Consider the following 224,555-nt stretch of genomic DNA (forward strand, 5'->3'; position numbering starts at 1 on the left):
TAATTACTGTGATCAGACAGGCTCATCAGTACATCTGTATATTAATGTTTAAAACTATATCTTAGGACAAGCTTCCTGATGCAATTTGTTTAATAATGGAAACGCACATTATTTCTTTAGAGCGGTTTCTAAGTATATTTGAAGTCCAGATTTAATCTGATTTAATACAGTTAAAAACAACAGCCACACAATACGTGTGGTACTCTTTTATTTCTCTGAACTTTCATTCACTTAGTGAAATCTGAAAATGCAGCTACCCTGCGATGAAAGTGTGCTTGCCTAGTCCCAGTATAGCTGCAGCCCTCTCCAAAGGAAATAGTTTGCCGAAGAGTGAGAGATACTCTCAGAAGTGGACATCCGTTTCAGCGGATTATTGAAAGAGCCGTGCTGGGTCGCAGCGGAAGACAAGGGGCCCTGCGAGATCGCTGTCAGACTGTCCGAGGGCTGGCAGAGTTTGTCAGTTTATGTGCTTTGCGTGAGAAGACAACATGAGCTGTATGGGAATGTTTGCGAAGCAGGCGCTGGGCCTGGCACACAGAGCTGCTGATGATTGCGAGTGGGACTGAGGTGGGATCGGACTTTTCAGGGCTGTTGACAGGGATTTTTTTGAGGGCTCTGTGATGCCGGCTTCATCCTGCTGGAGCCTCTTTTATTTCCCGTGCTCCAGCCTCAATTCCGAATCTCACCAATTCTTCTTCTAATTGGCCAACCACCATAATGTAATGTCCACCAGGGCTTCAACCCGTGTTACCATACCTGGAGAAATCCAAACCAGGTATTAATAGGAATCCAGTAAAGTTACCATTTATATTTCAATGGGATCTCTGGACTGTGACTTCCAGCCTGCACTCTGAACATTGGCTATAACCAGTTCTGTCACTAGGCTTAATTAGCCATACACTAGATAGCGTCATTTCAGTGCAGTCTGTGGAGGATTATGGATGTTAAGATCTACAGTTTAAATCCTGCTGGATACCTGTAATTTATCATAACACACTGTGGTTTTGCACCATGCTTGAATGAGCTCAGGGCTTTTTTTTCAGCAGACTGAAAAGCGAGTGATAGTTACACATTCATTTCCCTTCAGTTGATTTTTCTGAACATTAATGTCTGCAGTTCTTGAAGGGAAAATGAATTATTGTGGCTATTCTTCTGGCTTCGGGGGGGCGCCTCCTAACCCCAACTTTTGGGAGATCTTGCTCCGCGCTTGGTGAATATCCAAGTTTGCATTCTTTGTCCGTGATGTTGTTTCCGAAGAGAGGTCTCGCAACTCCCACTGCCAGGCCCCGCGATTCCTAAAAGAAAAGTCTTCAAGATGATCTTTGGGAAGAGTTGGAAGGAAGATGCTACGAAGCCGTGAAGCATGCAGATAAAGTGATATACATCCTAATGTGATTTCCAGACATTCAAATCTTGAATTATTTTTCAATTCAAATTGCTCCCCTTTATCCCCAATCAATACTTACAAGCAACAAAAAACAATAAATGTGCAAGCGTGGCAGGTTGAGGTAAAGAATCTATTAATTTATATAAATCGCATGTTGCATGCCACTCCACCCTGTTTGACCTTAATCACATGAATGTTTTTACTGTCACTTGAAAGGCTTTTGAAAACCAGCCCACAGGCTTTAAAGCCAATTGTATTCTCAGAGCAGGAAACCAGTTTATAAACTCCAGAGCCCTTCTAGGTCTGCCCAGTCATATCTCTTAAGTGGTAAATCATGAGGGCTGCCACAGAAGGGGAGACCAAGCCTGTTTATAACCCACCTTCCTCCAATTTGTCATGCGAATATTTCTTTAACTACTGAAAGAATAACACCTATGAAACCTTATGGACTTGTGCAGTTAACTTGTTTCTAAAACTAAACTTTCTAGCTGCGGGTATTTACACTGCCTGAGGTGGGCATGCCACAGGCGAAAATGAATCCAACCTAAAACCAGGTACGTATACAGTACAATGCCGAACACTGTGCCATTTGATTACATCACACTTCAGGCATGATATCAAAGGACGGTTTAATTTTTGAATCAAGAGAAATCTTTGGTGCTTTAAAAAATGTTAATTACATAATTCTCCATAAATCATTAGTGTCTATTATTTTTTAAAGGTTTTACCATTTAACTGCATCTAGGTTCCAGGTAATGAACACAATAATCTGATTGAGAATTAGTATTAGGTGAAGAACAACATATCGGCTCTTAGGCAATATAAAATATCCTTTGCCCCATTAATGTGTGCTGTTGAGCTCAACAGACAGAACCTGAACAATAATGTTTCACCTGAAGGGAAACATTTCACTGTGAAAACCCAAGGAGCGTCTCCGTTACTTGGCTAGGATATGGAAAGAGCTCTTTTTGGACACATTTTTCCAATGTAATAACTGAAAACACAGTTTTCAGTTATTACTTTATCGCTCTTTCAATAGCTGCAATAAAAAAGCCTTTATCTTTAAGATGTCTTGTGGAAGTAGGGGTCTTTATCAGGCATCTTGCCTTTTCATTAAGGTTTTTACTATCTTTTCCTCCCCCCTTCCTTTGCCCTGAGGCTGTGTTAGTGGAATTTGCTTGGCCTGCAGCATATTTTGAAAAAAAGCTGACAGATGAGAGACTCTTTTTTTGAAAACGTAAGATGGTAGAAAATCATTATTGTGCTCATCTCTCTAAACACAGGACAACAAATCCCAGCAAAGTAAGCCCTTTTTTCCCCCAAAGCTTGTGATGTAGATTAATATGTGGAGTCTCACTGCTTACAGCACATCAGTTGGATAGAGAACAGTGTTAGGGATCTGTTCATTAAACTCCAAACGCAAATTCCAGCATTAACCCTACATGGTCTTTAATCTGCTTGCTTTTAAAATTCGGGGACTCCAGTGAATATAATCTGTTCATCTGTTCATCTGAGCCTACCTGGGGTTTCTGTACATTCTGTACAGTGTCTGGTGGTGATTGCGATAGGTCAGTGTTCACTACAATACTGTATTGTACTGTACTGTATTGTATACATACTGTATACTGTAACTTAGCCAGCATAAAATCCCATTGTAATGGCTCAGCAAGGGATACAGCAGGTTTGCTTGTAGATGATTTTACAAATTCCTTTCATAATTCGCTTGTGCAAATTAGATGCGTTTCTTGGTGAAACAGGGCCAAGGGGAAAGGGTGTCGACAGGGTTTTAAAACTCAGAAAAAGCAGCTGGATACACCAGAAACCACAATCATTATCTTCACTTCTTTTTCTAAAGGTTTGGGCAGCAGACAGAATATGCAGAAAGGAGTCCGAACCCCCGCGCCCAGCTCGTGTAGTCGGGATGCATTTCAGAGTGACTCTTACAGCTTGTCGTGACTTTGCAGCTTATCTCCACAGAGAGGTTGATTAAGTTTGTTTAAAATATTTTTATTTTGCTTCTTTTTTTTACACAGGAAGTTCTACATTAGCTGGAAGGACTAATTGAGAGAACAGGGGGGTGGGAGGAAGAAGAGGAAACTAGCAAGTGCAAAACACTCACATTCCCACCCCACTTCACTTAAGACTTTTAAGCTCCTCCAAGCACAGGCTTACTACAGTATATTACTGCATTACCTCCATTATATACAATACATGCAACAGCTCTTTAGCCCGTTCACCTACTGTATAGCAGATCTTCCCAAGCTTTTCGAGTGTGCAGACCGCTTTTCAATTCCAGATCTTGCTGCGCACACTTTAAACTGCGTGACATTCCTATTCACCACCTCGACAGTTGGATCTGCAAAACACAGCCGTGCCTGTGCATGAACAGTTGTGTGCTGAGTAAATTGCTTCCATGAGACAGTCAGTGCCTCGTCGCTGACTTCAAAGACGGGATGTCGTGATAATTTTAGCCTTAAACCTGATTGCTCATCACTTTCTTCTTTTCCATGGAGCCCCTGTAGTAGCTTCGTGAGCCACCATGGGTCCCCAGACCACAGATTGGAAATCACTGTCCTTTCCAAAGGAGACGTCGCTGCAACTTCACTGAGGTGAAGTTCTTGGTCTTGCCAGTCCATGCTACATTCTTCAGTCTTCAAAGAGACCCAGAGGAGAGGGCATAGCTGTCCTTCAGCTTCTTGCATTGGTCGAATGACCTAGCCAGAAGCTTAACCTTTAGCCCTAAAAATGTCACGGTTTTTACCACGCAGACAGAATGCCTCACAAATAAGCAGGTATTAATTTGAAAGCCATGGTCATTATCAAAACAGGACGAAAGGCAACAGCAGGGCTGCAGGAAAATGCACTGTAGATGTGCATTGTTCTTTATCTTGTCTTCCTTATCTTTATTAATGTGTTCCAAACATGAACATTTCCCCCACACCACAAGACCCCTTCACTCATCCCTCCATTGTCCTCAGCGTCGCACCAGTTTCTATCTAAGGACCCCTAAAAGATGGCCAAATAGCTACAGTGGAACCCCCACTGTAGGGCAGAGCAAGGGTTTGGCTACATCAGCAGTGGCACTACACACCTAACCCCATCTCTCCACACGCGCCACATATCCCAGCAGTCAAAGCTCCATATGAACCATATCAAGATGGGGAGGGTTCCAGTGGTGCCCCATATAATGCCAACACCCTTTACATGCAAGCAGACCATCCAGCAAGAGTCTCATGTGAGAACAGGACATGTCCCTATTAAGAATAATGGACCAACAAGAAGAGACCTGTTTGGCATACTTCTGTTGTAAAGTTTTCAGTATTATTTTCTGGAGATTTTTAACCCAATTGTGAAACCCAGCTTGCCTTTGCTTCCACTTTCAGAGGTGTACCTTTCAAAGGTGTACCTTTTTCGCAGTGAGAAGTGAAACTTTATTGCTTTAATAAATCCGTGAGATGCCTGATATGAGGCCCTCTGTTATTCACTGCAGTTCCTGAATCATGTGCTGTGGGCAGGGGAAAGATGATAATGGAGAATGAAACAGACTCTTTGTCTTTCCTCTCAGCTCTTTAGCCTGATTTTGACATCCAGCTTTAGGAGAAGAATATGTGCTGGATTATCGACACCTTCCTTTTCAGCATGTTGTCAATCATGTTTTCCTCTTTTTTTATCTTGGGATTAGCTTGACCTGACGTCATTGTTTTTCTGGAGTAGCAAGCTCACGTCTGTCAGAGACCCAGCATCATCTGGTTTGCATTCCATTTTCTTCACTGGTGACTGGCCGAACTTATAGCATGTTTTCATTGATGATTTAAAGCAATTTAGAAGTCTCCCAGCACTGCACAGTACTTACCACCACTTGCAGAAATACAACACTTCAATTTTAAAATGATCAGAATTTTTGCATTATGGTGATTTTGTAAAAAAATGGATTTTGTCAGCTTCCATGGTCTTTGTTGAGCATGCTGTGATACTCATGTTCTTTTCTGCAGAGATGTGAGTTTACACTGTATTTCTTAGAAAGGCAGCTCTGAGTTCTAGATTAATAAAAAAAAAACTTTAAATTGCAATTCACTTCTCACTTAGTGAAATACTTTAGCATAGTATGGCTGACATTAAGAGTATGAATTCTTTCTGATGCTGATAAACTATGTACAAAATAAGACTGTCTTCTAACCTCACATTCAAATTCACCTTGTAACATGTGTAACCATTTATGTTGCCTTGTAGGGTAGTAAAACAATCAGAAATTAACAGCAGGAGACTTCAATTGAACTGGATGAAATTACCCCTCTGGAAAAGCCCCCTCATACCCTACTACCCTCCACAGCTATGGAACTGAGGCTCTAGAGAAGTAGTGAAGCCTGTTGCTCACACTGTAGTAATCACACAGGACATGTTCCAGGGAAATAACCTTTATTACACTGTAATTGTAAGCAGATGCTGACTTCTTTCATGAGCCATAATGGGGTAATAGGATTACAGAGTGTTGCCCTCAGACGAATAACCATATGCAATTCACTACTGGGCCTTTATTTTACGATCCATCCTTAACCTGGGCTCAGGCTGCCACTTGCCTTAATAACCACAACTTTGACTTGCTAAAACAGTCTTTGACTTTGACTTTGACTTGCTAAATCAGCACCTGGGAAGTTCATTGTTTTATTTGTTTAATTTACTCCCTATTGCCGAAGATTGAAATGGTTAATGAGACAAAGATGTCAAAGATGCTCCAAGGGATGTTTTGGTGGTCATTGAAAATGCCTTACAGGCTTACACCCCTGTCGGGATCTTCGCCTTAACATGGGACAAAATGGTTCAAGTCAGCCATGGGATTCAGAGTGGGTTCATCAGCTATTTCTACAATAGTTACTCCTATGAAAAGTTACTATAAGGGGATACAGAGAGAAAAGGGGGAACTAAAAGCACACCATCTCAAACCTAGTGTGCAAACCTAAAGACAATATAAGTTGTCTCTAATAATATAAGCCAGTGGAGATTAATGTCAAATCACAGGTCTATTACTAGTTCTCACTAGTGAGTTCATTTATGGTGGGCATTCTCATTAAAGCATAGGTACAGCAACACAACCCTATTTTACAACATTGCTGTGGCATTTTGAATAAGAGAGCATTAACCTTGATCCTCACAAAGGTTAATACAACCTAATTTGCACAAAGGGGATATTTTTAACACCCTTTTCCTAATAAATCTGCCACTTAAAGGACACGCACAGTTGTAGCTTGTTTTAATTTATTTTGAACATCAATGTAATCTTTGGGCTAGTTTAATGAATGTTTGCCTGCTTAGATTGTGCCATAAAACTACACCACAAGACACAGAAAGTAAAAACGCCAGTGATTTTTTCCAGAGCAGTTCAATATCTCTCTGCAACAGTCCCTAAGGGTACTAATTACTTAGTCTTGACACAAAGGTTTCTTGTTTTACTATAAATAATTAAACAACTAGAACATCACCAAGTTTTAAACAATTTATTCAGAAATGTTCTAAATTACTCCAAAACCAAGGAAACAAGAAACAGTATTCCTCATTCATTACTGTGTGTACAAGGGGTACATGGTAAAAAAAGCCCTGCAAGGACAAGGTTTAGCAATGATTTCACTGGAAGCCTTTCGAATGGGCTTTGCTATCTTTATTGATTCAGTAGAAGGTATATGGCTGTCATTCTGAATCTGCTTTCACTTCGTTTTGCTTTAAGCAGAAGTCTGTGGCTTCGGCTGAGTTAATTTCAATTGCAGTCTGTTGTTCTGCTGATGAACTTTTTCAGCCACAGTTCGAAACTTAAATCATTCTTGGTTTCCAAAACTAATTGCCAATGCAGAGCTTTTTTCAGTTTGTTGAGACATGAAACACAGGCTTCTCTGCTTTACATCTTATCACTTAAATGCATAATTCGAATATTTGCATATAATACGGCACTTAAAATCGAATCCACAGACTGTGAGAACAGCCTGAGAACCTGTGATGAAAGTCAATAAGTTCAAAATGCATATTTCTTCTTAATTGCTTCAAATTTTTCATTAACAATTGCTTGTGAAATCCCACTTAGTAACAGAACTGCTTTATAGATATGAAAGTTCAATGAACAATTTTTATACGACTTCTTAAATTAAGTTCCCTCTTAGTTTTTCACTCAATTGCAACTTGAGTTGAAGCAAGCTTCTCTGTCTGTACCCCTGGCAAGGTAGATAGGACAGTAGGTAGTATCATAGAGTCAAAACCTACTGTATTAAAAACTGCCATTTATTTAAACCTAAGGTGTTTAGCACACATATCCTCTGAATTCTCTAAAGGGCATCTTAAAGCCATCGTAAAGCCAAATGGAAATGTGAATGTGAGTTTTTAGGACAACAGATTATTGAATACATCAATGATTAATGTCTCAGCCTAGGCCAATACTGCAGTGGAGGTAAATTCATAATCTCCAGCTGACCAATGGAAGAAGTTGACACTCAAATCCAATTTTAAGTTTGCATCCATTTGGAAACTGTCGTACCGAAGACTGGTTAAGGATCCAACAATATGTTTTGCTATTGTAGTAAATATTAGTTATTAGCTGGTGTGTCTAATATTTGTCTCAGAAGTTATACGATTACAGTGTTTATCTTTTTTACAGACACAATATGGTGCCCACTTACACTGCTCAGGAGTCCGGAGCTATAACTGTTACTCCATAAAAATACATAAAAGCACAGCTCAGCTCAACATTTTCACTGTCCATTTTAGATTTTAGTGGAACAAAAACTATCTACAGCTTGCAGTTGCAACAACAGGCAACTTTAGCAGGCTGGGAAGGGGTTGAGGGAGGGGTCACAGACTGTTAACAACACTGAGTGCTGTTTTATACAAGCGTAATGGAAAATGTTGAAAAATGCAACTTTATTTTAACACATACTGTACATCCTACATATTAATGTGCACTGATCTGTACAGCAGATGTAGCATACGAGTATAGCAGAATCTGATTTATATTGTGCTGTTTGTCCAGTAATTGATAGGACAAATTGACTTTTGCAAGTCTGCCCTTGATGTCAAGCTAATTGTTGGTTCGACGATTCCTCTCTTGCAGTAGATTTTTTTAAACAGATTAAACAAAAATCCCTTTTACTTTTGCCAGCTTTCAATTTTCATATCTCAGTTTCAGTAGTAAATCACAGTGTTGTTTGACATTGGTTACATCTCGTAAACATACATGAAAAAGACACAAGTGAAAGAATAAGGTAAGAGGCGAATGAATGCATAGAGGAAAAAATATAAATTATAGACAAGGACTGCAAGGAGACTCCAGATTAATCCTGATAAATTATCTTTGCTTCGTGAAAAGTGATCAAAATGGTATTTGGCAAGAATCACGTGAATGTGACAATTCTTTAATTCCTTTCCAGAAAGCTAACTTCTTAAATATATACATGACACAAAATCCTCTCTCTTCACATAATCAATGGAGACAAAATTGCCTTATTCTTAAAAACTATGCTAGGTCTGCATTCAATTGCTCAAAATACAGTTAAACGATTTGTATTTAATTTTCCAAATAAATTCCAAATATTGTAAGTTCAAGTGACAGCACAGCTACAGTACAGGAGTAAATTTCTGTTCCAGATTTTTTCAATTGTAATACACAGGAGTAATGAAGAAGTCAATCACATTTAAGGTTTTGGTCTTTTTCAGATAACTTCCCCTTATTGATGATGACCCACATTTCTGTTTAAGAGATATTGTCTAGTAGAAATTGTCAAAGCAGAAATTTGAAAAAAAAAGTGTGCCTGGGGTATGGTACGCCTTTTTTTCACTGCTGAACTTTTATTTTTCAGCTTTTTTAAAATCAAGCTACTGTAGATCATACCCTATGAATTAAATTCTTATGGAATAATTTCTGATTCAGATAAACAGGACAGATAGTTAATATCTTACCCCAAAAATAAAAATATGGTGTTTTAACCTAATGTTATGGGAATGAATTAAAAAACTAGGGTTCTCTAACTTGTCAAGTATAACATCAGTATCAGTTTTCATGAAACTCGTCAAAATATTTTTTTTTAGAAATTTTTTTTTGCTAAATACAGTATTGTCCCAATCTATTTTGAAGCAGATAAGATGACTTTGTTCAAATACAAATGTACCTCCAAAAAACAAGAACGAAAAACTAAAAGGAATGGATGATAATGCTGAGAATGAAATAAAAGCAACACTTCAAGACATCAGAGCCCCCCTTCCTTACCAAAGGTCTGACAACGCTTTGTGTAACGGGACAAGTGGTAGTCAGGGTCAGGCAGCAGTGTCTTTGCAGTCAGCACAGAGCAGGACAGAATTTTACCTTCCCAAAGCATTCAGGAAACTCTGTCCTGAGTCACTAGAACAGCGCAGCTGTTGTCATAACAGAAAAAGTACATTCTCCCTCAAAAACACAAATTTTGCAGGTTCATACTGAACATAAATGTACTGTACTGATCACAGTGAGAAACCTTCAAGAAGTCACAGCAAACATCTTCACATTGTTAGCTAATGGACCCTTTAAAGGACTATGTTCTATCTGTTTGAGATGAGCTAATGAGCTGATGGACAGATGAGACAGGACAAATTAGCTGTTTGTCCACCTGCTGAAGTCAAAGGACTCCATTCCTTTATAAAGCAGATGTTTAAAGTACATCTTTGTTTTCACTCCTGTCCAGGAACTCACTAAATCACAGTATTTATTACTTTTTTTATGTGTTGCCATTAAAAGTCATATAGGGTTCAAACACATGGCAGTCAACAACCACACATTGTGAAAGGGGTTAGAAAAACAAACAAAATTGATATAACAGGATGTCCCCATAGTTGGGGGATTAGCAACTGTCACTATTTTTTTTTTAGCTTACTGTAGCTAAGAGAACCCAGAGGTATGGACCACATCTGTGGGTTTTCTGTGCTTTACAAACTCCGTTAAATCTGCAAGGCTGAGATTAGCTATTTCTTATCTTGAGAGTGTAATTCCAGAGGGAAAGGTGAAGATTGTCTCCCCCCATCCGCCTTTAGCACAGTGACAGTAGAGTGCCCGCGATTGCAAACCAGCCAGCGCAGAGCTTAACCGACAGATTTAATTAACCAAATAACGCCACCCACCAGCCTGCTTCCTAACATCTAATTACTTTTTTAATACTCTGTTGCTGGAGCTGGGTTGGACAAATATTTGGATTTGCTGGCAGAACACCTTGATCCAGCGTGAACTCGGTCAAGGGGACACACAGCTACCCAGATACGGCGGAGAGGGAGATAGTGCAGTAGCACAGGATGGAGCTGGAGAGAGAGAGAAAAAAATCTTAGCCACTTGCTCACCTTTAGAGTTGCACAAGATGGGTATTCAATCATTTGGATTGTGTTGGGTTTTTTTTTGCGAGGGGTGGGGAATGATACTGACTGAGAAGATGAACATTTATAATTGAGGAATAGCTGCGCACATTTGTCTTCATTACTCAGCACTCTGTGGGTGAGAAATAAAGAAACTCCCTGCAAGAGAGGAGAGGAATTCTCCATGCAAGCTCATGATTTCAAGCCTGGTTCGCTGGTCTTGGTCAAATTGATAGCAAGATGGAGATGGCATTTATTAACAGTGATAGTCTCTTGGTGGATCCCAGTCTCAGGTTATCTCTCTGCTAAATGATGCCACACTGCTGGTTGACACCTCTCCTGCGGTTTCACACTGAAATAAGAACACAGCCCGTCCTGGGTCTGTCATTCCTACAGTGGGAAAATGGGAGGGAAATCATTCTCTCACACCAGATCTGAGGATTGAGCAGAAGCCAAGAATGGTTAAGGGGTGTCTTGTCACAGAAGTTTGTCCTAAGCCCTCATACCACCCTCTATTTGGCGAATAAACACTATTCCCTCGATAAAACGTTAATGCCCTTGATCACCACTTCTGTGTGGGGCCTGTGTTTTGATTTCTCTAATCCGTGATGAATATTTACCTCAGAGCAACTGCAGAAAACTGCTCTATGGGCCTGTGTATGCTCTTGGAGATTAGATAGTGCAGGTTTAACTGTGCTGCCAAACATTTTGGTGGGATATTCAAATTTGAGTCTATGTTGTTATTCAGGACTTTTGTTGTTGTTCAGAACTTGTTTTATCAATGATCTAGCAAAACATGCAAAAGACAGATGACACTTTTCGTTATTTGTTTAGGAGATGCATTTGTCCAGGGTTGTCACAGGTTTTGCCTAAATGATTATTATTTAATTTTTTTTTTCATTTATCCGCTTCATAAAACAAATACATTTGCTATAAAGAGCCAATCCAACCATCTATTTGCCATGTTGAAAAACTGGCTTTAAATGTAGATTTGAACAAATTTAAAAACAGAAATATGCACCACTATATGACAGGGAATTATAGCTTTAAAATAGGGTAGACTTGTAATGACACAAAAATGTTTTACCAATAACATAATGTGCTCACTAGCCAAAATCTTAATAATTCAAGCCTAATAATCTGCTGGGAATCTGTTTGTATGAGCAGAGCCTGACATGCATGTAATAATGTAATAATAATAATAATAATAATAATAATAATAATAATAATCGGCATAATTGATTAAAATTATTGGGAGGCCATGATTGGTAAAGGCCAAGTTTGACCATGGGCACAATAGAGTACAACCTGGACAGGAAACCGGTCCATCACAGGCACATCACAGGGCAGACAGACACAAACACAGTCACAGACATGCATACAGTAATACCAGGGCCAGTTTTACCTGAAGCCAGTTAATCAACCAGCAACAGCTAGACTGGGGTTGGGGGAAACTGGAACGTCCGCAGCAAACCCACATTAACATATGGAGCCCAAACACCATGCACCCCAGGGTCAAGTTGAACCCAGGGCCCAAGTGCAAGGCAGCAATACGAACTGAGCCACCGTGCTGTCCTGTTATTAATATTGTAAATAAAACTTACTTCAGTGTTTACTCTGAGATTGTCTCTCAAGGTGAATAAGCACCTTGTCCTGGCAGAACAGGAGGGCAGCAGATCAAAGCTCTTGCTCAGCCTTTCTCAGTAGTTCTTGTCATTTTGTTTGTCACGTCCGTCAAACGTGAAGAACTCAACTCACACCACAGATGTCTGGCCTCTGTCTTGTGTGCAGACACAGAACGCGCACCACAACACTTTGGTTACTTCACAAAACCGATACATCAACAATATTTCCTGTAAATGATTCCATCTTGGTTTTTCTCACTTCCGTGGTTGCAGTCTGACGGCCCAGCGCTGTTTCCGTTGCTCTCTGGCCGAGAAACGCAATACACGATGTTCAGAATGTGTTCCACTTTAAACTAGATGTGCTTGTTAAAATCAGTGGCTTTGTATGGACTTTCATGCCCAGCAGAGAGCTGAACCGTACTGCTTATCAGAGCGGAGGCTTCGCTCGGGGTCCCCAGTTTCCCAGGAAGCTCCCAGTCTGTCATTGGGCCTGTTTGTGTGACACTTAGACCTTTTGCAATGCCAAATGGGCATCTCTGTTCCTAGGGATTAGAGATAAATGGCTGTGGTTAGGAACATCAAAGAGCCCAGATGAGCCTTAATGTACCCTCAACTTGCTTTTTTATTTATTGATGTATCATTGTCAGGAAAACTAACATGTTCTTGCATAGGCTTTGTGGCTTCAGCTCTATCCATGTCAAGTTCTGCTTTTAGCATTCTCTGCATTCTTCTGCAGTGTTCTTTGTATGACATTATTATTTTTTTCCAGAGTGTCATATTTTGGAGGAAGCTGTTTTCTGCTCAGTTTTTCGGGTGCGGGTCTGCTCTCCCCTTCCTGCCATGGATCAGATGGGCACAGCTGCAGAAGTGAAGTGCGGGGCTGTGGACAGGATAAATGCAACACAAATGGAGGTCTAAAATCACTGATTATTTGTCATGAAAGTCCAACTGTCTTTCCAAGGAAGGTTAATATCTCACAAGGATTAGAAGTAGGCCTTATTGTGGATTTGGACTTATTGACTTATCATCCTCCATTTCCTCGATCTGTAATTACTAGACTGCTTCTTCCAAAAGACCCTGGCTTGCAATCAGTTGGACATGGATGCTGTAGAGGACATTAAGAGCCAATGTTGAAGAATGAGTAGAAGAACCCCACCCCATCCCATAGTTAAGGGTTCTCTGCTTACCATGTTTTTAAATCTCTAAAGTAACTTTACACTACAGTATTATATACTGCATTCACAACATGGCAGCAAAAAGAGAAAATTCTTATAAATTCTCTAATAAGACATTATTACCGATAATGCCACATATAAAATGTTTCTGCATTGTTTATAACTAGCCCATTAGTGCAAGGGTAGAAATGACCCTTCATTTTTTCCAAATGACAGATAATGAAATCGCAAAGTTATCTATATAATTTGACAATTATGTTGAGCATTACTCAAATAAAACACATGTGTGCCAATGTCAGTGACTGAGACTATGGATAGGAGAACTGCACGTCTTTGACAGACATTCCTATTAAATAGTGAGGGAAAAGCGAGGGGCCATATTTTGGGGAACTGTACTGCACCAGTCAGGCAGTCTACACAGTTTTGGTATGGAGTCCATGCGGACCTCTAGCCATCTATGAAAACAGTGAGTTTAGTCCACTTCAGCTTGGAAAGAAAGTCCCCTCAATCCCCATTACAAAGGCTGCAGTCTCCTGACCGTGGCAAGCCTGATTAAAATGAAAATCCGACAAGACCAAAAATACCAGCCTCTGCACCCTTCCTGATCTAATCGCACTGTAGACATTACTGTGCTATTCCCAGGCCTGCAGGCTCCCACTGTCCTCACATGCTCTCAGATGAAAAGTTACAAAAGAGCTCCCACTTTCCAGCCATGTGTCAGGACCTCAGCCATCAAGCCCGTACCTGCACCTGACACGAATGATGCAAACCGAATTGCTAATGCACTTCCACAAACACTGAGGCACAGAGAGTCCGTTTCTCGTCTCATATGGAAATTGCCACTGATTCAGACACTACCCCCCCGTACACCCACAACTGCGCCGTGTTCAATGGCCCACTGAACTCCTCTGACCTCTAAACAAATTAAGATGCTGTATGCTCAAAGATAAATGTGTTTAGGAAAAGCAGTGTATCGATAAACAACAGAAAGTCCCTTAATCCAACCCATAAAGCCTTCTTTGACTGCCAGATCCCACGTGGCATTGCTCTCAAACCCAGTGGCTAAATGTTTCCACTCATTGGGCTTGTTTGGTGCTTGTTTGGAGCTCAGTGTACAGACGCCACTTCGCCAGTAAGAAGTAATGTCTTTGGGTAATTGAAGAGCTCATTGTAGAGATGCAGGGGAGTGGCAGCACTGCCTCTGTTTAGACTAGCTCGCTCTCAAGGTGCAGCCTTGCAATCATAGACAATTTTGCACTGAACAAGATGTTTTCTTTCCGATGAAGTGGCGCATTAATTTTTCTGCAGCACAAGGCTCCTCTGTGATTCTTAGTTTCAGTGTTCATACTGACACATTTGACTTGTCAGAGGAAGAATAAATGTTCTTCCAACAGAATGTACCAGATACACTACCTGAGAATTTCTTTAAGATGTGTCTCTCTTAAGAGCAATTACAAAGGAGAGAAAGGATTTGGGCCCTTCTGACACCTTGATCCTAAAGGATATACGTTTGCAGCAGGTGAAGTACTTTGCTCAGGGGTACAACAGCAGTATCTCACCTGGAATTTGAACACACAACCTTCCAGGTGCACATCCAGAGCCCTGACCACTGCTCCACATTGCTGCTTCCAGCTCGCTGTGTGTCTCTTAATAAATTGGGCTCCATCCTGCAGCAGAAAGTGATGTAACGTAATTTCTAAACCACAGTCAATGCTGATTTAGATGGTGAAGTTACCACCCTAACAATTAATTGGATTAATTGTGGGGTGATCATATTTTCCTCTGCTGAAAACAGGACAATTGGCCTTTTCATTTAACAGAAAATAACACAAAGGCCCATTTTTAATATTATTCTAAAAGGCAGGATGCCCAGGACAGGACTGTTGTGGAAAAAAGTAGGCTGTGTAGTCAGAATATTTAAATGTGTACAGCCCTGTTGGCTTGGTTGATTTCATCTTAATTGTCATTTTCTACTTGTGTCCCAGTCTAGTGCTTATGTTCTCTTTTATGCCTTCCTTGTGCCTTGTATTTCTGTGATGGTCATTGGTTTGCCGTGACCTTTTCCAGCAAAAAGCTGCTTTTTTTAGGAAGAACAGATAGGACACAGACCTGGAGAAACTGAATCAAAGAAAAATTATGTCCATACATTTAAAATGAGGTCCATTGACAGCATTAATTTGATAATTGCACAAGACAAGAACTGCAGATCATGGGTTATCAGCAAGCATGCCAGATTATATCAATTGCTGCTTTAAATGTTACACTGACAACGCAGAATTTTCTAAAAATGTAGGGTGCCTATGTAATATCTAAATGTTAAAACTTATTCCAAACAAATGCTGTCACATGTTTATGTTATGGTGTATTAGGTAATTTGGCCCAATTTCTGAATGCTGTCCATTCACTGCAAAGACATGCAATTACTTCTATGTGTCTGACTGACAGCGATCATGGTCTCCCCAGTATTTTTTAATTCATTTAAGAAACGTGATATAACCCACATGATATCTGAAACCCAGAACAGGTTAACTTCAAAGAGGGCTCACAATGTATACTGTGTGTAGAGATGGGAGTAGACTGCACATACCTGATTGTAACCAGTATAACTGTCCTCTACCTTTCACCATTGCTCTGCATACCTGACTCATGCACTCATCTCTCACCCCATATCAGCACTTAATCCTGAAGCCCTGCGCTAACCTGCCCAGTCATTGCCCTTTACCTTTCATTCCCAAGAGATTTACCAACACAGCGTGTCAGAATCTCCTCACTGTCCTTCATCATTCATCGGCTTTCAATGAGCAGAGAGCATATGTACAAGTACCTGGCTACGGTAGTAAGAATCCATTGTCATCTTTCAGAATGAAATAAAATAAGTAAACCATTCCAGAATAGATACCAGTGGCCTGACCGGCACTCCCTTCCTGATTGAAGATGCCTCCCTGCTCCACAGGGACCTGTAACCCTGTCATTTCCAGTCTCTTCAAAGTCACGCCATGTTCTCTCAAAACCCAGGGCCTCATTGGGCCAGCAGAGTCCTCAGAAGACCTTTTCCCACCCACCTGTCTCTATCTCTTCCTCTGTCTCCACACCAGTCTTTCCTGAATGCCTTGTCTCTGCCAGGACTCTCTCCTCGCTGTTCATACCTTTCCAGGGCTGGGTAATCTAGCTCTTGAAGTGTTTTTCACAAGGTACAAAAATAAAAATAAAGATATCAATCACTTTGAGTAAAGCAATTCACACAATCATAGGGGCAACACAGAATTGTTTCAAATCTGAAACCCTGCCAGTCCACCTAGAGCAACAAATACATTACATTTCAGGCATTTTCAAAGCCGCACAGTTTCTCTTTGTTTTGCTTTTTATTGCAATAATGAAGCACAGAGCCCAATGCGTCAGGTTTTTGTAAACCCACAATGGCTGAGTAGATTTCGCATTGTTTTAAAGATGCACGTTTCATGCAGTGGAAAGTGGAAGGAAAAGTCTATCAAAAATTGTGGATGAATTTGGTTTAAAAACCTGAAGCTCTGCCCCTCAGCACACCAGCATAATAACCATCATAATACTGTATATGAACATACTGTTACTGTACATCAGCATTTGGATACTGTACAGTATGTATGCACTGAAGTAGGATTATGATTTTTTAATTGTCATCAAATGCATTTCATTTTTTTTACAGGGATTTGAATTAGCCTATTGAGATCTCTTGACCCTAATTAGGCTCTATTGCATAATCTGCAAACTGCAATAGCAAGTTGCCTAGTAAAATGCAATTTTACAGCATGATGTCCTTGCTCTGAACCACACTCAGTGCCCACTACAGAAATGTACTGTGCTAAATTAGCGAGGTATGCAGGCATTGTCGAAGTGCCATTGTCTCTTGATACAGACAATCGGGGAAATTATCATGTTAAAACAGCAGATCTTTTTTCTTGGAAAGCTTCATTTGAAGAGGACTGGCAATGTTTTTTGGGAGGTTTGAGTTTAATTAATAATTCATAGGTTAAACATTTTTTTCATGTGCATGTTGGCTGTCTAATCATGAAAATGAGGGTGACAACACTAATCAGAGGACCAGGGTGGATTCATTATTTTTTTAGATAGTTTTTTTTCCACATTTTTAATTGGTCTTTACATATTTATATTTTCCAGGATAATAGGAGGAGAAGTTATTGATGTCAACATTATCATTAGCTATGCAGTTGAGCACTGTTTAAATCTCAGATCTGACAGAAATCCAAGTGTTTGTTGCCAATTTGTGGCTCCTAATGGAAGCCTAAAAGCTGTAAGGAGAAGCTGAAATATTTTTTATCTGCCCTGGATATGTTGGTGGTCTCCTTGCTAACCTGCTCTTTGCCTGATTCTTTGACTGGTTTCCCTGATTTGCTTGCAAAATGCCCTTTTAAGGCCCGTATTTACACAGCTTTAATTTTCTCTGCCCCTGCCCTATCACAGGCCATCAAAACAACATCAGCTCCCATCTAATTGTGCAGCAATTTCCCCGAGCAGAACACTACATCAGTGGTCTGCAACATGGTGAAGACCCCAGCCTTTGAAATCCAACCACCATGATATACAGTATGAAAATGCTTATCTTTTTTACATTAACATTTAACATTGCCATCCTAACTTGGCTACACTGAGCATTGAATGCCTACAATCTGGCTGCTTTCTTTCAACCTGTCCTTCAATTAAGTTGGGAGACAAGACCATCACAAATTCAGGCAACGGGCATACCTTCATGTCCAGATATAAACAACATGTACTGTAATTAGGCCTCACTTCCCAGCATTCTTCTTTCTCGTACCTCTCTCTATCTAACCCATCAATTCACAGTTAGAGTGCTCTACAGTTACTCTGAAAAGGTTTCTATCTTCTTTGACTAATGGTCAAGCTCTCCCACAAATACCTGTTATTATGTTCCATATACAGTATGTCAAAAACACTTACGTGAAGTGTATCATGTTAATCTGTGTCCCCTGAACATTGACTTAGGTCCTGTACACATCAGTCTTAAGGCATCCCATTTGTCATTCCCTTTGCATGAGATTCATACTGAATAGAAGACCATGCTTTGTATAACCAATTCAAATGCTGAGTTGAACATGGTAATCTGTTTTGGTGTCCTTTTATCTTGGAGCAGCTTGTCAACTCCAGAGATCTCGATTGAAATCCTGCTGAACTTTGAGTACCTGTACCATGTCGATGACTTGAAATGTTACAAGATTTCTTTATTTCCTCGGATCGAAAAGACTTGCCCAGCTGTAAAAGTTTCTCTAAAGCCTTTGTTACCAGTGTTGAAATCATGGACATCTGACAATGATAAGCTCTGATATTTATAATTAGTTACTCTCCATTCCAGTCACTATGCTATACACCGCTTGCATCATAATAAATCATAGACCGTTATTTATGATATAAATTGCAATCAGATGACTGAGAGCACCAGACCTGTAAGTGCAATGAGAACACAAAAATATAAATATTACAAAAGACAGGAGGCCAATTGGACCATTTAAATTGTTTGGTTGGCTAGCTGCTAATTTACTGTGTTTAAAGATCTTCCTCAGGCATTTCTTGAAAGAAGACTGGGTATTAGCTTCAAACACTTGGCTGTGCAGCTTGTTTTAGACTCCTACAACCTTTTGTCTAAAGAAATGCCTCCTGTTTTCAGTTCTAAACACACTTGCCTGTCGTTTCCATCGTGCTCTCGTTCAACAAGTTTCACTGTTGGTTTTGGAGATGTCTATTGGGTTGATTTTGTCAATACTTTGGGGGATTTTGTGTACTTGAAACAGATCCCCTCGTGTGCTTCTCTGTTCAAGACTAAAACAGTTTGTTCTTTTAGACTAGGGCATACCTTTAAGCCTGGGACGTGTGTGGTCTAAAGCAATATCTTTTTTGCGGTGTGGTGACAAACATTCTAAATGGTCCATTGTATTATAGTATACTAGTGCATTGTACTAGTTTAACACAGCTCAATCTCTTGATTGAAATTGTACACTTTCAATTACAAAGTCTAACATTCATTTGCCTTTTTATTGCTTTCGATGTTGTTTAAAAGATGCAAATGATGTTTCAACATAAATACCCGTGAATGTGGCTTCCTCAAGCCCAGTGCTTCTTATCTTATATTTATGATTTATGTTTTTGCTGCCTGCGTGTAACTCTCTGCACTTGTCTGCATTAAATGTTATCTGCCAGGTGTTTACCCTGTCTTGAAATGTGTCTAATCTTTGTGACTAATTTACTGACTATAGCAGAATCTAGATCACTGATTTAAAATAGGAAAAGCATTAGCAATTTTCCAGTCAGCGGGTCATACCTATGTTAGTTTGGTTAATAGTCTATAAATAGCATCTTTTTTTTCCTGAAGTACCTTTGGTAGAGTACCAGCAAGTGACTCTAGTACATGTACCACATCTGCCATGTCTCTGTTAATATCAATCTAGAATTCTACTCTTTTCGTAGCCTAAGGCATGTTGTCAGGTCCTTCTGAAAATGAGATAATGCTCATTAAATCTCATGTGCCCAGCTTCTTTCCGTGTTTCAATCACCTTATTCACAGCCCTGCCTCGCACATTTAGTACTTTCTATGAACTCTCAGGGGAAGTATCAAAAATGGGAATTTGCTCAAAAAATGTAACTACAGTATGTTATGAAAATCAGGTAAAGTAGCAAGGAGGGTGAGAAGCAGCTTAAGGAAATAACATCAACTGGTTTCCCTACAAAGCTTTCGAAAAGTCCTTCAGCGAGAAACAGGATTCCCTTTTCTCTTTGGAAAGGCTAATGCTAAGTGCTTTGTTTTTGTTTCTTTGTTTTCATTTTTGGCCATTAAAATGGTAGAGCTGCTCTGTGAGTTTCCTGAGCTTGCATTTTTGTTGGCTGGACACGTCATCTGGCGCTGTGTCTTTCCTCACCTTGCGGCGCATTCCACTGAGAGCCCCCGTGGTAGCCGAGACAGGCCGTAAAAAGGGAGCCATCTTGAATGCTGCTTCTTGACAGATCCCATGAAGGCCGCAGCTGCACACATCACCACTCTCCGGAGATGTGTGGGGAATGCACAGACAGCAGCCATGTGAAGGGGGGGAGTATTGTGTGTGTTACTCCTTACTGGGGTGTTGGAGCTTGAAAACCTGACTCCTTCATAAGAACATAAGAAAGGTTACATACAGGAAGGCCTGTCGGCCCAACTTGGTAGTTGTTGATTCCAGGATCTCATCCCAGCTGTTTCTTGAAGGAAGCCAATGTCTTGGCTTCAACCCCATGGCCGGAGAGCTTATTCTAGACGCCCACAACACTTCTAGATTCTTGGTTTTAAATGCACTTCGGTGTACTATCCACTATACCTCACTGTGCAGAAGGGGTCCTAAAATCTATTTATAAAAGAAGTTAGGTATTTTTAACAGCTGTTGGTAACTTTGAATACACATTTTTGCGATCAATAATAACATATTCAGCACAAGCTATGCCTGTAGTATAACAGGCAATCTTTTAATGGTTTCCAAAGTTTCGAATTTCCGTGTGGTGAAAAGCCCAGACAGAAATGTGATGCTATAGCTCATTTTCTCTTGAATTTGACAAGAGATCCATGCATAGGGCTGTTAGATTATGTTCTGAGGTCATACCCAGTGGGATGTTTTCTTTGTATTCCTGTTGCGACGACTCCAACCCTTTCTGTACTGTACGGTATATACTGTATGATGTCTACTGACTTGCTTCTATAGTGCTGTTTTGGCGCCAGTGCTGCCATGCTTTAATAACGTTGTGCTGAGCTGATAGCTGATAAGACAGAGAGCCAAGGGAGGAGGTGGGCCTCGTTCTATGTGTGTGCTGTAAGTGAAAAAGTTGAATTTTTCAGCTCATTTTCACGCTACAGATTGCTGAAGTTGAGGTTCCCAGAAAAATAATGGACAGGCAGATAGACGTCCAGATACAATCTACTACAAGTTTGGTGATGTCAATGGGTCACAGGCTTGATGCAGGTATAGCGTGCAAAGGATTTGCAACCAAATACTAAGTTTTATACTATTTTAATTTACTCTAAGTTAATTTGTACCAATACTTCTGCTCACCTAAAATTGGGAATTTAACACAAAATGTTGTATTATTGTAGAATATATATCTATATTATAGAAATATCCAGAGATAAAAGGTGACATTCTGTACAGTATTTTGCCTCATGTTCATCTTTTCATCTCAAATCTGAATTGCTTGAGTATACAGCAAAAATAGCAATTTTGACTTCACTGTTCTAATACTTACAGTATGGAGGGCACTGTAGGACCATCTGTTTATTTGAATATTTAGTCACTATGCATGCATGCATGTGTAGATGAGTGAGAGCAGAGCTGAGAACTGGCACTAGATTTTTGATTTGAAAAATACCCCTTACCACATAACAGCCTTTTTCCATCTAATCAGAAATATGTGTCTGGTGTGCAATAGAATTTCAGTCTTATTCTAATTTTTTAATATGGTGTTGGTCTTAATGTGGTGTCACTGTCGTAGCTCAATAAGAATTTCTGAAAACTTTTGAGTTTTGACCCACGTTTGACCCAGCCACAAAAAGAAAAATTCAGAGGAATGATGCATCTGATCAGCCCATTCATCACATTCCTACATCGGATGTGTGAAGACAGCTGGTGAAAAGACCAGACAGAGGTTAGGAGAGAAGAGGGCAGAGTTTCTGATGGAAAAAGGTGTCTTCCATTAACTTCCTCTGCTTCTGCAAAACCTGGACCAGTCTTGTTGAAATTACAGCCCTGTTTGGACCACAATCCTCTTGTGAGGTACAAAGCAGAATGGAGAGAGACAGAAAAAGAGAGAGGGAGTGAGAGATTATTTTTTTGAATGTCCTGTGAGTGGTGTATGCCTGTGAACAGCTCGTTGAGGTGAGGATGAGAAAGAGAAAGACAGTAACAGTTAGGACAAGAAAAGAAGACCGTGACCATGAGAGAGCAGGGTAGGAGAGAGAAACTGGATAAAATGGAGAGAGAGGGAACAATGGTGATTGGAGGGAGCTAGATAGCATCTCTGTAGCCCGCTCCCCTCCACTGGCACATAGCTGAAATTTCTCATGGTAGATGTAGGCAGGCAGCGAGCTCAGACCTGTTCCCTGACTGAGCAAATAGCACTGCAGGGCGAGCGAGCCAAGGCAGAAAACTCACAATCCAAACAAGCCACTCTCCCTGTGTGCGACACACCCTGCACAGGGCCCTGCTGGGCTCAACAGGGCAGCCTTGAGCCAACGATTATGCAACAGTGACAGAACACCAACAGCAAAACAGAGCAGCCACAAAAACACCTCTATTTTGGGTAGCCTCCCTACAGGGACCGCACTGGGCATACCTACTTAACATGCCAAATTGAAGTCTTTATCAGAAATGACAAGTGGCAATTCACACTGTGAGATAAACAGATGCCAAATGAAATAATGCACGAGGCAAACCACACAAGATAGATGCTTCTCCTTTTTCACTGCACGAGGTGGCAATGGGATGTATGCTTTGAAGTTATGGCACAATAATGATGCAGCAGAAAACTATCCAAGGGTCATCCCCCATAGTGCTGTCAGTCTGTCTGGTATATTACAGACTCTGATAGTGTCATTCAGGGTAACAGACATAAGGCCAAGATGAGTGATACTAGGCTATAGATGCTATGGGTTAATGCACTAGTAAATCTGAGAGCATGTTTCACATTTCATACCAGGCTGATAACTGTCAGATCATTCTTTATTTTTACCGCAAGCCTTCAACACAGAACTCTTAAACAAATGAGAAAATAATTAGTCCTGTACGTCTGTAGACCAGGTTCAGACGATCACAAAGAGTGATATCGTCTGCATTATTTGTGAGCAAACCGTCCTGGGATTTGAATGAGCTTCATGCTGGGAACTAGGATTACTTATTTTTAATTAAGGCAAGGTAGTCCTAGATAGCTGTTAATGCAATTGTGTGAAACCAAATCGTTGTTATCTCATCATTGCTATATCAGCAGAGTAGCAATGATGTTACAAGGTGGTTATTATTGACTTGCTATAATAAGGTGTATCTCAGCAATGGCTGAGTGTGATGGGATGAAATGTACTCAGCAGAATGACTTTCCAGCAGAACATGAAGAAATGGGAAAAAAAGCCTTTCCCCTCACACCCTGTCTTGCCTGTGAATATCATGAAAGAGTAGGGGACACTTTTTTTAAAACAGGGATGAAGTCAAGACTCAGGTTGTTACTGGAGTCTTTGTTATTTGCAGGTGTAATCATAATTCTTTATAGTCGTACCTTATTCAAATCAGACATCTGTAGAAGCATTTCGACTGGTTGTCTGATGCACAGTTTGAGGATGCACGTTTGGAGATAGATGGTGTTTCCGTTTTATTTGGAACAGACAGAATTCCCTAAATCCCACACTTTCATTCTCATTGGTCTTGTACAGCTTGTCATTTTCTCTTGTAAATTCCCGAAATGCAGGATTGCTCTCCAAAGGCGTTGAGATTTTTTGGTTCATCATCAGCAAAGATGTATTTTTTTATACTGTATATCTGCAAATGTTGACCCCCCCTTTTTCCAACCTAAACCTGATCCTAAAATCTCTGATTAAACATGTGAGCATGCTCTACAGTCTCAAATAGGGAAAAAAGAGAGAAAGAAACTGGCAGTTCTAAATAAATTAATTAATCAATCAATTCAGTCATTCTTTTCTAAGGTGTACACTGTGGTGCTGCTCCCGGAGTTCAGCCAATCAGATTGGAGGAGGTGGGTGTCTCCTTTCATGAAGTGCACACCATTCAGTGTGACATCACACGTCAACTTCTGTCCAGCTGCCTGCTTTAGAGCACAGTGATACCCAAATACACTGCTATCATTCCCGTATTTTTCTCATTTCCTGCATCACAGAGATGATCTAGTGTTACACATTAATGGCTTTGCAGAGCAATGTGATACAGTGTATCTTGTGTTTGATGCCACTGACAGTGAAAGATGCGTTTCAGATTGTTTTGGAAAAGCTTCAAAATAACCTGCAATATCCCTATAGACCACACTGAGAACAACAGGGAAATGGAACAGCTTTCCAAAGGAACTAGAGCTCCATCTGCCCACTTTATCAGGCCTCTCTTGCCTATTTGATTTGGCTTTGCTTTGAAAATACATGTGCTTAGGAGCTTAAGGCACTGAGGCATAAGGTGGGTGTCTGGAAGGGAAAGATTAAGCACTTTGTAATTGTCAGTGTGGCTTGTTATCACTCTTTGAATGCACTTTGCCCCAACTATGCCTTACATGCTATTAAGTATTTCTTTGCCTCCATTCTCCACAGCTAGACTCGTCGTGTCCAGATGATATGTTTGCCCATTTCGGTGCTGCTTGGGGCCTGTAATGAAATTTACTGCCACTTTTCTCTTACGTATTAAAACATGTCATGAGGCTGCTCTTTTCCTCTTTAGTTTTGAACAGTTGTTTTTGTGTTCTTCTAGGTGATCCATTTCACACAGAGATCATTGGACAGCTAGTCTTTGTTCCTTCAGTAATTAAAAACAGGTTTCAGGACTCCCAGAACAAGCTGTTCCTGTTGTTTGTTGCCATTCGTCTTTGCTTTGTGACTCTCATGCTGCTTTTGTTGTTTCGATTATTTGGCTGAAAACACAACAGCGCCACTTTTGAAAAGACACCTCAAAGCCTGCTGGGGAATAAACCTGCATCACTTGGTGATCTTAAGTGCTCTGAAGAAGCATTAGTGGAGTAAATTTCTTTGTCTTTTTCACTCATTCCTCTTTGTGAAATCTATTTGGTATTGTAACTAGGTCAACCTCTTAACACGCCAACAGTTTTATTCTAAATATTTAAAAACACCAGTTACCTGAACTCTACTCCTACCCAATTTGGAATCGCCTGTTATTTCTCAGATTGGGTACTTGTCCCAGCTGGCCCAATAGAGGAGAATAGAGGAGAATGGGCTTTGCATAGTGTTGCCATTGTTTTTCCACACCATCTGCCAGGCTCATTAGTCACTTGACACTCTGTGAGCTCCATAGTGTCTTATAAGAGAGACAGCTTGACATGTCTCCTGCTGACATCACTGCAGGCTGTAAGCATGTGCTTAAAAGGTTCTAGAAGTCACTATTGTGTGTGGAAAGTCAAGGAAATCCCAGGCATCTCTAGCAGACCCAACAAGACAGCTTTTGGCTAATCGTGACATCATCACTAGATGAGTATCCTCTTCACAGCTGACCAATGACATTGCTCCAAATCAAAACAAATCTCTCCTATATAGTGTAAGTCATCCTAGAAAAGGTACTGTTTGAGCCACCTGAGAGTCTTGCCAATAGCAATCTTAACTGAAGAAATGACTGAAGGTTGAGTTGAACAGGAAGTGTATAATGAGGAATTGTTGTCTAAAATTGCCTTGGGCCAGAGCCTTAAGATTTGCCCTCCCCATTTATGGATCTTCATTATGGAAATCCATTCAAAACATAAAAGATGACAAAACCTAAGTCTTGCTAACCTATATTTTGAAATGTGATTTTTGGTTAGTATTTAATTACATTTGCCACAGCCCATTATTTCAAAGTAGATCTGTAGTTCTGTCGTCCTATCTATTGCCCACATGTGCAAGCTGAGGGGGCGTGGAAGCTGAGTGATGCGTGTGTGTTTAGCCATGGAGACTGGCATCTTTACTGTGCTGGCTGTTGGAATAGGTGTAGGAGACCACATCCAGTGAGATCACAAAGTGAGGGCAAATATTTGTCTGTCAGCTGTCTCCCGTGTCAAGCAGTTTTTCAGCAGCAGAGCCCTAGAAAGAAGAGAATTTGAGATGGCTGTGACCGTGTGTGTGTGTGTGTGTGTGTGTGTGTGTTGTGTGAGGCCGCCTTCTCTGCTAATCTCTCAATTGAATGGGAGCAGAGGCTCGTCTCTGACTGAGGATTAAAGAAACAGAGGTGCAAATAAGGACCAGCAGCTGCCTCATCTTGCTTCTGGTGGAAGCCGCTGACCTTTAATGTGATAATGCCATCTCAACAGGCTCCTAAAGGCCTTTTTTTAAAATAAATTATTATAATAATATTTTTTTATTATTGATTATAACAACTCCTCTTTTTGAAAAAAAAAGCCCTCTTTGCTTTGTGTTAGCTGAAAAATGCTTTGAGCTGAGTCATGTGTCTACGGTGTATTAGCGTCATGCAGTTTATTTCAGAAATGAGTCAGATACTTATTTAGACTTTCAGTCTGCTTCCCATATACAGTAATATACCTTCACTAGTGGCCTGACTTTGCTTTCGATTGTGACTGGTGCAGAACTAAGTTGTCCATATCTATTGATTGTAGTCAGCAGTCACAGAGGACAAAAGTGTATGTTCGTATACTCTATTGTGTTGCAATACAATGAAAATCTATCAGGTTTTATAAAATATTGATCTTCATCACTGAGAGCTTTGCAGGCTGTTTTCTTCCCAATTGTGCTTGAGCAAGGCAGTTTGTTGCACTAAAATTAAAGGCACTGTGCTTTTTCTTCTTGATTGACCTGTACAACACTTTCAGTTTGCTAATGGCTGGCAATAGTGGGCAACTGACTGTTTATTAGCTGTTTAATAAGTTGTTTAATAAGCTTCTAACCATTGTCTATCCACTGTTACAAAATGTCCTGCTAGTTCATTGTATCACAAGCTGAGTTGCAGATATTTGAACATCCATGATCAGTAAAAGTAGGCCAGTGTCACTTTAGGAACACAGAGCCAGTGCAGTTATTCAGTCTAGTAGGTAAAGCACGATTTCAACAGTGCACTAATACAGTTAATTAGGGATGCATCTGTCGCTCTTCATCAGACATGCTAGTACTTTAAGTTTTCAAAATCTCAAGAACAAATAGTCCTTAGAAAGCAGTGCAAAACTGGAAATATCACTTGGGAGTAACGAGAAAATAAGGTTAAGGGGCAGTGGAGATCAATGATTTTTATTAAAATTGTTAGAATTCTGGAACATTCATGACAAACATGACTAAATGATGATGCAAGCTCTGAAGTTGTTGACCTGTCCTTCGAGCCAAAAAAAGTGCAGGATAAAACAAACCACCACTTTTTTCCATCCAACCTCCTTAACTCCATGAGCACTTAAAAACGATTTGATAATTAAGTGCTGAAATCATTGGGAAAGACTGAGTTTCTTGCCCAAAATATTTCAGCTTCTGCACATTGTTTCTGGCAGTCAGAAGCCGCCAAGAACTACTGTACCGTACTTTTAAAAAAGACCATACTTGAAATGGTTGACTATAGCAAGTAAGTGAAAATCCAGTCATGACATCTCATTAGTTTTTGTAAGAACCTTCTGGCAGACTTGAACCAACTTCTTCTATCTTTATACTGTTTTGTACACTTCAATTTTTTTCCTTTTAAAAATTCAGTAATCCATACAGTTATAATGTCTTTCTAGGTAAAATTATCAGGTGTCGCTAACTCCAAATTACATTTGCATGCTCTTGAGTCACTGCTCATTGTGATCCAATACTCATCAGAATGTATAATTCTATTTCTTGTTTTTAAACGAAGTTATTCAAAGTTGGTTCCTTCAAAAATAAAATCTGAGTATAAACAAACAAACAAAAACAAGTAAGGATTTTAACAGCAGTTTTTAGAGTTGATCATGCAGGTTTTTCCCATGTCCGTAGACCATATAATAAGATGTTTGCCTTCAAATACTGAATTACTGTACGTGTCACTGGTAGATATTATTCTAATAACTTGTCAAAATCGTGAAATAGTTTTCTATAATATCTTCTGCTTCCAGTTCTGACCCACACTTTCAGAGAAAAACAGATTCTACCTTATAAATAAAGAAATACTGGGATAGGAAGCAGAATAATTCAGTTGTCTTCAGTGCTGATGAGCTAGTTTGAAAGGGTGGACTGAGGTCTTGGAAGTCGTATTAAACTGAAACACATTACACAATTACACAGTTGTGATTTTTTTGTTCATTTTATCATTTTTGCATTAAGAACTGGGAATTGATAACAGTATACAATAAATGAGAATCAGATTTTTATCATGGTTACAGGGCATAGTTTCCATAATTCCATAATTTGTTTTGTTACATTCCACAGTTTCAGGTGCCAAAATTGGGCAAGAATCACTTTTTAAATAGCTCTTGAGTGAGATCTTGTTGCGAGCTGAATTCATTTTATCTAGCTAGAGGTACATAAAATGCTTGTGTAGCCATTCTCCTCTAAAAAAAACGATGACTAACTTCAGAAGCAATTTTTGGCTTTAGAGCCCCCTGCTCTAATGTACAGATAAATGTTTACTGCTGGTTTTTCTTGGATGCCCTGTTGTTTTCCTTTTTTTTCCCCATCTCAAATCATCGTGTTCTGCCTGTTATTTTGGTGCTGCACTGTGCTGTTTGTGTTATCATTCTGTGGTTCCCTTGTGAGTGTCCTTTAATTGGCTTCCCTATCACCATTTGAATCTGAGTGTGGATTCCTCTATTATCTTAAAACAGCATCAGGCTTCCTTCTCATGACACACACCGCTCTCGCTTGGGAATCTCAGGGCACGGCTTCCCTTGTCTCTTAAAGGCACAGCCAGGAGGTTTGTGATTCCCTCTTAACCCGCCTAATGGCGTTATGGCTCAGCTTGGTCTAACTGTGAGGCATGGCAGTTACAACAACTTTACAGCAGGTGGCACTGTTTGCAGTAGGGCCGGCCGGCCAGGAGGTTGATCTACTGTAAAGGTTTTCCAAATGTCATTGAAACGTATTCCATCCCCATCTTTCATTTTAATTCAGTGCCGTGGTGGTGGAAATTAAAAGTTGCTAAATTATCATTACTTTCAAATGTGATAATGTCTTTTGAGGGTGACACTGTTATTTAAGTTTGGATGAGAACAAATTCATCTCTTTTCAAAAGAAACTAAGGATCACCCCACGTACCATTTTAAAAACACCCATCTTTGCAAGATAATAGTGTCCTATTTGAAAGTTTTATTAGAAAAAGTGAATCTATAGACAAATTAGTGACAAAAATTAGTAAGTTTTTAATGCAAATGTTGTTTAATGTTTAATGCAATGCATGTTTTTTCTATAAAAAAAACTTTCAAGGATAGATTAGGAAAATTGTAGTCAAGTATTGTGCACATCCCTGTGCTGATAAATGCAGTATATGCTGATAAAATTGCAATAATTATGTCAGGAGTCTTAACCTCATGTCTGTGAGAGCTACGGGCAGTGCCTTTTTGACCCCAGTTACTGATCTAATCTCTCGGTCTATTAGACATATTTAACATTTTATGCACGTTTTAGGCAGCTGATGATTTTAAGATATCCTAGATAGCATTGCATTTCTGAAACAATCTGACATCAGTTAAGAAGTCTTCAAAAGACTTGAATTAATGCTCATTTAGTAAAACATTTTTTGCTGTGCAGCCTAGAGTTAACAGGTATCAAGGATGTTATATGTCCTTTATGAATCTAAAGGGAATGAATTATAAATGAATGTCACAGATATTTGAATTACGCATATAAATACTATGCATTTAGTTACTGTCCATCCAACCCTTCTCAATCTTATTGTTCGAGGTCTTTAAACCTAGCTAGGTCATCATCTTTAACATTATTAATCTTTTCTGTTGAAAAATTAGCACATATAAGAGTTTATGAATTTATTAGCAATTACAGGAATTATGTGCTTTGTAGCCCTCTCTGAAAAAACAGAAGTGGATTGTAGGTCATGACAACTTTTTCTGCATAATGAATTTATTTAAACAATATGTACAAATTCCTGATATTACATGATAATAAAACAGGTCATGTTTTGTGAACGTGTTTTATTGTGTGATAACATGCCTATAAACATAGTACAACAAAAGCATCTAAGTATAATGCAATGTTTGGAAAACCCCAGAGCCCAATCTCCATCCCTCACACCCATACTCAAAAAGTACTTCTGCAAAAGTCAGCCTAAAAATAACAGTATAAAAGAAAACAAACAAAAGAAATAAAGAAAACTAAGATTTCAGCAGCAGTCTAACTTTGACTCCCAGAAGCAAGCAGTCCAGTTTTTCTCCAGCTGAACGTCTCTGGATACTTGAGTATTTTTAATAAATTCCACCTATATCCAGAACAAAATTGAAGATAGGAAATGAAGAGTCATTCAACCTAAAGTGTCCTAAAATATAGCCATAAGATCAGGAAAAAATATTAAAATACCCAAGTCGCTGATCCAGAGGCATGGGGCTGGAGAAGAACTGGACTGCTTGCTTCCGGGATTTGAAATTAGACTTCTGCTGAAGTCTTCTTAGTTTTCTTTCTTTCTCTTGTTTGTTTTCTTCTGCTGTGGGAAAGCTAACCTGAGCCGGACACATTTACTGTATATAGAGGAACAGATCAGCCTGTGCAGTTTCAATGGGTCCCTGGGTGTCAACCAGTCATGCCTTCACTACTCCTGAGGCTGTCGCACGGAATTCTGGGACACAGGTCAGCAGCTCTCCTGTGGTGTTTGGGTAAGGTGGCATTGCTCATGGCTGGCACTGGGCAGCCTGGCTGTGTACATGGCCATAACTCCAGCACAGATGGCTGTCTCGCAGTTGACTAGGCTTTGACCTCCTGTGTGTCAGCTGCTGGGTGGAACGAGTTGGTGACCGTAATTAAAAGGTGTTTGCGCAAAACCCATTGGAGCGGCTGCCTGCGCAGGATGCAGGTACAGACCTCCGAGCACGGCTCCCCGCTCGGGGTGGGGGCTGTGAAAAAAGCCGGAAACCAGACACCTCTCATGAGCCCTAGGCAAACAGCCTGAACACTCAGCAGAGCCTCCTCACAGGACCCCGCTGAAAGAGCTGGAATCATGTGTCCCCTCTCCCCCGTCAGCACCCCGCCGTGTCCCTGACCGCCCAGCAGACACGTGAACTCTTCATACCTGCATTAAAAAAGCCGAGTGATCTCCTACGTGTTATTGGGAAGCCAGTGTACAGTCCCTGTTTGAGGATGTCGACGTTTCTCAACACGCATATGAAAGGGTACTGCAGAAGTCGGCATGATACCCATTGCACGGCAGAATGACCACATGGCACAAGCATGGGACAGCCAGACAAGAGCGGTCAGGTCCATCATGATTCCTGAACTTTCTTCCGGATACGTTCGGACAAAGGTCAGGCGACTGAAGCATTCAATATCTCCTGTAGCAGTAAAGTGAATTTGCAGTGCAGTGTGGGAATGATTAACATACTTAAGTGTTTAGAAATTGGCCCACACAGAGGTTTTTTTTTCTCACAATCATTTGAAGTTACAAATCCTATTAATTAGAACTATTTTCCTCATTTACTTTGGTTTTTGAGTCATACATACATCCCCTTCACTGGGCTACCTTTCCCACACTCTGTTAGAACTTCGTACTGAATGTGTCGGAGATTATACAGCTGTTTGGTTTCATTTATCACGAATACAGGAGATTAGCCAGCCCTGGAATGGAAACACAATGGGACCATCTGCTTCCTGAGAGCAGACAGATTTGCATATGAAAAAATAATAATAAATAACAAATATAAACAAGCCGATTCCAAATAGCCACATTTCTCTTCTTTATTCATCTTTTGTTACATGCTGAAACAGATCAAGGATGTTCACTGGCCACCGCACGGAAGGAAATATTCATAAAGAACTGTTTTATTCCTTTCGAGGAGTGGAGTAAGTGCTCTCCAATCAAAAACAATTATTGAAACTGCTCTCCCTAGAAAATCAAAACCAAAATCACAGGTGTATACCAAGCATGGTGGTACAGCTTTAATTAATATGACCTTTCACCTACTCATATCAGCCATTGGCATGCAGTATTCCAGTTCTAGTCAAAAGATCGCACAAGCTAATTAAGCTTTTTTGGTCAGCTTAATTTGTTCAATACTAGAAAGCTGTTGATCTAACCCCTTATCCTTGTTAGCAAATATATTCTAACTGAAGTTGGAAAAATGTCTGATGCACAACGGCATGGAGATGTGCAACTTAGATATGTCCTTTCCCAGATGAGGTCCCCCCAAACTAGCCCACCAAAACACCTGCAGTATCTCACACCTTGTGTGCTATTGTCCTGCTCATGAGCATGGCGTAGTGCACATAGACCATATATCTGGAACATCAATATCTCAGAACACTTAGAATGCATAAGACTTCAGTCCAATTCCTGGATCAACACCGTGTGTTTTTTAACTAGCAAATGTAAAGACCCACACAAAAATTTAAAATAAATTAGACTCAAGAGAAAATACAAAACCTTATGATAATTCCTGGCCTAGGATCTGTTGGAATGTCCTGCTGAGAAACCAGAAATGTGCCCAGCTAACTGCAACATGTCTTGGAACAGCACAGTCAATAAATCTCTTTAATTTACTTTATATTATAATTACTATTGTGATTGAAGTTCAACCATAGTGCAATTTAAATGTACCATCTTGCCTTGTGATAGAAGGAATTAATTGATTATTGGAACAAGTAATAGATTAATTCCATGCTGAAAAAAAAGAAGAAAGAAAACACACCGTTTCGGCCGTGGAGCCTTCTTCAGGTGTCAATTGATTATTATTAATTGATTACTGTTCAAGTGCATTCCATTTGTCATTCAGAATTTCATAAATTGCAAATGACATCTTCCTGGTTGCATAACTGGATCATTTGACAAATGAAATTACAGCATTAGAGTTTCACTTTTTGCATTTAAAGTATCTGGTGTTGTATTGGTTATGTTCAAGGTGAATGAACATGGAACTAGGATTAGCAGTTAACAGTTCTCCTGCAATAGTAAATTTGGTGATAGTCATGACTAAACTCAAGCCTGAACTGTCTCTAACCGGAAGAGTTATATTTTTTTGGAGTGTGCAGCTGGTTTGTTAGCACATTTCCAGGGTATGCACACTTTGTTCCACGGCTGTTTGATGGTCTATTTAAAAGTTACTGACTGCATGTCCCTGTGAGATTCAAAGACTCCCTAGTCTCTGCTAGCTGTGTCATGGTACAGTATGTCTGCAGCTTACAGTAATTCTCAAGGGCTGGCACCATGTGATGAAATCTTGGGGGTCTTCACTGTGAGTTTGTCTTACTGTCCTGGAACTTGTTTGAGTGTGTTCTTGAAAACAGCTGAAAAAACAAGTTGAATTTCCTTTTGCACACACAATAAATATCTGTTTCATTATATGCACACAAAGCAATGCAATATATTTGTATTGCACTGCTTTACAGAAGGAAAATTGGCATTCATAATGCATGTGTGGAACATATGGACTTAGAGGCCTGTCATTCTAGAAAGTGAAAATAGGCACATATTGTCGATTAACATGTGATGCTCTGGTACACTTCACACAGAGTGGGTCTATATTAACTTAGTTTTATTTTACCCATTGCATTGCAAATCTGAAACACCACACAATTAGGTCTTAACATCTGGTTTTAAGGAGCAGGGCAGTGTCAAACAGGACATGATGTGACAAAACTGCAGTGGTTCCCAACTCTTAACCCCAGTGCCAATGAGATCTGAATGGGGGCTTTTCTGGTGAAGTCATTTCACAAAAGATAAACAAACAATCCCCAGTTATTCTTACAGGATTATCAGCAGTGCAAGAGAGTATTATCAGTGGCTATTTGTACTGGAGTGGACAATGGAGGGGGTGGATGGGGGGGGGGGTATGTGAACTGGGAGAAGTCTGAGTCTCGTTATGCCAACATAATTAATCTCAGAATCCCACCCTGACATGGCAGTAGCCAGTGGCCACTGTGGGAAACTGGCCTCAGCCAATCAGGGGCCATGATACTGCTGGGTTGCTCAAATCCAGAGGCTGGAGCCTAGGGATTAGAGGTATGTTTTTTTTTTTTACACAAGGAAATTGAAACTGTTTTTTGCCTTAATTTTCCATTTAAAGATCCGCAGTTGAGCTGTACAGCTGTAAGATGCTTCTGAATTTTTATTGTTGCATTCCAGTGCCTTTCTCAGGCTCTGGTTGGTTCGACGGTATTCTCCCCTGGGCCTGTTTCTGCCATAGAAAACTATCTAGACCAACTCCAGACTCAGATTTCACAATTACTTGAATAACACAAGTACCAGTCCATTTGCTAGTATGTGAGAACAATGAATAATTGAATGTGTCAGAATTGCACCTCCCACACAAACACACCATATTATAAATAACAAATAACATTGTGTGGCAGCACAACAAAGAGAGGCAGAATGCTGTTGTTTGCTGTACTTTTCCATGACACCAACACAAAAGGTTTGCAAGAAGTAGCTCTCTCAGTAGGCATGATGTCATGGGTGACATAATTCTTTTTCATATCAGTAAAGCTCGTAGTTCAGTAAGGTTAGAACAGTACAATATCCAGTTTTATATCACAGGTAATTAAGCTAAAAGGGCATGTTGGGATTTAACCGTTTTGAATGTTCTGCGTAGTATTGAAAAACAAAAGTTAAAGGTGCTATCTGTGTCGTCTCCATTTTCTTTCTATTGAGTTAGTTTGTTTTCGTCTGTCCAATTAAGAGCTCCCTGACTGATTCCCTGTCATCATTATTTGTCCAGCTGTAATTAAAACTGCCATAAACAAAATGAGAAAAGGCTTCAGTAGAAACTCCATAAAGCAGAATGAGAGGAAATGACTAGAGGAGTTAAATGGGTGATGCACAGCTGTGCCTCACTAAAAGACTAGAGATTTGTGCAATGCTAATTTGCATCCATCCTTAACAGTTCTGAACAGCTGTCTTGGCAAACTGTATGTGCAAATGGACCCATGAGTTTGCCATCAGAGCTAGTCAGCGGATTGCCAGTTGTTGCAGTACATTTGATTTGGACCAACTTCTGTTTATGGTCATTGTGGAAGGACCAGTCTTTCATATTGACAACTGAGAAATACAATTAACTTTATTTTGAATGATTATGCATGATTTCCCAGTTGGGTGGAAAAAGACAAGACTTTGGCCCTTTTTTAAGATATTATGGGGCTTAGTAATGAGTAAGAAAATAAGTCGAGCAAACCTATAAATTATCCCCTATATATACTGTATATATTTCACAATCAGGGAAGACTTTGCCACTTACCACCTCGCAGTGTCGTGCAAATCTAACACTGATGCACAAGTGTGTCAGGTACACAATGATGATGTTTGCTCCATGAGTGACTCCTGTATTGCTGCTTGGACCTTTTCACTATCACCAAAGCTCAGGCTTCTTGGAACTTCTTCCATCAGGTTGTGTGGATCATCTCCAACATCTGAAATGTTCAAGTCACATCCAAGAATCAGAAAACTGGCGATGTCAATCTACTTGGGGTTGAAAGGATGATGAAACCTCCATGTGCTCCTTATATGTACAAGACAACTAAGGGTATCACAGGGCATTCACCCCAAGCTCATTCTGCTGCATGAATGCATGGCCACATTAGTCAGAGCTACAGGTACAGTGCAGTACATTAAGGAGCTTGGTTGTGAGTTATTAGCCCATCCACCATTGCCACTGTTAGTCCAGTTTTCACACTGCAGGATGTCCGTTTATTTGCCCTAATGTAGGACCTCCTCTGAGGTTTGCAACTTCAGTGACAACAATGTAGTTCAAGTGGCAGTGCAGGAATGATTCAAAAGATCAGCTAACATCTTCAGATTATCACGGCATTTGTAATCCTATGAAGAATCGTTTGGTTAAGTGTGAATATGTACATACAGTTGGGGCATTAAGATTAAAACCAAAATGATCTGTCCCATCCTATGCACTTGATGGAAAATCCACAAATTTACTTTACACAAATTGACTTACCCTAACACATGCCACATTCTGATGAACCAGACAAAGCCAATCCCCTAATTTTAGTAATCGACAGCTATGTAAGATTTCCTGTGTTTCCTGATTTTAATGATATTCACAGAATAATACAGTGTTGATAGAGTTTGTTTTTACCAGAGTGCATACTTTTTTTGTTTTTATTAATACTAAGCAAGGCATTTTTATTTTTAGAACTAAAACTGACATTCACATACTGTGGTTATGCTGACATACTTTCCTGTTCAGCAATCAATTGAGCTGTAGAGCTAAAAATCTTTTCCCACTCATTTTAAATTATATGCACAAAAACAATGACTGAGGGAAAATACCGCAAAAAGAATTGCAGAATTAATGTGATCTGTGGAGGTTCCATAGATCCATCTGGTATATCTGGTGTTTTTCAGTACATAAGAACGTAAGAAAGTTTATAAATGAGAAGAGGCCATCTAGTCTGTTAGGAGTTAAAAGATCCAAGGATCACAATCTGTCCATTCTTGCCAGGAAGTCCCACAATCCATTAGTTAAGGATTTGCCTGTTGAGTGTGGATTTAACTGTGCTTTCCACTTGTGTGTCTGCTGGATTGTGTTTTACTGTTCATTCTGAAGAAATCCACTGGGTTGCCTTTATCATTACTCTATAGGATTTTGAATTCTTGTGACAGAAAAAGGTTCAGTTCCTTTAGCCTGTAATAAGATCATTCCTTTAAGGTCTGAAATGCACAGTATGTGGTTGCTCATCTGTGGACTAACTCCAGAGCAGCAATATCTTTCCTAAAACATGGGCTATCAAAATGGTACACCACATTCTAAGGAAGGCCTTACATTCTAAGGAAGTGCCTTACTTACTAGAATTTTAACATAACAACTCTTGATTTAAATGCTATTAAATTGAATTGAATAATTGTATTTATTACATACCCTAGCATATTGCTTTCTTATATTCTTTGGAAGGTATAAAACTGTGTCAGTATAAGCTCCTAAATGTTTTTAGGTAAAAACATTATCATAAATAGCTCAGAATTTCCCATTTTGTATTTACATTTATACTCTACATTTTTAATACCTGAATCTACAACTCTGCACTAGTTTATATTATTCATTTGCCAGGTTCTTTGCCCATTTTTGATCAAATTCAAGATTTTTCTCATTTTAATCTGCTGCTTCTAGAGTGTTTGCTGACGCTCTTAGTTTGGTATCATCTATAAACTCAACTAGCTTACTAACTACACCAGAGTCTAGATCATTGATATAAATTAGGAATAACAGTGGTCCTAATACAGATCCTTGTGGTACTTATTTTGAAAATACTATAGAGAAATCATGCCTTCAGAGTGACTCAAGCAGCAAAGATTGTAACTCATAGTGTCGTTGAGTTCCATGGTCCTAACATCACCTGTCTGAGTCTGGGTCAAATCAGCAGCTGACAGTGACTGGTGATTTCTATACCTGCAGCCCACAGTGGGCTGAACAAAACCAGAGCAAGTTTGTGATTAGACTTACGGGACTCTCCTGCTCTTCCAGCAACAGTGACTCCTGTAATGTATAGACTTACCGTGACTTCAGGGATGATATGTTTCTCCTCCAGTTGCTGCTTCATGCTTTGTAAATCACCGTGCAGCTTGCAGTCAACTGATGAACGTCTCAGCTGATCAGTGTAGGAGTAGTCATAAATAAGTTTCGATTCGTTGGTATTTGGGTATAAAAATAAAAATAATTATGGATTTCATTAATTAAAAAGAAAAAAACTATAGTAATTCCCCTCTAACCAGAATCTACATAGATAGACACTCAGTAAAATCTGTTATTTAATAAAAATATGAGTTTTTTATTCTTCAGTCCGAATATATAAACTCTCAGGAAGTGACGGGAAGTTCACACACTCCATGTGAGCAGTTTGAGAAAGAGAAGTTTAAAGGTCCTTTAGTGGTCATTACTCAGCCCATTTTTTAAACATCCTGCCCAGACAGAATCATTTTAAGAAATTGAAATTGTGCCGTCACAGCTTGATCTCCGTTTGTCCAAATAGAGCACAGTAATGCACATATAGCCTTAGGAATCCCTCAAACCTCAGTGCGGCCCACGCATCAAATGTGTGCTCTCAAAGATTTCTCAGTTATCACAGATCTCAGTAAAATTCATTGGTGTCATATATACTGTATTATAGGAAAAAGGAATAGGTTTATTCCATGTTGAAAGGAGTAGAAAGAAAACACAACGTTTTGGCTGTGGAGCCTTCTTCAGGTGTGAGCCTGTATACTGTATAATGTATGTGATCCCCAAAACCAGGCTCTTCAAAGTTAGTTTTTCAACTTAAATAATTTACCTTTAAAAAAATCTTTAAAAGAGAACTTTAAAGAAACCTTACCTTGTATGGAGTCACCAATTATTTTGATTGTTTGTGGTGAAGCAAGCTGAGGCTTAGTCAGAGCCTTTTCCCTCACTGGAGGCTTGATTGACTGATTAGACTCCTGTGGAACGGAATTCCACAGGCAGAGAAGTGTCCATCTGATTGGCCCTGTGCTTAATTGGACATTCCTCAGAAGTAGCACCAGTCAGGTGCAAAGGATAGGGTACTGTGTCTGAGCTCCTGCAGGTTAGGGAGGGAAAGTGTTAGTGGCCTTAGTTGTAAAGCATTTTAATGGCATAGGGGTTAAGTCCTGTGCTTTAACATCAGCAGTCCTATGTTTAGTTCAGGTCAGGTTTTTGGTGCTGGAAAGAGATGAAGACTTCCAAGGATTTTTTTTTTGTTATAGATTAGATGGATTTACAGTAGAATAGATAAATGGGTCTGGAGGGAATTTTGCATGTGTTCTCTAGTGCAAACTGTATTCCTGGATTGATTTGAATTCTCCAGAGTCTATATGGTGTGGTAGACACCATAACAAGTGTCTTCCAGTGCAGGGAAGGATGAGCCCAGTTAGTGTACCAGTGGTCATAGAGATGGGACAGCTTTTTTTTTTTTTTTTCCTCCCCCTGGTAAATGGGAGATGCCACATGGATGGGAGAGCCTGGTTGACCATTCCAAGGAATGAAAGGAAAGTCCTTTTGTAAGGAAGAGAAATGGAGAGGGAGGTGCACATTGTGGATATCCGTGCCTGCTCTCTGTGAAATAGAGGACTGAAAAGTTATTCCATGTGAGACGATGTACTAAAGATCATTTTGGGGAGTACAACCTCTGTGAAGGCTTTTTTTGGGGTGGGGGGGACAGAGCAGGCATCTCTGAAAGGGGGCTGGTAGTACACCGAAGGAGTCTTGAGGGCTTTTGCAAGCCAGCAGTAATGGATCACTCTAACCTGCACTCCCAAAGTGGATGATATGCTGGTTTAGGGCTACAGTCTGTGGCTCTGGGAAGTTGACATTAATCACATTATCTGGAAATGGGATTTGCCAGTTATCTGATGGTGGATTCATGACTGACTCCTGAACTACATAGGGGGGAGAAGAAGGACCTGCAGTTCTGCCCTCCTGAGACGTCCACCTGTCTGCTGGTCAACATTTGACACTACAAAATCTGCTCATGGTTTGCTAGGTGTACTCTGTCGCTTGAGCAGTCCCAGTCTGGATACTGGGGTCCCTAACAAGCTACCAGTGATGGTGAAGATGATACCCTGGCCTCTTTCAAGAAACAGATGGTTGAGATCATGTGATCAATTATCTACTAACTACCTAATGAACTAGATGGGTCAAATTGCTTCCTCTTGTTTGTGACCTTCCTTACGTTCTGACTTCAATGAGACTCATGCTGAAAACATGTAGACCACAGGACCTTCCCTGTGCTCTAAGCAGGTGCCTTTACTGCTACCCTACATGGAAACTTGCAGTCTAGCAAAGAACATTTTCTGGGATTACAAATAACCTATAATCTGGTTTAGGGTTGGGTGTAGATCTATGCTATTGATAGCATAGTTGCTAAACAACGTGTTACTTTACATTAAAAGTTTGACGGGACATTTCCCGTTACCTTTTTGCTACAAGCAAAATTAGAATATGGGAAAGGGGAAAAAGGGTGTGGGAGAGCACGGTAATTTTATAATTGTAAAAAAATAAATCAAAAGGGATGTAAAAAAGCTCATCACAAACCCTTGGTGTATATTGATTGTTCTGGAGGGCCATGCTCTCTGTAGTTTACAAGGTGTTTTTAAAGCAGCAGCACCTGAAGAGCTAGGAGATGCTGTTAAATTGGGCCGTTAACCAGCTGGTTTCTCTGGAGAGGTGAGCTGGAAAAGCCTTAGATGCACCAGCCCACTGGACGTTCCTGGTTTATATCATTTCATACTATCTATTATGGACTAGGATTTCCTGCTAAGATCAGTGTAATGCTGGCCTTACTCAATATGTCTGTATTGTTTTATAAATAAAGAAACTATGACTTCTAGGTTTCAGTAAGCATAAGGCCTTCCTGCCAGAACTTGTTTTAAACAGTTCGGTAGAAGTATATCTTTACCATTATTGGAACATGATCTGACAGATGATTTAATCTCTTGCATGTAAACCAAGAAATCCCTCCTCCTACAGATACCTTGGCTAAGTAAGCAGTCTTAAAATTGTGCCTGTGTGTGTGTAAAGCCTGTGATGTCTTGTATATAATGTTCTTGTGCCCTATGTGACCTAGAGGGGTCCTTGATGACTCTGTATCTCTTCTGGAATATCGGTCTGCCTAATGATGGATGGATAGTCTTTCATGATTATTGTACCAAATCAAATCAAAGTTTATTTATCAAATGCACAACAATACAGCGCGCAACAGAAGTTGCTGGCAATGAAATGTCTTTTCTGTGAGCTCACAAGAATCACAAAATTAAGATTACAAAAATAAGGTTATATGATAATAGATAATGTAATAAAAATTGAATAAAACTCAATATGAATAGAACTGCTATGTGTCCAGGGTGTATACAATATATTATGCAAAGGAACAAGTAATAGGTTTATTCTATGCTGAATAAAAGAAGAAAGAGAACACAACGTTTCGGCCGTGGAGCCTTCTTCACACCTGAAGAAGGTGAGCTCACACCTGAAGAAGGCTCCACGGCCGAAACGTTGTGTTCTCTTTCTTCTTTTTTTCAGCATGGAATAAACCTATTACTTGTTCCTTTGCAGCCTACGCATGCTGACGCAGCTACCCACCTGAACTACAATATATTATGTCCAAGTAGTGCAGTATGCCGAATACAATGAAAACTTTGTGTCCATGTTGCTAGTACGTGTGACTTGCTAAAGGAGCTGCAGGTTGGCTATTTAGCAGTCTTATTGCCTGGAGGTAGAAGCTGTTCTGTAATCTGTTGTACTTTGACCGAAAGCTTCGGTACCGTTTACCAGATAGTAGGAGAGAAAACAGTTTGTGACTGGGATGACTGGGGTCCTTGAGAATGGACCTGGCCTTCCCAAGACATCTAGCTGGGTAGATCTCCTGAATGTTTGGTAGCTCACAGCCAGTAATGAGCTCCACTGACTTCCCCACCCTCTGCAGTACTTTGCGATCCCAGGCGGAGCAGCTCCCATACCAGGCAGTGATGTACTTTATCCTGTGATGATCTGCTTAGTTCTCAAAGCTGATACAAACCAGGCAAACATGCACCTTCCTGCACACCTGCTCTACCCACTGACTTGCACATTCAGCCACTTCCACACGCTGTTGTTTTCTAAGGCCAATTTCTCCAGAGGCTAAAGCCTTCCAGTATGTTTTTGGACCTAATGAGGAAGTCCCCATGAGCATGGGGGAAAACATACAAACTTCACACAGATAATTATGTCCCTTCAACATTATTTGTGTGTCCATCCTCTCACGTGGTAGTGAAGATGTTCATATGGGTTATGAAATGCTCTCAGGCTCCACTTGGGACATTCTGTCAGCAAAATAACTTGGAACCATAGACTGCCCTGTTCCTGGGCATTCAGTCCCATTGCCTGAGGCGAATCATTTCCCCCTCACATTAACCAATGTAATTACCAGCCAATTAGATGTTCAGTACAGGGTACAGGGAAATGGATGTTGGTAATTTGCGGCATCTCAGAAATGCGCCTTGGTGTCATTAAGATGCTACAGCTATCATGGTGCCCCGTTATTAAACACACAGCCCAGCTGGACAGAACACTCTGCCATAGTGTTCATGTATGTATACACTGCAAATGTGTTAAAAAAAGCTCAGGAGCTTCAATTTATGTATGATGATTAACTGTATACTCTAGTCTACTATGAGTGTCTGCTACTGCTTTGACTTTTATTAATACAGCTCAGTCTGGGTGAAAAGAGCCACATCTTTAAATTTAGCAATCTTTAACTCAGTCTCTGAACAGCCTCCTATTAATCAGGTTCTTCAAATGCTTGATCACAGCATTAAGCTAAACTATGCGAGAGCAGCCAATGTTAGGTGCTCTAGCTAATTCATGACGTGCATCTGTTAAATTTGCTTGGCTTATTGACAGGGTGCTACATGTCATTAACGTCATTTGTGTCTCTCTGCAGATTCTGAAAGCTAAAGGGATACTTTTTTGGTCTATAAAATTCACATACATCCAGATTGACAATACAGAATGTTCCAATTTCAATGGAAAATCACTATAGAATTGTGTTGCTGCAAAAAGGAGGAAAAACACTGAATTAAAAGAACAATACAAAGTGTTTGCTGCTCAGCAATATTAATAGTGCAATGTCTTATACTGTATATCAGATATGCAGCTGAAAGATCAAATCACTTTCAATTACCATGTTTCCAACTCAGGCGCAAGGCGGGATGTACACTGGGCAGGACACCAGTCCATCACCGGGCACACACTCACTCCAGGCCTAGGATTTACAAAAGCCCCGGACTGCGAGAGGAAACCACAGCACCCAGAGGATACCCATGCAAACATGGGAAGAACATAATGTACAAGCTCCACACTGAAAGCACTCCAGGAATTAAACTTAGGGCCCCAGCAATGCTAATCACTGTGTTACCATGCTCCTCATATATTTTATTTTAAATCTATGATCTATTAAATTAGACATATACTGAAAGATACTACAAAAATAGCCCCTTTTAAATTAATAAGTACGATAAATGTACTCTCTCAGGTTGGAGAAAATTATATTCGTTTTAGAACTGCAGTTATTCAAAGTAGACTACATCACATCAAATTGAAGATGTATATGAAAAAACACAACCTGACTTATTATTGTTAAGGGAGCAAAGTTAGGATTGTACTATTTGTTTTCGGCCTTTGGCTTAATAATGCTAATACTGTATCCAGCATGCATTGTCATGTCATTTCCTCTCAGCACGCTGAATTCTTTTTATCAATTCTTTGCTCCTGGAGATGCTTAGCCAACATTCCTCAGAACATCCTTCGCAGGAGGAAAGGATCCCTCCAAGGAGACAAAGCAAGCGTTCCAGTAAAAAGAGGATATGTGCATCAAATTCAAAGGCAGTTAGCTGGGCTGATCCAGCCGAAGCGCTCCTCCAGTTGAGGCTAGCCCTCTTGTCAGGTGTGGTGAAGCTCAGTGGCAGGAGCTTCTCTGCCCTTCCTCAGTCCACCGCTGTCCATTGCACTGGTGTACACATTGTACAGGAGTTACTGCTGAGTGTCAGGGCCAAAAGAAACATGAATCTATCTATGTGTTAGATAAGAAATTAACAATCCTCAAAATGTTGGGAGTTGGATAAACCAGACTGTAACAGATCCCCCTTGAGGCTTGAGGGTAGCTGAGCATTGGGGAGATCTGCTACTTTGAACCTGTGTAACCAGCATTAGGCAACTGAACTGATTTTTGTTGTACTTGAACCATTTTAATGGTCACACAGCCCTTTAACTTCTCCCCTTTGCTTAATCTTGACGAACGTTAGGGTTGAGTAGTAGTGGAAAACCCTTTCCCAGATGATTCCGTTTGGCTGACCTTGCTTCTGTCCCATTGTCTCCGTACAGGCAGATTAATATGGAAACAACCCAGACTGCTATTCTTGTGAGCTCCCGTCTCTCAGTAGAGTATACTCAGTACAGCACATGTCCAGGAGTCTTCCATCTCCCAGACAACCCACTCCCAACCTGGGGAGCTTTCAGGCTACCACTTCTAACCATAAGTCTCAGATGTCTCACTACAAGATGGAGCTTCCCCTGTCTCTCTCCTGAAAGCACGTGGTCAGACATCTGTCTTTCTCTCCGGCACCTCTGTTTGCTCCCTAGAACAGGCTGTCTGCTGTACTGGGTATCGATCAATCCCCTCTAGGGTTGTGCATGGATCCTGCCCCTTCTGAGGTTAGATGGAACCACAGTGCAGAGTCTGGTCCGTCACTGTCCCCTGAACAGTGTGGGTCTAGCTAACCATGAGCTGACCATTTGAGTCTCCCCGTGAGCTCTGATTCCTGCTGACACTCCTGACAGTGAGGGACTGACTACACTGAGTTGACCATCAGAGTCTCCCTGTGAGCTCTGATACTCACTGACACCCCTGACAGCGAGGGACTGACTACACTGAGCTGACCATCAGAGTCTCCCTGTGAGCTCTGATACTCACTGACACCCCTGAAAGCGAGGGACTGACTACACTGAGCTGACCATCAGAGTCTCCCTGTGAGCTCTGATACTCACTAACACTCCTGACAGCGAGGGACTGACTACACTGAGCTGACCATCAGGGTCTCCCTGTGAGCTCTGGTACTCACTGACATCCCTGACAGCGAGGGACTGACTACACTGAGCCGACCTGGACAGCTAACTCACTAAATCTTAAAGAGGTCAGGCTTCACACAAGTGATGCCAGCTCCCAGATAACCTCATGCTACTGCATGTTGTTTATTAATGCATGCCAGCTTGTATCTGGACTGCCTCTAACCTTCTTCTGGTATTTTAACCCCTTAGATGACACTCCAGATCTCACTGCCCTATACAGCAAGAGGAGCAGGGACTGTGTTGGTTGACTGTGTACTTCAGTAAAGATAACCATATGTCAGTGTATGGATGGATGTTGGTTCAGATGTTACTGGAAACTCATCTGGATTCCTTGCTCATATGGTGTACAAATTGATGTAAGAGTTTAACCTCATTGGTCCACACAAATCCAGTATGGCCTTTTCCTGAAAATGTACTGTAATAAATTTGGTCAGGTCTCTAGCTGCAAGGCACTGGAGCTGAATCTGGTACCCTGTTCACTCCTTCCCAGGCTGACATTTAAGAGATGATGGATTGGGGAGGTAATTTTAAATTGTAGTACTTTTACGAAGAGATTTCGGAGGTGGATAGTGATTAATAAGCCACTGGAACTTAGGAAAAACACATATAATTGCTTCCATGTGGCAGAGTTTAGAGAACTTTGTTGACTTTTCGGGGCACAAGGACCAACTACCCCATAACAAAACAACCCCCCTCCAACACCTCAAGCCATTAAATATAAAAAATTGCATTATTGTTAATAAGGTTTTATTATTTTTGTGGTAATGATAAATTGTATGCCTGTTTCTCTGCATTACAATAGCAGGACCTTATCATTTGTAAAGTGCTAAACCACAGGTTGACGTATATTGGAAGCACAGTTCATTTATTTTTGGTATTTATTTGTTTTGTGTTTTTCTCTGTACTCTTGAGTTACAAGGTCCGTGCAGTAAGTGCATCACAAACCTGCTGCAATGGCCTCACTCCCCTGACTCTCACAGGGGACCCATGAGGTTGTGGTTTTGACTCAGCCGTTTGGTTCTGGGGGTCAAAGCAGGCACCATTTTCTATGTTGTTTTAACCCAAAATTTTGTTCTTCAGCAGGACATTATGGTCCATTTGGGTTCTGTGAAGGAAAAGCCCTTTTAATGAACTGTAATTAAGACACAGAATTTTCTGTCTGTTTATAAACATTACTTCATCATATTGGTTTTAACCCGCTTAATGCCATACAGGCTTTTAAACAGAATCAGTGGATCTATAAAGAAATGGAATTAATACAACCTGTTTACGCGATTTCCTCCATGGAGAAAAGCCGACAGAGTAAAGACGGACGGAGCACCCCTGTATGAAGAGCATAATTGTATTGTTTCATTCCTAGAGACTGAAACTCTTACAGTGCATGGACAATCACTATGCTTTTGGAAGCCTCAATGACTCAGAGAGTTGTGAGTCGCTGAAGCTTTGGGATTAAATGGCAGGTAAATTAACTGGCGTCTTCTCAGTCCACTTAGCTGTACTTTGGCATGGTGCTTATCGTTTGAAGGCTGTTTTCCAAACTCGGGATTTAAACTATCTCCCCTATTCGAAACTTGCATTGTTGACTTTTTTCGGGCTAGGGGGTGTTGTATGTTTTCACGGGGTTGGCTTGCACTTTTGTTCTGGAAGGTGTTCTGGAAGCTGTAGGAGGGAGTGAGCAAGACCAGTACACAAACGACTAGTGTGACCTGCGCATAGCAGGAATGAGAGGAAAGAGAATCCAACCTGTTTCTTATCTTGATCAGTAAAATAATCTAAACCCATGCCTTAGAATTCACTACAAGCTGAATGTTCCACACAGTGCCTGGAAAAGTTGACTCCCAGAGCTCTTGGACTCTTATGTGCCGGATGGGCATCCCAGCTTGGAAGGCATGCTGGCTCGAGGGACAGTGCCACTGACGCATGCTTGTGAGACATTCGCTGGTGAGGCCTGCAACCTCCTGGCCTATCCAGCCTGTTATGTACGGAATGCTGTGCTAACCGCCGGCCTGGCCCTCCACACAGAGCCTGATGACAGCCTACATCATCGCCCTGCCACCTGCCTGTCACCAGGGGTGTGTTATGCTACATTTACCTTCTGGCCCGGGGAAGGTTAGAATGAGCACAGTAATCACATATGTATTGCACACATACTAATTCATGGAGATACAGTGTAGACACACACATCCACATTCGGACTGAAGTTGAGAGCTACAGTGCACAGGCATTCAGATGCACAAAGATATAGTTCATAAGTGTGCAAGCATGTGCTCTCACAGTGATGCACAGTGATGCAATGAGATGTGCACAGAGATGTGGGACAGTTGCATGAGTTCACAATGGACACACTGTGCTGTATGTCCTCATGAAATCACATCTTATGCTGTGACTGGGTCATGTACAGTATCTTACCTCGTCGAGGGAAAATTCTAACTGCCTTGCAGCCCCTAAGTGAAATGCTCCAAGCACTGGAAAGTTATAGCATTCCAAACGGGGTAATTATAATATGTCCTTTTTGCCCTGCCAGAGGCAATACGTGGTGTCTTTTCCCCAACAGCAGAGGCCAGTTTCAGTAATTTGAAGATGGTCAATTACAGCAATTTGTAAAGGCACGTGTGTTTCATATTGTTCTGCTATGAATGGTTTCCAGATTTTTTCATGTGTAGCTTAAACCAATTGACTTTGTAGACCGTGATAGAAAAGATTTAGATAGAAGAGCTTTTTAGAAAAAAACTCAGTATACAAAACTATGCTTAGAAGTAAAACTTTTCTGAAAGCATTCTCTTGGGCAGAAAGCATTGAACCCACTCATTTCAGCCTGTCAGGGAAAATTGCTTCTCAAGATTCTGCACCAGGAAGTGTGCTAAGGGAAACCAAATACCGTTGCACGGTCCACTGAGGGTCACTGATGAAGTGTAGTTGACTAAGATCTGTACCGTGACATATTTCTTCTATGATTCTCCTCTCTAAAGCAAAACATTTAGAGGTTTAGAGCGTGCTGTGATCCACAATGTGTCTTCCCAGTAGAAGAAAACTGTGCAGTATCGAACACAGAAGATGCAGCCAGTCTTATAGAATTCTGTTTATTCTTTTATCGCTGAGGGCAGTGTCAGGGGTATTTTGTTCACAATCCCTGTATGTTAACAGAGGGCTGGCGAGTTCTTGTTTAAGAGGATTCCTGACTTCACACCTAAGGGGGTCTGTAGTAACCATGCGCTGGGTATGAACAGCAACTGCTGAATTCAAAGTGGCATGACTTTTAAATTAATTTCTTCAAACAACCACCTCTTTAACAACATTTATTCTGAATTCAACATACCGGGCATTTTATTTTTATTAAATTCACCTTCCTGCCAGATAAATGGCCGAAGTGAAAGGGAGTATACGTTTTTCTGATGTAATAAAAAAAAAGATGGCATGTTATTCTAACTCTGAAGTGATATCATAGCACATGCCTCTTTCTGTTTTTCTTTCCTCCTCAGGAAGGCATAGTTATTGCTGTAATAGCACTGACTGGTTTGAAAAGAATCTTGACTGCCCCTCGCATCTCCTTTCATAATGTGGTCGTTTGTCTCTATTTGTCATCAAACAGCTATCCCAGTGTAGGCGAGTCCGCCACAGTTGCAAAATGCAGATTGAATTACTCCACACTCTGACACCAGTGTTTGCATCATGTACACTTGTAGCCTTATTTCAGAATTAATTACTACAGAAGGTCTGGATACCCAAGTGGAAATTAACTCCTTTTAGACTCTATCCAATGATTTATCAGTAACAGCTGGCCTTGATTTCTTTTTGTCATCAAGCTCAGGCCTGATGTGCCCTGTAGTGCCTGTTCTCTTTCTATTAGGTCCCTATGAGATGAGCAGCTGTTAAAGATCATCTCATTTAGGGTTTGCAGATTTTTAAGCAGCCACGCAGAAAAGCTAAAGGAGTTTTCCCTCAGTTATACAAGATCTTGTTAATGAATCCATCGGGTCATAAGACTGATTGTCCCAGTTGCTCAAGCACCACACACCAATCTTCACAACAACAGATGGCCGATAAAGAAATGACCAGTGGAATATCTGAAAAGGGTCATCACGAAGACCAGTCAGGTGTTCAAGATCAGGCCTACAGCTGGTTGGGTAACTCAGTGGTTGGGTCTAGGAGTTGTAGGGCTGCTGGAAGTCACAGCTCAGCTCAGAGAAGTTTTGAAATTGTTTGAATCAGAAGGCCAGGGAGCAAAACAGGGATACAAAAATGGAAAAAAAAATATCCCGCTATGTTCTAAAGATTATCCTTTTCAAACACCCTTTTATAGTCCGTGTACAGTCCCAGTCAACTTCTTACATTGCCATATGTGTCAAGACACAGACTAAACATCTATTTCACCACAGAATGTAAAAAGGCATACATATATACTGTACACAGTATGGCACCAGTCACTGAATGACATTCTAGTGTCCAGCTGCCCAGGAATCACCATGTCGGCTGAACAGCTAATAAAGGTTACAGCCAAAGTCAAGCAACAGGTCCCTCTACCTGCATTCCACTGAGCAAAAAGATCACTGCTCTGAACTGAGTGAGCCACAGGCTGAAGATATAATAATAATAATAATAATTATAATTGCTTACACTTATATAGCGCTTTTCTGGACACTCCACTCAAAGCGCTTTACAGGTAATGGGGACTCCCCTCCACCACCACTAATGTGCAGCATCCACCTGGATGATGCGACGGCAGCCATAGTGCGCCAGAACGCTCACCACACATCAGTTATCAGTGGGGACGAGAGCAGAGTGATGAAGCCAATTCATAGATGGGGGGATTATTAGGAGGCCATGATTGGTAAGGGCCAATTGGAAATTTGGCCAGGACACCGGGGTTACACCCCTACTCTTTTCGAGAAGCACCCTGGGATTTTTAATGACCACAGAGAGTCAGAACCTCGGTTTTACGTCTCATCCGAAGGACGGCGCCTGTTTACAGTATAGTGTCCCCGTCACTATACTGGGGCATTAGGACCCACATGGACCGCAGGGTGAGTGCCCCCTGCTGGCCCCCACTAACACCTCTTCCAGCAGCAACCTTAGTTTTTCCCAGGAGGTCTCCCATCCAGGTACTGACCAGGCTCACACGTACTTAGCTTCAGTGGGTTGCCAGTTGTGAGTTGCAGGGTGATATACTTGGCAGGGCAGGATAGTTTTTTATCAGACTGGATAATACAGCAAACCACAGGGTTCCATGGTCAGTTCCCACCCTCCTAGGGCCAGAGTCTGATTTTGACTTCCCATTCAGATCTTTCAGAAGGGGTCAGAGTCTACAACTGTTGAACTTCTGAGTTATGTGAGGCTAGTAGGAAGCTTTCAAGGAAGGTTATGCTCAGGAGATACACAACTTTGAAGCTATTCTTTACATCTTACAAGCAGAAGATTGTAAGTAGACTCTCCCCACTGAGAGCTGGTGTGTGGTGAGCTTACTGGTGCATTTTGGCTGCTGTCACATCATCCAGCTGGGACCTACACACTGGTAATGGTGGAAAGCAGATATCTTTGAGTGGAGTGTTCAGAAAGTGTAAGAAATTATTATTATTATTTTATAGTGCATTTCTGGACACTCCAAGAGCTTCACAGGTAATGGGGACTCCCCTCCACCACCTCCAATTTGCAGCACCACCTGGACGATTGTCCTGCTTTTATCAGTTTTAATATCCTGTGTTGCTTAAAGCAGTTGTTAGTTTTATTTCTTTGCTCCCAATAGGATGTTTATTGCAGATTTCCTTTGTTGTCTCTGCACTGATCAGCATTGTATGATAATTCACCATTCAAAGTGTACTCTGGCCCCATGAGGTCCTTGCTATATCTGTGCACTACAGGACTGCAGCCCAGACTCAAAGTGGTGGAGTTATGTCACTGGCATGAGGGAGTAAACTGTTCTATTTCTGCGAGCTGAAATTCTTAGTATGCTGGAGACACTGTGACTGAAAATAGATGGAAATTTCCTCCACTGAAGCTCTTATTTCCTTTATTTTAACTGAACATACAGTTTACACAGTTGTATCCTGACACAATCTATTTTACCAGACAACAGACATTAATAGCAAACAACCAAAGGCACACATGAATATATTTCAGGCACCTGCTTTGATTCACCGATACAATAGGTACAACATTAAATTGATGTGTTTTAATTTGAAACGATGACTTTTTAAACAATCAGTGAAAACATAAAGCCGGTCACCATTACAGTGGGCTACCTGAATAATCTCACAGCCTAGCTTTTAGAGATTAATGTAGCCATTATCAAATAAAGACTTGTTCCTCACTAAAGTGAAAAAAGATACATTACTGTCTGTCTGGAAGAGATCATATAGGCATATAGTTTCATCATAGCCATGCCTTACAGCCTGGAACCCAATGGAATATGTACACTATGAATAATGAGCCATGCCGTGCTAATGTGACTGCTCTGAAATAAAACTAACCCAGAGTTATGGCAAAAATGTAGACTGGGGTGTAGTTCAAAAAGTCTTTAATTCCATGCTTAATCATGTTAAAGGTTTTGTGGTTGTCTAATAAATTGGGTGCCTTCACTTGAGTTTCTATTACATTTTGTATTCCATGTTATTTCTTCATTCTGCACAAAGCAGTACAGCATGAAATTATGAATGTGCAGATATGACTGTGAAGCTATCACCTCTCTACTGGCTTGCATACCTCTGTGGCTCCACACAAAGGGGTATAATAAATGTACTGTATATGCTAATACAAAAGCACACACATAGTCCAGGCTATACACATACATTACAGTTTATATCAGCATAAAACAACAAGAAGCAGGCACATACCACTATCCCTAATTTATTCACTACACTTCTTAAAACACTTTTCCCACTCACTCACACGCACACTCAGTCCTCAGGGAGAGAGGTGGTGCTTCAGTCAGCTGCTCCAGCCGATTCCTGACTTCATTCCATTATTCGCTGTGTGTATGTGGAGTTTGGGGGGGGGGGGGTGATGATAAGATTTACTTGGAAGAGGTGGCCAGGAATTAGGGCTGGGACCAGGAGGGTTAGTGGAGATCAAGTGTTCTTTTAAAGAGGGATGCAAACTGAATCTGAAATCTCTGACCCTCGGAATAACAAAGCTGCAGTTTGTATTCGTACCCATTCACGCTAAACACAATGGTGAGAATTGCTGTCGTTTCAGGATGTTTCACAGATACTATTTCTCTATAAACTCTTAACTACTGAATGCACACTCAATGCTTGATAAGCATGAATATTCTTGGTTTTGCAAATCTCACACAGACATCCAGCAATCTTGTCCCAGTGTCCTGAGCTGTGTGTTAATGGCAGAAATAATGGGGGAGGGTTGTATTGAGACAGTGTAGCATCAAGGCAGATAAAACAGGTCCCACTTGAGCAGAGTTAGCAGAACTTTCAAGACAAGAGGTCTAACTACCTATTAAGAGGTCTGAAGTAGAAAGGGGGGCTCACTACTATAAGAAACTATACTATACCAACTACTATTCCATCTATACTATATTACTATACCAACAACAGGAAGATGGCATTAGAATATTCAGTGTTTTGATAAAATATCATGTTAATGTGGAGTTGAGTACAGCATATCATGTCTGTGAATGGGAATAGGTCACTCTCTAAAATGTCCTCTCCAAAGGAAACAGGATTACTAATAAGATCCTGTGATAATGGGACGTTTCAGACAATTACTTGTTCATGAATCAGGATTGAGCTGTTTATGTTCAAGATGCAAAGAGCCGCGAGTCATCTCCTTATCCCGTAGTTAATTGCTTAATTGCTGGTGCTTTGTGATAAAATTAAAGACATCCTGCTAAAAATAGAAACATTTGATTTCTGGACAGACTAGATGGTTGATTCCACTAAGCAGTTGTTTAAATACCTATATTTAACATTCACACTGTCTCCTAATGAAATGAACCATGTTAATCTGCAAGGCGGAGTTACTGATGGATGAATGGAAGAAAAGCTCACAGGTGTGCAGGTTTTGATAAAACAGATTACTTTGTGTAAGCAGCAAGAACTAAAATAAAACCAGCTGGTGATAAGAGGGGGACTTTTAAAACCATTACTACCCCATTCATCTTGTACTTACTGTTTGGGCTATTTGCATTGCCTTTCAAGCAAGTGATCTGAATGCAGTTTTGTTGTGGTCAAAAACTGAAAGCTGTAAGATCCAACTATAATTTTCAGCAGGTTCATAGGGAATCTGTTTACAGACATGAGTACACTTAAAGCACATTTGACTAGATGTCCGTCTTTACATTACAGATACTGATATCAACTATAAAAGTGAATATAATTCTTCAGAGCAAAGCTTTGGTTCAGTGGTATAGTGCTCACCTGTTACCAAGAAGGACCCAGTTATGATTCCCAGTCAATACACAAGTCATATGTTTCACAAAATACTTTCCTCTTATAATAAAATCAATAATTAATAACTATCGGGAGTAAGACTGCAAGGTTGGGTAAGAGTGACATCCCCAGAACACATTTGGTTACAATCCTTTTCAGAAGTTGTCTGTATGAAAAGTAGGGCAGTTAAGGATACATTTTCCTAGTGCAAAAACCATAACAATGTGGACAGACATCTCTTCTTCAAAGCTTGTTAATTTTGCCTCCAGTTCCGTTTTTGTGAGCTTCCTTTTTATTGTTTTTTCTATGTCATTGTTTATGTGGTTTTTCAGTTTTGAGTAAATAACATGATTAAGTGCAAACCCCAAATTACAGAAGCAGCAGCAGGTGTAGAAGTATTTATTGCAGCCACCACAGTGAAGACTAGGAGAAGAACTGTCAGATTCGTTTCATACAGGGCTGCTCTATTGTCGGCACACAGTTCTGTTACCGTACCTCACCTTTGTAATTATTTGCTTAACTGGGCAAATGTATCCATGCTTTCGAGTGTCAGAATGCTGTAACAAAGTAGTCTGGGTTAAATCAAACCCATAGCCCAACTGAAAGCAGCATATCCCCCAAATGTATCACTTTATGATTTACTTCTATTATTGTGAGTTTTCTGTTGTGAAACCAGTAGAAATACATCATCAAGAACAGAATTGTGTCTGAAATTCTCAATTGGCATAGGGGTTGAAATTGTGATTTAACCTAGACCTAACCTTAACCTTGAAGCAAAAGCATTAGCAATAAGATATAAGGTATTTAATGTGTTCATATATTCTATTTATTATACAAATATATGTGTAAGTCTTTAAGTCTGAAGTATGTTTAAATAATGGAATAAGTAAATGGTTTATTTCAGGCTGAAAAGAGAAGGAAGAAAGGAAACTCAAAGTTTCGGCTCTGGAACCTTCTTCAGGTGTGAGAGGCTCTTTTGGCTCCACAGCTGAAACATTGTGTTTCCTTTCTTTTCTTTTCAGCATGGAATAAATCTTTACTTGTTCCTTTGCAGCCTACGCATGCTGTCGCAGCTCCCTACTTGAACTGTTTAAATAATGATTGAATTCCACAAAACAAAAAAAAGCATATCATAATAATCCACTTGTTACATAAGAAAATGTTTCATTTTTCAAGAAAAGTCAACACTTTTTTCTTCTAACCTGTAAATAAGGTTCTAGTTTATCTATATAATTATGTTATGTTATGTTAATGGTTTACATTAACATGAAAGGTGACTTTCTTTTTAAAAAGTGTCCTAAATAAACATCTGTTTTCATTTTCTCTTAATGAATTCATATCTCTAGTATGTTTTCCCCCATGTCTCGCAAGTTAATGTTAAGCCAATTTTTTTTTCAATACACTAAGACCAATTCCCTAGTTCCTATCAGGCATAATTACTGAGATGGAGCAATAAGGCATCAGTTGGCCTGTGTTCCACCAAACAGATGTGATGAAATCACTGCCGTGGAATTTGACAAAAAGCAACCCTCTTGTTGGTCCGATATATGACCAGAACTTTGAATACCCCTAGAATTCTGGAAAAGGTACAAGTTAAATGTTTGAATTGGAGTTCCTTTTATACTGGTGTTTTTTATCCCCAGACTTTTTAAAGACCTCTTGCCCTCTTTATAAGAGTGAGCGTACATTTAGGCAGGAATTCCAATCAAGGCCCTCAGAACTTTAGAGTGTTCTGATTTTCACACCAGTGAAAATCAGTTGCCTGAAATCAGTTACCTAATTGAATTCCCCCTTGAGCTCATATACAGTATAACTTGATGGGACATTTAACTTTTTTCCAGCTCCAGTGTGACTGGTGTTAAACAATGTTACACTTCAACTCTCTTACATATAAATCCTCACCTGCTCTTCACTACTCTGCTCTCATCTTTGCCCTAGCGTGTGGCATTTCAGAATTATCAGAGACAGATATCTTTCAAACTTTGGCATTTCTGGGCTTCGATTCTTCCAAGCCAGCACGAGAGTTGTTTCTTTAACTTCAACATCTCCATGGAAAAATGTACTCCCCGCGCCTGCCAGGATGATCGCCCTTTTCTTCCAGTTCTCAGGTTGCCATCAACCCTCCCTGAGGCTCCGAAACATCTGCAGCCGCCCCCCTCCACCTCTCTTCCAACAGTCCTGTTCCTTCCACTCTCTTCCCCTGCCCCCCTTTCTCTCCATTTCTGGTCTAGCGTTCAACCCAAAACCCACTATACCTATGGCCCCAGTATATCTTCGTTGTTTCATCTCTGCCCTTTCCCCATTCCTCCTTTGCTCTGTCCCTGTAAGAGCCCCCCTAGTCGCTAATGTCTACTTTCCCCCCACGAGTGCAAACCCAGAGACAGCGCACACTGGGTCAGGGCTCCTTGTTTGCAGCGCTCACTGCCCCTGGAGCCTGCACCACCATTGCCTCCCAGGCAACAATTAGTTCCTTCCTCTTTTAACCCCCACTTTCTGCTGGCGTCCAGCTGGTACAGTGTCAGCCATCGATTCTCCCCCCCACTACCTTCCCAATCTCTCAACTGCAAACATAGCTTAGATTTCTTCTTCCTCTGGTGGTGCAATATGGACTTCATCCTCATCCACTCAGTTCTAACAAACTTCAGAGAGTAATAACTCACTATTAGCTCCAGGCTCCTTCCCCATTAGAACAGTTCACCTCAGGCTACTCTTTCCAGATCACCACAACGTCTTCTGCAGCCCACTCCAGAGCTCCAATCTCAGTTGAGCTGGAGTGCACCATTGCCTGCATCGTTCCCGTCCCTCTGAAAACATTGCATATCCAAAACTACTCAAACAAAGACCTCACGGCCAGGGCTGTCATATCCTCTGTCAGATGAGTTGGCACCAAACAGTGCTGTTAACATGAGTTCAAGATTTTAAAACTCTAATCTCATTCTTCTGCTTCCTAAATACTTGCTGGCTGTACACAGCTCTGCGTGTGGCCCCCCTTCCTCTACTCCAACTGGTCCTTGCAACTCTCTCCCTGGTTTATTCCACCTAAGCAAGCGGGAGTTTCTCACCTTTGACCTGATTCCCAAGGCCATCATGTTCTCAGCCAGGTGGGAAAATGCCAAACACTACATTGTTAAGTACACTATCCATCAACGTATTTGTCATAACTCGAATTTGACCAAACTCCTGAAAGTCTTGTTTGTAATTTGCAATCAGTAAATGTCTTGTAGGACCTGAAAATATTTCAAGCTGAATTGCCTCTGTGAAGAGTTCAATTAAGAAGCTGTGAGCTCAGGGAATCAGACTTTGTCTTCTAAGAATTAAGACTGGTAAAATCCTGGCTTGAAAAGAAATTCAAGATTGAGCTCGATTAATAAAAGGGCGTTGAGGTGCCAATAGAAAATGCATAATTGTTGTTTAAGCAAAGATAAAAGCATTACCCTAGATATGCTGTATCAATGGATAAAAAGACACAAACTAGCTTAAATATACATTTTATAATCAACTGATCATAAAGCCTTCATCGGTTAAAAGTGGGGACAGACATTCCCGGATTTGGGAATGAACCCCAGACACTGATCCGATATTATCATGAATAATTGTATGCATTATCGCCTTCTGGTCACCTATAACAACTGCATTGCGTTGTGTCAAGACAATGATAAGAGCATTAGATTATCTCCACCAGCAGTGGGTAGAGTGTTTCAAGATGGTATTATGACTTTCCCAGCAGGAGACAATTCTTGAGCTCTTCTTCAGGGAAAATGATGATTTCCCTTGCATGACCTGTTATTTCCTGTTTACCAATGGCTTTTTACAGATAATTTGTGAAAGGAATTTTGCACACCCCACCCCACCTACACACACTCGGCCTCCTCTAGTTTTACAAGGATCTCCAAGGTAAATGTTTTTCATGGCCTTTTTCCCTTGACTATTTTTTGGGAGCGGCACAGAATCACAGTAGAAGATTGCAACCTAGCAGTGCAGGGGCTCAGGGTTCAATTCCTGGGGTGCTATCTGCGGAGTGGAGTTTGTATGTTCTCCCCATGTTTGTGTGAGTCTCCTCCCACGGTCTGGTTTCCTCACACAGTCCAAAGACATACTGGTAGGTTAATTAGCTTCTGGGAAAATCAGCCCTGGTGTGAGTATGTCTCTGTCTGTCTGCACTGCAATGGACTAGCATCCTGTCCAGAGTGTATCCTGCCTTGCTCCTGTTGCAACTCCCCTGTGACCCTGTATTGGACAAAGCAATTAGAGAATGGATGGATAGACTACATTTGGACTGTTAGGATCTTTGATTTGTTCGGGAAAGTCTAACATTGCACTGTGAAAGCCTATGGCATTGAGTCTGGTACTACTATCTGATACATGACTTTGAACATCTGCTGTTGTAACAGATTTAGTCCTCTCTACCCTAGTGTGATGCTCGTAGCTAGTATGAACAGCCTGCTCATCACCTCATTCATCAGCCCTGGCAAATCTTCTGAGGCGTTTTTTTGATGGAATACTCATTAGCCCAGAAAATAACTACCAACTACTGAGAAAACAGCAGAGAATCATTGATGACTCTCATGCATCTGCACTCACGCAGTGAGATGTGAAATGGAGAAAGCCAGTCAAATAAAACATGAACTTGTATTTTTAAAGCAGAAAAAGAATGTATAGAAATAGCAAACAGAGGTGAGCAACTCACTGAACAGAGTATTTCTGAAAAGTTAACCTATACCATTACATTTTAAAATGTGAATTGGAAAGGTAATTAGACCAATGCAAGAGAGAGGATTCGTGACTTTCTTTATAGAGCACAGCTTGACTTCTTTTTTTTCAGGAGGTTATGTCGTGGATAATGAAAAGAACAGTTAAGTGAAATCCTTTCATCTCGTCAACAATGAAGGACTGAATTTCTTTCTCCTCTTCCTGATAACAAGCTGTTATGAGCTATTTTAAGGGGGCCAAAATGCAGCAATTAACTAACTGACAAATCTCCTTTGAAGTGGGAGAGTATTTAAATGGTTTAAAATGACACCGTGTTTGAAATTTAAGGTTTACAATACAAGTACCACGAAATTGAAGGTGACCTAGGGTCAGGATTACACAATGCAACGGTGAAGTAAATTGATGCAAAACTTTGGAAATAAACTGTCAGATTCTGAAGCCAAACCTTTTTCTTTTCATTGTCAACTCTGTAAGTGTACTTTCAATCAAATTCTTTTTGTTTGTTTTTCTTGCTCTATGAGGTAATGCCTCAAGAAGCAATGTGAAAGATTGGAACCTTAGCACCAACAGTTGTGTTAAAAGGTCAGTTCAAAGCCATTTATCAAAGATTTTAATCACAATATATTTAATTGATAAGATGTAGGAAAGCTTTCTGGGAAAAAGGAAAATATTTAGGATAGTGCCCTGAGCATTATGATGTTGCTCCTCTGTCAGGAGCTCCATGTATTCTGAGCTAAGGGCTGCTGGTTTTTCCTTTTCATCTTAGTTTACCTTTCCAAATTGATCTAATAATATTCTGCAATCTGACATTTTTTTCCAGGACTAATGAGGTTAAAGGTCTCTGTGGTGTAGTGCATGCTGGCACAATGTGAGTTAATATCACCATTATCCTCACTACCTCTATAGCCTGTTGCTTAACCATTATCCAATGGTTCCTAAAAAAAGAAATAACCTTATTTTTAATGCCAATGACAATAGAAGCCATCAGACCAACTAATATGCTACTCTTATCTACCTTCATGTGTATGGAATGATTCAGAGGGGTTTCCTTCTTTTTCTGTGATTTTTTTTTTTACCGAACTTGGGCATTTTCCACAGCAGTCATAATAGCAGGCTGTTTGAGATCAGTAACCAGATCTGTTAAAGAAATGAAAGTCAGAACATTGGCCCTGGATAAGTAGGTTTCTTATCGGTATTGTGATTGCTACTTAACCTGCGATATTGCTTTTTTTGTTGGGGCCAAAGTTAATAACAGTCTTAAGGGTAGAAAGCCGTGCTTGTGCAGGAGAGATGTCAGGCTGACAAAAAGCAGCTGAGTATGTATTTTTCAAGCAATAAAGATCATTTTCATTATTCAGCACAGTACTTAAGATAATCAGGACTAGCCCTGTAGCCGTATGATACAGGTGACTTCAGGCTCTCGCTATGTGAGTTCACTGATGCCCTAGCTTGTGATAGGCCTTGGTCTCTGAGGAATTTCTGTAAATTGGCAACCATTTAAGGTGGGCAGGCAGCATTTGTATTCCATTATTATTGTGTCCACATTCACTCTGGTATTCATTTATAAATTGTACATCATGAAAATCTGAGGTGTTTCAAGACCAGATAGATAATTTGTTTAAGTCAAATGTGTTCTCCTGTTTTCACTGCTTCCTGTAACACCGAAGGTCACAGTGCTGCAGTGAATCATGGGACTGCATGCGTATTAATCCCACGTCGCAAGAGACTCCATCTGTGTACTGGTAGTGAGTTTACACTACCTTAAGTCTCGATCCTAAAAAAGGGAAAAAAATGATTTTAAAAAGTCTTGAAAGCGACAAGTGAAACGCACTCAGCGATGTCTCACGATTGTTTGTGAGGGCTTGGGAAAAAGACACAGGGGAATGATGGCTCTTGGCGTTCGGAGGGGTTAACATGGTGCAGATTAAACCTCCAGAGGACAACACATTCCACAGGAAGTTTACTCTCCTCTCTTCCTGTTCACTTCCTGCCCTCTCTGATTTGGGCTGATTGAGGCTGGCTGAGTGGGCAGATAAGATTCTGTCAGTCGAAGAACCAGTGACAGGACCAGCAGCCTCCCCCCACACGCACACCCCTCCTCTAATTGAACTAACTCCTATAAGATTAAGGCGGACCTTGGCACGCACGTCTCCACAGTGTGCTTCCCTGAACAGGTGACCTGACCTGCTCGTCCCCCGCCTCTCTGTAGAGAAGTCAAACCAAGCTCTTGCTGTCAGAGTTCCTCCAGAAGCCCTTGCCGAGGCATAGTACACCCCTCCAGTCTCTGCTGGCTGCTTCAGATGAAAGCAACTGCCAGTGTTCTAATTATTGTTATTGTCACTCCCTCTGTCTGCAGCACCTGACAAGTGTGCCTGAGTGCCCAAACCCTGTGTACGTGCAATTTTGCGCCTGAGATAGCATCAGCTCTCCTGTCACCTCTGCTTCTCACCTGCCCGGCACCATGAGGGATATATCACCACCTCAGCCTTTCCACTCATAGGGCTGCTGAGGTTTCCACTCCACAGGGAACATGATGTCGGCACAGTGAGGCATGCTGTGGAGAATGTCCATCAGGCCCCGGAAATACCTGCTTCCTTGTGATCCTTATCACAAGTTCCTTCCTGCGGTGATCAGCCCATAAAGACAGAAATTCACATGGTGGCTTCCCAAAACTAATGCTGTGGAAAGCCTCTTAATGCCTTAATTGGGTCAGCCATTGACTAAATGGAGTCAGTGGAGACAGTGTTGATTTGAAACAGTCTTTAGCCCTTATGCAAATTAAGAAGATGCTAGTCTACTCTCTGCTTGGCTGCTGATTAAGTGTTTATAACCAGTGATGTGCTGTTCATCTGCTCAGCATCAATCTCTGTAGGACTGCGTGCTTGCTGTTCATGTTTATCATATATTAATCCTGTTCCTTATTTGCTGTGATTGTCACTAAAATGTCTTGTGCTGAGGTTTGGGTTTGTTTTGTGCTGCACTGCTCAATGTAGTGTATTCAGTAATTGATTAAAATGTGTTATATTACCAGACACAACATTCTATAGTGTCACAGCTAGAGTGCTCAAACACCTAGCTAACGTCAACATTTGCAGTTCTCAGGGTTCCAAAGCAAGAAAGGAACTGAGGTGTTTGCTGAGTTATACTGGGTCTGAGACACATTGATCAAAGGGATCCTCTGGTAAACCTTAGTTAATTAAGATATTGGTAAACCATTAAGAGTCAATATCAGTCCAGGAACACTGGATAAAAAGACAAGGGAGAAAAATACGGAGAAAGACACAAGAAAAGAGAAGAGACAGTGCCAGCCAGGAGGTGTTTGTCTGATCAGCCTTGAGGACCATATTGAAGAATCTGAACCTTGTGAAGAGAGCTGGCCATTCTGTTGTTTTTAGGATACTCTGATTTCCTGTATAGCAAATCCCTATGGATGCATTTTAGAACAGGGAGATAAGATCACTTTATTGGCCATATACAATTTCTTGCATTAGGAATTTGTCTTTTTGCATACCCCAGCTTGCTCTCCTTGAGACACACAGAGAGGGAGAGAGAAGCTTGGGGACAGAACGCTGGGTCAGCCATTTAAACAGCACACCTGGAGCAGTTGGGGTTAAGGGCCTTGCTCAGGGGCCCAACGGAGTAGGATTCCTCTGGCAGCTGCGGGATTTGAACCGGCAACCTTCCAGCAACAGTGCCACTGCTCTGTCCGAGATAGGTTTCCCTTTGACTTTGTAGCAGCTGGGGTTCTACAGAGAGAGATTTAGCTCTTGTATTCTGTTTAGTTTAGGAGGCAGGTGTATCTCTCTTGTTGTCCTGTGTGGGAATTACATAGGATCTTTGAATACTTGGTAGCCGCAGTCTGAGATTTTTCTGGTAGGTTGGGATATATGCCTCTTAAACGTCTTGTCTGCAAAAAGAGTCATTTGTATGTTGTTGGTTCATGTGTCATTGTCTTTATTTATAAATGTTCTTTTGCCAAAGCTGTGTTGGACAGATGTCTCTAATTACACCAAGCTCTCGGGTATGTACCTGTCATAATCTTTACAATTTGGGGGTTATTGATTATTTATTTTACTTATTGATTAACCCGCTCGGTCTGTTTGTAGTAAATTTATTTTTTTTAGCCCCCATTTGTAACAATTGAATGTTGTATACTTAACTGTACGTTGTCTTGGATAAATGAATTTTCCATATATATACATAAAAATATTATCATTGATACATTCCACACTTTTTAAGTCACCATAGTATTTATCATGAATTTATTTGTTAATAGTAATAAACGTTTCCTATAAAAAGCGTGCCAAGGTTTATGACATATCCTACATAGTTAGGACAAATCTATCTTAATATACCCTCATGCAATAAAAATTAAATCGACGGAGGGATAAAATGTTCTGAGCTGTTATTTGCAGATCTTTAAAAAACCTGTAATTGTAGGAAATTGATCTCCTGAGCAGTTTAAACCAGCCATGCTTTTCTTGCGCGCACAATACAATATTGACTCTGTGAAGGCACCGCATTGATCAAAGTGTTCAGGTCTTTGAGTAGAGCTTTCATTTCTGATTGACTTGCTCAGAGAAATTAACACTGGCCATAGAAAGAGGTAAGATTAGGTAATATTACCAGAAACTATAAATGATTGATAAACCAAATTTGTGAAAATCCTTTGAACATTTTAGTACTAAAATACAAAATGACAGTTATTTTGTTGTTATTAAAAAGTGATCAATTTACTGTAGGAGTTCAGAGAGAAATGCGGAGTGACCAGGAGTCGCAGTTTGTAATATGTCCACACGAGGGCAGCAGGACGAGGTCTGAATTCAATTTTCTGCTCGCCTGCGCGTTGATTCGGTCTGTTCAAATTATAGTCTATTATTAATCGATACAGAGGGAGAAATCGTAAATAGTTTGAGGATGTGGAAGTACTCACTTTCTCTGCACTAGTCTTTGAAATGCACATTTTCTACGTCCGATAATTGCTTCAGGGTGTTCCTGTGAGGATGATTAGAGAAAAAAAAACCTCAATATACTGTATATGACGTGACAAAATAGGTGTGTCTGCATACTAACTCTGGTTTTAAGAACCTGCTGTATTAATTATTATCTTAATTGTACCAATCAACAACATCTCCTACCTTCAAGTATTGGTGCTCTGAAGAGACCTAGAGATCCTGCCTCCACCAGCCTGCCAGGACCAGGATACAAAATATTTAGTTGACAGCAAACCGTTGTGCAGCCTCATATTATAATCCTGGGATTCATTTCTTTTAGTTGGTAATCCATGTTGTTACTGTCAGTCAGACCTGTGAGTGTGTGAGACAGAGTGAAAAAAGACCATATAAATTCACAGAGAAATATTTCTGAAAACACTGCAACTGTGTAAAAGTTCAAGTTCAAAGTTTATTTATCAAATGCGCATCAATACTGTGTGCAGCAGTAATTGTGGGTAATTAAATGTGTTTTCTGCAAGCTCACCAGAGGAAGTAGAATAAAAATTACATTAGTTAAAAGTTACAATAGAAAATTACATAATAAATAACACAATAAGGATTGAATAAAATAAAACTCAATATGAATAGAACTGCTATGTGTTCAAGGTGTATACAATGTATTATGTCCAAAAAGTGCAATATACAATACACTAAATACAATGAAAATACTACATGTCCATGTGACCCTGACCACTTATCAGTGACCGTTCGGGTGATCTGCTGATAGTGACTGCAGCTTGGCTGTTTAGCAGTCTAATTGCCTGGAAGTAAAAGACAGGTCATTTCAGTATCTCTATTTGTACTGTACAGTATGTATATTTCAGTCTTGCTTTATTTCTGCAATCTGTTTACACTAATTAACACTTAAAAACCGTTTGTTGAAAGAAAATCTCAGAGTCGAATGGAAAGTCATTTTAGGTTGTGCCTGTGGAAATCATTCATATTGCAACAGATGGCTCTGGTAATTAAACTGATGTGCTTCTGCAGAGGAAACCCAAGTCAAGGGCTGTAGTTCAGGTATTTTGCTCCTCAGTCTGTACAGATGTGAGGGGATGATATCCAGATGTAGAGGGCTTCTCTGCCTGGACGTTCTGGCTCCCAGATGCAGCAGTCTGATCAGGCCCAGGGTGTGTGTACTCGTCCATCATGCTCAAGAGGGAAAAAAACTGTATTAAAAACGGGACAGTTTAAATCCCGGCTGTCTTCAAAATCATCATTTTTCCAGTTGCAGGCTGGGAATCATCCTGGAAAATCGACTCGACTATGACAGTCTCAGTCTCCCCTTTTTTTCATGTTTTGCCTTTTTTGGGAGGGGGGCTCAGAAGTTTCTGAAATGGATGGCGAGCTCCCTGACAGCACCAGGCAGACCCGCGGGCGGCGCCACTTCTGAGTGCGAGTGGGAAGCAGTGGCTCTAGGATGAGACTGGAGGGATGGGCGAGCCAGAGCCGACGCCCTGTGTGTCTCAGACCTCCTGTAGGTCAGGGGGGCGCTGTGTCGGCCCTTCTGCTGGCTTTTAAGGTTTGTTCCACAGTGTGAAAAGGGGCGTCTCCCAGCTGGCTGCACCGGGTGATGAGTGGCTGTTGAGCCCTGCAGTGCAGGTGAACCTGGAGTGTGTCAGTGGCCAGCGCTTTCCCTAGTGGGCTTTTTTTGGTGGTCTGGGGCTTGCAGTGTTGTTGGTGGGAGCTGTGTCATTCCTCCAGTCAATACCAGTTCTGCTGTACACACTGTGGGACTCGTACAGGAAGATAAAGGTGTCTGCAAGTACTGGGACACAACACACCCTCTCTTTATCGCCACCATGAGGACAGGGTGTGAATATTCCGTAGAACAGAGACTGCAGTGAGTGACATTTATTAGCAATTAATTCCAAAGTCCATAATATAAAGGTTTAAACCAAAAAAGGACCAAAGATGCAATCTATATAGACTGCATCGTAGGAATAAGGTTAGGCTTAGGACTCATACACATGGCCTGCGTACATCTGGAACAAGCTACCCAACAATGTTGTCAGAGCTCATACTCTGGTTTCTTTCAAGAGATTCTTAGATCCCTTAGCTGCTATAACACCGCCAGTTGTAGATGGGTTGAATGCTCTTGTCTCACTTGTAATCTTACTTATGTAATCTGTCTTAATACAAGACCTCAGAGGAGCTGCATCAGATATCCACATGCCATTCCTGTGGAATGCAGCCTAAATTAATTAGTTTGATTAATGTGGAGGTATGGCAGTGGATCAGGTTGGACATTTTTATGCATGAATTACTGGAAATTGCTGATGAATTCTGGATCCTCACCAATATGTCATTCTTTAAAACTGTGCTTTCCTCCATTATTTTTGGATGTGAATAATAGCACTAGTGAGGTCTGCCATGCAAAACAGATAGTGGTTGGAATACTCAATGAATGGCTGTTCCTATAAGGTTTGTACTTCTCAAGATATGGTCAGTATTACCAAATGAGGCACATGGATGTAGTGGTGTCTTAGAATTTCTTTTTTATTCATTTATTCTTTTATTTATTAAGTCAGAATGCTAGAAAGGGTAAAGAACTGGGAGGGGTGAAAAGTTAAAGGCTTACCACTTTCAAAATCGGATTTTATTCTGCTGTGATCTATAAAGGCTCATTCTTCAGCTGACATTTGTGCAGCGGTTGACAGCTCATTCATCACGCTCGCCAGTGGAGGTGTGTGTTTCATGGGTCGTGCACTTCGATTTTCTGGGTTCTGTAGCCGTATAATCTATACACTGATACAATCGTCTGTCTGTGCACTGGCAGCGGTCTGAGTGTACGGGCGACACTAATGAAAAACACTGTTATATGATATTTAAACATTGGCCTCGTTGTTTTACAAGGCATAAAAATAAGCGATGCTTTAATGTAAGTGTCAGGGAGGGCATTGTCCAAACAGTTTACGTACAAAAGTCCATGATTAAAAAAAAAGTTTAAAAATGGCTTTAACAGGCCTAGAGCCTAATTAAGGAGCACTAATTCCTTTAAACACAGAGAAAATTTGACGTTAATTTCCTCAGTTGCTTTAGGCTGTGCTTAAGTACTCCCAGATAAGATCTCTAGAGGGATGAGTTGTTGAGACAATTCTTACTAAGAAAGAATCTTTAATCCCTAAAACATGGTGAAATGGGCAGAAATATTTTAGAATTTAGAATTTTAGAATTTTTGCCAAATTGTAGATCCTCCAGGGCATGATTTTTAAATTCTCATCATAACCCACAGGAAATGTGGTGTGATTCAATCTACAGGCACTGATCTGGGCCTCCGGAAGAGTCTTCTGTCTTCTCTCCCTTTGGTATTCAAACTGATTGCTCTAACCTGCCACTCCGATATCTTTTTAATATTTCAGCATTAGAACGTTTTTTTCCATTTACAAATACAGGGATACTTGAGACCTGTGACCTGTACATTTTACAAGTGAAAGGGCACATCTGGACAGCAAACAGGAGTAAGATGACAAGGCTGTCTCTGCACTGAGTGTGAAGGGAAGGTGTCCCTCTGAGCAGGCCACATACTGTAGATACTAAGGCAGGCTGTTCAAACATGTCTGTTTCTCAGACCAGTGAAGTGTGTGTGTGTGTGTCCGTCCTTCCACTTCAGTGTTGAAGAGGTTCCAAAATCTGCAATCAGAGCAGCGTCTAGAAACGATGATTACTAGCAAATCAAATCAGATACTTAAGTATGAATGTTGGCGTTGGTTCTTGGAAAAAAAGGAAAAGAGAGGCCAACCTTCTGAGAAGGGTGCAGTGTGCAGCACTGGCCCCATCTTGTGGTCACACAGACTAATAGCAGCAGTATATGCAGCACAGCTTTTATTCTGACACTTCAGAAAGAGAACAGGGACAATGCAGTCAAGATTGTCTCCAAGAAGAATCTATCGGTACATATTCCCCGTCTCGAAAATCACAGTTCACGTAGATGGATTCATGGAAGTGTGTGCGAGATGAAAAATAAAATCGCCACTTAGTATAGTTGAGAGGTGTTTTATTCATTATCTTCACTATTATTCTAACAAATTCATTAAGATGTTGTAATTATCATTTCCTGCATGGTAATCAAGCAAATGCAGTAAATTTGACAACTTAACACAGCTGCAGTATTTAATACCGGTTCTGTATTGAAAGGAACCTTTGAAATTCCAAAACGGTCTCAAAGGGTCAAGGGGCCATACTAAAATTATGTGCGTGCTGTCTGTGTTCATGACTTTATTAGAGAAAAAAATAAAAAATGCAAATATGCGTGCTCACACACTTACTGTGTGAATGAACTATCAATATAATGTATTGATATTCTTCACAGGCAACAAGAATGATTATTACATTACCGCCAAGTTTCTTTGTTAAATGTATTAAATTGGTTAAGATGGCTGCTTCACAGAAGATGCAAAATAGCACCCATCTGTATCCCGAAGTATGGAACATGTCACCGTGGTAAACAGGCACTTAAATACAGTGCATGCCTCAGACACGTCCTGCTCATGTTTGGGTTTTGGAAACAATTAGCTACTACAGCATTTACGTCTCTACTTTTCCATTTTTCTCCTCCAGGAAGGATAGGTTTACCTGGGATTACTGATGCCACAGAGCCACTGAGCCAGAGATAGCTTCCCTCACGCCTTCCTTGGTGCTATTGGATGTTTTCTCCAATATCTTGAGCAAAACTTCTCTGCCACCTCTCTACAAACTCACCTCAGAACAGAGCAGGAGGGGAGGTGACCCGGTATCATTTTTTATCCCAGTCAAACCCGACGATTAATGAGGTTAAATTACCAATAGATCAGAATCAAAACCGAACCGTTCACAGAAAAAGACTGCATATTAACAGCTCTCTTCTCTCTTCCAATGGGCGTGTTCCATATCCTTTAAAATGCTTTAGTATGTTCGTCAATATCATTCCAAGAAAGCGGATTACTCTTCTGAGACAGCCAAGAGTCTGAGCATTGCTGTACTGTCTGCAAAACCAGAACTCAAGAGACACGTGAAATAGTACATATCATTCTGCTTCGGCCATCTATGTTTGAGCTTGTAAAACAAAGACCCTATTAAAATGTTGTACAGAAAGTGGCCAGGCAACCTCACTTTAATCTAAAGAGCTAGCAATTCTTTTTTCAGTGTTCCCTAAAAATGCACCAGAAATGTAAAAACACTATGTGCATCAAGAAACGTAAAGCAAAATCACAGACAGATTTTCTGTAAGATTTATTGCAAAATGTGCATGTAGCAAAACATGTTTTTCCTTCCAGTTATTTTTAATAATACAAGCAAGACGCAAGATGCAGTACAGCCTCGCACCACTGGAGGGCACTGTGGCTAAACAGCCAGTGCCGGTGTGGAATGCTGGGGTATGCGTGAGCGGATCGCAGCTCCTCTTGGCTTGGTCCCTTAGTTGTCCCCACCACAAAGCTCCAGTAAGATTTTACGGTAATCTCCTGAGGCGTCGCCCTGAAGCAAATGAAACAGATGTTAGAATCCAGCTTGAACCTTTAAAAAAACACACTTAAAATGAGCTACAAATTTTTGCCGTGCATTAGAGCTGCAGTCCAGACCACTTGTGCTGCGATTCCGAATTCAATTTTCCTCTGATCACAGACCACTCCCATATTTCCCAAGCAGCTCTTTCTGTGAATACAGTCCAGTCCCTTAGGTCCCTAGTATTATTATATGAATTGCATCATATTATCCTGGTATTGGATTACAGAATTGAATATTGAGCAGTAGTACGTTTTCTAAGTGCTTATTAGCTCATTTGTCTATCCCATGCTTTCACTCGGCAGGCAAGCCTCTGGTTCTCACCTTGATGAAGGAGTAGAGAGTCTTGCCATACATCTTGCGGAACTCGGACTTGATGTCCAGCATGTCGATCTCGGCACGGGACACCATCACTCGGATCAGGATGCTATCCGTGGTGCCCAGACCCTAAGAAGAGAGCCCAGTGCAGGGAGTCAGACTGTACTGAACCAACACACACTCAGCACACAAAGTGCAGTCCATTCACGCAGCACCTACTGGAATTTATTTGGTTTTGTAACCAGCTTGTTATTACTAACAGCTGGAGTCCAGCTGGAATGTATGGGGGGTAACTACAGCAATGTACAGAAGAAAGCAAAGATGGCTACAAAATACAAAATACTGGGCACACCAGTGAAGTCAGTGTACTCTGCTCTGAGCTATTCCTGTTAATGGGAGTGTAGTCTTTTTAAACTCAAAGGTACACAAATGGTGGTTTTCACGGCTGCAATCTAAACAAACCCTACCCCAGTTGTTTGCACCTAAATTTATAAGTAGAGTTTAGTATAATTCAACAAAAAAAGTTTGACTGTGACGCGTGACTTTGCAGAAGCCGATTTTGGGCTGTAGCTGTGACTAATGCTGCTGCTCATCCACAAACACCAAACGGATACGAACACTGACGCTGCAGGAACAACACTGGTTACCTTCATGGATTTGTACAGACGCTCGGCGAAGAAAGCTGGCTTGTTCCTGATGCATTTCACTACAAAACACAATGCAGTCATTCACACACCGTTATAAAATACAGCAGTTTTATTAAATACAGCCAATCAGTATAAGAGGCTAGTTCACACATAGCTCGAATTATATACTCCATGCCTTCATTTGTAAATTGTGTGGACTTGAGAGAAACAGGATTAAAGATTTATTTTCTTTGTCTCCTTTGACTGGCCGTTTCCCAGGATATAAGGTACAGTATAAACACTTTGCAGTGCCAGAAACTACATCTCTGACACGTCGTCAATGAAGAGAACAGGATGACATATGTTTTATTTAACATAAACCCTCTAAGATGTTTATACTCATTTGCTATCCCTTCAGAAGGCACTATTTTTATTCTAATGAAGAAAAAAAACTACATGGAAACATTACTAGGGGCAAGAGTTTAATTAAGCACTGTGTGTTTTGTAATGCTCGGATTCAAATTTGTTTTGACTGGCTTATAATATGTTTGAAAACAGACTCCCTCAAGTATATTTAGAACTAATTAAACAGCCTGCTTTCAGAGGCAAGACTGGCATTTTAGTGGGTTGTAATCCCGCTTGGGGGCAAACAGTTAATTAGGAGAAAATGCGAGTGAGTGTATTAACAGATGCCCAGCAACCTGTTAGCAAAGCTGTGCTAGAGTCACTCATAGAACACAAGCCCTGACATACCACAGCTCCCTTTCTCTGTGCTACAGGGGTTCACACAGGGATGAATGATGAACATCACTTACTTGGGTACAGGCAAATTAATACCTATGCTGTCCTACAGCCGGTACCCAGAACAAATTGTCCTTGAACCAAAAAGGTTCATATTTTCATGACCAGAAACCCAGAACTCTATGATGGGAGCCAATATCCCTCATTCAGACCAGCACCATGGCACAATGAGCTGTGCCACACACGGACCTGGACTGGCACTTACTTAAGCTTATCTAAATGGCATACAGTACATCTGACTACATGAGTTTGATCCCCCTGCTCGTGTCGAGCATGTGATTAACGCCAAAAAACCCAGGCAGACATCAAATAAAGTGTAAACAAGTTGATATCTCAAGTCAAAGGGTAAGAGCTATTCTGCTAGGTCAGCACTTGGGCATGACCCCATTCACTACATCCAAGGAGCACCTTTTACAACTTCAGTCTGAATGTCACCAGTTTTGGCCACTTGAGATCTTTAGAAAAGCTGCCAGACTGTTCAAAATATACGATAGTATTTAGGACACCCAAATGTCATCTTTCTAGACATACAGTTTGGACTACTGTACCTCTTCACACTATTCAATGGAGTTGTTTAAAGTGAATTGTTATCATTTAATAGTCTGTCAAAGCATTCCCTACTTTTGACATTTATCCTTGGCCAAATTACTTGCTTTTATGCAGGGAAATTTCAGGGTATTTAAAGGTATTTAGGGTTATTGTTGTTTTGCAGTAGTCAATATGTGAAATTTTGCCACTAGAAAAATATTAATCTGAGTTATCTGAAAATTTTGTGTTCCATTTTTCCAGTATCTTTTTGCTGGCTGTTAGAAAACACGACAGAATGATATAAGAATTGGACCCAACACAGCATGCTCTCCTAAGACACTCTGTTAATACCTCTTGCTAAACAAAATACGCAATATTGCAGTGTGAAACTTGTCATAAAAAGTGTGTTTTTAGGGAAGGATGTCAGGAGTTGCACACACAGCTACCTGAACTATATAAAAGGCTGGATGAGCTAGTTAGCATCACTCTTACATTGTATTCTTACCTATAGCCAAGAAGACTTCCTCAAGACAGCCAGACATCTCCCTCTTAATGCTCTCCTCAATGTCTTTGCCCGAGATCTTCTGATATTCCTGAAACACTGTAAAACAGAGCGGATCTCCCTCACTGCAATGGCACTATCCCTCACCCCAAGGTATGCTGTACAAATGCTCTCTGCAGGATGTGACCTCTGTTCTTATCATTTTATAATTTAATAGGTTGGGGATATATGAGAGGCCAGCAAGTGTGACTCCCCACAGTATCCCCCCCATCTCCTGTGTGTCCCCAGTTGGGGTGCTCATAAAAACGCATGGGAACATTATGCCTAATCTGCAAAGTCAGCTTTGTCCAGTCAGAACTGCTTTAAGCATTATTGTTACAACAGACTTCTTATTCTAAGATTTACAAAGGGGAAGCATTCATTGCTAAAAGCGAAGTGACATTGCTGGCAGCCCAATTTACACTTCAACATGCCCCTGACAGAGAGGGGGTTTTCAAAGGCCTCCTAGAAGCTGTTTTTGTGGACACAGCTATTTCAATTGGAATTTATCGATCTCAGCAGAAACTAAAAAGCGAGCAAAACCAAATAAGAGGAAATGCAAAAAAGGAGCAATGAGTAAGACCTGCACATGATATACAATAGCATTTTAATCTTTGCATTCGGTGCTTTTGTGACCTTGCTCTGAAAAATAATAAAAATTTTCCATTATTACTTTGACCTTTTCCCCCTTCAGTTTCATATCCTTAATGCTAACTGCTGGTTCACACGTGCCTGGATGAGAAGCTAACTTCTGTGGGATACAACCACAGCTGCTGGCACAGAAACGCCCAAAGAACTTCAATTTAAACAGTAACCATACGATGGGTCCTATTGTAGTTCTAAACAGGTCAAATTGGGAAAATGGTTATCTAAGGATACAGCTGTGGTTAGCTTATGAAAGGAAATCAAAGTGGAGTCATTATGAACTCATTGTAAATGCTTTAATTAAATAAAGATGAAGATGAATGTCTTAATAACAAAGGAATCTGTCACTGATCCAACCTAGTGTAATTAGATTATTTGTGTAATCAGACTGTCAGTACTTGGGTCCCTGATAAAATGAATGTTGTGACATCACTTATAAAAATGGGCAACAGAGACTATTTTTTTTTAAATCAGCTATTTCAAGGTAGACATGACCAATTTAACACTTTTTCTACACATCATTTATAGAAAGGGTCTAAACGTACAGTACTGTCTCACTTGCTGGTTTTGCAACATCAATACCTTTAATTGTACTGTAATAGGCTGGGAAAATGAGTGAAAATAAGTAGAGAAATCGTTGGGGCAAATTCAGTCAACTTAAATTTCTTCTACAAGCAAAAGGTTGGAAAGAAGGCCAAGAGCATTATGGAATGTGTGTCTCAACCCCTCCATTGTGAATTTACACTACACCTATCTGGGAGGCCTCTCTGTGTCCCCAGGTATAAAAGTAACAGATTCAGAAAATCTTTCATCCCTGCGGCGACATCCGTCTCAAACAATGTCAAGTTACTTTCTTACAGTATCTCCTGCTTAAAGACTTCCTGATAAAAAGAGACCATTGTACCAACATCTCTTCTAGAGAATCCCCCCAGAAAGGTGTGAGAATGTACAATTTTCAAACACTGAGGCAGGGAGCTATACCTTGCAGCAGGTGAGGCTTGTTCCGGACACACAGCACTGTCAGGAACTTCACTTCGTCAGTTCCCCAGCGCGCTTCCCCTGCCTCGTAGATGTCCTGTCGGAGATGATCACGTCAAGCGACTGACAGAAACTGTAACCCGATGGACTCATACACTCAACTTCAAGCTGTTTTGATCAGGTGATCAGAAGAGACAAACGGTACATCTTGGCAATTGGGAAAGAAGAAACAAACATTTTGGCTCTTGAGCTTAATTGAGAGGCGGGTCACTCACATCCAAAGCAGGTTCAACAGCTTAAACAATGTTCCTCTTCTTTCTACTTTTCAATGTGGAATTAACCTCTACTTGCTCCTTTGCCGCCAACACACATTGACCCAGCTCCCCACTCAAACCTCATCAGTCTTTCTTGGTAATCTGCTTGGTTTAAAAGATTGATCTGCAAACCACCTTAAACTTTCTATAAGGAACAGACTCACAGTCCGACAGATTGTTCAGTGCGCCCACAACTCATGGTATCGAGACACACTTCCTGTTCTCACTATAACACGATTCCAATCCATACCTTTCTCTTCCCACTTCTGTCAGGACTGAATCTCTTAGTCCTTCCCAAAATTGATTTGTCCCATGATAAATGATTCGTTTGTTTTGTATTTGTCTGTTCTCCAATGTGAATTCCCATTGATCGGTCTGCACTCTGAAGCAGTGCATGGTTTTAATTCAGATTGGTTCCTGTGACAGTGCATTTACATCATGATCACGACATTGGAATTAAAGGCACAGTTTTTCTTCCAGGAAGATGATTATGTAAATTGCCTACTTTAATCAATAAAAACCACTGCATCCTTTCCTACAGCATGAATACTCGATTCTTCTTGCCAGCTTCCTCCCTTTAGCTGACTGATTAAATGGCTGATGCCAAACACTCTTGAGGCTCAGACTGCACCACCCATCTTAGTCTATTGTATGCCATTTTTATTTTATTTTAATGGAATGGTTTAGTTAATCATTTACATTTATTGAACAATATTAATTAAAAAAAAAACTGACAGTCTCACCTTGGCATCCTGCACAGCCTGTGCCATGTCCACGTTACTGCTCTCATCACGTCCAGCCTGCCAGAGAGAAGAGAAAGGTCATGACGAGGTTCATAGAAAACAATTAAGATGTAGAGTGCAGTCCGTAAGTATTTGGACAGTAACACAATTTGTGTTGTTTTGGCTCTGTACTCCAGAAAGTTGGATTGGAGAATGTAAGCTTTAATTCGAGGGTATTTATGTCTATATTGGGTAAACCATATAGAAATAACAGCCCTTTTTATACACAGTCCTCCCATTTTAGTCCAAATACTTATGGACTGCACTGTATGAGTTTCAGCAAGGCAGTCCTCCATTGTCCAAGAGGCTGCATGTCATTGAGTTAAAAACCATAGCATTGGAATTTAGAAAATTAGAAGTGGTAAAACTGTCCATGCCCTATACTTAACTTCATATTTTCCACCTGTTCTAGCAATTAAATGCCTGTTAAATGACCTCTGGGACTTTTCTGACTTACTTCTCTCAGATATAAAATCGCAGTAGAAATGGCATTGTCATGCCTGAAACGGAAGTTTCCACCGAGCTATTTCCAAGGGCTTGCTGATGCAGCAGACGTTTTTCTGGTTGTTGTAAATTGATGGATAATGTGGATTTCCTTTACTATCAACTGACGTTTCAGATGCAGACCCTCAAGGCACATGATCCCAATGGTGGAAGAGCATTCTCACCGTGAGCAGAGACACCAGGACCCTCTTGAACATTCCAGACGTGTCGGAGCAGACAGCGTCTTCCAGAGTCTCCCCGTACTCTGCACAACACAATCTCATTAATCTCTGGTCACTCGGTCACACCAGCAGCAACAGTCGGACAACATGCATCAATAAAAACCCCGCTCTCACACAGCATGTCCTGTGCCCAGCACGGGTCTTATGACTTCATTTTCATACAAGCACAGGTCTGCTTGTTAATGTCGTGTTCCATTAGAATTGTACTGAACTGAAAACACTAAGAATCAGAAGGCTGTTTCTTTGGTTCCCTTTTCTCTACGTCATAACCATTACTGGTTAACGGTTTCCCCCTCTCCCCAGGTAAGAAATCCCCTTGAATGTCCTCCAGCATCCCAAAGGCATACAGATGATCTTTGATTGGCTATTATAAATGGTGGTAAAACAGTCCATGCCCTATACTTAACTTCACATCTTCCACCTGTGAAAGCGGTGAAATACCTGTTAAAGTGGGGCCTTAAAAGATAACCTTTTTAACAGCCAATCAATTCTTTTGGACTGTCGGCGAAAATTAGTACATGGTGAGAAATCCATACAAACATGTGGCCAACATAGGGTATGTGGTGTGCTAACCATCACAGCACCACGACTCTCCTGACAATAATGGGATGCTGCAAATGAAGGCTGAGTTGTGTGAAGGGGATACTACCTTGGATAGCATGACATACCAGCATTATCCTGTTCCAGTTCATACTGGTTACATCTCCTGACAAAAAATTCTTTGTGCTTTTGGTTGGCTTTGGTAGAGGTTGGCATCTTTTTTTTTTTCCTGCCACCACTATACCTCCGTTTGTACCCCCTCTATGTTCATAAGGGACATGTACCTTTTTTGAAAACTGCTGCGATCTCCTTGATTTCCGAGTTGCTTCGAGATGCCAGGATTTCAATGAGACAGCCTTCATCTGTACCTGCACCCTGAGAGAGAGAGAGAAAGATAATGTAATAATAATAATAATGTTTCTTTATTAGCCCTATACAATTTCTTGCATTAGGAATTCGTCTTTTCACATACCCCAGCTTTTCTCCATGGAGACACAGACACACAGAAAGGGAGAGAAGCTTGGGGTCAGAGCACAGGGTCTGCCATTGTACGGCGCCCCTGGAGCAGTTAGGGTTAAGGGCCTTGCTCAGGGGCCCAACGGAGTAGGATTCCTCTGCCGGCCGCAGGATTTGAACCGGCAACCTTCCAGTCACAGGCGCAGATCCTTAGCCACAGAGCCACCGCTCCGCCCATGGGTGCCAATAACAAACACAAACAGCAGGGAACTCCTTCCAGTAGGGATGCAATCTTATCCTAGTGTGATTTTCTGTTCCGCACTCAAGCAAGAGTAAGATTTGAATGGACAGGTGATTCCGTGATAACTCATGTATCATTCCTGACTGTTTCCCAGGTCAGTGTTCCAGTGGTCTGACCTTCATGGCGTTTTTGAGCTCGTAGGCATCGTACATAGGCGCCGTCATCAGGAGCCCAACCACCACCTTTTCGAAGTTCCCAGTCAGCTCCGATTTGATCTCATCAGGCATGTCCTGACGGAGAGAGAGAGAGAGATGTCCACCAGTCAAACTGTACTCAGACTTTATTCCATTGAAGGGGAGATGAACAATCAATTTTGCTCAACTGGACTGTAGCACTATTATATTTAGTGACCCCTTTTTCCACATTCATGGGTCGAATTTGTCTCTTCACAGTCTGTGTGGAAGGAGAATAAACACAGATGCTCTCTTCCACAGCATTTTCATCTCGCAGTTCTACCTCACCCGACCTGCAGTGGTCTCTGTAGTAAAGACTTAGTTCGTTTGAGAAAGAGTTGACATGTTTATGTAGCAGTGCATCACAGGTTTTGATGTAGTTACTCAATTTCAGGAAAGCGTTGGATATAGGCTGTGTGTAGATCTGTTATCTGAGTAAGGCCGGCATGCGTGTGTTGCGCTGCAACATAAAAGAAACATTAAATTAAAAAAAAAGGTCTGTGGTCCCCTATATTATCACAAAAGGGGGCCATTTTCTTTTATTTACAATACTAAAAGTTTTAAAGATGCATTGGACCACTCTGTCCAAATGCATGACCATCATTACATAGTGAAGCATATTTTTAGAATACTTTTCTACTACTTTAGTGGTATTTAAACGAACTAAACTTTTTTACAACTTATGTTTAAATCGGGCAAAACAATGCCGTAAATTCCTCTAATTGTGGTTCAAGTGCGTCAACATTAATTTGTAGTTTTTCCGATATTTCTATTAACTATTTGGGCTGAAGGTTGGCAGAGTATGAATCAAGCCTTTGCTCCACCTCATCTAATGAGTTAAGTGATCTTTGGTTGTGGCATCAATCAGTTATGGATTCTTTAAGAAAATGGAGTACTGGATCTATAGAACGGTGGATCTGTCTACACCTAGCTTAGAATTTAATGATTATAACAGTAGTTAATAGTGTCATCTATCATTCCCCTTGGTTCACACAATGATTAAGCTCGGCCTCACATCTTTTGGGCCATTTTCTTTACCATTTCTGCATTTCGGCCAATGGATACAATCAGTATATCATCACACTCCGAGTGCACGCCAGCTGTTATCAGAAAAAGTTCAACAACCTAAGCCCCCTGTCGGTGTGTGGGACAAGGAACCTTTTATTGAGTAATAATTCCAGCCATACCGCAGAGTTTCAGTTCTCCTTTTCATATTTAACCGTTGACTTTCGCTGGTCAAACTGAGGGACAATGACCCACCCTCACCCCACACAGAGAGCATTGCACCCACGCACAGACATGCTGATGTTGCCCTTCTGCCACCTGCTAGAGATAACAGACATTACCACACTGCTAGCGTTAACGATTGTTTACCTGGTCAATACATTGGTACAAGCCTGTGCCTGTCTCTGTCCCCACAATACCTCAATTCCACTTAATGTTTAACTTCCAGTTCTATCAGGATACAAGAAAGGTGTTTCTCACACTGACAATCCAGTACCCTTTAGCTGCAGGAAGTCACATTGTGATATAATACACCTACTGTCTACCTACCTCTATAATAATAATAATAATAAACTTTATTTTATATAGCGCCTTTAAAGGTGGCTTCTCAAAGCGCTTTACAGGATGACAATAACAATAAATAAGAAGACTACAACAATAAATAAGAAAATTTCACAAGACAGGACACAATTATAATTACAACAATACAATAATAACAATAGAGGAGACCGTGGAAGATGGTATTAAGAAGAGCAGAGGGGTGAAGAATGGAACCAGTTAAGTAAAGGCTTTTCTGAAAAGGAGGGTTTTGAGTCTGGATTTGAAGGAGTTTAGAGAAGGTGACTCTCTAATATCCTTGGGCAAGGAGTTCCAGAGCTTGGGGGCATAGCAGGAGAAGGCCCTGTCGCCCATACAATGTAGACGGGCTTGGGGGACAGTAAGGAGGGCAGAATTTGAAGAGCGGAGGTTGCGAGGTGGGGAGTAGGGCGATAAAAGTTCAGACAGGTATTGAGGTGCCAAGCCATGTAAAGCCTTGTAGGTGAGCATGAGGATTTTAAAGTCTACGCGGAATTTGACCGGAAGCCAGTGCAAGGACTCCAGGATAGGAGTAATGTGAACACTTGCACTAGATCTGGTCAGGATTCTGGCTGCTGAATTTTGGACATACCGCAGCTTGTTCAGAGTAGATTTAGATACCCCAGGGAGCAGAGCATTGCAGTAGTCAATTCGAGAGAATACAAATATGTTGATCAGCTTTTCAGCCACAGTTAATGATAGCATAGGGCGTAGTCTTGCGATACTTCTAAGGTGAAAAAAAGATGTTTTGACAGTATGCTGTACATGTGGGTCGAATGTTAAGCCAGAATCGAATATAACCCCAAGGTTTTTCAATTTTGATTGGAGCTCAAGTACAGAGCCATCTACAGACAGGGTTACAGGACTGGCTTTACGAAGTTGATGGGGGGTACCAATAAGCATGACTTCAGTCTTGTCACAGTTAAGATGAAGGAAGTTTTGAGTCATCCAAATTTTTATGTCAGAGATGCAATTAGATAGAATAGAGACAGCCACATCAGTGTCGGGTTTGGTATGGATGTATATTTGAGTATCGTCAGCGTAAAAATGAAAGCTGAGGCCATGTGATCTTAAAAGCTGACCAAGTGGGAACATGTAAATGCTGAAGAGCAAGGGGCCCAGTATTGAGCCCTGAGGGACACCAGACTTGACAAGACCAATTTCAGACCTGTACCCATTGAGAGAGACAAAGTGACAGCGATCAGTGAGGTAAGACTTAAACCATTTGAGGGCAGTGTCAGAGACTCCAAACACAGTCTCGAGACGAGAAAGCAAGATGTTATGGTCAACAGTGTCAAAGGCAGCACTGAGATCAAGAAGGATGAGTATGGAAAGAGAACCAGAATCAGAAGCTATTAGGAGATCGTTGGTGACTTTGACTAGGGCGGTTTCTGTGCTGTGAAGTTGACGGAAGCCAGATTGGAGGGGTTCGAAAAGGTTGTTTGTCATGAGGTGGTTATGTAACTGAAGTGTGACAGCACGTTCTAGAATTTTAGAGAGAAAGGGTAAGTTGGAGATGGGGCGAAAGTTGTTAAGATTGTCGAGAGCCATGTTAGGCTTCTTTGGCACTGGGGTAATAGCAGCAGTTTTGAGGACCGTTGGTACAATGCCGGTGCTCAAGGATTCATGTATTATATTGAGGACAATGGGACAGAGAGAAGAGAAACAGGACTGGAATAAAGTGGTGGGAATGGGATCTAAAATAGATGTGGTGGGTTTCATGCGCGTAACTAGTTTGTTTAGGGATGCTGAATCAAGAAGAGAGAAGCTGGAGAGACGGGAACCAGAGAAGTTGGATGAGGAGGGAGGAGGTGTGGAAATTATATCCGTAGTGGAGAGAATGTGATGCCGGATGTTGTCAATCTTAGAACTAAAGAAATCTAAGAATGTGTTGCAAAGTTGTGATGAGGCAGGTAATGTGGTGGGGCAGTTTGGCTTGAGCAGTCTGTTGATGGTGGAGAAAAGATGTCTGGGATTGTTTTGGTTATTTTCAATGATGTGAGAGAAGTAGGTGGATCTAGCAGACTCTATAGTAACCTTATAATCAGATAAGTAATCTCTCCAGGCCTGATAATGTACATTTAGGCCGGAAAGACGCCACCTACGCTCAAGTTTGCGAGAGGCTGCCTTCATGAAACGCAGATGGTCATTGTACCAGGGGGCAGGGCGAGAGAAGGAGATGGTTCGAGTTTTTAAAGGAGCAAAGGTGTCGAGGGTAGATAAAAGAGCATTGTCAAGTAACTGTAAGTTACCTCTATCAGCAACTTTCATTTATAGAAGCAGAGAGAGCCACAGCACTACTGACACCTCAGATTCTTCTCAATTAAACTGGCAATGAGGCTTTTTATGGATGTGAGCATTTCCTCGATTAAATTTTGCGATTTGAGTTTTGCTCGATTCATAAATAAATTAATAAATTGTGACTTCCTGTTAATTTGTAATCCAGGCGTAAAGGTGTTAGCAAATACTTCAAATCAATCATTCTTTTTCAAAAAGTACTGGTGCTTGTGTGGTTGAATGCTACTAGTAAGCTGTTCTCTAAATTGAATTACTATTTAACATATAACATAAAAATCGACAACTTGATTGTCTAGAATTAGCAGGGCTTAAAAACTGCAAGACACTAGAACTCTTTTCACAAAGAGAGGGGTCCGATAACTGTATTTATGTAACAGAATGTTTAATTCAAATCTGTTTAAAATAGTTTTAAGAAGCAATTAACATGGTAAAATACAGCACACTGATTTATAAGGTTGTTACTACAAAGCGTGTGTGGCCTTTCACATGGGGTACGGATCACTCTGCATAATTAAGGATAGTTAAATTGGTTCACAGAACTTCAAAAGCCCAATTAGGTGACTAAAGCCTCAGGTGGAGTTTTACAGGGATATTATAAACACTCAAGAGTTTTACATTTAATAGTACAATCTCCAACTTTCTCTTGGTTGAAAACTCCAGAGTGGAGACTCCAAGGAATTAGGAGAATTCGCTGATACAAAAATGTTTTGCTGGTTCTTTATTCAGAGGAATATGAATTCATTTATTTAGAGGAATAGGTCTGCCCCTTCCATTAGAATTAGAAGAAATGAAAGGAAAAGCGCAAAATGAGATTAATACCAGCATTAACCTCCTACTAACAGGTTGCAAGTAGTGGTTATTTCATTTGAGCAGGTGCAGAGTAATTTACAAACTCAAATAACATGAAGATGTGTGCCACCACAGCAGTGAAGTCATTTATACCAAGCAGTGAAGGAGGGGAAAAGGAGTTCTGGCTGGGGAACTGTTCTGATCTGGTGAGAAACTGAATCCATGATTGGGCTGTGCCTGTCAGAGGGGGAGTCTGGAGTACAAGATCTTTACCTTTCCCACTGATGCCTTGAATGCCTGCTTGATGAGCTGCCTCTGGGCGATTGTTCGTTTGGCCAGAACTTTGATGATGGCTTCTTCATCAGTACCTGAGGACAACAAACCAATTTACAGCAACACAACTCGGACGACATCAGCTGCTTTTAGTGCTCCCGTACTGAACCTTATGTCATCCAGCCACTGAAACAATATCCGCAGATTCAAGTCTGAGCTATACATACAAATAATGGGATGCCTACGCCAGCACAGGGTGAGTACAGGGCATGTGACTCTTCACACTCTCCATGAGGGAGCCATTGTCCAACAACACAGACAATGTGAACCCATCTTCTAGCACAGAGCCTCCCAGTTTCAATGTGTTGTCTGTTGCAAATACTACTCTTACTAAAATCAGGGTGGGGCAAATAGTCTTCATTTACTTGCATTAACTTCATCTGCACTCCAAAACATCCTCCAAGGAAGTTCATATTTGCCCTGATACATTTTTACTTTTAATAGCAAATCAGTGTAAACAGATAGCAAGACAGTCAAAAATAAACACTGGCACAATTAGATTTACTTCTTATCTTTTTTCCCCTCGTTCATTACTATTGCGTGCCTTCTGTCGAATCTTTAATAAACTGCAGTATGGTCAACCCTATTTTTTTGGCTATCTGTGCAATCCAGGTGGTGACAGGAGGTCACACTGCAAATCTGGACCAGCGATTCTGTTGACCAGGGCAGTGCCCCCCAGTAGCCCTCCAACCAAGGCACAGGGCAAAAGAGCAGGGCACAGGAGTAGTTCGCACACGCTGATCACTGCTCAGCAGTCTCATTGCCTTCCCACAACCTCCTGGCTCTCACTGGTCAGTCCCCCACAGCTCCCCCTCTTCCCCGGTCACTCACCTGCGCCCTTCATGGCGGCTCTCAGGTTCTGGGCATCCTGCTCTGCGTTGAACCCCGACGCCTCGGTCACTGTACCCCGTGAGCCGATCTGGAAGGTGTAGGGTTGAATAAGGTCACAGCGCCAGTATAGTGAAGGTTGTTTTAAATGAGTTTTAATTGGTTATGGAAAAGACCATCTTTCTCAGTGACCATAAATGTCAGGTTAGAGAAGCCTTTTTTAGCATAGATTTAGGACGAACATTTAGGTTCAACATAAAGATATACAATATACAGCTCCCAGCTGGATGATGTGACAGCAGCCAAAGCGCACCAGTACGCTCACCACACACCAGCTCTCAGTGAGGAAGAGAACAGAGTGATGAAGTCAGTTCAGAGATGGGAATTATTAGAAGGCCAGGACTGGGAAAGACCAATGGAAAAGTTTGGCCAGGGCACCAGGCTAACGCCACTTCTCTTTTCAAGAAACGCCCTTGGATTTTTAATGACACCAGGGCTAACAACTATTCCATATAGCAGGTGTTTGAAATAAACATTTCTTATCACTGATGAAGCCCACTGTGATGGACTGGCGCCCTGTCCAGGGTGTACCCAGCCTTGCGCTCGTTGCTTGCCGGGTAGGCTCCGGCTTCTCGCGACACTGTATGGTGTCAGAATTTGTGTCAGAATTTTTTAAACAAGCAACTAATGAAGTTTATAGTGTTATGCACTGAACTGGCAGTAAGCCGTTTCCTTGGCTATATTATCGGGTAAATATGTAACTCATCTCCTTGCAACAATTCTAGGCAATACCTGGTTGAGACTAAAGAAGAAACATAACAGTTCTTCTATCTGTCGTCTGATAGTGTGGTGATGTTTGGGTACAATGGTTAAAATGAGTCCATTCCCTTTGGATTCCACCTCTGCTTTAGGAAGACCAATGTCAGTCAGCTGGTGACACGGCCCAGGCATGGACCAGTGACCTCAGGGCTACAGGGCTCTCGGCTCAAATGGTACAGGCTCAGCTCATCAAGACCGTAGAACTCCAAACTCGTGAATAGCTGGTTGAACTGTGAGATGAATTTAATCTTCACTCCATTCTGTATTCTGAATAAGGCACATTAATTTTGTATAAATAAGAACAGAACATGGTAGTACAATTATACATTGCCTAAATTACAGAGCAATAAAAGACTTAGGCAACTATGATTATCCTGTAACAATCTATAATTATATGTTGGTGGAAAATGGTTGTCTGGGAGAAGAGGAAGGAATTCTGGGTACTAGACTGAATTTTATTAGGAGCCTATGTATTCTGTCACAGGTATAGTCTGTGGGCATAAAATTGAACTTAAATATCATTCAGCACACAAGATTCCTTTGTGCTACATTAAAAATGTAGGACAATACTGACAGGCTTGTTCCAAGGCAGTATCTGTAGGAAAATCTTAGAATGTTCTACAGCAGAGTACAGAGCAATGAAAAAGTCTGTAAAGGCAAAACTAAACGAAATTTCATTTTACATTTCAAATTGCGCATGCTGCTGAGGTTTCCAGAACTTTCCATGTATTGTAACTGTCCAAACAAAGTTTCAGTTTTTGTAGACTCATCAAAGGTTTCTATTTTCTTTCCTGTTGTAGTGTTTGTTGTTGAAATCGATACAAAAAAATCACTAAGCAAATTACTTAATTAGAGGTCATGGCTTCAGGAAAAAACCTTATTGGTACTGTGAATGTAGCCATAAAAGTAAGGTGTTTCGAAAGCAAGTGTACTGTATATTTTGACAGTTCATGCATATTTTATGGTATTAGTTCAGGTGGGTAGCTGCGTCAGCATGCGTAGGCTGCAAAGGAACAAGTAATAGGTTTATTCCATGCTGAAAAAAAGAAGAAAGAGAACACAACGTTTCGGCCGTGGAGCCTTCTTCAGAAGGCTCCACGGCCGAAACGTTGTGTTCTCTTTCTTCTTTTTTTCAGCATGGAATAAACCTATTACTTGTTATTTTATGGTATGCCTGTTTGTATGAATGCCAGTTAAAGACTTTACTAAAGAGTGACTAACATTTCATAAAAAATTCTGTATCTTCACTGCCTAGGTTTTTCATTTTTAATGAACTGGATTTCATTTTCCAGTATTCAATTAAAAATAAGGGGTAGGAAGAAACACGTCTCTTTATCTCAACTTCTCATTTGATGCTGCACAAATAAAAATTCTCTCCAGCACTTTCTAAAAAAAAAATAGTAGAAATAGCAAGCCTTTTTCAGAATTCAGAGAACGTTTGGTCAAAACACCCCTCCTTTAAAATGACTGCCGTTAAATGAAAGTCTTCCGAAAGCAAGGATTTTGTAGGACAGTGTCAGTCTCTTTGCACAGACACAGACATGGACTTTGGACTTACTGCTGCCATGGTAACAGGAGAGAGTCTGCCTCAGAGGTGGAGGAGATGGAGGAGATACCTGGGTGAGCAAACAAAACAGTCATTATAAAACTGAGTGTCTGGACAATGCAGCCCTGTCTGTGATGCACCCAAGGGCCAGGGGCAAAGGTCATTCACCGTGTACGGTCATTCTACACTCCACACCAGTCTACAACAGTCACACCATGGCACGCTAAGGATCAACCCTGTCCAGCCACACACTAAACCCGTAAAACTGCAGCTGCTTTAGATACCAAGAGAGCCGAGATGTTCTACAAGACAGCCTCTTTCCCCTCCTCATTCACACTTACAAAGTGGTGCTCTAGTTACTGAAAAACTAGGCAACATTTACCCAATCAAAGCACCATAGGAGTTTAGTTAAGCCAGTTATAATCCAAGTGAGCACTGTCCAGTGGTAACAATACGTCCAGAGACTCTGCCATTTGCTTTTCACTTACTGTAAATATGGATACAAAAAAAAATAAGACTCCCGCACAGACTTATTGCAAAGTTGTTGGAACTGAGGTGGTCTTTTGTGTCTGGACTGCAGGTGAAAACCGGTGTCGGATTGTGAGAGCCGTGGTCAGTGATCCCTTGGGTGATTTCAGGCAGGAGACGGCTATTCTCGTCAGTCTGGTTTAATGTTTTCACGGTAGTAAAGGGTTGAAGGGCACTATTATTTGCCTCAATGTACGCACATCTACTCTCTACCCAATATAAAAATTCTCTGCTCATCCTTGAAACAGCTTCACTCACTCTGTGTGGTCTTTATCCTCAATGTTGCAAAGCACATGCTTTGGAATCAGAAGCTTTTCAACTTCTCTCTCCTTAAATGAACCGTGGGGTTATGCTGGTTATACTGAGGGTCATCAAATGAGAAGCACAATGTGTTTCATCAGAGCAGACAAGACAGTACCAGCATGAATTTAACCATTTCCTTGGACATGTCTAATTTACTGACCTCACCCCCAACCCCAAGATGGCGATCAGAGCTATGCCAAAGTTGTATTGGTACGGGTCACAGAGGGACCGAAGTTATAGTAGAGCAACAGTTTAGGAGGATACGATTACTTGGGTATTACATACAATAGCCACTGTGTTTGATAAGGTATGGTGTCACTTTTTCTTCTCTTTCTCTTTTGTGCATACTTCCCTTTCCTTTTCAGCTACTCCTTCCACCTTTGTGCAAACTATACAGCAGACAGTGATCCTGTTGAGAGTGAGTGACACTCTTTGACTAGATGCCCATACATTACCACACAATAAGGGGTGACATGGGTGAAGGTGCCAGGCTGGTGTGGACTGGAGCTGGGGTAGAGGGACAGAATGAAGCAAAGGAGAGAGGAATGAAAGACACAGGTCTGTGCCACCCGACAACCTGCAATACACACACAGTCCTCAAGCAGCCCTGCTTGTTTACTCCTGGACATTCCTGCCACCGATTCAGAGAACGGTAAGCTCCTGAAAATGGGGCTGGTAGGCCAAAAAGTGTTTAAAAAGCCTGTTGTGGGCAAGGCACAGGCACTTTTTTCTTCACCCCAGGTTCCCAGGGCAAGGGAAGCCCTCTCTGTGTCACTACAGCAGAATGGAACACTTGATTCAGAAGCAACAGGCCAAAGGAAGGCAGCAGCAACACAACTGAGGTACTGCGCCTGGACTGGTTTTCCACCCTTTTTCCTGGCGCCTCAGATGGGACAGAGGCAGCGGAAACTGACTAATAAAGCACACAGCCATCTGCTTGGGTTGGGAGGAATCCGAGTTTCTTCTGGCCCTGAAATGGTTGAGGAACTGTTTGTAAGAAAGTGTTTTTTTTTTCCCCCCAGCTGTGCTGGGTTTACATTTCTTCTTCTTGGACAGGAAAAGAAATCCCTCTTTAGGAACACAAACATTTCTGGTGTAGGTCCTATCAGCAATTAAAGGAAAGCTGGCTACACTCTATTCATTGAAGAGACCGAACTGTGCAGTTCTTTTTTCCCCTTCTTCCCAACATTAAGCATTGGTTTGAACTGGGGCTTGAGCTGGAAAAGCTCTTATGTGCTGTCTTTTTTTTCCTGTTTAAGTGGTCCACGCTACCCTCTTGAAGATTACAATCTCCAGTATTGAATCTACCCATCGTGTGCTGGTGTGTGGATGCACTGGTGGCCTTCGGGTGTTCAACTACTTGTATGAGAGAAGGGTCCTAGCACCTTTAAAATCCTTAACAGCTAACTGTGGTGCCTGAGACTCAATGCACGTCTGCACTGTGCACTTTTTGCATGGTCTACCTTGTTCTTTTTTCCCTACTACATATTTATTATTTTCCACAACATATTTATAGTTCTGGTTGTATGGTTTCTAATGGACTGTCTACATTGTGTGGTGTTGTCTGTTGTACTGTGTTGTCTGCTGTACAGTTATGTCCCGAGTGATCAGCGCAAATAAGAATTCCAATGTACATATGGCAATAAACTCCTCTACTCTGCTTAAAATTGCTAGGTGGTGTAGTCGGCTACATTTCCTGCACGTTGCCACTATTGTGATACTCGGTCTAGCACTTGATTAATTCATACAGTGCAATTATAAATGACCAGAGAGAATACGTAAAAAAGCAAATCATTTCAGATGACACATACTACATGCGAGATTTCTGGAATTCTGTGCCTTTTGTTTCTCTTTGCTGAAAGGAACTGCTACCCTTTCAAGAGACCCGATTAAACAACAGTCTATTAAAATGATCACCTAGCGGACACCATCACCCAAATCATGGTTAAAATGGATTCACGGGACCCAGCTGAAGACCGTCAGTGGCATTTTGGTCTCCCCCTTTAAAAACAACTCACATCACCCATTTAAGACACTAGAGACTCATTGGTCTCAATGACAATTATAGGCTGAAGGTCAGCATAATGCAGTTTTGCTCCGCTTACTGCATCTTACTGTAAGATCAGCTTACATTTTCACTTCCAATTAATTAAGCAGTGAGTCTCCCAGTTTGTGATGACACTGGCACAGAGATCCACTGTGATCAAGAGATACACAGGCCACATTGTAGTTTAGGGCATGGCATCTGTAAATAACCACACTGTCCAAGATTACCTGGGTCTGTCAATGACTGGGTTCTACATTTAAATGGGACTTAACCAGACACCACATTGTGAAATGCATCTCACTTGCTTTGCTGGAACTAGAGACAAGAATGTTGACTCGGATACACATTTCTACAAGGGGTAGACAATTACTGAAGGTCCACAGAGGCCATGTACAATCAAAAACAACAGGAGCTAAAATCCCACAAATCCATGAATTATACAGTGAAAATGCAATGACAAAATAAAACATTGCCAAGGCTCCAAAATGAGGTGCCAGCAGTACAGATAAGTCTATCAGTTTATCCACTTATTAGACACCAGTAACAGGCTTAATCTTTGCAAGTTAAATTTTCACTGTCTCTTTAATTACTCAAACAAGCATATGGTCAGGTCTAGTCAGTCCTTTCTCTTTTCATTCACTGTGCATTATGTAGTAATGGGTATCACATGTACGAATAATAAAAGAGCAGGTTTTCAACAAAAAGGAGATTGTATTCTGTGGTTTAGTTCTAAGCTGTGGCAGTTAAGGAATAGAAGTGTTTGCATTAATTAATTTAATTTAACTATCAAAGCAATTTCTCTCTTCTTCAATGAATATGCTGTGTAGTGGGGCCGTTTGAGCATACATAGAGAACACAAACATCCTTTGGTATGATAAGTGCACCATAATCAATTGTATTTATCTCATTTCCTTCCTTTCAGTTTTTAAAGAGGTTTACAACAGGCAATTCTGCTGAAGCTAACTTGTGAATGCCAAGCCAAAGTAATAGTAGTTATTAAAAATGCTAAAAATATGATGAATAGCAAATACTAAAAAAAAAGGGAAAGAGAAAAAGTGATGTCAATCACGCTTCTCTATCGCAGAAAAATATAACAAGGGAGTCTTTTAATTGTCATTTTAAATGAGATTCAGGAAATAAAACTGGTCAAAACGGATCGGTGAGTGGGGGCAAAGTCACATGCTACACGTATAGGATACTAAGGCCGTGTCTAAATACGCACACTTGCTGTCTTGCGTCCTTCGTATGTCTGTTTTCGCTCAAGTCTGGAAGGGCTCAGGGTGTCTCATTTCTAAAGGTGATGTTTCACAGGGGTGCTCACGACCGTCCCCAATGCGCCCTTCTCTGAAGCCCGCATCAGAACGGGCTCCGCTGCGAGGAACTACCCACAAGTCTTTGCGGAATCGTGACGTTTCATGTCGTAGCCTATCAAAGCGGAGAGAAGTTGCCATGGAGAATAAGATATTCACGTATAAGTAAAATTGAGCTTTTTACAGTTTTAAAATGTATTAGGTCACTGTAGATTCATAATGTATATATTCTAGCAACGACGTTTTGACATAAAGCTTTTAGTTTAACACCCAATTTGAAGTGATGAAGATTCGTTTAACTGCGGTGTAATTTGTACACGGAATATTTAATAATGTCAAGTTTACCTTATTTAGTTTATTTTTGAACGAACGTGGATGAGCGCGTTACGTTTCTCGTACTGTCATTTTTGTACTGGGACAGACAATTGTGCCACGTTCTCCTTAGTTTACTTCGACCGTTTTGAGAAGTGCCCTGCTCAACATGAATGAACCCACGGGTCACTACGTCTGTGCTGGGGTAGGTCAAGCTGCGAGCCGAGAATTTAACATTCTTTTTTTGAAATTATCTGCCGACCTGCACTTAGCCACTGGAAAAGCAGCATCAACAACAGAAGATTTTGATTCTGCACTCTGTAACCAGCAAGCGACCCCAAACGGGGGGTCTCCCATTACAATTTTTATAAATACTCACGCATATGAAGTCCACAGGTCACAGAAGTGTGGACTTGGAGGAAGGGCTTAGGACGCAGTGCGAAATTTGGGACACGGCCATTGTAATGTAATGTTTCTTTATTAGCCCTATACAATTTCTTGCATTAGGAATGCGTCTTTTCGCATACCCCAGCTTTTTTTTTCTCCAGGGAGACACAGACACAGAGACAGGGAGAGAACCTTGGGGTCAGAGCGCAGGGTCTGCCATTGTACGGCGGAGCAGTTGGGGTTAAGGGCCTTGCTCAGGGGCCCAACGGAGTAGGATTCCTCTGCCGGCCGCGGGATTTGAACCGGCAACCTTCCGGTCATAGGCGCAGATCCTTAGCCACAGAGCCACCGCTCCGCCACCGTTGTCTAGTTGTGTCTAGACAACTTTTCAAAATCTTTTCAAAAACTTTTCAAAATCAACCCAGCATTTTCTTTTCTAACTTTACCATAAAAAACAAGTATACAGGTAAGAAAGGGGACGTTGAAAGCTACAAAATGAGAACCGATTTCAACATGACATCGTAGGAACTAGTTCGGAAACACTGCAGTGCTCACTCTCTCTACCCTTTACTTTCTGTGGTCGTTTTTAACAGTGGAAAACTAATTAGTGTACTGTAAGAGTTCAAATAAAGGTTGCAGAAATATGGCACAAGCCATCCAGCAATGGGTAATTTCCATAATTACCCATGAATTAATACCTAACTAACCACCTAATCCATGTTGAAAGTATTCATTCCACTCCTGTGCTTAACTTCTTCATAAGAGAAACAGTACAAAGACACCCCAGACATGCAGGATTGTTGAGGCTTGGAGCTCTGCAGAAACTGGACACTTTAGATTTAGTGCTCAGTTTACTCATTTCTGACTTTCAGTTTCATAGCAACTTCACAATGAATTCCATTATTAACAAACTGCTTTCTTGGCGAATTTTACATCCCATCCACAGGTCTAGAGCAAGTGAATGAACAAGCAAAAAACAAAAATCTGGATTTGGAATTAATTAAGTAGAATGCTCCACCTTTTCAAAATTTGGTTTATAACCCCTTCAGATCTCCTTGCTTAGTTTCCAATATCTGTAACAATAGAGACTTCTCCCACATGAAATGCAAATGATGGTGGATTTCACAGCATGGCACAAAGGAGAGTCTTTCATTCAAATTTGCGCTGCATCCAATCCTTGGAAATTTTAAAATCTGGGACTTGAATTGTTGGTATGGATGTCATGAGTGCAGTTTGCTCACAATCTGCAGTACTTAAATCACTAGTATCTGACAAGCTGAGAAAAGTGTTAAATGTATTGGTCCAATTAAAGCAATAGTTAGGTTTTAAAGAAGTAAACTACAGTGCTTCCCCATTCCTGGTGCTTGTGACCCATTCCTGCTTGAATTTCCAACCCATCTACAGCCAGAGACAGTAAGAGATGAACCTGGTGCTTGCAGTTATAGTAAGAAAGGAGGTTAATATTAAGCAAGTAAAATGTAGGTTTTTCTTTACTTACCACTACTGTCCCAGAAGGATTTAAAAATAAGCCTGTTTGATTTTACTTAAACAGCCATGTCTCATTTCTATTGTCCTTTTAAAATAAACAGCTCCCCTATAATACAAACATATACTGTAGGGAAGTCCGATAGTGTTAACCAAGTGAACAAAAAAATGACTATGTGCCAACAAGATTGTGCACTACTTGTAGGTGTAATAGAGCAAATGTTTTCACCAAAAGGGATGTTTTAATACACATTCCTTGTTTTTAAGTTATCAGCTGTGTCAAAGAATGAAAGCATTTGTTACAGCTCGCTATCAGTTTTAGTCTTGATTTACTAGTGACATCAAGATCAGATCAGTTCCAGACTGAAAAAAAAATGATCTGCTAGGAAACACAACACCAGTGTGTCATTCCAGCTCAGCTTTCTATTGAAATGAAGTCTGATTAATTATGATAATCATTTTCCTCTATAGAAGTCCTGTTAAATTATACGTTATGTTTTAGTGAAATCTCTAGCACTGAAAAAGTCCAAACAATGTAATCATTCCAATTGAATTAGCAGCTTAACAAAGGGCTCAGTTAAGTGAAGAGCTGGATCAAAAACCAGGAGAAATTGTCACCAAAGGCCAGATCTGGAATATCCCTCTTTACCATAGCAGCTTTAACTTCAGATCTCTAATTACACCAAGCAAAACCCATGATCAATAACTTATGATTCTGCATCCATACTAGCTATCAGTGTTAAAATGAAGAGGACTTTGCAGAGAACAGCTCCGAGTTACAAAACTGGACATTTTAATCACCATAAGTGAATTGCATGCAGGGTTTTTCTTTATATGTGGTAGAATCATAATCCTCACAACTTATCTGACTGTATAAGATAACTCATGCTCACAAACTATCTTAGAAGTTATCTTTGCATAAATCTAGTTTCAGGACAGGGCTTTTTTTTCCCCGAATGAAGAGGTCTGAGTGGGGGATGGACTGAGGGAGATATCAGGTAGGGTGATCCATAAGTAATAAATAATGCACGATCGCAGCACACTGCATCAGTGGTTCTAAATTCTGCCCTGAGGTACCCCCGTGTCTGCTGGTGTTTTTTCCCCCCAACAAAGCTCTCCCTCACAGATACTAATTGACACCCATTAAAAAAAAAGGACTTATTTCTTAATGAGACATAATTCAAATTATTGTACCTAGAAACAAGTGTAAACCGTTGCCATAACTTGTATCGGTTACAATTCTGAAACTATTCGCCATCGGACTGAATCGGACTGATACACGCGCTTTCATTCACTCGCCATAATTCACTGCAACAGGCGACGGTTACTTTCGCCCTGCGTCGCTCTAACTTTAAAAACTACACCAGGCCTGCGTGACTACACACCCTCCGCGATCTGTATGTTACTTAGTAGCAGCGGAGAGTTTCGTCAAAGCATCTAAAGCCCCTAATGGAATGGCCAGAAATAAAAATAAAGGGCAACTTTTTTGATCTTCACCGGCAAATTGAATTAAAAAGAAATCAAAATGGCACACCGCGGTGGTTCTTAGACTTTAAAAAGCAAACAACATGTCACAATACAATGATGATAACGAAGTATAACAAAACTGGGATTATTTGGTAATAACGTTTTCTGGAGGACAAGGTCCTTAAGATAAGAAACCGTGCGACCACAAACTTCGAATTCGTGGCCAAGCGCATTTGTCTTTTTTTCTCCTTCTCTGGAGAACTAAACAAACCCGCCCTTCTTGACAGCCTTCAGCGACCAATACACACAACTTACTCGTACTGCGAGTTTGAGTTGAAACCCGAAAGTGAAAACAACAGACGTCGCCGTTGATTAAGCGCAGGTGTTGCATTGATCCGAATTGTTATCCGTGTATAAACATACGTAAAAGTGACCGTTCGTATCCTGTTTCCTCTACTTTCGATTTATTCCGCCCCTTGATAGGTTACTCGATGATGTTCTTCCTTTCGGGTGCACGGTCTCTATTTGAATCCTGTTTTTTTATTTTGTTAGCTCTTAAACATACACAGCTGCCATCTCGTAAGCACTCACCTGTCAGTCTTGGGTCGCTTACGACAGTGTCAAGAGGCTGCAATCTTGGAGCTCCCAAATTTGAAGGATAGGAGTGTGTTCAGGGTTTTATGGGCGAGGACAGAAATCTGGGCGGTCCGCAAATTTGAGTCTCGTGTTTCGGCTGTTGAGTAAAACGGAAGTACTGTACATCCCAACCACATTTCAGAAACCTCAGAAACTACATCGGTAGTTGTACCTCCCTACCGGAGCCTGTGCGTTCTCGGGATAGGCCCCAACCTCTCCACGACTCTGAATCGGATAAAGCGGTCAGAAATCGGGTGGCTGGATGTGGCTTGTTGTGGAAGAGCCTGTTACAGTATATATACATACCCATAACTCATACTCTTATTCATAAAGCATTTTGTCAGGCCGACTTTAATGTAAAGCTGCTGTTTAGGGAACAATGTTCACCACTTTAATGTTAACGTCCCCGGAGCCTTGTGAACACCACAATAATAAACCTAAGCAAACCGGTTGGATGGAGCCACTTTCGTCAAGCACTTTTTTTTAAGACCACGGTAATGGAAAAGCAGAGTTGCGAGCATTTTGATAGCAGCTGTTTTATACCAGTGAATATATTTGTGAAGATCACTGTAATAGTTAATATGCGCCAATGGTAATCTAGTAGATTGAGCAGTTTTGACGTTTGTCAGCCGATGAAGAAAATGGTTTCACACTTTCGAAATATCCTGTTGTTTTTCCTCTCACGTAGGTGGATTAAGGTACATAATTCTGAAAAACCGCCGCGTTATCCTCAATTACCGTATACACCCACACTAAACATGTCACGGACGTGCGCGCTCTCCTCCATCCAGGTTTTTGGAGTATTATATGTCGGTTTTCATGTTACTAAAAGAAGGAGCTCATTTCTTTCTGTGTCTGTGTGCGTTGTACTGTGACTAGTGAGGCACAGCTGGCTCCACGTTGTGCTCATCACATCAGGCTTGGCAGCCGCGCCGAACCCTAAATGACACGGCCCTCCCTCCATCGCACAGTTCCAAACTAAGTTTCGGGATGGTGACGTCACCCCCCCCCGTAATCATTCTTGCCCTCTGGAAAATATACGTTTGTATGACTGGCAATGTATACCCTACACTAAAAATAGTACAAAGATTTCTCTAGAATGTCACACCAGTTTTGGGAGCTTTGGGATATTCCGATAGCAACCTTTAAGTTACTTTCATAAATATAGGTTTCTACAAGATGAACGATTTTAGGATAGATTTATTTACTGTATATAGGGATGCTATGTAACACCCCGAAGTACTTAATGGCAGAAAAAAAACAATAGCAAGATCAAATAAAAGCTGAAAGTTACAAAAAAAGGTTAATTGCACGAATTACACATTTTTTATTATGCATTGTAATGCTATTTCATTTTTAGTTTTTTTCTACATGTGTTCCATGATTATTTTTAATTATTTGACTCTGATGTGTTGATAGCATTGTGGTTAACACTGCTGATTCACAGCTCTTGGGTCCTGGGTTTGGGTCATGACTGGGGTGCCTTCGGTGTGGAGTTCGCATGCTCTGCCTGGGTCCGTGTGGGTTTTCTCTGCGTTTTCCGTACACATTCCAAAGACAAGCTGGCATGAGCAGGTGATGTCACTCCAGACGGTATATAAGTCTCCTGGGGCAGGAGTCCTGGCCTTTGGGCGCAGTAGAATGTGGAGTAGGGAGTGGAGCAGTGTAGTTGTGACAGAAATGCCTGTAAAGGACTGTGTTTGAATCCTTGCTTGCTTTGACAGTGTCTCTGAACTGTCCCTGTGTGAGAGTGCATGTGTATGAGCCCTGCAGTGGAATGGTGTCCAGTCCAGGGGGGAGTCCTGCCTTGCTGCCTGTGCATTTGGAATACCTGAGACCCCTACAAGGAGTGAGTGGGATTCTGCTGTTGGATAGATGGACTTAAAGGCAGGACTTGAAATATATGCATTCACAAGTGCTTTATTATTATTGTTTCTATTTGCTCAGCAGGCAATTCACAATATACACAATAATACATCATACATTGTAAAATCATCCAAATTCAGTAGAATAAATAAGTAAAAATAGAAATGACAAAGAAAACAGCGAGGTAGGCACCACTTAGAATTGCAATGCCTGTGCTGCACAGAAGACAATGAAGGCAATGTCCGTGAAGAAGGGAGCAGTGTGTAGGCGAGGGATCACTGACTACAGTGAGGAAGGAAGGCCACTGAGCAGAGAGTTTCATCAGTCAGTGGTAAACATCTCCAGCAGGGCGACAGAGATCCTACAGGTAATGTCTGCACAGGTGAGACACAGAACGGAGGTCAGGGGCTGAGCACTCCTGATTTGAATGGGTGGTTCTCTCCTTCCCTGCCGAGCCGGGGGTGAGAATGCAGGGGCCCTGGAGGTGCAGGAGGGGAGAGGCGGAACAGTCTAGAGAAAAGGGCAGAGAGAACAACACGTACACTGCATAATGGTTTGGTTGGTCGCCCTATAAAAGCAAATGTGTAAATGTCCCCCAGTGTCTCTGAGAATGATTTATTAATAGAAAACTATTTCGGTCTGATGAGGATGCAAATCCCTTACACAAGGGTGTCCTTTTTGCATACTAACACAGTGACATTAAGGAAATGTAGTGAAATGAATGGATGTGTTTTTTGCAATGTACATTAGATGCACTTTAGCAGCTCCCCACCTGACAGTAGGGTGTCCCTTTATACAGTATATCTGTGATTCTATAACTGTGTATACAATGTATCAGACTTCTCAATAGTTTTCTTAAAGGTTATTCTAGATGCACAATACAGAAAGCATTATTTGCTGTAATGTTTGGGTACTTTATTGAAATTCTCCTTCTTGTATAGCACCATACCCACAATAACACGTAGAGTTGTTGACCTGGTTAATTCTGCACTTTTAAGGGAGTTTCCTTCACAGACAGGGTAAAGGAATCAAATCTCTTTTGCCTCAGAAACTATTACCGATGGACCTGCGACAAGCTTTCAGGATCCTGAAAAGTATTCCCAAAACCAGACAAGTGGATTTGAGGATCCACGAAATGCAGACCAGAGAACACAAGTGCAAAGTAAATGAGGCATTAAAGATCCAGAACAAGAGTTTTGCAAAAATGTTGAGGGAGTCTGAAACAAGCCATTTGCTGAATCTGATGCCATGAATAAAACTCTTAAAATGGCATTAAAAATTAATTAAATGGGCCAAATAGCCATCTCTGCTATGCAACTTTTCTTTTGTTCTTATAAACAGGTAAATGCTTTTTCTTCATGCAGAGTGCAACAAGCAGCTTACAAAAGTAGCCCTAGGGTTTGAATATGCAAAACAAAGCAAGAAACTACCCTTAAACAAATACTGTAATAATCAGTTTCCCTGTCCCATCATGCCTAGGCTGGACACGTGCTACACTTACAGGTAGTTGATATCATTCTGTTAATAGTGATATTACTTGTGCTGTGTCAATACAGAGCTTTTTATGCAGACAATATCAATGTTTTAGCATAACTATGTTCAATGTTGGAATCACTTGAAGATACAACATGACAGTCTAAGAATAAAGATTAAATGAATGGCTGAATACATACAGTATTTAAGTCATAAATAGTCCACTTTTATAGACTCCCCTGTGTCCCTGAATTGGATTAAGTGATTAGACAGATGAGTAGATAGTGGATAGCCAACTTTAAGCAGCATTAAAGTACTTCTTAAAATAATGAATTACAGTTCCATGACTGATATTTTAGTTTTGTTTCACATTTCAGACCATATATCATATACTGCAAGTAAAAAATGTTTAATCTGTCTAATCTGTTAACTTACTGCATTGTCTTGTAATTGTAATTGCCACATAGATCAATATAAAAGTATTTATTTAACACTGTTTTTCTGAGCTTTATTTTTATCATATTTGTCAATGATCTATCCCTCATACTTCAAGTGTGTTGTAGACTTTCTTCACAGAGAAAAAAGAGAAAGCAAGAGAGTTCCTTTAAACATGCTGGAGCTCGAAGGCCTGTTACAAATCACCAAAACGAAGAGAGGCTCGGGCTAGGCAGCTTGTCGGACAGGTGTTGCAGTCCAGCTGTATTATAAGAGCTGTTAGTCAGGAGTCTTATCAGAAGATGGTCAAGCTGAAGAAAATTATCTCAATAGGAAAGAGGGTTATAGAGAAGAAGGTCTATTCCAGGTAAATAAGCATAACCACCAAACATCACAGGCTCTTGGAGTCTTAAAATGTCAGATCACAGAAGGTAAATATGTCTGGGTGTGGTCAGTACCATGATGGTAGATCTTTAAGGAAAACCAGATGACTCCTGTAAGCGGTGTAACCGGTCTGCATAAGAACAATTATACAGGTACTGCAATTACACAGGTACTACCAGTAGAGGCCGCCAAAGGTACTCCAATTTGTGTGACACGACTCCAGCTGTTGACTATTAATAATAATTAATAATAATAATTGCTTACACTTATATAGCGCTTTTCTGGACACTCCACTCAAAGCGCTTTACAGGTAATGGGGACTCCCCTCCACCACCACCAATGTGCAGCATCCACCTGGATGATGCAACGGCAGCCATAGTGCACCAGAACGCTCACCACACATCAGCTATCAGTGGGGAGGAGAGCAGAGTAATGTAGCCAATTCATAGAAGGGGATTATTAGGAGGCCATGATTGGTAAGGGCCAATTGGAAATTTGGCCAGGACACTGGGGTTACACCCCTACTCTTTTCGAGAAGCGCCCTGGGATTTTTAATGACCACAGAGAGTCAGGACCTCGGTTTTTACGTCTCATCCGAAGGACAGCGCCTGTTTACAGCATAGTGTCCCCATCACTATACTGGGGTATTAGGACCCACATGGACCACAGGGTGAGTGCCCCCTGCTGGCCCCACTAACACCTCTTCCAGCAGCAACCTTAGTTTTTCCCAGGAGGTCTCCCATCCAGGTACTGACCAGGCTCACACCTGCTTAGCTTCAGTGGGTTGCCAGTTGTGAGTTGCAGGGTGATATGGCTGCTGATAATTGCTGATAATTAGATTGTGGTGAAGGAGATGGAGAAATACACTTTCTCGCTGGCCTTTTCTTGTATGTTCCCATCCAGGGAGACCACGGTATTTGAGGGTAGGCTCTACGGATGGTGATGTTGGCAGCACTGTTCCCCTCTTTTTTAAACCACAGTTTCTAAAAGCCAATGCCCCATTACAGTGACCTGGGACACTGTGTTGTGGGAAGTTGAGATAAGACGTTATTCTGTTCTGGATTTGTCAGACAACCTGGCCTGCTTGATGTTCCCTCTTAATTAAATTGATTAAGCAATCTGCTTACTTATCTTCCAGTTCTGTTGAGTAGAGGGGCTGCTGATACTGTACATAAAGATTATCATGCATCATTTTAAGGATCACCCTAACTCACTCACAAGGTGCAAGGCACTAATCAGATTCTTTTTTTCATGGACCTCTTTCCCTGGTACCAGTTAGAACAATGTTATTTATATTATTATCCAGACTTTTAATTTTGCCGGATAACACAAATAAAAATGTCACATAACTACGTGCATTAAAACTACTTTGAAATATTGCGTGTAATACAGTACATAGAAGATTAAAAACGCATCCAGCTACCTGGGACTGCTGACTACAGTCCCCAGTCGTATGATATAAATAAATTAAAGCTCATTATTTATAATTAGATTAATGACGTAACTGAGACTTCATATGAGATGGGCAAAAACTAGAAAACCCTATACAAGTCACAGACTGGAGCCTGAGTCCCCATTGTTAATGTATGTGATCCATGTAGGAAATACACTTTTGTATTGTACTGAATGGAACTGCACACTGTGACTGCATGAGATGCTTTTTGAAAAAAAAAACACACACACCACAGAAAGAACAAAGACACAGGCTCCACCTGGTCTGGAATGAATACCTCAATATACCTTTGAGATATCCCCCCCCAGAATTAATATTTCATATTTTCCCAGTCTGTTTTGAATAGGCTTGACACACTGAGAAGCATGGGTCTTGTGTTGCTTTTAATCAAGTCAGAGTCGTAGAAGTAAAGAATTCTAGCTGGTGGGATTAAGAGGAGTTGCTTATTGCTGACTGTTTTTCAGTAAAGAAATAAGATTTCAGTGACTGTTAATGCAGTACAACACAATGTTTAGGTTACAGTTTACTTTATACATGACTAAGTGAATGACTACATTGTTCTACTTCAATGTTATATTGAATATATATATATATTTAGGAATATATTAGGTATATGGCTATTTAACATTCCAAATATTGGAATATTAATAACTACTGATGATCTTCATACTGCTAATAATAATTCAGAAAGAATAAAAGTATAGTGTACTATTTCTAAATTCAAAGGCCATTTCCTTTACTCAACACAGAACATAAGCAGTGATGTGATGGCTCCCTCTTAAGGACGTTTTACGCTGTTACCTAGCAGTTATTTTTATATAGATACTTTAATGATCCCGTTAGGAAAATTACATGTTTATAAGAACACAGGAAGGGTTACTAACAAGAAGAGGTCATTCAGCCCAACTAGTCTGTTTGTTCATTAGTAGTTAATTGATTTGGGGATCTCAGATGCTGTTTCTTGAATGAATCCAGGGTATTGGCTTCACCAACTCAACCAGATAGCTTGTTCCACTCTTCCACCACCCTTTGGGTAAATAAAACAGTCTTCTGTTCTCTGGTTCATGTTTTGCTCTTCATTCTGAAGACGTCCACTGGGCGAGACTTTGTAAAATCCCTTGAAGATTCTGAAAATTTGTATCACATTCCGTTTTAGTCTTCTGTGTTCAAAACTATAAACGTTCAGTTCTTTTATCATGTCAGTGTGGAACATTTTGCTCATGAAGGAGATGTGAAAAATAATATTTATTTCTAATTATACCCTTTTCAGGTCAGTTGCAATAGTAGCACCAACAATAGCATCATTTAAGTAATTCTTATCCTGATTATTGTAATCGGTCATGAGACAGAGTGACTGTCATAATAACGTGCTCTAGTGTACGGTACCATCTGAATATAAAAAGGGATATAGAGAGAACGTGATGCACTTCTTGGTTGAAATGAATCTAGTCCTATATGTGCAGAACTTCTTTTGGGGTAGAAAAGGCTATACAGATAAAATTATATTTAAAATTAATACTTAAAAGTATCCTAATATTGTTTTCATTGAACTGAGAAATTTAAACCATAAAACATCCATTACTTTTTTTGTTTTATATCGTGGTATATTATGTGACTATTAATGCGTTATTTTAGTGCAATATTTATTTTCTACTATCGATGTTTTGTGTATGCCCGTGCATCTGTGTGGTTATATACAGATACATATATACATAAGGAATTATGACTTTAAAATATATGCAGTATATAGATTATGCGCAGTCATTTAATGATGTACTGCATCGTGAAAGCTAGAAGGCAAAATGGCTCAAAATGTTTGCATTTTTGTGAATTAATTCTGACCGCCCAAGGTCATGGGCGAAGATCAGACAGAAAGGAAAAAAGAGATAGTCTCGGGTTCGTTCATTCATAGTATTCATTCCAAGATGTGGCCTTTCTGTTAAAACTGCAACATCTACACCAAAAACGACAATACCCAGTTGGTTATATATACACATATTATGAATTGAGGACTACACTACAACCTATTCATGTCGCTTCAGAAAGTTTCTAAGGATAGTCGATACCAAACGATATCCAGAGTTTTTCTGGTGAGCAAAAAAACACTACGAGTACCACAATGCTTTGAGAGAAAGGGGCTGATTTCTGTCAACATCGTATTTCAAACTACTTTTGAAATGTAATGCCTTGTACGAGGCCGACACACACATACTGCTCTGTACAATGTTTTGGTTTATTTTTAAAATTGTATTAGGAAAATGTTTAATCGACTCTAATTGCTGATGGGAGTTGTAGTTCTTGAGTTGTCACTTTGCGCTCCTCCTTTCCTCACCCCGTGGGTGTAAACCAGCCGGGACTACAACTACCATCCTTCGCCGCGGAGTGACAGTAATTCAGATTATCGTCTTTATTTTTATTTTCAGATTTTAGGAAAGACGATATCGCGTATCTGCAGTGAATCTCAGTGCACCGAGGGCTAAAAATGCGAAAGAGTGGAGAAGTTGTTTTTTCCATTTCCTGTTTTGTTGTATTTCCTGGTATGGGGACGAGCCGCTCAGCTGTTTTTTAAGAGCAAACCTAGACGTTGAAATAAACCAGAGGGGGTTTGGGAAAAAAAAGGGCTCTGGTTAATTAGGAATTCGTACATAAAATAAACCCCACAGAAGAGGCCGAAAAGGCTTTGAAGAAATCGTGAAAGACAAGATAAATATACCATACTGATGGCAGGGCTGGAAGGAGAGATTTTCGAATAGAAACAAGCATCCGAACTGGGGCAGGATTTTTTTTTTAAGCTACACAATCATTGCACCAGTTCGCTCGCATCCCTGGCTGGCGTGATGAAATGAGTCTCTACCCATGCCTTATTTACCAAGACTCCGGGGAAGCAATGGAGAAGACGCTGTTTTAAGCTGAGAAGGGAAGAAAAGGAAAAAAAAAGATCGCTTAGCTTTGCTATTGCAATAATTGTATTTAACGTCTGAGCATCTTAGCGACATCGTCGGAAGGGGGTAGCTTTTTAATTTTCTTTATTTTTTTTTATTTATTCGTCATGGATTCGGCCACTTGCTTCTGGGGCGCCTAACCAGTTTAACCTTGGGCTTTTCTTACGTGGAAGATAGGAAAGTGACAGCCGTATTGCAAGGGGCTGTTTCGCCAAAGCATAAGCAGACAGGATCCCTTTGGCACGTTTTCAGGTTCAGCTGAATAGCTGTCATAGCCGGGACACTCGCCGGATTTGGCACTTTTGGCGCTGCCAGTGTTATACCGCCTTCACACCGGAGCTCGAACCTGGCTGGGGCGGACCGGGACGTTTCCTTGGGATTGCTTTCTCTTTTCGCACATTGAACTTCTTTCCTCCTCCTCCTCCTCCCCCCGTCCCGTCGTCCGACTGCCGGGGAAGATGAAGAAGTTTTTCGACTCTCGTCGGGAGCAGGTCGGCTCCGGCCCGGGCTCCGGCGCCGGCGGAGGCGGCGGGAGCGGGTCCGGCGGCGGCGGCAGTTACATTGGAAGGGTGTTCAGCGTCGGACGGCACCAGGTCACGGTGGAGGAGACGCTGGCGGAAGGTGAGAAACGGCCCGGGCACCCTCAATAGCTGCTGCTTTGTCAGTGTGGTTTATGTTCACACGCTAGCAAGTCACCCCCCACCGCTCACCGCTTTTCTGCAATGGGATGTTTAGCCCGTTTTCCACCTGAGAGGCTGTTTGGTGAACTCTACCCTGTGGGCGCCACTGTGGACGTTGTCTAGGACTGGGTTCCGTCATACTGCAGTGCATGCTGTGTATGTGAGCCTTAAAATATAGATCAGGCTTTAAAACCACTAACGGGTCCATACATGCCACACAGGTGTAGAGCACTGTAGCACTTGCACCCCCACTATAATAATCTTAGACAAGATTTGATTGTAAAGCGTGGACTCAGATGGATGTTGCTCCCTCAGTCGAGAGACCACACAGACCAGATCCTTCCTGTTCTTGTTTGGCCAAGCATTTGTGCTCTTTATGTGTGGGAGCTTATGAGGTGCTCCCCAATAGGAAACGGGGATTCTCAGAAGCACCCCCTAATTCTGCAAGTGTGGGAGGGGAAAAGTGTGAACCCCTTCACCTGATAATTCCCTGAGATTTTGGGCCCATGTGTGATGAATGAACACGGAGGAGGTGGGCAGGTCCATGTTGTTGTCTTCCTCTTTCCTGTCGCTCCATTCCTTAGTCATCATGACATTATCTTGGTGAGTGGTTTTCTTGTTGCTGATACTTTGCGGTTTGCTCTACGTGTTGCTAATGAGCAACACCCTCTATACGGCACCCCTCCCCACACCAGAAAAAAACCCAACAGATTGTCAAAATAACTTCTGCAGGAACATACCAAGAACTGTGCATGCAGCAGTCTTATGAAAACACACTCACACATGCAAGTGGAGATATATCACACAAAGAAAAAGGTACTACTGTAGGTGTTTCCTCTAGAGAATCTATAAAGTTTGTTGAGGGTTAGCGTTAGTATTTGGATTGTGAATGAAGGAAAAGGTAAATGTATTGAACATATGCCCTGGAATCATCGGAGAGATTCTTGTAAAACTTAAACACATCCATATACTCAAAAAAAGGCTTCTCAGGAGACTGACACTGAGATTTTCTGAGACCGAGATATAAATAACACTCCCCATGTTAAAGCATTTCCAACCATTCCAGGGTTGAATGCTCCTCTGTATGACTCAACACGAGCTGCTGGAGGTTTCGTGCTGCTTACCTTTTTTGGGATAAGATGTGGAGTGCAAATATGAAGGAAAGTTCTTTGCCTGGTTAATTAACCGAGTTGCAGAAGCAAATCCGCACTAAGTTCAAAAGGCGAATTCATACGTTCTGTATGACATGGAGCAAACCAAAAAAAAAAAAATGAAACCGTGCTCCTTCAGTCACAATCGGTTCCATGAACCTTGTTTTGTGTTATTTGTATTCTACACACCTGTGCCTGCTTATATGCTTACCAGAAACGTCCCAAGCAGCTGTTCCCTCTGGCTTTGATTTTTAGAATTAGTTTAGCGTGTGGTCGCTGGTATATTGATCTGTACAAAGCTTTTGAAGTGTCCAGGATAACAAAGATGTTTTGACATAAGATGCATGGTGGAATTAAACGGGCAGCGCTCACCTGAGAATATTTGAGGTGGGTGGAGAGGAACAGCTGGATCTGTGCCACTGGGCTTGCAAGCCAGGATGTCTCCAAAACATTGTGGGCTTCATTCGAATGGCAATTGCAAGGACAGCATGTTCCCTGGTTTCTGCAATATAGCCGAACAGCTACGCCTTAAAAGCAAAATCCAGCAAGTACTGCAGTCAGCAGAGAAGGCCGTGAGCATTCACAGCTTAGGTTCTTGTGTAAACAGCTGCGTGCTGAAAAGGGAAAAGAAATTATTCTAAAATAGCTGCGTCTGTGGCAGATTCATTCAAAAATCAATTGCATCAAGTGCTTCAAAAGCAGTGAAAATGGTGCACATACTGTACCTATCCCACAGTAGAGTTAATCTTTAAGCAGAGTGTGTAGTGGAACCCTATGGCCAGGGGTAATAATGTTAATGTAATAATAATGTTTCTTTATTAGCCCTGTACAGTTTCTTGCATTAGGAATTCGTCTTTTCGCATACCCCAGCTTTTCTCCATGGAGACACAGACACACAGACAGGGAGAAGCTTGGGGTCAGAGCGCAGGGTCTGCCATTGTACAGCGCCCCTGGAGCAGTTAGGTTTAAGGGCCTTGCTCAGGGGCCCAACGGAGTAGGATTCCTCTGCCGGCCACAGGATTTGAACCGGCAACCTTCCAGTCACAGGCGTAGATCCTTAGCCACAGAGCCACCGCTCCGCCCTCAGACTCCAGAGGTAAGACACTCCAGACTCGGGTCTGGAGTGTCTTACCTCTGGAGATCAATGGTTCATGTTCGGGCTGTGAATCTCATTGATTGTGCCTGGCAGTCTGCAGAGAGGGCAGCCAGGAGCTCAGCCCTGGACTGAGCCCAGTAGGACCCGTCCAGTTCTCGGTTCTCTGGACAGGGAGAAGTTGTCGATGCACTCCCAGCGTGTCCTGTTCTGGATGAGCTGCGCATGTTTTTAGTTGCTATTTGTTGGATCTGTCTGCCATCTCATTTGCAAATCCCAAGGTGCTTCAACCCTGTCAATCCGGTCAGCAGTAAACACAGGTCCTGTGTATCATGGCAGCTGCTATAGAAAACGAACCGTACTCACACTGTTTAGTCCCCCTCCGTAAGAAACAATTGAAATAAAGCTGGAATGAGAGAGTAGATGTGCCTGTGATGGCCTCTTAAAGGAGCACTTCAAGCTTCGCTTCTGGCACTCCTGCTGTGTGTCCTGCTGTGCGATGTGCGATGTTCTGTTTTATGGTTGTTTCAGTTTTCAGTGTTGATTGATCGAAACTCTGGTGGCAAACAGATTTCTTTTCATATTCTTTCTAAAGACACCACCATCCTTAATTGAAATTGACATTAAAGCAAACTTAATTACAGTTATGTTTATGCTACCAGGGCTCTCAAATTTGTTCAACACATCAGATAAACCTGTCAGTGATTGAGAGTATGTATTACATTTTGCTTTTCTTATTGCCAGACTTGTATGGGTTCCCTAGTCTGTCTCTAAGGGCCCCTTGGAAACTTGCACCCTAGAAAATGTACCGTTAAACTGGCTGTTCAAGAAGAGACGTCTTGGACTTAGTCATCTGGAATTAAAAAAAAGGCAGAAAAAGGCCAATTTTGAAGCACTGTGTTTTACACTGAAATCTGACCCTGTCTCATATCCTGTCTAATGTAGTGTGGAAATTTCTTCTGTGCAGGTAGTATTCGCTAACGTGGTCTGTTACAAATGACAAAAGGAAAAAAACTGTTTGCAGATGAATAAGCAACGGTAAAGGAATTAAAGGGAAACTGTGAAATAGAGGGCAAACGGCTCCATTAAAGTGGGCAACATTTTGATCCGCTGGCACATTTCAAAGAGAGCAGTGACGTATTTGTGGAGCAAAACTCCTAAGTCGTCTCCCGTGTACAAGCCAGTCGCAGCGCCACTGTCCATTTGAAGTCAATTACATCACATTAAAAAGCTCTGATTGAATTGTATCTGAGCGTAATGAGCTTTCATAAGTGAGGCTCGACTGCTGCAGCGTGTTCCATCCATGCAGCTGCTGGGACCATGAATCTGGCGTTGCCGGTCATTCCTGTTTTCTCCTGGCCTGTGGAAGAAGGGTGTATCATTAAGTCTCCATCCCCAGGAAGGACATGAATTATCGTTAACTTACGGCTCCGTTTCTTTGCTTGTTTTCAGATCTTTGGGGGCTTTATTTTTTTTTTAAGCCGTTTAAAAACAAAACTTTGTTGAAATATGACTAAAATGCAAATCTGACTAGGGGGACCACCAACTGAGCAGACGTTTCAAGTTGTGGGTCATTTTAAATGTGCCGATGCTGAAGTGCTTATTCCCATCTTTGGTGTGTCTGTCTGGGTGGATAAGATTTTCCATTGCCATTGATTTCATGACCCTGGCTGTTCCAACACAGATCATTTTCTTCTGTGCTGCCTGACATGCTGTAGCCTTTCTAAACGTGTGAGAGTCGAATCTCCTGACAAACCTGACATCTCATTTCAAAGGTGGAAATTTGAATCGAATGTCTAGATTTATTTAACCGTCAGCTTTATAGTGTACAGTAGTGCGCAAATTAAATCGAATAAATACCATTTGCTGGACTTTACGTTCCACAAAAATTGTGTTGTTTAGATACAAACTAAACAAATAGAGTAAAAAACAGCATTTGACAGGTTTTATTTTACTGGTTATTTTACTGAGTGTGACATTTTTAAACAATCAGCGTCTTTCCAGATTTACCCCAGAATGAACTAAAAATCGGTGACTCTCCGGCTGATCCGTTACCCCATCTAGAATTTCCTTATCAAAATGGAATGAACAGGAACACTCCTGAAATATTCCGAGTATTTTACCTTGGGATATGTGAACGTTTTCTTTTTTGGTTTAAAATAATGGATTTAGTGGGTAATTAGTCACCTCTAGGTTTGCACTGAAATGTGTAAGAATTGAAAGAGGATTACTAGTTCAGGAGGTGTTTTACTTGTCAGGTCCTTTTCAACATTGATCATCATGCATTTGCTGCTGCTGTTGTTTCTGCTGACATTATTCACCTCCTTAACTCTCAGTGAGAAGATACCCCTTGCCTTAAGTCCCCTGGTAGGAAGAGTGTGTTATGTTGCACTATTTCAATCAATCAATCAATCAACGTTTATCAAATGCACAACAATACAGCGTGCAGCAGTAGTTGCTGGCAATGAAATGTCTTTTCTGTGAGCTCACCGGGTGGGGGGGGGGATAAAAGTCACAAAATTAGTTACAAAATAAAGTTACATAATGATAGATAATAGTGCAATAGAAATTGAATAGAATAAACTCAGACAAAACTCAATATAAATAGAACTGCTATGTGTCCAGGGTGTATGCAATATATTATGTCCAAGTAGTGCAGGATGCCGAATACGATGAAAACTGTATGTCCATGTAGCCATTACGGGTGATTTGCTGAAGGGACTGCAGGTCTTATTGCCTGGAGGTAGAAGCTGTTCTGTATTCTGTTGGACTTTGACTGAATGCTTCGGTACCATTTACCGGACAGTAGGAGAGAAAACAGTTTGTGACTGGGATGACTGGGGTCCTTGAGAATGGACCTGGCCTTCCTAAGACATCTAGCTGGGTAGATCTCCTGGATGTTTGGTAGCTCACAGCCAGTAATGAGCTGCGCTGACTTCACCACCCTCTGCAGTACTTTGTGATGCCAGGCGGAGCAGGTCCCATTCCAGGCAGTGATGCAGCCAGTCAGGATACTCTCAATAGTGCACCTGTAGAAGCTATTTGTGGTGTACGCTTGACCTCCATGTTTCGTCATGCTTTGAGTAAGTTCTTCGTGTGCTCCTGACAGAGTCAACCCAATGGGCTTCTACAGAATCAACAATAAAACATAACTCAGAAGACAGAAGTGGAAATGATAGAAAAGAGCACTTAAGACTGCAGACATGAGGCACTTAATTACACACAGGGCTGTGGGAGTCTGGATCATGCTACACAGTCATGTTCTTGATGACGAAGATTTCCATGGCTTCCTTCAGGAAAGTGCTGGACAAGACCATTGGATTAAACACTTAGTAGAGGCCAGAGGAGCTTAAGTGGCTGGACCTAATTTTTGCTGGAACAGTTAGAACAGCAAAGGACCTACACTGAAACTACAACCCTTCATTTAATTTGATCCTTTTTAAAGAGAATATTGCATTATTCACGCTTAATGCAAGACCAGCGGGGAATGTTTTCACACTGTAGTTCTGCTGACAGCTTGGGTTGAAATACGTTGTGAGTGATAATACCTATAACACAAGGAAATCAGCTGTAGTCATTTGTTCAGGAAAGGCATTGTTAAGCGCTCCTAAGTGTTATTGTATAGCGATCTGTAGTGTGGCTTTCTGTGTGGCTGTTAGCAGGAGAAGCTAATGCGCAGAGCTCTCCCGGGTTCAGAACACTGGACTCCAGCCTCAGAGCTGCTCGTCTGTGAGGTAATGGGCATGCCGCAGGCCCGCAGGCCCGGGCTGTCTGTGGACCTGGAGCAAGTGGCGATTCAGTAAGTGGTGGAGAAGACACACTGCCTTCAGCAAACAGAGGCTGCCGAAAGAGGTCAGAAAGGTGGTGTCTCTGGAAGATCGACTAATCTCTAAATCTAGAGAAAGGGAAATCAATGAAAGCATTCTTCAGAGTGCTTCCTTGTGTGTATTAAAAAAAAAAAGGGTTTAGTAAGATGAGATGCAGTTTTCCATACTGCCAGCGCTTACACATTTTAAAACCCACTCTGCTTTACATTATATACATAACATTCACTTAATGCCCTGAATTTGAACATCTCGGTAACTGGGAATTTCATAAGCAGTGGAAAGCGTCTGGTGTTCACTGTAATTGGTAAAATATGGGACTAATCTGGAGGTTTGATGACCGAAGACTGGTAAATCCAGAAAGGATGTAATGTAAAGTAGAGGTCTGACATCAGCAGGTCTTGGAAAATTACAAAAGATTTGGAAATAAAAAGCAATAGATGTAAAAGAAAAGATGTGTGATGCCTTGGCCTTTGCTGTACTGGTATACAATTTGTGCAGGACTGCTGGTGTCGATAAAGAAAGATGAAAAGTTATTGACAGTGGCAAGGAGTGGATTTAGGAGACTGGTAAAAGTAACAAAAAGAGAGATGACCAGAAATGTAGTGATCAGCGATAAGGTAGGACAGAGAGAAGTCGTATTGGACAGGATATGGAAAAAGAGGACGTTTACGGTTTGGACATCTAATGAGAATGAACAACAAAGGATCACAAGCCAGACCTCTGTACAGCTAGATAATACGAAGAAGAAGCAGAGGAAGACCTTCAAAGAAATGGGTTGTAAGATGGCCATGAGGAAAGCAATAGACATGACAAAAGATGGAAACTACTGCTATAATTTTGTTGGGACCTGGAGACAGCTGTCAGATGAGAGAGAGGTTTAGGAATTCAGTAAGCTAGGAATAGCATATTTCAAACTCTCTGATCTGATCTGTGGGAGGTACTAAAACCTACTGTTGATGTAATAGGCCTTGCTTGGTATTCAACTATATTAAGTGCTCATTAAGAGCATACAATCTGTGTCAGTTATAAGTGTAGCCATGTGCATAGGTTGTGCTCTGTGATCTAAATCTTGTACATTGGAGCTGCTTTTGGGAATACTAGACAGGTGACCACTTTCTATAGGAAGATGGAGGTGATTTCTGCTGGAGGCCAATAGGGTTTTAACTGGTGTGTGCGGACTATCAATATATCTTGTATTTATGTAACATTCCCTTTCTTTTGTCTTTAAAACCCAAGTGATGCTTGGTCTTATTTGTAGTTAAAACAAAGTACTGGCACACTCAAAATGCACAAACTTTGACTTTCACAAATTTCACAAAAACCTTTTGATTCTTAAGCCACTCCAGTGTAGATCTGGATTGTTGTGTAGCTCAAAGGTGAAGTTTTGTCTCAGTTTAAGGTCTAAAGCAGCCTTTCCTCTACAGTTTGCCAGTACTTTTCTCCATCTATGCTTCCATGAGTCTTGACAAGTTCCCACTCCCTCTGATGAGAAGCTGAACTATAACGCAGTGCTGCCACCAGAACTTTACTTTAGACAACACCATAACTTCCAGTCTTAATGCTTTGTATTTAGATCAAAGAGTTTTGATTTTGTTTGGTCTTCCCATAAAATGTTTGCAACATCTCTTAGGTGCTTTATTTTAAACTGTGCGTAGGATTGGATCTGTTTTTTTCAGTTCTGTGTAAACCCCCATTTTTTCCATCTAGCTTTGTAATATCAGTGTTACCTGTGCTTGCAGCTTATTATGCTCCTTTTCTTTAACTGGATTTGTTTTTTCCTCACTTTCTAAAATTCATTCTTTTGCCTGTTTTCCTTAATTGACTTATTAAATCATTTGAGTCATACATTTTTAACCTTTGGTTTTCTTATGCTCGGGAAAAATGAGTTCTGTATTTTCTGTAGAATCATTTTACTGTACTCGACTGATTAAATGTCAACCAAGTAATATTGATAGGTATTGATTCTATATTTATCCTGACCTGTATTACTTCTCTTCAGCTCTGTCTCATTCTTTCATAGTTTGTTTTCCCTAATTGGTAGGCATTTGTTTTGGAATGCCTTTGCCTGTCCAGTTTTAAAATCTACCTCAAAGCATACCATATTGTAATCATTGTTCCTTAATGGTTATATCTAATAGCCCTAATGGAGATATTTGATCACACGTTAGATGGCTGCTCGGAATTATTGTAATGATTTACATTCAGTATAGCTCAGTTTAGGTAGAGAACATCACGGCATCTTTGCCTCACATTAGTTGCAAAAATTGCGAGCTGATGTTCATTTGCAGTGAAATGAAATGGCAGTGGGACACTGTAAACTGGAAGCACATCCATGTAATGTTTCCTCAGAAACTGGTAGAAACGTTGCATTTTAAGATGTTATACAGTTTGCACTGATCCTTGACAGCCTGCGTTGTGAAGTCTTGACCCTTGGTGGAGCTCGATCCAGTGATCTCTGCGGTGCTCCGTTGACGCCCCCGTTCCTTCAGTGTGACTGACTCCCAGGATACCCCAAGCAGGGGTTTCGGCCCTCGATACGGCTGCGATTTCATATCCTGATCCTCTGGAGGCAACAGCTGCATTTCTTTTAAAAAACAAAATGCTCTCATTTGTAGAATCATACCATCTGATTTAGGAGGCCACCTTGACCAGTGACGTTCCATTAGCAGTTAGTCTGCAATCCAGTCAGTGGCTCATGGACATGAAATCCAGCTTGAAGGCATTCAATGCCTGCTTGCTTCAGTGCAGTGATCCTGTGCATCATTTTAGACTGATTTCAGAATTTCTTTTGCAACGTTTTCAATGTGTTAGTCTTCAGTTGCTTTTGTCCAGTTTAGAAAATGCAAATCCGTCTCCCTCTCCCCACTGTACTCTTCCAGAATGCCATCTCTTCATCCTCAGAGGTAGAGTGTAATGTTCAATATGGGAGACCTAGAGCAGGTGTCAACCGTGCATGGATATCACTCATGAAACTGGAGGGGTCAGTGTGATGTGGCAGCCCAGGAACCCTTTCCTAGGCATTTTTAAAAGTAGTCAAACACATAAGGTTGAACTGAAAAATCATAGGTCCTCCACTTATTCAGTCAAGGTATTTGAGGCTTGTAATTGAAACACTGATTTGATTTAACTCTGGGAGTAGTCCCTCTCCCCAGCTGTGGGCACAGAAACCTTCTCATGTTACTGTATATTGGAGCTCATGTTCTCAGCGTCCTGGTTTTCTTGGTTTGGCACTATCAAGCATCTTGGACTTGGAATGTGTTTGTTTAGAACTGAGCAATAAGAGCTGGAAGGGACACTACATCCCCTCCATCACCCATATCAATTGTGAAACAGCACTCCAAAGGTGAAAGCGTCCTCTTCAAGCACGCAGCATTGACAGTGTTTTCATGTTTGAAAGCTTGGCAGGACAGTCTTGCTGACTTGTGTAATTAGTTATCAACAGCAGCTCGTGCAGCCAATTACTACTTTTAGAAGTCTGCACCCTAGAACACTCACTGACTCTTAATGGCAGTGGCACCGGCACTGTTGAACAAAGGTTTAATTTGGTAGATTAAGAGAAATCCCTTCTATCAATTCTACAATTGATTTTATCGTTTTAATGCGCCGATGTAAGGTCTAGAATTCAGAGTTTTATAGTGTGTTTCGAGGGATCCATCACACACCCACATCCCTATCATTCCCCCCTCCATGAGTCAGATCTCGATAAGTATAAAGTATTGTGGACAGTGCAGGTCCTCTGAATGTACATTAAGCTTCATTAATGATGTAGAGACCGTACATGTAAAGCAGTAGAGTATATTTAATTTTTCTTTAGTAATTTAGTAGCTCCAATTGTCTTTGCTTTCTCCCATATTTCATTATAAAAATACATTTTATAATTGCAGTTCCTGCTGTTTTCTAGCTATTCCTTCTCATTCTTTTCTGAACTAGTTATCCCAGAAGTGGGATGTTGTCTCTAGGGCTGATCGCAGAGCTGGAGTGATGCTTTCACACATGATAGAGAGTTTGTGACATGGACTCTTGGAGATCGGTACCTTATGACTCTATAGCACTTCATCTATCACCATGCCACTGTACGTCAGGGACAAACAAGATAATATCAAAAGCCATGGTTTATATCAGTGTCAATTTCCTGTTTATTGCCTGGTAAATGAGTTCTGCTCTTTCTCAGAAGACCTTGGCTGATGGAAGGGAGTGCACTTTGATCTTTGCAACTTTGATCTGCTTCTCTTCTTCATAAGCAAGGACCTCGAGGAGCCTTTTGCGAAGAGATTCTACTCTGGAGCAGCTGATGCGAGCAATAGTATCCCATTGCAGTGAATCCCTAAGAAAACATCATAGTACATAGCGAGGAAATTAATTGTGGGTGGGCAATAAGCAATTTAGAAAATATAATGAGAAAGAAAACACTTCTTAAAATGAAAATAATAAACAATTCAAAATAATATCATCCCATTAAAACAGTGTAAAAATGGGATGGAAATATCTAGAGAGAAGCAGTAAAGAATAATGTAATGGGGGCTGAAATATGTTTTTCAGTATTATGACCACAGAAGAGCAGTGGGGTGAAGCGAAGTGTCTTGTTATCTCATGTCTTGGCCAGCCCCTGCTCTGCGTTAGCTTATCGCCCTGTCTGGAGCGCACAGCACAGTGCCGGCGTTAGCCGAGAAGGCCATCTCCTGAATAATGGATAAGGCAAGTGATTTATTTATCACTGGTGCGGATGGGCATTTCACCATCTGTATTCGCAGGGTTTGCCAACCTGTGGCAGCAAGTAATTCTGTTTCAATGCCTTGCTGGTGTTTTACTGTTTGCAGGTTCGACTGCGTTCACTCTTAGCAGTGAGTAACAGCACATTGGTACACTTACAATAAAGTTCAACAATAAACCCTTTATAGATCATGAATGCAGTATATTAACTAATAGACTTGTTGTAAACATTGTTCGTGTCTACTTATGTAGACTTGTTAGGCTATCTTCTCATTTATCTGATACATTAACACTGTCAAATTCAACATCACACTCTCAAGTTTGTTTTTTGATCTCTGTAACACCTCGTCTCAGACTGTATTGCCGGAAAAAAACATTTCACTTGTTGTTTTGCTTTTACTTCCAGCAGCATTTATTGTGTATTGATTTGTAAGTTTCCTATTGATAGTTTAGACTATTATTCTTTCTCTGTGAAGTGTTTGTGAAGGCCTAATTAACATTATTGAACCTTATTATAAAGTGTTACTCATTTTGTCATTTATAATTATTATTACTAATATGATTTAACTCTTTAGAATTTATTTTTTCTCCCTCAGGTGTCCCCCATTTTACAAAACCTCTTATGTTATGAGCTGAAGCAAATCAGGAATCACATGTTGACGAAGGTGACTGAGCTCCTTCAAGAACCAGCTGAGATTGTGAGGTCAATTTAGGGACTAGCATGATGGGGCAGGTGGCCTTCTCTGGTTTGCAGTCTTATTGTTCAGTCTCCTCAGATCGCTGTGTGTGTGTGGGGAGCTGATTTCCAAATCTTTTCTTTCTTTTTGTGTACAAGAGAACAAAAATATTAACTAAAGTTAGAGACATCAAGTGCAAAATGTGCTTTTACTTCTTTTTCAAGCCTTTTTGCCAGTACGAATCAGTGATTACAGAAAAATAACTTTCTTAATTGGGTCATTAAAGTTCTGAATAATCTTTCTGCTCAGACACTGACAGTGTAGGTTGTGTTTCTGCAGTGTGGCTTGTGATAGCGGTTACCTCTTGTGTGGAGCAGCAGATGCTCATTAATAACTGTTCCTCACATAAGTACTCATGAAGACTTTATTCTCACACTTGTACAGGTCTTTTCCATTTAAAGTGCTTTCCATTTAAAGTTGGAGGGGGGGGGGACCAACTTCATTCACAAATCTGGGAGATCTGTGACAGCTGTGATGGCCAGCAGACCCACTGCACAGTAACTCAGGTGGAGGAGCAGGAATTAGCAGTTGAATTAAAGGGGAACTTAAAATGGGCCAGATTGTTACAAACCCAAGGCAGAATTTAGCCAGGTCACAGAGATTTACAATCCAACCTTGTCAGCAGTAGCAGCACTGAAAGCAGTGATACTTGTACTTGATCCTGGAGGGCTACAGTCCTATAGGCTTTCCAGGGTAGCAAATTCATCCCAGAAAACTAATTAATTCTATCAGGAAGTAATCATGTAGAATGAGAACCAACAGTTAATATTATAAGTTTAAAGCTTGTGTTGCATTGTGTGATGAGTTGAAATTAGTGGAAAAAGACATTCAACCCAGTGACCAGTGAACTGCAGAAAGACTTCTTCATTTCTTTGCAGTTAAACATATAATTTCATTGTCAGATTAACTAATATTAGGCTTAATCTGAAGGGTTTTTTAAAAATTGAATGTTAAATGAAATCATTTGAAGTTTTGATTCTGTTGCATCTCAAGCAGAGAGCTGATTAACATTGTGATTAGTCTAGGGATTGATAAAGTGAAACTGTTGGTATGAAAACCAGAAGACAGTAGGACGGACATTTGCTCTGTGATTCAGACAGAATGGTTTTATTTCAACACAAGATTGATCGTGAGTGCATGTTTTATACTTTCAACAAATTGAGACATTTTTGTGACTGTTCCTCTGTCAGCTAACAGTGACCAACCCATCAAATTAAAGCTTTGCAAATCATATTTTGAATGCATGATGTTTCCTTTCCTGAATGCTCTTTCCAGCCCCTTCTGGCGTTTCTGTAAACAATGAAAGCTCTTCTATACCACAAGTCTGACATAACAATGCTCTCATTTCTGAGCATGTAGGCATTACACTGGCTGTAATTACTTGCTAACATTGATAGCTCATATTTAAAATAAATGTTATATTAGATTTCAGAAATGTGTTGGAGTATTTTAATAATATTTTGGATAAATGTTGCTTTGTCTGATGCTTTCATCTGATACACTAGACCTGCACGCAGTCTAGTTTTACACCCATGTGAATGCAGGAATCATGAGTTTAACAAATAAAAATACATTGTTTTCCACTATTGATAGCACTGATATTGTGTGCGTTCAGTGCACACACTCAGAATAAGGCAGTCTTGAACTGTTACTTTCACATGTTGTGTCTTCTCTGATGTTAATCTTCATTAATTGAAAACGCACCAGAGGATGTTTCACTGCATAGAGGAAACTGCATCATTTCCGTTGTGATCAGACTGCGTTAGGACATGACAGGTGCTTCACAGACACTGATCCTAGCAAGGCATCCTGGGCTGGACTCTCTTGGTGCCTACAATACAGAGATGAACTGCTTCTTCCTAAGAACATATACAGAACTGTGCTTTATTGACATGAAGACCCCCCGGAGCAGCCATAGGTGAATTGTGCCATTTTGTACATGTGTGCCCTGTGGAATATCAGCTTTGTCTGAAGGCCTATGTGTCATACAAGGAACAGCTGCAAACCAGGTACCCCTGTGTTTATACCTTCTCCCTGTTGTGCATTGTGTTATGTTGCACAAAAGGGGTGTTCGTTTCAATCCTGTGGTGCTTTTGTTTGCGTCTCTGCACAGACCTGTTAATTGCCATCTTCCATGATAGTGTTTGGAATGGTCCGACTCTTGGGCACTGCACAAAATGACAACTAAGTGGGTGGTGAACCCCAAAGGCCTGTTGACTGAGTATTTTGCAGCTTTAAAACTGGGAAAGCAAGAACAGCCAGTCAGTCCCCAGGGGCTTACTGGAAGATCAGCCTGCCCCACTTCTGTCTTTGCTCAAAAGCAGGCCTTTCCTCCCTTCTCTCAATACTCCCCTAACTAACTGAGGAGAGGACAGCAGCACAATAGCACTGCAGTGCAAGCCTGTCACTCACTTCAGACAGCTCTGTTTCAGAAACATGCTTGTCATGCAGTATAATACTGTTCCCTGCTGAAGCAGTATCTAACCTACCCGGATTTGGTGTTTAATACAGTAAGAGAGAGCATATTTATTGGTATTCACCTAACATGTGCATTTCCAATTCCCCATGCATGGTCATTTCTGTTGGTGTCGGAAATAATGTTTCAGTTGCCTAAACATAAGTACGTTTGGATTTTTTAGAACTGTAGTGTTATGCGTCCCTTCTTGTTAAACCTGCCAGTAATTTGTCTTGTGCTTGCTAACTCTTTTAACCTCTCTTTAACCATTGTGAGTTTCAAGTATGCTGCTGTCAATTTCAAACTGATAACCTCTGTAGAACTTATGGTACATGACAAAGCCCTTAGACACTGTGTTGATATCTAGGGGAAGCCGTTATGCTATTGTTGCATGTCCATTATTGCATCATTTGTGTCTTTAGCACCAGTGACTCATTGTGTTGCATTGAGCAAGCTGCTGAAACTCTTTGTAAGGGACTCTCGCAGAATATGATGAAATGCAGTCTCTAATTTCCTTTAGATAGAATGCGACCTTTCTAAGTGTTGTATACATTCATGTTAACACTTCATTACCCGATTGCCTCAGATCTCAGAAGCTAAGAAGGGGTGGGCCTTGTTGCTATTAAGATGGTGCTTTAGACCAGTTAATGGATCAGTAGGTGGCTCGCAGCTCCTCTTATCACTTACTCTTTTAAAGAAAGTCTCCATTGAAGTGAACTTGTTGGCTCTTCCTATGAGGAAACGGGTTGGTAATTGGAAGACACGTTTGTTAACATTTGTCAGTTCAAAAAGAAATCGAGCGGGTTCTGAACAAAGCAGGATCTGCTGATTTTTTTTTTGGAAAAATAACAAAAGCAGTTAAAGTTAATGGCGTTTTGAAAGTCGCCTCTCTTTTAATCTAATTGTGCCAAGGTAAGACCCATCAAGATGTAAGAATATTTGGTTGACAGTTCATAGTCCAGAAGAGTGCTAAATAAGTGTAAGGAATTATTATGGTTATTTTTATTATGATCATAGTTGAGTATCATGCTCACCTCTGTTAAATATAACAGTGGAATATGTATGATAATGTTTTTCTTTTACAAAAAAGAACTAATTCGTGCTTGAAGTGCTGTAACCAGGTTCATCTGAATGTTGCTGTCCAATGGTAGACTAATTCCAGAGCGTGTTTTTCACTTGGGTTTTCTGGGCTGGTCAGGTGGTGAGAAGCTCATTCCTGAAAAGCAGTTAACAGGCGTGGCCACTAAGCTGTTGTGCCCAGCCCAGCCCTGCTGCTTTTGTGTTACTTAGCCGATCAGGAGCCTGCTCTCCTGGTTCTGCCACCCTGTGCTGTGAGCTGAATAGGAGTAAAACTGCTGTGTTGCGTCACACGTGTCACGTGAGCAGCGTTCTCCTGCTGTTTTCTTATTACTTGCCACTTGCACAGTAATATGTGCTGTGACTCATTCCCTGTTATCTTATAAATGCCGATTTGGCACTGCGGCTAGCTACCGTGGACAAAAATAGCTCGAGAAAAGTCTTTTTCTGAAGAGATTGCCAGGCGTGGTGCAGGGGAAGTAAATTAAGGTTGTGCTAAGCCAGAAGCAATGTATGCATCTTCTGAGTAATTCCTCATTTCATGTTTCCACCTTCATGTCTATAAAGCCTGTGCACAAGGCTTTCTGCTTGAATATCTACAGTAGGTATCTATCAGGCACTATCGGGTTCAATAAACTTAGAAAGGTAAAAGAAGACACACAACGCAAGCTAGTCCTAAATGAACTTACTAAAATGACAGATATACCTGTAATGCAATGTTTTCCAGGCCTGATCTTGCATTTAATCGCTGTTTTCTGAACCTTTATTTAACCAGTTCTTTGCTTTGATCAGTTTCTGCGCCTAAGTCTTAGTTTTAACAGTAATCTCTGTTTTGTGTATTTCCGAGAAAAGTAAAAAAACAGATCTCTGTTTCCACTTATTTTGAAACAGTTGGTTTCTCATAGTTTTCTAAACTATGAGTACAGAAAATGATGGGAACAATGGTGTGTCAAACTCTATGTTAATTAGCATTCTTAGTGATGTGTAGGCTCATTAATTAAATTCCATCTGGGCATTTAAGCAAGAATCCTAAATGAAAGGTGTTCTGAAACCGGCATCTGGCACAGGGTTCAGACAAATTGTTGTTCATGACTCCCTGCTGTTTGAGGGGTGAAACTGTTTTTTGAAAGCTTAATTAGGATTAATGAAGAGAAAGAGCTGAGGTGGAATGAAAAACAGAAGAGACAGTATTAGGAAACATTGGAGTAAAACCTCCTAGATTTCCAGTCTTGAATGTAATTTGTCCATAGTTATTATCTCTGCTAGAATACACAACGTTCTACATTCAACACCCAACAGGTAGCAAGTCTGATTAATAGCTGTGACCTAACTAGCATACTAAAAATGTGTCAATTGATGGATTCCAATAAAATTATCGGACTGCTCTTCTCAAGGCTAGTGAATTTTTGTATTTTTAAATACTGTATTTGTAGCTTAATATAATATTTTTAAAATGTTTTTTTTAAATGTAAAAACTGCTTCCCAGAAGCGGTGTCAAAAGCTGTAATCAATGTTTTTATGCTGGGAATGTTTCAGTGGCTGTGGAACCTCACCTTATGTCGTATATTGTCCCAGGTGGGAAATTTGCTTTGCAGGCAGATTAAAAGAAGTACTGTACACAATGCATAATACACTTAACACAGCCTGAATCAGTTAACAAATAAAAGACATTCATGCATAGGATTAAAAATCAAGCCAGAATCTTTAAATGCTCTCGCAGTCTAAAAATAAATAAAAACGGGATTGTCAGTGACTGAAACAGATACTTAAAATACACAATGAAAACAAAATCTAACTATAAATTACTTGTGCAAAGTGAGCAGGTTAATAGCTGTGGAATACAAGATACCTTTATTCTATACTGCTTGAATCTTGGTAGTCTAGGTTGATGCATTAATGGATGGAGCTCAATGGGATGATCATGACATTAACACTTGTCACTTGGTCCCTTGTGTTTTTCTACAGGAGGCTTTGCGATCGTGTTTCTCGTGCGAACGCACCAGGGTGTGCGCTGCGCCCTCAAGAGGATGTATGTCAACAACGAGCATGACCTGCAGGTGTGCAAGAGGGAGATCCAGATCATGGTGAGGCTATGGCTAAAATTACTCCCAGAATCTTAACTACGTACATTGAATCCCATCTCAATGCTTTTTCTCCTGAAAGGGAACTGCAATGCAATTTTCATATTTCAGGGTTAGAAAGAATCAGCATTGATGAGTGGATTTCAGACCACTTTAAAATGAACACAGCAATGTGTTAAAACTCCAATGTACACCACAAAATAGACAATTTCCAGGTATGCGCAGTGCCATGTCCTGTGATTCAGAATGAGGCAACAAGCCTTCCGGTGACATGTGTGGCCTTATTACATCGCAAATAAGAGGCTTGTGAATGCCTCTCTTTTAATCCAATAGAAGTATTGCTCTTGATTTCCAGATGGTTTTGCCAACAAATACTACTTGTTAACTCTGCATGCAGATCACGTTGGAACATTTCTGTGGTGAAATGTCTGCTGCACAACCTGTATTTATTTGCTTGTACGTCACATTACACTAGTCCTGGCAGTGACTTGTGAGACGCATCGCATCGTAATTCGTGGGAACTTGAATGAGAGCTTGGGACAACATACGTACTTTCACAAAGTTCACGATATGGTGCTTAATTCGAAATGTGTAATTTTTTAATATAACATCAATTAATTGATTTAATTACCGGTCTGAGAAACTGGGGATGATAGTTCCCCTTTAAAACTGAAATCAAATTAATGTCTCCCTAATAACTTCTTTACAATTTGCTCATTTACACACTTATAAAAAATGACTCTGAAATTCTGTTGAAGTGAAATTTGTCATGAATTATTCTTGGGTGTGGGGGCACATGTGTAAAATCTGTACCTGTCATTTATACTCCTCTGTGGTTTTTCACAGAGTTTTGGGTCAGTGTGTTTGTACTGTGTCTTTGGTTCTTGATTGGTTTATCAAACTGGGAGACTGCGGGACTTGGAGTACTGAATTCCCAAGCCCTGCTTGATAATCATCCTGTGTTTATGTTCAGAGAGATCTGGTTGGGCACAAGAATATTGTGGGCTTCTTGGACTCCAGCATCACAGCAGTGGGCTCAGGGGATGTTTGGGAAGTTCTCATTCTGATGGACTACTGTCGTGGTGAGTCCCTCGTCCTCTGCACCAGTCTGGGCCTGCTTTGTTGACCCCGTTTTCTCTGTCCCCCTATATATGTGTATTACCCATCCATCAATCTCTCTGTTCCTGTGTCTAGCTTGTCGGATTGTCCTGCCAAAACTCAGTCTGGCTCTTGAGTTTGTCTCTTGTCTTCCTTTCTAACCCTTGGTATAGACCTTGATTCAATGGGATTCTTTAAAAATCAATGAGGTTCTCATTAATCATAATTAGTCTGCACATTTATGCTCTAGATTTTAATTGCTTAGGTTGTATATTTCTGTGCCTTTTGTTTGATTTATTGTGAAATGAGACGACGTGAAATAAGAGCCACTATAGAAAATAAAGATTATTAAATTATGTGGATGTGCTAAATATTTTTTACATTTATGCAACAGATTTTTGTGTTTCTGCTTTTCATATCTCAACCCCTGTATGCTTGTCTGACTCTTAAGTCGGCCGGTCTACAGTCTGTGTGCAGTGTCTCTCTCTCTCTCTGCCTCTCCTTATCCTTCTGTGATTGTGACTCTGTGTCTCCTCTGTCTGCCTAGGCTGAAAAAGCCACTGTGGAGCATACAGTACATCTCCAGCCCAAGTCAGGGATAGAAGATTAAAATTAAACATTTTAAATAATATATGGCATGCAATATAACAATGACACACTTTTGCTTGTTTGCTAAATAATGGATGAAAATCTTTATAAAAGAGTAACAGCAGCAGTCCGCAGGCTGTGTTTTCATACACGGCTTTTACTTTTTGTGGTTCTTCAACAACAGGTAGCATCTGCAAACACTCATCAAGGCATCAAAGTGTGCGGTAATAGTTAGGAGAAAGGCATCTATGATAAAGTACACACAACAGAAAGTCTATTCTCTATAAAATAGTCTATTTATATAAAAACTGCTCTATGGAAACTACTAAAACAGAGTCACATCTGCCTTTGTTTTTCTAAAGGCAAAAGATCACACCCCTGTTTTATTTCAAAAGAATTCATATTGTGTTTTTGAAGATTACATATAGAAAATTGCCGATCAAAAGAGATTTTTTAACTGTCTTGGCTGTCTGCTAGCTGGTCACTTAGCGACCTCAGTTCTTCACTTGATTTGCATGCTGTGTGGTGCCTTTGCTCTAGAATGGGCTCTGCATTTATTCAAAGGGGTTGTTGACCTGTTTGCCCGTGTGTCCCGTAGGAGGTCAGGTGGTCAATCTAATGAACCAGCGTCTGCAAACGGGCTTCACCGAGACGGAGGTGCTGCAGATCTTTTGCGACACCTGCGAGGCAGTCGCTCGGCTACACCAGTGCAAGACTCCCATCATCCACAGGGACCTCAAGGTGAGTGTCACAATCGCTCAACACCACCCTGGACTCCCTGCTCACCAGTAATGTACTGGAGGAAGTGAGGGATGTGTGTTGATTCCACTTATACTTGAATTCCACCCATATTGTCCCAGTACATTTATACCTGTTTTCAATCTTCCCCGAGAAGAAAAGAGCACATTGAAGGTTTTAGAGCAGAAATGCTCCTTTAAAAGGCCCAGAACTTGGCTAAAGCTTTTCCTTTTGGTTTTATAGGGATATAGGATTGGTTTCACACATTCCAGTTAGCGCTAGTCCTGGACTTGAATTGATGACTGAAGCTCCCACCTCCCTTTTCTCTACAGGTGGAGAACATCCTGCTCCATGACCGAGGCCATTATGTCCTGTGTGATTTTGGCAGCGCCACAAACAGGTTCCAGAACCCTCAGAGCGAGGGGGTGACCGTTGTGGAGGATGAGATAAAGAAGTGAGTTTGATCTTTGAGCCCAGACCAGCTTCACCTAGGAGAGGAGATGGGAGGGGGGGTGTTAAGTCCCGAATGGCAGGAGGCTGAAGACAGAATGGGCTGTACTGTAAGTAGTTTCGACCAGGGCATCTCTGAATCAAATAGTTGCGTTTTTTTATCATATCAAATTAAAAAAGTATTGTAATTACAGTATAGTAGTTGTAAAGAGGATGTAACACAAAGAAGTTCAAGAAGGTAACTGTGTCAGCATGCGCAGGCTGCAAAGGAACAAGTAAAGGTTTATTCCGTGCTGAAAAGAGAATTAACGTATACTTTTCTGTTGTTTATTAAACTTGGCCAAGAAGACCAATTGAGTTTAAATCCACTTTCAAGAGACACCAGGAGTGTATGGCTGGGGCAGGAAGCTGGTTTCAACCTCTTTTAGAAAGGAGTTTTTATCTATATCTAATAGATGTTGTGAAAGGTTTTCTGATAATTTGTCCTTAATCACCTGAGTTAATGCAGAAAGTTCTCTGAGATCTGTCAGGTCCTCAATGTCGACATGTTTAACATGTCATTTAGAATGAATAAATTGTCTTCACTGTCTCTCAGGTACACTACCCTGTCATACCGGGCACCCGAAATGGTCAACTTGTACAGTGGGAAGGTCATCACTGCTAAAGCAGACATCTGGGTGAGTGTCCAGGCTCCACTGACCCAGATCCAATGGAAGTGACCTCTTTTGCCACAACAATATCCTTCAGTGTGCTGTGAAACTCATTCAATTACTCCATGATCTTTGAAAGGTTCTGGACGAAATACTCAAACAAGCTAACAAGTGCTGTTTGTCAGCTTAGTACTTGGTGTTGTGCTGCATGTTTAGCCCGCTCAGGTACTGTAAGTATGTCAGGCCTCAGTATAGAAAGTGAAATATTTCCTTTGATGTTTGCTGCTGAACTAGGTACGCTTTGCCTTGAGAAAGCATTTAGGAGTGAAGCTGGTTAGTTGACTATAAAAAGTGAGTGAAAGGCATGTTTTTCAGATGTTGTGTTTCTGTGGTTGTAAAACGAAGTCTGTTTTCCCATACTGTGGCTATCGGTGCTTTTAATTAAAATCAGTGCATCACGGAGGGGGAACAAGACTTCTCTTGCTTTGTACTTTGAGCCATTTTAGTCTTTCTGAGCAGCGGGCTGCTGAAAGTAATACATTGGCTTTCCAGCTCCATTAACAAAATCTGCCCAGGAGCCTTCCGCCTGTGAAATAGATTTACGTTCAGTGTTAATTGGGAGTCTATTTCCTGTATGTGCTCTTGTAATTCCTGTGCTTTGTGTGTATGTGCATGTGTTCCAGGCTATGGGCTGCCTGCTCTATAAGCTGTGTTACTTCACTCTGCCCTTTGGAGAGAGCCAGGTGGCCATCTGCGACGGCAGCTTCACCATCCCTGACAACTCGCGCTACTCCCACGACATGCACTGCCTGATCCGTGAGTGCCCGTACTGTCTCTCTCTTCCAGCCTGTCGTTGTCACGTACGCTCTCTCTGACCCATGTCCCAGACAGCTTGTGCTGCACCCTCTCTGATGCATGCTGCCTTAATTGTCAGTGTTGTCATCTGTCTCTTATTGTGTCTCCTGTCCCATACACACTGCAGTACTACCGCCATGTGCACAGCCTGACCAATGAACATCTTTCTCTTTTTCTTGAGTGTTTTTCTCTCATCCTTTCTTTGCTGTAACTGAGGCCCCTGTGGAATTCACAGGTTCAGAGCCTGAAAACTCAATGTCAGTCATCCCTTTCCGGCAACCATTAACCAATAAACTCACCATCCAATGACTAATTCTGTAAGTTTCCCATTACAATGTGTGACAACGCCTTCTTCACGAATTCCCCATACCGCTATGTTTGTCTTTGTGATATTTATCCTTCTCTCCCTGGTTTGTAGGACATGCTCCGTTTCACTGAGGGTATCGCTGTCTGTTCTTCTCTGATGGTTATCTGCCCTCTCAGTTTGTCTGTGTGTAACTTCCCAGACTACTTGATGGCTGAATTTCTGACAGGGCAATATATTTTTTTGCAGTTCTTCTTTTAGTTATAAAGTTCTTATGTGGGGTCCTGATAAAATATTATATTCCCCGTTCCCAGTTTATACTTTTATTTTTAATACACCAACTTGTTCTGGTGGACAGTTTTGTGCCGTCTGTGTTATAACTGAGAAATGCCTGTTTGGCTCTAAAAGTCACGTATTCTCTGACTTGTGAGATCAAGAGCATTGAACACTGTTCCTGTGACAAATACTTGTAGAAGAAATTTAACGTTGTGCTCCAGGGTTTACAGAAGTTACATGCAGTAGAAAAACAGGAAAACTTTAATGTGATGACTATATTCATTACCGTTGCCTTTTAGCTTTTTCTAAATCCTTTCCCGTACTGTTCTTCTACAGGTTACATGCTGGAGCCAGACCCTGACAAGCGCCCTGATATCTACCAGGTGGCCTATTTTGCTTTCAGACTGGCCCGCCGTGACTGTCCTGTCCAGAACGTACAGGTACCCCTGCTTTATCGTCTCTGCCTGGGAAAATACAGTGCCAGACAAACCAACTGCAAAAAGCTTTTTTTGTTAGAAAATATTTGGACTTAAGCCTTCAGAGTCCTGTTCTATATAGTCATATGTTCTTAGTGAAATAATCCAGACGATTTGCATTAAATGTTTGCTGTTAGCATATGTCCTTTCATTTTCTACCGATTTACCAATTTTCTTAAACAGTTGCATAGAGCCCTGTTAAACCAAACGTCACCAAGCTAGTGCCACTTATTCCCATTTTTAAACAATCTGGGTAACCCTCTAATGAAATTTGTCATCATGTCTTTATAATCTCCACATGCCTGTGCTCTGTCTTCTGCCAAAGCAGGAAAAAGGGTGATTAACAGGAGAAATTAGGTACTCATTAAACATTAAACATGCTTTTATATTCAGGGCTTTGGACAAAACCCCAATATTCATAGCTTTACTCAGTGACACATATTTTCTGCAAATTGGTAAGCATCTGTTTCCTTGTAGAGTGAAAGAATATGTGAAGGAATATACATAGGCATGTCACATAGGAAACATAAGAAGATTTGTGAACATAATTAAAAGGTCACATTCAAATAGTTTACCGGATAAAAATAAACAGGAAACAAATTTTAAAAGTTAGTGAACATAAACATTATTAAGATTGTTCCACAGGATGGTTTTTAGTTCACTCTAGTGTTTCACAGTGTGAAATGGTCGAGCGCTCCTCACAATCCGAATTCCCATATTTCGGAAATCCGTCAATTGACCTTTTGCACCTAATTATGAATCCAGTGCCCCTGTGCTGGAATGACAGCAGATTATTGATATGGCTGGTACTGTCACTGTTGGAAATGCACTGCTATACCTGTACATTCATCTGGGAAAAACCGAGGAAGCTGTGCAGCAGCCCTTTTATCCAATAGTCCTCTCTTTCCTATTTTTCCAGAACTCTCCGATTCCAGCTAAACTCCCTGAGCCAATCAGAGCCAGTGAAGCTGCGGCCAAGAAGAGCCAGATCAAAGCCAGGTGAGCTCGAAGGAAGGGATTAGGGCATAAGCACTGGAGGGAGTCTTCTGTATCGGAAGTTGATGGATTGTCATTGGCGCCAAGAGTTCCATCCTGCACAAGTCACATGCTTGTGTGCAGTCAAATGGTTGCGCCTTGCTTTGTCAAGACAAGAATAACTTGATTAAAATGATAACTTTAATCCAACCAGTTTCCTCCTACTTCTTGTCATTTCCTGGGTTGACCAGTTTATTTACTGATCTTTTTTAGTACACTGGCAAGGCAGACTTGACAGTACAGAAGGATGACTTAATTGACTAAGCCTGTTGTCTGTGTTCATCAAGACAGGGTTTTTAACTGCCAGATGATGGCACAGCCTGCCACACTTGTATCCACCTTTTGCTAGCAGAATTTGCACATGTAATTAGGCAGTACACTCTTCTTTTTTAGCCAAGTGCCACAAGACATTAATATTTTTAACAAGCACATTACTTTTTTACTGTTACTGAAAGCAGTATCAGGATTATGTCTGAACACATTTGTATAATCTTGTAACCCATGCTGGAAGCTAAAGATGAACTATTTTCCGCACCACAAAGAAACTGGCTTGCGTGCACATGGTGTGAGCTCTGCTAATTTCAGGAGAGCAGAATAATTAACAGTATCCTGTAAACCATGAAAGGGTGCTTAAATGTATAGGTGTACCAGAGACTGGACACGAACCCCTAAAGAACATGGAGGGCCAGTGTGTCTGCAGGTTCTTATTCCAGTTCAGCTCTTAATGAGCTGAATCATATCATTATTGATTTAATTTGGCCAATTTAACAACTTTTGCCAGTTCTTGAGGTGTAGCTGCATTGATGAGACCTAGTAATCCTGCAGAAACAGAAGTCCTGAGGGAGCAGAACTGGACACCCCTATATAGAATGTATAAGTGCTTTGCAACTGTTGGAAACTGTCCCTCAAATATTTACATCCCACTGATATAAACACAAAAATAGAAAGACTAACAAAGCTTGGACAAATGTGGCTAGGGGTTAGGGTATAATTTGTTAATTGGGTTAAAGCAATTTTACTGGGTTAATCATGAACGCCTGTATCGTACTGCCCATACCCCTCGTGCAGTGTGTGAGTATTTATTCTCGAGCTGCTCCGTGAACACTGTGGATCTAAGCAAAGTGCTGCTTGTCTTTTTAGTAGTTTGTGATGCAGCATAATGTCTTCCCATCTCTCACCGCGTGTCCCTCTCTGCCTAGGCTGACGGACCCCATCCCGACTCTGGAGACCTCCATCGCCCCTCGCCAGCGTCCCAAGGCGGGGCAGCCGCAGCCCAATGCTGGCATCCTGCCCATCCAGCCCGCCCTCACCCCTCGGAAAAGGGCCAACGTGGCAGCGGGAGCAGTGCAGCAGCCAGGTACTGCCGGCACGTCGCCCCACGTGGCTCTTTCCAAGACCACTCTTTCTTTTTCCACTTCTGCATCTGTGGGCTTCACACAGTCAAGGTCTTCGATGTGCGTTTCGCTCAGCACAAGTCGAAATCCAGCTCCCCCGAGCTTTTATCTGCAGCTGGGCCCCCTCGCCGTCTGTGCTACGGGCCCCTGCAGGGCCTTCAAGCCTCCTGGCTAAGGTCTCACACCAATCCACTACTATATCCAGTCTGATTGTCTGGTTAAATGGATGAATGTTAAGAACATAAGAAAGGTTTCAAAAACAAGAGGAGGTAATTCGGCCCATCTAGCCTATTTGGTAGTTAGTTGCGAATTGATCAGAGACTATTCTTTCCAGTCCCGAAACATGAAGCAAATCCATTGTTAGTCCTCAGGCTTGCAGCATATTGAAATTTTATTATACCTATGCATGCTAATCCTTGATTAGGGGGGCCTTGAGTTGTGCACAGCCTCATTTGTAACCGGTACTGGTGTCCCTGTAGCTACTCCACATTCTTTAATCTTAAGAAGCTATTAGGATATCAGCACGGAGGCTGTAAATAAGAAGAGAATGAAAAAGTAATACTGTGATATAGAAATATTGTGGTAGAAGTATTTGCAATTTATAAAAAAAAAAAATCAAAAACTTTTTGAGAAATGCTCTGAAATACTCTTGAATCAAGGATATTAGTAACACAGGGATGACTGATTAAATAAATGTCAGTAGCCCTGTACTCTGCTCTGTTTAATCAGTATTCTAATATGCATGATTTTGGATTAATAGCTATAATAGAGATTATTAAAGTAATGCAATAAGCGGATCATAAATAATTGTATAATTAGTGACTTAATGTGGAGGTTATATTGAAATTTTGATTCCAAAACCAGGTTGTGCAAAACACAGGTCCCTACCTATATATAGAAAATGTAATTCATTCAAGTAAAGATAAGTGTCTGCAGTCCTCCTGGCGCTGGATTTGAGATACCTGATCTTAACACTGCTGCAGTGAGTTTTAGTTTTGGACAAAGTGTATCTCTTACTAAAAATAGATTCCAGCAGTGCATATGGTGTCTTCTTCAGCACAGAAACCACTGATGTGTGTTGGGCTCATGCAGTGCCACTCTGCAGTCAGTGGGAGAAATAGGGAAGGAATACTTAAGTGAGCTCAAATTACTTTGATAGGTGATAGTGATGCCAACAGCGATCTCTTGAGCACTGACATCTCCATGTGTCTGTGTCAAGGCATTTCTGTCTATCAAAGGCTCTAAACTGTGATTTTAATGCAATTTAGATGTGGTGTTTCTGACATAAAGATACTGGGAGAGCATTAGAACTCTGGTTTGAGGATGGTACCCCAAAAATTGAGTTCTGTACAGTAAGTATTTTATGTTCATCGCTTAAACATGGCAGATAGCTAAAAAAAGCAAACATTTTATGCTTTTATGCTTGCTTTTAATAGATGATTCAAGTTATAAATAAATAAAAAAATTGAATATTTTTTATACTTGATCTTGAAAATATATCTCCAATTAAGACGGCATACTTTATCTTAAGCATTTGTGTTTTTTTGTATGCTCTTTGATTTCCATGTATACTCACCTGTTTGCTCATTACTGTTTTAGGCTTATTTCCCGTTTCCTATCTAAACCTATGGGTGTTTGTCCTAATGCATGTAAACAAAGGATGTAACGGAATGAAACTAAGCACAGAAAAGGCCTTGCAATTCTATACAGTTCAGCACAGTGTGGTATAATTTGTATTTTAAGTTTTATTCTTTCTGTTTTCATTTTGTTAACTCCAGTCTTTATCCTGAACAATGTTTTCTGCTAATGGTAATACCAGTCCTGGATTGGGCTCAGTATAAAGAATACACTTTATCCCTTGTATCTGTTTAAACTGCTCTTTCTCTTTCTCTCTCTGTGAATGTAAAATAAAAAGAAATCCTCATTGGTGTATTCCTGATTTATCTTGTCCTGAAAAGAATGGGAAATCAATCAACTGCGAAAAATGACTTGCTGTGCACGCTGCCGTGCATCACTGAAATCTGGTTTGACAGGGAGTTGAATCGCTCTATGCCACTGGGACTGAAATGTGCATTTTTTGGACTGAGCCCAGTGGAGGGCCTGGGGAATTTGGAAATGTGGATCATTGCCAGGCAGGTTCAGCATTGGAGAGTAGGATAAGAGAAAGAAGGAGAAAGGACAAAAGAGCTTTACTCGTATCTCATCCTGCTTTGGTGTGATGTTCCAGTTGTCCAGTAAAAAAAAAAATGCATTGAGCGATCTTGACTTTTAGCCTGCGGCATGGCCCTGCTGTTTGCGATGCTTAATGAACTTCTTGTTAGAATTCAGTCATCTCTGTATAGACCTCTTTTAAAAGAATGGACAAGACAAACAAGGCAAGGCCTTGAGATGTTTTGTGTCAGAATATTAGTTGCTATACAGAATTGTGTATTCTGTAAATTAACAAATTAGATCAACCAGGATTATTTTAGGATTTCTAAATGAGATAGCCATGTGGAGTTCAGTCTGTGTGTTCACTAACTTTCCAACACGTATGGCATTTGCTCATGCAATTTCTGATTTGTGCAAAGTAGTTTTTTATTACTGTTCAAAACTTTACAGTTTCAGCTTCCCAGCTGTGCTACCTCTATGTGAACAAAGGATTCCGGGAGCTGAGAGGAGGGAACTCATATAGTTCCTATCACTGGCAATGATAAAATGATCTAAAATTCCATGTATTCAGGGTAAACCAGCTTGTATTCCTTTTGCAATATTTTTGCAGCCAGTTCCTTTAGAGTTTACTTTTGTGGGTGACCATTTCAACATTTTCATCCTTTCGAAACAACTGATTATTGCGTAGTTGAACATGCCTTACTGTTGTGAACATAGTGAAAACCTACACCTACATTCCTACTCATTGTTTTACAGTTGTGACCCTGGGGGCAGCCCAGCCAGCCGCGATCATCCAATCCCAGAAAGCTCAAGCTTCCCAGCCTATTTCTGCACAGCAGCAAGCTCCACCCTCCCAGCCACAGACCACACCTGCTCAAGTGCAGGCCACTCCCCCTCAGGCTCCTCCCCCGCCCCACCCCCAGGCCACACCTCAGCATCAGCAGCTCTTTCTGAAGCAGCAACAGGCTGCCTTCTTCAGCCCTCAGCAGCAGCAGCAGCAACAGCAGCAAGCACTCCAGGCTCAGCAGGTGGGATGTTACAGTGGTCTCTTGCACAGGAAATCCCAAATTCTTTTCATTATGAGACCTTTCTTCCAAGTTGAGACATACAGGAGTGATTCTCCATAATTTAATCTGATATATTAGCGGGTGGCCCATTAATTAGTAGGCCAATGAAGTGGCAGCTCCCACTTTTTTCTTCCTTCAGTATTATGTCGTTTTTTTCTCATTACTCTTGGATCTGTTTTATTGCTGCAATGTGTCTGTACTGTGGCTCTATATACTCTGTTGTCTTGATTGTTCACTGAGATCTGTGGGTGCTGTCTGGAATTCAGCTGACTGACCGTCTCTGCTGAAATGACCACAGAGAAAACAAAAACCCAAAGAATGAGCTCCATAGACTACGGGTCCGAGTTGAATTATAAGTTAAAGCGCAGCACAAATCCATTTAAAGAACCTCTCCCCTGTTTCAATCCAAATCATTTCTATAATAGTATCTGCTTTGCCATTTCCCAGCGTTGCAGGTCTGCTTACTCCTCTCTGTCTTTAATTGGCAGTACCAGGCCATGCAACAGGCAGCGCAGCAGCAACTGATACAGCAGCAGATGATGCAGAATTTCTACCTACAGCAGCAGCAGCCTCAGCCCCAGCAGGCATCGCAGCAGAGGCAGCCAGTGCAGATCCTGGCCCCACAAGCGGCCGTGCAGCCGAAAGCCAAGCTGAAACAGCAGCAGCCCGTTACTCCAGGGGTGCCCCAACAGCAGCTGGCTGCGCCTACCCCCCAGAAACCGCTGCAGGCTCCCACCCAGCCACAGCAGCCGGCCGCCGCCCAGCAGCCCCCGACTGCCCCACCACAAAAGCAGCCCTCGCCCCCGCAGCCTGCTGCCCAGCCTGAGCCGACGGTAATACAGTCACTTCTCGCTGGTGGACGTGCACCAGTTTACCTTTGCAAGCAGTCCAATGGGGGAAAAGCAGGGAGTTAGGAGGTGGTTTATTGTGTTGTACCATTTTGCTGCAAACCATTTGCTACAGATTTCCTGACTGCCAGTCTTAAACTAGGCAAAGACATGGTTTTACTATGGCGATCACCAGTGGTTGCAAGCTGGGATATTCTTGATCAGTAACGCGTTCGGTCACCACGTGATTTCACTGTCTCCTCTTCCTTGTCTTGGATTTGTCTGCCTGCTGCGTTTTCTGCCTTCCTTCTTGACCCTCTATATTTGTCCTTACTGTGTGTGTTCACCCAGCCTCCCCAGTGTTTTTGTGTGTTGGGACAGCAGAATCTTTAGCCCCCCTACCTAAATGAAAGCACTGGAATGTTGTGATCTGCAGTGCCTGTCCGACCTTTTTGGTAGCTTGTCAAACTGTAGCAGTTTATTCACCGTCTCTTCCTCCTGCCAGCCTATTCCTCCAGCCCGGGCATCTGGAATGCATAAGGTTGGCTCTCTCACGCCCCCCTCCTCCCCGAAGGCAGCGCGGGGGGGGCACCGGAGGATCCTGAGTGATGTGACCCACAGCGCAGTGTTCGGGGTGCCCATCAGCAAATCCACCCAGCTGCTGCAGGCTGCTGCAGCCGAAGCCTGCCTCAACAAGTCAAAGTGAGCACGACAGACCTAGGGGCTTATCTGGATTGCTCATTGGAGTGTAGAGTGGTGTGCGGAAGCTATTCCTGAGTTTCCTGTCAGGCACTTAAAACTTGCGTCCCCCCCCCCGCCCTTTCAGTCCAAAATTTTTGCATTCATAATAGGCAGCATGGGTCAGTCTGAACCGAGTGTGAAACTACTCCTGAGCACCTTTTGGTTTCAGATATGCTACAAACTGTTGCATGTCTGTGATGAACTGATGAAGTGTCCGAATTTGAACTAGTGATGAAAATGTGAAACCCCAGAATTCCTTTCATTTAGTAGCCTTGTTATATAATTTAAGGTTTCCATGTCATCTGATAAGGCCAGGTTTAGTTTATTTTTGGGTACCATGCAACATGACATCTACTCATGAAAATGCAAGAGAGGACACTCTTCTACAGCAGTAAAAAGGCAATAGCAGCAACGCAGAGCAGTGCAACAGTCTGCTGGTGTGAAGCAGAGGGTTCCGTTGTGGGATCTGGAACTGCAGCAAGTTCAGTGAAGGCTGGATTTTGCATGGTAAAAGCTGGTGCCTCCTGACACACTTTAGTGGCCTTTGGTGTGTGCTGTTATGCCCACTCTATTGCTTTCCTAACCTGTCTATCTGCTCCCCAGATCTGCAACCACCACCCCCTCGGGGTCTCCGCGCTCCTCCCAGCAAAGTGTTTACCAGCCCGCCGAGCCCCCCGCCGCCCCAGCCCTGCGCAGCCCCACTGAGGTGTCCACCTGGAACCCCTTCGGCAACGACAACTTCTCCAAGCTGACCGCCGAGGAGCTGCTGAACAAGGACTTTGCCAAACTCGCTGATGGTAAGACATCACTCTGCTGGGCAGGAGCTTTCTGCCATGTGACCCTATGATATATAAATAGAGTGTATATGCTATACTACTTACCTCAGTATGTGTGCAGTATATTAATAATACATTAATGTATTATAAACATAGTCATCTGGTAGTATACATTATTTACAGAGAGGCATTTTGCCCACATTGATAAGTTGAAAACTTTTAAAAGAATCAAGCAAAGTATTCATAGTGGATCTGAGTTCACTAGAGTTTTTTGGAATTCTATGAAGTTTCTCTTTAGTTGAATCATTTGTTTGAACCGATTTGGTACGATTATAATATTATTTGATATTAAGTTGAGTGCACGTATTTCAGATTTTTTTAGAAAGAAAAAGTAGCATCTCCTAATAGAATTAGGGCAGCAGTTTTAGGTTTGTAGAACACTCAAGATATGTCTTTAGTTTAGTCATTCTGATGTGAAGACAAAGAATATATATCAATTTAAAAATGAATATTTTGTTAAACTATTACTAAAATGTTGATTTTCAAAAAAGGGTTTGTTTGAAGAATTCTTACTAAGGATTATGGGTCAGATTTTCTAATCAATGTATCGGTCTCATAGTTTGTTGATTTCCTGTATAAAGGGAATTAAAAGTCAGTAATATTTTCAGCACTTGGCACAACAATCCAGTTTGTAAAAGAAGGTGAGGTAGCTGATCCTATTATTCCAGGATTAATGAATTTAAGAGAACCCCTTTGTCACAAAGTTACATTGTAAGTGAATCTTTTTCTCTTTTTATAAAACCTTTTTTCTCTGGAGTGTGAAGTCATTCCTTCTCAGTTCAGTTGAAAACCACTGGTCAAGGAACAATGTATGAAAATGTGGAAGAATCAGCAGCACACCTCAGCTTTCACCTTGAGTTGACAATATAAGGTGAGACACCCTGGAATGACCTAGTTGCCTGTGTCATTGCTCGTCCTCTCTCCCCCTCTGGGCTGACAGGGAAGCCAGCAGAGAGAGTCAGCACTTCCACGGAGAACCTCATCCCTGGACTGCAGCCTGCTCCCACGCCCCCTGCCACTGCCTTCCCTGTTAAGCCGTTTCCTGCCGGCACAGGTAAGACATTCTGTCACTGTCTGTGTGCCTGTCTGCCTCTGTCCTTCCATGCTGCTCCTCACCCTGCCTCCCACAGAACAAGCACTCCGGACCAGACACAGGTAAGACCTCTCTGTATGCCCTTGCCCTCCATGTTGTCTACAACCCTTTAATAGGCACTTATCTATCTGTTTATATCCTCTTACTCCTCCCTGTATGTTCTTCCTTCTCAAAGTGTCTTGTCTTATGTAAGGTGCATCTGTTCAGTCATTGAGCTAGGAACAGTTCTCAGTGGCAGCTGTCGATGTACTGTGAAAAAATCTGTCTGTGGTGGGACACCTCAGTGTTTGGAGTTCTCCTCTTCATGATCGACGGAGGCATAGTGCGCAGTGTACTGAAGGGGAAATACTCTGGCACAAGGGCAGGAACAGCTTCCTCCCTTGAGGTTCTTATTGACACGAGAGGCTGTATACTTTCCACAAAGGAAGGTTTCAAACTGCACACTTTCAGTCCACCTCTGTAACTTGCACTGCTCTTCCTTCAATTAAAAAGTGGGTGCATTTCAATTATTTACAGCATGGTTGGTTTAACTTTCTAATATCTCACTGACTTTCCTCTCCTCTATGGGTTGCTTTGCAGTTCATGCAGATTTCTGTCCCTTTCTTCTGCATTTTTAACCAGGCATCCGGCTGCAGCCCTGTTCAAGCACTCTCATAAGAAACACTGCATTGTCACCCAAACACAAACTACAATAACAACTCTTTAAACTTAACTAGCGCTTTTCGCCCCAAAGGATCCCAACAAAGAGAAGAGATCCCACTTAATCCATCTCTGAGTGGCAGATTCAGGCACTGGTCAGCCCCAGTACACATCAGATGAGGAGGGGGAATAAGACGTTGCTTTACGAGTTGAGTTAGGAGGGACCTTTCAGAAGACCAGACTGTACAAGCTCAGAGCGCAACTTCGCGAGGAGACCAGGGTGAACTCTCTAACTAAAAGTGCCCTGGGATTTTTAATGACCATGTAGTCAGGATGTCATTTTAACATCTCATCCAAAAGACAGCAGATCCTGCTGAACACTGCCATATTCTCTGGCTTCTGTTCACTCTGAGCACCTTCTTATTGTCTCAGTAGCTGCAGAGGCTTGTTTTGTATAATACAGCAACCATTTTCTGTTAGAAATAATTTTCAGACAGAAGACAGAAGGCTCCTTTCTTGAAAAATTCCTTTTGTGCAAGTCCTTATTTTAACCTTTTTTAATTTATTTTAAGGAATTACCGGATTTTCAGTCTTGATGAACCATAGAATTGCTGTTTTGGGAGCTCAGTTTTTTGTTTTATTAATTTGCTATTTACAAAATTAAGCAGTTGCCACAGAAACAACGAAGATCTGGCCAGCCTTTGTCTCCCTTACATGTGGGATATGCACATTATCTAATAAAGAGAATGGATGGATTACTACTGTTAATTTAAAATTTTGGCAATAGAATCAGGCCATCCACCAATCAGCCCCTTTTGCTTGAAAGTAGAAATTTGATTTCAGTGTTTCTTGATTTGAAAGGTTTTGAGATGACTAATGATACATACAGTTGTCAACAAAAGTGGTGATAATGCATCTTATGGGGAACCAGAGCTTTATTGTGAAGATTCAGCCACTTCTGGCTTTATACCTTTTGTCAGTGTTGACAATGTAAGATGGGTTACATCAGTTACCCACATTAGTAAAGTGGGATCTAATATTATTAATATGTTGCTTGGTAGACTTGTGTGATGAATTCTTTCTATTGTGTGTCTTTCTGCACTGCTTTTTTAAAATGCTAGGTGCATTATTATAGCTGGCTTCACCTTTCCGTCCTCTCTCTCTTTCCTTCTTTCTCTGTCTCTTTGTGTGTATCGTGCTTAGCAGAAAGGCCTGCTGATATTCTCAGCCTGGACTCTGGTGGTGGACTGTTAAGCGTACCGGATCCCTTCATCCCCCTGCCCCTATCAGATACCCCAGGTAACAACCCCTCCCCCTCAATACACACTCGGGGCTGTGCCACTGAGAACACCAGAGCATCCAGACCTACAGGTGTAACTGATTGTGATCCTGTCTTGCTGGCCACTTCATCAGTACAAGTTTGTACTTTAAAGAGCGCATTGCAAATTGCATTCTATTCTAGCCATGATTTCATAATCGTTTCTAAAATCTCAGTCTCTTAATACCTGGAAACAATCAAGTAAAGCACTGATTTAAAAGGATTTAGCGGGATTGAAAATCATTTAACTATATTCCCCTCCAGGACCAACATTTGCCATCTGTGTTTTCTGTGATTTTGTCTGATGTCTGGCTGTGTTATTAGAATTTCTGAGTCCAGTTTGACTGATTAATATTACCTGTCTCTACATTACTGACATTCCTGTTTTATTTGGGTGGTGTTTCTTTGAAAGGGTTCATTCATTAGCCTGACTGGCCACGTTTTGTAGGAATATACTCTGGTACTGGTCTCTTTACTACGCTGGTGACTTTGAATTCTGTGTTTGAGCATAGCCTGGTGCAAGGCTCATTGCTCATTGGCATACCCTGTGCTCTTATGAAAGTGATAATGAAAAGGTTTTTCTGTATGGTTTCAAAGGGTGATTGAAATGCATGAACCCCCAAACACATATGAGGCACATTGTAGATGTTTATGAGGTCAGGGCCAGGCTAAGCAATTGTGAAGTGCTTTTTTTCTGGTGGTAATGTAGAACTTTCTTTAGGGTGCAGCTTTGGCAAAGTCTCTTTATTTTCCTAATGTACCTCCAGTCATAGAAAGCAGTCTGGATCCTCCTGTGGAATAGATAATGGATAAGTATGGTGTGTGCAAGCTCCTTCTGTCCTTGAAACAAATACTTGTGGTAAAGGCATCTGTTAAAATTTTTATCTGTAGAGGATACAGATTGAAGCTATGAACTTTTCTAAAGCATACAGATAATTCTAAAAATTTTAAAATTCTAAAGTATACGAATAGTTGAGGTCAGATAAACCTACATGTCCCTTTTAAGGTCAAACCCAAGTAAATATACGATTTGTAAAAATTGCAGAAATGTGCACTTGGTGCAGGTTAGAATTAAGTGGGAGAATTGTACAGACAAGCTGTGAGCTGAAGATATTACAGTCTTAACATCCTAGTTCCCTGTGCACCCAGAGCTGTGGTTTATAGGTGTTGTAAATCTCATTGACTTTCACCTTGTAGTCCTATTATTCAGTGCTATTGAGCAGTTCTGTGTCTTGACTTTCCTTAGCAGTATGAAAAGGCTGTAGGTAGCAGGCTTCAACTGTAAATGGTGGTTTCAGAGGCAAAGTATCCAATAAACACAGTTGGTACTCAGGTGTGGGGGTGCAGCCATGTTTGAGTGAAACAAAAATAAAAAGACGCTTAGATCATCAGCTTTTTTCAAAAGGGAAAGAGTAGGCTGTGGCTCAGTTACAGTCTAGCTTCCCACATTGAAATTTGAATGGTTTCTAGCTACTGTACATCTGAAGAGTCTTATGTAGTTTTTTTTTCTTGATTTTGTTAAAGACAGTGTTGATGTAGCTTATTGTTCTGTCAGGCTGTCCAGGAATTGGAGATTTTAGCAGACAATTCAATATAACAAAGTAACGTTCTGTACTGCTTCATGTACACTCTATCGGAGTTCAGAAGCCTTGTGTGTGGTAATTCCATGCAGTAGGGGGCAGCACTGATGGCTGAAGGTATTCCCTGTTACAGCTCTCAGCAGTGATCTCTGACCTCTTTCCCCAGTGAAAGGGGCTGGGGGAAATCTGTGCTGCGCCCTGTTTTGAGAGCCCCACCCTCTTGTCCCAGTACCCCAATCAGCTCTGAGGATTGTAAGTATAGGAGAAGTTGTTTGGGGATCACATGCACTGATTGACGTTTGAATTTGGTGACACTAATGCTGTGTCATTAATATTATTCACATGGGTGAGACGTCTGCCTTATTACATCTGCTTTTACCAGACATTTCATTTTGTTTGCAGTTTGTATTTTTGTTTTCTTCCTTTGTTGCTGTCGTTTTCTTCCTGGACTCTCATCTGCCAGGCTTAGAAACTGGCAACCACATCGATTCCACAAGGCAAGATAATAATAAGTGAGGTGGGGAGAAATATCAGTATTTCACAGGCATTTGTGCACAGTGCTACAGCAGTGCTCTTCAGAGCATTGTGCACTACTAGCATATAATCCTCCCATCTCACTTCCATGTGATCAGTCCTTGAGGACTCTTTCTTGAGCAATGTTTTGTTTGAACAGCAAATTTCCAGCAACCTGGCAATAGCAGCCTCAGCAGAAGCAGCAGAGGGGAGTGACATCAGGAAATGAATTAAGTAGAAAGCAAAATAACAGGGTAAAAGCAGATGGGGAGAGTTCTTTCTTGAAATGCAGCTGAACAGTAAAAACCTCAAGCATGCCTACCTGTTTATATGTACCATGCCTGGCCTGTCAATGACAGATTTATGATGTGCCAATGTTTGGAAAAACTAATCTCCAGTGTACTGGTCACATTTTTGCATGTGTAGGACTGACTGGGATCAATCCTGGAGCTCACTAACTTTTGTCTCATGTTAGTCTACCGTAGACTTGTGTAATCAGCATGGTGCCAAGAAGAACTCTTAGAGTCAGCGGTGATCATTGAGGACACGTGTTAACTAATTCCCTTTGAACATTTTGCCCATTTGGAATGAGTTTTCCCTTGTGTGTTTTGTTGATCGTGGATATGTGCATGTTTATAGGAAGTTTAAACAGAGGGCAGTCTGAAAAGTTAACCACGTGGTTATTTCAACTGAAACAAGCAGCATCTGGAAGTGCTATGTACAGAGTGACTCAGTACTCCCTTTGCATGATAGTTTGACAGCAATAGACAGCTAACAGGGAGAATTGACTTTCATTTTTAGTTGGACTGACTAATGTCACTGCAGTTTATGGTGTTATTTTTTAATATAAATAGACCACATTATCACATTTAGTTTTAATTATATGAACAAGCTAGGTGGTTCAGTGGTTAAGATAAGGGTTTTGTTAGTAGACAGATGCTGCTTTAGGTGATTCTGGGTGGCTGAATCATGAGTCGCCCTCGGGTAATGACACCGTTCCTTGTACTCCAGCCTTTGAATGAAACATAAAGCTGCAGTCCTGCTTGTAGCAGCTGTACAGTGACAATTGTGGATGCATTGTTCACCAGCTAGTTCCTGTATATTCCAACTTGGATGAAAGCATTGCCTAAATAAATCATAATTAAATAATCCAAAATAAAGCCTAAATAATTACCTAGATAATTCAGGTGCTGTTGCCCCTAATTCAGCGTCAGCCCATGTTAGAAACAGCTGCTTTGTTCCATAATAGAATCATCTACTGAACAAGACAAAAAATTAGGTTTCTTCACACTCAACTGGCCTTAGAAAAGTATTACCTAGTGTAGCCATTCAGAACTGTGATCATAGCAGATTGGCATTACCTCATCATATGAAACAACTCTTCTGGTTTAGCAGGTAGAATCCAAGCTGCTTTTGTCCTTGAAGTCAGTCTCTCTATCCAAATTAGGTCAGACTTTGAAATTAACATAGGTCTCTTGAAACATCCAGTCATGTCAGCACTGCAATCCTGACTGCTATGAATAGGCATGGCGTTACTGAACTTTGCGTTTTTCTTGTTACAGAATTCACTCCTGCAGTTCTGGATTATATCCAGCAGGGGCAGCTGCTGTACGTATGGACGTACCTGTGAATTACTTCCACCTGCTGGATTTAATTTTTACAACTGCTAGCAAAAATAACATAACAGTATTGCCTTTTTGCAATCAGATTGTACAATAAAATTAACAGATTTAACCTCAGAGCTGGCTGTTCTCATACCATTCTAGACAAAAATATTAATTTCTCTGCACTTTTAGTTTTGAGCATATTCCTGGTTATAAGTTTGTTTTACTTGCTGTTTACCCTGTTGGAAATTAGAAATATATACTATAATATGCAAAGGAGTTAATACTGCTAACAGGAGGCCTATAGTTGACAAGTTTTACAAGCTTTAGACACGTGTCTAGTGTGAACATATTAATTCCTTAATAAATTCATATACAGATGTGCAGCAAAAAATGCTATTAAATATTATTTTTTTAATTTATCATGATTTGTACTTGAGCCTGCAGCTTGTAAAACCTGAAATGGGTTATAATATTTTTGACATTTGATTTATAAAAAGAATTACATGTATTAGATCTGGACCTGATGTGCAGGTGTATGTAGGCATAGCAGGTACGTGATCAATGTGTTGTCTATGGCCATAGTTGGCTGTGTTTCACCAACACCTAATATTAGATGGCGTGTGGCTTAGCAGAAAAAGGGAAGACGTCAACATTTTCAAAAAGTCTATTGTTTTGATTAAATGGAAAAAAAATGTGAACATGATGCACACCTCATATTTTTTAGATATTCCCAACCTGAGTTCAGGTTTCTGAAAGAACACCACATTAAGTTCACAGGATTTAATATGAACCTGCGATGTTCTATAGAATGTGCCTGGAAGAAAAGATACAGAATGAAGACCAGGCTGTACGTTCCCATTAGAGTTCGAAGTCTGCGGCTTTCAAAGCAAGGCCACCTGAATCTCCATGAGCCTGTCTGAGTGGAGTGAACAGGGCAAGATGGATAAGGAATGGGGACTAGATTATTCTCCTGTTCCCTGAATATACAATTCCACCATTCTGCTACAAGCTTATCCTGATAACTCCGCTTCTTTTTTTTTTCTTGCTGGCTTCGCTCTGTATATATGATTATTATTCTTTCTGCAACCTCCATCTTGGTCTCCGTTTCTAACGCTTCACTTTGTTCTCTTTTCCTTAATCCCTCCTATCCTTGTTCTGCTTCCTCACTCTTTCTCCCCTCCCTTCTGTAATTCTGTTGCTCTCAACCCTCCTTCCTCTGTTTATCTGTGTTCATTTCTCCCTTCACTCTTCTCCCCGAATTCTCCTAATCTCTCCTGCCCTCCTCCGTGTCTCTCCTGTTCCTTCTTCCTCCTCTCCGACCTCCCTGTGCACCTTTCCCTCTGTCTCCTCTCTCCACGCGTTGAAACTCTGTCTATCTGGGTGACTCACAGAGAAGCTGATCGAGGGGCTGAAGTCCCCCGAGACCTCTCTGCTGCTTCCTGACCTTTTACCCCTGGCCGACCCCTTCGGCAGCTCAGCAGAGAGCTCCAACAACGGTAACTGCTCTGTCGCCTGCCTTGCTGGCCACCTGTCTGTCCGAATCCCATTGGCTGCTGGTGCTCCATGTTGCTGTGGGAGACATTGGCGTGGCTCAGCCTGCTTCTTTGTGGTGTCTGTGTGCAGTTTAAAACTCAAGCTGCCGGGTGATGCACATGTTGCTAATGTGGTGCAATGTGATAACCGTGTTTGCATTATCAATCTGGTGGAGTACTAACTGCATGGAAACATGAACCCTGAAAATCTGTCGTCGAATGCCTACACCCTACCCCCGCATCACTGCGAGCCCAAGAACTTCCTCTCTCCGGTTCCAATGCTTCGTCTCTGCTGCTTCTAACGTGGTTAAGCCATCTGTCTCTCACACGTCTTCTTTCTCACACAGGTAAGGTGGAGGTGTGTGTGGATTCGCTGATCCCAGGACTGGAGCCCCCCCAGCCTCAGCGGCTCCCATCCCAGAACGAGTCGATCTCCAGCTTACCAGGTCAGCTGACGCTCTGTGTAGAGTGTTAGGGGTGCTCACACGTCCTGGCTGTGGACTGGTTCATACTTTGAAGACCTGACATACAGATCATGTCTTAATCCAGGTTTTACTTATCACACATGCTGCGGGTGCTCCCAATATGACTTCATCATACGACTTCTCATACAGTCGGCTAGCTCAGCTGACACTCACGAGGAGAAAAACACATCCTATCCAATCCTGTTTTCCAAGGCTGATCTTAAGAGATCCTTAACATGAAAACGTGAACCTACCTTGGTAATTCCTTTTGATTTGTTTCTCAAGCTCTTCATTTGCTGTTCTGACAGCTTTTTATGAGACAAGCTTCGACTAGTTTGCCACAAGCTTTTTTTTTAATGGTGAGCTTTGCACAGACATACTCGGCCGATCTGGTGAAAGCTATCCCACACTGGTAGCAAAACTACTGTTAATAATTTACAAGATGAGTGAAAGCATAACCTGCTTTCCTGCACAAACCTGGTACACTTTGGTTATTTAACCAAACGTAAGCTTGAATTCTTGTAAAAAGAAATGGCAGGGTAATCAGTATTTAATCAGTATGTTTTTCTCCTGTCTGTGTAATTGAGTGAAATTGCAAATCAAGGGCCCCAGCTATGTCATGGTAGAGTGCTGTGTGTATTTTAGGCTGTACTGGATGGGGATGTGTTTGTATGTGTGCTTCCATATGACCTGTCCTGTAAAAGTGGACTGATATACAGTAGGCAGGTGGTTTCCTTACAGGTCTTCCTTCCACAGGCAGATCTGTACGTCCTCACAGGGAGTTACAATAAAGCAGTCAATGAGAATCACTAATATATCATGGTAAACAGGGCTGTTGCACTGTGCGGGAGGTCGACTTTCGGGATGAGGATTTCGTCAGATGCGCCTGTGTTCTTTTAGACTGTGTGTTTCTTGGCAAGTTGTCAAGGGAATCCGAGCATTTGAAATTCTAAAAGAGGATTATAATAGAATTTTGTTTCTTAAATTTCAGTTACTAGATATCTGCAGGGATTTGTGACTTTGAAGACTTTTTCAGTGCCCTTTGAGCTGAGGAAACTTTCTTTTTCTGGAATAGATTTCCTTTCTCTGATGCAGAGTCCACACAGAGAAGGGAATCAATATGGTCAGCATTCTGTACTTATTGTACTTTAAACAGCACCATGGATTTTAGCTGTCCACTTAATCCTCCTGGCTTCATTTTGTGTTTTAAGTTGATTTAATGAGTTTGTGTTGGCAGATTGTCTTCCGGAAACATTTTACAGCTACCCCTGTTACTGTTTATTCAATAAAGGCATTTTGCTTCAGGAACGAGTTAGAATAGAATTGCAGGCTCATTCCCCATTTCAACTGCATCAGATGCAAAGAAAGCTAAACAAGATCATTTAAAAAGTCCTGTGCAGTGTGGTATGTTGTTTGCAAGACATAAGTTTGCTAAGGTGATTAGTAATGTAAGCTCTGGTCAAATAAACGCAGCCTTCGATCAAATGCAGGTGTCAAAATGTCAGTTACACCTTTCATATTTATGTATTTGTGTACTGAAATAATTCAGGGTTGGGAGTGAACTCCCACATGATAAAATGTAGCACTGTGACACTGCTTGGCCCTCAGTCCTGCGTCCTGCTGATACCACCTGGACGAATGAGGCATTGTCTGGCTTTGGGCTCAGCTCTGAAGGGGAGGATATTTGCTGATTCCCTCTGAGTTTCGGTTCAAAACCCCGTTTTCAACAGCTTAAGTGTAGTGGTGGAGCAAAATCTTACCAAACCTTTCAAACTAAATGGCTGAAACTTTTGTGAATTTTAATATGAGCTACTTGTATTTAATTTAACAGTGTATACTACAACTCTTCTCTCTGTACTCAGTTTTTCCTTTATTACCTTATTACTTTATCTATGCAAACCTTTATTAGGAATACTGTTGTCGAATGCTATTGTTTTTACTTTTAGAAATTTTGGTTTCTTACATTCCTGGTTGTTTTGTCTTAGGGGTCTTAGTTAAATTAAAAAACTGTGGGTGTTGGGAAGACTATTCCACAACAGTTCCTTTGAAATGGACAAACTCCGATTTCAAAGATTTTCGCTGGCGGTTAAAAGACTTTGAAGATCATTTGACAATGTTCAAAATCCTACATGGTTTGAATGCGCGAAGCCTGGGGCACTTTTGGTGCGGTACTCGGTGATGTTGTGATAAAAAAGGCTGGAATGGATAATCTGGGGAGCTGGATTTGTTTTCGGGGGCCCATGGGAGGGACGGCCCTGTGCTGTAGCTTGTTAGGCCTCACGACGGAAAAAGGAGGGCTGCATGGAAGGGTACTAACTCTAACAGGCTTCTTCTTCTGCTTGAGCTAACATCTTGTTTTACTTTTCTTTTGTCCATCTCTGATCCTGCCTTAATAACCCCCCCTACCCCACCCCACCCCCTCCCCCAGACTCTCTGACTGGGGAGGACTCGCTGCTGGGCTGCTCTCTCCTGCCTCACCCTGCTCCTTCCTCCTCCTCCTCCTCCTCCTCGGGCGCTGGACCCTCCGCCTCCTCGCCTTCCTCCTCCTCTGCCTGTGCCGCCGCCCCTGCCGGTTCTGCTGCCTGTCTGGATGAGTTTGCCCCAGTTTCTCTCGCCTCCGCCCATCTGCAGTCGGGTAAGACTCACACGGAACCCCGCAGGGGGGGAAATAGATCTGCAGCCACGCATCGTGAACTTTAAGAAGTAAAGTCGTTTCCACAGTGGGGACGTCTCTGCATTGTCCATCCAGAGTTACCTTTGTGTACATACCTTTTAGCATGTTCTCTTTTTTCCACTTGGCCAATAGTAATTCAAGCAAAAGCTGAAAGAAAGCTTTTAAAATAATTACAGTATCATTATTAGCAATTGCCTTACTATTGCTTCACTATTGTAAGAACTCCTCTTTGTTTTGTTACACAAATCAGTTCTGTAGCCGTTTGCTTGCTAGCAATAACCGCTGGAAATGACCCTGTGTAAATCTGTCCACAATAAAAGTTTTACCTCTTTTTTATGTGGCCCAAACAACTGGTTTATTAGACACCACTTGAAAAGAGAAAAGGATATTCAGTCCAAGCACAAAAACCACTATATACTTACAGTAGACTCCCCATCATGAATATAAAATGGGTTCGCATTTTTTGCTTCAGTTGAGGATTGTAAAACTTAGGGCGAGTGATGCCTATGGTTAAAGCACTTACGTTTTTAGGCTAGAGTGTGGACTGTATACAGTAATGCATACTGCTCATCAGGGATCTGAAACTAAATTTGAAGAGGAATAATCCCCAACACCTGACATTCAGTCCAATGACTCAGCATTAGTTAGAACTTGAATGATATGCTAGCAGGGTAACGGCCTCCCTGCACAGCAGTATCATGGAGTGCTTCTCTTATACAGGGCAATCGCTCATAGTCTGACTGCCTGTGCTTCTCAGTGTGGCTGCTCTGCACTGGCAGTGCTGCCTCCTTGGCCCTGTCCCCAACACTAACACCTCCCCTCCTCCACCTCTCTGTCCCTCCTCCTGCTACAGACTCCACTTACCTCATCTCGGGCTTTGATCTGCCCGAGAACTCGGAGAAAGGCACTGAGGACGAGTTCGACCCCATCCCCGTGCTCATCTCCAAAAACTCCTCCCAAGGTAAGGCTCGGATTCCCACTACCTCCCTGCCCCGGAAGGGAGGGGATCCGGCCCCAGCCCCCTCCATGCACACACGATTTCCAGCAGGGGAAATTCCTCTTTGAGAAAATGTACTTCCACACCGCCCATAGAGAGCGAGTGGGTTAAACACCCCCATTGTGTGCCCTCTACAGGCTAGCTGTCTAGTCAGGGGCCTAAATCTGTTTAATCAGTATGCTGTCAGACTAATTGGCGGCGCGTATTCTCTAGTCTATCCCAGATCAAGCAACAGGCAGGTGCTTGGCCAGTTGTTTGTCATGCCCTCCATGCTCCTAACCAAAGACAGTGATCACTGTGGGCAAGATTCACACCTGTCTTGAAAGGCACACCCTGCTTTGGAGTTCAGAAGAGCTCTTTTTATTCATACCAGTTTGTAATTAAAAACATTCCACTTTCCACATATTCCACATGTTCATTTTTAGAGGTTTTCCAACTGCATAAGGCTCTTAGTTTATTTTTTGAGATCATGTCCTGTAGACATTCTGCTTACAAGATGAATAGATGTTTTCACTGGCCTTCAGCTTCTAATGCAGAATGTCAAAATCGTAAAGGGTGACTATCCCCACATTGCATATGTTTTGTCAAATACTAGGGGTCATATTTTACTCATGTTAAAAAAAAATCATATTGTTTCCTTGGGAAGTCTCTAGGCCTATTGTATCCTGCTGATAAGGTGCTATCCCCACAAATTCCAATACAAATTTCAATACAGTACCAATTGGCACACAGTGATAATTAAATATCATTACTGGCGGCTCTATTTTCTTTGTTCAATATTATATTGTGGACATTTTTCTGGTGGAGCATGTCTTTTAAAAGAGGGAGGGCAAGTCTTTTTCTTGGTGTCACTTCCCCACTCAGGACAGTGGGAGCAAAGTGTGAAATTCTAACTTCTCCCTTCTTCCAGTGTAAGTTTAGAGAGAGACTCTGTGGCCAATTAGTAAGTCATTCTAACTTGCCGCAGGCCACAGTCAACGTTTATGAGCAAAGTAGGATACATGATATACATGGATTCACAAAGGAAGTGTGACACTCGTGTAAATTAATTTCATTGCATATTTCAGACATACCGGTACTTTTCATAGACCTGACCAACCCTCTGGATAGACTGCCGCAAGTTGTTCCACCTGTGCAGTTGCAGCCAGCTGACGAGTGTTGGTCAGACATTGTTGTCTCCACTAGTGAGGTGGTCCTACAGATACGTATTGTGCGCGGGCCGGTGAGATCTATAAAAAGACCTCGCCATGGTTTTATTGAAGTTGTGATGTAATCCTAAGTGAATCAAACACTCCACCACTGGCAGAAGACGGACGTGTAATCTCTGAGCCGTTGACATATTACCCCAGAATGGACATCATTGTCATGGAGAGCATTGAGCATCCTGAGGTGCAGTCATTCTGCTAAATTATGGTTTCTTATTGGAGTTTCTTGTGCTGTAGCCTCTGAACTCTGAAAACCATTGTGCAGATTGGTCAGAAGATATTATTAACCTGTGAAATGGCATTCTGCTTTCCAGGCAGTGGCCTTTTCCTCACAAAGGTGATTTCCTGGTTTCTTAGAACTAGTCTACTGATTGTTGAACAAATAACCTCTCTCGCTAGGCAACTTCAGTCAAACAAGCCAACTTCGGTTGTGCCGATAATCAGTTAAATTTTCTTGACTAACTTTGCAGCTACCTGATCGTTTTGCCAAATGTCACTCAACTCAAAGCAAGTGTATTTTTATGAAATCACACGAAGAGCTCATATTGCAAGGAATACATTTCTGCTCAATCAGCAAATCTCATGATTTAATGTCTGTAATGACTGTGTGCCAAATGGTCTGTTGATGTAAAAATTAGACTTGGAGTTTGCATTGAGATTGTGCATCAGTGTCTGAACAAATGTGGAAACTGACATGCAAGTAATGTAATATAAACTCTATAAGAGGAAACCATAAGACCTTTAAGTAGAATAGGTCTCAGTTCAGTACCATGAAAGGGAGTGTTCATGCTTTCTCTTTGGCAGGGCCAAGGGACAGCCCTGCTTACCGTATCTCTCTTTTTTTTCTTCTCTCTTTTCTTCTCACTCCTTGCTGCTGTCTCTCTCTCTCACACATATAGGTGGTCACTCTCGCAACAACAGCGGCAGCTCAGAATCCAGCATCCCTAACCTGGCTCGATCTCTGCTGCTTGTTGACCAGCTCATCGACCTGTAGGGGAAGGGGGCGATGCACTGGGGCGGGCAGTTCGAGGGAAGGGGCATCATATAGCTTAGGCCACTTTACTTGGGTCCTCACTTGCAGATTCCCCTTGGCAAAACCTTCTCCCACCTCCAGACAAACCATTTTCTCATGCACAGAAACCCTTATTTTTTTTCTGTCTCGTTAATGGTCTTCTGCTCAGCCCGTATACCGTTCCCTCCAAGTTCTCCTTCACCATCTGTATCCCTGTCTTGGTTTCTCCGTATTTTCCAAGTGTCCTAGAGCCAGCTTCAAGTCACCAGTGTGTCAGGCTTTCAGATCGGCTCATCTCCCAGCTTGTTTGTGTCATATGTAGTAAGGGTTTGCTGTAGTCAGGCATTCATTTTTCACTTTGTCTGGGCTGTCTGAGATCTGCTACCCAGTGTTTTATGTTTTCGCATAGCAACAGCGCTTTCGAACCCTTCGGAGCACTTTGATATTAAACATGTATTAGTGTTTTTTGGAAAGTTGTTAGGTGGGTTTCTGCAAAACCCCTTCTGCTGTGAAGCTTCTTAGTTCTGTCCACTTTGTCATGTCCTTAGTCTATCCAAAGCATTATCTTTACTTGGATTCCCTGACAGCTTATCTGTACAGATGTTTTGCTACACTTGTCTATTTTAACACTGTTCAGGGTTGATCACACATTGCTTAGCCTCACTGCAGTGTCACAGAAAAGCATCTGCTAGCAGTGGATGATAGCTGAACAGACTAGTTGGAGAACATTTTGACATTTATATAATGTAAAATAATAACCCCTTTGTGCGCCTACTTGAACCCTGCCTGTCCAATGACTACAAATCCCACAATTCCCCGCTTACCCATTTCTTCATTACCTGCATAATCCATGACCCTCTGCTCCCTTTGCCTACAACATCCATAGTGCTTTGCTTCATTCCAGTGTTGTCCCTATACTGTCTGTCCTTGTACCAAAGGCTCTTGCATGGAAATTGTGCATATTCAAACACATGTACCAGTTACAGCTTTTAGTAATATGGGTATTTTATTTTCATATGTTATTTTGTGTTTTCTTTTTCCTAAGTGGGCTGGCACACTTATGTTGAGATTCTCACAAATTCTCAATTTTAAATTTGGGAGACCCTGCCAAATTAAGAAACCTACCTGTCTGTATGTTAATATGGGTGTGGCAGATATGCTCTAAACATGCACCTAACATGCTGCAGCTTACAATGGGTGTGTTCAGGATCAGCATCCAGCTGCACTTTGGATTAAGTAAGACTGCAACTTCGATTGCTTGATAAATGCATCAAGCCACAGATGTCAAAAGATGTGTCAGAAAGGCATCAAGTCTCTGACTTGGTTGAATCCGGGTAGTGAATTAACATGTACTGTATACATTCTCAGCATTAAATGGTACAATCCTGAGATGGTTATCAAATTGTACCACAAAGCATACTGGTCAGACCATGAAATGCTGAACTATTCTAAGACATCTAGTGATCATAAAAGTGTAGAGTAATTTGTGCATGCCTAAACCTTCAATTAGGTTTTTGCAGTACCTTTAGGAATTTGCTTAGTCATGTGCAGATATGTGGTGAGCCACAGGGCTAGTGGGTAGCGTGTGCCAGTCCCTCTCATTGGTGTTCATGTATCTTTCCTACTTTTGGATCAATAGTGGACACTTGTTACTATATCTAGGTCTATGAAGGTTGTATGATCACAAGGAGCTGGTTGCTGGTCTTGAACACATCCCCAGACTAAATCAGGTTTTCATCAGATACGTGTCTAATGTAAGCTAGATGCAGGAAAAGGTAACAGTTTGATCAAATTCACTCAAGTCCTGCATATTAAGACAATATGTTTTCTTTTGCAAACGAGCCATTGCATTTCAAGTAGTTTCTTACCCTAGAGATGCTTCTTTCCCGAAAAACAAACAAAACTAATTTTCTCATCACCTTTGGTATATGACCAGAGTTTGCTCCCTGGAGAATTCCACAGACAGATTTGTCAGAGGAATTGCTTGTCTCCTGCAGAATCAGTTACATACTCCATATTATTGTTCTGTGGCTGTTTTGAATTCAAAATTATTTTTCCTCAGATATTTTAACCCATTCTGCAGAAGACAAGAGTCTGTTGAAAATTCCATGTTTGTTGAATTCTCCCAGGAGAGAGATTTAAAACCTCCAACAATACTAACAGTGACAATCAGAAACTGTTAATTATTTTGAGTGTGAAGCACATGCTTAAGGACTTGAGTAATTTTGAATGGGTGTAATTGGTGTAATTAGTATGTCTACATATAGTATTGAATGCTTGTGTCCTGGACACCGCTATGTTGTGCTGCCCAGCACATGATTCAAAGGCAGAAAAATGTGGAACAGCATTAGTGAGTCTTAAAGCTGATCAGCTGTGGGTATTACAACTCCAGTAAGATAACTTGAAAGGGGTAATTTGACGGTTTAGGGGTCACTGGTTTGGGATGCACTGTTGGACACCGAGAAAAGCTGCCTCACTGTCAAAAGAACTTTGGATAACACTGCATCGGTGGGCGGACTCTGTCCCGATAATAGGATGCTACAGACTGAAAGGGAACCAGGACTGTTGTGCTCTTAAGAGAGTACTCACCTCTGAATCCCCGGGGTGTTTAGCAAAAGATAACCAGGAGGGCGTTAATACTGACTTTTGCGGATCACCTGGACGCTGAACAATTTTTCCATTAAATTTGGTTTTATGTGGAGAGTGGCCAGTATTCCGGACGTTGTGTGCCCAAGCCACAGATGTCACCTTTGTGCCGTTTTCAGTCCTGCTGTGCTGGCACTCACCACCCTGCCCCCTCCCCCAGTGATGGCCATCTCGCTCCCTTGACATTCCTGAAGTTCTTTTTGCTGATATTGTCCATATTTGATGTTCTTTGGTTTTCTTGCAAAATGATGTATATTGTTAAACTGCAAACCTACTGTAAAGTGTCTTTGCCCCTCCAGCACATCCTCTTTCCCTGGTGTATAAAGTCACTGTTAGAAATGTCCTTTTCTTTTTTCCCTTTTTAAACAGATAGTATAAGTACAATACATATAAAGTGTTTAAAAGTAAATACAGATATTTCAAATATCACAGTAAGCATAAATGTGAATATAGATAGAGTGCTATAGAATGAATGTATGGAGTATCAATATATAAATATATTATTCTTATGATTACAATGATATATTATAGTTTTAAGAGGAATTCTTTATTTCTGTCTTCTTTATGACACTGTTCTCAAGAGTGTAAAGATAGTGTCCCTATATCTATCCTGTTGCAAGTGTCTTTCGTCTTTTCTTTCTGTGTTTGAGAAGGCGGCCAGCTGTTTATTTCTTCACTGCTTATCAAGCAGAGATGAGAGCAGGAAGAAGCTTCTGAGCTCTCTCCTCTCGGCTTGTCTCCCTCTGTGTCCAGTTTGGTCTGGCTTTCAGCTGGGAGTACTGCGTCACTCCCAGTTGGAAACACTGAAAGGAACTTATCATTCTTGGCTGCTTTCTGTAACCCTGGCCATATGATGACAGGAAGTGTTTATAAGCTAGAACAGGAAGTAGTAAGACAAGAATCATTTTAACCATGTACACCTGAGTGGTTAGGGGGCTAAATTAAAGAAAGTGTGGGATGTGTTCTTCACTCAAATGGTAACATTAAACATATTTATATGTTTGTTTATAAGCCCTCCTGTGTTCAGTATGGCTGTTATATTTGTGGAGTTGGGAAACAGCCTTTAAGCTCTAAATTGCAAGGCTTTCATATTGACTTAGTTTTTTTTTTTATTTATGATTTTGGGAGAGGCAAAACTCCATGCAAAGGAAACTGTAACCTTTATGTTAAATTTTATATTTTTCATGTAAGCACTTATAGTACCTAGCTAAATATTTTATACATTTCGTGTAAACACTAACCTAGGTGAAAGGTAACTGGAATGAGTCTCAGTGCTTTATGTGAAGTTAAAGGTCTAATATAATATATAATATATAATTTTCACATCAGTAATAGACGCAAAAGTGAATTTTTAAGTAATTAAAAATTAAAAATTAGATCAAAGATTTACACTTACATTTTTAGGAGTTGGGGAGCTGTAAGACCTTTAAGGATTTTTTGATAGTGTATTTTAAAGGGTCTCTGTTGATCTCCGAAGAGCTGTTTTTGTTGGGAACCTCTGTGTCACATTTAAACTCTCACATTTAAAACTGGTTTGTATAGAATTGTATGGAAGGGTGCACAATTCCATGTTTTATGTGAGCTATCCTGATTTGCCCCACTGGGGATATCAGTTTAATTGTCGCATCTGTACTTTTGCTTGGCAGGTCGTAACAAACACCCAGCTGTTAAGTAGGCTGCTAAGATTGAACAGGGAAATCATAGCATGCATGTATTGTCCAAAAACAATGCAATGCAAAAACGTCTGTATTTAAACCAACACGCATGGTCAGGATTTTATTCTAAAAGAAGGGAAGAATAAGAAGGGATGAGGATTTTTGTGCAGTCGGTTCAGTTGGAGGTGGATTTATATCAAGTTATCTTTGGGGGAGACTAGTCAAAATACCAGAGATGAAAGCGCACTGGAAAACTATTGTTTGTCATCCTAGTGCGTTTTTTCCTGAAAATCCCAGCCAAGCTCTGCGTTCTCTGGCACCATCTGACATTATTAATCTCTGCCTCGAGCAGGTACGTTTTCAAGACACTGCTGCTACTGTGCCGTAGTTAAAAGCCAATTGGCTCCGAACGTAAGTTATACAAATAAGACTTGATACCTGATGGTTGAGTAGGAAACCGTCCTTTATATGTGCAATTTCTTCTTAATCTTCAATTGTAGTCTCCTTATTTTTTTTTTGAGGGTTGACAGTATGAGTTGCATTCAGAGTCTGAACTCTTGACATTCATCTTCCTGCAGGGCTGCAGTCTCATAAAGCTGCTAATTAACAGTTAGAATTATAGATCGGTATCAAATAATTGTAGACTCAAATACAAAAAGCCCCTCGCAGTCAGGACAATTAAAGGACAGCTGCAATGTTTTTCAGTTCTTGTCACGTTTGCTCTCTTGCCCATGCTTCCTGGTTCCTGATGGCTAAATGCCAAACAAGCTGTTTGACTGGTCTGCAACGACCAAGAGAAAGTTATGAATGGGCATACTGATGTGTCTGGGGTGTTCACAGAGAGTATTCGAACCCTGGTGGCTGGCTCCAAAGCCAAGTACATGACATAATCGTTTCTGGTTCTTTACCCTTTGGACAGTCCAGTTTCAGTTTCACTCCTAACATTTTAGTAACCTAAAGCACCTTTTTAATGAACTTAAAGAAATTAGCAGCAGTCTCAGTAAAGCAAAGGTTTAGTTCTAATGAATGCTAAGTTAAATGATGTGAGACAGGTCAGGGCAAAAGAGGAAAGCACTGAGGTTCCAAAGCCCAGGGTTTTAAAAAAGCCCTGTTATTGGAGGTTTTCCACATGAAATGGGACATTTTTATACAAGTGAAAGATAGGTTTTTTTTTTCTTGCACCCAAGTGCATTTTCTCCAGTGGTTTCGGGTTCCTCCTACTTCTCTTGTTTCTTGTAATTGGAGTTATGTGAGGCTGTGCTCTGTGATGAGTCAAATTTATTTGAGCTGTACAGATAGACATGGAAGCCAATGGGATCCACAAGAAGAGATACTGTTGCCAATTCATCTCTCTTATCCTTGTATTATGTAATATTCAGCAAATCTGGCTGTGATAAAGTTAACAATTCAATCTGTCTGCTTGTCTAACTCCTTCTTTTGACCAGTACCTATTGTTGGTGGCAGCTTGCTTGTATTAATATGAACAGTACTGACTACACTTACTACAGGGCCAGAATGCACTATGACCAATCAAAGCAAGCACTCTTTACTTTTCTGTATATATAAAACGCTCATATTTGCTGATTTTTAAACTTGAGTGGAATCTTTCTACTGTCTTTATTGTGACTTTGAATTGTTTTCACGTGCATCCTGAATGTATGTGAAGACGAAGCCTAATTGTCTTCAGCCGTCACCGTGCATTGTACCTTAACCGCTATGTAAATGAAATGATACCACTGCTGGGAAAGAGCTGTTTTAATGACTTTGAACAGGAGGAAATTCAGCTCTTCACCTGAGTGTTTGAATTTGTACTAACTGCTGTATGTTCCTGCTAATTCTTGTGTGTTAGTAATAAAGGTGAGGCCTTTGAGTGAGTGTTACTGCTGGAGGGTTATTTTACTTGTAGGACCATTGTAGATGTGCTATTTTACTTACAGTCTCGCTAAGTTTTATAGCACATTACACTGTTGGGAGTTGGGGATGCTTTGGAGATTTCTTCTGTGAACAACAGCAAAATTATTCCACTTTGCCTCACCTTTAATGTCTGTCCATACCAGTTGAATACTGGGATATGGGATATGGACTTACTGTATTTTCCTTATTGGTTAGCAATTGGCGAGTGTGAAGAAACAGCAGCATGTGCTATCCTGAGAGGCCGATAATAACTGGGTTTTTGCTCTGCTGTCCTTGGCAATGGAAGCCTAAGCTTATAGTTTGTTACCCAATTTCCTTCTTTGTTCCCTTTGAGGGTTTTGTCATCAGCCAACTCCTCAAAGGAGGACTGAAACCAGGGATCCGGCTTCTCATTAAGCAAAGGAAATCAGAACATAAGATGGTTCACATTTTGTCTACTACAAATTAAATTTCCCATTGGAGAGTTTACCAGTTAAAATTTGCTTCAGTACATCTGATAGAGTTTTCATGTCCCATTTTATACTGATTCTCCTTTCTATAAACCAGGGGTGTCCAATCTTGGTACTGGAGGGCCAATGTAACTTCAGATTTGTGTTTGAATTCCGCCCATGATGACCTGAATCAGCTTGTTCCTGGCTTTATTTGGCCCTGCTATTCCAAGTGCTGGTACTTTGGAGAGACATAAAAAACCTGTAGGCACACTGTCTCTCAGGGACCAGGATTAGAAACCTCTGGCATGAGCTATTCCTTTCTGTTCTACTATGTTGAACTGTAGACTGTGGTGATTGTTACTGCCCTAATTAGATGTGAAAAATAATTCCTATAATCATAGTCTAGTGTATAGAAGCATAGTGAGAACAGGGTCACGTCAAATGAATACCTTAAACACCCACTTTGTACATACAGTACATACACATTAACTGCATAATCAACAAAACTTAGGACAGCACATTGAAGGAATGGAAAATACAAGGTGAAGGTTAAACATTATTTTGCAAATTTGCTGTGATAAGGGGTTTGGAAGTAGATGCGTGTTGAGAGTTTTCCATCAATGAAACTGTATGTGTGTGGTGGTATCAGTGAGTCCAGTGATGGCTTTGTTATAGACTCGTATGGCATGCACAGCGTCAGGCACTGGCATGCTTTAGGCCAAAGGAAAACAGAAAAGACAAAGGGGTGCGTGGCCCTTTTTTTAATTGAGCCGGTGAAGAAATGCATCCTTTAACATATCCATCTCCAGTATAGTCTCAGCTGCTCCCTCTGTTCGGTCTTTGGACCATGCCTATATTGTGTGGCGATTCTCTTCTATGTTTGTTTTTTGTGTACCTTTAAAAGATATTGAGCCATTGAGATGCATTAATTTCAAGGATGCTAATAAAGTTAAGGAGTTATTGAGTCCATCACTGGGGTTGGACGAGGTTTGGTTAATCCCTGTTCTTGAGATCTGTGGGAATTGTCGGGGTGCTTTTGTTATGATGGCAGTTCCATTGTCAGCACCCTGGTCTCAAAGGCTTGTTTCCTGTGGTACATCTGGGTGAGATCCCCCTTCTTGGCAACCCCTCTTTTTAAATAGGAAGCAGGGCTGATGAAGGAAGATTCTTCCTGATGTCTCTGTCTTCTCGATGGGCTACTGTCTCCTTTTCTTCTCAGAGGACTGATCTTTGATTTCTTCTTTCTCCCCCTCTTCCCGTCCTTCTGATCCAACTCGTTCCTCCAAGCCCTTCTGAGACCCATTCCCTGTTTGTAGGGAGCATTATTGTTTTGTGTTTCTAAATTGGTGCAGCAATTTTAGATTTCCTTGGAACTGAAGATTAAATATTTGTCTACCTGTAGATTCTCTTCCCCTGCTGTTGTATTTGCGGCGAGTTCGTTTGCCAGGCTTTGGAAGGTCTCGGCCACATGTTTCTACTTCAGTCTTCAGCACCTGCTTGCACTGCAAAACTCAAGGATTCGAGGGGAGTTGTTGATCTGAATGTTCCCATTTTTGCAGCAGCTGAGCTTGCCTTTGTAGAGTACTCTCATTTAAATAATACAGGGTAAAGCTTAAAATAATTCACTTGCTTTCCTATTCATTCTCAAAAGAGATGGTGATTTCAAAGATTCTGAAATGCTGTTGCATTCTTTAGCTCTTACAGCATGTCTTTGGTATGAAAGCAGAACATTACAGAGCCTACTAATTGGTGTTTGTATTTTGACCAAGAAGTCAGTGATCTGCTCAGGGATCTGAAACTAATGTTTTATCTACCCCAAAAAATCCATTTAAGGATCCAGAGAAAACCTCAGTCAATCAAACCTGAATATTTAGTGTCTGAAAACAGAGGCTCACAGGTTACTTGAGTAATTTGAGTTTTGCGCTAAGGCAAAAGGATACCGTTCCTTCCTTTTTAAAAGTCAGGGTTAATTGCACTTTGGCTTTTTTGGTGTCGTCACCCCCGTGCTTTGGCTAATTAAAGCAGCACAGGAATACTCGCACATTGAACCCTGCTCATCAGACTTGCAGCATGTGGGTCACTCTAGTATAGTTCTTGCGTAAGCTCTTTAAAAACAAATTAGTAGTGTAAATGAGTGTGTCTTGATGAATGTTGTAAATTGCCTTCACCCCCACGTTGACTCTCTCTCTGTCCTGTTATCTCTCTACTCTCTCCACTGTACAGCTGAGTCTCTTGCAGATTTCTGTGTGGCTAACCTATGCAATCCCAGTGCTTAACCTTATTCTTAGACACCAGAGTGCTGTATTTCAGTAGAGGTCTAGCCTTGCCAGTAGAAATTTACTTCTGTGTTGCTGTGAAAAACAAAAACAAATTGTACCCTCTGTGTTTGGAAAAAAATAATTATATAAAAACGCCCAGTTCTGTGTTGGAGCAACAATGTATAATTCAATGTGTATCTTCTATTTTTATGAAATGACAAAACAAGTGTTAAATAAACATGTAAATGTGAATGTAACATGGGTTTGTGTGAGAATTCCTTGGCAATACAAAGGGTTGCACAATCTCTGAACTCACTGGTGTTTACTGCTGTGCTGAGTGTCGCATACAGAAAGAATGCTTTTGTTTTGGTTTATAATAAGTGCTTTTTATCAGCCATTATATATCTTGGTTAAGATGCAGGAAAAGAACTGTTGTCAAGGGCAATTTCCTTCTTCTCTCCAACTTAAATGTTCCTTATGGTTATACAAACCATATAAAGCCATCCAATTAAAGTTGTTACAAGTTAATTATCTGTGGCAAACAAAACTATTAGTGCAAATACTTAAGCGTCTTTCACTGTGAATGGATGTACATGCCTTCATTAAGAAAAGAGATGCAGATAGCTTTGTTTTAGTTCATTGTAGCTTTAAGGATAAGAAGACCAGCAACATAGCAAGAGAGATAATTAGGGCCCTTTATTTGTACTGTTATACAAATCCAATATGGCCTGCCTGTGTTGTTTGATGTAGTTTACAAAGCTCCCTGAGCACATCACTATAGCTTCATTCATCAGTTAGGCTGATAGGGTCTTTCAGTAATGCAGCAATATGACACTGATACAGCTCTTGTTGCTATCTGCAAGAGAAACCAATTATACATCACACTCCGGGGTTTGAGGAAACGAGAAAAACAGAACTTCAGCTCCACCTGAGGGTAACAGTGAGGTATTATAGAGTAGAGATGATGGTGGTTTGAATGCAAATAACACAAATACTTCTTTAAAATTCAAATAGCTTACTGTTTGTGGCTGGTGAGAGGTAGGATATGCACTTCACAGTATTTGTACTTGTACTTTTGGATCCACCTAATTTGTCCAAATCCTTTTCCATGCAGCCTTGTTCCTTTGCACAGGCTCTTTACGATATTAAGCATTCTAAAACATCTGGAGAAATTCTGATTGTTGGTGGGGGATACAGCAGCCATTTTCTTCCCTTCTCAACTTCCACACAGGCTAGCAAATAAGGCTCGATACTCCAACCACCCACAGTGGGAAAGGTTGGGTGCAGGGTTTTTTCCCAGAAAATATTTTACAACACAAAAAAGTCACCCAAGCAAGATATGCAACAAAGAAAAAGAGCTGAAAATGTCAACCTTTTTCTGTAAAGAGAAAGAGCAAAACTTCAGGCCTCTTTCTTAACCAGCTCATTCACTAAAAATGCCTCCTGTAGGCAGGCTCAGGTGCTTGTATACAGTATGTTCCTTATTCCATTGTTCATTTTCATGTACTGTTGCCTAGCTCAAGTATATGAGCTGCTAGTTGATGCCTGGATTCCACCAGTCTGGTGTACTTCGGGTTGACTTCAATATTAAATAAGAGGTAAACCGAAGTCCCTACTTTTTCAGGCCAGTTACGGTTGTCTCTGTCTCACTTGGAAATGCAAAACCCTGTCCCTTAAAAAAGTGCACTGAGGCAACAGCACATACTCACAGTTGTCTCCGTGAAACATTCCAGTTATCACTCTCAAAGAAGTAATAGTAGAAAGAAAAGACGTAATTGCAAAGAAATAAGTGGTGCCCTCTTTCTGAGGACTTTGGCTAGATCCTTTTTTCTAAGTCCTAGAAAATACACGTTGGACAGTGAGTGAGGACGTCCCTGTACTCCGATTGCTTTCAGGAACGGCCAGGCTGTCTCTCTCGCTCAGTGTTCGCACGCACACATGCTTGCTTTTTCGCAATCGGACGCGCCCTCGCCTGCGCTGCTCCCACAGGCTGTCGCTAACCCCTTCCTGTTCCAGGCGTCTGGCTCGCCTGCTTCCCTGTGCTGCCCAGGTAAGACTGCTGCCTGTCTGCTCACCCTGGCACCCCCGTAGGGACCTGCGTTCTTCCTCTCAGGCCTGGGCTGTTGTGCACTTTCCTGTGTTAATCCCAATGTTTCTCTGGGTGTTTTTTTTTATGTTTTTACCCTGGAGAAACTGGGGTACAATAATGAGCATTTATGGATCAGAGGTGTTACTGTGAGACTGAGAATGTGATTCCAACTGCAAAGCAAATTGCAGTATAATGGTGCACAAATCACAGGCACAAACTTTCAGGAAATCAATCCTTTCCAAGTAAAAGGACCTCAATAATTGTAAACTACTATACCTACAGTAAAATAGGAATGTCTTATTCTTTAGTACAAATCCCTGTTTTCGAATGCAGGAGAATTTGGAAACACGCTTGCTTTTTTATACAGTAGGTAAAGAAAGTCTGTCAGCAAGGGAGCCTTGCAGTGGTCACGTCACAGTCTGTAGGACTCCATTTGTAGAAACAAGCTTATCTGTCTGTTGTAGCTATCTTTGTGCTGCTCGGTGTTGAAGTGTTGTTAATGTGTACATAGTGATTAGAAAATTATATATTGTGCTAGCGAGCATCACAATTCGACTTTGGGATTAAGCTGTCTTTCTTTTCTGGAATGCAGAATCCACAGACCTAAATCTATTGTGACAGGCCTTTTGGTTTTGATTGCATTGTTAAAAGTAAAATAATTACAAGTACCTTGACTTAAACAACTCACTGGTGTCAATAAATTAGGCCCACAATGGAGGTGCAGTGAGAGGTAATTAATTGTCACTGATTACTGTATGATTGTTATACTTCATGAAATAACTCAAGTACGGAGCTGCGTCAGCATGTGTAGGCTGCAAAGGAACAAGTAAAGGTTTATTCCATGCTGGAAAGAGAAGAAAGGAAACAACGTTTCGGCTATGGAGCCTTCTTCAGGTGTGAGCAAATAACTTTATGAAAAAACTGTTGCTTCTTTGCATTATCTGCTGTGGTGTAATGATTAGAAAACAAATTAAAATAAGGGAGTTAATAGTCACAACATGTATAGGGGTTTTAAAAAAAAGATAAAGATACCTCTTTGCAGAACCCACTCTGCATACTGAATTCTTGCATCTTTAAGTTCATTCTGCCATTTCTTTATTGGCAGATGTGCAGAGGGAGCCCAATGGCTATGGACTGCTGTGTGAAGGGAGCAGCCCAAACAGAAGGGTCGTCCTGGAGTTTGACAGCACTGGTCTGTCCCAGCCCTTCAGCTCGGGGTCGCTGCACTCCAGTGAGGAGGAAGAGGGAAGGGAGAGTGACGGAGAGGAAGATCACCATGACTGCAGTGGCTCCAGACCCCTCTTGATGGATTCTGATGAGGAGGTGGAGCAGCAGCAGCAGCAGCAGCAGCAGCAACCACAATGCCAGGGGGCCAGACAGGAGTCTGTTGAGCTGCCCCCAGCCTCTCATCTTCCCCAGCCCACCAGGGAGACCATGCTGGCTCCTGACATCTTCTCGAAAACAGTCTTCCAAGCAGAGCAAGAAGAAGGCAGTGATGTTTTCAGCAATGCTCCTTTCCTCAGTCGCCCCCCTGTCCCTGCAGATCAGCCTGATGTCTTCCTCCAGGCTCCATTCGGGAAGAAGAAGGAAGCTGGCAACTCATTTCCATCCCCCCAGCCTAGAGTGCAGCACCCTTTCCAACCTTACCCCAGCCACGGGACCCCAGAGCAGGCTGTCCTAGGCCAGACAGCTCCAAGGTCATTCCGCCCCCAGTCCCTGGCCAAGTATTCCCGGCACTATGACGCCCCTGTAGCCCAGCAGCCTGTAGCTGCCCATCGTGTAGTTTCCAATGTGGGCCGGCAGGCTGGGGTAGGCTCAGTACCTGTGGCTCCAAGGCACTCCTGGACTTCAGAAGTGACCGCTGCTGATCCGTTCGTTTCAGCCCCTTTCCACCTTAAAGCTCCTAAGGAGAAGCCCTGAAGATGTAGCAGGTAGCCAGGCTCCTTCACGTGAACCCTTCTCCCTGGATCTTAGCCAACCAGAATACTGGGGAGCTGTACATTCATACTGAAATTCAGTCCAGTTGTACTAGTGTATAATTCCTCACAAAAGCTCATCTTTTCTTTATGAACAGGGTGTTAAGCTCATCATTATCATGAGGATAGCAGGGACTATTAAAGACTCAAGGACGTGAAGGCGTCAACCCATCATCTACTTAGTGTTACATTGCTACAGGTTACAGATGAATTTTAAGAAGTGACTTGGAGTCAAAGCAAAAACCAGATGACCTTGCAGATTGGACAACTGTAACTTAAGCTTGGAACTAATGCTCTTAAAGCCAGGGTCCTGAACTCCTGACCTTGACAGAAATGGGCAATGTCTTCAAGTTTTCATTCCTCACCTACCTCAGCTCTCCCTTTTCCTCAATGATCAAATTATTCACTTAACCTGCTGTGCTTTTCTCCAGGTTTCAAGCCAGCAAAGACCTTAATTTTGGAGTTTTTGGTTCCCGTTCATTGATTAGAGTCTATCCTACAAAATGCTGCAATACGTACAAATAAGCAAGTACTAAAAACTGGGACCACTTGAGGAATTGTGGTAACTTGAGACATTAGGTGGGATTTATCTCATGTTACATTAATGTCCCAGATAGCGCCAGTTAATTTTTCTTGTGTAGTTCAGTTGAGTGATATGCAGTTTTACCTAAAACCAAAATCATTTTGTGTCCCCTCCCCTTTTGGAATGGAGTTTAACATCCCTGTATTTTCTCGCCCAGGAGAAGGTGTTAATTAAATACACACAGTACCTCCCTTTTCCAGATCAATCCCGATAGCCCTCTGGGCACATTATTGAAGTGAAGACTGGTAGGTGGTAGCAACTTCTGTATTCTTCAACACTTATAGGTGTTGGTTGCAGTCATTCTTGTTTTTCTAGCAGTCTAATAATCCTTCCCTACCTTGTTTTTGGGCTTCCAGTTTGTCTTGGGAATATTCTAGGATTCTTTTCCAAAAATGATTCTTGAACGCATTACTGATAGTCTCACGTCTTAACTTATTAGCTAAGTTTAGAGGCATTTGAGCAATGTATGTTTAACATAAGTGTGAATTCTCAGTACTCCGTGCATAAATCTCAAGACCCTGTTCACATGGAGTCAGGTTAACACCAAGAGGAGCTGCTAGTCCATTGTCACTATGAATCGCTGAGTAATTACTAGACGTCTCTTGTATTTTACCACTTATGTGAGATATGAATTGCTTTTCTTTTGTTGTTGTAGTTTTTTTGTTCTGAGGGGTGTTGTTTTTTTCACTACGTGATCAGCTACAGTCTCCGTCTAAATGGATACGAAGTGTGGGGAGGGGGTGGGGCCAGCACTAGAACACACGTCCCCATGTCATAGAATGGAAGGCTCTGTTTTTAGACGTTTGCTCTGTGCTACAGATACACTTGAATTCCTGGTTTACATTTGGGGTACGGTCGCCCTCCTAACTCCAACTTATGACTTGATTTTGTTTTTGTTTTTAGCTGTGCGCATTGAAAGAAAAATCAACAATCCAAAATGCTGGCCTTATCATAATTCAGTGTACCTTTTGCAGAGGAATCTCCTTTTTATCATCCGTGCGATTATTGTACAACAAAGTGCTGAAACTGAATGCTGCTGACAGGGTTGCAGGGGACATGCAGTTACAATTCTGAATATGCAAGCAATTGGGACCTGAAGCTAAGCTGGTGTGTTCTTGACCTGTAGGACTCTGAACACTTTAGAAGAGCTCCGTAACTCAACACTAGAATGTAAGCATGGCTACAAATGAGAGGAGGCCATTTGGACCACAGTACACGTTTGGTTCTTAATATCTTATTGTTTTGAGAATCTCATTTGTTGAAAGAAACCAGGTTTAGTTCCAGATACCAGAGAATATTGGTGTAAAGAAGTGCCTCATGTTTTCAGTCTTGAATGCAGTTCCTCGGAATTTACACTGGTATTTATTGAACTTAAAGCAGTCTGTTGCTTTGACTTGGCCATGTGGCTTTGAGGATCTGAGTTTGTATTAGGTTTTCTCAAGTTCTACAACCTTCATTACTAGAGAGATTCAATTATTTCAAATCGTACACTGTTCCTTTTAGGACGGGTAGTATTCTGCTTACTCCTCAATGCATTGTGACCAATAGATTCAGTTCCCAATGGTCACTATATCTCTGAGTATCTTCTTTTTGTGTTAATTGAATACCTTAATCTTGAAAAGAGAGCAGCAGATTCACAGAAGCTGGTATTTCTGTTGCACTACTTTCAAAGTATTTGTGACTTCAGTGAAAGCATTACAGTGACATCCTAAAAAGACATTGTACACTGGTTAAGAAGACTAGTTGACTTTTTTGGAGTAACCAAAAAAGCATTTCTGCTTCTATTTAACATGTACATGTACACTTTAAATGGTGTGGATTCATAGATCAGCTATTCATTGTATCAGTAATTTTTATATTACAAAATTCACTTAGGAGTCGAACTGGAAACTGTTCTTTGGTTGGAAATGCATCTAACATTGACCCTGGGTTTTGGTGAATGATTTTGTGGATGTACTTTATCTTTCATCACATCCCTGGAATCCCACGAATGAAACTGTTTGAAGTAAAAACCTAAAATTAGATAAGGTAGACAAAAAAAAACTCCAGAAACTTAATCCCAAATTACAACCTTTTGAATTTCTCATTTAAAGCCTTATGGCTTTTTGTGATTTAGTTTTTCATAATTTAGGAAAACGTGTATAAAGTACATGCCTATGAATTCTCTTAGCTCATCCATACAGAGACAGAACTGTGTTGAAGACCGGAAACGCAACTAGTAGGTAATACAGATTTCAACTTGTCTTCTCCAGAAGAGTAAGTTCAGTGTATGTTGCAAAGACTTTCTTAGTAATTTTTTACAGTCTAAACCTACACCCTTCCCACTCCCTTAGTCAAAATTGTGAACAGTGATGTGTGAGCTAGACTGTTACATGTTACCTAATGTGCTACATCTCACAAAGGGCAGAACTCATGCCACAAGTCAGAAGTTTGCACTACTTCTTTCTCAACAATAAAACCCTGCAATTGAAACTCATTTTTAGTGTTTAGGGAAATGTGGATATATACAGTATGTACACTATATCCATATTCTCAAGACCTTTATTTTGCAACTGTGCTAATAACTATTGTTTAAACTGTCTGCATGTAAAATTATGAAGAGAAAAAGAGTGAAAAGAACACTCCTTTGCCTTCCTGCCTTTGTTTAAAGTAATTTTTTATATAGTTGAGATTAAGCTAGTTTATTACACTTCTTTTTGGTAATATTAACATTAATGGAAGCTTTTTGTATTGGCAAATACACCTGATGTGCAAACTTGCCCACAGTGGTATGTGGTGGATTGTTAATCGGTGAGTTAACAACGTGTTAAATGTATTCCTCGATCCAATGTGCCTTTTCTTGTCTTACTTTCTCTTTCGCTCTTTGTGCAGGGGGCCTGTCCCCCCATCTGCGTGGCCAGGCTCTGGTCAGGGGCTTGTGGGGTCTGCGGAGGACTATCCCATTCCCCTGTTCTAATTGTGAAGGCACTCTGTGGAGATACTTGATTGACCCAAAGCACTTGGCTGTTATCGAATGCTGTCATGACAAGCTATGTACAATTAAAGAAATAAAACATGAAATGAAAGGCAGTTATTGAACTTGGTACATCATTGTGTGTGTGTGTTTAGGGGAGGAGGGCATTACTATATCTGTGAAGAACTGTGAGTTCAATCTCTTACTGCAATGTTTATAAACAAAAGCAAATGCATGATCTTTAAACCTTGCCAAAACTATTTTGTTTTACGCCTGTTCTTACCCCATGCCCAGTTTCATCTCAGTGGTGTGTACAGTACAGTAGTGAATTGTAACAGTAAGTCTTAAAGAAATGGACGTCAATGGGAGGTCTTCACAATGAACAATAAGAAATGAAACGAAGTGAAATGAAAGTCTGTCAGTCCTTTATACTTGGGTTTGTTCAACCGTTTGGAATACACATTTCAAACCTACAAATTCACTCAGGAGAGTTACTCCAAGTCACTTTTTGTGTGCAATAATGCTCTTTAAAGCCTTTTAGGTAACTTTTATGTTTAATTATCTTAGTATAAAGAAGCTGGATCAAATCAAGACTTCATGTGGCAAATTTAAAATGTATGAGATTACATTAGCTCTGCAGATTATAGATGGGCCTGCAGTTATCTCAAATGAGCGATTTGTAGTGCTGAAACGTTTGTAAATAACCTATATAGAGCTACATTTTAATGTCAAATGTATATTTTGTGTAATATGATTTTTAAGTAACATCTTTTATTTCCATGTATATTTCTACGGCTTGTGAGGAAAAAAAAAAAAGGTAAACCCGATTCACTTCCAGAACACCCACCAGAGCGACTTCCGCCCTTCAAGGTGAAAGGTACTGTGGGTAACAGTGCCACTCACAAAAATGGCGGCCTGCAGGTTTGTGGGACGAGTTCTGAAGTTGTCAGCGTTTAAACAGTTGCAGTAAGTTTTTTTTACCGTCTCTTGATTTTAAATTGCTAAACGTGCTTAACCTGACTTTTGTTATTTTATTGTCAAGGCAGAAGATTGAAATGTAGCTAGTGCTGGTAGGCTTTTCAAGTCGTTAGTCCAGAGATCTGCGTGTTTTCCCATGATAAACAAGTTGGCACGATTTTATCTTATTTTGCACTACTGTTCTGCAACTGCAGATTGTAACTTGCTGTGTGGCATTTTGATGCGGTTTACAAAAATAATTCGATTTTGTGCAACTAGTAAGATTAAACATTGTGAATCTCTGGGAAATGTAGGGTTCGCTGACCTTGCTCTCTCAGCAGGTTTACAATTTCTGACTGTTTCCTCACTTAACACCTGAAAGAACTGCCGCGGAGTTAAGTGCCAGAAGACACATCAACGCGGAGACTTGTTATAAATGTAGATATTGTTATACAAGGGAATTAATGTCGATGGTGTTATTAAAAAAAAAACTTTCGCAAATTAAGAATGAATTAGCTTTTTTAAATCACCCCAGAGTCTATAATCCGCACGAATAAAATTCCTATACGTTTAATGAAATGCTTTCCCAAGTAAGAAGATATCGTCTTGACTTGACCAGTTTGATAATGACCTGAGAAGATGACTTCCGTATTCCGTGTACTTTGCCAGTTTTACGTTCGGAACTGCGAACATAAAGGGTGTTATATTAGTGCTGTCTTAATTGAAATAACCAGTGTAGGAAACTGTTTCTTTTTTCAATACATTACATATAATAAGTGTCCAGTTACTCCATACTCCAGGGCGGCACGGTGGCTCTGTGGCTAAGGATCTGTGCCTGTGACTGGAAGGTTGCTGGTTCAAATCCCGCGGCTGGCAGAGGAATCCTACTCCGTTGGGCCCCTGAGCAAGGCCCTTAACCCTAACTGCTCCAGGGGCGCTGTACAATGGCTGACCCTGCGCTCTGACCCCAAGCTTCTCTCCCTGTCTGTGTCTCCATGGAGAAAAGCTGGGGTATGCGAAAAGATGAATTCCTAATGCAAGAAATTGTATAGGGCTAATAAAGAAACATTAAACATTATTAGAAAGCTTGGGATTCGTTCAGTTTTGTGACACTAGGGGGGCAATTGTGAGCTGGTACAAAAGAATAAGATGGGTATATTGCACCGTTAATTAACAAAGTGAAAGTACTTTGAATGTGTGGAAACTCGCGTTAAAAGTAAGTCGTTTTGTGCCACGTGTTACCAGGCTGCTGGAGCACCCAGGGAAAAGCCATGCAAACATGGGGAGAACATGTGAACTCTGTACAGAAGGTGCCCCCTGCCAGAATTAAATACAGGATCCAAGAGCTTTAGGCAGTGGCATTAACCTACGTCCCACCTAATTGGAATGTTGCGATTTCCATGAGTAGATTTTTGTCCTCTCTCCCTAGCCTTGCAGAAGCCTCTGTGAGGGTCTGCCGGTACTCAGGGCTGTGCTGTGCCATACAGAGCACACACACCCGGAGAAGGTGGACACAGCTGTCGGCTTCACACATTCCAGGTATGAGTGCCCCGGGAGACACCGTTTTCACTGGATTCATCATTGGCAGATGTTGCTGGAAGTCAGGATTGTTAGAGCAATTGTTAACAAGTGTGCAAGATTGGCTTGCAAATGTGCCACAGGAGTATGAATGGCTTTTGAAGGTATTTTCGTTTTTTAGTTACATGTTGTAACCAATAATCCATTATGGAAAAGGTGAAACTGGCTTAGTTTGCCCTAACAAATATGAAATTCCCATCAGAAGGTGTTATTGCAGATAAACATATATGAACATTAAAACTCATACTGTATACAATTTAAAACAGTGCACAAATTTGAGATCTTTAATGTTGTTTGCTACCTTGAGTCTAATCATCGATGAATGTGATACACTCTAGTGACTTTAAATGCTGCATAATCACTAAACTGCATCATTAATAAGAATAAATTGGGCTCAGGTGATGTGGTGATTCACGATAATTGTCAATCCTGCTGAAAAGAAACACAGGAAGGAAGGATGTCTCATTTTGTGTGCTCCACTATGGTTTATACAAACACGTGTTTTATAGATTTAGGTTGTTGTTAATATCCAGATGCATTCATATATTGACTTTACCTGCAGTCTTGATGGACAATGATTTTTGTCAAGAGAGGTAAGAAATGTTTTGTTGTTTTTTAGTAAGAAACATGTTCATTCAGACCCAGGACACACCCAACCCAAACAGCCTGAAGTTCCTGCCAGGCCGAATGGTCCTGGAGTCAGGGACCATGGACTTTGCAGGATACAAGCACGCCTACTGTTCCCCACTGGCCAGGTAATGAAATGTCCATGTTCATTAAGACCCATACATATCTCAATTGCAATAATAGATGTTATTTTAAAATAAATGATCATCCAAAATATTTTTTGCAGTTGATCTCAGATGAACCAATTCTGCCTTAAAAATGCAGTTCATAATTTTGTAAAACGTGTAATTAGGTTATCATCTCTGGAAAATATCCTGTTATTGATAGATGCTTCCATGCATTTTGTAGAAATGACCACAACCTTCTAAAATATTTCTGAATGTCATGTGTGGCTGTTTTTCTCTTAAATTTGTACATTCATTGGTTCTATTATTTTGATCCTTTTCCAGGGACTCCAGTTGTAGGGGTTTGATTTCAAGTCAGCTTAAAAAAAAGCTGTTCTAATAAATGTACTGTCTGTGGTCTCATTCATTCCCTGCAATTTCTTCCTCTTTTTCAGGCAGCTCTTCAGAATCGAAGGTGTTAAGAGTGTCTTTCTGGGGCCGGACTTCATCACAATCACCAAGGTAAAACAGTGACACCTAGAGGAAAGTTGAAGAAACTGTAAGCTCTAACTAACAGTATTAGGTGCATTCAGGTGACGGCAATTACTAAAGCTATGTCAGCTAGAACTGATACTATACTGTGGAGTAAAACATTTCCTGCCTTGTAAGCAAGAGCTCTCCAAGGCATGGATCTTAGTGGTGTGACAAGATCTAGAACTGTTTTCTTTGCACTCAGCCTACTTTATGGGTGGTTTTTGAGGATTTTCTTTCGCTTCTTCTTTGTCTATAGACAGACAGGTCCTGCTCCCCTTACCTGTACCGTAACAGCTTCGTACTTTAATAGTTAATCAGAGAGAGCGATTTTTTTTTTCCATCCCTGTACTGACACCCAGGAAGACGCTGATCTGGAGTGGAAGGTGATGAAGCCTGACATCTATGCAGCCATCATGGATTTCTTCAGCTCAGGGCTGCCAGTGGTCAATGAGGACACCCCTCGTGCAGATACAGGTACCTGTCCCCTTGGAGAAGGTACTTCTGGTATTAAAAAGACCAGCAGGCAATAAATGCTGTTTCCCAGCAATACTCCCTAATAACCTGACCTGATATCAAACTAATATACTGCCATGTTGCTCACACTAGTTACCCAGATGTACCCTCGGATTTTCTACTACTTTTGCCAAACAGAAATTCTAATATCCAGAATAAGTCCACACTGTGAGATCTGTAACTATCGAACATCCTCTTTCTTTGCTTTTGTAATTAACGGCATGAAGGGTTATGGCTATTTCACTGACATTTCTGGTTGTGCCTGGTTAGTTTTGCTCCCCGCCTGCACCTGTATCCCTCATTAAAGGGAGACAAAAGGTGGGTTTTTGATGAGAAAATCACCAGTGTTTAGGCTGATGCCCTTTCTAGTAGAGCTGCTACAGGGCCCCACATAAAATTCAGATTTCAAATGTGTAAATTGCACAAGAGAACAATCAATCTCATGAATCTAATATTGTTTTAATGCCTGTTTTTTTTCTCTCGGTGATTCTCGTCTCTGCAGCACCCTCAGAAGAGGATGATGAAGTTGTCTCCATGATCAAAGAGCTTTTGGACACCCGCATCAGGTTCTGCCTAATTAACAGTACTGTTTTGGTGGTTGTTAATAAACTACAATGTGTATAGGAACAAGAAAAGTTTTATTCCATGCCAAAAAGGGAAGAAAGGAACCACAGCGTTTCAGCTGTGGAGCCTTCTTCGGTTGTGTCACCATGCTCTTTTCAGCATGGAATAAACCTTGACTTGTTCGTTTGCAGCCCATGCATACTGTCACAGATACCTACTTGAAATCCAATGTGTATATTCAAACTTCAATTCATTCTGCCTTCCTTGGACGGTTTGTGCCTTTGTTTTAATTGTGCCTCCATTTCACAGCCTTTCACAGTTGATTAATCGTCTTGTGTACTTGAATCCACAGAATCAGTCAGAAACAACGCGAGACTCTGTAAACTCTGCTGTACGTTGAAGTGGCTCTTGCCGTTTCTGATTCTGTTCTTTTTTTCTCTTCTTTTCCTCCATTCCCAGGCCTACAGTTCAGGAAGACGGCGGCGATGTTCTTTACCGGGGCTTTGAGGACGGGATCGTGAAGCTCAAACTGCAGGGCTCCTGCACCAGCTGCCCCAGCTCGGTCATCACTCTTCGTAGTGGTATCCAGAACATGCTGCAGTTCTACATCCCAGAGGTGGAGGGAGTGGAGCAGGTAGGCACCGGGACAAACACAGGCACTGAAAGTAACATGATGCACCCCCAATGTTCATGTTTAGGCACAGACACTGAAATGGAAACATGCACATACACATGATTAATGATACAGATGTATGTTTTGTGGTCAAAAATAAAAAAAACAAACAATTGAAAGTCTTTTATTAAGGTGTTGGGCATCATGCACCAGTATGGCCTTTATGTGCCATGGCATAGAATCTACCAGTGTCTAGAGTTCTATAAGACGGATGCAGCACTGTTCTTCCATGAGAAAGTCAGTCAAGTCATACCTGGTTAATAGAAGAAGAAAATTTTCTCTCAAGCACCATTGCAGAATAAATGCTTGATTGGCTTCAGATCTGGTGAACTGAGAAGGCCATGACATCGAGATAGTAGTGTCATGCTCGACTGTAGAGTTCTTCAGCTTGGCCCCAGGTGTGCCATCATTCGTTGTTCAAGAACATAATAAAGGATGATTCATCTGTCCATATCGCATTTCTCCTGCTACTCTGTAGACCATTGCCTGTGCTATTTGCACAACTGGACTTTCAAACTTGCATTGCAATGAGTGGTTTGTGTACTGCAAGCCGTATAAATGGCTGACCCTGCGCTCTGACCCCAAGCTTCTCTCCTGTCTGTGTGTCTCATGGAGAGCAAGCTGGGGTATGCGAAAATACAAATTCCTAATACAAGAAATTGTATATGGCCAATAAAGTGATCTTAAACCATTTCTTCACTAGCAACCAGTGAATAACAAAGGCAGTGTCAGGCAATGACTGTAATTCATCTTTTTTTTTGTTGCAGGTAAAAGATGAAGAGGAAGAAATGGAACAGGGGACCAAGACCTGAGAATGAGTGTATCAGGCCCTGGCTAAGATGTGTGCATTGCTACTTTCCCCCTCAACCCTTTCTGTTGAATCAAGCAGGTTCAGGAACTAGTCCACCATCCCAGTGTTTTAATGTAGCTAATTTAAGACAGAGTCTGTAGTTCTGGGAAGTGCGTATGTATAGCCAGAATCACACTAAGTTTTAAGGAAAAAAAAATCCATACTCCAACATGGAGACGTTAGGTCACTGAGTGACAGACAGTGTGTGCTAGAAAGAGCTATAGCTTACCTACAGCCCCCAACTCTGTGCTGCATTATTTTTGTGTCCGAAGAACCAGGCTTTTGAAAGTTTTTTTTTAATCTTTAGGTTGAAAGTGTTCATTAGATCTCCTTGCATGCTTTATAAATTGAGACTTGATATTTATTATGGAAATGATTGCAAGGAAAGCAGGCCTAAATTGTGCAATATTGCCTCTCTCTCATTTGATTTGAAAAACAAACATCTGAAACCAGTTCTGTGTGCCATTGTCTTGGCTGCAGTGAGTCACATGCCAGGACTCCTGCCCAAAATGCTTTTAAATGGCTTATTCTGATATTTTCCAATTTTTTTCAAATTAAGTTAAAATAAGTAAAAATATAATAATATGTATTTAAAATATACTGTTTCTTCATTTATATCAAATGGTCTTGGTATGTTATTGGGAAACAGATGTGTAAATACTATTTCTGTTAAAGATAAGAATTTGCTGATTAGATACTTGAAAATGTCACTTTTATTAACTTCTATTCTCAGAATGTGGAGTTATTTTGTATATGTGAAATGCTTCGTTTCATGACCAGTACCAGTTATTTCACATCAGAACAGAGAAGAAATGTGTCCGATAAAAGTTTTTAATGAGAATTGTTACCTGTGAATTCAGACTAAAAGTCTATGGGATTGTTAATATGGTTTTAAACTGATTTGCCCCTTTATGCAAGACTGTTTTGTGTAAGATGTTGTGTAAGAAACACTGAAATTGTAGGGATATTTCTTGAATTGGAAGTGTAACAAGAAAGAAAAGTGGCATTTGGGATCTCATTGTCTCATTTTTCTACAGAGAAATGTATTTGCGTTTCCTCAACAAGATCGCCTATATTTAGCAATACAAATGCATGCGTGTTTTAGTGTTACACGTGATACCTCAAGTAAAAAGCACATCACTGAAAGAAAACTCCAAAAGAACATTAAGTGTGAACAAATGTTAGATCATTTCTTACCACCTAGTTTCTGTAAAATGTTTGCCTTTATTTTCATTACATTTTCATTTGCCAGTCCATGTTTTTAGAGGAAGGTAGAATGGTGACACTGGATGTTGGAACATGAGGTTACAAACAAGGAGACTGCACTGCTGAGATGGGTGTTTCCATACATGAGAATCCTCGGAGAACAGGTCTCTCACTGGAGAAATATTTGAACAAGTAACAGGTTGATTCCATGCTGGAAAGAGAAAAAAGGAAACAATGTTTCGGCTGTGGAGCTTTCTCTGGGTTTAAGAAAGATAAGGCAGTCAGCAAAGATAATATAGCCTGGGAAAACAAAAGCCAGGAGAGAGGAGGAGGCAGGAGCAGGGGAGAGGCAGAGTGGCCGATCATTTGGTGCGAGGGCGAGAGAGGGGTGAGACGAAACCCCTTACACCCAGAGAAGGCTCCACAGCCGAAATGTTGTTTTCTTCTCTTTTCAGCATGGAATAAACCTATTACTTGTTCCTTCGCAGCCTACGCCTGCTGACGCAGCTACCCACCTGGATAAATATTTGTACGCACAGACGAATCCTTTGACTAATCCTTTTTTTTTCACTTTATAATCCAAGCAGTTTGAAATTGCCTGACATGACTCCATGCCACACCGCAGGCCTGTGCTGAAATCTCCCACGTCTCTTTTGTGAACCACAATTTCAGATTTTGCATATATGGTAGATTCCAAATGAATAGGGATTATGAACTAAAAACAACTAATTGTAAAGTGAAAAAAATAAAGAATTAAGATGCCTCGGAACCGTTCGTGAAATCGTATGATATAAAGGAACAAGTAAAGGTTTATTCCATGCTGAAAAGAGAAGAAATGTTTCGGCTGTGGATCCTTTTTCGGGTGTGATACAAAGGCAATGCCACAGAAGTAAGAGAACACATTTATACAGCTGCACTCGTAAAACACGCATATAACTGGAAACATGACTGACGTATTTAAAAAATCAACCCAGAGAACTACTTTAGGACCAGCAATGAAACTAAGCCACAGGAGCACACGCAGAAAAAGTACATTTAGGATTAAAATCAGGGATCACTTTTCACAATTCGGCGCTTGATCGGAGTGGAGTCTGGGATAAACTGCCCAGCCATGTTGTAATAGGTTACGCATGTGTCTGAGAAAAGGCTTTTAGCACGTACACGTCTGTTTTTGATGTGACGACATCCTGCAGTCCAGGGCATCTCTGCTATAACGAGAGACCTGAAATTGACATCTTGCCTAGTGGGTGCTCCTTGTCTCTCCTGTGAGCTTGTAGGACCTTCATTCGCCGACCTCCCTTTCTCTCCTTCGTAGAGGCGGATCTGCGCATCCTGCTGCCACGTCTAAACTGCTGTCGTCGCCAGGTAACGGGAGTGACAGCATTTGAACGAATCGGACAGGGCCATGTAGGTGGTTACCTGGATGGTGACCAATGGGATTAGAGATGAGGCGGGGCTTGTACAACAAGGCTTCTGAGGAGGAACTAGAATCGCCTTGGCAGCCAAGACGTAGACATGTGTGGTGAGTGAAATCTGCCTACTATTAGCGGTATATCTTTATTACTTTTATATTGAATTTTTAAATAATATTCTAGGCAGACGAGATTCAACGTGCGAAGGATTACGTGTTCTGCTTCGATAGGAGTATGAAGTTACCTCTGCGGTCTTTGTACTGTATTGTCCCATAGGCATATTAAAATATCACCCTGCTTCACCCGAACAGTGTGGTTTAGATTATTGTGATCGATCACATCATTTGCGCGTCAAGTCGGATATGTTCCTGCCTTTGCTTGACGGATATAGGCTATAAAGAAATATATTGTTAGGAAAACATGGCCTGAGTACAACATCCCTACCCTCAAATGATTAATACCTGTAACAATTCCGGAGCGGCACAGGTAGTAGGATTAGAATTATGCATCATATTACTACACGGGAAAACCCGTAAGTATTTACACTTATAGTTTCTTTTACGACACTTTTTTTAACTAAATACCCACTGTTTGTGGGTGTAGTCGATAGACACTTGGCTACTACCTTGTAGTACAAGTTGGAGTATCAGTCGCTGCTGTTTCATTTTCCAGCACGTAAATCTTTCGTTTTAATGTTCCTTTTCTGCAAACATGCTCTCGGTCAGCATGTGCAGAAGGCTGGTTAACTATCTGGGCGGAACTGGGCTGTGAGGGCCTTAAGGGAAAATCTTCTCTTTTAGAGAAGTGTTTATCTGACAGACTGTAGCAGAGCGCACGATTTTTGTTTCCAAAGGATGAGTGAGATTGTGCAGGGAGACGTACTGTAGGAACTGCTGGCGGTGGTGGGTCACATAGCATTTTAGCCTTTACACAGCAACAAAATGTGATTTTAAAACGCTGGATTCTATCGCCTTAATTTTCATTTTTCTTGCTTTTGGATACCATTGCCAGAGATGCAAATAAGATTAACAATCCATAGCAGTCTGGCTCATTGTTGTTCATATTAATTACTGGCATGTTTACTGCTTTTTCTGATGATGAAGAAAAACATCTGGATAACTGTTGTCCGTCTTAATATAAACTCAATGCTTTTGGAAGTTAATTGTCTAGACTCCACATTACATTAAAGCTGAAATGGCTATGGTATAATATGAGTCTTATGTCTCTGTTGACATTAACACCTTGACATTGTTACCATTACTTAGAAATAATCTGCCATTCATAGTGATATTTCTTCTCATCAATGTCCATTTTGAATTGGGTTGGGAAGGTGGAAGGTATTTCACTTTTGAGACTATTAAGCACACTATTAATTAACTGAGAATTATTTCAGAAGCTTCAACATTCTGTACTTTTTTGCACAATACAAGCATTTTAGAAATGTAAAAGCACACCTGAAATTACAGTCCTGCTGTAACTGAAAGCAGTCATTTAACACTATCAGACATTTTCTCAGTTGCGATCTGGATGTTTTACACAACTGGCTGATTGCAGATATATTTGTCTTCTTTAAGGTGGTGTGTTTTAGAATTCTTCAGGACAGTTACACAGCAGGTCTGAACTCAGGTGTTAGATGACACTCATTGCCCTTGTGAATCCAGTAGAGTCCTGGGCAGAGTCCTGCTTGTCTAGGATTGAGCAAAACCTACTGCTTGGTTTATTTGTCTGTGTGCTGTGGTGAGAAATAGGTTCTGCAGTGGCAACCCCTACCACCATTCTTTCTCTGATGAGTGATTACATCCAGTGCTAAACCAAGCTGGATATCCATTGTGGGCAATGAAGCAGAAAATAGAGCTGAAATAAAGTTATGTGTTATTGTTTTATACTTATATACTTTTTGTTCTTGATCTTAAAACGCCTAACATGAAAAACTGAAGCCGTGTAATATAGTACTTCATTCTTTGAATTTTGTCTAGCTTAAAGGCAACCAAAAACTGAAATAACAATCCTCATGCTAGAGAAACAGACAGCAGTTTTAAACATGCCTAGTTTAGTAGAATCAGTGGTAGGATAATTTCCTCTCATACTTTGAGAAACTAGTTTATTACTGCAGTAGCTGGTTTTTAGGATTAGCAGTATATTGTCATAACAGAAACAGGAAATGAACCTCTTCGTTCTATTCAATAACCTACTCCTTAAGGATAACGACAAAGCCCTCAGGCAGTTTCTTGACTTCATCCCACTGTGTTACTAGTTTCGTGTACCTGTGGGACGAGTAGTGCTATATCCAAAACACTCGTTTCTTGTTGTTTAGATTAAAGATCCCAAGAATGATAATTCTCTACTGGGTCTTGCTAAAAAAACACAGTTACTTTAGAATGTACCAAGACAAGCCAGCTCCACCTTGTATCGAAACAGTCCACTATCACATATAGCTGATGATTTGATCGGGTTCCTGGGTGATTTTGTAAAGCTCCTCTTTTCTCATAACGTGGCTTATTGTACTTTTGCAAACTGAACCCGTTTGCCAGCAAAGAAATCAGTCAATGTTGCATAGGTTATAAACAAGAAGGAGGGTGACGGTTATTCATGAAAGCAGAAGCAGAGAAAGCACATGACCTGCTGTGTATAATCATAAGGAGTTTTATAAATGGACAAAAACAACTTGATGGAGGCATCCGTGCATGGGAATGGGGTGCTTGTGTTTTTTGGGATGCTCAGGAAGACCTTTGGACATATTCATCACTTTATCACAAATTTTGTAAGGCACTTCTGCTTTTCCAGTCATCACAATTGATATCTTATAATGCAGGTAGAAACACTTAATCCTTAGGGCATGTACTGTACAGTTACTCTCTTACAAGTGATGTGTTCTGAGTATTAGTATCCTGATAGAAAATCAGGTGTTATTTTGAGCTAGAGAATGTCCCTCTCATTTGCTCTCTCCCACTCTTCATCCCCCTCCTTTAAAGTTTCTCACTACAAAGGATAGCCTTGTTTTTAGAAACCTCACCCTCAGCCAGACCATCATAGCCCTATAGTCCAGGAGTCTCAGTGCCCAGCTGTTCTCAATGGAGGCCTTGTGCTTTGGTTTACTCAAAGGGAATGTGCCTGAATCCAATTTTAACCCCCACCACCCCACCGCATGTGAATAATACTAGTGCAGATCAACGAGTTTCCCCTGAGTCATTGATTTGCTGAAATGCATGTTATTCAGAATTGAAAGGGGCCCTGTTAAAGATTTTTTCAACAACACTAGAAACAACAGTCACACAGTCCTGCTTTTTTATTTGGGAAGGAGGAGACAGGGAGGTGTTCCAGCATCTTTAAAAAAAAAAAACTTGATCAGAACATATGCCAGCACATTTGCATCTTACTAGATTCTCTCTGAACTCAGGATTTTTTATACAGAAACTTGGGATCCCTGTCCAGACAGGTTCACATCATACTCCCATTGTAAAAGCATTGGTCTGTGTCTGTGTTGATACAGATGGTTAGAGAGAAGCTGGTGGAATGCGTTTTGCAGTACTGTCCTCAGTTGTGGAATCGGACAGAAACAAAAGTACAGCATCTTGTGAAAGTATTCAGACTCTTGCACAGTTTTCACATCTTGTTTTTTGAATGCTTGAAGTTCTGACACTTTGATTTAGCAGTTAAGATATGTTATGTACACAACCTGCACCATGCATTCAAAGCTCAAAACAAAAGCAAAGCGGTAAATACTGTAGGTAATATGAAGGATAAATGGAAATGTCATGATTGCATAGGTATTTAAGCCATTCGCTAAGGTAAAAATGAATTAATTTAGGTGCACAAAATGACTTTAAAGAGGGGGTGAGAACTTATCACCGTGCTTTAGTTTTTGCTGCCATTTACTGTAGCTTAAATTGTCTTTAGAAGTCTTCAGTTTGAGCATTCAGGATCTGAATGAAATATAATGTTTTTAAAAGTTGTTTATTTATCATTTTGTAATCCCCATAATAAGGGTCTGAATACGTTTGCAAGTCACTGTAATTATCAACGCAGTCCTGAACTGGGAGCCTGCAAACAACGGAGAGATGGTCCAAATCCCATCTTAAATTGAACGTAGAAACATTTCACTTTTTTTCACCAAACGTTAGCACCTCTAGTAAGTATCAGCTTTCTGCATGAATGTATTTTCCTGGTCTTGCATGGTGCACTATACGAAGGTACCACAAGGTCTCCTGGTTGTGTCTTTGTTGCACATCATCCCTGTCAAGAGTGCTTATTTTAATACTGCAGGGCTGTTTCTGTATATACTTAGCTAGGGTATCTTATCTTTTTCTGATTAGCCAGAGGTGTGACAAATGGCTTGCAGTGTTCATATCTGTTGCGCTTTCTAAACATCAGCATTCTTCTTTCACAGCCCCAAGCTGAAATCTGCGTGCTTCAGTACGTCACCACTCCTGCTGTGTTTGCCATTTTTATTTCTGACTCCACCTGCTTCGAAACCTGCGTTTGACATCATTAAATCTTCCCACTTTCATCCGATGGCGTGTAATGACATCAGCAGATCGTTAGTTCTGTTAGTCACTTTCCTTTAGTGCTTCTGATTGCTATATAGCGTTTCCCTCGGTATAAAGAGGCTGTAGTTATAAATTATAACTTGTTTGCATCATGAAACTGAATGATAGATTGAGTGGTTAGGTGCTCCCGTGTTTAAGGAGAAATAAACCTTTTTCTAGCAGGTTCCAGGTTCAGGTTCAGTGAAAAGAAACTGTGGCCACTCTGCTGCACTGAGATGTGGGTGTGTTATTTACCCCAACTATAAATTGTTTATCCCTGGTTCCTGGCCTGGCAAGTAAGAATAACCTTTTTAAATGTTAAGAACAAGATTTTGGCCTCCAGAGTTCCTGTACGAAGTCCCGCACCTCTCAGTACCATTTGTAATAGTGAAACTTACAGCTCAAACAGACCTTTCTGTTTCCCTGGGTTCATATTTACAGTGCCTTGCGAAAGTATTCGGCCCCCTTGAACTTTTCAACCTTTTGCCACATTTCAGGCTTCAAACATAAAGATATACATTTTTTATTTTATGTGAAGAATCACCAACAAGTGGGACACAATTGTGAAGTGGAACGAAATCTATTGGATTTTTGAAACTTTTTTAACTAATAAAAAAATGAAAAGTGGGGCGTGCAAAATTATTCGGCCCCTTTACTTTCAGTGCAGCAAACTCACTCCAGAAGTTCAGCGAGGATCTCTGAATGATCCAATGTTGTCCTAAATGACTGATGGTGATAAATAGAATCCACCTGTGTGTAATCAAGTCTCTGTATAAATGCACCTGCTCTGTGATAGTCTCAAGGTTCTGTTGAAAGCGCAGAGAGCATCATGAAGACCAAGGAACACACCAGGCAGGTCCGTAATACTGTTGTGGAGAAGTTTAAAGCCGAATTTGGATACAAAAAGATTTCCCAAGCTTCAAACATCCCAAGGAGCACTGTGCAAGCGATCATCTTGAAATGGAAGGAGTATCGGACCACTGCAAATCTACCAAGACCTGGCCGTCCCTCTAAACTTTCAGCTCAGACAAGGAGAAGACTGATCAGAGATGCAGCCAAGAGGCCCATGATCACTCTGGATGAACTGCAGAGAACTACAGCTGAGGTGGGAGAGTCTGTCCATAGGACAACAATCAGTCTTACACTGCACAAATCTGGCCTTTATGGAAGAGTGGCAAGAAGAAAGCCATTTCTCAAAGATATCCATAAAAAGTCTCGTCTAAAGTTTGCCACAAGCCACCTGGGAGACACCCCAAACATGTGGAAGAAGGTGCTCTGGTCAGATGAAACCAAAATTGAACTTTTTGGCCACAATGCAAAACGATATGTTTGGCGTAAAAGCAACACAGCTCATCACCCTCAACACACCATCCCCACTGTCAAACATGGTGGTGGCAGCATCATGGTTTGGGCCTGCTTTTCTTCAGCAGGGACAGGGAAGATGGTTAAAATTGAGGGGAAGATGGATGCAGCCAAATACAGGACCATTCTGGATGAAAACCTGTTGGAGTCTGCAAAAGACCTGAAACTGGGACGGAGATTTATCTTCCAACAAGACAATGATCCCAAACATACAGCAAAATCTACAAAGGAATGGTTCACAAATAAACGTATCCAGGTGTTTGAATGGCCAAGTCAAAGTCCAGACCTGAATCCAATCGAGAATCTGTGGAAAGAGCTGAAAACTGCTGTTCACAAACGCTCTCCATCCAACCTCACTGAGCTCGAACTGTTTTGCAAGGAAGAATGGGCAAGAATTTCAGTCTCTCGATGTGCAAAACTGATAGAGACATACCCCAAGCGACTTGCAGCTGTAATCGCAGCAAAAGGTGGCTCTACAAAGTATTAACGCAAGGGGGCCGAATAATTTTGCACGCCCCACTTTTCATTTTTTTATTAGTTAAAAAAGTTTCAAAAATCCAATAGATTTCGTTCCACTTCACAATTGTGTCCCACTTGTTGGTGATTCTTCACATAAAATAAAAAATTTATATCTTTATGTTTGAAGCCTGAAATGTGGCAAAAGGTTGAAAAGTTCAAGGGGGCCGAATACTTTCGCAAGGCACTGTAGTCCTGCATTTAGCTTCCATTACCTCTCAATGACTTCCCCTTTGCTGAACTGGACAAGCTGAACATTGCTTCCAGTTCTAATCGGCTGAGATGTTAACGTTCTGCCAGCGGTAAGGGGCTGTGGCCCTGGAGAACTGAGTTTGGAGGCTCGCTGTATGAACGAGGTCTGTGTCTGTGGCGCCTGGTGTGTGCTGAAACGGATAAATATAGATTTTTGTGCAGTGTGAGTTTTGTACAGTAGGCGTTATTGTGAATAGGAGTCACTCTTGTCTGTCCTGTACAGCCTGTCTTCCCTAAATGCTTCAATGCAAGAATGCAGCTTTACTTTTGGTTTTAGGGTATATTTAACACCAGGATCAATGCTGGTAATGGTACGATGGGACAAAGCCAGAAGCGACTGAGCTATTATCATCAGTGGTTTGAAGAAAGGTGCAAAGCTGAAGTTCCTTAATTTTTCCTGGCATACCCTCTTTAGTTTGTTGTTCAGTGAAGTTCTCAGGCAGCCTGAATGCCCTAAGCGTTTGCATTGTGTTCTATATTCTCCTTGTTTTGGCCCAAATTGACTTTCCCAAGCTGGGTTTCTAAGATAAATCAATAGTTTTAATTTCCTACCTCAATGCCACTACCTTTTCAGTCCTGTAAACTCCTGAGGAAGCATTCATATCTGTGTGAACTGATTGCTTCCTCTTTCTTGTTTCTTGTTATCCTGATAAATAACGTCCATATGTTATCAGCTTGTTTCATACAGAGCTTACATGTTCTATTCAAATCATGTTTGGTTCTATGTAAAATACTTTTGTCTGTGTTCATGGAAACAAACTATCTGAAACCCTGATTTCTCAGAAATGGAGGAAGTGAAGTCAGCTCACTGGGGGAGGGGTGTTAATCTGGCAATGGAGAATATAGATGGATGCTATGTGATTGTGCATAACATCATGCTGGTCTCTTTTTAAGTAAGATGGTCATTTACATGCTATCTAGGAGGCTGTGGAAAAGTTTTAATGTTTTTTTTCTGGTCTTTCACTTTGGGCTGAAAGGCGAAACTTTTACACTTGATGTATTTACTGTTTTGTATTGAGCCAGTGCCTAAGGCATGTGGAGTTCATGTCAACCCAAAAGCAAGTGAGGAGTGAAAATACAGACACACTTTTTTAAAAAAAATACCTATATTGGGATTTCTTGTTAAGATTATTTAAAGGGCTCACGTAGAGCAGAAGTGTCCAACGCTGAGGAATTTAACACAGTTCACAATGTAATGGCTGCTGAAATGAGAACAGAATACAGGTTGTTTCATAATACACATATACAATATACAGTGTTTTACGTAGAAAAATGTAAGAATACTGGAATATCCAGTTATTTGAAGTCTCATCCTAAATGATTTCCACAATGGTTACAATATACAGTGTTTTACGTAGAAAAATGTAAGAATACTGGAATATCCAGTTATTTGAAGTCTCATCCTAAATGATTTCCACAATGGTTGATAAAGTTACACGGTCTCTGTGAATGGATAAAGACAAATGTTTTTCAGTTTTAACAGCGGCTTATTTAAAATCCTTCCTGAATGGAATTTTCTAGAGCTGCCCTGACTCTCCTGAGCATTTTGCAATGTCGATGTCCAACACCAGTCCTGGAGGACACCCGCGGTTTAAAAGAGGCTGCTCCAAATGAACGCTTAATCACTTAAAGGAACAAGTAATTGAAGATTTTGGCCAACTCCCTGGCCAAGCTTGAGATTTAAAGAGACTTTTGTGTAAGACGTCTGGGCAGCCCTCCTCAGTCCTGCTCTGCTCCTCTGTAATCCCCTCTCTCCCTTCCTGTCGGTCAGGAATCTTTGCCTACCTGAACTACCACGTGCCGCGGACCCGCCGCGAGATCCTGGAGATCCTCCTGAAGGGGCTTCGGCGCCTGGAGTACCGAGGCTATGACTCAGCCGGTGAGGGAGCAGCCGAATCTGTTTGTTGTGTGTAGCCGGGAGTCACCATCTGGTTTTGTGTGTGTGTGTGTGTAGATATGAGGTTTTTTTGTGTTGGTTTCTGGTTGTCTCTTGCATTTGTGAGCCAGTGACTATCTACAACGTGTCATTGTGAGTCTGTGTCCTTGCCTCCTGTCCATCAGGTGTGGGGATTGATGGTGGCAACAGCAAGGATTGGGAGACCAATGCCAAGTCCATCCACCTGATCAAGCAGCGTGGGAAGGTGAAGGCTCTGGACGAGGAGATCCACAGTAAGGGCCTCTCGGTCTCTGGCAGATGAAAACAGATGTATTCACAAGCCTGCTTGTCTACAGTGTCACAGGGCCTCAACACATCACCAGCAGTTTTGTTGCCTCATTCGGAATCGCAGGACATGGCGCTGCGCACACTTGGAAATGTTGTCTATTTTGTAACCTAAATTGAAGGTTTTATAAGTTACTCTGTACATTTAATTTTAATTGTGCTTTGAAATGTGCTCATCAATTTCTGATTCTTTCCAACCCCAAAGTATCAAAATAGCAGGGCAGTTCCCCATTAAGTTGACTTTAGCACTGGGGTCAATTAGGTAATTGGATCAAATAATTGAATATAGTGCTGATTGCTTTGCAACAATTTAAAGAAAAGGAAGGGTTGAGCTTACCTACAATTGCTCCAATTCACCTAAAGAATGGACTACTTTTTTGTTATGATGTCAGTTTTCTGCTTGTGGATAAATATAGAGAGGCTAAATATAACCGAATAACAGATTTCAACTCACCTCACTGTAATGGGATTCAGCAATCTATAATTACAAAAATCAGGATTTATTTGGGAAGATTCAGATGTTAAATTGCTCAAACTTTCTCACAAGAAAAACAACAAACAGTTTTCTAATTTTTTAAATAATATATAAAATAATAATAAAATAATAAGGATCTGTTCATTATTATTTTTTTCTCTTGGCTATGACTATCTGATCTTCCAGTTTGGTATGTCCTGTCCTGAATTGAGTAAGGGCTCTCCAGTGTTCGGAAGGCCGTCGGACAGAGCGAAGGTGCTGGCGGTTTCTCGCAGTGTCTGTTTCTCTCTCTGGTCTGCAGAGCAGGAGGATATGGATCTGGATGTGGAGTTTGATGTCCACGTGGGAATCGCGCACACCCGCTGGGCCACTCACGGCGTCCCCAGCCCCGTCAACAGCCACCCCCAGAGATCCGACAAGGACAATGGTGTGTAAACGCTACGTTCACACTCCTGGGCTCGGTGCGAAGCTCATCAAACACGAGAAACATCGGGATCTGTCCTTTTCTTTTCAAAAAAAGTGTGTCAGCTGATCATGATGGGCGATTTGGGAGCTGAACCAATACAAACAATTTTTGGTCAGTGGTAATCATGGAGATCTGATGATTGAGACGTGCACATGACAGCTCCAAAGTACTGCTGCCAGTCACAATGCTAATAGCTCCTGCACAAGTCACAGGAGGTGGGATGACAGGTGGTGGTTACTCCTAAAGGTCCCGTTGATTTGCTTAGTGCAGGCTACGAGTACAGTAAATATTTTTTTTTATTTATTAAAAAATAAGTAAAAGACAGTAATCTGTTCTTGCATTTTTTCATTACCAGAATTTATTGTCATCCACAATGGCATTATCACCAACTACAAAGACCTGAGGAAGTTTTTGGTGAGTCAGAAATGATTGAATTATTATAGCTTCAAATAGCCTGTTGATAAACAGGGTGTTCCTGTATTTCTTTTCCATGATCTCACATTAGCCACCCTACTCCGAAGTCCAGATAAAAATGTTCCATTATTGTAGACTGAATGTCTGCTCTGTGGAGCTGTCCAAGCTACCACTGCAGTACAACAACACAGACCACTTTCCTGTGCTGTAATCTCAAACGGCAGCTGTTGACATGAGCCTCTTTTTCCTACTTGTTATATAACTGAATAGAAATCCTGAGAAAAGGGGCTTCCGGGACAAGTTATGTTAATTTGGAATGATAGCTCTGTCTGAATGTCGTGATCTCCTAGATAAGGAATCCTCCAGCTTCCGGAGAGTTATGTGCCTGAACACACAACACACAGTCCTTTTGATCCATTCAGTTATAGTGCTTCCATGCAGCCCACACCTTAATTCTTACATTCAACCTGCCAAATATGAAATAAATAATTTAGCTGTTTGGGGACATGGATACGAGGAGCTTGTGGGTAAATAGGCCTGGATCCATGGTATTTTTAACGGTGGTGGTGTGGGGTTCCCTGTGCTTTTAATTATGGCAGCATGTTGTCTCACTGGATACCTCCTCATTCGCAGGAGAGTAAGGGCTACGAGTTTGAATCGGAAACGGACACAGAGACCATTGCCAAGCTGGTCAAGTACATGTACGACAACCGGGAGAGCGATGACATCAGTTTCCCCACCCTGGTGGAAAGAGTCACGCAGCAGCTGGTACAGTGCTACAGGGGGAGGGGGTGGGAGCTGGGTGGGAAACTGGGGTATTGCTTCTTTGATGTTTGTATGTTGGCTTTCGTCTTACGGTATCTTATTCACGTTGGCCTGAATTATTTGTTCAGCGAAGTGTAGAGGAATATGATGGCAGTCCGAAGCCCACAAGTCTGAAAATTGATCAGACAAAATATATTTTTTAAATGTTTGATTTGTGAGCCCATTGTGCTCAGAAGTCATAGAGAGTCCACTCAAAATCCTTGAGCGCTCATAAGCTTGTGATCTTCCATTTCAGCATCCCAAAAATATTGCGCAACCTACATTCAGCAGCATAAAACTACAAATATAAGTGTTTTACCGATGTACCTTGTGTTGCTTTCCCTGTTCCAGTGTATTCACAGCAGAGGAAAGAAATGCTGTGAAAGAATGCCCTACATGACACAGAAAAACCACAGGTGTCAAATATACAACAGTGACAAATCACATTATATTGCAGTGATCCGGTCCGGTGGAGCCTCAGTCAGCATTTCATGCAAGAGTTGAGCTTGGGTCTGTGTCTTACAGGAGGGGGCGTTCGCACTGGTCTTCAAGAGTGTCCACTTCCCCGGAGAGGCAGTGGGCACCAGGTACGCACATTGGCATCTCTCTTACCCTTACAGCACAGTTTAATCCACCACCAAATTCACTTCCTGATTTTTTTTAGACAATCATCTGTTATTTTTCTGTTTCTCTACCCTAATCTGCAATTTCTAATGCCTTTTCAATCTGACTCACCGCTGCAGTTCTGGATGGCTGAAGATGTTTCGGGTTAATCGCTTGTTTTGCAAAGGTCATGTCGGCGGTATTATTGACTTTCACAAGTTTCAACACTTTGATCTGTCGCCTTTGCCGATTAAAGGGGACCATTGTAGATGACGGCTGAATCTGCAGAATGTGAATGGGATAACACAGTGTTGGTGTCTGGTGCTGGAGCTGAGAGTCAGTGGTGCTTTTTGCACAAACGCTAAGCGACTCTGTCCTTTCTGTGCAGGAGAGGGGGTCCCCTGCTGATCGGTGTCCGCAGTGACCACAAGCTGTCCACTGACCACATCCCTATCCTCTACCGCTCAGGTAAACCCAGGCACGGGGAAAGGAGCATCTCCTGCTTTTCCGCACAACATTCACGCTAAGATCCGTAGCCTCTCCGGCTCTCCGCCGCGTTCCGAGCAGTCGGGCTCGCCGTGTTAGGCTCGGCAGCTGGCTGCCGAGTGTCGACCTGCGATTATAAGAGTGACGCTGGTGCTGATCAGCAGTTTGCGCTTTCTCTCCAGCGGGAAAAGATAAGAAAGGCTGCAGCACCCTGCCGCGCATAGACAGAGACACCTGCCTCTTCCCCGTGGACGAGAAGGCAGTGGAATATTACTTTGCTTCGGATGCCAGGTCAGTCTGTCCGTCTACCGGCCCCTCTCATCGCTTTGGAAGTCCCAGGGGAAAGTCTTCATCAGGAGGTCTCCCTCTCTGATGAGGCATTTTTTTTACAACAGCATGACTGTGTGGCGTAATAATTCACTTTCCAGTTTTTTCTCCCGTGCCGCCCTGAATGAACCTTGGCATTTAGGAAAAGGGAATGTGCTGTGTTCCCTGTCATGCCTGTTTGGTGCTTCTCGTACCGCTGTGCATTCATGTAAAGTCCTATCAGTCCGATTGAACAAGTGTGGCTTGGTGCCAGAGGGCAGGTCTATGTGAAAAGTCTGTATGGTTTTGATGGCGGGGGGGGGATTCTCTGGTTGTTCTCGGCAGCGCGGTGATCGAGCACACCAACCGGGTCATCTTCCTGGAGGACGACGACGTGGCGGCAGTGACGGACGGGCGGCTCTCCATCCACCGCATCAAGCGCACGGCCGGGGACCACCCTGCCCGCGCCATCCAGACCCTGCAGATGGAGCTGCAGCAGATCATGAAGGGTAGGGGTCGGTGCGGAGGAGGAGGCAGTCTCGCCGCTTCTGTGACTGGAGTCATGACGTTTATCTTGTATAGCGCCTTTTAAAAGTAGCTTTTCAAAGCGCTCCACGAGAGAAGCAAAAAACCAAAGTTAACACGGAGAGGAGGTCACAAAATTAGCACCATGAGCGCAAGGGATTGGAAATGCAGCAGAAGAGAAGGAGCAGAGACAGACCCCAATTAAATAAAAGGTTTTGAGTCTGTGCTCTGATCTCCTTGGGGATAGGATTCCAGAGCTCTGGGGGGTAGCAGGAGAGAAGGCCCTGTCACCCACGGAATGTAAACGAGCTTGGGGGACCAACGGGAGACCAGAATCAGACGAACAAAGGTTGCGAGGTGGGGACCAGGAAGACAAGGCAGATAGGTACTGAGGTGCCAAACCACGTGGAGCCTTGTAGGTGAACATGAGGACTTTGAATTCGATGAGGGAGTTCCCTCAATCAGAAAACACTTTGTTCTGAGATGTCGGTGAACTCCTGGTCACTGATGGTCGTTAACAATCCTGTTTTTCCTGTTTGGAAGGGCAGCATTTAAAAAGAGAAGGGGTTGGGGCATTATCCCTAGTCTAGCAGCTAAATTCCAGCCCTGGGATTGACAACCTGTCTTTTCAGTTCCTCCCTTTGAAATCTTGTGTATAGGGCTGCTCGGATGCTGCTGTTCCATACTCCAGAGAGAGCTGCATCCTCATATTTTTCTATGAGGTGGCACGTCATATTTTTAAAGCTACTGGGGAACCTTCAAGACGAAAGCTGTATCTGCAGGGCTTAAGTTACATTTTCTGACATGTTTACCATGAGAATGTAGAGAGACCAAACTGCCTTAACCTCCATTAAGGTACTCACGTGGGAAGTGTTTATATGATATACATGTTCATGAGCACTGATATTAAACATGGACTGGCCTTCCAGCCTCTAGTTTAAATACTCCAACTTTTCTAGTTCACAGTTGCGAGCTGGATTTCGAAATGACCAAGTCCTGCCTCTGTGAATACAGAGTGTCGATATCATTAGGTCCCACTGAGTTTTCAATTGCAATGCTGGATCTACATTTAGTTAGCGTTGAGTTTTGAAAGTCTCGCCTCTTCGCGTCATCATCAGGCATGCTGTCAGTCCCTGCCCAGCAGTTCCTTTCTTTCCACGCACAGCGTGAGATCACACTAGCAGAGGTCACTTGACCACACAAACACACATGCCGCTTCTCAGGGTTTGAGCGCTGGCGCGTTGCCTGTCCGTTGTGTGTCAGGAATGCCCAGACTGCGTTCCTCTGTCAGACCGGAGGGAGACAAGCTTGTTCACAAAACCACTGTGGGCAAGAAAGCCATATCGCGCTGGCTTTGCTCACTAATTCTGAAGCTGTGGTGTATAATCAGCAGGACACAAATGGGTGAGTGCCACACCACAATCGTTACTACTTATGACGTACCCATCTGGAGAGACTGCAGTATTAAATATTAATGACTTGTAGGTAGTGCCTGTTAAAACTGGAGCTGAATGAAAATTCCACTTGTTTAAAGACTAGTGATAAGCCTTAAATCTCACCCTGTGTAACAGTGGAATTGTCTGAGAAAAATCCTACGTTGATTAAAAGGTGTTGGTTTGGTCTTGCTTTTGAAGACATAAGTTTAATTTCAGATCATGGGTGGAAATTAAGTGCCCATTCAGCATCATAGTCATCTCTTCTATTGTGGGACAGCATCTTTGTATCTGGAGGAATTTTAAGTTTATCTAGCAAAAGCGTCTTCCTTGAATCCAGGTGTAGACTTGGTGGGGTCACAATTGGTAAGAGTTAATTTTCTCTCTGGCCACCGGAGGTCACTATTGTGCTGTGTTTCCAACAGCCACTCTAATGTATTATTTTTAATATTACTCAAGTACTTTCTTTTTGTAGTCAACTTTAGGGGGTGGAGACATGACCCTGTAGCCAGCTGCCACACAAATAATAGTTTTAAGCATTAGATTTATCAATAGTACCGAATGTCTTGCTTGTGAAATGGCAATTAAACACCTACAGAACAGATCATATTTTGATCATATATGTAAAAGGCTACACCTGAAATTCATTGGTGATTTCTGTTCGCACTCAGATGGTATAATTCAGGTTTTACACACAAACACTTTGACATTGTCAGGTGAGCAAGAGTCCTTTATAAATGCAAGATGCTTTTTTTCTCCCTGTTTTCCCTGCAGGAAACTTCAGCTCCTTCATGCAGAAGGAGATCTTTGAGCAGCCCGAGTCTGTGGTTAACACCATGAGAGGGCGAGTCAACTTTGATGACAACACAGGTAAGATCTTTGAAGCTGTAAGTGCAATGGAAATATTTTATGATTCGGTATCTAATATTGCATTGTTAGTACAGTTAGTCAGTCACAAGTTTGCATAATTCCGTTTACATGCTATTTAAAAGCATCATTGTCTTTTGCCGTTTTAAATCATGGAAGATTAGCTGTAACTTTTTCTGTGGCTTCCTGTTAGAAACCTATAAGAGTTATCCAATAAGTCTCAACATCTGAAGTTAATTATTCATCCTGTTGTGGCCGACAATCGTTTACTTCCCCTCATGTCTTTGCCTTTTCAACGGTGAAAATCTGTTTTTGCTAGAAGATCTTTTTAGCGCAAGAAAGAACCTGGTCGGACAAAAATAAAATAAGATGCATAATGTCACGCAGGCTCACAGTCGTAAACCCTCTTCTGTTAAAATAAGCTTACCATTACACTCTTGGAAGGGTTAAAGCAAAGTGCTAACACTTGATTTGAAAAGCATGTCTTTTGAATGACATGTGTTGTGTGGCAGGCAGCACAGTGGGGCAGTGATTTGCATTGCTACATCGCAGGACTGGGGCGCTTGGTGTGAGTGCATCTGTACAAAGATCCGTAATTTGCCCTGTAATGGGCTGGTGCCCCTCGAGGGTGTACCCTGCCTTGCGGCTGTTGCTTGCTGGGATAGGCTCTGGCCCCACCACTACCCTGTACTGGATAAAGTGGTTAGAAAATGGATAGATGCGTGGAGCACTGAGTCTGACACTGAGTCTGACACTGAGTCTGACACTGAGTCTGACGGTGCGTGGTTTTGGCAGTGATACTGGGTGGCCTGAAAGATCACATCAAAGAGATCCAGAGGTGCCGCCGGCTCATTCTCATCGCCTGTGGGACCAGCTATCATGCGGGAGTGGCAGTGAGTAGTTCTTCTTTAACCAGACCGGGCATGATTAATACTGTATGATTAAATACCAACTTTGGATTTAATTTGGTACATGACACCAACAAGTACTTAAAAATAACACTGCTTATGACAACAATGACGATCCCAAAAGTTCATCTTGTGCAGACTGACAGCTCAAATTCCTCAGATTATGAGGATCTTTTAAGTTAGTCATTGAGGATCATTTTAATCCACTTCAGACCTAATACCCAAGGCTAACTGCAGAGTTTACATACGTAGGTACAGTATATATATGAACTCCTGTGGGAGCGAAAACCAGAATTTGCATTTGTTATTGAGGTTTCCAGCTGCATTCAATCACAAAAACAAAGTACCAGAAGTTTGGGGTGAGAATCAAAACTGAGATTTGTAGCAGTGGCAAAGTTCCCTCATTGCTGGTGCTGCAGAACTGACAGTGAGGTGCAGGTGTGACCAAGCAGAGTCTGTGATCTCTGTCAACTTCAGACTCGCCAGGTGTTGGAGGAGCTGACGGAGCTGCCCGTCATGGTGGAGCTGGCCAGTGACTTCCTGGACAGGAACACCCCCGTCTTCCGGGACGATGTCTGCTTCTTCATCAGCCAATCAGGTGAGAGACGCCTTCATCCACCGACTCCCAACACACCCCCAGCCATCGCATTAGCCAATCAGTCATAAGCTGTCCTCGCCATATTCTCAAAAGCAAGCCATCCAGGTACCTAAATATCAAGTTATTTTTATTATTATTTTTTTTAAATCTCTCTTCTTGCCCATAAGACATGCTATTTCCTTTCTCTTTCCTTGGGACCTCTTTAACACTTAATGGCAGATTGTTTGGCAATAGATAAGCCTGTTTGACATGGCATAACATCTCTTGAAAAAACAGAACTTGTGCAAACCTTAAGACGTATTTAAACATGCTCATTTTGTCCAGTTCTTTGTCTGATAGTTAATTTCATCAGAAAAATGTGTTGGTTACATATTATATACCACGTGTTCATGCCAGCAAAGAGAGTGCTGGACACTTATAGACCTTCCCATCCACAAAAGTGTCAACCTATGCTAAGTGGAGGTTTTCTGTTCTTTTCTTTCTTCTACACTGTGTTTTGTGTGCAGCTGTCTCTCATTGTTTCTGATTTAGTATGTTTATACTGTGAAAACGCTTTTCAGAGCTAAAGGAGAGGATCTAAGTGTTCTGCTGGCTCAGAGTGTCGGCACTGAAGCTTGTGCAACACTTATTTGGTTATCGTTTGCCATTCCTGGCAATCCGGTTTGAGGAATCTGGACCAGTAACAATCAATGAGCAGGAAAACAACTTGAGAGGATTACAAAAAAATGCACAATAAGTCCGATATGAAATGTGGCCGATATGACCTGCCTCTTGGAATAGAGTGGCCCATGACTCCCTGATTAAAGTAGTCTGGCAGGGGAACAGGCTTTGCTAGAAAGATCTTGATGGCATGTACAGAACCGTTTCCATCAGTGACCTACAATGAAGAATCATTAGTCCTTTCTAACTCTCTTCTCCTCCCTGGTGGACGAGGGCCAGTTCCGAAGTGGCTCACGTTCAGCAGTTCTGTGAAAAGCTGCTTTCCTTGTTTTGTTTGGAAAGCTTGCCCAGTATGTGTCCCAATATATATGAGCAGCTATCCTGGCTATGTGCCGTCAGGCTGTGCCAGTGGTCTAATTACTGACAGGCCACTGAGAGTTTCTGCCGATACTTGGAGCACTGCAGCCAACAAATGCTCTATTGCCACTGCCCCCAGCTATACCTGCATTCAGCTATAGTTTGCCGTGTTGAAGACACAGGCAGCTTGTACCATGTGGAAAGCGTTGCTTAATCTAAACACTGTCTTCATGTTTCTGGCTGAAATCTGAGAGATGCATACCTTTTCAGCACACACAGACATTACCCTGTAGGCGTCTTTTAATTACTAGTGTTATACCTTTTCTGTGCCATTTTCTACGTTTTTTTTTTGTCCCAGAGCACATATTTGGCCTCCAGATCCTGAAAGAAGTTGAAAAAATTTCAGTAGCCACAGAAAAAGAAATGTTTTTTGGAGAAAGTTCAGCAAATTAAAATTTTGAAACTTGTTTGGAATGGGGAGAAGTGGAGCCAATTTTTCCACTCAAGGAGAAGCTCTTTCTGAATGCCTGTTGCACTCATCCATCCTCCTGTGGACTTGCTGTCCACACAAATCGAAGTAAATTGGCCGCTGAGCATTGTTGTGGTGCCCAAACCCATCCCAGAAAGCCAATTAACCTTTTCAAAGGACTTTGAAAGGATCTGAGATCTGCTGCATGTGTTGTTATTTCCTACATGTGTGAATCTCTCTGTGAGGCAGTCCGTCAGGCATGCTTTCTCTAGGTCTGAGTAACAGTGTGTGTTGTCTTCCAGGAGAGACGGCGGATAGCCTGATGGCCCTGCGCTACTGCAAAGAGCGGAGTGCCCTGACAGTGGGCATCACCAACACTGTGGGCAGCTCCATCTCGCGGGAGACCGACTGCGGGGTGCACATCAATGCAGGGCCAGAGATAGGGGTGGCCAGCACCAAGGTGAGTGACAAAAGGCGAGAGAGTGGAGGGGAGTCTGGATGCAAGGGCATGGTCACTACACCTCAAAGTCTTATTTGGAGATTGAGACATAGGGGCCATATGAAAAACTGCCAAGCTTTTTCCAGCATGCTAGCCTCTTGCACTTTTTTATTGGAAGTACCTGCTATGTACAAAATGCAGTGATCTGCTGCATTTTTAATAAAAGCCCTGAATGAAAGAGTGCATGGGTATTGGAGTAAGGAATAGAGCAGGAGATGGAGTGGATGAGTGAGAGGAGAAATGATTGTGAGGTGTACGTCAGCCTTGGTCTGGATACAGAGGTCAGAAATCCTATGATCAGAGGGAGAGGTACAGTGAGTCAAGATGGAGAAAGAGACTGAATGAAGAAGGGAAGAGCAGCTGTTTACATGATATGATGCTGATTGGATTCATTCAAAATGGATGAAAGGGAATTTTCATTCAGGTTTAACAGACGTAGTTGTGTCATGTGGTATTTCACACCAGCACATTCTGAAGCTTTTTATTCATTTTGTGGATGGAACCCAAGGTCTGGAAAACAAAAAGTTTCATCATGGGAAAAGTGCTTTTTATATGGCACGCCAAGGCACACTAGTTCTGAAGTTAAATATATTCCACTCTCTTAACCTATATAACATCTGCAAGTAAGAAAGTTCAGAAATAAAAACCTAGAGAGAAACGTCTACACGGAATACATACGATAGCCAGACCTCCTGCATGTTTTTGGAGCAGTGAGGCACTCTGGAGTCAGCCTCTGAGCTGCTCATTCCCCTGTGGCAGCTATTGATACCAATGGTTCTGAGGGCCAGGATGGCTGTAACCTGTAATGAGATTCCTGGGAGAAGGTGGGAAATGGACTTGGACTCATTAAAGTGGTGGTGGCTTAGAGCTCATGACTGTCAAAACCTTCAACCCCCTGCTGAAACATTAGACATGGCCTCTTTTCTCCAATTTAAACATTGGTTTGGGAATATTGGAGAGGACCAGCTGGCAAGGTGGAGAGGCAGCTGTGCTAATGTGATTATTGAGGAGCATTTTCATTGTGTGTAGCTACACACCATCAGCTTTCTCTCTTTAATAGAATCTACCCTTTCAATTAAAATATAGATTTCATATCGGTTCTTCTCTGAAGCTGAGGGTATATACATCATAACCTTTGTTATTTCCATTGCTTAGGTCTTATAACCTTAAACGTAGATTAATTCATCAAGATGAAGCAAGTGAATAAAGTAATGTTGCCAAGCTTTCACAGGGAGTCGCACTTGGACTGCTCCATATTTGCCATATGTTTGGAGATTAATAAGCAAGTGAATGCATGATATAACTTTACAGCCACCCTGTGCTTCATTACATATTTCCCAGAACAATTTTACATAATATTGTAAGAAAGATTGCAAACAAGAGGAGGCTGTCTGGCTCAGCTAGCCCGTTTGGTATTTAGTAATTAATTGATCCAAGGATAGTGTTGGTCCATCGCCGGCCCTCCTCCCTCCTCACCCCAACTTTAGTCATAAAATAAAATAAATAAATGCCTTTTCTCTTTAAACAAATTCTGAGAAAGAAAAATGGCAAAGGAGCTCCAACTGCCACAAAAACATACTTTGATTTTCACAAAAATGGCTATTGTCCTAAACTGCTGCCATAAAAAGTGTCTATGGTACTCTCAGACTTGAATTTTTCAATTAGGAAATCCAACTAGGCTGCAGGGGTTTTGTGAAGTATCTGCAGCTCTTCTGTCAGTACACCCGGTACTCCGTCAGCTTGGGGACTTGATGGGTTGTGGAGCAATGAAAAGAATGCTTGTGCATTGCAGAACACAACAGCTCAACCCCGTGCTACTCGCTTCAAGTCCAAGGACATAATCCTGGAGATTTCAGAAGGTATTCTGTTTATCGTCATCAGCCTGGCATATTCTTGTCTGCTGCTGTGCATGAGGTCTACTACTGTCTACTACTGTTGTGCGGACTCTTTGATAGAGCAAGCTAACTGTTCCATCAAAATAAACTTCAGACACAACATTTCCAGAAGGATTGTTTGGAATTGTAAGGAGAAAACGGTCAAGTTAAAATTTCATGAATTGTTTAGGCAATTGACTTCAGGTTTTTTTTTAGAGAGCGCAGACTGTACAAGCCCAGAGTGAAATGCTTAGAGATCTTTAACAACCACGTAGTCAGTTGAAGGTCTTCTATTTTTGGGATGTTTCTCATCCCTGATGAGTCCAGGTTATAAGGTAGCATTAGGACAACAAGCACTTCTTTGAAATGTTTGCTAAATGATAAAAAGACTACTCAGTAATTATTTCAGTTTGTGACCCTAACTTCCATCATCAGCCTCTTTAATGTTAATTCTCAGGATTTCAGCTTTTGATGCTGTGGAATGTTTTTACAAAGATCCTGACTTTATATGGCCTTATATGCAAAAGTCATAAGCTTACAAATGGTCATTGCTGCTTTCAAATTCTTTAAGGAGACTGCCAGAAAGATTAATAACTCAATATAGATGAAGAGCCTCATTTTTGGAGAGCAGTCACGTAATGTATTCTGTTGTTTTCTGAGAGACACTTATTTAGTGTTTCATGTTTTTGATGTTTTACTTTTTCAGCACTTAATAGTAGCGCAGGGATTAGTTTACTTTAAAGGGGCTAGAATGTTGAAAAAAGAATATCCTGTCGTAAACGAATTGACCGTGCTGACTGCTGTTATTTTTCTGTGGTGTGCTGTTTACAACAACCAGAGCGCTGCTTGATTTAAAAATTCTGAGACACGGCAGTGTCTTGACTTTTTCCCAGCTAAAAACACGGATATTTATGGAACAAGACCCGAACGGCTTTACACTTCACATCAAAGCCACAGTGTTCCTCACCTTGTAAGCAGTGCCTTGCGAGAGTATTCAGACCCTTCCTATGGTTTCCCATTTTGTGAAATTACACACATGTCCCAATGTTGCCAGTACTTTGTTCCATCTATCCTCCCAGCAGTCTTGCCAGTCCCTTCTAATGAGAAGCAGATCTATAACGTAACACTGTAGCACTTTGCAATTTGCTGCCACCACAATGCTTAAAAGTAGGGATGGTGTTGACTGATTGATAAGATGCAATGTTTTGAGTTTGCATCAGATGTAACACTTTGCAATTTGACCAGAAATGATCATTTTGTCTTGTCTGACCACAAAACATTTTGCCACATGTTCGCAATAACACAAAAAGTGCTTTGTTGCAATTCCATGCAATATTTTCAGATGGATTTTTCGCTTTGCCATAGAGGCTAGCTTTGTGGAGTGACGGGGATATTGCTGACTTATGTGCATTTTCTACGATCTCAGCCCTTGAACTCTGTCGCTGTTTGTCTCACAGTTGGATCCCTAACCATTTTCCTTCTTGCCCATCTGCTCAGTTTGGAGGGATCAATTTCACCAAGTTCAAAGGATATTCAGTGTGTTTGTTAAACCCTTCTCCTAAACTTTGCTTTTCTGCAACTTTATCTCAGAGTTGTTTTGGAAGCTCTCTGGTCTTCATAGTTGAATACTCTCTAAAAATTTGCTACCCAACCAAGGGACCTTACAAAGACAGGTATATTTAGAATTCATGTGAACTACTACTCACACAGAGTACACTCAACTAATTATTGGGCTCATTAAATTTTGTGCACCTATATTAATTTAGGTTTGCCACAGCAAAGAGTTTGATTACTTATGCATGACTTTTCCACTTTTCTTTAATATTAATTGTCTAGTTACAACACTGGAATTTGAAACATGGCTGTACAGTTGCTCAGCAGTGTCAGCTGGTTTTTGTCCACTGCTGTGGGTGGCACCCCCTGCTGGTGCATAACTGAGTCTGGGAACAATTGTCTTATTTTTCTCTCCCAGCTTGCATGAGCAGTTTGAAGTAACTCCCCCCCTTCCCATTTCTGAGTTCTGATCACACTGCACCTCTATCCAGATGCTGCACATGTGGATGAATATTAAACCAAGCCAGGAGAGATTATACAGAGTTTTAACCCAAGTCCCCACCCAAAATGATATTAACTGTTATCCAAGTGATGAATGATCTGTTGGAAGGCATGCTGGATTAGCACGATAATGGCAGGACTGTCTGCGTGTAGAGAGCTGCAAGTTTAGTGCATTGTCTCTATCATCAGTGTTTACATTTTTTTAATTATGTTTCATTTCTGCCAGGTATTTGTGTCTCTTGGTTATATCGTGAAGGGCTTGAGGTTGGTTTTGATGGGAGGTGCTCTGTGGAGTTTGTGTCTGTACAGTGAAATACAGCTAGTTGAGGTCTGTGCAGTGGCACACAGGCACGCAGTAGTAACACAATCACAGCCAGCCTTTCTCTATAATAGCTTTAGTCCTGTCCCTGACAGATGCAGAGCAAAAATTGAAAGCTTCCACTTTCTCTTTCTGAAGGTTACACTGCAGAAACAGTTTAAGCATCAGCAGAAAGATGCTAAGCAGTAGAAGCAATGATGAAGTCAAGCAAAGCACACGCAGAATGGACATGTGGAGAGAGAATTGAGGCAAATTATTTATTGTTTCTCCAAATGACCCACTGGCTCAATTATTGAAACAATTGTGGCAACACTTCTGTTTTATTTTTTCACGTGTTCTTCATCTTCAGATCCCAAAACAGTAAATCACATAACATTCATGGGTTTCTGGCAGAGCAGATTTAAGACCGTCTGTTGCCTTTCTTGAGATGGGGAAGATAAATTGTCTTGCTGTCTTGGTCCTAAGACTGAATATGTTTAAAACTGTACATTACAGGAATGGACTGTATGTACTATATGAGAGGACCGAAAAAAATCTATCTGACAATTCTTGAAATGAAAGTGATGTCTATCTAATGAGTCAGGGATGCCTGCCAAGTCTACAGAAGAGGGTGTAGTCAGTTTTAATGTTTTTTTTCTAGATATTATTCATGATGTCACAGTGATGGGTTTAATTGCACAGGTGGTGATTAGATATGACTTTGGGGAATAGAGAAAACTCCCATTACACTGCACTTTGATCCATTCGATCCATACTCATTTTATGAGCTGTACTTTAGGTTCTTGTGTCTCGGCCAACACCAGCTGCACAATATTTAAAGCTTTTTGAGTAAAACCATTGTCCAAACTGTGAAGTTAAAATATTGTTACTAAATGAAGGAGCGCTGGATGCTTGATTAGTTAAGCTCAGGTGCCAATTGTCGTAATTAGGACAGTAAGCAAATTAAATAAGGTCAGATTTAAAGTTGAAAATCAGGTCCTGACACCAGCTTGGCTTGTCTAGAAGATAAATTCATAAAACACCCCACATGTTAGGCAATGTTATGTTTGGTCATGTGGGTTCTTTCTTCCTGCTACAGTGTAGTTTTCCAGTAAAAGAATGGGCAACAATTTAAACTATATAAACATCTATTTACACAAACTAATGGGCAGAATCTCCTTTTGGCAAAATTCCACAATTTACATAGAAAGAAAAGATCTGGCAAACACAATAGCAACTAATTGGTAGGATAATTGGCAAGTCAGGATGGACCAGATAATATGGTTGTTTTTGGATGAAAGAATCATCACTTCTGTGTCGTATGAGCATGGGTCTCGTGTGTTTGGGCTATTTTGTATCCTTTGGTACCGCAGCTCTTGTTAGAATAGTAAAACCGATAGATCCCAGAGTATGTGGGGAGATTTTTGTTTTCAAGAAACCCCCTTCCCTCTGCTCTGACCTTCAGTTAGGTCACAAATGGACATTCCAGCAAGATAACGACCCGCGCGTGCTCCAGATCTGCTGTCACATGTTTAAGGAAGCATAAAATCGAGTCTTGGTTGGGCATCACACTCTTCAGGTCTAAATCTGATGCGCCGTTTGTGCCATGAAGTGGTTCACAAGCGCAAATTTGAATAAGCTGGGGAAGCTCTGCCTGGTCGGATGGTGAAAAATTCTTACTGAGAAGCACTTGAGCCTTTTAAAAGGCTACAGGACTCACCTTCTCTGTTGTCAAAACCAAAGTAGGACAGATAAAATACTGGTTGCAGGAGGGCGAATAATATTCAGATGATCTTGGACATATGTGTTTTGTGGCAGCACAGTGGTGCAGTAGTTTGAATTGCAGCCATGCAGCCCTGGGGCCCTGTGTCCGGTTCCTGGGGTGTTCTCTGCATGGGGTTTGTGTGTTCACATGGGTCTCCTCCAGGTGCTCCGATTTCCTCCAAAGACTGCTACTTTAATTGGCTTCTGGGAAAATTGGCCCTGGTGTGAATGAGCGCATGTTTGTATTTGTAGGTGCCCTGTAATAGTCAGGCATCCTGTCCAGGGTGTGTCACAACTTGCACCCAGCATTTCCTTGAATTGGATAAGCAGTTATTGAAAGTGATGCGACAATGAGGTGATATTTGTTTTGTAATATTGAGTACCGATAGCCTCACATTTTACATTTGAATTTATTTATTTAACGAATGACGTGTATTTGTATTTGTCTGTTGCACTGTATCAGGAGTACCAATAGGAATCCAACTGTGCTGTGAGGCTCTGATGCCAGTTTGTGGTAGAGTTCATTTATTTTTATGATTGTTTTCGGTCGAGAGGGAGGTGTTGGAGACGGGATCTAAAGAGCTTTGCGTGAATGGCTGTCAGTGTTTTCTTAATTATATACAGAGCTGAGATCATCCTAGTTTTTTTTTTAGAAGTTGGTTAATTTGATTGCCAAACTTGGAATGTCTAAGACCAATTCAGTCCAAGAGAGGTTGAAGTTATTGCATCATGAATCGTGCAGAGAGCAGAATTCTGTTTATTTAAAAATGCAGGTGTTTGAGAATTTTGCAGTAAAAATAGCCCCAAATATCAAGTTGATACATTTGTTTTTCCTTGGTCTGGGGGTGCAGTTCAGCAGTTTTACTGTCTTCCTCTAATTCATGCATTTCAATACTCAGAAGCTGCAACTTGTTCTACGTGCAGATAATGGCTAACACATGACAATAGAAATAGTCTCCCTGGAGAATACAGATGAATCTCACTTCAAGGACCATGGAATGTCAGAGAAAATAAAATAAATGTTTTGCTTCTTGTTCTGCAATACAGTGTGCAAGCTGGGGATATTGTAGTTGCAAATGAAATGTTGAACAAAATTAAAAAAGGGTTTGGTGATGAAGTATTGCATAAAATTTCCTTCCAGAAATATGTGTAGGATTTTCCTGGAGCAGCTGACTGTTTTCTTAACGTCTAGTCCGGGATGGAGCTGTTTGTGTGTCTCTCTGCCAGACTGAGCTCCTGGTGCCAGTACTATGTCCTTCTTTTGTATGTTACGCCTTGGAAAAGAGGCCCATCTGACACAGAATAACATATAGCTCCCAAAACTGGAACCTGTCTTTCAGTCAGCCTTTTTTATGTTATTGACAGAGAAGGCTTTCCCAAAGGGCACTAGAAAAAGTGAGTACTAGGTGGTCTCCTTGATGAGTACAGTGGTTTATTAGGCATGTCCTTGAGAGCCTTGCTTTGCCACTAAGTGCTGCAATGAGCAAGTTATTTATCCCTCCTTGCTGAGTCCTGTTACACTTAGCTCTAAGGCACAGTCTGTTAATCCACTGCTCACCTTGTAATCTCAGTCACTTTTGATAACAGCGTCTGCTAAATTACTAATAGCTCATTGCTCCTATACCTTCACTGCCGGGCAGTCACAACACAAGACTCGTGGGAGCTGCACTCTAATAACAGATAACACAAGGCTCTTGGAATGAAAGGCCCTATATCCATGCAAGTTGTAATATTGCCAATTAATATTCTAAAATAAAATTGAATTCCACTTTTGGAACCTGCATGCGTTTGTGTTTTTCTTGGACCATGTTGGCACTGGTATTTTGGCATCTTGACCATTTTTCCATGGTGTTTGTCAGCTGTGCTTTGTGGGTAGTCCATTAAATCCTGTAGCTGCCTCTTTGCCCTTGGCAATCACTGGGTAAATCTGCAGAATGTGTTAGTTTGCATCTAACAGTTTAGGATCCGGGAGTGTCATAATGTCAATTCTGTATGTGTATGAATAACAGAAACAGCAGATCTGCATGTACACCAGCCCTTTGCAAATACTGTGAGTCTTTGTCTGCTGAAATGTCTTATGTTTACACAACTAGCCACAGGTTTTACTAGGTTCCTGGTGACAGGATCTAAAGCCATATTGGGGTTATTAATTATTATTAATAATAATAATAATAATAATTGCTTACACTTATATAGCGCTTTTTCTGGACACTCCACTCAAAGCGATTTACAGGTAATGGGGACTCCCCTCCACCACCACCAATGTGCAGCCCCACCTGGATGATTAGGTGGTGGTATTAGGCCTCTTGCTCCCCTCTCACCACATTGTTTTGTGTGTGTGTTTCAGGCCTACACCAGTCAGTTTGTGGCTCTCATCATGTTCGCCCTGCTGATGTGTGATGACCGCATCTCCATGCAGCCCCGCCGCAGAGAGATCATCCAGGGCCTCCGAGTGCTGCCAGGTAAAAAACTACCTTTGGCTGATTTTTAGCCGAGATGTTAAGCCCAGAGGTTTGACAGCCTGTTTTGATTAAAGATTTCATGGCGCTATTGGGGATACCCAAGAGTGGGGGTATTAAAAGCCATTTCAGCCTCTCTAAGATTGACTTATATCTTATCCCTGTAATAACAATAATTATACTTCTGCTCCTTAAATTGTTCATATTATTATATAATTAAATGCACTCATTCAGGCTGAGCTCTATAGTCCAAACAGGTTTGACTCTAGGCTTACAGGTACTGGGTCAGTACCGTCAGAGGTAACAATCCCATAACAGTCTTTTATCTAATTGAATTACTAACAGAGGTATAAAATTGATGCTTGAGCATAATAAATGATACCTCTCTGACTTAAGACTTTTGCACCTCAAATATATGGGCTCCAGGCGTTTTATCTGTCTAGATAAATGTGGGCTCTCCAGCTCTTGCTGTTAATGTGATTTTTTTAATGTAATCCTTTGCACTTTTTGGCTTGCTAATGGAATGTGCCTTATGAATGATGGGAACAGAAGCAATTAGAGAGGATCTGTTTAGATTACCCATTCATTTTTTAGAAAGGCTGTCAACACGCGTTAAAAACCAGCAAGGACTGGAAACGGCACAGATGTTTTGACGTCCAGCTTCAGTAAAAGCAGTTAATAGGCTTTTTGGCAATGAGCTGCACAGCAAGACAACAGAATGACTATTTCTGTCCAGCCATTTCTCGGTGTGCTTGGTTCAAGTTAACTTGTTTCAAGCAAGTGCTGGTCTTGGGTGTTAGGAAAGGAAGGCTCTGCTTCCAGGAACGTTCTTTCTAGAGACTGGGTTTGTAAGGGGAAACCTGGATGATGGATCTTTTATAAATGCATAGGAAATGTTCTTGATCTAGTGAGCTGGGCTGATTCAACATGGTGCCTTTGACTTCAGTTGTATTACGCTGGAACCCATGTATGCCAGAAGTTCTTGTCATCAGTTTTGCTTTTTCCTTGCTGTTCCTAGCCAAAGCGCAGGGTTGTTCATTCTTTCCCCCGGTGTGTTTTAGATCTGATCAAAGAGGTCCTGAGCCTGGACGAGGAGATCCATAAGCTGGCCACGGAGCTGTACCAGCAGAAGAGTGTCCTCATCATGGGCCGAGGGTACCACTACGCCACCTGTCTGGAGGGAGCTCTGGTCAGTGCCTTCAGGCTTTCATGCTTTGGATTTCTTTTGTTTCTGGATGATAATCCAACAAGCAGAGGTGCGCTTCCTCCTGATGCTATTAGACAGCGGGATTGGAGTGCTACGATGGTCCTAGTCCTTCTGAGGTGCCTCTCTGCCTTCCAACAGAGCTGGTTTCCTGGTCTTTCTTACTGCCTGTCTGATTGCTAAAGCAGAGCTGCTCATTCTCCGGGCTTCTTTTCTCACAGGCGGACCAAGCAGTTTCCATTAGTCGGTGGGGTGTGTACATACAGTGTCTTTTGCTGTTCGTGCATCAGTTGAAACCATGTCTTTTTGGATAGCTTTTTATATAGATTTGTACTGAACACATTTAGGCAATTTTAATTCACCTCCTTCAAAGCAAACACAGAGTACCTGGGATTTTATGAAATTACATTGTTATCCTAAGGAACTGCCAGTCAACACACCTATGTGCTCCCTATTGACCCATTGAGCCATTGACTTAACAGTTACAGTTTAATTTACATTGTGCTTCAGTACACATTCCTCACCCCTTTCTATCCGGAGTCCTGTTTCCCTTGTAGGAAGTGCCTGAAACTAATAAAAAAGCTACAGAAAACATGTTCTCTGTTATGTAAGAGAATCAATAAGATGATTGCTGTGGTGCAAATGATTGTGAATATTATGTATTTAGAAAAAACTGTTTGGAAAGATTTGTTTTTGTGATATCCTGTATTGAAAATCTTACATTTTTCCTATTGTTTTATTTATTATAAATTCAGGCCTGAATGTATAGTTTATTTCTGGGTAGAAACCAAATATCAGTTTCTCAAGGGCACAAATAAATTTGGCACAAACTGCATGTCATGAAAGAAACCTAGGATCCAACTTGAAATCATAAATTTAGAGTTGAGTCTGATTATTCCAGATTACAATGCAACACATTACCAAGTGTACAAGACAACTATATTTTCAGTTCTGCTCTGAACTTGGATTTTATTCCAAGTTAAAACAAAAAAAGAAATTGGCATGTTTTGTTAAATTTGTATGAATTGATTTGATCCTAGAGCCAGGACTATCCAGGAGGGTCTAGAACATTTCCTGTTGTTGTGCTTCTTCCCAGTGTGCAACACACTGGCACCTTTTTAATTTTTTGTACATTCGTGCCACAGCAACTTACTTCAGTACTTCAGTGGGCATTGTTTTCTGGAGCCATGTGTGTGAAATGCCTTGCTCAGGGCTGGTACCACACAAGCTTAGAACCAGCTGCCTTGCAGTTTACAAGTCCAGAGCTCCAACCACTATCTCACTGATGCCTTTGTCTGCATGTCTGGGAAGATTTGACAAAACTACACCTTGTTAGCAAATCATTTTGGTATTTTTTTTTCCCAAAATGTCTGAAAATCTTCCATGTGTGGTTTTAATCAGAGCTCTGAATTACAAACAGGAAATAATTAAGGCAACACTCAAGTGTCTATTATTTTTAATACTTTTTTTTACGTAAATAATTCTGCTTCGTAGACGTCCACTTGATGCAAAAGTAATGAACTCCTGCTGTGTTGTTTTTACATGGAAATGTTTCATCGCCCCAGACCATCCCATTTCACCCTTCCAGGAACCTCTTCTAAACCCCTCAGGAGGTGCCAGTGCTTGGAAATCAGTAGGGGATATTGAATCTGACACTGCGCAAACAGATACAGAGCCCTCCAGAATTATTCATATAGCCCACAAAATAGAAATTAAAAGCATCTTGTAACGAAATGAGTAACAGATAGTATAATGTGCACTGGATAAAAAAAATCTAAAAGTTTTATGGTTTCATCACAATAGCATTGCACAGAATAAAACCATAATTGAATTCCAGAAAACACGAAGGTCACATTTATTCACCCCAAAGTATTCCATTAAATAAAATCCAATAATAACATTCTGCCCTATGGGAGTGCATATCCGGAATTATAGTTTATATATATATAGTTTCCCATTTCCCTGGGGCATAAAAAGAGGTAACACAATATTTCTGTAGCAGCGTGTATTTTCACAGTGGTCAGAGAGCTCTGTGACTGTACACAAATGGTCATTTATCAAATCACTTTAATAGCCCTATACAATTTCTTGTATTAGGAATTTGTGTTTTCACATACCCCAGCTTGCTCCCCATGAGATGCACAGAAATGTTGTGAAAGTATTTGCTCCCACAATGAAATATTGTTGGGTGTGTGTTATGTTTTGGGATGATTTTGCATCTATGGATACTGGAGACCTTATAAAGACACGTGAGATATTGAAATCCAACACATACAAGTACATTTTGACCAAACATCTGCTACAATGATTCCAATTGACAAAGAAATGGTTAAAAGCACACAAAATAAGTGTTCTCGATTGGCCATCTCAAACTCCAGGCCTTGAGGAGTGGTCAAGAATCCCACCTCAGAAGTGCCAGAATCTCCTGGAATACTACCAGGAGGCTGCTTGTCAGTTTACTCCCTGTCACAAGAGGATCTACTAAATACTAACTCTTAGGGAATTGAATAAATATTAACCTTGTGTTTCATGGTCTTAAATATTGACAATGTGACCTGTTGCTCTTCTGCTTATCTTGCTTGTTTGGACCTTAATCTAGAAGCTAAATCAACCAAGAATCTTACCGAGCCTTTCTTGAATGTTCCTAGGGAGTTCGTTTTAACAAAACAGTGGAAGGCGTTTGCTCCAAGCATGCCTGATGAGGTTTGACCGAAGTATGCCCCTTTTTCAGCGCTTAACGAGCTTGAAAGGTACTTCCTCTTCTCCCACATGTAGAAAATAAAAGAGATCACGTACATGCACTCGGAGGGGATTCTGGCTGGGGAGCTGAAGCATGGGCCCCTGGCGCTGGTGGACAAGCTGATGCCCGTCATCATGATAATCATGAGAGACCACACCTACACCAAGTGTCAGAACGCACTGCAGCAAGTGGTGGCCAGACAGGTGAGAGGGACTGCTTTTCATTTAAGCAAACTGTTTTCAGAAGTTGTTTTTTTTACCCCATTCGTATCTGTAGTTATGATGAACAATAATCTCAGTTCCTGAAATTTCTTAAGGTCATCTCCTTATCTTTCCGGTATGGATTCATTGCCAGACAGGATGCTGAGAATTTTTTCGAAAGTTTTAGGAGGTGATAATTCAGAGATGCTCTTGACTTTGAACTGCAGTAGCTATACAACGTTTCCCAGAAAATGTGCAAGATATTTACCTTGCTCTCACAATACTTCAGTCTGCTTTTCGGTACTGTGCCAACCAGAATCGAGTAAACCTGGAATACATTTCTGTGATTTTCTTATACACCATATTTAAAAACCATGGCATTTCTACAAGCTATTGGAATGGCTGCAACCCCGTTTGTGATTGTTGTTATAGGGCCGACCCATTGTAATCTGTGACAAGGACGATTATGAGACCATCAAGAACTCCAGCCGGACCATCAAGGTGCCACACTGCGTGGACTGCCTCCAGGGTGTCCTCAGCGTCATTCCCCTGCAGCTGCTGTCCTTCCACCTGGCTGTGCTACGGGGCTATGATGTGAGTGATACAGGCCTCCTCCTCCCTGCCTTGACTGTCCCCTCCACTTGTAGCCCAAGTTCCGTTTCCTAAGATGTGGTGCTTAGATCATTTTCAAGAACATGGCACACTGGAACCATGTATCTGAGGTGTTTTTGCAGATATCCAGCAAAATGTAGAAATCGTATCCCAGAATAAAGCCAGTCAGCAGACATTTTACCCTGCAACTCACAATTGGCAACCCACTGAAGCTAAGCAGGTTTGAGCCTGGTCAGTACCTTGATGGGAGACCTCCTGGGAAAGGCTAAGGTTGCTGTTGGAAGAGGTGTTAATGGGGCCAGCAGGTGGTGCTCACCCTGCAGTCTATGTAGGTCCTAATTCCCCAGTATAGTGACGGGGACATGAAACTGTAAAAAGGCGCTGTCCATCTGATCAGATGTAAAACCGAGGTCCTGACTCTCTGTGGTCATTAAAAATCCCAGGGCGTTTCTTGAAAAGAGTGGGGGTGGCCAAATTTACCATTGGCCCTTACCAATCATGGCCTCCTAATAACTCCCATCTCTGAATTGCACATTGGTGGTGATGGAGGGGAGTCCCTATTACCAGTAAAGTGCTTTGAGTAGAGTGTCCAGAAAGCGGTATATAAGTGTAAGCAATTATTAATTATTATTCATTAGAAATGCCAAGAAAATTCCCTAATCTGTAATAATGCTCTTTCTGAAAAGCAGATTCTGAAAATATCTTGTTTGTGTCAGGAGGCTGTACTGAGGAGGTCGATTCTTATTTAATTTTTGTTTTTGGACAGAAAGTTCCCTTTAAAATGAACAATAAAAAGCCATGTTTTTTCAGTTGATTTGGAACCTCATCATTAATTAGATTTCCACTCTTAAAACATCTCCTGCCAAAGAAAACTCATAGATTAATTTGATTTTCAAACTGTAAGAAAATACTTAACCACTCTTTTAAGATACATTTTCTATGAAAAATAAACATTTTGTTTTGTTCTGACATCGGACAATATTTTTTACAAAGCTGCTAGGTAAAAAAAAAAACAGTTATCTTAAGAAATCTTAACATAACATAAGAAATATAAACTTACTTAGGTTGCATGTGTTACAGAACTACTGTATTATTAACAGGTTTAAATGAAAAAAGCACTCACCAGAGACCTCACACGAGAGTGTAAAGTGAAGTTTGAGCCCTGCTCTCCACAGTGAGATGTTCTCAGTCTCTGCTGTGAAGTGTGGTGTCAAAGAAAGCCCACAAGGTGATCTGCATTCTGGGCCCGTGGCTTCCAGTGCAGAAAGCACAGAGATAACCAAACTGAAGCCAAGATGTACTATACACTCTGAGCCTATGGGTGTTATTAGTGATAACTGCGTTCCTGTTCAGGGTGGCCATAAAGCATTTCAGAATGCCACAATTAAAAAGCTAGCCACAGCTATCTCAATGTCCCAGGACAGTGCCAGCCTGGAGTTACTAGTTGTATTGAGTAATAATTGGCTACACCAAATCTCGGCCATTGATTAGTATATGATTTCCATGTGGGTGGCATATGTCATTAAAGCAACATATGCAGAAACCTCAAGACTGGGCAAAATGCCCATTAAAAATAAATATTCAATCAACCATGTAATGTCTGTGCTCTGTGGATTACATTGAGTTCAGATACAGTACAGTGAAGGTGCTGGGAGAAGATTGATACACTTACTGCTTTTTTGAGGTTAGTGACCATTTTTCCAAGAAGAAAATGTGTTCTAATTCTTTATAAACATCAGGACTAGTTTGTTGCAAGCTTCTCTCAACAAATGATTCAATTTCTAAAAACACTAAGCAGTGATCCAAAACTAGTTGCGTAATTTTGGACTTTTCGGTTTGCTCTGTGGCTCCTGTGGATTGTACCCTTCAATGCAGTACATCAGAGCTCACTGCTTTAGAAATGTCAATCTGTTGACACCAAAGGCTCCACATGTTGCAAAACCCAGTGCAAATGATACCAGGATCACCTCTGAAAGAAGATCAGTGTAACTTCAAATTAAATCAACAAAAAATCCTGACAAGGATCACCAATTACTGAAACGTTGAGAGAAAGGAATCCTTCCCATTTGGCTTGAATAAATATGGTGAAAACATTGGAACTTTGGAACAAGGTTATAGAAGGGTCAGTAAGTACATCTGCTTGAAATGTAGATAAGAGGGTTCCTTTTACTGGGCAGCTGTTTCAGTGACTGCGCACACAGACGTACACACTCAAACAGACATGCATGAACTCTCAGTGGGCACTGGTTCACAGGAGTGTCATCTAACACCTAAAACTGAGGTGCGAGTTAGTCTGATCATGCAGTACGGTATGTAAAGCTGAGAGAGGCCAGTGTGAGGGGTCAAAGCGATTGGGTTAAACAAAGCTTATTCCTAAGATGCTGGTGCTTACATCTTTTGAGCTGCTCTTGGGTACATCTGCAGTCCTTGAAACAAGCTGATCCTGTCTTGTGGAATGACGTATGATACAATGATCAGCGCACACAGAATTATTCCCACCATAGGATTATTATTTCCAATGTCCCTTAAGAAGCAGAGCTACTGTGTCATGGTGTTAATGGAATTGCTAGACAGGGTGAGGATATGATATTGGGGAGTTGTTGTTTTTTACAGCTCAAGGTTAACTGCTTAGATAAGCATCTATCCCCTTAAGTTATAAAAAGCAGACTCCCAACATGTTGAGGCACTGAGAGCACTGGAAGAGTTGAAATGAAACTTTTCATCTGGTCAAATAAGGGTTCAGTGGTATAACTGAGAGTCCAGCTGGAACCAAGACCAGGAGGTGTGAGGGACCGAGAATCCCATTAGACCGTGGTGATGAAGAGTTCATAAATGTAGTTTAACACCTCCATTTGTATGATAGGGTACAGTGATAAACTTCTGGAAACTCATCCTAAAGTGTAGCAAAGCACAGGAAAGCATAATAAAACAATAAATCTGTGGTATAATCATTGCAAACTGTGTAAAGACAACACAAATTCAAGCTCCTTAAATGTTCATATTGATTTAAATCTACTTCTTTGCTCATGTGGTAGAATGAAAAGTGTTTTGCAATGCAATCAGGTGGCTGTTTCTAAGTAATTTCTGTCGATGTTTCAGCCAGTGTGGCTAGATGGTACCGTTGTTTGAGCTGGAGGGCACACAGAGGGGGCGAGTGACTCTTTGCTCCTGGGTATGTGTAGTGGGTGCAGCCCGTTGCTCACCATGTGGTCTTCTTCTCCCTGCAGGTGGACTGCCCCAGAAACCTGGCCAAGTCTGTGACTGTGGAATGAAGCCCTCGGCCTGGAGGGACACGGCTCTACTGACACATCATTCACTCAATAGCAGCTGTAAAAAAGAGAGAAAATTCAATCAAACAAAAACACATTATTTTAGATGAGGTTTCAGATTTTCTATGCGTGTTGTACAGTACCACATCCATTTCTGTGTAGTGTAGTGCTCCCCCAGGTAGTATATGCATTGAATCTTTCCTCTTTCTTCTGCATTGTTCTGTAAAACTGGAGAACCTTTCTGAATCGTGAGCATAGAATTTAATATTTTTTTATTTTATGTCTTTATCAGGTTTGTTGTTGTTCAGACTGGCAAGGTGTGGGACAATTTTGTTACAGACACTTTTAGACCTGTGAAGCAGTTTGCTTTCGGTTACACTACTCATTTGGAGATTGCGTTTCGTAGTTAAATGTGTTTCTGCCTCCACTCTGTACATGAAACATGAAGGAATGGGTGGGTGTTGAGCAAATGTGAAGGAATGTACTATGAATCAATGTATGTAGGCATCTACCCTGGCCTGTTTTAAAACAGAGTACCCCAGTCTGAGCCAAGGGGAGTCCTGAAGCAAGCGTTTCCTGGGGTGGGCTGGGCTCTGAGGCTGTCAGGGCTATAGGCTTTCAATTGGTAAAGGCGTCTTCGCCCTGAAAGCAGACCTAGGATTCAGATTTTAGTGTGTTCTGGGTAGGAGCCATTAGCATAAGAATTTAATCAAAGTTATGGAGCTGTTAGGACCTTCACAGTGTATTGATCCAAGCACTTCATGCCAATTCCCAATGGCTCCTAATGATCTCCTGCCCAGTTACAGTTTTGTCACTTATTCCACTACTCTGTGTAAAGAAGTGCCTCCTGTCTTCAATTTCAAATCCACTTCCATAAATTACTGTAGTTCTTGCTGAAGGTTGTCTTTGCCAGCCCTCTAAGAAGAGCTTGACTCGCATGTCACAGGCTCCTTTTCTCCGCAAGAGTGAACTGTTATCTTGTTTGTACCTTTCAAAAACGTGAACAATCGGGTCCGTTCTCCATCCACATGAAGAAATCTGTAAACCCATGCATCATGCGGGTTGTTATTTTGTATACCAAAGGGGGAAATAATCATCCTTAATTATCTTTCCTATTAAACCTCCCAAAGCTGACTATATGATAAAACCCAGAACACAGCTAGGAGAGAGGGAACAAACTCTTTCCTTTGGACACAAACCGCGAATATTTTTTCCTCCCTCGTGTCTGCATGTTGGTGTTCACGTTTAACGATCCAGATGTAAATGAAAACATGCAATGAATATGTGGGTGTATAAAAGCTAAAGTTAATACTTTTGTTTTCCTTTGGATGTTACTTATGAAGATTTGGGGTTTATTTGGAATTGCAAAAAGCTAATTTTGCACCAGAGCCAAAACATTTTGCAAGTCAAATCATTCCCTTCAGTGCACTCTGTGTGGCATTTGTATGTTCTCCCAGTATTTCTGTGGGTTTCCTCCAGGTGATCTGGTTTCCTCCCACAGTCCAAAGATATGCTGGTAGGTTCTGGAAGAAATTGGCCCTGGTTTCAATATGTGCATGTTTGGTAAATTGCTCGCCTGTCAGGCATGGGTTAAGATTTTATTTAATTTGCTGTGACCCAGCTTAGTTAGCTGAGTAAGAAGCATACTTATACCAGCATCGTCAGAAGGCTAGAATAGGAAACTCAAGGGCAAAGTCCCGGTAGGTCTTACTTACTGGTTTCTGTAGCGTCCTTCAGGCTGCATGTAGGAGCTCAGGAGCTCAGGGCCTGGTAATGATTCTGATCAGGATGCACTGGGAGCAGTTGCTGTGAGTGATCTGCCAAGATTATTTTGCACTGATATTTAGTACAGACTTGAGTATAACAACAAGACCACCCCCTTTCTGAGATGTCACAGTCTTGACACTGTTTTTCCACCTTGACACTCAGAAGGCTTCCTCATCAGAGTCTCTGGTTTTCTCTGGAAGTAGAAATGAAGGAAGAGAGGCTGTCACAAAGCCAGCCCACACCTTGCCGCCCTGTGTGAGATTTTAATGTAGTTGTTGGACCAAATCCCTGTCGCAGAGTTCCTTGTCTTTGTGACACCCCTCCCCCATCGCCCAACTTTCACCCTCCCTCTCAGTGACTCGAATCGTTTGCTGGTTAGGTTCGCATGCAGGAGCGCTTGGAGTGGGGGTACACATTTTAACAGTCTCCTTAACTCACGGGATCTTAAAGACAATTTAAATTAGGCGCTGGGGGAGAAAAAAGGTTTTGCTAATGCAATTGCTAAAGAGGCATGTTCTCTTTGTTACTTTATGTGAATGTTACCTAGTTCTGTAGACACAAGCAGGGTTCTACACGGGCTAGTCAGCCAATTCAGGTGCAGCACAATGAAAACCTGTATTAGGATCATCAGAACGTGGCTCATGCAGATTCATTTTGTGGGTGGTTACTACAGAGCATGGACGTTTGTGTCCCGTGTAAAACAAAATAATGAAACGATATGCACTATCAATTTGTATTTATTGCTTACTTACTTGCCTTTTAAGCAGCAGTCAGCCATCATGAGGCAGCCTGTTTTATTTCTCTCATTTAGTGATGCCGGTGGGTAGCAAAAGGAGTTGGAATGAAACTGGAGAATCAGTTCATATTAACGCACTTGCTCATGCAACGTGTGCAATTGAACTCAACTTTAATATTCTTTTTTCCATTATGGTCTCATTAAGAAAATGCCTCCACTTCAATTCTGTCCAAAGGCAAGCAGATCAGCAGACAATCAAAACTGGAAATAAAGGGGTCTTAGAGATCTGACTGTGCTATTTCTCTCAGTTGAACTTTGACTGCACATCCTACCTGAATTGCATGTGTTGGACCAGTGTAGAAGTCTGCATGCTGCTCTGAAGCTGGCACTGGGGGGGTTTGGCTAGATCTTAAATGCTGTATAGAGGACACTAATTATGCGTAGAACTGGACATAACAAAGGAGTTTTCTCAACCAAAGCTTTTGAATGCTGGTCTGTATCTTACGAAATGGACACGAAAGCCTTGTAGTACATCGAGATGGATGCAGCCTGTTTTGTTTTCACTGGCTGTTTTTAAATAGATCATAATTCCATGTTTAGAAATGTGTTTTCTCCTTTCCAAACTTATGTATGTATGCTGTCCTGACAAATACAGTTCCTTGTAACTGCTAATAGTGGCTTGGGTTGTGTCTTGTGGTTCACCCCTCAGAGAAGAATGTCTATTCAATTGTGACAAGGGAAGTGGTGTTATTTATGGTGAGGGTCGAATTCAATAAAACTGTTGAATTTCTTTCTGTTTTGCCTTTGAGTGATGGGTCCGTCTGTGTGGACAAGTGCAAGCGCATCTCTCTAGCCAACCTGCATCTCTTCCTTGCTTGGTTTTTTAGAAGAGAAAAAAAAATTCTAATACTGCAGATAATATATCTAATAAACTAATATAATCGAAAAGAAACATTCAAGAGCCACATAAGGACTCTTAAACTTGCATCCTGAGGATTTATTTGTTACTTTTCGTACAGTATCGTGGTTTTATCAGCAGGAAAATGGGTTATATAGACATCATTAAAAGCTTGTGACCAAGGAATTTTTTCCCCTCCTTTCCAGAGGCATATCAAATAAAAGGTTGATATTTTGCTGTAGAGCAATATATTTTGAAAATGCCTAAGGTAGTGTGGTAATGCAAGCTTTTAACAATGCTTGGAGAGGGTGGTGTTACAGACAAGGGAGTGTAGGGACAGCAGCCACTTGAGTAGTATGGTTTGAGCCTAAAACTGGGCTGGATAAGACCACTCCAGTTCAAGCATCTCCATGCTTCTGTCTCCCGTGTGCCACAGCTCTCTGTCTCCTTGTTGCCATGCCATACAGTGATTCTTCAACCATGCAAGTCCTTTTTCGCCCCAGGTGTGACCACAGAGTGTTTTGCTCTCGCTGTCATCTAGTCCCCTATTGTCTGAAAAGGACTTTGCACCTCTCCTGTGTTTTATGGTCTTTTTGGTGATGAAGAGGGCATCATCACACAAACTAATAGGCATCATTTCAAAACTCCATTGTGACGAAGTTAATAACGGCAAAAGATGAAATCATGGAATTTGCAGAAGCTCGAAAATTAAAATTGCTAGCGACTCTTGACTAAAACATTAAATTGTGTTAATGCTGTGATTTAAATTGGGTTAAGCTGAATGTTGTAAATGTCATATTGGACAGAGCCACAGTGTTCATCTGTTACACCCTCCACGCCTCTGCAGTGCTGATTCTAAGAAACATCAGTTAATGTTAAATACAGATACATTTCAGATTTTTAAAAAAATGTACAGCATCTAAACATTTTTCAACTCTAACGTTATTTGACGTAAGTGAATTGTCTCATGCTCCCAGAGGTTTTGTGATTTTTTCATTCATTTCTGTGGGATATTTTGGAATGGAAGGCTGCGTTTTTAGACCGGATTCGGCTACATTTCATTTCAAGCCTTTTGAACGAGGCTGGTGAGCTGACGCTTCCTTGCTCCGTCTTGATGATGCAGCACGGTGGTTATTTTTTATTTTCTCGGCTTGGCATGGCATTCAGTCGTCTTTCTCCGCTGGCACCTACTTGTCTTTCAGTTCTGCAGTCTGCCACATCTGGATTTACGGCGGACTGGCTGGTGCACGCACAGCTGCCCAGATGTTCCCCCCCCGATAGGCAGGGCACATGACCCTGAAGTCCAGGGATGGGAGCAAGTTGTGGAATGAAGCAGTAACTGGGAGGAATCCCAGGGAGGCTGTAGGCAGAGATGAATTACAAATGAAGATAGCACAGGGGCTGAATTATTCCTCCTCCCCTGCAGACTTTCAATTTGAGAGAGGAAGTTGAGCATTTTTTCCCCTTTGTGTCGGGGAAAGTCTATTAATAATACAACTGGCAGCTTTATGTAAGTATGCCAGTAAAGAGAAGTAGCAAAACTCTGCCTTTCTAAATCAAAACTAAACCATTGTTATAGGACATACAAAAGGTCTGGTACTAGTAGAAATGTGGATAATGTTATTTAACTACACATTTGTCACAGATCTCACCCAAAACAAAATAATGCTTAATTATATTTATTGTTAATGTATCTTGATTTTCTGCAACTAATTTTCTAATTAACAAGAAAATGTGGTCAATACTGTATAACGGTTTCCATATGCTTGAATCACAGAATCCTTTACAGCTACAAATATGTGAAATCAAGTCATCACAAGCTCATGAGCACACACAGGTCTTCAAAATACTGTATGGCTGAAGGAAAAAAAAAATCTATGAAGAATTAAAAATGTTACCCTTCTGACCACAGCTTAATGATACTCGAATCTCTTCAGAAACCTAACATAGCTTGGTAATTTAATTTTGAGATTTTTTTACAATGTAAACACAGAAATGCAGTTCTTCGTAACATAAAAGGTCATTTTTCTTTTTTTTTTCTTAATGCATAAAACATGTTTTTTTTTTTCTGATTCAAAGAGAGACAGACTTTTAACACTTGACTGGGTTCGTTTCTGGGGCCGTGTGAGGTGAGGATGAGATCGCTGTAGCCGAGCCCTGGACTGCTTGGTGTTCACAACTCGGTGAAATGTGCTGCTCAGCAGGTTCAGCTCTGACAGTAGTGGAGGAAGCCCCTGCAACTACAGTCCTCCTAAATAAATTCCAGTCAATTCAAAAATACTTTTCTTACAGTTGAACATTTAGTGTCCACTTCTGTTCATAGGATTAGAATGGGATTTTTAGAATAAGCTTTTAAGAAACTAAAACATGGATTTGTTATAAAAAAAACAACACAGAAGCAAGGAAGCAGTTGTACGGTATCTTGTTCACGTTCCTCCTGTTCATAGGAAAATGTAATGTGATACGGAGCCACCATTGTGTCCTCCTTTTACTAAGCAATCTGTGTGGGTTGCCTGATACAGACAGATGTACTATTGTCTTGCCCAAGTTAATTAAAATATGTGATTATCCCTTTAAGTGCTGTACATTGCAGTGAAAATGGACACATTAGTATCTGGTACTGTGTTTTATTATTTTTAAGGGAATAGTACCTCTTCTGTTTCAGATAAGGAATACAATCTGGGCATTTGGAAATTAATGTCTTGTCTAGAGTTGACCCTGTCTGTTGGATTCTGGGGTGATCACGTATGTATACTGTAGTTCAGGTGGGTAGCTGCGTCAGCATGCGTAGGCTGCAAAGGAACAAGTAATAGGTTTATTCCATGCTGAAAAAAAGAAGAAGGGAAGAAAGAAGGAAAGAAGAAGAAAGAGAACACTCTTTCTTCTTTTTTTCAGCATGGAATAAACCTATTACTTGTTCCTATGTATACTGTAGCAAGCCAATAACCTGTTTCTCTTTGACAAGGAATGTTCCGGTTGTTGATCACCTATCTATTAATTTCGGTTTGCTTGTGCTGGAGAGAAAAGGAGAAAGTCTGTTTTCTTGCTGATCGCCAGCATTTCTGCAAGCAGGGTGTTGTTCATAAGAGCAGCCATCCCAGAGGTCTGGATCATGAAGCTTTATTGCGGTTGAAGTCCAAGTATCTGTTACTGTCCAACAATGACAGCACTGAAAGCTGTGTGCGAGAATGACTTCTCTCTGAAGGATGTTCAAACTCTTATTTAAAAAAAAATAGCAATTGCAGATGTTCACACATGGAGAAAGGAGATTTCATTTTATTTTACTTACAGAAACATTATTAGTTTGTTTTTTCTGTTGTTGTGTTTCAATTGAAGGTGGTGTGTTGTTTCATCCAGTTATTTATAAAAATCCCTCCCTCCTTGTGTCCTTGCTGACAGTGCTGTGGCTGGTGTGATGCAAGGCCAGAGTGATCTGATTGCTGTTATTTTAATTCACTCAAATTTAATTTAATAAAAGTCACTAGAATTCGCTAAATTCTGAAAAGCATTCTCCAAGCTCTCTGAAAGGAAGTTCAAGGTGGCTGCAAGTCAGATGGTGTCTGTTTTTTTTCTTTTGATTTGAAGCTTGCCAGGGCAGCACTGGTGGGGTGTATGCTGCCCCCTGCTTGAGCTGTGTTCATAGTGAAGGAGTGGAAATGAAATCAGCAGTAAGTATGGCACATGTGTGAAGATTGTCTGCAGTTTCATGAGCAATAATGGCCTGTTTTAGATTTCCTTTTTCATACCTGCTCAACGTACAGTCCCCAGTCTGTGATTTACCCCTCATGCCACAAGTGGTTTGGGAATATATCCCTTGTTTTCCGAGGGACACCACCAGGATGATGTGGACTGGGATATGGGCACCATCCCAGCTGTCACAATGTTAAAGTTATCATGAAATCTTTTTTTGCAGCATACAGTATATGTACATTGGGCAAAGGCACCTCCTCTATTTGGAGAGGTTTTAAAGGCCTGTAACAAGTAGACCTTGGAGATCTATAAAAGTCCACATTCTTCAAGAGCAGCAATAAAGACAGGAATTTCTGAGCAGTCACTACCTGTAAACACACACATTACTCTTTACTGTACTGTGAACTCCAAGGCATGATCCTGCAGCAAAGAGGAGGCCCCCACTGTTCCATTGAATTCCATGTTTCAGGTTTAACCAATTAAAGATATTGCCTGCCATGTTATTGCCATCTGGGTGATGCAGTTGATAGTATTTTTTTTAGCATCCAAAAAACATCACTTAGACCAACTCATTTACCAAGTACTTAGGAAAGTGATGCATGCCAGTTTAATTTGTACGATGCCTCAGGACAAACTATTCAAAAATGTGGAAAATGTCAAGCCTGCCTGTGGAAATATGAGTCTAGCGGGGTTCCTGGAGGTTTTTCTGAAGACCAGCAGCCAAGTGTCTGAAATAATGGCTTTGACTATGAAGTGGCTGAGCGCCAGCTTCCCTCACCAAGTCTGTGGATCCTTCATGTGGCTCTCTGTGCTGCGTACTCTGTGCTGCGTTTGTCTCTGCATTTCCCTTTTCTTCTACCAATCCATAGAACATGCAGCAGGGGGCTCCACTGGGGACACCTCAGAGCTCCGAGCTCCTGTTCAGGAGAATCCAATAACCGATTATCGGCTAGTTCAAAGTCCTTGTTGGTTTAGTTTTCGCACAGCTCATAACTTTGAAGTGCAGTCGCAGTGTTCGACTCTGGGCTCCTTTGACAGCAAGAGAAGAAAAGTCTTTAAGGCAAGTGTTCAGAGTGAGACAGGAATCAAGTGTGATTCTCAGTGTCGTTCTTTAATAGGCACACAGTTTGCATAATTATAAAGCATGCAACGGACAAAGCAAAATGTCTCAAATGCAACATGATAGGTGAAGGTGAAAATTAAGTCAAGAGTGTCTAACTTTGTGTTAGTAAATGGTCCCAATTCTGTTAAAGGCAAACGAGGTTTCTGAAACAGCAGTAGTAAACCTCAGGACTAGCAGTCCACACCATCGCAAAACTTATAGGACTTTGAATCTCATAATAATTTATGAATTGATCCTGATTGGTTACTTAATCCTGGGTCTGAATTTCCCTTTTGAGTTTGCTCACCTTTGACTAGGTTGACTAGTTTTGACTCTTTTGCTCCCGACAAGTCAAATAGCAGTTAGGACTTTGACATTACTTTTGCCCTGACTGGGCATGTCCACTTATGTTTTGTTAATGATAGCCACTTAGGAATTAATGCAGATGTCCTTGACAATTCCTGGGCCTGCTTGTCATTAACATCAGCCTCGGTGATTGCTGTGCTGTGGCAGTGTCCCTTGTCTACAAATGACATCACAGCCATCTGCTGCACCTTCTAGCATTTAAACACAAAATCAACACACTGTCCTTCTACTGTTCACACCATGTGCACACATTTGACATCCAGCCCCTGCAGGTGTGCTGCCATTTCAGGCTTATTCGCTGAGGAGATGCTTTAACTGAAAGCAACTAATGATGATCGGAGGGGATGAAGGAGCACCGATTATGCTATTGCAGGGTTGGTGACAAATCGTTTTGCATCTCATCCAAAAGGATCTAATGTAACGAGAACTAACTAAATGCTGCTCAGTATAACACGTTGAGAGCTGGACTAAGCTGGGAAACCATGTGCCTTACCAATTCTCCACCACCTGTATTGGAATTTACCATTATATGCCTTTTATTACTGTGTTAAAGGCTTCTGGCATAAAGTTTCTATTTTTAATGTAACTGGAGGCAAGTAGAGAAGATGGAAGCAGGTATTGAAATATGTTGCATCCTTTGTTTCCTGTGATTTGTTTCTTATGCTTTAATTCCCATGATCCTGCTTTCCAGGAAAATGGGAATTCATAGTTTGATTGCTCATTTTGCAATACATATTAGCAGGGACAGTGCAGGGGGGAAATAAATCAGCAACCTTTGTATGTTTGGAAAGTCATTTTTGCTGGAAAATCTGGCTAGCAAATCCAAAATGTCAACAGGGGACTGTCAAAATGTGCATGTATTGAATGAGAAATTAAATAAAGAAAAACAAACAATAGGATCATATCAAGTTTCCTGTGGAAAATAACCCAGCTATGTCTTTAAATTAGTAGCAAGCTGCAAGGATTTTACTGTTGTGTTTTGGCTGTATGCGTTATGTGTGATGGTCTGCTAAAAACATTTCAGTTTCTTTCTTTGTCCGAGGATTGCATTTGTTACGGAATACTTTTTAGTTTTCTTAGCTATAATAAATTCAGTCTCGGCTCAGATTTGAAAGAGAAAATATTTTTTTGCAAAGGAAATGCTTTTGGTTTCCCGACTCTTATAGGACAATTGTATGAACAAGCCTTTTCTTCTTTAAACTGAATTTTTAAAGCATAGAACCTGCAGTATTTTCTCCTCTTGAACTCTGATTTGGAACGGTCGGAAGCTGATTAGTGTGCTGTGTTTTTGTCCTAGATATGCACAACCTCTGGCACAGAGACATTCTGCAATATTAGATTTCAAAATCAAATTTACACTTAATTTCATTAAGCCTTCCAGTTAGCATTACACTTGACACAAACACTTATTCTTATTGACTGTGACCCAGAGAGATCCTATAAGATTTACTGCTGAAGTGACTTCTTGGATGAGGTCAGTCACTGGGACTGATTGGACCCTGTTGTCTCTGGGCTATAGTACTCATTCTGCACTCTGGGGCAAAGGCTTCTTCAAGGTTTTAAAATATGGATTCTTTTTCAGAGTAGTTCTATGCACTTTAATATGCACTGAGGGATAGGGATCACTATTTTCTTTAATTATTACATGCTCTTTTTTGTACTGACCTTCCTGATGTTTCACCTGTGTAAGGTGAACAGTGTATAACTAGGGGGCAAGAAAGTGAGAGGGCCCAGCTGGGAGTAACTCATACAGTAAATCAACAAAACAAAACTAATCTGCCTAAAATTCTCTGCCTAGACCTCATTTTGTGTGCACATGTATCACTGTTGGAACTTTAATTTGTCTGGGTTCCGTATGCTTGTGTCCATACAGTATTTGGATTTTTATTACAAGTGCAAAAACGTTACTGCCGAGAGAGGGGCTATTGCACAAATTCTTATGCACACCATGATTCCATGCCGTGGGTCTCCAACCCCAAGCCTCGTTAGTTTCATACTGTAGGTCACCTGTTTTTGAAGATTGGCAACACCTGTAAGAAACAGTATTGATTAATCGAGCAAATAATTTGTGCTATTAAGAAAACTGGTTCTTGAGGGCAGAAGAGTACTTAAATGTTTTTCCAAATTCCTTAAATACTTGTTTAATCGATCACAATCACATTGTTCCTTGTAATTAGAAAATGGTTATTTAACGATGACCTACAAAACCCGCATTAGGGCATTCCAGCTCAAATACCATCACTCACTTAAAGGTGAATGAAACTGGTCATCATTATCATTATATCAAATTGAAAGGTCATTGGCCTGTGACACATGATGCTAAAAGTCTGTTTTTTCAACTCACAGAACCTAAGTTTTACATGTCATCTGAAGAATAACATATCAACGAGGGCTACCTGTGATTGGAACAGACTGAATACTTGGTATCTAAGCAGCTGCTTAGCACTGTTTGAGAGATTAAGGCATTCCTGTCTTGGTGACAGGATAGGAAAAAGGCATCAAATCTGCCAGCTCATATCTTACTTTTTCTCTTTTGGACTCTCTAGGCTGATGCTGTTTTTTCACTCTTAGAGGTAGTGGGCTGTGCAGCTGCACTTTCAGACCTCAGAAATGTAGGCTGGATCCCTGTAAGAGTAGCTTTATTGATATTTATTTTCACCGTGCGCAAATATCCCTCTGCATTTCTCTTCACAATATCCATATCCCACGCAGACTCCACTGCCCAATGTGAGATTATTCTGCCCTGCAGATACCCCCCAAAATAACACAATTGTGCCCAGAAATGTCATAACATTTACAGAAGCAAGAACAGCCCTATGTGTGTGGAGTTTACAGATAGGAACAGGAGAGAGAGATTGCTATGTGCTTCTGCAACTTTTTTGGTTTAGTTTTTGTAACTGTCATTGGTACTCCTACCTGTAGGACTCTGGACTGGAATTCTGGGATTCCTGCAGAAGTGAAGGACTGTACAAGAAAAGCATCAGGCGAGGGAAACAGTATATTAAGGGATCTGGAAGCATGGTCAATGCATGCACTGCTTTGATGGCTGTGATGTCTTAACCTGTGCTTTGCTGTGAATTCTCCCCTGCTGCAGTCATGCACCGCAATCGGGAGAGATGCTTGCTTGGAGCACATGTTGGGTCTGTTAAACCCAGGCGTCGCTGGCTCAAGCCAACTTGTGTCACTGGGGCGATTTATAACAGGGATTTCCCAAGAAGTGGTGCACAATTGAGCGAGCGTCACGAGAGGGGTGTCCTTAGAGGGGTCAGCCCAGCTTTCTATGTACTTGTTGCACAACAGTAACTCTCGGGACGCGCTTGGCACCTGCTCTTCCAGTCAGTACTTACTCTATTCCAAGGCACTGTGCAACCACAAGTGTGACAAACAATGGCTCTAACAAGTCTTTGTTAGTTTTGCCTTGTCCAACCCAGGTCTTTCCCCTCTGTCCTTCATGGTCTTCCAAGATTCTGCGATTTCCAAATTTGTACTTCAAAAACATGTGAGAGGTGTTGTAACCCTTCCTCCCCGGACTCTCTCACACACATAGTGGCCCTATTATAATAAGCACACTTTAATAGAATAATATCTAACATATAACATTTAACACACCCGAAGAAGGCTCCACAGCTAAAACGTTGTTTCTTTTCTTTTCAGCATGGAATAAACCTTTACCTGTTCCTAATATCTAACATTGCTGTTATTAGAACTAAGATAATGGAAGTAATTCTCTTTATTAAGCAGCCTTCACCTAAGCGTAGCAATGATGTATCTTTCTGGTTTTCACTTCTTATGTTGTAGTAGGACACTAAAGACATATTTACAACTCATTTTTAAGCCTATGTAAAGCCATGTTGAACACTGTCTGGATCAATTTCATGCATCAGACTATATATTCCTCACACTAAGTAAATATTGCTCTACGAAGGTGTCATATCCTGGTATGCTAAATATGAGCAGCACAAATGGGGATCAGTTTTTTCATGTCTTTTTCCTGCTTCTGAAAGATCTGCATTCACTTTTTATTTGCATATTTAAAAAGGGTCACTTTTGATGCTTCAGCTGCATCTTGACCTGTAGGGAACTCGTCACAGAGCTGATTCGTATTTAGGATTTCCTACATTTATAGATTCTGTCATGTTTTAAAGGCTGGAGAAACAGGTCTCTCTTTCTCAGGAAGGCCAGTGGGTTCCAGCTTTACATTATCAGGAAAGGAATGGAACCACAAGACACCTCAATATGCAGAAGTACAGGAAAGTCATACTGCACTTTGGTTTGGTAGTAAATTGTTTAGTTTGGAAGTCAAAAAAAGCATAAGAATGTAAGAATGCTTACAAATGTTAGATGGCCATTTGGCCCACCCAGCCTGTTGTTTTTTTGCCTCTAATGGATTTCATCCTGCTGTTTCTTGAAAAAAGTCTATTCTAGCCCCATGCCTGGTAGAGAATTCACATTGGCAAAAACGTCAGATCACTTTACATAAACCTCCACTGGCCAGTTTTGCATTATTAAACTTTTCTTCCACTGGCTTCTACAGCTATTTTTCTACAGCAGGAAAGTACAAATAGTATTATTATGATTATGATTATTATTATTTTATTATTAGATTTAGCAGACACTTTTATACAACACTTTCTTTCTGTTGACCTTCAGCCCGACATCCAGCAGGTCCTGAATTGCTGGCAGAATTGCAAATTAATTCTTTGCACGGTTCAAGATTTGTTTTTTAAATGCCAACAGAAATGGGCTTGTGGATTGAGATAAGAGCCCTAAAAATGATCGCAGAATTTTCAGAAAAATCAGCAACAGTGTCTGCGGCTCTTTCCACAGTATTGCAAGCAATCGTGCTCAATGTGCAACATTAGATGGTTATTTTTTAACCTTAAACCTGTGCTGAGTAGTTTAAAGAGTGTAATAGAAGATGGAAAGTGGAATATTCTATGGTTGAGGTCATAATATTTTGGCTTCTGACCGACTTTAACCCTGGACCTTTTACGAAACGGCCCATTCCAAAGAGCGTAAGCCTTCGAAGAGAAACATTAGCTGCGAGCCGTCCTTGAAACATTCGTTGCCCCACTTTTACAGTCCACCAGCAATTAACTGAAAGCCTCAGATTATGTCATATACAATTAATACTGGCGCATGGTCATGACTGCCAGCCCAGATTTCCTGAGGATTAGAAGATCACTAATATTTTCCATGATACCTCACTCCACTTGTATTTGACATAATTCAATGTATAGCCATCTGGAGGCACTTATTGTGAGCCACACTGGCTTGGAGAGAGCATGCAAATTGTGAATTATCCGGCTTTTTTCTGCACAAGTCGATGTTCTCCAGCAGTCTTTACTATATGCTCCTTTTTGTCACTCCCTTGAGCTTGGCTATAAAACTGTCCCTTCATACAAAATAAAAGGGTTAGTTTCTAGTACTCGTAGTTGCTTTTAACATTATTTCTTACTTGTCTTATAATAGTCATTATAATAATTTTATAGCCCCGCCTTGAATGCATTGCTTGCCAGGATAGTCTCCATCTCCTCTGCAACCCAAAATTGGATCAAGCAGTTAGAAAATGGATGGATTATTTCACGAAAGCTGAAACAGTTGCTCCAAGATCAATGCCACTCTGTGAGAAATGGACACATCTCAGTATTGCACTCCTCAAGTATTTCAAGGGGCACATTTCGGCGTGTGGCGACACCAATTTCTGTCCCAGTCTGACTCCCCTATAATAAAGAGAGAATGTGCACTGACACATTTCTAAAATCTTTCTGGAAAATAGCAAAGGTTAGCAAAATGAGGAGCACCTGTATTGAAGAGTGCAATATATTTCAATCCTTGCAGGGATTGAAATTGAAAATGGAAACGTTTTGAAAAAATGAACAATGAAACATTTTTTTTTCAAAACTACCTCTTCAAAGATTAAGTGATTTGAAAATAAGCTTAAGAACAGTTTTTCGGTATCTTGGCTATTTGACTATTGCCCATATGCTCTTTCCTTCCCATTAGTTCCCATTTACAAGCCACTACTGAACTATAAAGTTCTTGGCAAAGGGTTCTTCGCCTTGTTGTAGTATGTAACATTTCAAAGAAAAAATGCCTGTCGTCTGACCTGCATTATATTTTTAGTTTCTTTGCGAAATGACACATCCTGCATTTGCTGTCTGTTTTAGTGGAGTTGTCTCTGATTAGCCCTGAATGACATCTCCAGCAAACATACCTTCTAAAAAGACGTCTTGAAGCAGGTTGTTAGGAGCCTGTCAATCACAATAAGGAGAGTAATTTTGTGCCGATAACATATGGGATTGTTCTCAGTTGTGTGATGCCTTGATCCATCTAAGTAACAGTTATTTTCACTTGCTTTTCATATATCTTCAGATATAGTATTTAATAATCCATCTGCAAAGTAGGTAAACACCACAAAAAACACCTTCACTCATTATACTACCAACAAACTGTGGGTGTATCTGATACAGGGCCATTCCCACTGTGAGTGGGCCTGATTCAGAGTCATTTGCACTATGGGCATGTCTGGTACAGAACCATGCCTCATGTGGGCGTGTCTGAAATAGGGTCATTCCCACAGTGGGTGGGTCTGTTACAGTGTCTTCCCCACTGTGGGAGTGTCCAGTACAGGGTCTTCCCCACTGAGGGCGTGTCCAGTACAGGGTCATTCTCATTATGGGCATGTCTGGTACAGGGTCATTCCCAATACAGAGTCATTCCCACCTGTGTCAGTCTTCAGCTGATAATAATAATAATTGCTTACACTTATATAGCGCTTTTCTGGACACTCCACTCAAAGGATGGGGACTCCCCTCCACCACCACCAATGTGTAGCATCCACCTGGATGATGCGACGGCAGCCATAGTGCGCCAGAACGCTCACCACACATCAGCTATCAGCGGGGAGGAGAGCAGAGTAATGTAGCCAATTCGTAGAGGGGGAGTATTAGGAGGCCATGATTGGTAAGGGCCAATTGGAAATTTGGCCAGGACACCGGGGTTACACCCCTACTCTTTTCGAGAAACACCCTGGGATTTTTAATGACCACAGAGAGTCAGGACCTCGGTTTTACATCTCATCCAAAGGACGGCGCCTGTTTACAGTATAGTGTCCCCATCACTATACTGGGGCATTAGGACCCACATGGACCACAGGGTGAGCGCCCCCTGCTGGCCCCACTAACACCTCTTCCAGCAGCAACCTTAGTTTTTCCCAGGAGGTCTCCCATCCAGGTACTGACCAGGCTCACACCTGCTTAGCTTCAGTGGGTTGCCAGTTGTGAGTTGCAGGGTGATATGGCTGCTGATACGCTAGTAATAGCTGTTTAGTCTGAAATAATTGCATCTTGAGGAGAGGCTACATACTATTCTGTATACAAGTGATCCTTGAATTAGAGCATGTCTGACATACAGGAATAAAAGAAAGAAAATTAAATAAAAGTCTAAACAAACAAGCAGGTTAATTAAATCATCAGTCAGCACTGGAAAATTAGAGATCAGCTGGTATGAAAAATAAAAGATACGGTGTTACTTCAGGACCAGAGTAGAGAACTCCTGGTCTTGAAAAACCTTTTCTATTTCAGACCTAGGTGGAGTAGAGGGCTGCTCATTATTTTCTAGTGGTTGTAGAAGCATTGTCGAATGAAAATTACACAGGTGGTGTTCATAATAAAATTAACATTTAATTGTATTGTATTTTTTTAACAATTAATTATTTGATAAATTATTAATAAAATTAAAATAAAATAAAGCTTTAATAATAATAATATTATGCCAACTGCGTAGTTTTATTATTAAGGGTTCATTGTAAAAAGGAGGGCATTGGCTGATACCCAAGGGCAATATCACTGAGA

General features: G+C 41.3%; 4 protein-coding genes and 2 long non-coding RNA genes across 19 annotated transcripts; 3 read left to right on the plus strand and 3 right to left on the minus strand.

Annotated features, from left to right (window-relative positions):
- Positions 1-68,227: 68,227 nt before the first annotated feature.
- Positions 68,228-93,024, minus strand: anxa4 (annexin A4). Of its 4 annotated transcripts, none has more exons than XM_088624094.1 (14): positions 92,867-93,024; positions 84,449-84,506; positions 82,864-83,157; positions 82,075-82,162; positions 81,184-81,278; positions 76,186-76,299; positions 75,597-75,687; positions 74,716-74,795; positions 74,009-74,065; positions 72,955-73,048; positions 71,293-71,388; positions 69,480-69,538; positions 68,839-68,961; positions 68,228-68,487 (listed from the first exon to the last, which is right to left on the minus strand). In XM_088624094.1, the coding sequence occupies exons 3-14, from the start codon at positions 83,020-83,022 to the stop codon at positions 68,428-68,430; spliced, it is 1,116 nt and encodes a 371-aa protein (XP_088480220.1). In that variant the 5' UTR covers positions 83,023-83,157; positions 84,449-84,506; positions 92,867-93,024; the 3' UTR covers positions 68,228-68,427. The 4 variants fall into 4 exon arrangements, with proteins under 4 accessions (XP_088480220.1, XP_088480221.1, XP_088480222.1 ...); XM_088624095.1 differs by lacking the exon at positions 92,867-93,024 and adding an exon at positions 92,591-92,740; XM_088624096.1 differs by lacking the exon at positions 82,864-83,157 and having other exon boundaries at positions 92,867-93,023.
- Positions 93,025-100,892: 7,868 nt separating this feature from the next.
- On the plus strand, positions 100,893-164,016 carry aak1b (AP2 associated kinase 1b). Of its 11 annotated transcripts, none has more exons than XM_088624098.1 (21): positions 100,893-102,085; positions 119,160-119,278; positions 120,249-120,357; positions 121,560-121,702; positions 122,032-122,153; positions 122,745-122,826; positions 123,483-123,615; positions 124,571-124,674; positions 125,630-125,709; positions 126,945-127,102; positions 130,047-130,318; positions 130,846-131,190; positions 131,690-131,886; positions 132,529-132,722; positions 133,702-133,815; positions 135,697-135,792; positions 140,903-141,007; positions 141,391-141,494; positions 143,938-144,142; positions 145,035-145,142; positions 159,494-164,016. In XM_088624098.1, the coding sequence occupies exons 1-21, from the start codon at positions 101,923-101,925 to the stop codon at positions 160,306-160,308; spliced, it is 3,768 nt and encodes a 1,255-aa protein (XP_088480224.1). In that variant the 5' UTR covers positions 100,893-101,922; the 3' UTR covers positions 160,309-164,016. The 11 variants fall into 11 exon arrangements, with proteins under 11 accessions (XP_088480224.1, XP_088480225.1, XP_088480226.1 ...); XM_088624099.1 differs by having other exon boundaries at positions 141,391-141,489; positions 143,936-144,142; XM_088624100.1 differs by having other exon boundaries at positions 135,700-135,792.
- On the minus strand, positions 136,459-139,161 carry LOC148674188 (uncharacterized). The gene is made up of 2 exons (XR_015935271.1): positions 139,079-139,161; positions 136,459-136,602 (listed from the first exon to the last, which is right to left on the minus strand). It is a non-coding gene; the product is annotated as an uncharacterized LOC148674188 (long non-coding RNA).
- Positions 164,017-164,736: 720 nt separating the features above from the next.
- On the plus strand, positions 164,737-171,313 carry nfu1 (NFU1 iron-sulfur cluster scaffold homolog (S. cerevisiae)). The gene is made up of 8 exons (XM_088624111.1): positions 164,737-164,866; positions 166,287-166,396; positions 167,055-167,190; positions 167,622-167,688; positions 168,060-168,174; positions 168,716-168,779; positions 169,237-169,411; positions 170,218-171,313. Exons 1-8 carry the CDS (start codon positions 164,808-164,810, stop codon positions 170,260-170,262), a joined length of 771 nt encoding a protein of 256 aa, XP_088480237.1. The 5' UTR covers positions 164,737-164,807; the 3' UTR covers positions 170,263-171,313.
- Positions 171,314-171,504: 191 nt separating this feature from the next.
- Positions 171,505-172,809, minus strand: LOC148674190 (uncharacterized). Its single transcript, XR_015935270.1, has 2 exons — positions 172,668-172,809; positions 171,505-171,717 (listed from the first exon to the last, which is right to left on the minus strand). It is a non-coding gene; the product is annotated as an uncharacterized LOC148674190 (long non-coding RNA).
- Positions 172,810-172,902: 93 nt separating this feature from the next.
- gfpt1 (glutamine--fructose-6-phosphate transaminase 1) lies at positions 172,903-211,433 on the plus strand. The gene is made up of 19 exons (XM_088624110.1): positions 172,903-173,028; positions 181,346-181,453; positions 181,636-181,743; positions 182,572-182,697; positions 183,092-183,150; positions 183,784-183,918; positions 184,480-184,541; positions 184,946-185,025; positions 185,226-185,334; positions 185,695-185,858; positions 188,082-188,177; positions 188,970-189,067; positions 189,560-189,680; positions 191,469-191,626; positions 200,004-200,118; positions 201,177-201,304; positions 204,095-204,262; positions 204,692-204,853; positions 208,099-211,433. The coding sequence occupies exons 1-19, from the start codon at positions 173,022-173,024 to the stop codon at positions 208,141-208,143; spliced, it is 2,049 nt and encodes a 682-aa protein (XP_088480236.1). The 5' UTR covers positions 172,903-173,021; the 3' UTR covers positions 208,144-211,433.
- The last annotated feature ends 13,122 nt before the right edge of the window (positions 211,434-224,555 follow it).

Source organism: Lepisosteus platostomus, chromosome 3, assembly GCF_059453375.1.
Source record: "Lepisosteus platostomus isolate fLepPlt1 chromosome 3, fLepPlt1.hap1, whole genome shotgun sequence".
In the NCBI taxonomy this organism is placed as follows: Eukaryota; Metazoa; Chordata; class Actinopteri; order Semionotiformes; family Lepisosteidae; genus Lepisosteus; species Lepisosteus platostomus.

Coding starts and splice junctions, on each gene's coding strand:
- aak1b (XM_088624098.1), top strand. CDS start 101,923: ATGAAGAAGTTTTTCGACTCTCGTCGGGAGCAGGTCGGCTCCGGCCCG. Junction 124,675..125,629: donor GTCCTGTCCAGAACGTACAG/GTACCCCTGCTT, acceptor CTATTTTTCCAG/AACTCTCCGATTCCAGCTAA. Junction 132,723..133,701: donor CTTTGCCAAACTCGCTGATG/GTAAGACATCAC, acceptor CTGGGCTGACAG/GGAAGCCAGCAGAGAGAGTC.
- gfpt1 (XM_088624110.1), top strand. Junction 185,859..188,081: donor GCTGCAGCAGATCATGAAGG/GTAGGGGTCGGT, acceptor TTTTCCCTGCAG/GAAACTTCAGCTCCTTCATG. Junction 189,068..189,559: donor GCTATCATGCGGGAGTGGCA/GTGAGTAGTTCT, acceptor TGTCAACTTCAG/ACTCGCCAGGTGTTGGAGGA.
- anxa4 (XM_088624094.1), bottom strand. CDS start 83,022: ATGCCTGGGCCGTGTCACCAGCTGACTGACATTGGTCTTCCTAAAGCA. Junction 76,300..81,183: donor TCAAGGCATCAGTGGGAAAG/GTAAAGATCTTG, acceptor TCTCTCCGTCAG/GACATGCCTGATGAGATCAA. Junction 75,688..76,185: donor AGCTCAAAAACGCCATGAAG/GTCAGACCACTG, acceptor TCTCTCTCTCAG/GGTGCAGGTACAGATGAAGG.
- nfu1 (XM_088624111.1), top strand. CDS start 164,808: ATGGCGGCCTGCAGGTTTGTGGGACGAGTTCTGAAGTTGTCAGCGTTT. Junction 168,780..169,236: donor CTTTTGGACACCCGCATCAG/GTTCTGCCTAAT, acceptor CTCCATTCCCAG/GCCTACAGTTCAGGAAGACG. Junction 169,412..170,217: donor AGGTGGAGGGAGTGGAGCAG/GTAGGCACCGGG, acceptor TTTTTGTTGCAG/GTAAAAGATGAAGAGGAAGA.